At 40.1% G+C, this 244,114-nt stretch overlaps 14 protein-coding genes and 1 long non-coding RNA gene across 31 annotated transcripts; 7 read left to right on the forward strand and 8 right to left on the reverse strand.

Moving 5' to 3' along the window:
* Positions 1 to 3,090: 3,090 nt before the first annotated feature.
* On the reverse strand, positions 3,091 to 16,025 carry cog3 (component of oligomeric golgi complex 3). The gene is made up of 23 exons (XM_044019273.1): positions 15,702 to 16,025; positions 15,279 to 15,425; positions 15,126 to 15,187; positions 13,472 to 13,637; positions 12,216 to 12,290; positions 11,787 to 11,879; positions 11,439 to 11,564; positions 11,277 to 11,357; positions 11,141 to 11,184; positions 10,902 to 11,028; positions 10,147 to 10,238; positions 9,725 to 9,864; positions 8,761 to 8,921; positions 8,089 to 8,197; positions 7,856 to 7,965; positions 7,631 to 7,720; positions 6,965 to 7,085; positions 6,589 to 6,677; positions 6,363 to 6,497; positions 5,886 to 5,961; positions 5,617 to 5,744; positions 4,926 to 5,024; positions 3,091 to 4,836 (listed from the first exon to the last, which is right to left on the reverse strand). Exons 1-23 carry the CDS (start codon positions 16,005 to 16,007, stop codon positions 4,807 to 4,809), a joined length of 2,607 nt encoding a protein of 868 aa, XP_043875208.1. The 5' UTR covers positions 16,008 to 16,025; the 3' UTR covers positions 3,091 to 4,806.
* A 1,716-nt stretch (positions 16,026 to 17,741) lies between these two features.
* LOC122765020 (E3 ubiquitin-protein ligase Midline-1-like) lies at positions 17,742 to 31,306 on the reverse strand. The gene is made up of 11 exons (XM_044019039.1): positions 31,009 to 31,306; positions 28,770 to 29,491; positions 26,833 to 26,892; positions 23,061 to 23,156; positions 22,471 to 22,578; positions 20,813 to 20,961; positions 20,592 to 20,728; positions 20,021 to 20,140; positions 19,349 to 19,510; positions 19,047 to 19,254; positions 17,742 to 18,790 (listed from the first exon to the last, which is right to left on the reverse strand). The coding sequence occupies exons 2-11, from the start codon at positions 29,433 to 29,435 to the stop codon at positions 18,442 to 18,444; spliced, it is 2,055 nt and encodes a 684-aa protein (XP_043874974.1). The 5' UTR covers positions 29,436 to 29,491; positions 31,009 to 31,306; the 3' UTR covers positions 17,742 to 18,441.
* Positions 31,307 to 49,577: 18,271 nt separating this feature from the next.
* LOC122784482 (rho GTPase-activating protein 6-like) lies at positions 49,578 to 66,313 on the reverse strand. Its single transcript, XM_044049782.1, has 13 exons — positions 66,043 to 66,313; positions 57,655 to 57,814; positions 57,164 to 57,232; positions 56,064 to 56,326; positions 55,685 to 55,880; positions 55,517 to 55,572; positions 55,281 to 55,431; positions 55,051 to 55,199; positions 53,216 to 53,392; positions 52,632 to 52,729; positions 52,266 to 52,528; positions 50,828 to 50,914; positions 49,578 to 50,744 (listed from the first exon to the last, which is right to left on the reverse strand). Exons 1-13 carry the CDS (start codon positions 66,187 to 66,189, stop codon positions 50,179 to 50,181), a joined length of 2,382 nt encoding a protein of 793 aa, XP_043905717.1. The 5' UTR covers positions 66,190 to 66,313; the 3' UTR covers positions 49,578 to 50,178.
* Positions 66,314 to 69,081: 2,768 nt separating this feature from the next.
* On the reverse strand, positions 69,082 to 131,090 carry LOC122786243. The gene is made up of 2 exons (XR_006362415.1): positions 131,035 to 131,090; positions 69,082 to 70,101 (listed from the first exon to the last, which is right to left on the reverse strand). It is a non-coding gene; the product is annotated as an uncharacterized LOC122786243 (long non-coding RNA).
* On the forward strand, positions 73,209 to 107,299 carry frmpd4 (FERM and PDZ domain containing 4). Of its 5 annotated transcripts, none has more exons than XM_044052205.1 (17): positions 73,209 to 73,423; positions 87,397 to 87,513; positions 93,485 to 93,645; positions 93,936 to 94,038; positions 95,619 to 95,664; positions 96,647 to 96,751; positions 98,047 to 98,154; positions 98,501 to 98,632; positions 99,130 to 99,249; positions 99,419 to 99,555; positions 99,869 to 99,995; positions 100,195 to 100,284; positions 100,413 to 100,595; positions 100,757 to 100,889; positions 100,973 to 101,953; positions 102,503 to 103,711; positions 104,522 to 107,299. In XM_044052205.1, exons 1-17 carry the CDS (start codon positions 73,380 to 73,382, stop codon positions 105,757 to 105,759), a joined length of 5,034 nt encoding a protein of 1,677 aa, XP_043908140.1. In that variant the 5' UTR covers positions 73,209 to 73,379; the 3' UTR covers positions 105,760 to 107,299. The 5 variants fall into 5 exon arrangements, with proteins under 5 accessions (XP_043908140.1, XP_043908163.1, XP_043908148.1 ...); XM_044052213.1 differs by lacking the exon at positions 73,209 to 73,423 and adding an exon at positions 78,242 to 78,728; XM_044052219.1 differs by lacking the exon at positions 73,209 to 73,423 and adding an exon at positions 84,176 to 84,297.
* Positions 107,994 to 118,231, forward strand: tlr7 (toll-like receptor 7). 4 transcript variants are annotated; one of them, XM_044052250.1, is made up of 5 exons: positions 107,994 to 108,416; positions 108,643 to 112,190; positions 117,002 to 117,140; positions 117,659 to 117,771; positions 117,856 to 118,231. In XM_044052250.1, exons 1-2 carry the CDS (start codon positions 108,327 to 108,329, stop codon positions 111,799 to 111,801), a joined length of 3,249 nt encoding a protein of 1,082 aa, XP_043908185.1. In that variant the 5' UTR covers positions 107,994 to 108,326; the 3' UTR covers positions 111,802 to 112,190; positions 117,002 to 117,140; positions 117,659 to 117,771; positions 117,856 to 118,231. The 4 variants fall into 4 exon arrangements, 2 of the variants coding, with proteins under 2 accessions (XP_043908185.1, XP_043908194.1); XR_006362411.1 differs by lacking the exons at positions 107,994 to 108,416; positions 108,643 to 112,190 and adding an exon at positions 116,882 to 116,896; XR_006362412.1 differs by lacking the exons at positions 107,994 to 108,416; positions 108,643 to 112,190 and adding an exon at positions 116,882 to 116,896 and having other exon boundaries at positions 117,006 to 117,140.
* On the forward strand, positions 129,485 to 138,079 carry egfl6 (EGF-like-domain, multiple 6). 3 transcript variants are annotated; one of them, XM_044052316.1, is made up of 13 exons: positions 129,485 to 129,864; positions 131,062 to 131,168; positions 131,528 to 131,620; positions 131,824 to 131,943; positions 132,042 to 132,161; positions 133,069 to 133,203; positions 133,288 to 133,410; positions 133,889 to 133,951; positions 134,677 to 134,943; positions 136,333 to 136,407; positions 136,501 to 136,596; positions 136,709 to 136,971; positions 137,411 to 138,079. In XM_044052316.1, the coding sequence occupies exons 1-13, from the start codon at positions 129,776 to 129,778 to the stop codon at positions 137,516 to 137,518; spliced, it is 1,659 nt and encodes a 552-aa protein (XP_043908251.1). In that variant the 5' UTR covers positions 129,485 to 129,775; the 3' UTR covers positions 137,519 to 138,079. The 3 variants fall into 3 exon arrangements, with proteins under 3 accessions (XP_043908251.1, XP_043908260.1, XP_043908269.1); XM_044052325.1 differs by lacking the exon at positions 133,889 to 133,951; XM_044052334.1 differs by lacking the exons at positions 133,288 to 133,410; positions 133,889 to 133,951.
* Positions 138,080 to 139,162: 1,083 nt separating this feature from the next.
* On the forward strand, positions 139,163 to 141,382 carry rab9a (RAB9A, member RAS oncogene family). The gene is made up of 3 exons (XM_044052375.1): positions 139,163 to 139,347; positions 139,673 to 139,787; positions 139,898 to 141,382. Exon 3 carries the CDS (start codon positions 139,936 to 139,938, stop codon positions 140,542 to 140,544), a length of 609 nt encoding a protein of 202 aa, XP_043908310.1. The 5' UTR covers positions 139,163 to 139,347; positions 139,673 to 139,787; positions 139,898 to 139,935; the 3' UTR covers positions 140,545 to 141,382.
* A 229-nt stretch (positions 141,383 to 141,611) lies between these two features.
* trappc2 (trafficking protein particle complex subunit 2) lies at positions 141,612 to 143,665 on the reverse strand. The gene is made up of 5 exons (XM_044052388.1): positions 143,580 to 143,665; positions 143,183 to 143,286; positions 142,836 to 142,980; positions 142,071 to 142,156; positions 141,612 to 141,973 (listed from the first exon to the last, which is right to left on the reverse strand). The coding sequence occupies exons 2-5, from the start codon at positions 143,273 to 143,275 to the stop codon at positions 141,875 to 141,877; spliced, it is 423 nt and encodes a 140-aa protein (XP_043908323.1). The 5' UTR covers positions 143,276 to 143,286; positions 143,580 to 143,665; the 3' UTR covers positions 141,612 to 141,874.
* Positions 143,666 to 144,015: 350 nt separating this feature from the next.
* On the forward strand, positions 144,016 to 152,821 carry ofd1 (OFD1 centriole and centriolar satellite protein). 3 transcript variants are annotated; one of them, XM_044052278.1, is made up of 22 exons: positions 144,016 to 144,091; positions 144,245 to 144,367; positions 145,302 to 145,505; positions 145,603 to 145,671; positions 145,771 to 145,798; positions 145,884 to 145,991; positions 146,077 to 146,213; positions 146,313 to 146,486; positions 146,636 to 146,742; positions 146,823 to 146,942; positions 147,377 to 147,450; positions 147,528 to 147,619; positions 147,740 to 147,929; positions 148,604 to 148,734; positions 149,409 to 149,520; positions 149,757 to 150,476; positions 150,603 to 150,759; positions 150,861 to 150,952; positions 151,709 to 151,837; positions 152,001 to 152,221; positions 152,322 to 152,392; positions 152,591 to 152,821. In XM_044052278.1, the coding sequence occupies exons 2-22, from the start codon at positions 144,272 to 144,274 to the stop codon at positions 152,634 to 152,636; spliced, it is 3,078 nt and encodes a 1,025-aa protein (XP_043908213.1). In that variant the 5' UTR covers positions 144,016 to 144,091; positions 144,245 to 144,271; the 3' UTR covers positions 152,637 to 152,821. The 3 variants fall into 3 exon arrangements, with proteins under 3 accessions (XP_043908213.1, XP_043908236.1, XP_043908225.1); XM_044052301.1 differs by having other exon boundaries at positions 149,910 to 150,476; XM_044052290.1 differs by lacking the exon at positions 144,016 to 144,091 and adding an exon at positions 144,136 to 144,151.
* Positions 152,822 to 154,335: 1,514 nt separating this feature from the next.
* Positions 154,336 to 182,784, reverse strand: gpm6bb (glycoprotein M6Bb). 3 transcript variants are annotated; one of them, XM_044052364.1, is made up of 7 exons: positions 182,563 to 182,784; positions 159,684 to 159,870; positions 158,765 to 158,921; positions 157,750 to 157,918; positions 157,211 to 157,284; positions 156,972 to 157,037; positions 154,336 to 154,848 (listed from the first exon to the last, which is right to left on the reverse strand). In XM_044052364.1, exons 1-7 carry the CDS (start codon positions 182,564 to 182,566, stop codon positions 154,699 to 154,701), a joined length of 807 nt encoding a protein of 268 aa, XP_043908299.1. In that variant the 5' UTR covers positions 182,567 to 182,784; the 3' UTR covers positions 154,336 to 154,698. The 3 variants fall into 3 exon arrangements, with proteins under 3 accessions (XP_043908299.1, XP_043908281.1, XP_043908290.1); XM_044052346.1 differs by lacking the exon at positions 182,563 to 182,784 and adding an exon at positions 166,596 to 166,708; XM_044052355.1 differs by lacking the exons at positions 154,336 to 154,848; positions 182,563 to 182,784 and adding exons at positions 155,394 to 156,552; positions 166,596 to 166,704.
* Positions 182,785 to 198,724: 15,940 nt separating this feature from the next.
* glra2 (glycine receptor, alpha 2) lies at positions 198,725 to 209,900 on the forward strand. 4 transcript variants are annotated; one of them, XM_044019913.1, is made up of 9 exons: positions 198,725 to 199,209; positions 199,690 to 199,808; positions 201,471 to 201,682; positions 203,707 to 203,930; positions 205,007 to 205,089; positions 205,178 to 205,315; positions 205,393 to 205,607; positions 206,878 to 207,027; positions 208,201 to 209,900. In XM_044019913.1, the coding sequence occupies exons 1-9, from the start codon at positions 199,124 to 199,126 to the stop codon at positions 208,480 to 208,482; spliced, it is 1,509 nt and encodes a 502-aa protein (XP_043875848.1). In that variant the 5' UTR covers positions 198,725 to 199,123; the 3' UTR covers positions 208,483 to 209,900. The 4 variants fall into 4 exon arrangements, with proteins under 4 accessions (XP_043875848.1, XP_043875852.1, XP_043875851.1 ...); XM_044019917.1 differs by having other exon boundaries at positions 201,471 to 201,538; XM_044019916.1 differs by having other exon boundaries at positions 201,615 to 201,682.
* A 1,917-nt stretch (positions 209,901 to 211,817) lies between these two features.
* Positions 211,818 to 220,112, reverse strand: fancb (FA complementation group B). Its single transcript, XM_044013616.1, has 8 exons — positions 218,881 to 220,112; positions 218,519 to 218,674; positions 218,008 to 218,094; positions 217,640 to 217,768; positions 216,660 to 216,832; positions 215,268 to 215,695; positions 214,945 to 215,185; positions 211,818 to 214,144 (listed from the first exon to the last, which is right to left on the reverse strand). Exons 1-8 carry the CDS (start codon positions 219,769 to 219,771, stop codon positions 213,733 to 213,735), a joined length of 2,517 nt encoding a protein of 838 aa, XP_043869551.1. The 5' UTR covers positions 219,772 to 220,112; the 3' UTR covers positions 211,818 to 213,732.
* A 28-nt stretch (positions 220,113 to 220,140) lies between these two features.
* On the forward strand, positions 220,141 to 233,859 carry mospd2 (motile sperm domain containing 2). Its single transcript, XM_044013631.1, has 15 exons — positions 220,141 to 220,348; positions 220,463 to 220,520; positions 221,049 to 221,204; positions 222,289 to 222,375; positions 222,488 to 222,642; positions 223,808 to 223,868; positions 223,999 to 224,037; positions 224,139 to 224,263; positions 224,410 to 224,583; positions 228,442 to 228,557; positions 231,310 to 231,403; positions 231,764 to 231,860; positions 232,300 to 232,420; positions 232,534 to 232,636; positions 233,302 to 233,859. Exons 1-15 carry the CDS (start codon positions 220,316 to 220,318, stop codon positions 233,452 to 233,454), a joined length of 1,572 nt encoding a protein of 523 aa, XP_043869566.1. The 5' UTR covers positions 220,141 to 220,315; the 3' UTR covers positions 233,455 to 233,859.
* A 2,018-nt stretch (positions 233,860 to 235,877) lies between these two features.
* On the reverse strand, positions 235,878 to 240,461 carry LOC122783231 (ankyrin repeat and SOCS box protein 9-like). Its single transcript, XM_044047933.1, has 7 exons — positions 240,302 to 240,461; positions 240,092 to 240,171; positions 239,769 to 239,876; positions 238,987 to 239,137; positions 238,624 to 238,758; positions 236,651 to 236,842; positions 235,878 to 236,537 (listed from the first exon to the last, which is right to left on the reverse strand). Exons 1-7 carry the CDS (start codon positions 240,384 to 240,386, stop codon positions 236,320 to 236,322), a joined length of 969 nt encoding a protein of 322 aa, XP_043903868.1. The 5' UTR covers positions 240,387 to 240,461; the 3' UTR covers positions 235,878 to 236,319.
* Between the last annotated feature and the right edge of the window lie 3,653 nt (positions 240,462 to 244,114).

The following is a 244,114-nucleotide window of genomic DNA, read 5'->3' on the forward strand; positions in this document are numbered from 1 at the left end:
TTGAAAAAACAAACCTGCTGAAAATCCTTCAGGAGAACTCAGAGCAGTTTTCAAGACAGAGGTTGGACACAAAAAAACATTTGTAAAACAATGTTAAGGATAAACGATAATTGCATCACATGTAAATATGACTATTATATATGATACTTACACTTTACTGTATATATATATATATATATATATATATATATATATACACACACATACTGTAGATGGATATAAACACACATGAAAGGAAAAATGGTGAGACCTAGAGAATAAAAAAGCTTGGACAAAAGAAAGGACTTTTGAAGAACCTTAGGGCAGTTCACTTTTGTTAATTTGTCTATAATAGAAACTGTCGCTTATTGTACTACGGTTGCTATGATACACTCGCACAAATACATGCTGTTTTGTTTGACAAATAGAAGCCAATTCCTCTATTTGCTTCAGAATGTTTCATTATTTATTTGTGGTTTCTCTGCTCACATCTCTTCAATTATGAGTCACAAATATCACAGAGATAGAGATGCCAACACTCGCCTCAACAGCCACATCTCATTCCAGTTTACTGTTGTGTAAGAAGTGTGACCTTTTTTGAAGGGGACTTCAGCCTGAACCATGTTGTATCATTTAAAACCTTCCGTAATAATCCATGACAAAAACACTTGTCTGATGACATAATGCATTCCCGAGCTCCTCACCCTGTCCTTCACCGTCTCAACTTTGCCTAAACCTCACAAGGCTGTCACCCTCAAAAAGCAATTTAAAGTTTGGAGGACCTGCTGAAATGTCCTCACAACACTGGGAACCAAAATGTGTCCTCAAAGCCTCATAAAGACGTGGAGAGACACTCAGGCATTCTTTAAGTCATTTCTTTCAAAGTGAACACTTATTTTCCTTGAGATCAAGGCGATAAATGAAAGTGGTTTACTATTACGTCCACTAAAATATGTGTCACATCCTATGTCTACGTCAAAGGAATACTTCATTGATTTGCATTTAGCTTTGTATTACTAGAATAGGGGTAGTATTTTTGAAAAATTGTGCTTCCCAACCTCAATTTCCCCTGAGTTGAGAAATATCTTCGTTCTTTTCTTTGTTTCGTGTCCACCAGTGACACTTGGTCCTGTTAGCGTAGCTGTTAGCAAAGATGGTGGAAACTGTTTACATTCTGGGAATGAAGTCCCGCCCCCCTACGAGTGGGTCTGAAAAGTACAAGCCTCAAAGGCTCAGACCAAGTGTAACTGGTGGGCACATAACAAGGGACAAAAATGGCCTGTATGATTCAAGCTCAGAAACAAAAACACTAGTAGGTAGTGCGGGGCAGATGGGCCAGTTACGCTGTTATATTGCACAGGTGCTTGAATTATTGCATCCACCCCCTGTCTGCGGATAATGAAGTGGTTCCAGAGTGAGCTCGCGTGATGTGAATACCTGATGATCCATGCATTTGACTGGAAGGTCGTCAACAGTATCAGTGTCGGAACACAGACTGAGACACGAGGAAGAAGAGGCCAGTCAAGGTAGTTCCTTTATATGTCATGGTAATTCGGGACCTTGACGAGTAAATGACTGTGAATTTACAGACTATAAATATCCAAACCACCTAAAGTCGCTCACAGGAAACCAGAGTTGACAACTGAGCAAATGAGTGCAGTGAGTTTGGGTATAATCAAAGGGGAAGGGTAACAACACAAATAAATAAGGTGTGCTGAATAACGGAGGTAATCAAGCTTGTAAAATCACTCATCATTTAAGGTGATACATCGTCAGTGACAAATTAAACTGGACAGTGTGGACAGGAGAGTTTTCTCTGAAGGGAGCGTTTACATGTTAACATTAAAAATGCCCTTTCTACTGAAACCTTAGACAACAATTATTATATACAGTCCGAGGTATTTCTGGATGTTTAACTTAACTAAGAAACACTTTAATAGTTTCTGTCCCTGTCACCATGCATGTTTTATCTAGTGAAAGACATGAGACATGGACTTTGAAGAGAGACTTGGAGTTGGATACACTCAACAAAGAAACCCCTCAGCGTGCCAAGGAGAAAGTCAAGAGTCTTTGACTCATCAGGACTTGTGCGAAGAAAATACCACTAACGGCTCCTTTAACTTCTAAAAGAATAAATATTCATTTGTTAACGAAATCTGCATTTGTTTAAAAATCCACTTGTCACTCCTGCGGTTTCTTTTACGACATGCCAAAGAAGGAAGGAAGAAAGAATTATTATCAACCTCAACTAGATCACATTCATCAGAGGCGTTGTTACATGCTGTGTTCATTACTTCCTTTAAGGGATGCCAGCAGCTCCAGAAATCCCAAGCTACCAGTCAGTGATCAGATAGCCAACAATGTTGACCCAGAAGAGGCGAGAGAGTGAATGTGCAGCTAACGGTGAACAGTGCAGTTAATGTGGTGAGCAGACTCAGTTCAATTAAACAAAACTGAAAAACAAAAATGTGGTTTAGTCATTTCCAGGTGTTGGTGTATTTGGAGACAGGTATAGAAAGGAAGGAACAGCCATGATTATTTACAGGAGATACTGTACAAAGAAATAGAATGGAGATTCAAATACCATTACATTTTTAACAACAGCTACAATCGGTCTGAAATGAGGTGATTTTAATTTCCAGGTTGTTAGCAACTCTGGTGATTCAATGTGTGTATGTGTATAGAAATTCATGTTCACCAGTGTTGCCACAAAGTTGACTCAGTGGTGGACGGTGCCAGGAATACAAATCCTAATGACTCTGATTCTGTCCTTATTTTCTCTGATGACAAAATGCCAGCAAAACCAACTGTTTATCCAACACTCAGTTGGCATCAGAACCATTTTCTTGTGCTGACATTTGTAATAAACTGTAGTCAGTACCGCAGACTGTATTGCTACAATCTTAAGAGGCACATGGCTGTAATTTTTTTTTTAAAATCATTTATATATATAGATATATATATATCTATATATATATACACATAGATACATATATTTATATATATATATATACACACATATACATATATCTATATGTACATATTTTTGCAGCTCATGAAGAAAGAAAAAGATCAACTAATTATTCAAAAAAGTGATCTCGAAGTCAGACATTTGAATTTGTAGCATCTTTTTTTAATAGCAGAACTGTTTGCCATGAGAAGGCATGGAGGTTCCAGTGATGCAGAAAATACAACGGTCATAGTTTCTCTTACCATTGGCTCTGACCGCAAACCCACGGTGACACAGGAGATCTAGAAAACACTGCAGAGCTGAGTGCACAATAAAGATCATGTTCATGCTCCACCCCACCAGCTGCTCTGCCCCGAACCTCAACATCTGCTTCAAATCCCAAGATTTGCATCGCATCACTTTTTTCTCTGGCAAACACTGTGTAAAGCTAATGAAAGGGTTACATTAATGTTAATTAATTCCAAACTACAGCAACAGCAGAAATACAAGATTAATTAAAAATAGATTCCATTTTAAGCCGTGTCATTAATTCTCATTTGCTTTAAAGTGCCTTGTCACAGCTAAATCAAGGCAAAGGTCCAACGCTGCTGGGGCCTGACATGTGGCAGCAGAAGACGGCAGAGATCAATGTCCTGCTCCAGAACATCCAGTCCCTCATCACCTATCAAACGACTGTCAGCCCAGAGAAGGTCAAGCCCCAGCAAAGCCTCATCTCACAGATGGAAAGACGGCAGCTGCCAATGAAGCTGCAAAGTCTGCCAAGAAGACCCCCTAAAGCTCCATTTAAGAGAAGCAACTCCTGATTTGAATCAACAAGTGCTTTTAAGAAATAAAACCCAAGAGGATCATTAATCTTGTTTTTTTTTGTTTTTGTTTAATCAGAAGGTTCATAAATAATTTAACTGTACACATTATTTTACACCGGACATGCCAAAGCAAACGTTAGATTGACCCCGCCCCGTTATGTCTGTTACTCTGTAAGGACCTCTTAGAAAAGATACCCATTAATCATACACGGTGCAACAGGTCATTATTTTACCAGAGTAAAAGTATAGTAGTTTTCATCAACCTAGTTATAAAAAGGAAAAAAGTATAAAAGATAGCATTTCATCGTCTTGTGTACATATTTGCAACAGCTTAACGAAAAACATTCACACAAAGAAAGTGGAACAATCTTCGAGAAAACATCTGACAGGGATGGAAACAGCTTAGGGGGTTTTTGCCATGATCAAAGTTGGACCTGAGCATCTTGTAGCACTTCAGGCCGTCATTAAGTTTCACTGCATGTGTTACGAAGTCCGATACAATTTAAAACAGAAGTAAAATATTTTGCAGCATTTTTCCTCCTTTTCTCTATCCTTCTGATCCCAACAAGGGAATCAAGGCATCTGAATGCAAGCCTGCATACTGGCCCACTAGCTACCTGATGAAGAATCCTTTCAGTGCCTTTTTGCTGCCCACCGAGTGTACCTGTCCTTACACTCCTTAATATTTTTGCCACCCACCCTCACAGTGTGCAAATTTGTTTTTATACAGAACATTTCTCCAACACGAGAACCCTCACCAACTTTTAATTTCATTCACACAAGAACCACCCACTCAGCACCCAAAATAACACCCTGCACTTCCCAGTGTGTCATGGACTTCAAGATGAATACCTTCATACTTCTGCTTGAGCGTCTGTCTGAGAATATTTGGCCTTGTGCAGGGTTTTTTGTTTGTTTGTTTTCCATCAGTTCAGCTTGCAATTTAGGTTCAGTTCTCTCGGTCATGACTCCTGCTGTGGTTGGAGCTGGGAGCATCCCATTGCTTTCCAGACTGTTTCTGCCAGCGTTGCCACACCGAACATTTGGACATTACTTATTCGCAGACAGCAGCAGGTTAATCTGAAAGAAAAAAAAACAAAGAGTCTCAGCACTGGGAAGTTATGTCAAATGGCTCAATCTGGGCTGTGCACATGCCACCAGTCATTTACCTGCTCCATTGATGGACAAGCAATGATTTGAAGGTCTTCTCCACTGTATTCCTCATGAAGCAAGGTGAGCAGTCTTTGGAACACCTGCTGAATGTTATTCTGTGGGAAAAGACATCCTATTACCGAGTGCTAGAGGGAAATTAATGCTACATTTCCTTCATGTCCCCTCACAATCTTGTTTCCATGTCAACAGCATAATTTTGTTTCTCTCCCATTGGGCTTCACCGCTGGCACCTTGATGAACAGTGTGCAGACACACAGGACAATGACTTCCCCATTAGAGTTCAATCACTCTGAAAGATTTACAGCAAGAACCCAATCTGTGAGCTAATTTTAAATATCAGGGTTTATCCTTAGAGAGGAAATCAAATGCAGGTTTGTTATTAATACATAATCTTCAAATTTGACTGACAGGGCTTTTACTATAGAGACTAACACTAACGAATAACTGTATGCCATGAATAATTCCTGATGCTGTGAGAGGTTTGTTAACAGCTTACTGCTACAGACCTGTAATTTCACGAGTTCAGCTCTGCTATGATAAACATTTCATTTAATAATTTAACCACTTAATGGGCGGACCTGCAAACACACAAGCTACCTGTTTTGTTAACCTGTAGGAAAAGGATTTGTTGAACTGTAACAAAGATATTGACTCATGCAGGAGAGGTTACATGTTTCTGCCACCCACCCTGACAGGCTTGAAAAGGATGAACTCAGTGTCTCTATTGGCTAAGTACAAGGACATGCTCTGTAAAGTGCTTGGCAGCTTGCTCTTCATCACACGGTAGGTAGCCATCACTATGTCGTTGATCTTTGCTGGAAAGTAAAGAAAGAAAAACAGCACAGAGTTGTTGTTTTTATGTTAAAATGAACAAAAGACCAAGCCCTCTAGCATGTACTATACACGTTCTGATGAAATACGTTGTGTTGCTCTGTGTGTCTTGAGACAAATCTTACCTGGCTGTGCCCAAGGTTGCTGAGATAAACTGTATGACGGACCGCCTTGGATCGCCATAGTTTTAAGAGCTGTAACCTGAGTGCAGCAGACACCATCAAAATATACCATCACAAGTTGAAAAAGACTCAATTTGTGCTAGTTACTGTGATCAATACAGACAAGCAAGCAAGAGTGGCACTTGAGACCGCTCAATTCTGTCTGAAATTACAGACATGGCAGAAAACAGAACATTCGTGTGTGTGATTGATAGAAATAAAGATGAGCAAGAAAATATTTCAGCACAATTACTTCACAGACACAATTCAGAACACAGTTTACTATCAATACATATGCACCTCATAAGAAACCAGCTATTTTCCAAATCCCGAGACCGTCATTGATCAGTGAAGAAGTGATTGACTTAAGCTAAGAATAAAAAGGGTAAGAATAAGACGTCACTGCCTGAGGCTAAGTTCGTCTCCACTTTCACATTTTACCTTGGTGAGGAACTCCTCAAGGTTCCCAACAAAGATCTGAGTCTGCTGCTGGATAAACTGCTCACAGCTGAACTTCAGGTGTCTGTCCACCTCCTTTTTAGAGTCAATGTAATGTTCCTTTATCTCTGGTGTTCCCTAGGATCCACAGAGAAAACAGCTTTAGCAATTCAAAATATATAGAGTGCATGGCATGTTTCATAAAAAAGGCAAAACAAAAACACACTACCTCCAACAGGAATTCAAGAATGGCGTTGTGGCTGTTAAATCGGAAGAATTTGGGAACAGCCTTAGGGTTCAGGATTTTGAAGGCGGCATCTTAACACAAAGCAGAAAGAATGAATGTGGCCTGATGTAGAATTACAGTGCCCTCTAGTGCTACAAATTTAACATGACCTTGAAAGAGACGAGGGTGATAGGAGGAGTGAACTGCCCTGTGAGCCATTGTTAATGTACATTACAGCATTGGATTACACTGTAATTTCCACATTAATTGTTGTCACTGGTGCATGTGATAGACACAAGTTGCTTAATGAGCATGAGAATGTAATGACTGGCTTTATGAAGCTGAACACCAATTTTCCCTCCACCTTTAATTATCTTACCTCGCGTTTTCTTCAGGTCCAGTGAGATTTCCTTGATGGCAAAATCGGTGTGAAATGGGGCAATCTGTTCACGCATTATCAGCAGGTGCTTGATCAGGAAAAGCTGCCCATCTATTTGTGTCTACAGAAAGGGATAGCACACCGTTAAATCCACACTGCAGACTGCCAAAACAAAAGGGCAACTGCTGACTTTTTAAGCTACGGAGCACATAAAAAGCACAAGCTCAGAGATGATAAGAGAGTATGTTTAATTTATAAATGCTGATTAACCATTACTGGATAGGGACATATTAGTGTGACCTAAAAAGGCTGTTAAAACCATTTATTGTTCAGCTAGTGACTAAAACGTTAGAAAAAAAAAAAGTCATCAACACAAGATGGGAATAATTCCCCTAAGACTGATGCTGCAGCTATAAATTGAAGTGTTAGGATGAAAAGTGCCATTTAGCGCAGACATTGACAGCAATTCTGAAGATGAGGGAAGCCAATAAATAAAGTACGGTCTGCCGAACAATTTATAGGGCAGGAAAAAAGCTATTAAAATAAATTGTAAACGACATCCCAGCTGTTTTAGTTAAGAACCCTGCAGCCTGAAAACATTTAAATAATACAGAAGGCATTCTACTTTGTCAAAACACTAAGTTTACATAATGCATTTGTGCCAACCTTGTTTTTAAGGATAATATCAGAGGCTTTGAGGAGGGACTGGATGCAGGCAGATAAGGCTTCTTGAGATAAACCCTGGAAGACTGCTCTCTGGAAAAACCAAGTCACAATAAGAGACACATGAATAAGACCATGCAAAATTGGGAAAAATCTACACATACAAAACTTTCTTTATTGCTAAAGGATATAACAGTGTTAATTACTGAGTGAAATCTGAAGACTCACGTCTATACATCTGTAGAGCTTAGACAGACAAACCAGTGTTCGTCTGACAGTAGGGTACCACATGCCGTGCAGATCAGCAGGAGAAATAGTTGTCTGCATGCGTGATGCTTCTACATTCCCCGCATTTGTTGAACAAAGGACAAGAAGGAAAGCCATCAGGCAAGTGACAAAAACACCAAAAAGTAGCAACAAAAAGCCCACACACAAACAAATGTCAAAATTTAGAAACAGACCAGCACTACTGTTTCTTCTGCCATCAGGATCCTCAAGCTGTACATCAGAAAACATCGACTCCTGTGTCATCTTTTTCATCTGCTCTTCCTTCAAGCTCTGAGCAATTCTCTGTTTTAGACGACAAAGCAAAGGCACAAATTAGTAGAGATGAGGTTTGAGATGCAGAAAAGTAATGTTTTTACTTGTGTTGCTTCTATAACGGGCCAGCAGGTAAATGTACTTATTAATGTAGTAATAAACAATAAAATTCAACTTCAAAACTGAGCCTCTATCTAAAACGATATCAAGTCAATTTGAAGTTAAGAAAATAGTGCAGCAGATGTTACACATTTAAGAGATGCTTAACACATAGATATTTACATAAACATTTACAAAGCAAATAACCTTCCAAGACTAAAATTTGCTAAATGTATTCTAATATTCTACATCTTTAGACACATCAGAGCAGATGCATGATCAAATGGATTTTATACTCTGAAAATAGTTTGCATGGAACAAATATTTTAATTTAAATATAAAATAATAACTCCTCCGTGCTCTGTGTGCTCAGACCCTAATAATGAACGGAAACAATGACTCATGCAGTAAGAAATGTTTTGAACAGTTGGTTGAGTACAGGTTGAATTGGCAGCTTTGTAGTATGAAGATATCAAGAGGAAGAGAAGACTCACCTCCATCATCTCTAATTTCTCAGGATAGGCCAGATCGCCTGGAGCCGGATTATAGCCTGTGATATCTGTCTGGATGTAAATGTGAGTTCTGTAGACCAGCCTCTCCTGGACATCCTCCAGCATCTGCTTCACGACTGCATCAAGGGCCCCCAGCTGAGCAGCTGCATAAAGACACACACAGGTCAACCTCTAGTTCAACCTTTGCTTTATGGTCCAACACTTTGTTGTGAATAGATGCAGCAAATTCAAATACAGCAAAGTCTAGTGGCATCTAATGTATAAACTTGGATATGTGCAATGTATTTATAGAGATGTTAGGTGTAGAGAGGGGGCTTGCGAGGAGAATGAAACGGTACCTTAAAAAAATAAGGTACTGTACAATTTAAAGATGTGCTCTTATTACTTTAAGATAAGTATAATTTCATTGGAGTTTGTCTCATCAGACACAAACCTACTCTAATAAACACACTGAGTGATTTATAATTGATTATTGTTCTTTGCTGTGCTTGTTCTTTTCAGTTGAATGTCTGTTATGTTATGTTATGTTTATGTATGTTCATGTTTTACATTTAATGTAGAGTGTGTGCTAAGGATAAAACTGGAGTCAAATTCCTTGTATGTGTTCACATACTTGGCTAATAAAGCTGATTGTGATTCTGATAAGATCCACATTAACTCATATTTTGGCAAAAAAACTATAGCACTGCAATTTCAATCATGTCATGGTATAAAAGGGACTTCCTTATAAATATGCCAACATCATTTATTTGCTTATTGGTAATTTAAGGTAAGATTTTGTATTTCAGAGTTGATTTTAAAAAGGCATGTCAAGTCCAGGCAAACACTTCGAATAGTTTTACTGGAAAGAAAATGCATTGGCAAAACAAATTGCCTAAGCTTATACATGGTGTTGTCCAGTACAGCTGCATCCTGCTGACTCAAGAGAACAAAAGCTGTGACTTACCATTGTTATGAACATGGTCCTCCAGCATCTCATTCTTGAGAATGCTGCAGAGCTCAGACAGGGTTTCCAGGTGGATAATGTGTATGATAAGAGGCCGGAGGACATCATACAGGGACAAACATAACTTCTCTAGCAGCTCGCTGTTAAGACAGTAAAAACCATGTCATTGATTGCACAGCCGAAAAAAGCGCTAAATATACACTTTTCTTTCAGAGATCCTCTTACGTTGTTCTTAAGTCAGGATACAGAGTGTCGACTCATACTGTTTGAATCAGTTTATTTAAACACTTGACTATAATACACACACATGAATATTGCAAGCTAAAATTACTATCATGTGTTGTAGAGCATCGCCCTTTAAACAAATAAGACAAAGGCTTTTTGTTTGTGCTCTGTGAACACACAGGGGAGGTAGTACTCACTCTAGCTTAGGTGTTGGTTTAGAGAAGAACTCATTGTATAGCTGGTGTTCATCCTGGCAAACATGTACCATAAAGGCACAGCCACTGCGAACCTGCATGAACACACATCACGATCACCCACTGCAGTGCTTTGACTCAACTTCAAACAAGCAGACACATCCCCCCACATAAATGCCACAAGCTCCGACTGTATCGCAGTTTTAATTATTATTAAAATGAACTAGATACATAACCTTTCAAATTTCATTAAAAAAAAGTCATGACGGGTAGTGGGGCTGCTATGATGTTTCATTGCATGAAATTCTGACCTTTAATTATAGCATCCCCATCAAGCCAATTAGTGAACTGTCTATAACGCCACAACAGCATCAATATAAGTCTGTACAGGTGCCAAAATTTGATCTATTCTGTTTGAAGTGTTATGTTTGAATAAACATATTTCACGGTTAGTTTGATCAGTTCTATTTTCAGACTTATGAGAAAAAAGCTTTTTGAGAAATATCTGAGAGTCGACCAACAACACCAAGTCCCTACACAGCAAATCACTAGCAAACAAAACAGCAGTAGGCTCTGGATGCCTGCTGTACAGAACCTCAGCTTGTGCTCATTTATCATGTGCACAGCTTTGAGTCTGTTACCAAACAGTCCAGCAAATTTCCCAGAAGGTCCATACTGGCCATTCTTTACAAGCTTGCTCAAATGTCATTTTTAAATATCTAAAGGGCACCTCCTGCTTTGCACTAGTCCCGTCTTACCAGAGCACAGTGGTCTTTGCTGTTTTGGTTGGTCAGGTCAATAATGGTGGATGTGATGCTGGGACTGAGGAGCTGCTCTCGCTGGTCAAGGTAGCACTGGTGAATTTCATCAAGGAGCTGATGGTATCTGTTTATCAGTTTAAGGAGAGAAATGTGAACTTCACACAAGAACCATAGACTAATAATATCACAGGAATAATAATACCGCCACTTTATTCTGGAGAAATGCCAATACTCACTCTGGAATCTTCTCTGTTCGCTGTTCTATCTGTTCAATCAGTGACTGAGAGAAAGAAAGAAAAAAGTAGATAAAAATGTTATTTAACATGGAAAATAATTTATGCAAAATGATGTGCTGCATAGATTCATACTCACTTTAACTTTTGGTGCAGCCACTCTAAACTTTACATAGTAAAGTGTGAAGGCATTGTCTGCGTTGGTCAAACCCATCGGATCCTGGGCACAAAATACAATCAACGACAGCCAATAAACAGGGCATATACAGTATAGTTGCTTTTATGAGAGCTGTTTTCTTACCCTTTTTGTTAATTGGCTTGTAAGATTTTGCATAGTGTTCACAATGTGGATCTTCATGAAGTGCATAGCTTTAGAAAGACATTGTTTAAATTTGGCCAAATAAACTGGATAGTCCTTGAAATTTGGCTGAAAACAAAAAATAAGAAAATGTCAATTTGCAATGTAACGTTTGCATTACAATGACAGAATGTGTGTCGTTATTCTAAAGCCCATCAAAATACAATTTACTATGTTCTGAAAAACAACAGTGTACACGGTAGGTACAAATTATTGCACAGAATTAATTCAAATCTAGTTCTTGTTTAAAAATACTGGTGATAAAATGAAATGAAAGTGCAAGCTACTTACATGTGAAGAAACATATTCAATGCAGTCATCCAATTTTGATAGCATTGGTATAAAGCCTTCACTATTAACAGACAAGGTTGGCGAGTTCAGTTTCTGTAAAGACAAAGAAAGAGTAAAAAAACAAGTCCAAACAAAAACACTTACACTCTTTCCCCATTTGCCAGAGACGTGTTATTTTGTCATTTATACAGACTGCATTACAAATTGATTCTACGTTTCGTAGGTGAAGGACAATTTTCTACTTAGTAAATACACATCATGAAACACTTAAAAAGCATTACAAGTGCAATGTGACATGCAACATCAAACTTATTCAGAATGATGTGTGCTGTTGATCCATAAAAATAAGCAATAAACTGAAACATAATTTATTACAATGCATACATTTCAATAAAGATTTCAAGATAAAGAACACAAAATCCAGCCTACCGTGTTGATGTTTTCTAACTCGTTGAAATATGACAGTTTCTGCTGTATGCTCTCTGCCAGGTCAACAAGCTCAGACTGCAAAGAGCAAGAACAACAAACTACAGCTGTCACATTTCTACATACAGTGCATTTACAAACTATTCAGACATCTTGGCTTGAAGGCTGCCTTATTGTAATATGGTAACCTTGTCCTATAGTGTTTTTCATCGATCAATCAAAATGTCAATCAGCAGTGACATTGTGGCTTATACTTCCAAAACAAACCTCTCAAACGGATGGCCAAATCAAGAATGTGGTACATTCTTAAAATAAGGAAACTAAGTGACAGGCCAACAAAAGGAACCTCAGAAATGCAAGTTAAGTTAAAGGATTGTAGGTTTCCTTCCTTCATGAACAAAACCTTTTCACAAAACCGAGCCCACTCAAGGACACTCTCGATGAAAAGGCATACCATTCTCAAAGTCCACAATCAAGAAAAGCCATTATTAAAGTAAATAAAAAGGCTTTTACAGTACACAAGGTGCAAAAAACATTGACACTGAACATAAAGTCTATATTCATTCAAACACGTAACACACGAAGTAGTGTTATGGCAAGAGCATGCAAGGGTGGCACTGGTCACTTGTGTTATGACTGGGTATATGAGAATTGTCAAGATGAAATCATGTAGAACTTAACAGATAATGGCCCTAAACAATGCTATATTTTCTTGTGTCCGACATTCACCTGATCTCAAACAACCCAAGCATGCCATTCACTTACTGTAGACAATGACAAAGGTACCATGACCCACAAACATGTAGTGATTGAAGGCAGTGACACAAAAAGCCTGGCAAAGCATCTAATTGAAGAAACACCCCTTGCTGCACTGGTGAGCCATGTACCATATGTTCAATTGTTCAGTCAGCAATTTTCACCCACATTTTTTAAACATACATTTTTTTAGCACAAGAATAAACACACAATGATGGATACATTTTACACCACCTAACGTTAAATCAAGACACAGAAAGTATCAACTGGAGGAATATTATGACTGGATCACAACATTACATTTGAAAACAAAAGGAAAGAATATGAAAGTAATTATTACACATATGTAACTAATATTTTCACTACTTATGAATCCAACTGTAAAAAGCTGTCAAAGCACCCAAAAAGTGTCTCCTTTTGGAAATCTCTGCTAGTGTAGGTGTCTCCAAGATACAATGTCGCACACACACATGCATGCTGAGAAAGGACAGAAAGCAACTGACCTGTTCCTTTAAGAGTTGCTCACAGGCTTCATGTAGAGTCCCGGTCTTATTGGACACAAAGAGGTACTGTTTCTGGAGGGAGTCCAAATGTTCCAGAGCTATACTGACATCTTTCAGAATAGCATCACAATGTTCCTGATAGCAGTTTAGCTCATCTCTGGTTTTCCTGTAGGAAAAAAATAATATCGATTATTTTTATCGATTCAATTATGCAGTGAGTTGAGCAACATACTGGTGTCCAAAACTAAACCTTCACTTTTTTTCACAAATGTACTTTTTACAATAAAATATAAATTATGTGTTCAAGGAGGAAAGTTTCAGGAGGATAACAAAACATGTTTGTCGTTTGTTACTTTGGTCCTTTTCTGTTGAATGCATTGCAAGATATCCATGGATCTGTCAAAGTCAGCAGTATCAACATCCAAACACAAACTCGTCTCAGACATAAGATCAACTATTGCATATGGTTGATGATGTATGTGTGTGGACTAGAGCTGAAACAATTAATCAATTATTAATCGATTATTAAATTAATCGACAACTATTTTGATAATCGATTAATCAGTTCAAAGCTTTTTTTCATGATTAAAACAAGATTTCTGATTGTTTAAGCTTTTTAAACAGGAGTATTTTCTTCATTTATTTGCTCTAGATAACAAAGAAATCATTAAAAGTTAATCATCTTGGTTTGTGGACAAAACAAGACATTTGTGAACATCATCATATCCAGGTCTGACGAACACCACACAAAATGTTTTTAAGGTTTTCTTTTCCGATATTTTATGGACCAAACGATTAATCGAGAAAATAATTGACAGATTAATCGATTATGAAAATAATCATTAGTTGCAGCTCTAGTGTGGACACATTCGCTCCAAAACTAATCTGACATATAAGCAGTGATTCGGGGGTCAGAAACCTATCTACCTACACCTTTAAAAAAAAAACATGTTCAGAGCTGGTACGAACATTCATGTTTAGAGATACCATCATGGACAGCATTAAATAGGACTGATACATACATCATTAAAATGCATCCCAGATACTTTTTGTACGACAGCAATCAAATATTTTTCCTGCTCTGTATGCAAATATACATAGATGATGGACATCATGTCTGCTCACAAGAAGAACATTATGTTTTTAACAAGTCTAACTGTACAGATGTGTCCACTGTTAATGTGTTTGTTGAAGTATGACACTAGAAACAGGTAGAAATAGAGAGAGAAAAAAGCCAGGGGGAGTTGTGTGTATAAAATGATGAAACAACATTTTAACCATGGGAAAACAACATTATATGGCAGTCAGTGTTAATATGATGGCTGTGACCATAAATAAATATATGTATGGGCTCTGATTAATGTAATAAAAACTCCAAATGGAGGACTTTGATGCTGTCAGGTGATGTCAGCTCAGGAAGCAGTCTCTGATGTGTACTAAGGACACACTGCTTTCATGCATGCAAAAAGATTTTTGCATGCCAGGTTGTAAGGAGAGATTCAGATCACACTGGGTGCATTCAGACCTACGTTTAGCACTGTTTACTTGTGATGGGATCACTTAGGACAGACGTCACTGTCAGCTCTGAACTGGGCTTATACCATTAACATTAAGACACTACTACATAGGATGAAGCACTTGAAAACATAAGCACCTGTATTTTGCACTCTCATCCTGGTCCATGTTTGCCTGTAACTTGGCAAACCAGGAAAAGAACTGCAACACAAATGGGCATCGTGTTAAAACCTTACGTATCATTGTGGCGTAGTAAGGGAGACTGCCTGAAGAATTACCAAAGACAATTCACCTGCTGTGCAGTTTCTATTCTGTCATTATCCATGTCAAGCGTCTGAAAACCCTTGAGCAGTACGTCCTCTGTTGAGGCGGGGACAGTCGCTGTGAACGGGGACTGTAAGGACCGGGACGAGAGGCTGCACAAGTCCTCGATGGGAAGCTGCAAACGATGTACAAACAGTATGTGAACAAGCCTGCTTGTGAAGCTAGCTGATAGCTTGACGTGGCGGAACACAAGTGTAAGTGCACGCGGGCTCGTTGAGCGACAAGTTATTATTGCAACATTTATGAACTTTAATATCTTGTTACCAATCTCAGTGAAATTAATTAAGTTTGAGCGAAGGCTTTTTCGGGGTTTACTTCACCTCACTTGTGATAGGAAAGTAAATTAGCAAACCCTGTTAGCTAGCTAGCTGACTCCAGTGTCACATATCACCTCTGACGGGATAGAGAGCGTTTCGGCTGCGGCTCGGATCTCCAAAACAGAGTCCATTTGTTTTTCCGTAAGGGGAGCCATGGCACCGGTGCGGCGATCCCACAGAGATAGTTTTTCCCGGGTGTCTTTATCCGTCAGGTCCAGAAGGGACTGGTCTGTGGACGCCATAGTCGCGTTGGACAACTGCAACGTCAGCGGCGACGTCAGCGTCAAAGCACGGATACTTCCTGCTCCGGGAGAGTGGGCGGGACTTGGTGAAGAGGCAGAGCCACAACAAGAATCCATGATAACGAATATGTTGATCATTCAGACGAGTCAAGATCCGTGTTGCAATGTAGTACAAATTCTACTGTACTTAAGTACAACATTCACGTATTTATACTTTGTTTTTTATATTTCTAGCAACTTTTACTTTAACTTTTACATGCTTCAACATGGGGTTAAGTGTCTTGCTCAAGGACACACATAGACAGGAATTGAACACACAACCTTCCAGTTGAAAGACAACTCGCCCTACCACTGAGCTACCATGGCTCAATCATTACACCTCACTTTTTGAATACTTTTACTTCTAAAACTTAAGTGCATTGTATATCAGAAAAATATATTTGATACTTAAGTACAGTAAATGTCATACTTAAAGACTTTTACTTAAGTCATATTATAAAAAGTGACTTCAACTTCTACCAAAGTAATTTTCTGGTAAGATACTTTTACTTAAGTATCCCTTTTAGGTACTTTATGCAAGACTGGTCAGGATTACAGTATATGGTCCACAAATGTTTAACAGATATCTGTTATTCAGTTATTCTCAGTCAGTTTTGCAGAGTCTTGTTCCCAGCCTCCCCCACATTGCTCATGTCAAGTTTCAAGATTCACAAAATCCATTTTCATGAACACAGCAACTGTTTATACTGGGCATTGAAATTCTTAGCGATTTCCCTTCACACAACTTAAATAAACAACTCAAATAAAATAAAGGAATAAACTTAACTCTAAGCATAGAATATATAAAAATGAAGTGAGTGCTATGTACAAAATGGTAGATTGTGTAGTGTTAGGTGCCAGTTTTACTGTTGAGTATTTTATATGTTGAGAAAATTAAAGGTTATTCAGCTCAATGTTTGATAATGATACTGTCTTTTCTTTTCCTTGTTTTTTTAATGATTATGATTATGGCAGAATCAAAACAGTCCCAAATAAAATCTAATTATACATTTAATTCCAGTAGTGAATTCACCTGAAAAAAAATAGTACGTAATATAACAGCTGTAGCACATGTGCCTTTTATATAATAATGGAAAATATGTTTATTCTCTCAAAATACTTACTGAAATATATATGTGTGTGTGTGTTATTTTGTGTTTATATCTCATAATGTGAAACATTGTTGATGTTTCTGTTTAGATCGACAATTGTGAAAGAAGTATTGCAAACACCTCATGCCTCTTGGATATCAAACATTTTTATTTCACATGTACATGTGTTTATGTGATAGAAAATTAAGTGTGTATTTGTTTGTTTAATTATACTGACAGAAGCACTTTATTCTCCTCTATATTTTACATTGTCTATTATTTGAATACATTTAAAACTACCCTTGTGTATTATCTTAGTTTAGTTTTTTATACCATGCGTAGGGATCAATTATATGTACATGGATGATTTCCATTGTTAATGCTAAATACTGGTGGCATAACATGGAGGTGGTAGCACTAACACACTGAAGCTCCGTCTGCAGGGTTTCTCACAGAAAGGTCACTAAGAGTTCAGATTTGTCTTTTTGCCCAGTTTGTTGAAGGGAGTCTGCAGATTTATGCACCAGTACAAAAGGAATTGTCAGAGCAAATCTTGTCAGAAGCAGCATTTTGGCTCTGTGTGAGGGTCACGGTGAGTTCTGTAAAACCGGACTGACACATTTCTCTGCGTCGGAATTGATGGTGCTTTCTTTGCTGTATGGTGCTCTTAGAGCTTGTTCAAGCTTTAATTGGAGATCAGGTGGAAATGAACGTAAACCAGGCAAATGAGTCACACAGCTGATCAAATGAAATCACTTTTATTATATGTTGCCAGGAAGAAATGTGGAAACTGTGGCGCTCTTGACGCTGAACTGCATAAGAGCATTCGTCTATAACGTCTGACTAATTTCAAATTAAATTTTCTATGTGAAAGTACTGTTTTCTGATTGATTCAAGTGCATTTTCCTTGCAAAAATGATTTCATGCAAATATTCATGTGCATGACAATGTGGTATAGAAATACATTTTACAGTGACAACGTTGTCTCCTCAAAGTGCTATGAATTAAACAATCTTACAATACAACCTTTCAAAAAGATAAAGAGTCAAAGAGCCTGCTTGTCACTTGTGCTTATGTTTTTTTCCCCATCACCCTGAACAATACAGAAATGGACAGGGTGTGAAATATGGACGTAGACATAAAAATACAATCTGGAGCTTATTTTAAAATATCTCCACAAATTTAAACTGTAAGCAATCCCTTAAAACCATTAAGCTCAATAATGTACACAAATGTGCAAAGCATTTTTTTTTTTTTCAACAAAATTTACAAAATTCAACATAAGATTGATTGGGAATGTACACCTGGGTATGTAAATGCATCTCATTTGGTTACTGTTTTTGCCATAAAGTAGAAAGTTGTCATCACAGTCAGAGAGGTGCAGGTCGTGGTGGAATTGTTTTTGGGCTCCCAAAAACAAAAATCCAGCAGGACAGGTTTTGTCAGTGGTTGAAATATGTCCCTTCTAAGTGATCTGGGATGGGCAGTCCTGTGAGGATTGTTATACACCTATTCCACACATTAAACACAGGGCAAACTGGCTGAGTGAAGGCAATGTCAAATGTGTACAGGTGCTGAGAACCGACAGCATCGTAGAAGGACAGAGATCCGGAGTCATAGTCCAGCAAAACTCCAAGACGCCGCAGGTTGGGTGAGGGCTCAATGGGCATCTCCTTGCTGTTGTGACGTACCACCCATGAGGCGTTGCAGCGAGACAGTACCCAGGAGGCGGAGTTTTTGCCAATCCACTCATGTTTTGGTGCAGACTTGTATGCGATGCCCACTGCAAACCTGTATGACCAATGAAAAGTGAAAAGGAAGACATAATAACATGCATTATCTACAATTATATGATTGTATACCACTTAAAGTCTATGCAAGGCTTCTCTGTCAGGCTGCATTTAGGCAGAGTGATGTTATGTCTTGAGCTGATGCGGTTCTAAACAAAATGTCACAAAACTTAACACATTTTATTTTGTGAAATTAATATCTGTACCAACTTTAAGTGGAATCTAGCCAATAATTTGTACCAGAGGGCTGAACAAACCATGTGCTTCCGCCTATCAGCGCCTCCCAGTAATGACGGCCACTGTCGATGTAGACATTCCCTGTGACGCCATAGCTGCTGTGGCTGGAGAAGCGGTCCTGGCTGTGGCTCTTCTTGGACAATGTCTCGTCCTTCTCAACAGTCAAGTTGTCGTGGGACACTCTCAACTTACGATGAGCAGACTTTGGATCCAGCTTGAATGGCTGACCTTTGAAGCATTTTTTAAAATGACGGTTTGGGAAAAAGTGTGTTACAATTCTCAGTCGTAGTTAATAGAACTTTAACTGCTGAACTTCACATACTGTTTGTCTTGAGCTTCCCTGGTTCACTGCTGCGGTTTCCAGCCTGGTTTATGGCCTTCACAATAAAGATGTATTTTGTGCCACACTGGAGTCCGTGTACAGTGTAGTGATTTTGCTTGATGTTTGGTACAATCATCCAGCTATCAACAGAGCTGCATAAACCTGCATCACAGACGGAGAGAGTGAGTCACGTACCGAGAACAAACTCTTCAAATGTGCGCTGCTTTTCATGCTTGTAATTAAGCAGTCAGACAGTACAGCAGTGTGTGTTTTTCAGAACTTCTGTAGCTGCTATTTTGAATCATCAAATATCGCTGCTTAGCCCCTCATTCAACTGTACTTGGGCACTGAGGCAGATGAAAATAAATTGTTTCATCAAGCATGTTTTGACCTCATTAGAGCGATCAATTAAAACAACCACCTGTTCCGTTTAACCCCGCTGACAATACTGAGCACATGTTTTGCATCTAAATGTAAATCTAGTCATATAGAAAATTGCTGTATATATTAATTTTTACATACATATAAGAGCCAGTATAATATTATCCTCTGGTGTAAAATGCTGATTTTTGATGTTTGAGTAAACGTGTGTCAAATCCCTTCATCATGTTCCCGTTTTCTACCACAAACATTACACCAGTACATTCACCAGACGGCTGAATATAGACTTACTGACAACATTAGATTGGTTGGTGAAGATGGCGTACTGAAGTTCATACGATATGACAGAGAACTCATCATCCGATGTCCAGTGAACTGTGATCGTGTCATAATGCTGTGTTCGGATTATAGCTGAGTACGTGTCAACAGAGAACCGTGCGACGGCATCAGACACTCCAGCACCATCCATTTGTGTTTTTGTCCTGCCAAGTGTAATTAAGCAGTTCCTGTAGCTATTACAGCTACAGCCCTCATGCAGTTAAATCCATGCTGCACAACAGGCACTAAGCATAAAACAATCAAACCTGTTTCATTCAGCGGAAAATAAACACTCAGTAGTGCCTCACATTTGTAGCTGTAGTTGTTTGTCACTGGCACAATTATCGCTGAACCATAAACTCACTGCTTATATGCATGCAAAATTGAAAGGTAATGCAGAGATATATTTAAGTGCACCATTTGGTTTAATGAAGACAGAAACCCAGCTAAAACAAACAAGACTACATCAATTTGCAGACAAGTCAATTCATTGCAATAAAATACTAATACGAAAAAAAAAAAAAAGGACTATGTGCTCAATAACGCCACTCACCTGTGAGATAATCTAAGCTTTCGAGCATTTTCTTCTCCCTTGTGAAGTCCAAAACAAAACTATCAAATGTGTCGTTGAGATTGATTTCTGGTAGCAGGATTTGAGACGACGCCGTCGCCATTGATACTCTGCAATAAAGAAGCACATGCAAAACATTATGTGGTTTTTATTCACTCTTATGTTGACGGTATTGCCTTTGGCCGGAGCCTCACCTCTCACAGATATTTTTAGCCGTCTGAAGGAAGCGAGTGTGGTCCGTCTCCTTGAGGGTTTGGTCGGCCTGTGTGATGAGGGAGGAGGACCTCTCGATGCACTGTTTACAGCTGGCTATCTGCTGGGCCAGTTTCCTCATTCGCACAGACTGGACAGGAAATGGGGATAAATGAAAAGCTTGGTAAATCACAAGCCAATGAATGGCCTGCTGTATGACGCATCGATCTGCCAGATGGTAGATTCGATTTTCTCTCGCCAAACACAAAAGGCTTCGGAGGAAAAATCTGATTTACACCTACCACAATGTGATTTTTGTCAGTTGTGTAATCGTGTTGTAAAAGTATCACTGGAATGAGGGGTGTATATATGAAACATCCCTCATAATACTGTCACAGTATAACCAGACCCCTCCGTCACCCCCCCTCCCCCTCCCTCTGTGCCACACTGGCTGAAAACAACCTCACAACTTGACATGAGGCACAGGGTGAGGAAGGAAAGAGTCCTCCTCCAGAGACGGTCATCACAGGAACCGGGGCTGATCTTACTCTGACACTGAGCACAGCACAGCATGCCACTGTCTGTCTACTGCAGTCGAGCAAGGGAAAAGGAAGGGAAATGATTCAAGAGGCCCAGCACATTCACAGGACATGTATGGACACAGGTGCCAGACGTACACCCGAGCTGTGGAACCATGCTTTACTATGAGTATTACATGTACTACAGCAGATACTATAATGACTGCATTTCATACAATTAGCAAAGCGCCTCTGTCAAGCGGCGACACTAAATCTTCGTGGTTCCGTGTCATAATCTCAAAGGACTGCGGACAGAGCGTGCAGCAACCATGTGAATTTTCATTTGCTTTAAAGACATAATCATCTTTCACAAAAGTGAAAATAAATGAAGACCACAATGAGGAAGAAAAAAAACCAAACATATCTTCAGAGAAGTTGTGCTGCTTTAAAAGGAACGTGGCTGAATTTTAATTCTGTAATAAAATAATTATCACCTCCGAGTCTATCGGTGTTAGAGGTGTGTCATAAAACTCTAACGCTGATATGTGAGAGACGTAAAGTGGAGCTAATGCTGCAGTAACGCTAAAATCTAGTGCAAGGTAGCAGAAGCATTATCTGTGTAAATGCTGCTAATACGCCACCATAAGCTACTGGCCAGACATGAAGCAAAGAGACTGTGGCTCTCATACATGATAATGCTTACAAATCACACTGACAATTTCTAAGACGATGGATGTTGCAGATTCTGTTCATAGTTACACGTACTTGCGTTGAAGAGTTTCACCTAACAGCGGTGATTTGTCACCGCTGCGTGAAAGTAGGCACATTGTGTGTGTGTGTGTGTGTGTGTGTGTAGTTGGTATTCCTTATGTTGTGGGGACCTACATCTGTTTACACAGTCACATTATGGGGACATAAATGACTACATTTTAAGATGAAGACGTGAGGCTGGGGTCAGGGTTACGATTAGGCCAGTAGTATGTATGGTGATAGTTAGTCAGGAAATGAATGCAAGTCAACGCAATGTCCTCTGAAGTGATGGAAACCAGTGTGTGTGTGTGTGTGTGTGCATGTGTCCTTACCAGGACGCACAAGGTGATAAACAAAGGTTATCAAGACATAAGAGATAATACACATGTTACCTTCCCCTCCTTTATCTTAGTGCCTATGATTTGTCTTCGCTGCTGTATGATATTAATCAGCAGCTCACACTCCTCCAGCAGCTTGTTTTCTTGTCGCGATGCATTAACCTAGACAGAACATCAAGCATGTTTAGATAAGAGACAGTCAGTACTGGAAGCATATTTAATTTGCTAACCCAACAAAATATTGCACCGCACATAGTGAAGTTGTTAAAACGCGATTTACAAACAGAGCAATCAAGTTTAGACAAACGTTAAGCAGATTGAATCTAATACATGTCGTCTAATGTCACGAAGGGCAGGTCAGAGTGGCAATCATCCGAACATTAATAATGCAACTTTAAAAGGAGTTTTAATGTCGTCAGTGTAAATATTTGGCAAACGCTTCATCTGAAAACACTCAATTTGCAGCAAACTGAGTGCATCATTTGAAAAAAAATGATTGACCCGGAGGTTAATGAACAATTAATCTTGCAGGCATGAAAAGCAAGATAGAGTAATTCATCATCATCATGCCGTGTTAATAATCCCCATGAAATGCCACAGACTTTAAGAGCTCCACCTGAATGGGAACAGATAAACAACCTCACCTCCACATGTTGGCAGGTTTGGATAAGTTTGCCCATCAGACTTTCCAACTCACTGGTCCTCTTGATTAGATTGCTGAGGTTGGAATCCAAGGCTTGCTGCAAAACAAAATTGAAAAGGTAAATTTCATCACATACTGTCCCCACCCCCCCCACTCCATAAAACTGTAAACAGCTGAATAAATCTTGGAGGAGAGTGAGGTGAATAGCACAATATCTGGCATGGGGTATAACGGGCACAGAAGAGGACACACAAAACTGCCACTTGATATGACTGGCCACATTTGTGCTGTGATCAGTGTGGAGCCCCCGCCGCCACCCTCCAGTCCTCTCTGTGTGCCAAAGATCCCATCGTGCTGCCTGCTGGGGCCACGGAGCTTAGCAAAGCATCTGCCAGTGATTTGGACAACTAAACCCCGGCTGTGTTAATTACTGACACAGATCAAAGGCTTATGTCTCAAACTCAATCTCTTTGCGTAATTGGGGAGCACAACGTCTGTGTACCGCGTTGGTACAAGAACTTCTGTTTGTTCTCCTTAAATAATCAAAGTGAAATTCAGACCATACAGCGGTGAGCAAGAGCCTCAGGTCACCACCAGCTTTATTGTGTCTGACGAGTTTTATGATCATTGGCATTTGGATTTGAATGACGTGACTGAAAGTTAAAGTTGGACTTGAGTTTAACTCGTAAATAAACCCAACGTCACAGACCTTTATAGACCTTTAACTATAAATCATGTCCACACACGTGCTGTGTTCTATCTCCCTCTGAATGGGAACATAGTTTACACAATTGACATCATGCTCTATCGAAGAAGACCTAAAAACTAGACACATAAGGAAAATGTTATGAGTGGATATGACTCATTCATTCATTCATTCATTCATTCATTCATTCATTCAAACAGAGTTCTTTTTGCCCTCTGGTGGCTAACTGTGACTTCCTGGGCCTCAGCGGTCAAACTGGAGGACTGCATCCATTTTTAAATGCAGTCTATGTTTGAGATTTAAAGAATGACCATGAGATGCATTTCATGTTTTTTAACACTTCTTCCATCAATTCCATAAATATCAAAAATAGACATGTGAACATTATTCATGTGAAGAAAAAAAGAAAGAAAAAGAAGAAGCAACACTTTCAGGCTTTGAGAAGGACACTTTCAAAGCTTGGAGGGAAAAAAAGTTGTGAGACCTCTCTCAGCTCAGGTGCTTCACATTGTGATTTTATAAGGTGTGTGCGTCATTGTGGACTAAAAATAGCCGAGGCCTTTTTTCACCGCTCTCACATATGATGTACAGTATGATTTATTGAAATAGAAAGCCATTTCATAAGCTGAGCTGCAGATACGGGCGAGATGGGTTTAACATCTTTAGATTGGACACATGGAACATTACGTATACATTATCAAGTATATATGGAAAGCTTAAACGTGTTCTTGTTTGATAATCACATGTAGATACTGAGACGGAGAGAGCACATGGAAAATAGAATTTTCTCTTCCATTCCGATGCACTGGATTTATTTTATTTTTTTTAAATGTGCCCAAAAATATGGTTTCTTTTGCAACATTAATGCTCGCCATGTTTTCAGAGCGCTCTCTCTAATGGAAGTCTCTTTCCTAAAACCATTTAAACCGTATGAAAGGAAAGAATAGCAGCTTCCTTTTGTATGCAAAGGCTTCTGGTCCCACACCTTTGCTTTGGCCAGTCTCTCTTCCTTCCTCACACAGTCCTAACAGGTCACTGTCAGGACCTGCTGTTTTATCCTGTGTCAGCATCAACAACAAAAAAAAAAAAGAAAGTCCTCCACTGTAAAAGGTTGTTACATGATTATCTATAGTGGACATGACAGGTCCTGAGATGCATTTGTCATTTTTAAATTACAAATCCAATCAGTAGATTATTCTAATCATAGATTAGGGGCATACACAAGATATATTACAAGAAATATTACTCATGAACATACGATGTTAAAAGCTGTCAATTGTGTTAAATACATCAATCAAAGAAGGGGAAACACTGGCTCAAATCAAGATTTTTATGACTGGTTCCCAGTGTTGTAATATAACACAAATACGCCACACTTTTTTAATAAACACTTTAACTTTTAAAACTTAAGTACGTTTTATATCAGAACATTACTTTTGATACTTGAGTACAGTAAATGTCATATATTTTAAGACTTTTACTTAAGTCATTTTCCAAAAAAAGTAATTTCAACTTCTACCAAAGTCATTTTCTGGTAAGATACTTGTACTTTTACTCAAGTATCCTTTTAAGGCACTTTATACAAGACTGCTGGTTCTTTACATAGCCATAATAAACAGTTTTCAATGTTATGGTACATAAATATTTATATATATATATATATAAAAAAAAGCTTTCTATAACTTCTCAGAAGAAGATCTGGACACATTAATGATGTCATCTGATGTACATCAGGTCAGCTGTTATGTTTTTAATAATATGGACAGCAATCTTTACGATTCAGAGTTATACAGCGCATTCCGATGTGCTGATTTGCAGCATTTTACACACCATGTACTTTGAAATATCATTAAATTATATGTGTGTGTTGGGAATGCACTGAGGGTGTCACTCCCTCGGCGAGTGATGCACTACAGTCTTTTAAAAATCATTTGAATCACTTACTAATATGAGTGAAATGACTATCCATTTTAGAAAGTCAAAAAATATTTATTTTCATTTAACCTTTATTTATACTGGGAAGATCCTTGACAGCAGGCTCTTATTTGCAAGGATGCCCTGCTACATTTTTGGCGTAATAATAATAATATTTTTTTCTAAAAAAAAAAAAATTTCACACAACCTCACAAAAATAAAAGTATACAACACTTTAATGCTGGTTGATGGCAGGGCAAGGGTAAAGTGCTAAGAGAAGCATGAAGCGTCTGTGTGGAGTGTGTCTTAAATGACCAGTCTCCATTATTATAGAGAGATCCTGAATAGGTGGGACTTTCCTGGTGCTTTATGTGTTTCTTCCCACAGTTCAAAGCTATTCCACTCAACTTCACTTCACACTGAAAACTGCCCGTGAATGTGTGCGTCATAATTACATAATTACACATAAATAATGGATGATAGATACATAACAACAGATGCCGAACGTGGATCGTGTCATATACAATGCTGAAACCAGAATAAGTGCATTATGCACACAAACTCACACACATAAGCTCACCCACGCCTTTTCAATGTCACACCATGCCTTTGAGAGAGACTTTCAGGGAAATGTGAGCCAGTGTGGCTGTAAACATGTGTTTGGAAAAACCAACAACTATCAACAAGCTCAGCTGCCTGCCACCTGGGCTCTGTCCTGTGTGCCATGAGAAAAAAAACCTGAATTCTCTCTCGGATGGAAATAGCCCTTTCCTCTGTCACTCGAGGCTTTTAACAATGCAGTCATAACTGCACACGGTATAAGGGTCAGTGTGACAAAATAAGGATATTACACAGCAGACAGAAAGACCCATAAAGTAGCAAAGAAATGGTCTGTATTCATCTCAATCTGCTCAATATTCTGTACTATCTTTTACCAGAATGTGTGTATGAGAAATGAACAACAAACCACCTTAAGAACCACTTAGTGTCCCATTACACAATTTAGCTAAATGTACTTTACTCCCATTTAACCTAGTTTTTCAAAGGGTAATTAGCTAAATTCAAGCCCTTGAAAAAACATTTTGGGTTTCGAATAATCCATAACATATAAGTCTGTCCCTGAATGTGTAAGTAAAGAAATGCTGCTGATCACCTGGTCTGTCTCCTGGTGTGAATGATCACTCCCCACACAGAGAAAGCGGCCAGAAGATTTCTGCACAATGACAGCATAGGTTAGGATAGGTTAGGACCAGTCCACTGACCTATCTGGCCCAGATGTTGCAATAGCATGCTTGCATTCCAGTTCTACTGCGACAAACCATTGTGAAAACAGACGACCAAAAGGGCAAAAGAAAAAGATGAGTCATGCATGGCCACAGTGAGTGTCTGTGTTTTCATACCATGTACCACTATACCATACAGTTCTCTGGAGAAACCCTACAGGATGATGAGAAGAAGAGGAAGGTTTGACTCGATGCAGCAGAGTTTGCAGCAGACAGAGGATTTAGAAAAGTAATTGCTGTACTTGCAGCAAACTTGCTCTTCTCTCTTAAAGGCTTCAAAATAAAGCTTCACTGCATAATTTGCTTCTCATGGCTCTAAAAATACCTTTAGCGGTTAGTGGAGCCACAGTAGAGACCAACTGTGTTGTTTAAATGCTGATCCAATAAGCAAAAATCTCTCTTAAAAACTCAAGTCGAGTTTATAATGGTGGGAAAACTGAGCAGCGTTTTTACGCTCCAGCAAACAGCGTCGTTTAATGTCTTATTGATCATTAGCTGAAAGTGAACACTTCCACTTTACATAAAACTATGAGCGTGGTCTCTTGCAATGGGGTGACATTCTGTTCAGGAATGGTCAGGTCATGGATGGCTTCAAACTCACTTTACTGTTTTCCATTCAGATGCATTTAACACAACGATAGGCCTAATGAATGCAATTGGGTTGAAAAGATAAAGCTGGGAAGTTGAGCATTTTTGCTATGGTCAACAAATCCAATGAAAAGACCAAAACCAAAGCAGATTAACTTCAACCAAAACCACAGAAAATCCTGGGGTTTTCTTTCTTCTTTCATTTAAAAGCTATTTTTCTCATTTACATTAGTTTTTAGGAAAGAATAAATCATGTAACAGTGGCCGTCACTTGCTCAAACTGAATATTTTACCTCAAATGAGTGAAATTTGTCAACGTAAACAACACAATCTTGTTCTGTTTAAAGTGTTCATAATAATCATTCAAGAACAAAAATCCCTCTTTAACTATTTGTAATTTATAGCAGTAGTTACCTATGTTGTTGATTAACTTGAACATTTTTAAAGTGATTACCTTTTTTTTAGACGCATCACGCAGACCCTAAATCGAGTATTACACTTTGTGGTAGTAAAAAAACCCAAAACATATAGAGCAATAGGGAAGGAAAGTAATATTCCATGGAAAAGTATGGATCTCTGGGATTAATGTGATAAATTAACATGATCATAATGCGTACACGTGGCGCAGTGCAATAACAAGACTCATTTTAATGTGGTTGACCAATAGAGACTATGACGCTAAGTGTCTTTGACTCCAGAGGTTTGTCTGAACGATCAAATAACTGTATAGTTTTGTCTTTATTAACAAAAAGAAAAGTGTTGTTTCATGTGCCATTGTAAATTAATTAAAGATAAAACTTACTACTCAGCTAATTTGATAACAACAAAGATCAAGTTGTAATTAATTAATTTGATCCTTCAGCACTTACATTTATTAAACAAACTCATCCACTTTTGTGTGTCTGGTAAAAGTCGACGCACTTCCAGTGTCCAACAAATGAAAGTTAAAAATACACAACTATAATAATAGAGCAATTATATTTTAGAGGATTTGCTTATGAGCTCAGTGTCTGCTTACACTTCTATGTCACTAAAATAAAGCAGTTCAAAGACAAACACGTTATTATTATTAATTGGGAACTTATTAACGTTTACTGTGATGCTGCATAAGGTGAAAAAAAGGTGTTGAAATGTGTTTTAAGAAGTGCTTAAATTAGCACGAGCAATTCGTCAGTGCATCACACGCAGCTCATTCCTCACACTGCAACTCGTGTCTTACCTTGAGTTTGTCATATCGGTCACTGAGGGCTGCTACTTGGTGGTCTCGGTGTCGGCCCACCAGCTTACACAATGCACAGATCAACTGTTCATCTGTCACACAGTACATATTGACCTTCTCATTTTCGTGCTCCAGACACATAAGCCCCCGCAGGTGGGAGTCCTGCAAGGGCTCAATTAGACGGTGGCCCGTGAAGGGCTTCTTGTTGGGGTGGGTGGCCTTAAGACACTCATCGCAGTACGACACTTCACAGGTCACGCAAGTCTTCACAGCGTCCTGTGGAGGGTCCTGCTCACAGAACTGGCACTGGACGCGGTCACTGGAAGAAGTCATGGCTTTGCGGTCAGGGGCGGCTCGCTCGCGTCGGGTCTCGTTAGGAGAGTTGGGTCCACTCAGAGAAGCTTTCTGGTAACGGTCGATGATGTTCTGCAATGTAACGTTGCGTTTCAGTCCCTCCAGGCCCCTCTGGTTCAGGGTGATGACATAGCGACAGGTTGGGCACTGAAAGGCGTTGATGGACTGAATTGGCTCGCTGGGGGTGCAGTGGGAGACCAGGATGCGGTGGGCACAGTTGAAACAAAGGCTGTGAGCACAAGGCAAGAGCAGCGGGTCCTCAAAGAGCTCCAGACAGATTGGGCAGGTCAGTTCCGACTCCAGTGTTTCCATTTTCAGGCAAAACAAATAGGAGATGTGCGCGAAATCCAGGGAAGCTGATCAGCTATCTGTGAAGATCAAACAGAAATGAATGTAAACACTTACACTGCAGAGGTTCATTTGTTGTTCTTTTGCATCGGATTAATAGATCACTGACAAAATATGCATCGGCAACTAAGATTAGGTTTTTCAATTTTCATTTGACTTGAATATCTGTACAACTGAAAATAACCAAAAATGTGTAAACACATCACCTATTGTCTGAGAGTCTGACACACAAAATCAATCATTATATAATGAAATTATACCAAAAAAAAGAGACAGCATTCATATTCCGAGTCCTACGAAAATATGATTTGTTTTCTGTCTTTCTGCTACAAACTGAATATAAAATATGATTATAAATAGTATGCAAATGTGTGTAGTAGATATCTGATTCATTGAAATAGTCAGCACTGAACAAAAAAAGGCTTATTTACATACAATGCATGTGTGAGACTTGTGTATGCTTGAGTTGGCTGAACTTATAACGTTTAAGAATGTAGCAGCAGCAGCTCATTTTAATTTGGCACGGGAAGAGTCTAGCCTGTCCCCGTGTGCTCTATTCTATACTGAGGTCAGCAGGCCAGCAGGCCTGTGTGGACTGACAGCTCAGCCAAGCAGAAATCTATTGGCCTGCTTGCTGATGGCTGGGGCTCCACACTATCACAGACACTGAGCCTTTGTTCCCAGCTGGTCAGACACTCCAGCTGCGAGTGGACACACTGTGCTCACAGCGCCTTCCTATGTGAACCCTCTACCTCCACTCATTATGTGCGAAAAAAGGCAAAAGCTCATTATGAGGACAGTTCGGCACAAGTAGCCTTTTGAAGTTGTGAGAATACAGCAATTACGTCTGAGCCACAGACCTGTCCTGTTCTTTCCACTTTCTAGTCAAATCTTTGCAGACGCTCAGCTGCCCCACTGTACCGTACAAGAGGCAATTGTTGCGCTTCTCTCTGGTGACTGCGATGCATCTGTGGGCCTTTGTTTCTGTGCTATCTTGTTCTTTCAAGGCCAAAGCACTGAATGCAAGCTTCTAAAAGTTGTTGCAACAAATAAAAAGTGGCATCTTCACTCTGAAAACCCCCCCCCCCGGTCTTGAACAGAATTCGACAAAAGTCAAGCTTTCATAAGCCTCTTAAAATGCTCTAAATTTCACACACTCCGGCTCATATAAGAAGCATAAAATAAAAGTAGAACACACGAAAGTTTGACAAGGTTCCGCTGTGAAACGCAAAAGACAACGTCACATCACTTTTCAACACAGATCATCTGCTACAGCAGAGCAGCTCCTCGATCTGCGAAAGTCTCATAAAACAGGTTGTCAATTCAGCCGGGCTGCCCTACATACAAAATGAATAAGGGGTTTTGGATTACAAACACAATGCACACACACACTCATCCACTGATGTCATCACCTGGGATATGAAATACCACGACGTTACAAAAGCTTGGAAAACAACACTGTGCCAAAGAGTCCACCGCACACTGTATCACAGCCCCGAGTAAGTTATGCGCTCTCATTCATACACACTTTACCCACCGATGGATTTCGCCCAGCTTCGCACTTCCGAGACATTTCTGCTGAAGGGAAACTTCTGACCTGATTCATGAAAATATATTTATGACAACAAATGCAGCATCCATAAGCCCCAGCATGCTGTGGAGAGGGGCATCCAGATGGCTCCGGTCCTCACACTAATCCTGCAGCAGAGCTGTCATTAAGCTAGAGATTGAGCAAGAGGTAGCAGCAAGCACAACAGGAAAAGTTGCCCGACAATTCCAGGAAAGCCAGCTCCACCTACAGCTGGAGTGCTGGCCAGTACTAGGAGAGAGAGAGAGAGAGAGAGAGAGAGAGAGAGCAGACAAAAGTGAGAGAGACTGAGAGAGAGCGAGGGAGTCAAAATCAGCAAATAAGCAGAGGAAAAGGATTGTGCAGAGCCACAGCCAATGTCCTCACAGTCAGGTTAGTGTCCTCAGCCCTGCCCATTTAGGCGTTTCAGATTTCCATGTGTGACCGTCCCTCTCTGCCTTAAAGCACAATGCTGTGGATTGGAACTTTTTCTTGGCTGTGCCACGAGGGACTCGAAGACAAAGGCTAAAGACACCAACACAGACGAGAGGAAGCAGGACTGGTTTGTAACGTGGGACAGAAGTCTGAAATTCCCTCTGCTTCCAACAAATAACATGAAGTGGGCGTGGAGGATTACATCACTGTCACTGCAGTCTGTGACTCTGTAGGCTTTTCAGGTGCATTACCATACGCACTAAGCTCTGTGGGCTGTAAAATAAGCGCAAAGTTAACTCCTCATTCAAGAAATACAAATGGAAAGAGGGCACAAAGCGGCCAGTCTGAACACATATCTGCAAATGAACGCTCTACCTCACATCGTCTGCTGCATCCTCATTTGCCCCGCTTGGCCCTTATGTAGGAATCACTGAGGTACCATCTGCTTACCATGTGCGCATATTTCCACACCGACCCCTGCTGTGTTCCATTTTAATTCTCCTGTCATTCACAGGAGTCTCCAGGGTGACTGCTCTCTCTGAGACACAGACACACACTGTAAATATTGAATACACTAAATTTCATGCGGAGAATCGGGGGCTGAGCTACAATATATGACTTAGTAGATGCACGTGGGTAAGATAAAGGCTTCCCACACCTTGGTTTACATCAAGGACTTTCCAGGGACCAATTCCCTCAAATTCAAAGACTGAATGTGCAGCTTAAGATGGAAGGGCAACTTGTAAGAGACTCTTCACCCATGGCGTCCACGTTAATTGATTTGCAGCGCGCTCTGCATCCTGCCGAGTGATTGTCCTTGGGATCTCGGGCAAGACAGTCTTTGTAATTTGCTTTGATGAGCGAGAGATCTTAAAGTTTCCCCAGGCGTCACGTCATTCGCTCACTCGTGCCTAACGTTCTTCAATCATTGTTCTGCATGGAATCTCTCTACGTACGTCAAGCAACGCAGGGCACATGAAACATGCTGTAACAAACAAGGGCACATCAGCGGCGGGACACATTAACCAAAATATCGACTTCTTTCTTGCACAACATTCAAGCACTTTCAATGACCCATGTCTATTGTGGGCAATTTTCAAGAACTTTCAAGGTCCTTTTTCAAATTCCCAAACTTTCAACTATTTCAAGGACCCGTGTGTGATGTGGCCATCTTTAAGTTTAATTTCGTGCACTTATAACCAGACCTGCTGTTCAACATAAGCCATAAGACACAAACTCTGCGGTTTCATCCCTAGAAACCAAGGCGCCAGGCATCTGGACCTGATACACTATCTCAAGGCTTACTAACTGTATATGTATCAGACCTGGCAAGCTGATGGCCAGAATCTGCGATGACGCCTCACTGTTCAGATGTCAGGCATTGTCTCAGTTCTCCTCAGATCAGAGCCGTCATCAATAAAATCTTCACTGATCTATGACTCCTGCGGTTCCATCACAGGTCATCTGTTATAATCAAAAACCTCAGTAACACTGTGGGAACACTGTATTTAGTATCAATAAATAGCTGTATTTCACTGAGAACCAAAAGAAATAATGATTTACTAAACAAAAAAAGTCTTCCTGTGCTTTATTTCCTTCGTGCATTTAAATGTAAATCGTTCAAGCGTTGGACTTTGGACGGCGGTGCAAAACAAAAGGTCAAATGCAGGGCCAGTGGAGTATAAATGTGCAGCTTTTATAACTTAACAGAGACCTACGTTAGTACTGAGGGATGCGTTGTTATAATCTTATCAGTCTTGCACTGCGACACTATAAAATGTTGAGATCAAAAAGAACATACAGGCAGAATAGTTCATGATTCGAAACAGCAGGATTACGATTCAAGAGGCACAGCATCAGCAGATATAGCAGGTGTGAGATTTCGCCACTTAACTACGAGGCTCTTAATTGTCCAAGGATGAACTTGAGTATTCACGTAACATTTCATTTGATGGGGAAATAATAGGTCACTTAGAGATGAAACAATTACAGTGTCACATAGAGGAAGACAATATCCTGCTCAAGCACTCTGTAATCCCTTCGGTTATGGTTTTTTATCGCCCTTAATGATAAGCGCTGAAGTGTGTATTTAGCAAGTGAGTGAGCGCGATTGCTCGTTGTCGTCTTTCCTGGGGCAGACACCTAACATATTTGTCTCTAATCCTGTCTTCACAGTGTAGCTGTGACCAATGTGTGGCCTGTTGCTGCTGCCGAAAGCAGCCAGCTCAGCAGCGGCGGCGCACTCAGGCCTAATGTGATTTACAGCTGTAGCAGCACCAGTCAGACCATTAGACTGACAAATCTAACAGATATTATGCCGCTGCACACATTACTGGGATTAGCTTCATGGAGCCTGCACAGCCCTGACCAACAGCCTACATAATTGTTATTAAAACAATTCTGGAGGGTTAAAGTTAATTGCAAATCTCCACATTTCAGCCACTGAAGCCATTTGTCAGACTGGATTACATGGAAAGGAATAACAATGGGCTGTTTTTCGCTGTGGACTAAGTCTGGCAAACTCATAAGATTATCACATGAATTGAACTATTATTGTAATGAAATATCACATTGTTAAAGTTTTGCCCCTGATGGACAGTTAAAGAAACAAGTGAATTGTGGCTTAAAGAGTTACTGTTAACTGTTAAACACGTGCATTTGCGCAAATCTGAGGCAAAACATTCAGCAGTTGGGTTACATGTGTCTGTGTGTGTTCTTGTATGTGTGGCTTTGTGAGGACCAGAAATAGTATGAACCATAAAAAGGAGGACATTTTGGCAAAGTGAGGACATTTGGGCTGGCCCTCACATCTGTAAAGGGCTTTTTGTGGGTTAAGGGTTAGAATTGGGTTTAGGTTTGGTAACGGGTAATGGTTAGGTACTTAGTTGTGATGGTTAAGGTAAGGGTAAGGGGCTAGCGTCCTCACTTTGAATCATGTGCATGTGTACGTGTGTGTATGTGTGTGATATTAACAGTCAAGAAACTTATAATGTCACATATGTTGTTATTAAATTATTGGTCAGCCTTATGCTAAGGTGAGGAGGAGATGACTTAATTGAAGAGCTCAATGCTTTACAAAGAATCTCCTGAAGACATAAAACAACATGTTTTCTTGTTATTGTTCGTTTCTGAATAGGTCTGAGATATCTTTGACTTTTACTAAAATGTTTGATTTGACGTTACATTACATTACATGTCATTTAGCAGACGCTTTTATCCAAAGCGACTTACAATGGAATTGAGTACATCAGCCAGCCATCAGCCAATCATTGACATGACTGCAGTGATGGATCAATTTTGCTCTGTGCAGCTGAAATTACATTTGAATTTGATCGGGGGAAAAACAAATTGATCATTTGATTTGTTTGTTTGCTCACGTGTACTGTTTTTACAGTGAGAGCACACTTTTACAGTGTGTACAAAATAAGTGAGACTTAGATATGACATTTCTAACAAAGTGATGTATGTAATCTAATGTATACAGTGTTCCCCCTGGTATAAAAAGAAAGGAGAATAGTCGAGTAACAGTCTCCCCCACAGAGCGAGAACTTGAAAAAGAGGGAGAATGTTTTGCCTTTCATTCCTCTGTGCGCTTACTGTCTGTACAGGGCCATCGTGGTCACACAGCAGTTTGCAGCGAGCTCTCATTTCCTCTCTGCGGCTTGGCAGGTGGCATCAGCGGGGAAACACTGTATCCTCTCTGCAGCCACAGGAACTTCACAGAAAGTGACTTTTCCCGAGCATGAGGCTGCAGCACAGCCGCAGGGGGAGACGCGCCTCTGGGCTCCAAACTCCAGAGCAGCAGCGTTTGTCAGTGTCACAGAAGAATGAGGCTTTTTTTTTTTTGTTAAACTGCTGTGGGGCGACATCGTGTGGCTGGTGTATGAAGTACAGCAGAAGAGGTGATTTCTAAAAGAATTCAAATGGTGGCATTTACAGTTACAACAGAGAAAATAAGAAGTCAAAGAATTCTGTATTAAATCTAATAATGTATTGCTGTAGAGCTGCAACTAACGATTATTTTCATAATCGATTAATCGTTTGGTCCATAAAATATCAGAAAAATTGATCGGTATTCGTCAAACCTGGAAATGATGATGTTCTCAAATGTCTTGTTTTGTCCACAAACCAAAATGATTAACTTTTAATGATTAACTTTGTTATCCAGAGCAAAGAAATTAAGAAAATACTCACATTTAAGAAGCTTAAGAAATCAGAAATCTTGTTTTAATCATGAAAAAAGCTTTAAACCGATCAAAATAGTTGATTCATTTAGTAACTGATTAATAATCGATTCATTGTTTCAGCTCTATATTATTGTATGTTGTTTCCTGGCAATATTCACAAAATCACCCTCAGTTTTGCCTTGACTCAAAAGCATTGTTTTCTGTTGCAGTGCTGCCACAGTGACAGCTTAATATCTATTTGTCACAGCAGGGATCAGAGGCGTGCATGCTTGGGTGGGAGGATGTCTAACATTCCTCTCCACAAGAACAAGATAGGTTACTAATTAAAAGGGGGGTCACGTCAGACACAACTGCAAATGTCCCACTTTTGCTCTCCCCTCGCTTCCCTCGTGAAACGGATCTCTTGAGCGTGTGGGCCTGTCACAGACTGTGTGCGGAAGCGTCGCCATGAGCACAGTGAACGAGAGAAATGTGTATTATCTCTCATCTTATCTGTGAAGTAAGTGGTGTTTTTGCAGCCAGATTATGAATGAGAGGCTGTGCTTTATCTCCCTCGGTGCTCCAGTGGATCACTTGAGGTTGCACAAAGGTAATAAAAAACCTTTTACAAGGACACAAGGGAATGAATACCCTGACTGTAAATTCAGGAATCCCGCTGCAAGGTACACTGCAGTGACAAACTGTTGTAGCCAGAGCCAATGGAAAAGTGTACAATGTGGGAGACTGTATACAAGTATACTGCTTTTACACTTTCACTTGCTCCGCCACTCTTTTTTTCTTTTTTCAAATCACAAAAATTCCCCTTGGCCTTCTCACTTAGTCATCTTATCCTTTATCTGCCATTGAAAACAGGGCCAAACCAACTCAGCACTGCCTCGAAACTTGTAAACACACACGGTGACTCAGTGCTTTGGCAGCAAAACCTGAAGCCCTGCATTATCCCCCTGACTTACCTGCCACATGATTACATCCATGAACAGGCAAGAAAGAATAAAGAGCCACCCTTAACGGCCGTGGTGATGTGTGGAGCACTGCACAGCAAATCCACAGCGGTGGTCAGAAGTTAGAGCAGAAATGACTCACGTCTGCTCGCTGTGAGCTCCTGACCCTCTAACCCTGCACTGAAAATCAGTGGGAGGATCGAAACTTTCCTCTCTTTTCTTGTCTCTTTCTCACAACTGTACCTATCCCATCTAGACAGAGTGGGCTGCAAATTGTTGCATTAGCCAATCGTAGGAAAGGGGCAGGACTTCTCCCGGGTTTTGCTCTATCACTCATGCTACACCAGAGAGCATGAGGAGTGCTGCCCACAGCCTTCAACAAACCTGTTTTGTTTTTTTTTTTTCTTCCTCAAAACAGCTGAGCAACACACCACAAACACAAAACAAGCGAAACATGAAAACACATTTCTTTGTGTTGTTTGACCAAAATAATCACGACCACATTCAGGGAAAGCTGCTTTAAATTTCCTATCAACAAGACTGGGCTGTGTGCGGATCGTTGCAGTATAGTGTATGATTCAGGTTGAGGGCAGGATTAAACACAGACAAATGGCACAGTGCACAAGCAAACTCGCGGATCAATAATGATTCTACTTGAAGGTTAAGTGTAATGTTTCGTCTGTGACCTGCAGTCCACCTTTAACTTGTTATAAATCTGAGGCGCACTCAGAAACAGTCCATTGTTTGGTATCATGCGAGAACAACCATGTCCAGAGGCAGTTAGTTGACCCAGATGATGATGATGAAGAAGAAAACCATAGTGAGTAGGAAGTTCTCTCCCTGTTCCTCACAGTTTCTTTGAGCACAGTCACTGAAACAGGAATGTGCTGTCGTTGCGACAGCTGAGCTAAGTGTTCAAAGTTGATTCTTTGACATCGGGATGTCACTGCCAAAAAGTGCACCGGCTGACACAGTTGGCATCCAAACAGCAGCGACGCTGCTCACAAAATGTATGATATGATCACTTTCTCAGCTCTGAGTCTGTTCAACAATGAGGTCAGAGGTTTGTAAGCAGAGGCGGTTCCCGGAGAAGAACTTGTTTCTGATACGATATCTCTGTGTAAAGCAGAGAAAAATGTTTTATGTTATGCGGTTAAACACAAAAGACACACAGCGATGTAAGTTGTAAGCCGGCGTTCGTGCCAGGAGTCCTTGTGTTTCAGTGTAGCCCGCAGGCGTCAATGACGTGTGGAAAGAAAGGTGAGCGCAAACATCAACACCTTGGTAAATGGCATGAGAACCAGTTCAAAATGAGCGGATGCGCATAATGTGCAGTGCAGCAAATACATATAATTAAGTCTGAAATATAATTTAGTATAATGAGTTGTGAAAGAAGAAGAAAAAAAAGCTCAAACGCCAAACCCCAGCTTGCCATGGGCCTATCATTAATATTCATTTCTTGTTTTCACAGAGATCTTCAATCCTCTGTAAATACAGCAATATACTGATGAACACAAACCCTCCCTTTGACTTAAAAGTGTCACCCACCGGAAAAACAGACCATCCCTTACCTCTCGGGCTGCTCGTCACTCAGTCACAGTCCAAGTTATTACAGAAATAAAGCCCAGGAAGAGTTGTTTTGTCAAAACACCAGCTTCCCTCAGAAACCTCCCTCCAGCTCATACTTTCTGTCTGGACTCTGCAGCTTCTTCTGTCTCAAAGCGTCTGAAATTCCCTTCACACGGCTCCTTCTTCTCCTTCTTCTCCTTCTTCTCCTTCTTCTTCTGCTCTAATCCTTTCTACAGGCAGTCAAAACTGCTCCAAAACAGTTCAACCCGGAGCCGACTTCTCAAGCTTTTTCTTTCTTTGTATTATTTTGTTGGCTGGGATCATTAACTTAGTCCCATGGGAACAAAGGGAGGTAAATGACCCCCCCTCCCTCCCTCCCTCCTTTATGTGGGAGGCTGTCAATCACAGATGATGATGGTGGTGGCGAAGGGTGGGGGGTGTTCCTGATTGGTCACCAGGGAACAGAGGTGCCCTGCATGACAAATGGCAGCTCTGGGATGGATGGGCCTGTAGAGATGCTCAGCTGAGGCAACGTGAGCCTTTATAAGAGACTTCTGTGCAGCTCACTCATTCACATGTCTTTCAAAGGGAAATTAAAGCTGCCACTGAAATGGCAAACGACTGTTTAACTCTGTCGCAATTTAAGGAAATGTCATTTATGTTGTACATGATTAACTATGTAAATGTGAGGGTCAGAGTGAGGAGTCCAAAAAGCTTTTTAAACGCCTCTTCGGTACAGTCGGGACACTCAGTGGGGAGATTTGGGAAGGAGGCATAGAGCTTCTGTTGCCATGACAGTGTGGAAAAAGCAACCACGCATCTTGGCACTTGAGCCAGATGCCACTCTAATCTTTTCACTGGCAAACCTTCCGCACAGTCTCCAGCTCGTTTGTTCCTCACTCAATCCTACTACTGTCTGTCACTCTGCACTAACATCACAAAGTCTGCTGCATTTAGTCAGGAAAAAGCACGTGTATAGCGACATTGTTAGCCGGGCCTGAGAGTAGCCACCCCGCTCCCAAAGCCCATGACAAAAACACACGATAGATGAATTAAGCATGACTTCGAGTGTGACTCCTTTGCTTGGCTCCTTCCGCCCACATTCCGAACACACTAATGGATTTGTAAACAGCGCAGCTCAAATCGATTTCCCATGTAAAACACAGAGACACAGCAATGCTACATTATTCTCACATCACTTCTCAGATGTGTGCCGTCCAACGCGTTAGTAATTTACAACAGGCTAGGAAGTATACAAGGACGTGTTAGTGGCACCGGCCATGGCCACACAGCGCCACACTGTGAAATAATGACTTGGCGACGTCACACCTTCACGCTGAGATTCATTTCCCTGCAATAAAACGCCATAAAACCCATGACATTTACACAAATCGTGGAGTCACACTGACATCTGAGGCCGGCACTTTTCAAAGGTGGAAATGGTTTGCTACTCCAGGATCAATCCAAACTCACATCGCTCTCTGAACTGCAATAAACATTAGGTGGAAAAATAAATGAAAAAAAAGAAGTCATCTTCTGTTTTAGTCATACCCCAGAAAAAGAAAACTGACCTGAGGTGTGGTTTTAGCAATTGTCTCCACCTCACTCACTGGAAACCCAAGCTGTTTTTGGATCCACACAAAGTTTCTGTGGCTTTGAAAATGGGAAAAACATAAGAATTGAACTTTCAGCAGTCTAAACAGACATGACTCCTCTGTTTATGTCCGAATATTCCTTATGCCATAGTCTATCAGCTGTGACAATAACAAGCCTGACTGCTCCATCATTGCAATTAATGGAACTCAAAGGCACAATTTAATCCAGCACAAACATTGGGAAGCTAACAATAACGTTTATTTGCCATGTCTACATTCTTGGTGTAATCCTAGCAAAATTACTACTACTAGAAATAATATATATATATATATATATATATATATAATTATATTGGATTATACTGTACATACATCCCCTTATCAATAAATAACAGCTGTGTTGAAATAATTATTCCAAACAAATGAATATTCATGCCCACTAAATAAGGCCATTTGCTGCCTGAGGCAGTTCTCTTAGTGGCGCTTGGCACGTCAAACTGTATTAATTGGAAAAAGACCTGAAAAGGGCCTGGAAAAACACTCCTGAAGGAGAAGATAAGAAGTTGGAGCAAAATAGGCAGTGAAATATGATGATGGAGGGGGGGAAGAAAAAGGATTTCTCTCAGGGTCCAGGCGAGCAGACATTTGTGAGCTACAGGGTTCTATTTCACCCTCACTGCAACCCATCAAGTACAGAAACCCTTTGCAATTAAGAAATTGGCAATCTATATGCAATCCGATGTGTCCAAATCTGCACTTTGCACAAAAGAGATGTGTACAACTTCACCAGGATCCTCACAACTTCACCAACGATACAGAAGCCTTAAAAAGAAACTGACTTACTTGTTATTTGTCCAGGGTGACACCATAAATCATGAACATACAACTCCTTCAGATGTCTTTTTCAGTAGCACATGGATGAGAGGCTAAACAAAACATACAGTGACATCCTGGCTACTCGTCTCTCTCTCTCTCTCTCTCTCTCTCTACACTCCCTCCCTCATGGCTGGAGCTCCCCGACCTGCACGAGCCACAGCCCTACGCTCACGCAGGCGTAAAACATGCCAAGGAAGCATCACTTCCACTGGGTCATTTCATGGGGTACTGTCTCCATTATAACACTTGGGTCTACCATCCCCCCCCCCGCATCCTCGTCTCTGGGGGTGAGCTCTTGCCCCTGGCTCCCCACCCCTCTCAGCCATAAAACAAAGAGGTAACAAATGCACAGACAAAAGTGGGGAGGGGTGAATAAACCTTGGGGACCAGGTTTTGATGGGTTTCTGACTACACAAGCAGGCCCCGACCAGATGGGATCAGTCTCCAGGGCTGAGCTGCACCATTGCACTTAATACACAGCTCTATACATCCTCACAACAAATGTGTTCTGCGGCTCTTGCCACCTCGCAGACCACATTCAGGGAGAAAGGCATCGCAAAAAGCGCAATATCCTCATCGTTTTATGTCTGCCATTAAGTTCCTTGAAATGGCAATAATTAAAATGAGGGTGCACATGCCGGATTTTTTATTTTCTTTTTATTCATGTATACAAATCACATACACACACACACACACACAGAGGGGGGAGGGCAGAATATGAACCGAAACACACAAACAACAACAAAAAAATAATATTTGAAAATTACAATTCTAAAAAAGCATAAAGGCGGACAATGGCCAGTCGACAAAGAGTCAGTCTTTCAAATGGCAAAGATTGTGTTGTTTGGCTCAGAATGATTCATTTTTCATTCTGTACCAAAATATGACGTGGTTATTAATGTCAAATGATATCTGTAACACTGACTTAATGAGGGAATTATTAAGATTTGAAGGAGTCTTATAATGTCGTAATGCCAGAACATTATGTACAAATGTTCCTTCTAAGGTTTTACATCATTGTAACGAATGATCTATTTTTCAATAAAGCGAACCCCAATGTAAGCAGAAATAATTGTGTTCCTTAACTAGGACTGTCCGAAATAATCAATCCTGATTTTTGGCAGTAAACACAATAAAAAGAAAGAATAGCCAGCCCCTATCATGGCGAAAGTTCAAGATTTTAATTACTTTCATCCCCAAGGCATCCATCCCATAACTAGGCAACACACCACCAAACATCATCCAAATAAATGAGCACGATAGCACCGAGCCAATTAACGCTTAGTGTAATTTATCTTTAACTTGCAGCATTATTTGGTGCGATATCCCAGGGGCCTTTAATTGTTAAAACTATTTATTTCAAGCGTTTTTGGGCAGAAAGTGTGCAAAATAGTTGCTGAACGCATCACATCAGCGAGTGACGATGTGCCGTTAGAGTGCTTTATGATTACAGGACTGTTGAGGGCATTGACCTGGAATTGATTCTTTTCCCTCCGAACACGCTGCAGCTTTGTTGGCACTCCGTTCACGGTTCTGCCGACAACAGGATCAATTCTCAGCCCCCGTGTCTCCTCTTTACTGAAAACAATAAAACCTGCAATAACACAATAACTCTCCAAGTCGAGTAGAGTAATCCTGTTAAGATACTTGAGTAAATGTGAAAAGTATGTAGCATTCCGCTGTATGTGCAATTGGAGTTACAATCCAATAAAAGACATTTTATTATATCCCATCATACTTTGCACACAGACACATAATTAATGAGCGCACCGTGTTCTGCATGTTCTCGTTGAAATGACACAGTGAAGACGTTTGAAAGTAGGGTCATGTTTTATATTTAACCTCATAGCCTGAGAGTCTTTGCTTCAATTTTCCCCCCTGAAAAAAAAAGAAAAAAGAAAAAAGAAAAAAGAAAAAAGGGATCCTTCTGAAAGGGTGCGGTGAATGCTCGCTACATTCTTTGCTGCTTGGAGTCTGTAATTGCTTCCAGCTTCTGAGGGACAGGGAAAAACCGAGTTAAATATCTTTATCAAGAATCCCCCCCCCCTTCAACAGCCCTTACGCTATCTTCCAGTGCAAGTGATGCACTCAACCAGCCTCACATGTGAGTACTTCATGGTCCCCCAAATATAGTCGCTCAGCAAGCGGCATTTAAAGACATTATCGATCAAGTGAAGGCAGGTGTAGGTTACACTTTTAAGTGGCGTGAAAAAGGGGTTAAGACGTTTTCTCCTTGTCTCTCCGTGATCTATTCAGAGAAAATGAGACGCCAGCCTCGAACCTCCTACACCAAGAAACGCTGGAGGAGCTCTGAACATCTGTTGTGTTTTTCTGTGTTCATGTGTCCAAGGAGACTGTGAGCGCCAGAGGCAGAGGTCCAGCTGTTGGGATCTGGGTCGGCTGCATCCAAACTGAGGGATGTTTTCAAAGAATACTCTGTGTTCACTTTTGACAGTGTTCTGACACAATCGCCAGAGTATAGAGTGCTTAGATGTGCGAGGCCGCTCCCTGCAGTGTTACTAGATAACAATAATAATAATGATAATAATAATAATAATAATAAAGATAAGAGAGCGATCAGGTTTTCTGCCCGGTCCATTACAGAATCCTTTCACTTACGCTCCATCTACATGGCACCAAAAGCATTCCTTCAAGACACAGAGAACAAACTCTCCAGTCTTGGCATGTGAAGCGCATTCTTTGGAGTTCAAAATGGATTAAACATTTGCTTTCCCTGCAGAGGTATCACTGACAAAAGAATAATCATCAGCTACACAAACACACACACATGCTTTTCACGTGGCTCTCGCGGTGAGAATGAACTAGCATTAGCTCTCAGTAGGCCCAGATATTTCACAGCTGCTCATGGAGCTGGCATTGTTGACCCCATGTAGACTGTCTTGTTTATCATGACACCATGAGTGAGGTTTTTAAAAAAAAGAAAGAAAGAGTTATAGATTAAAAACTCAACAGAGAAAAGCAGAGGAAGGAGACTATTATAATAATAACACATAGACATGGACTGTTGTTCCTGCCCAGGTCATTAATATGTATGAAAAAAGTGTGGTTGCATTAATAAAATATTCACAAAACAGAAATACCAAGACAGAGAAAACTGGGTTACAGTCTTCAAAAACTGAAGAAATGGGGGCATTTCAAAGCAATAGCAGAACCAGATGCTCGCATGAAGGAAAAGTAAACTGGAAACCAAAGATGAATTCACCAGAGTTCCCCATTCACAGTTATTTGGCACAATTACACCTTCTGTTCTCGCTCAGAACAGCACAACATCGCTTCAGTTCTCACCAAAACAAAACTCCGAAAACCACTCGTTCACCATCGTAGGCGACGACAATCTTTGACAATGACAAACGTGGCAACAAGTAGTTGCACCGTGCTCAGAGGAATGTTTTTTTTTGTTGTTGTTTTTTTTTTCTCCCCGCTTCACATACTTGCCAGAAGTTGTTTTATGACGAAGCTGATTTCTCCCAAAGTGTCAGCAGATGTGTGGCGAGTGCAAACACGACTGAACTTGTCAAGGCAGCATATCTGACTCCAACAGCTATATTTACATCCATACAAAAGAAACACAAACAAAGCGACACATAGACCCGGTGCTTTGACATGTGACAGAGTGGCTGTGCACTCATGTGCATCCATGCATGTGTACACTCTACATTTCCCTGACTGTGCAGACTGCAGGGTGTAGATTCACACTCCACGACCAAGCGTTACACATAATGGAAAGTTAATGGTTACAGTTGGAACTATTAAAAATCTATTTTGAGAAGACTGACAGAAAGTTAATTGGGCTTAATGCACAGAAGCTTTAACCCTGACACAACACAGAGGTCCAAAGGGATGGTTTGCATTACTGTTGTTTGCAACGGCAACAAAAGCACTAATTAAACCCCATTAACCCATTATCACTTCATTTGTCTTTATCAGGTCTTACCTGCTTCCCCATGGCTGCAGTGTTATGTGTGTGTCTCTCCCTGGTGAATAAATACCAGTCTACTACAGAGCGTGAATAGTTAGCAGCTGGTACTTCCCCTCAGGTGAAACAGTCGGGAGACTGAAGGCTGAAGGTGCACTGTCTGCCTGTACACTCCCTTTCATCGGGGTGTGTACGCACGTACATACCTCACTGACTCACACACACTCTTGCTCCTCATCTGCTCTACAGGTTTACACAGGAGCATGAAAGCTCCAGAGAGGAACGTTTAACCCTTTTTTTTGGGGAGAGATGGCATTGATTAAAGTCACAGGACGAGATCACAGTGGACTGAAAATCAGCCAAAAAGTGTTGTTACCTTCTTACCTTCACACTAGCATTTGCAGCGGAGAACCCTAAGGAGAGACAAAGAGAAGGGGTGAAAATGTGTGTAAGGCTGGACCCGGTAGTAATATATCTAAAGTGGGCATCAGATAATGGGGATAAAGCGCTTTTCTTTATCGCCAAAGGCAGCTTCATTGAGTTAACACAGAACAGTCAGGCTCAAGCTGAAGCATCCAGTGAAGCCAGCAGGCAGAGGAGGGGGGAAAAAGTGCTATTAAGCAAGAGAGAATTGGATTTCTCCACCCTAATGAGAATTCATCATGAGATAGATGAGTCAGCCTGAAAACACAATTCCATACTTGCAATAATGAGATCATACTTGAGGAATGGGGTGTTCATCCCTCAGATGGGAAAAAGTAAGAGTCAAGGTTACCGAGATTTTCACGGAAAGCTTCACTTTTCACTCAAATGCAGTGACTAATTGTCACATGAGAAAACGAAAGAGAAAAAGAGTGGTGCTTTTTGTGATATATAAAGTTTCCACTGAGGCACAAAGTCTGAGCGTTTCTTTTGGCACAGGTGTGGCCACAGGACTTGCTCACCCACGCACTAAAAACCAAATTGAGGTTGCAAATGTTGTGAAAATCGCAAATGTTAGGAGTCTGTAATCCTCCGAGGCGAATTCTTTTTGGAGTAGATACAGCAGAATTTTACAACCACACAGGACCACAAATCAACAAAGTCAAAGAGCTTCTTTTTTTTTCTTACAAAAAAAATAATAAAACAGCACAAAACCTCCTGGATTGACGCCCGTCCACACTGCAAGATGTTTTATTTGACCTTGATTATTATTTTTTGACTGTGGCAGACTTCAGCACTGACAACAGTTCGTGCAAAGGCGTAATTATACTTTGTAAATGTCCCACAATCCCTTTGACGGTTTGTGTCTATGCATTTGAGAGGATAGAGGGAAGATGTGCCAAAAGTGTCTGAGAACATGTTGGGATAAACTTGTGACGTTAAGGAACTTTGCACACAAACGTAACACCATCATAAAGCTGCCAAACAAGGAATGACAGTGGTAATTAACCGGCATGTCGAATTCCTTTTGAATCTACAAACTTAAGATTCAGCCTTCTAATGGAATATTGTCTTTCTCCTATTACTTGTTCTTCCTGTGACAAAGTGACAGCTGGGACAAGTGGTGAGGCTCATACTCCTGCAGTTTAAAACTGCTCTTGCTGGAGAGAGACACGGCCTGAGTCTGTCTTGATATGGTTTTCAAGGTTGAAAAACAGTCACTGCCGCCTCGCGACGAACTGTTTGAAGCAGAATTTTGAGGCTCTCCGCTGAATTGATCTCATCTGGCTTGAAGGACTGACGGACTATTGGATCATCCATCATTGTGACTGATTTCTCTATTAGAAGGAGCTCAGAGTGGACTCGGCTGTGCGAGTGAAAACCGAGAGTGCATTGGGATCAGTGTTGGGCAGACACAAACATACAGATGTGCATGTCCACTGTGTGAAGAGGCAGTGGAGTTACATCACCAACAGCTGATTAATACGAAAACAATGGAACACTTTCTTGATAATACACTTTGACCGTGGAAACAGATGTGCTACGGGGGTTAATTACAGCTTCCTAAGAATCCCACAAGACTACCTTAAGTATGTGATCCTTTCAGACAAAGCCACCTCTGTTAGGAGTAAAGTCGAAGAAAAACTCCATGGCACCCTCTTTTAAACTATTACGATGGCTTTTATGTCGTCGCATTGGCCATTAAAACAAACATGCAGTATATGCACTGATGCGTTTGAGCCATAAGCCTCATTTTAAATGGTTAAACGTGACCATAGTAGTTTAAAAGGTTTTCTACAAGAAGACCACCTCTTCTTGTAGTGCTCCTACTTACAGTATATTTAAAGATTAAATATTAAACACTTAGTCCAATACGTTTTTATGTAGCCTATCATTTAACCAGAAGGAGGACGCAGCTGTAAAGTGTTGGGCTTTGGGTATTTCCACAGATTAGGATAATGACATAATAATTCAGCAATGATATGAGATCACACAGAATGATTACGTGTGTGGAACGAAAAGTGAGAGCAAAACATCTGCTTGGGAGTTGCTGTTGTTTCGGACACATTTTCTCTGTTGAGCAACTCGGAAGGTGGAATAAAACCTTTCTTTCCTGTTGGTGTCTGTTTGGACGTGTGCGGCTCACAACCGCTCCAAGTCTGAGCGTGACATATAGAGTTTGACCTGACGCTGTCCCACCTGAAACTCTGCTGCACCCCAGCTGACCCGCTGCCTGCTGTTATACGAACTCAGGGAGAGCAGAGGAAAACAATGCTGGCAGTGTGTGCACACAACGTCGCGGTGTATTTGGGAAAGCACCAGTCACTACCTCACTGTGCTGTGTAGCTTATATTTATAGTGATCATGACGTTAACATCGACACTAACACGAAACGTGTTCCTTTTTTTTTTTTTTACAAATTGAGAAACAATAAGCCCATTCTGAGATTGCAGAATGTTTTATTATAAACTGGCCTGATAATCTCAAAACTCTCTGATGTTAAATTAAACCTAGCTCAGATCAAAAACAGTCATTTAGTTCAGTCACTGCTCTCTGGAGGAGGTGGGAAGTGACGCTCGGAATCCTAATTGAGTCAGAAATTGCACCAACCTGTCTTATCAGAGGAACACTTGGTATCTAAATCTTCACATTTGTGTTCATGAAGTGTTGTGCTGCTCTAAGCTCACAGGCTTAATGCAATCACTGCTAATCCTTTAATTCTTTTTTTTTTTTTTCATGAAATACATTTTAATACAAACCACTCACACAGCAGTGGCACCTGCTGGAGGCGGGCGAACAAAGGTGAAGTGAAGTCGTTCTACTGTATGTCGGAACGATGATGGACTTTTTTATGGCGTCTACACTGATGTCACAACAGTTTACTTGCTGTGTTCCCAACTCTTCATGCTACCTCAACTGATTCCTCACACAAATCCGGGACACCAGTTTGGTTTCAGCTTGTGCCGAAAGCAACAATCCCACTTTCCATATATATTGTACTTTCTAGTTGTCATGTGTTGTTTTCGCTGTAATATTCAAAGGCTACAGGAATAGATCTTTCGGTGTGTGTGTGTACCAAGAAATTCCAAATTATAGCATACTAATGGTCCAAAGTTGGATGTTAAATGAGAGGCTGCATTGAAGCTTTTTCTTTAAAAGTGCACATCAAGTGCAGGTTTTTTTGCTGTGCAGAGATTTGTACGTCAGTCTCGACCTTGAAACCACAGGACCATTGCTTTCTTGTTTCTGGACATTCAGCCACATTTTGGCTGTGACCTTCCTCTGCCTTCACCGCAGCTGCTCCTGGTGCCTGTGAGTGAACTCAACCAGGATGGACTTCCTGCTGGGAACAGTTGTTGCAGCGCTCTGCCAAAGGACCATTGTTCCATCCATCAGCGCTGCAGTGACAAGACGTGATTTTAAATATTTCATCTTGAGCGTTTGCTGTCAGATCATAAATAAAGACAAAATTGATCTCCTGGTTGTTGTTTTTCCTCCATGTTTTTGGATGTGGATATGGTAAGATGCAAAAGTGAAGAGCGGCTGGATTCTCTGTAAAAACACCATCTACATATCCTGTCAAGTACTGTTCGATTCACACAGGAGTGGAGCCAGATATGGCCCAGAACATTTTGTTAACAAGGCATGAGTTTTATATTTATGTACTCTCGCAATCAGATTTCTGATCAATATGCTTTCAGGGCAGTCGCATGCCTCTCTATTTAAAAACAAAACATGCATTTACTGTGCACCTCTGTGGCTGATTTCATTTTACCTTTCGCTTATTGAACAAATTTAGTTCTTCATGGTCACTAGTGCAATGAATCTTTCATCACCTTCGCCTGTAAGCACTTTGTGAGCAATTTGCACATGTTTATTTATTGCTATATTGTTACAGCCTCAGCTCGGCTTTTATATTTTTTTATTCACATAAATCCAGATTTTGTTTTGGTTCACGAAACAAACACATTCTCCCATAAGAGATCATTATCAACGATAAAAACAGCCACTCTTCACGTCACCTTAAACTCATGAGATTTTGAATGAATAATGAGTCGTATAATAATAATTCTGGTTGTGTTGTGAAGGAGCAAGGACACGACTACCAAAGAAGACCTGGTTACCTGGTCTCATGCTGCCCTCTTGTGGTTATTAAAGGTGACTGTTTCATTTCTGTAAAAGGCAGATTATATAGAGCCATAGTCAGTATTTGATTTTAACTTCATGCTCATGAATAAAGTTCTTGGTGAAATAGGTTTAATTAATTAATTAATTGTAGAGATTTAAATCAATACAATTGGCTTGTACTTAGTTCATTTTAGACGGCATATTTTCTTTTATATACTATACCAACGGTGGATTCAGCTGCTGCTTTGTCCAATTCTGAAGGAACAGATGGGTCTTATTATATATTCTAAAGTGATGAAGTGTTTAAGTTAAAAACAAAACAACAACCCTGATTCAATAACGTATTTTGCTAAACTAGAGACATGAGTCACAGGCTACACTGTGGGAGACAGAACACATTTTGGATTAACAAGAAAGCTGTGATCTCAGGAGCATTCAGACTATAGGAAATGGAGAAAGTAATACATTATTGTGAGTGCTATAGTTTCCATTTAATTTGAATGTATTCAATGGAAAAGGCTGCCTCTATTTAAGGAGAACAATAAAAAGTGCAAGTGGTAAAAAAAACAAATAGTCGACTGCAAATTTACAAATAAAATAGATGATTTTAAATAGTGCTGCTAAAGTAGAATGTGTACAATTAGTGCTTGAATGTGACCATTTATATATTTCCTTAAATATAGTAATATATTCAATTACACTTCATAAAATAGCAACGTTATTTGTAGCCATATTCAGATCAAGTCTCCAGTTTTACAAAAAATAGTAAATTTACAAAACGCAAGATTAAAGTAGCTCCGATACACATTCAGATACTAGACATCAAAGCATCCTTACGACGCACACCGTGCTGTTTTTACATTCAGCGTTAAAAACAAAAACAAACATTCATGGCTTTAAATTAAGCATTAAGCAACATTCAAAACAATGACATTCAATCTGTGAATGTACTGCATATTAAACTACAAAAATACACATATATAAACAAAATTAAATAGAGTCAGATGCATCTGAGAAAAAGTCGGTGCAAAGGGGAGTCAAAGGGTTCTTTACACCAGGGTTTCGGGCAAAGAGGTTGCATTTTCCTTTGACACTATCTGCCACACGTGCCACCTTCCTGTCTGCCAGTCTGCCCTACGAGTGTCCTTCTGTTGTCCTGCTACAGAGGCGTCTGCTATATGTGCAGTCTGGGAGGCAGAACTCTGCTGCGACTGATGTGGAGTTTGAGGGTCAGGCTGATGCATTAAGAGGGAGGGTGTGGAGTGAGAAATATGGGCGTCACTTAGAGGTCGAAAGTAGTGAAGGGGAGACAAACTGTTCACTCCGACCTTTAATAATGGATAAGCAGAGAGTCCTGTCCTTGCTGCTAAGTTGTCTGACCTAATGGCTCCTGATTGGCTGCTCATTCCTTGATGTAATGATGATTCAGGTTGTCTCTGTCCTCTCTGGTCATGAGGAAAACTGCTGCTGCGAGTCACCGGGAGGTGTGGCCTGCATTCTAGCTCACCCAATGAGATTTGTGTAGGCCTAATGGGCAAGTTGTGGTTACCTTGGTGACTGCTCAGCCCCTCTGATGATCCGCACAACTCACATTGCGACATATCTCCAAGGGAGCCTGGGAGAAACCATTCATTAACATCCAGCATTCATCGTAGCTCAAAGATCATCTGCAACAACATGAAAAGAGGATTCTGTTACCAGCGATGTGATTGGCAGAGACATCTGTGTTAAACAGCTCACACCATGTGGCCCACAAATGATCACTGTCACAAACTGTTGAAGCCACTGAGAAAGAAATTGAAAGGATGAGTTTGGTTTACAGGCCATTACACACACACATGCAACAAATAGTCCCAACATCTACGGACAGATGGTTTTCGTGTTCTTGTAGAGTTAGATGAGATCATTGCCACCATATGCATACAATAAGTAGGAAACAACATCCAGCAGCCTGTATGTTTACTTTAACCCTTTAACACAGTGCATATCGCAGACGACATGTTTGTGCACTTTGACATAATTACGCGACGGTTTGTGCTATGGGAAAAAATGGTAACTTCTCTCGCGCTGTTGCAGGAAGACGTCAAATCAGCGGCTTGGTCAACAGAGAGGATAGAGTTAACGGAATAACGCCTGTACATAAGTTTCCATTTTTTGGCCTATTTTACATATTGCGACAAAAACTCAAACAAATGTTACTTTAATTATGTTTTATACTGTTCAAATTTCAAATGCAAAAGCTGGTGTCTGTGTTTTTGTTTTTGTTTTAAATAAAACCTTTTGTTTTTCTTCATTATAACCTGTTAATAATGAACCTGTTTAACATGCAGAAAATTGTAAATAACTGCCAGATATTGAAAGTTATTCTGGAATGTGCTAAATCGCTTTCTCACTGGCCCTTTTATGGTTAAAATAAGCAAAACAAGTCCATGCGGACATTTTGAGGCTTAGGTGTTGAAGGGTTAATGACGTACATTTACCAATTTACATTAAGCCCCTTCACTATCAGTTTATAAATCTTGCATAAAGATGTTTTCCTGCATTTGACAGTGTGAGTTGTTATCTATGCACATGCTCTGTGTCTTTTGTTAATTCTTAATAAATAAATGTGATTCGCATAAACTTTCTGTATTAATATATCTAAATATGAAGAGCAGTGTACCAACATTGGCCACAATGTTTCCAATGCCTTTAAATGACTTCAGAGTGAGGAAAAAAATATTCACTACCGTTTCATTTTTTGTATGCATATAATTTCATTACTAATATATCACAAGTACTTATTGCCATTTGCTGCGTGTTCTGCCTCCTTAGATCTGCCCGTGAAGCTCAAACACACAGAGGAACCACATTAGACACCAATTACCATGATCCCACACTTAAATGAGGTTTTCTGTTATTTCATTTTTTTTTGATTGAGAGAACTCTGGTGGCAGAAATGATATATTGTGAATTTAATGCTAGGGCTGTGCTGAAGAGCTCCTGGCTCCAGTTACATACTTAATATACAGACTTGACATTATACTCCACATCTAAAGTGAATAAGCATCTTCCCATCAATGTACAAATAATTGACCTATACTATATTATACAAACTATAGTATAATAATATGATGCTGCCATCAATCGAGATCACCTTTGTCAGTGGAGGTTGTAGGAGAGGTGCTGCCAGATCTGTCTTTCGAGTGGAAACTGAGTTTGTACTGCTCAGAAAGACTGAGGACTGTGTCTGAGAGTGGACTGCTGTCCTCTGCGTATTTCCACAGCAGTCCATCCGACAGGTCAGGGGAGTTGTTGTCATAGGGAGAAACTTCCCCGCTGGACACTTTAATGCAGTCACTGGACAAGCAGCGCTCGGTCAGAGAGAAGGGTTCCTCTGCTCTGAGAAGGCCTGGATCGCTGCACAAACAACAGGAGACGCAATAAATTTCACATCGCCCTATGGCTGTTGACAAGTAAAAGCTACATGGCTATTAATATAACGTGCAATCTGGAAACTCACGATTCATGGGAGGCTTTCCTCCTGAGTAAGTAATCCACAACATCAGGATCAGTTTCGAGTAAACTCATCAGCACCTCATTCTGCAGGTCAGCAGGAACCTGCACGAGCAAAAGCTCTTTTTAATGAAGCTCCTAATAATTTATGACAGTAATAAAATTATACTCTTTGTTACCGTAATTATTTTATCACACTTCAAATGACCTGAGGTAAACAATTAGGCACTTATCCACAGTCATCAATCAACAGCATTATCACCCCAGCAGCGTGTTTTTAATCAGTTAATTACATCTGGGCCCTTGTTGTTCCCAGTCTTCTCAGTACAATCTAAGTTCAAACACCTACTATAACAGAAACAGCATTATATTTGTATGATATAAAGGAAAAATAATAAACAACAGCAGGGGAAAAGCAGAAATTACTGATGCAGAGTTCCCTTAACTGTTTATATTTCCATATCTCAATTTATTATCTGATTCACAATAAACAAAACTGTATATGGCAAAGACCTGACTTGGAGAGATTGTCTGATTGAACACAGAACGGGGAGTCTTTTAACTGCTTGGTGTTCAGTAAGTGCTACTTACCATAAATAATCTATCATATGTGTTGATCATCATTTGGACCACACTGATGATGGCAGTGCTCTCCTCTGCACAGGCAAAACTCTGCACCGCAAACTCTTTGTCTTTCTTTAGCTTCTGTAAGAGGTTGGGTCCAAAGATGGTCGCTAAATTGAGTGATGTCATCTTGTTCCCAATTATCTATAGACGACAAAAAATGGACAGTATTAGTCTTAAACATACACACATATACATCGAAAAGAAAAAACAATAAAACAGGTTTTTGTGTTTATTTTTAACCATGTTTTCATTTGAGGGACGGAACCTCATTCCCAGAATGTAAACAGTGTCCGCCACCTTTGCTAACAGTTATGCTAACAGGACCAAGTGTCACCGGTGGGCACGTAACAAAGAAAAGAATGAAGATATTTCTCAGCTCAGGGGAAACTGAGGTTGGGAAGCACAATTTTTCAAAAATACTACCCCTATTCGAGTAATGCAAAGCTAAATGCAAATCGGTGAAGTATTCCTTTAAAGTATACAACTGCATATGAGCATGTGGTCTGCATGGGCTTTACCCCACACTACCACAAGGAATTACTTTAAAAGGAAAGAAGGGAGCTGAATTTCTCTTTTCATGTGCACATGAGCTCACAAACAGGATTTCAACAGACTCTCTTGGCATCCAGGACCTTTTGGGAATGTTCACCTACCTCAGGACTGCCACTATCAATAAGTCAGACTCTGAGTCGCCTTCTTTTGTAAAGAGAGAACTGACTGGTCTTACGTGCATGAGGAATGAAAATGAGTTCACATTTTGATGCATGTGTTAAAATGAATCATGTTTTGCTTCCAAGTGATGAGTAACAAAGCAAGACCCAAAATGGATGGATGATTAATTATGTACTCATTATTCACACTACTTATCTCAAATCTTAAAAAATACTATTCTACACAAGGGTGAACACAAGTGAAAATGTTCAGAAGACACCGTGTATATGGATTTAAAACAATAAAGTATATAATATATATATATATATATATATATATACATACATACATATATACACACACACACACACACACATACATATATATATATATATATATACACACACACACACACACACATACATACATATATATATACACACACAGTCACAGCAGAGTGAGAATATGTAAATATGTAGATACTGAGATAAGCATTTTGTTGACAGAATGTATCCCCCACAATGTGACATTTTCCTTCACTTCCTGTTTACAAACACATAAACTCGGGAAATAACAACGTATGATGTTTGACAGAGGCACCATGTTTGTGTATTCACTGTGAAGCAGTTTGTTAAGCATCATTTATTCAAGATACTCACTATGGAGAATCGTCCATTCTGGTGCTGTTCTCTGGCACTGCTCTGTCTACAAATTAGAAGCTGCAGATTGACAAGCATCTGCCATACTGCCTTTTGTGGCGTTGATCATAATCACATTAAAATTGTAAAAACTCTAGCATTGGTCTGTGACAGCTGCTCATATCCTGAACATGTTTTTTGAGATTTCGAGTGAAATGAACGATTGTAAAAAAAAAAAAAATGTCTGACAGGCTGCAGAGTCATGTCATTTAAAACTCTTCTGGCAACTGCCACTAGATGAATTGTTCAGCTTTACAAACATTGATAGTTTATTCTGTGCAAAGAGATTTTACTTTTAATTTATACTTATTTTAAGAGAAAACCAGTAAAAATCTTAACTACGTGCTCAACATTTACTCTCTTACTAATTATTTTGTGTGTTAAGAGTGTGTAACCACAGGCAATTACTGCTCACAGCAGCAGTTTTTTACCAAAAAAAAGGTTCTTTACCTGCTGTCCGTCCTTGTCCACACTGTCTTCAGCATGTGCAGCTACAGTAGACAACAAGCAGAGGAGACGATGCAGTGTGTCGCTGTTACACGGTGGGAGCAGAAAGATCAGGAGCTGGAGGGTGCTCGCTTGGCCTGAATGATCCAGCACTGCAGATAAAAAAACAATCATTAACAGGAAGCGAGTTGTGTATGTGTGTAGATCGTGTGCAGCGCGTGTTTTCTCCTCACACATTGTGTTGATGAAGGCCGTGTAGAGTTCTCTGGTCAGCAGTGTGTCAGGCATGTCTCTGAGGAATTCTTTCAGCAACGCAGCCACATCATGGACACTGTTCTCTTCATCCATGTTCACCTCCCACCCATGGTCAAACTCCTTGCGAAGCTGGGCAACATAATCGTGAATATGAATAAACCTCAAATAGCCATAGTTGATGAATTTATGAATTAAAGTTTGGAAATCAAAGTACCTGGCGGACTCTCTTCTTGGAGCTCCCGACGCGGAAGATTCCAACTGTTTGTAGGCCTGAGCAAAAACAAATTGAAGCATTTACAGACTACAAGTCACCAAGAGAGTAAATTGGTTGTTAATCTGTACATTTCTATGCAGCACCATTAGCACTTTCATGATGGTGTACCGTATTTTTCCAGGTGTTGACAGCAGAGATCCACCGCCCTGGGCACCTGTCTGTAAATAGGGTTAAGGCTGAGCTTTTTATCGCGATGCTTCTTCCTGTTGCCAGCTGCCTCTTCTGGCAGAGACAGCTGGAGGGCCTCCAAGAGCCGAAACTGGTTATCATCAAGGTCAGTGATGCAATCCACAGACACCCCACCCTGTCAAGCAGATGGGTGACAACACAGAGTCACTGTTTCAAGTCTTTAAATGTAATACAGTCGTTTAATAGCTGCGTGGTCCACTCGGTTATCCCAAAAAGGTTACAAATGCCATGAGAATGTTAATGTGCAAGAATAATCAGACTACAAGACTGTGCCGGGTTTATTGACAGACCAGCCTACCCTCCTGTGAGTCCGTGGGGCAGCGTCTGGTAAGCTGAGAAGAGGCAATTCATTAGGAGTCTCAGAGGTTGAGCTCAGAGATGACGTGCTGCTGGACAGCTCTTTATTGGCTCTTTTGAAGCTGTAGGTGAGGTGAAGGAAGGACAACATCAGTTCCGTAGGGTCACTGTGCTCCTCCCGTGGGGGATCGTGCCGCTGCTTGTGCATGCGGTCATTGGAAATAACCTGCGACAGTGGTATGCCAAACACCTGCGGCATAGTCTCTGTATGAGGTGGCAGAGTGAGACAGGAAGACATAAAGTTCATCTCTTTCGCTTCAAGTCAACTGAGAAAGGTCAAATTATTCTTGAGATGTGTCAGTCAGGCCAGTGTACAGCATGCATTCCTATTTGGAGCTAGTATTTTCTCTTCCAATTTTTAAAATCACACTTGAACTCTTCAATAAATGTTGCTCAAAAAAAGTAGGAGCACTACCAGGATCATGCTCTGAAGGGCACACTCAGTATACAAAATTAGAGAGTGCATACTTACAGAAATGGCTTTGTAAACAAATGCAGAAAAAGAGGAAAGAGGGGGCAGGCCCCGCCGGAGAATAGGCTATAATGAATGAACCACCACTTAAGATTGTTTTTGTTATTTCCCTCGACTGCCTGTCTAACGGAGAACATCACTTTCCTGCCAGATTGTTGCAGTAGGCGGGGCAGAGCTCGGCTCTCTCTGCAACTCCTTTACTCTGCTGTTAAAGTTCTGATCCTACAGTTCTACATGTACAGTATTAGCAGCTGCTGATGTCTGCTTCACTGACTCTACACAGGTTCAGCCACAGGAATCGACAAGTTTAAAGTATCAGAGGAAATAAAGGTCTGACAGTGCTCAGAGGCTCTCCCACAGACATAAAAGAGAGCTGTTTATCTTCACTTGTTTGGAAATTTGTTGTTGGAATTCCTTGTATAAACACAATTTTCAAGGGAGTGCAGTGAAATTGTGACTAACCCAGTCAAATCGGAATATATTAGAGAACTGAGACCTTAAAACATTTGAGCAATACTGCCTTAGAATTTAAGAAGACATAAAACATAAAATAATTTCACCAATATTACCTTTGTCTTTACTCTTCTCTTTTGATAACGAATCCAACTTCTTCTTCAGTGACTTCTTGTGTTTGTAGCCTGAAAAAGAAACTGAGATGTCACATTCCTTGTCACAATCTTAGCACGCTCGTTTTTTCTTCCCCCTGTTCAACCAGAAATTCACAGGCTAATTCCCTCAGCTGTTACATAATTCAGGAGAGCAAACAAACAAATGCTGTGCAGAAAGTATACATATATATATATATATATATATATATATATATATATATATATATATATATATATATATATATATATATATATATATATATATACACACTCATACACATATATGTCCTGCATATATTTATCTGAACCAAAATGCAGATGTTGATAGACATGTTTTATAAAACATTCTGTAACAGAGTAGTAAAATTGCTACATGAGCAATTCTACTCTCTCATTCTCTATGTGTGTGTGCGTGTGTGTGTGTGTGTGTGTGTGTGTGTGTTTTCTAATACATTTAGGGATGGTGATGTGGCAGCCGAGGTCTCCATCCCGAAGCAATCGTCTGAAGGCCACATCCTGCAGACGAACCCTCTCCAGCTCTGAGAGGCTTTGTAAATGGACTGGCTTCAGGCCAACTCTGCATCCTGACACGCTGTTCCAGGTGAAGTCACCCTGAGGACGTACAGACAAACACACACACACACACAGACTGAGAAAAAGACTTCACACTACACATCTCATACATTTATCATTGCTGTCACATTCGGAGTTCATGACCAGCGCAGTCTCTCCACTGACCCCACTATGCATGACGCCGCAGACCTATCTGCTTCACTTGTCAGCTCAAAAGAAAACATTAATCACCGGCTGTTTTCTGTGACACAAAGTGACCGGTTGTTTTCAAATGTGTATATATATCAACATCTTTATTTCAGCCTTTAAATTAGGCCTTTTGTACTGTCCTTGTTTTTTTTTTAAATCAGGGTTTTGTTTAATGGTCTGTGTATAACAGAGGTTCATACTTCACCCTGATTTTGAATAATCTGTGATCAAGATAATAGAAATAAAAAAACAACTTTGATCTGTAAACGTTTCTCAGGATTATCCATTCTGTATCTGAAATCCTCAACCTTTGAGCATCTCCATGTTGAAGATTACTGTACATAGCTTTGATCCAGCACAGTCATATGAGCCATGTTCCAAAGAGGCTTAGTAACTCATTATAAGGATAAGGCTTACAATAAAGTGGCTCACTGGCTTTAAATGAGAATTAGAATTATGCTACAGTAGCACACTTTTTTTTCTCCTGCACAAAGCATAATAAATTGTTCTTCTGTGTGGGCAATAATATGCAATTGAAACATGTAGTGTATGTAAACAATCAGCACCACTGGCAAGTGTGGGATTCAGCTAATGCATTATTTGCATTATACATGAATCTGCCACTTAATCATTCTGAATATACAATGTCAGAAAATAGTAGGAAATGCCAATCACAATTGCCTATTGCAGTTATTACAATTACACAACTCATTTCACATAATAACAAAAACAAGCAGGGAATCCTCAAAATTCTTGCTGGATGAAAATGTCAGAATGACTTTAGACTGACACCAGCATCTTTTCTGAATGTGAACTGTGAGTAATGATCAGTTAGTCCATTGCGTTAATCTGACCTGTTGTACAGTATCTCAGCTACCTATACAAGAACTGACGATCAGATACTTACAACTAAGTATTTTTAAACAAACAAGCCGACTCGATGACCAACAGAAACCAGCACAGCTATAGCAGAACGGGCAGTGGATGGGAGGCCGCACCGGGCATAAATCTACCACAAGTGCATTCTGTTATTTCTTCAATTTTGTATCAGCATTTGTTTGTGAATTTGAACATTGCAAGTGAATATCCCCACCTCCTCAGCCTTCATTTCCACGTGTTGGAGAAACAACAGTAATTCATACAAAATTGTGTAATTGTATACTTGCAAAGAACAGCAAAGAGTAAGTCACGTAAGCTGCTCATCCACTCATTCTTCTCAGACATTCCTCTGGTGTGACTATACAGGAGTGCAAAATGTATCTGATGCAATAGTAAACAGGGTTCCCACACATCAGCCCATCAGCAAAGTGACATCATTAATAGCAACACTAATTCCAGGTGTGCACAGAATGTTAATGGAAAAAAAAACATTTCCGCCAAAATAATGGGCTTAACGCTGTCATGTCAAGGCAAGACATTTGAATGTACACACACTATCTACATAACCGTAACTCACTAATCTAGAATTTCTCCTCATTGCAACAGTCAGAGGATGTAGTAAATACATTATTTTCTTAGTAACAATGTCAATATGTCACAATCTTTGAAGCTGTTTGCTTCAGTATGACAGAAAGCAAAGAGAAACTTAAAAGCCTCATTGTAAACATATTGTGTAGTCTTTTGAAATATGAACATGCCGATGAAAAGTTACATAATCAATTTATCCACAGTATTAATGATCAAAAAATTTAATTTAGTGATTAGTCTTTTTAATTGTTTTATATTCATTCATTTATGTGCTCTTATAACTAAGTCAGCAACCACATTCATGCATGTATTATATCAACAGTAATTCATATTATAATGATTATCACTGTACTCGTTCACATAAATGCTCTCATGTTTCTGTGGACACACAACAAGGTGCTGTGAGCTGTGAGCTGTGGAAAACAATGAGAGGAAATGTGCAAGGTAATTCATACAATAGATTGTAAACTCAGATTGCACCAATCAACCGCACTTGAACTGGATCCAGTGAGGTGATGAATATTCCTCAGTGCTCAGGAAGCCATTCAATGGGGGCATTAACGGAAAGGTTTTCCACACGAGCCCTCGCTGCTTGTCCACTTCTTTGTGTAGAGGAAGTCCACACTGAATTAAATTCAGTTAAAAAAAACCCACTTAATTTACATCACCTGTTTTACACTTTTTTTTAGTAATACAATTACTGTTGACAAACCTTAAATAACACTGGAGTGTCCTTCAAAGATGGGAAAGTACCAACAATAACACAAAGCCCTTCAATCACTCACTCACACACACACACATCCTGTTCAACAGAGGACACACACTGTTTTACATGAGAGATTACACTTTAACACATTGTGTCATAATCTTGAGCATCACTTTACTAGTACTGACTGAGTACTCCTTGCACCTTATTTACTTATTTTGTTTATTCAGTATTAAGAGTAGATATTTGATTATGTTTTACATTGTTTTTTTGTTTGTTTTTCACATTTGAGCTGGTCTATTTTTCTTTCTTTTCTAATGTTTACATGTCTAATAATTAATTAGTGTCACTAATTCTTTTTTTATGTTTGCACAATGTCATTCAGGCTTTTTTAACTGTTCTCTACTGAACGTGTACTTATTAGTAAATACTATTAAAAGTGACAATTTTCCTATAAGGCTGGTTAATTAAAAATATAGGTTTGTTTTAACAAAACGCTAAAATGTAAACGAGTAAATGAAATCATACAGTCCTAATTTAAATACTTTTTTTTTACGTGACATGTCGACAAAAGGAAAGCAGCCATGCACTCACAAGACTGGCGATGCTCCGCTGAGGACGCGGCTCCACCATGACGACACACACGTTACTCCTCAAACAAACTTAAACTTAATGCCAATAACTGAGCCGACGCCATGAATATCTCTCATGCTCGTAGAGAGTCTGAGAGCCACAGAACAAGAACTCTGATAAAAACCCACTGCGAGAAGCTCAACTCATCCACTACCACTGAGGACATTAAACCAGGAGGGGGCAGTGTTCTCTCTGCCTGTTTGACCATGTTAATATTATCTGACAGCAGAACAGCCAAGATAGACGTGGAAATACAATGGTTTCTATTAAGAGAACTTTAAAAGGGAAAGTTCACGGTTTTTATTTCTATTTTATTTTATTGGTGGTTGACTTTTTCCAAGTACACCACTGAGCACGTCACTGCTTTTGGGGAGACTAATGCTGCCTTCACGTGCTATCGGAAGTTCAGGTGCGTTACGTTCAAGTGCTTTTGTTGTTGGAGCAACTGAAAAAATGTCTGAAACACGGTTCACCCTTACCTGTTTTTTGAGTAAAACAAAATTTTTGAATTGTTAATTTAACTGCTAGAGTAAGAGGAGGATGTAGGGAATTGTAAAATGTGAGTAGCCTTAGTATTTTATAGACTAAATCAGGGGTATATTATTTTTGAAAAGACAAAAAATTATTTCTGATTATAATGAGGGAACATTTTTACCATTTGTGATGAATGTTGTCTTACTCTCTGCCATCTTGTAATGTCAAAGGTAATCTCGACTCAGGAATTCGTGTATCAAAATGATCTTGTTATTAAATCACAACGTGAGGGGTGTTCATGTGAATTTTGCACATCCAAAACTCATTTATTTACCATAACAACAATTAGGATCATTAAAGGTGGGTACCATTGGACATTTTGACAATAAAACTTAACCACTTTTTTTAACAACAAGAACAACTGTTTGTGTGTCTTTTTACATATAGTACCTGTGTTTGCATCTAAATTAAATTTGTCTTTGAGGACAATGCCAGGATACATAACAAGCCACCATTGCTGCATGTGATAGAACCATGAGAAAAAAGAAGAAGAAAGAAAACATCAGCGCTTGTCTGACAAGTGTAGCTTATACTACCTAAATCAGGCCGAGTGAGTTCAAGACTAATGCTGAACTGTACATCAGTCAAAAAGACATATTAGTCATTAAATACATAAAATATCAATCATGGATTTTGGGCTTTATGTGTTACAGAGAAGAAAGTTATTGTTGGAGAAGCTGAGATTCATGGGGAAAATACAACGTTCCAGCAGTGGCTTTATAACTAAGGTTTCAGATTCCTGCAAGCTGTTTATGGTTCAGGATGTATAGAGTTAAACTCCTCCTTTGAGGTCAGACTAATGCAGATGGGTCTCCAACCAAAACACAACACACACACACACACACTCTCTGGCTGCATCATTCATCACTCACCTCAAACGGCATAAAGGCCCTAGTGGAACACTCTGGTTGGCTTTATGGCCCATAACACAATATTGGTTTTTGAAATTTAATATTTCAAGTATATAAATGTCCTAATTGTGCTTGCCACTTACTTGGCGTGTTAAATCAAAGGCACATTTTATAAATAATATGGGGAGAATAAACTAATCTGTATGATTCTCACACACAAACACAGGTTGAAATAAACCACATTCATTCCATCTATGTTGCTTGATATAAGGTCTATGCACACATGTTTGAATACCAACTTGTTTCAACCCTGAAACTTTGTCCTGATGATTAATGTCCTCATTTTGTCACTACACCACTACATCAGAATGATGAATGACTCCCTCCCTAGGCTTTTGTAAGTTCCTGCAGTTTACAAGAAAAGTCTGAGCAAACTGAAACAGGCGTTCACTATTCTCAAGTTGCATCTGATCTGGCTGTTTTCAAGCGAAAGTATGTCTCATAAGTATTCTGCTTTGTACAAAATTAATGAAGATTAGATTGCACACTGCATAGGCTCCTTTGAAACGCACCGTCTCCCGAAGACACAATTTCATGCTGACTAGGAAAAGGGAAAAAAAAAAACATTTGGATATAAACACAGTCCATTATTTCCCAATAACTCACAAAGTCTTCATATCCAGAGGGTAGTCTGGGCTAAAATGAAATCCAAAATCAGCACAGACATGAATCTTAAAAATAGCCGTAACAAGTGATCCACTACAGTCATGTTCAAGGGCATGCAAAACATTTCAGAAACATGGTGTAAAATAAAAGAGGGAGCACACGAGAGCTGTCTTTAGATCAAAGGTAGTAGCTGCACTGTTGAGTAAGAAGAGGTCGAAGAGAAGAGCGCAAAGATAAATGATTAAGCTAACCAAAACTGACTATTCAATCCTTAAAATTGTTTTTTATATATATTATGCCCCCTGTTTATTTTTTTTATATTTTACAATTTTATTAACGCAACCAATACTGGTGCAAACTTGAGGAAACCACTCTTTCTGAGCTCATTTTGTATTCATTTTGTTCAGCTTGTACGGTTATGTATGGAGTTTGTATTTATCACTAGGTAGATTGTACAGTATGTCGTATTCAACTCATAAGAATCTGAGCTCTGAAGTCTTGATATCTGCGACCTTGCCAGCACCATAATGCAAATAGAAGTTAAGAACCTTCACCTATTGGACGACACCAGCTGTAAATCCAACTGGTGTCCACTCATATGGGTCATACTAAAACATCTGTTTTCCTTGGAAAGGGAAAGTCATATTGTTACTTCTGGGTTGGAAACCAGTAGACTGAGTCAATTTTTACATATGATCTATGGTCGTGTTGTCGTGTTTAATTGTTCAAGAGGTAGGTTTTTACCCATACCATGATTCCATTGTCCTCAGAGACATATACTGTATTTCTCAGAAAGATACTATTTAATTTTACTCTCATCAGACACAGATAGGATGCAATGGTGCTGCAGTTGCGCACGGGCAGGTCTAGCGCCATGCCATCCACATGGACAGTCTCCTGTGGGAAGAAATATGTGCCTGAGGGACTGTAGCCAAGGATCAGGTCATGCTGTTGCATGGTGAGAAATAAGAGTGGAGCCTTCCTTCATGTAAACCAGATGTCTCTGCTTTTTATCTCAGCTCAGACCCCGGTTGACTACACCTCTAATGGAGCACAGTGACATTTGGCCTATGTAAAACATAAGTTCATTTCAAGAATACCACTCTGACACAGCTTTTAAACAAGTTGCGTTTGATTGTGCTATGGCCAGCAACCACTTTGTTATCATTTGAATTGTATACACACACTTTGCGTGAGCACGCACATTGCAATGATAGATTTGGACTGACTATAAACTCACCATTAGCAGGCCCTGGCTCCTGGTATGCATTTAAACCAACTGGATGGCCTGAGTTAACTTCCAAGACATATACATCTCATTAAAGGAGAGTCATGTAGCTGACTGCTGCAGCAGTTTTTCTGCAAAAGGTGAAACACTGTCAACCTGACTTTAGAGACGTTACTGTGACTGTATCTTACAAAAGGGTTGTCACTGAGTGTACTGCCGCTCGAATATTTGCACACTCACAAGCCTCATTACTGATCTACGAAAAGGGCATTTACTTGCTGTCAGTGTAAGCTGACAATGTGGTCATGTGAGTCTCCAGGAAGGATTGCACACCCAAGACTGTAGCTCAACTAGTACGAGTTGTACTCGTACTTTACGGTCTACAAATACCTCAAACAGTATACATATGACAACAACTGTAACCGCAGCATTATTGCAACATAGCTGAGGCTGTCATAGGCAATGTAGCTCAAATGTTTCAGCTCTGCAATGCTTAGCAAAGACTGTGATCCTCTGAGGATAAGAGTGTAGGCAGCACACAAGCACTCCCCAAGTTATAAATCACCTTCAATATCCTCTCTGACACGGAGCTGTCTCCAGGATTAATCGGCTTCATTCAGATTTACTGTGATTACATTTCTACGAGCTCTGGCTGTAGGATTTGGGTTCTTGTTGATGACTGAAAAAAGAGACTAGATACCTGGTGTTCATTACAAGCCTATTCTAGTGTCACATCTGTGATACATTTCCATTAAACTAAACAAACAGTGTTGCCATGAGGACCAATTTAAGCACAGCAGTAAAGATGGTCTCAAATTGTGAACATGTGACATATAAATACTATAAATCTAAGATATATTTATCTTTAAAATAAAAGACATTACCTTTTTACGTTGCACTTAAATGCAGGGAAAACACAAATTATGATAATTTGACTGAAAAAAAGGTGCTTTTAACTGTGCATTTATGTATCACTGCACTATTGCTGCTTTACATACATTTATCCTTTGAACAAGTACATAGATATATAAATAAATCAGATTTTCCCCTCTTATTTGAAGGTGAGAATATCTGGGTCACATCATTCAAAAGAGAATGATATGAGCGAGGGGAAAAGCCTCATACAGAAAACTTTGAAAAACCACAAGACTATTGTAAGTCATTCCACCTTGTTATTAAATACTAATTGAACTAATGGGCTTTGCACAGATTCACCGTTTTAAAGAAATCATTAATCAACTAATACCCATCTCTTTTTAAGAATGAGAAACACTTATTGCCAAATTATTACGCCAAGGTCACACCCCTTTCACTACAAAACAGCAAGTCAGCACAAGTAATAGTTCCTGCTTTCATCATTTCAACAAAAGGCATGCGCTGAATCACTGTTAGTGACCGGTGACGTAATAACAAAAATGTCTGAATCAAAGGTCCACGCACGAGTTATGTTCATGTCCTTATTAGTCACAGACTTGGTGGTGGTGGTGAAACAGTACCAGACAAGCGTTTCCCTTTGGTTCATTTCCCATTAGAGCAAAAATAAACATACAACATACAAAATGTGCAGCAAGTAAAAAATAAAAATTTAAAGGAGAAAAACACACTGTGCTGTAAAGTAATGTATGTACTGTAGTATACTGTGCTGCACTGTGCTGGGCTACTTAGAAGTATTCCAGCCACTTCCGGAATTTGGATACGGTACACAGCTGCTCCTGAGTGCTGTGCAATTACCGTAATGAGTAAAATTCCAGAAATAAATATATTCTTTTCAAACTGTTAGCCAAGTTCAAGTGCATGCTGCATGACTATTAAAGCTCTTTTTAATCCAAATAATTACTTTTTAGTGACTTTGTTTGGGTCAGGTTCAGTCAAAAATACAGTTATGCCATTAGAAATAACACAAACAGTGTTTATGGGACCATGTCTGACAGGGTCACTTCCTCAAACGTGAAAACAGGTACATTCACCTGCTGCAGCTTTCAGGTAAACTAACCTTGTACAGCGGCTCCTCAGCTTCGGTGTCATAATATCGCATCAGCGCCGGGTCCAGGCTCCTGGTCTGCCTCAGTCTGCGCCTGGAAATAGTTTGGGGGCTTCGGGAGCACGAGAAAACGCTGCTTAGTAGTCCTTGAGCCGACATGTCTCTTCTAGCTGTTCAGGTTGTGGATAAAGTGGTGTAAGAGAAAATTCATGTCTCTGCCACAAGTCCAAACGGAACTAAAGCAACAGCGGCGACGGCAGCAGGTTTCCCGGCCTGACTGCGCGTCACCGTGCGGTTATTATGAAATAGGCGCCTGGAGTCCCATGTCACCTCCTCCTCATCCTCCCACACGCACACACTCACACACTCTGACTCACTGCTTCACTAAGTTCTCATTTGTTATTACGAACAAGATGTATCGAGTAATTAAGTGTACAACGAGGAGTTTTTTTTTCTATAGTGTACTGTAGAAATAATAAAGATTTATTTCAAATTTTTTTTAGAACATTTTTTTATTTGTCTTGGACTAGAGGACCATGCTGCAGTGCAATACAAGACATAAAAAAACATAACACATAGATAAACATAAACTATACCCGTGTACATACAAAGCCCCATACACACCTACATCCGTACACAGATACATACATAAGTGATGTACATACACACCCCCATTTGTACCTTACATCCACACATCCATACATATAGTACAATCACTTTTATTTAACTTCCTCCCCCCACGAATCGCTCATTTATGAGTTTGATTGAGTGGGATGAACAAGTGCTTATGATGATTAAGCTTGCATAGAGGAACCCTGCACTTTCTCCCTGAATTCAATAAAACATACAGAAACAACTTATTGGCCTGTCTGATGGTAGCCTGTTCAAACCGATCTTGTGGTGTGAATACTCTCTTCACCAGGTTGTGAATCTGAGATTTTTTTAGCCTTAAATGTCAGGTTCCCAAACCAGCAGGTGACACTGTATCTAAGAATGGATTCCATTGTTGTATAAGTATAGACCTCAAAAATGTTAAAGTAAAAAACTCTGTGTTTTGGGATAAGTGGGTCAACGTTGATTAAAGTTTTATAAAATGTTAGTGTGGTAAATACATGACTTTTTCGTGGCCCATGGAGGAAACATCACACACACATCAGTGTTAATCATAGAAACACTGGACAGACTGTACCCAGATTCACAGTCCTCCCTTGACCACAGTGCATTTTTTTACCCTGCTGTAAGGCAGTTGAGATACTTGGCATGTAGTGCCCTGGGAAAAGAACCTTCCTGTGGGAGCCCCAGGGAAGGGACCTGTGTGATAACATGACATGTGAACCAGTACTGTATGGCCACGATAAGCCTTCATCAGATACCAGAGTCCACCAAACAGACAGAGGAAGTGGTGATAAGATGGGCTGCTTTGCGTTTGATCCGCTCATTTGGTGGTGCCAGGGTTTACAGTAAAAGTTAGAGCAGATTCTCCTCAGAATTCTCATAATGTCATTTCCACTAACCTTGTAAGGGATATCACCACAAACGTTTGGCCCACGCTGGTCCTATAAGAGAGATTTTAGGTTACCTCTCAAAAAGTTTGATTCAGTTTCCGACATGTAATTTAACAGAGGAAAATCACCTACCATGTACGTAGATACCACAATAATAATATAATTTATAAGCTGTTTCTCAAAGTAAATTGTCATTGCAAGCTTTCCAAGGTACACTCTACTGTGTAATATTATACACTATAAATACAATTAGCACTGCACTGAGCAGCCTGCTGGCAGGAATGCTGTCACACTGGAGCCATAGAAGGCTTCTGATTATGTGTGGAGCATATTTCCCTGTGCTTCAGGTCAGTTCTCTCAAGCTATTAGCTTTTGAAGGTTGTAGCAAAACAGGCATTGAAACGCTTCCCTAAGGTTAAGACGGGTGAATTAGAATAATGTATAATGTTAATTATAATATAATGTAAAATTGCATTTAATTAAATCATTTCAAATCTTGTAATTGGCGATGTATCTATGTGAGTGGTTTTAGTTGCAGTCCTTGTTGGTAATTGCTAAAGGAAATTCAAATCTCTTGTTTGTGTTGCTGATAAACTGTGGATGAGTCAGCATGGCATGATCTGAGTGGCAACATCCTCCCCTTGTAGACTACTAGACTGCGACCACTAGATGGCAGCAACACACACATTGCAGTGCTAATTACTATTATATTCATTTGGAGACTTGTGTCGACCAGATTTAACAGGCTTGGGGGCACCAGAGCAGAAAAATGAGCAACAAGGCCACACCATTCCACAACTTCCCGTGTATGGTGTGTTCTCTATTTATGCTTGAAAATAAACAGTGTCAGTTTTGTTTCTGGTCATATGAGTAAACACTAATTCAATTACTAATATGCACCCTATGGGTACATGTTTCATAAATTGTGAATCCAGATTCTGACGCAGTAAAACAGGGTCTCATAATCCAGTTATGTGTCTGGATCCACTGAGACAGAGTGACTCATATGATTTTGTAAAATTGTCACAGTGAACTTGGGGCTTCGCTCACTGATCGGACAAGTGGGCACAGTATAGGGCCTCAAACTCCAATGTCCTGGGGGCCAATGAGTGTCTAGTCAATATATCATGATGACATTTCATGGAATTTCAAATTAAAAGTGCTTGTTTTGATATGAAATGGTGTTTCCTTCACAATAAAACATATTTATGATGCAAAATGGATGGATACAAAACTGTAATGGATTTAATAGTGTGATAATTGTAAATGTCTTATTATTATGATGAAAATGTTACTAACAAACACAAAGAAGAGGGGGTTGCAGGCCATGTTTTGATGATAACATGATATTAAGTAGCAGGCTGCATATAATTGAATGGAGACATCTGGTATGTACAATACCTGCTAAATGAAAAGCAATTCAACACAATAGTGGTATATTTCTATAGTGCACTGTAACAGATGCATTAATTCAAACATTTTCAAAGCTCTAGTATGCAGAGATCAACACTTTCTAAAGCAGAATTACCTGTAAATACAACAATGGTGGAATTTTGTCCCTGGGGACTTAGTATTTTATTGTACTGCAGGTAAAGCTTGTGAGTTACAATTAAACTGAGTAAACTTGATGTGGATTTTGCTTCATTGTGAGTCAAACTGTGGTCATTAAAGTCAAATCGGCTTGAGTTGAACTCTGTCCCAACTGTATGGAAAACATGTAAATGAATGCATATTTCCTTACTGGCAAAACTTAGCTTAGCCGTGACCTGATGCAGTGTCTTGTTTCTGTCACTTGTCTGTGCTGGCGCACTGTTGAGCTCACGTTTAGCACATTGCATTATGGCGTTATGAAGCCTCAGTGATATTAAATAGATTAAAGCTATAATCTCTTCTAGCGAGAAAACAAGACTATTTATTTGTTTGCTATGTGTGTACAGTCATTGAGAAACACCTATTATGTCATAAGTTGTGGCAGTTAAAGGCCTGTTCTGTCAACGGGAAATTGAATTTGCTTACATTGTCGTGTTGTGTGTTTCTTTTTCTGCTGCGGCCCAACTCTCCACCCCTCGTGTTGATGCATCTGGTGCAGAAGTGAAACATGATGCATTTGTCTTTTGAAAACTGAGACTCTCGAGACAAAACACAGTTTCCAATCCTTTAGTGCAGCTATATCAGATTGGAGACTCCTATTATTACTCTGATTACCAACCCCTACATTTGATAGCGCATCTTCTCTACGGTGAAGGGGGAAAATGACAGTAATGGGGAGAGGGAAAATGCAATCTAGATGTCAGACACGCATTTGATTAACCACTTTCAGAGGTAGTCTCTGCATCTGGGTAAGGCCATGCCATCTCACATTTCAACTAAACCTCATCCTTCAAACATTACTGGCCACACAGTATTGATTTTTCATTGTTCTCAATATCCCCTTGCCGTTAATAGAATTTACACCAGACTATCAAAGTCTCAAGGAGGCCTCCCCTCCCCGGACAGTACTGCAGGGATACTCTGAAAGGGCACACTCCAAGCCTGCTCTCCTTTAGCTCCAGTTGTGCGTAACTACCTGAGAGAGAGAGAGAGAGAGAGAGAGAGAGAGAGAGAGAAGACATGGAAATTGAAAATACAAGTGAAATTGAAAATTGTGTTAGCAGTAATTTGGATGAAAATGAAGAGCAGCAGAGGTGAGTCTGAGGCTGTTTCTGTTGTTGTTCTTGTCTCACAAATTTAAGACTAATTGGCATCATTTGATATCTATATGTTTAGGGATGTCAATGCACTGTTTGTTTTTGAAAGTAAATATGTGCTACATTCATAACTGTGTCAGTATAGAATGTGTCAAAACTTAAAAGTTTGAAAAAAAACGAGGTTTATAATTTAGATTTACGCTTTTACTAAAAATGGTTGTTCGGTGAAATCGTCTAAATGTAAAATGATGGCTGTGATCTCTTAGATGAGTGGAATCAGTGATCAATTTTCCATTCTACTGTGACCAATTATATTCTTTATCGTCAGGCGTAATCATAATCCCCAGCATTACAAAATGATGAGATTCTGGCTGATAGATAGACTTAAAACCCAGCCTACAGCATCGCAGTGTTTCTGATTCAAGTGACAAGTGACCTTAGCCACTGTCCATGGGCACATTGATTTTTCTCCCACATTACAGATAATTGCTGGATGCTGTGAATCCTATCCTCCCAGGGCAGCAGGGAGGAGCCTCAGTTGTGTGTTGACACGAGAGTATCTGATTTGAGGAATGTGATATCCTGGGTTCTCATTGACTCTTATTGACTTCTGTGTGCTTCCTGTCTATGCTATGACTATATTTAACAGCTTACTGGGCAACTTGTTTTTATACTTGTTTCATTTCATTGCTTAACTTTTAAATACAAACAAATGTCCGTTACATTTTCAAATGAGTTCGCTCAATGTTGATCAAGCCTACCAACTCTACTTTGATTCTCTCTGTATTTCTCAATATAGTGGTGTTAAGATCTGGTGTTATCTGACAATATTCCAACGCTACACAGAGAGAGAGTGATTAGTTTTATGCCAAGACAGAGTGGCAACATTGTGCAAAAACACAAGAAAGTGCCCACAACAAACTAGAATTAACAGCTAAAAAACACATGACAAATCTCTGACAAATAATGTTGCATTGTTTCTGTTCAGGGAGAGCATCAAAGGTTTTGCACAACAGCTTTAACTCATCCAAAAAAGGTATAATAATATAATGTTTTTTTTTTTCATCAAGAGCTGTTTCATTGAATAATGCAACTTAATGAAAATGTTTGATTTGACGGTTAGAACACCTTGACTTTAATAAGAGCAAAGGCTGTGTCCAACTCCGTTAATGGGTTTCCAACTTGTTCAATTAATTATGATTAATGACCTATTTGGCATTCGTCTGTGATGGCAGAAAAGATAACGATCCTGCCAAATTGTGTAAATCACATTACTGGAATGGATGCAAGTTGACATCTTTTACAAATACGTGAGTAACCTTTAGCGGGGGCCAAGCAGTAGCTCTTATTATATTATTATGTGTTTTCCTATTCTCCTCTCATCATTTTATGCAAATGACTGCGTTTACTGTTTGTTCTGCTCCATAAAGTAAGGGAAAAAAAGTCACTTTCTCTCTTATTATGTGGGGCTCAAATCTGCTTTGATGCACTGAAAATTAATTTGTTCTGCATTTTAATATCTTTTGCGTGTGAAAGTGACTATTGCTTTGGGTTATTTGTCTTAACTGCCGTTTATTACTTATTTAATGTTGGTTCCCTCTGCCCTAAAGAGTAGTTAACTAATGAATCAGAAATTTAGAACAGTATGGCAGTCATGAAAGCTGTCAGAGCAATGTGCTAAGAAGCATGGAGCCTCATGTTGGTCTAAAGAAGCAAATGAGCCATCCACCCACACGCCGTTAACAGCACATTTGACAGAATGAGTCTCAGAACAAACACTGCTCTCCAGCACCATCTGAAATCATCGCTGTGCGGTGACCCCGAGCCAACATGCAAAGTAACTGGGATTCTTAGACACGTACAACGCACAGGGTCGCTGCACTCTGCACATCCCCTTTTCCCCGTTCTAAGTGCTGTGTCCTGCATGACACGGAAAAACGGGCGAGTGATGCAGTGCGCCGAGGCCCAGGGGCAAGTGTCAGACCACATGATTGAATGGATTCATGTGCAGAATTTATCTCAAAGGTCTGCTTTAAACGTCACACTGCAATCCACTGGGCCATATGTTCATGCACAAGTATTTCGATTGAAAATAATGTGCAGGTGTTATGGTTATAGTTTCTTGTTGCTGCATAGGAAGCTGAACTTTCTGTTGTCACAGCTCGCTTTGTGTCCCATACATGGCATAGGATGTGTTATGCAAGCAGTTTCATTTGCTCGCAGAGGCAAAGACACGTGCCTCAGTTCATAACTAATGGAAGACTGTGTAATGCCATTCATGCATGAAAGAGTCTGCGTGACATAATCCAGCGTGAACTATCATGATGTTAAAGTGCTCTGGCTTCATGCGAGAATGCCCTAAAACCACCCCAAAATGTAAATTTAAACTAGCTGTATTCGTTAGTTGAATACTACATACTGTAGATGATGAAAGTACATAAAATAAAGGTATACACGACGTTACTATAAAACATTTAGGTTAATTCCATGGTTTATATACGGCTTAGGTTTGCCTGTGTTAGGGGTGACAGTTGGCATGCAGACACATAAAGTCTGGATTTCGGTTGAAGCTTATTTTTTTTTAATCTCATGGATGATAAAACACATGCCATTTACAAATGACACACACAGGAAGCAGATTAACATTCAGATACTGCAATTTGGTTATGTGCTAATATCACCAAAGTAAAATTCTCATGTTTGCAGTTGCCTTTCGTTGGAAACTCAAATTTGTTTGAATGATCCTGCAATGAAACAGAGCAGTTGAGTTGAAATGTGAAAACACTATTTGTGAATTTCATAGTTTCCATGAGAGTCTGTTCATGGAGGCGGCCTTAACTAGCATAGCAACCTATTGGAGTCCAGCTGTTGGGCATTGATCCCTCTTTGTTTTCTGATGCACTGGCCCGTAATGTGATGTTGTTTCATTACTGAGGCAGAAGCGACAAGCTCAGTCTCCTCCCCCAGGGCACTGGCCACTCACTTGGACACTGTATGTAATCGTAACTGAATGCCTTAGTCAGGCAAGCTCAGATGCTGATGGGAAGACCAAATAAAGCAGTTTGGGAGAAAAGGACGAGAGAACACGTCAGTGGACGAGGTTTAAGGGGCCTGTGCAGGAAAAACTGAGTACTGCAACAGAGAATTGTCATCAGCAATGGACCCAGATGACAATGAACTTGGCATCTTCACTGTCATTCAGTGAGTAATGTGCTGTGGATGCTGTGCTTATATTCTAACTCGGTCAGGGCTGACTACTGATTACACAGCTCTCAATTCTCCGAGGATGAGAGTGGTAGTTATTGTGCTTTGCTTTTCACCTCAGCTTTACATCTTTATAATGAGATTTACTGATTGACACAAGGAATGCTTTTAAAAACAAATAATTGATTTTGTGTAGTAGTGTGTCTCATTGTTGCCATGAATCAAATGCAATGAGTCATGGATCATTCTTTGTCACTCTCTCTGACTGTAATGATTCCATATACAGTATATCCCTGTGTAATTGGCAAGACTTTCCTTTGTGATTCAATGCTACTGTTGTATGGTCTTTGCACCTGTGTCACAGCAATGAACAATGAAACCAGAGTTGCTGCAGGACGTCAGTATAATTAAACATCTGTAGCTTTGCAATCTGCAGCCACATTTTGACATGATATAGTCTTGATAACTGTAATAATTGGCCGTTAAGATGTCAGTTCAAGGGTCCAGGTATACTCACTCATTGGCTTGGTTGATGGGACATTTAAATCTGTAATGGTTGTTTTCTCTTGGCACATTGGGAAAGATTTGGACATTCTAATGTATCACCACCCACAGAGCTGATATGGTAACCCTGTTTGTAGCTTTACTGGCCATCTGATGAATGTAAGTGCAATATTCATACTCTTTTATTTATGTTTTTGGACTCCACCAACTCCTGGTTTGAAAAATATGACTCTTTAATATGTCACTACCTATGTCCAACCTCTTTGACAGGTAATGTGCAGTGAGTTGAAGAGGGAACAGCAAATCAGAAGTCAGGGGCATATTATTTTAGAGCAAGATATGTTTCATTACTGTGGGTTGGATATAAACTAGTCAGTCGGGACTGAGCTGTGATAGATTGGCAACTTTCCACCATGTGCCATGCCGGTAAAGCCTTAAGCTTGCAGTGAACACAATGAACACAATAAGCAGATAGATAGAGAATGGATGGATAGATGGATGGGTGGATTCAACATGACCTGTCAGTGACCCACTTTGATGATGTTTAAAGCCGCAGTGTGCAACTTTTAAAAAGGAATGAATGTCAAATGAGTTCCCCCTGTGTGTTTGTCAGTATAGCAGTGTTCTGATTTCTGTGTTGCCCGGTGACAGTCCCATGCTGCTCACAGAGTGATGCATTTTATGTCGTGACTCACGGAGGTAAGGAAGATGCATAACAGCTATGACGAGATCGTTACAATATGGGCCTAGAGTTGTGGTTTCGGAAGACTCCGTAGAGTCACCTGAGGAGTAGGGAAAGTTTGATATCACTGCCGCCTCGTTGTCTGGAAAATGTCAAGAAGCACCCACGAAAAGATTCCTCCTAATCCTCATAGTCTGACACATGCAGACAGCCTCTCTGTCGTTGTGTGTGTGTGTGTGTGTGTCGATGAAGAGAGCGGCATCCCTGTCACTTACTGCAGAACCCCAGTTCATGTCTGTTCTTGCTCCTAACAGCTTGTTTTTTTAACTTGAGATTGGGACTACTGCGAACATATCATCAACGGTGGTGGGTGGATGGGTGGTGGCATTAAAGTAGTAAAAGAGATGTGTGAGAGATGAGGGAAGTCTCTTTTACATGTAACTTCTTCCTGACTTCATTAATTGCTCCACAAACTCTCCTCTTCACGACTCCAGAACCATCTGAATATCTCTGTGACCATACAGCTGCGTATAAACACTAATCAGTTGCACCACTCTTCCCTCTAAGGCATCACACGTGTGCCGGTTTCTTACGTAATTACAAAAATGAAGAGGTGCATGACACATGGCCTTGACAACCTGTGGAGCCCTCGTGCCCAACACGCCTTGCTCCAGATGTGCTGCAGTGACTATAAACCAGGCTTTAACTTGCGCTTGTCCTCCATTTTCACAGCAACACAACATCACTCTATTTTTTTGTTCAAAAAGGATCTGAGGCCAAGCTGCCCTCGCAGCACCCTCTGCTGGACTCTAGGCAGAATGTTTTGAATTTGAATGTTTTTTTTTAAGGTTCGAGTGTGAACTTTCCCCCTCCAAGGGACAGCCCTTGACATTGGTTTGTCTAGGAAGATTGAAAGTAAATCTAGGAGAACATTTTGAGTGTCCCAGAGCATTTTATCCAGTCGGTGAGGGGATGTGGGGGAGGAGAATGCTAATGGCAACAACAGACATGGAGTAAAGTCAGCTGAAAGACGAAAGCAGCTTCAACTGCACATTTACAAGACTCACAGAACCTGTTGGGGTTTTATTCACGCTACACAGCACAGTAATCTCAGTATGAATGTGAACTTCATCAGCAGGTGCAGTGGAACCAGCAAACCAAATCCATAATCTTTTCAAAACGTAGTGCAAGGGAACACTTCACTTGTTATTCCAATTATACAGATCACAGAATGTTCAAGGGGGAAAACACCATTTAGATCTTTAAACTTCCGCCTAAAAGCTGTTTAATTGACTAAATAAATCAGCAGCAGCGCAGGCACATCTACTCTTACACTCACAGATTGGAAAAGTTGAGCTCCAGCAGTGGCGCACTGACAGAGGTTGACAAACAAACAAAATGCAGTCCATGGGGCGGTTTGCTGAAGTGAACACAATAACACATGTGGATGATGTCCAGGGGCTACTTATATTGAGTTGAGATCAGAGGGCAGTACTGCTAAGATGAGTACAATAGAGTATAACATATTGTCTGAATTAAGGCATGACCTCACACCTATATTCCATGGACATGGAGAATTTGTGCAAAGTCACCAAAGGCAGGATATTAGCACTATAGTGTTTAAGTGGCTAATTGTCTCAGAGAGCTCTATTTTAAAAAAAGCAATGATGGGAGAAGAGTCAAGGATCAACAGAGCAGTGAGTGTTTTTTATCGGTCAAAGCCTCAGCCATAGTCTCCTTAGATTTTTGCATCTGTCTGACCCTAATATGCTGTGCCACTCATGTTGGCCTCTGGGCCGCAAGCCCAAACGGACAAATATAACTGTCCAAAATACGCTGAGTCTCTCAATCCTCCTCCAGAGTGGTTGCATTTAAAGCAAATCATCAGATATGTTCTCCATCAGTGAGTGCATCATTGATGCCTGGTGCGCTTCATAAAAAACAAAAAAGTGTTCTGCTTCAATAGTATGATTAAGATAATATAACTGGAATATTCTTCAATGGTCAATAGATAGATTATTGGTGTACATGTAATCAGATTAAATCAGATAGTTTCTTCGGAAGAGACAACATTCTTTACTGTGTGTTCCAATCTCACCAAAGGCACATTGCAAGTTGTGGCATTTGAATGTACTGTATGATGGTTAATACTTAATACAGTTGAAGGAGTTGCATATTCTGGCTATGAATTCTTCAACTAGCATTAGTTTTCTGTATATTTTTTGTATTCATTTATTCATTGCTAGCTGACATTTTTATTGATTGGGCTGCTTGTCATTCTGTGACGCTCCCAGTGGGGATTCAAACCGGATATAAGTAGACGGGGAATTATCACTGTTTACGCCATTTACATGGTGTCATTTTGACTCTACTGCAGCAGTCATCCAAAGGGAAAGGATCCTGTTTGGACATTTTTATTTCTGAAAATAAATTGTTGTATTCACGTATAAAGTTAGATAAATGGAGGACAAGATGCTTTTGAAGAATATGTTTTTGTTATGTTTTGTTGCCAAAGCACTTCACAGATCAAGAGAAAAGTGTCATGGTCATTGGATTTCTGTGATAATAGATTTCTTTTTAAAAAACTACCTGAGCCTAGTTTTTCCAAGAGAGGTGCCTCTTCTATGGCGCTTGCTCTGTGGGATAGTAGAAGCATCGTGATCAATCATCTGAAGATCGTGATAAAATGTTTTTTTGCCAAATTATATCTGTTCTCATGACTCTCCTATTCATTTATCTACATGCAAAACCCTGACATGAAATCAAGAATACCAAACATACTGATTTTCCTTCCATCTTGAACTAAATGGAAATGTTATGTGAATGTATTTCAGCCTAAAGAAATATTGCAGTGGAAATTACACGCTGGCAGCATCTGTCAGCATACAGCTGACTACTTGGAGCACCATGCATCACAACAGTGCTCATCTTTGATTAATTACACTAACCCATTTTACATTTGCTGTTAAAAAACATTGCATCAGCTCTGTGCTTGTTTGTGTTGGGTGAGTTGCTAAAGAGCTTGGGGGCCTACAGTAGTGCGTAGTGAAAGGCTCCATTGAGAGAAAGCATTTAGCAGCTCAACATCTTTACACCCACCTCCGCCTTCACTAACCCCCTTCCCGTCATCCTCCTTTCTATCCTCTCTCCTACCCCAACCAGTCGAGGCAGGTGGCCATACACTCTGAGTCTTGTTCTGTCACGTTTCAAGTGCAGTCTCATTGTGTTCCTGTTTCTCTGTAATAGTTGTAAGGTCTTGACCAAGTACCTCGAGGTAATGCATGCTACGAATTCAAAAACAAATGATGGGTACAGTACAGACATTCTAATGTGCAGCTGTGAGGCAAACACCTCAGCTGGGGAAGGAGCACATTAAGTCATCCCGTCTCTCCTGCTACTCTCACTGCTCCCCTGTTGCTTGTGCTTGTAGTGTGTCTTTAGCCTTTCCAACCCTTCTGTGCCTTCTGGAAACACACCACATGGCTGAGGATTGATGAGACTATCCTTTGGGGAAGGTTTGGAAGCCGGCTGCATCTCTTGGTAGCAATCCCTCATACACACACACAGACACACACACACTCTCTCTCTCTCTCTTTCTCTCTCTGCACATTCCTCTTTCCTCACTCCTCCACTCTCATCTCCCACCACCATTGCCACCTCTGTCCCTCCCTTCCTGCCTCTGCCTATCACTCTGGCTCTCTCTGCCTCCCTCCACAGCTGTTGTTACTGCGCGGCTCCTGCTCATCATTCCACCGTGATGGAAATGAAATGAAGGTGGCTTAATACAGCTAATAGAGGCATGCTTTGAAGGGTATAGTTGTGGGAGGAGGGAGCTCTGCTGCCAGATCCTTTTCCATGGGCTGTGGATTTGCGCTGCTGAGGCGAGGACAAGCAATCACTCAGCCATGCAGAAGCCCAGACAACAGGACTAATCTCTCCACCTGACTTGTGGAAGAGTGGCACCACTTTTATTTCTGCATTAATTTATTCCCTGCTGCGAAAGACAGTTTGGGACAATGGAGCCAGAGTGAAGTAGATGGTACATTTGTAGCTTTGACTGCAGTCTGCAGCACACATGGATGTGTTCAGCTTTGTCAAGATGCCAAAGCTGTCAGGGTGAGTCCGACGGATGCTGCTGTGTGTTTGCCTGTGGCTGCGCCTGTTTGCTTCCCAGAAGGCTGTGTGTGTGTCGTATGTTCAAAGGCATGACTGAGACAATGACACAGGGATAACGCCGGAGCAGTGTGATTAAAAATGCTGAGTTATTGATTGCCCAAGAGGGCAAGTTGTGCAGTCATGTGTGATGTGAAGTGAATGAGCAAGTGTGGTGGAAAGAGGTGGTGGTGGGGGGGTGCAGAAGTGGATGCGGTTCCCATATAAACTGTCTTTATCTACAGTAACTTCATACATGTCTTATTCTGCAGACAGTGTTTTGTTATGTCATAGAAACAGCACCATGTTGAATCACTATGCACAGACCTGCCTGTTGTTCCAGATTTCAAATAGAGTCAGGAGGATCAGGGGTTATAACATTATTGAAAACTAACTAACTGTGTATGAAACATCTTTGGTAATTAGCCTTATTTGACTGAATATGGCATTTATTATGAGTGAAGTTCACATGTGACCAAAACAGGAGAAACCTTGTACTTTGAAATATAAATTAATATAGTTAAAAAAAAACCTGATTGCTCTTTTTTTATTCTTTGTGTATGAAAGAATGGGAAGTGTAGTTTAAAAATATCTTTTTGGCTTTGAAATTATGTAAAGTGCATGGTATGAAGTCAAGAGTAATTCATTCATGACCAGGGCAGACACTTCACCTCATGCACCCATGGGTCTGCTAGATTGATCTGATCTGCCCCAGTGAACAGTAATCCTCCGAGGGGATTTGGCTTCATCAGGGACACTACAGTCCACTGGTGTTGGAAACAAATAATCATGAGTGGGCAATTTTAAATCAGATGTACCGGTTTGTGTCATATTTGCATTTCATTCATCTCATATATGATCATCATCAACAAAAAATATTAATATTAATGTAGCTTTAGTAGCAGTGAAAGATTATAATTTACCTGAGTTTTAAAGCTGCTTGTTTTTTTTGTTGTTTTTTTAAATAGGATTCCTAGAGAAAATCAGACTGGTAGCAGAGATTTTTCATCAGGCTGTTTTCCAGTTAGTCCCCCTCCTTGGCAGCATTTATGATGCAGCTCCCAGTGGGCCACTAACGTCACTGCATCCTGTCACTGTTAATAATGCCACACAATGCTGTCCCTGATTATGAGTTACCACTGTTACAGTGGCATTTCTTTTTGTTTCTCCCCCTCTCAGCTGCCAGCAAGAATTACACTCAACAGGATGCTGTTGCATTAAGCCTGATAAAACAGTTCACACAAAAACACACTGTATGTATTTGGAGATCTACAAGATGGAATGGAACATTTCCCCTCATTGTCTCTTCCTCCTGCCTCGCAATGCCCCCAGATACGACAAAAGCATGCTCCTTCTTTCATTTTCTTCATACATCAGTTAAGTTTAGAACTATAGAGCATTCCATACTTTATGTTTCTTCAATTACACCATTTTCGCCAACGTTAAAATACAGTGGTGTAAATAGGCTGAGCAAAGTCAGCAACTGACTTTTCACAGGAGGCAGATTTATTCCCAATAAGATCATTCGCTCTTTCATCCTCCTCCTCTTCCTCACATAAGCCCCTTTTCCACTAACGCGACACAACTCGCCTTGCACAGTACGGTTATTTTGCGTTTCCATTAGTGATAGTACCTGATACTTTTTTTAGTACTTGCTCTGGACACGTTCCAAGCGAGCTGAGCTGATATGATGTGTGACGTCGTCAGAATGCCGGCCACAGATTGGTCAGAGTGCCGTCACAGGAAGAGGCATGAGCGTGATGTAACACAAGAATCAAAGCGCACAAAGCTGAACTGTAGATCAGTTAAAAAAACAACAATCCTGGGTTAAACTTCAACAATTACCAAGGAAATCTAAAATCCTAAAATCTCATCATTTTGTGATGTGTAAAACAAAGTCACAGCAGCTGTGCTGTAATGACTCCACCCATGTTGAGGAGGTACTATATTGTAATGGAAAACCAATCAAACTGTGTAGAGTCAATCCGTGCCGAGGTGAGGCGAGCTGGGACCATGTAGTGGATCTATTTCAGACACTAGTATAGCAAAATAGGCTGACTCTAATTATTATTATTTAATTGCATTGTTTTTGTTATTTGTTTAATTTTCTACACAAAATTTCTCAGCTCCACTCAGATCACACACTCTGGTATATAGAGTAGAACAGCATTTCTGGTTCTACTGGTGGTATATGTACCTAAAGTTTGAGAACCATGGTTGTAATGGAGAAATTTGTTAGTGGTGTTTTCATTATTTTCTTACATCCTGTAAGAAATAATGAAATAATCCTGTTACTGGTGTGAATGACTCATTGGCTGTGGCAATGACAGCATGAACATTACACAAGTATATGTAGAAAGGGTCAATTATCACTCAGTTACAGTACAGGAGGGTGGTTGAAATGTGTGTATATTATGACCGTCTATGTTTGTATGAATTGAGAGCTAGGTCTAGATTCTGGATAGCCTGGAGCTGGTGGCCCTGTTAATGCAGCTTGTTTTTGTCACCTTCATATAAAAGCTGTACTCCAGGTCTGTGAAAGTTTCTGGGTCACAAACATTAAATGAAATTATGTTGGATTCCAAGATTTTCTGCTGCTGCTTGTTATTATTCCCTCCCGCTCTGCGACCTGGTATGTTTTAATACCATTATATGATGGCAAACTTTGCACAGGAAATCAGTGGTCTGGATACAGATTGATTAACCTAAATGTTCATCAGAGTACACAGAGAGCAAAAGATCTGTCATACTTTGCCATTCAACTCAGCAGCTCTTAGGAAAGAGTGGATCAGACATTGCTCAGGGTCAGAAATGGGAGCCAGCTGGCTGGTGGTTGAGGTCTCCAGCATCCATCTATTTTGTTCTGTCCTTAAGAGCTTTTAGCATAAAAGCAGTGAGTAGCACAATGAGGTGCAGGAGAATCCAAGTCCAGTTCATTGCCCACAGGGTAAGTGTATCACTATATGTTTTCCCAGAGCACTGGACGCCTGGGGGATGTAAGACTGAAATAATAATCATAACACAAATTTCTCTCATTTGTTTGTTTTTGCTGTTTATAATATGATCATCAAAATGAGAGCAGTGGACCGTGTAATGCGTTATGTGAATGCACATCACGTGTCTGAGCTGTGACTCGATATGTTTCCCATGTTGCACATTTAAAGCGCTGCAGATCAAAATATGTAAATGTTCGAACACAAGCTCACCTGTTCGGTGGTTCTTTGTTTCACTGTTGTAACAGGTAAACCACATACAGCAGGAGTCTAAGACTCACTTACTGTGAAAGAGCAGTAGGATGGTGGTGGGTGGCTGTTTCCCAAATGCTGCTTTATTCCCACCCAGAGGAGATTAACTAACCAAAACCTTTCTATACAGAGGCACCAGCAAGCTGCTCAGGATAGGGCGGTTGCCCATGGCAACAATATCAGTGCTTCCAAAGACAAACACAGTTATCCAGTGTTCAGTTAGAATGATGGGTAAAATAGAGTCTTATTCTTTAGTGACTATAGAACATTTCAGCATTGCTGCACAGTGCTTTGATACTGGGGTAAAGTACAATTCCTAGTCATCAAGGCTCCGTGATTTGGTTTGTGTTAATGTTACATCATCACTGTTTGCTTCGTATGAAAGTGGTTTCCTTGTATAACTGAGATTTTTCTGTACAGCGAATAAAGAAAAGGAAACTGCTGTTTAAGTCACAAAATGAGATATTGAGCATTGTCACCTTGTACTTCAAGGAGTAATCACTATGCTGTAATGTGATGTCACGCTGCGGCCACAGGATTAGGACCAAGTTGGTGGTTAGAGAAGTCAAGTGGAGGGCAGAAGTTTTCTTAAACAAAAGGCAGCACATGTTTGTCCTCAACGGTCTAAAAGGGGAGCAGAGCCTTTAATCGGAGCGGTTCCTCTCTGTCTGTGCCATTTCTCTGCCCCGCTCCCCAGCCTCCTCCCACGAGATGGCCATCTCATCTGCTGTCCCTCCACAGATTTCATATCCAAACACAATCACATTAGCAGTCTATTTCTGCATAAATGTCTCTTTAATTCAAGAGCACAGAGTATAGTGTCACAGCCCTTTCACGACAAAACACTTCACTTTCTGACACACAAGGTATATATCTATTTAACTGGTGTCATTGCAGTGGATTCAAGTAAGCCATACATTTTCTTTGAATTTCATTATCACTACCACTGTGGTTGTAGCGGTGTGCTTGTGTAAAGAGTGTGTATATGTGTGCGTTGGTTAAGCATAAGATAGAGAGCTTCCAAATGAGAGAGAATCTCTATGATGTGATGCTGCACTGAAATTTAGATTCTTATTTGTGTGTGCACATGGGTACAGTAACCTGTCTCACACCTAATACATGGTGGAGAAATCTTACAAAGAATAAAGAAATGGAGAAGTGGGTGCTCTGACAATCGGCACATAAATGTCTTTAACGTCCAGCTGTGAAGTACAAATGGATGTTGTTGACATCTGTGATGGCAGGCATGTCGCGCCAGAGCATGGTTTCATGTAGCCACATTGAGATTGTGTAAATTATTTAAACTAAGCGTGAGTGTCCTTGTAGGGAATGTACTCTATGCGGCTTATTTAACATGCAGAATTACTCCCCAAATTAACAGGATCTCTGCCTCCACTGCACATCAAGACATTTCTTTGCAAACCGTGCTTGCCTTCATAGAGATGAAAGTAAAAGTGAAGTACAGTGATAAAGCAGGGATCACATTGTTCATGCAAGTTTTATGAAGGATGTTAGGTGATCTCTTCCCCCGTGACAGTACAATGGAACGTTCACACGTGTCTTCCAAATTATAGCCACTAATGAGTTTGGATAAAAAGCTAGAGCCACAGTTCATCCTAACTAATGCTATAATAGCACAAAATTAGATCTGGATGTCGATGTTAGTTGTGGTAGCAAAGGCTTGCTGATATTATACCATAATGATAGTATTGTTACTTTCATGAGCTACAGTATAAGCGCTGTTTGCTTTTCCTTTTGTTGTTATTGCTTTTTTAAGATGAGTTTTTGGATGCTATTATATACCTGGAAAATACAAAGAAATGTGCCATATCCAAAAAATGTCAAGATGGATTTTGTATTTTTGAGTGCAACTTGTACAGGGGGGAATTATTTAGGAAGCAACATTTACTTCCAGCTTCTTGTTCTAACTGTCCGCACTTGGACTCCAACTCTTGTGTAGCCTGTTCATGAATTGTGCAGCATAGCTTGCCCACTTGGCGCTCAATTACTTAGTCCGATGTGACCACGCAGGCATCATATATTAATGCTACGTGGGGCAGATCAGTTTCACTGTCCACCAGCAGGTAAACCTTTTCAGCCTCTCTGTTAAGCCAGAGTCCTGCATCTCAGAGGCACAATACGCCTCCCGCCTGCAAGACAAAAGAAATCAAAGATCACAGTATCTATGACTGGGCCGATTCAACATTGTGGCTGAGAGACAGAAAATGGATACTGAGAAACGATTGGCCAGTTCAGAAACACATGTTGAAGGCACAGCATAACAAACCGTAAGTACAAAATTCTTCAATACGTTGTAGACCTTTGAAGAAATGTCAAGAACTACAGCACTTAAGGTGTAGTCTGACAAAAAACTACCACTCACATGCGGCAGTTCTTTGACCTTCTTTTCATTTACCTTGACTGAAAACTGAGTTTGCCCCCGCGACCGTCATGTGGAGGATAAAGCGGTAGATAATGAGGGAGGGAGTGAGTGACTGAAAACTATAATATGTAACATTTCTGTATTAAAATGTCCACAAACAGTGAGGCTAATGTTATATATTTTGTATGGTAGTGTACAAAACATTTGTAACACCATAAATCCATAGAAATCTGTATTTCTATTCAAGGCAATGGACCTATTTTGGTCACTTTTGTCTCTGATATATCTTTCATACTTCATTAGTTAGTCAGTGTGTTGTCAATAGTAGGATCACAACTACTCATTGTCATTGCAGCGTGTTTTGCTGCCAAAGCCGTTGTAGTGGTTTGGTGTTGAGAAGGTTGACTTAGCTTAGCAGAGGCTAATCAGCCACACAGCTACCCATGTTCCACAAAGCTTGTCCATTTATTTAACATAAACTACACTCCAACCAATTAATGCAATATATTACTTTTTGTGGTAATGAAGTCACAAATCATTTTTCTTGTAATATTCTTACATTTACAACGACGTGTAATGTGTTACCGTAAATTCACGCCACCTCACATCCACCAGTCGAGCTGAAATGGTAGGAAAAAAATGAAGCAGTGACATGTGCCTTCCTTGGTTTGGTTGTGTGCCACTGCAGATATGAGGCGCTTATGGCTTTGATCACAGATAGAGGCAGGATGTGTCACTATGGCTGCCCTTAGCGTCCGCGTAAAACAATGTCAGCGACATTTTGTCTAAACTCAATTAAATAGCTCTTCAGTATCACAAAAGAGACACATCACCAGTGTAATTTAGGCTCTGAGCATAACCTGGTCGGGAAAAAATAAAATGACAGCACTGTTTTGGTGCCTTTTACTTTTCCTCTTCTCGAGATTTAGATAAATTCTTAGATTCTTAGAAAAAGAATATCATTATAAGTATGTGTATATTATTTATTGAACATTCTTTTTACATCTTTATTCACAAAATAATTGTTCCTCTGTTTGTTTCAGGTGATATTAATGTAGCGAGATGCTGACATTCATGCTGAATATATCATATAATCCACCAGTGAAACAATGATGAATACAACACTGAGGATGTTGATTTACTGGTCTTGTATCTGTCTGTTTCTTGCGGCTGGTTTTGCGGGTAATACAATATGGATGAATTAATTTGTCTATTCTCTGTATTATAGATGTCAAATGTTTCAAAAAAATTGTTTCATCTTGATTTGCCCCAACATGTTTGAATTTCTGAGTACCCATATTTAGGATAAATTACCCAACACTGCCAGTTGTACTACTGCTACTTTTTCAAATATGAACAAAAGGCAGAGCGAAGCTCGTAAGTCCATGGCAGGAATACACACATACCGTGTATAAAAACATTAAACTGTCTGGTGACGCCGCTACTGCCGTATTCCGATAACAACAATCTTTAATGGTCCATTCGGTAATATCGACAGTTAAGGTGCTAACCAAACAAGACAACAACACAAGAATCTCCAAGCTCCCATGCTGCTTCTTGAAGTTATCAAACTAGGTGTTTTGTTATTGTTTTGATTTAAAAAAAACCTTAATCCAAGAATCTGAAATAGAGGTTACAATGATTCATCACTGAGGTGAGTGTTTGACAAAAATGTCAAACAGTGTCCAGTGGCGTCCATTTGAGCTGCAGGAAATGTGTTCTCGTTATACATCATGGAGGCCTGCTCCCAGCTAATGTATTGTAAGTCAGATAAATCTATACCCATGTGGAAACACTAATATCCCCCAAACACACCACTGTACTACAGAAGAAATCTGATTGCTTCCAGTGTTTTGAGACCAATTTGGCACACAATGTAGTGAACAAAAGAAAAACACAATTACCAGCCTTACTACTTCCACTCACTCACTCTCTTTCTCATCTTCTCCCACTTTATCCTCCACATGAGGGTCATGGGGGGGGCGCCGGTGCCTTACTTGCCCTACTATTCATTATACTTTAAAGCAGCCAGCTTAGATGTGTTGATTTTATTAGCTTAGGCACCATCAAAGCTGTGTTTTGGCTTAGGTTAACAGCTTTATAGCACTGCGTAACCCGTCTTTTAATGCTGATGGGCCGGCGATATTTTATTCATATCTCATGAAATGGCCATGTGACAGAAATGTTCACGGACACACCCACACGTGCACATACCGCACACTATTTATTATCCGCAGTACAGTAACTGGGGGAACATTAAGAGGCAAAGAAAGAGAGGCTTTGAATAATGAATGTGAAGAGCCCTGTTACACAGCAGACAAGCCTTTGAAGTGACATAACTTACTGCCGCCGCTTTCATAGTGTCACCAGTGTGCTGCAGACGCAAAGACAAGCACAAGGGTGCAGACAAAAAACGACAAACAAATGACGAATACTTTTCAACCAATTATAATCTCCTCAGTACCTGTACTTGGGCAACTTGGAGCATGATGTAGATTTAGAGTGCTCTGTATAATAAATTGTTCCATGAATGGTGGTCAATCATAGCTGTCTGTATTCTCTGATAAACTTTTATCAAATGATCTTGGCTGTGAGCAAATCAAAGATCAGCGTTATCAGAGAACTCCTCTGGGCTTCTTTGTAGAAATAATGGGCTGACATCTAGAAATAAAACCAATTTCATGCCTCTCAAAGCACAAGAGTGAAGCATGACAACTCCGCCTGTGTGTCGAGCTTACGTAATTAATTTGATTTGCATTTACGGAGTGAACTATGGCTGTTGGACACTGTTCATCATGTTGGAATCGGACACTCTGCTATCACTGGGTGGAACAACTTCACAACTCATATATTTTACTATGTATACGTCCATGATGAATGTCACGGGGAATTTCCTTTTCACCTTGGAGCTTGATTGTGTTACGCAAGAAGGTTTGAATGCAACCACCGAATCTGATATAAAGTGGGTCTGCGCTTCACTTCTCTCCCATTTCTTCCTCTGCAGCCACAGGACCAAATCCTCAGGCTGGCCACCCCCTTCAGGGACCTGGAGTGCGACGCAGGGACCCCCCAATGGATGGGACATGGGCACTAATAGAGAGGGGCGTGACTGCTACATCAAGTAAGTACCCTGTGTTTAAAGGAACCGAGTGGAGCTTACTCTGTCCCAGATGTTTCAGACACTTTGCCAACCCGTGATTATTCCTGCCACGTCACTGCCTCCACACTGTCTCCATCTGTGCATTCAGAATACTGATTCTCTGTTCCCTCCACTGCTGCCTGCGCACACTCTGCCACTGCCTACTCTCACTCTCGCTCATGCTCTCACACACCCACAGTACTCCTCATGCAGTCTACCAAATGCAGAAGAGGGAGAAGAGGAGAGTGTGAGTGTGTACACATTGGTGTTGAAGAAAAAAAAAAATTGACCTGTGCAGGGATTTGTTAGGATGCAAGAGGCTTCATGTTCTTTACAGGAGGCTGGATCAGTGTTGTCAGTATAACTGATCCTACATAATAGGCACTTCTGGAAATCTGCAGAGGCAGGTAAAAAAAACCAACAATTGTTTGTATGTTTGTCCTGATGTAACAAGTGATTTGCTGGTTTCATTTGTCCTGTTCGTTGAGCTTAGCTTTCCTCTGCTTTTTCACATCTGAGATGTACAATACGCATCCATGCTCTCACATATTGTTGCATTCATGAGCCTTTTTTTTGCTCCTCTCATATGTTATTATTGTTATTATTATTATTATTATTATTGTTACAAAGAGAACTCACACATGTCTTTGTAGGCTCTACATGCACATTGAAAATAAATTAAAAATGAACAGACTTGAGGGTGAGCACTTTTCACACGTGGGTTACAGCATGAGAAGCATGATGTCAGAGTAGTTATATAAGCAGTATGGAGCAGCGAAAGTGCTGGATGCAGAGCGTGGTGCGATGGAGGCAGTTCACGGAGGGTGTTGTGGCTTCACATTTTGCGTCCAATTTTGAGAGAGGCTCATGAATAATCAAATGTCTGTCTGTCTGTGTGACTCTCAGTGGCCATGTAAGGTTGTCAAGACTCCTGGGTGTTGATACTTGCTAGACTGGTATATTTCTCAGTGAATCACATGTCTAGGCTGCATGACAGGAACACGTGCATAAAAATAAGGGATTTAATATTTAGTGTGGGACACAAAATTCAGACAGACCAGACTGGAGGTTTTAGGGGATCTAATGGCAGAGACTGAATACAAGGGTTACCTGATTGGCTCCAGCGTCCCCCTGTGACCCTCAAAGGATAAGTGGTACAGACAATTGATGGATTATTACCTCCACCAAGGAGGTTATGCTTTTGCCTGTGTTTGTTTGTCTGTCTGTCTGTTTTGGATACCTCAAAAAGTTAGTTAGTACATTTTGGGGGGATGTAGGGTTATGACCCGAGGAAGAAACGATTCAATTTTTGTGGTGATCCAGATGGAAGCCTTGGTGAATCACTGTACTTTATGAGCGCTTCATTTAGTTTCAATAATGTTCTTATCTTTAAGTATTAATTATTGTAATTTCACGACCCTAGAATTAGCCTTCATAAAGGGAACTGATCGTCCACAGACACGAATTACGACGCATTTCTGCGTTGTACAGAAGCCTGAGCAAACAAACAAAGCAAACTGCTTTTACGTATACTATGATGGCACCTATTTTTTTTAGAAAATTTAGAAAATGTATAATAGTCAGATGCCACAAATGTAGGTGTGACACAGCTATCTTAACAATGACCTCCTCAGCACTAGTGTTGACCCAAAATGAAGTATTTTCTACTGCCCTGTTCTCCCTCCTGCTCTTCTATTTTACGTTTCCACACATACCAGCCAAATCCAAAGAATGAAAGCAAAAGTCACTTTGGTATTGTGTGACAAAGTGTATCGCTAGGTTACTGACTGACATCTATTATTCTTGTGTGTTACTGCTGTTAGAGCTCTCATACACCTCCTGAACCCCGTGACAACAGCCTTTAAAGATGATTGAGGAAAATAGAGCACTAGGGAAACCAAAGGGACTCCTTAGGTTTCTGTTGATGCTACTAATTGTTCTAGATTTAATTTTTTTTATGTTTTTTGATACTGCTGAATATGGGGAGGGAGACAATTAATTTACTGTAAGAAAAAAAAGAAACACAACATAACACGTGATAAACCACATATATTGATTTCATTCTTTTTATAGGAGAAGCTGAAGTACACAAACTATAATGTGGTCAATGTTGTGGCCTTCAAGGCATAAACAACACTCTGGAAGGTTCTAAATATTTGACACACAGTGATCAATATCCAGTGGGGAAAAAAACAAAAAAACATTTCAAATCCACTCAGCACCAAGTTGCATCAAAGCAGTTAGAGGACATTTCAACTAAATTACTTTTGGAAACCAATGGTGAAATGTATATATTCTTTACACTAGACTTCTAAGACCGGTATCTCTTGCTGCTCACTTTGTTCATATTGCTGTGTAGCACCGCATGGCTCATGACTGCTAGACTGCAGAGCTACAACTAATGGGTATTATTAGGAACCATTAGATGCATGACTGCCTGCATAATGGGAATCTAGCCATGTTTAGCAGGTGGCCATGCAGTGAAGGAGGCGGCAGTCTTCCAGGATGCACAGGTCCATATGGTTTTGATTTGTGCTCAATTTGTTAAATTTTTTAAAAGAAAAAAAAAAAACTGAAACACAATTATAAACTAAATATAGAGCAGTTGATATGATGAGTTAATCCTGACTCCAGTTGGACTGTGGGAAGAAGCATGAACATGGGGACTAACCACAAAATGTGCATGTTGAATGATTGTTCTTTCAGTCAAACTGATAAACACACTGCCACAGTTAACTAAACCTAAACTAATTTGACAGGAAAGGAGAGACATTTAATTAATTTCACTGCACGATGACAGACTGAGAGCTTCTTCTCGGATAACCTCGGGTAATTCTGGTGCAGGGAGAATAATTCTGGTCATTATTTATAAATAATACAGCCCTTGTTAGTCTTTTTACTTTGCACAAATCATTGCCAGTGTCTTCCGCCTGCCTGTTCGTACTACGGAGAATCTGTGCTGTCCATGATTAAACTGTCGCTGAGATTATAAAGTAGGTAATTAGGGAAATGTCTTCTGTGGGTGACAGTGAAGATTTTGTGAGTGAAACAAATTTAAGGCAATCTACCTACAACAATAATGAGTTTGGCCTGTCGATGCCTGGTAATCATCTTAAAGATCATCTTACAGACAAAATTTGCAAATCAAAAACTATGATTGATATCAAGGTTGCATTAAAAAAGGGCATCTTAAAAAATGCGATTGAATTGTTTAATGAGCAATAATTGTTTAACAGATCACTGTAACACAACAGAATGAAGCTACAGTATTAAGTCAACTATAGCTTACAAACACAACCCCAAACATTGCACTCCATCACATCTGAGGCAAGACATGTTAGTAAACTCAACAACGGAAGACTTGGAGCGAGGGAAGTTTTAACTGAAAGCAGGAGAGCAAATAATGAATTACAAATGCACGCATTAGTGCCACTGCATAATATTAACACAGTAGACAGTAGCGTGCACCATTTTTGATATTTCTTCAATTACCATTAAAAGGTAAACACATTGGCCACCCCAGCAGTATTTGGTTGACAGATAACAGCCAAACTTCATATTTATCACTCTGTATTGAAGGGGAGGTTTGAAAATGAACCTTTATTGATCCCCATGATGAGAAATTCAAAAACAGAAGCTATCGCAGCAAATGTCAGTGTGAGATTTAGTTTTAGAAGACGACATTCTCTTTCATTGTAGTTTTGCCACTGCACGTTTGCCGGGAGGGTCACGTCTGCACAAGCGCACTCTGCATTACCGTAATTGTGCGACAGTTTGTGCTATCAGAAAAATGCCAACGCTTTCTGAAAGCTGAGAGGCTGCATGCCAAAGCCCACATGTGGTTATTGCGGTAATTTCACTCGCACTGTTGCGGAAACCCGGCAAATCATCTTCTTTGTCACCAGAGAGGAGAGCATTGGAAAAACACCTGTACATAGTTTTTTAAATAAAACCTTTTGTTTTTCTTAATTCTTTAAATTGTTAACACACTATTTTAACATGCACTAAATAACTGCCGGATACAGAAGATTATTCTGGAAAAATGGGCAAAAGCACTTTATCACAGGAAGTGGCGGCCCAGGAGCCACATGAGGCCCTCCAATCGATTTCATGTGGCCCTCCAAACATTATCAACGAATAACAAGTAATTTCTATATGTTTTTATTTTTAAATGAATAGATTAATTTTGCATCATAAATATGTATTTTTTATTGTTGCATATTAAAACAACCACTTATATTTTTAAATGATCCAGTCCAATCCAGCTTTATTTGTAAAGCACTTTAAAACAAACACAGTGGACCAAAGTGCTGTAGACAGAAAGACAGAAGAGCTCACACGAGGCAATAGAGTACATGTTAAAAAAAAAGGAATTAATACGGCATATTGATGATATGAGCTCATAACGTCCACCGCAACTGTTGCTTTTTTTTTTTACTTGACTGACCCCCGACTGACCAGACAAGACCGTCAGTGGCCCACAGTTCATTTGAGTTTGAGACCCCTGATTTAAAGTATTACATTCCGACCTGGATTGCATGTAAAGATTAGTTTTTTACCCTTATGACCTATAAGAGAAAATGACATATATTATAAAGTTATATTAAGGCAGCTAAGATAAAAAGAAAACAAGGCCTGTTCCTCACATAGCTACAGTCTATAAAGCTCCCAACCCACACACCAAGTAATAAAGACCTAATTTCTCTAAATTCTGTGTTCACAGACTAATGTATTATATATCATTGTCATTTATTATTTAAACTAAAGGTGAGCTCATCACAGCGATTTGGATATTAACACTAACATTTATGGTGGTGGCAGCGGCGGCAGCAGCAGCAGCAGCAGCAGCAGCAGCATCTTATGGTCTGTCCTCATGACAGCTTTTGTTTGTTTTTTGCCGATTTATCCAAGTCTCAGAGAGAATTGGAGAATCCCCCTTCCCAAATATCAGTTGACAATTATTAAGCGTCGAGCATTGTTGCCCTTGTTGTTGCTATTTTTTTAATCGCACTGGATTGCAATTGACAGATCTCACTGTGTCTTTGTGCCATGAAAGATTAATTGTTAGTGTTTAGTGGTGAATAGTACATGTGTCAAGAATAACTGTGAATTACACAGTCTGCCCACAGCTTTAATTAACCAACAGCGTTGGCACCACACAGAGCTGCTGCTGCATTTGCAGCCAGGGGGGAGAGAGGGTGGAGAAACACAGTAAAATCTCTGATCGCTGCAGGGAATGATGAAGCATTCAGTTTGTGCAAGAGCTTAAGACCACAGACATTTCAGTGACCGGGGTCAAATATGGCTGCGGCGTTTGAAGCTATTGAGGGCAGGAATCATTTTTACCTGTTCTGCATCTTTACTAGTGCAGCATGTGTTATTTGTAACACATTATGGTTTGGAGTATTACAGAAAACTGTAACTGCTTCTCAGTGAAGCACACAGTGGATATTTACGACGTGAGAACACAAACATTGGAGCTTGGATGCTGTCTCCCACATGATCTATTTTTGCAGCATTGCTCGAGTGTCTTATTTTTTAATGATGGCATCCTGTATCTTGAGGATTTATTTCGTAAAAATATAATACATCGTGTACATTTTTGCATGAATCTGCTTGTTATTTTCTTGAATATCAATTACTTATTCATATTCTGTAAATGATCAAAAATACCCATCACACATTAACTTTAAAATTGGAGTAATGCGAAGCCGTACCAATTATAATGTCAAATGTTTCAAAGCAGAAATTCAAATTTTTTAACTAGCTAACTGCTTTAGCTTCAGTTTGTTGATTCTTTGTTGTTGTTGTCATATTTAGGTTTAATGATTAAGAGTTCTCATTCAAATGAAATTAAATACAAGCTTCACAGCTCCAGATACAAAATGACTGTAACAAAAGCAACCAGACATGATGGCAGAAACCGAGAGCAACTTTTTTGTCAATCCCACAGCCACATCTCCCAGAGCAGCTCCCTGGAGGAGATTCGTCTGGACGGAGACAAATTTGTGCCACCAGCGCCCCGGAAGGTGGAGATGAGACGAGACCCAGTGCTTGGCTTTGGTTTTGTGGCAGGCAGTGAGAAACCGGTAGTAGTACGTTCAGTCACACCAGGTAAAGTGAACCAGCGGCACAAGCTCGAATGCAGCAGTGACTCATTCGATCCCTGGACATCATCAACACAATCCCCAAGGGAGACAAAACCCTCCAAAAATATAGTGAGAGGAAAAGCACACAGGCTCAAAGGCTGTAGTTTACGTTGATGATTCATTGATTTAAGCAGCACTGAGTCATTAAGAATTCATTTGAGCCATGAGGAACAAGACAGGGAACCAAGAAAATGAAGAAGAATGACATGACTGTGCACATTTTGCACTTAATACTTGTTTGGTGTGTGTTGGCAGGGGGTCCATCAGAGGGTAAACTGATCCCAGGAGACGAGATCATCATGATTAATGAGGAGCCTGTCAGTTCAGCTCCGAGGGAGAGGGTTATTGACCTTGTCAGGTATGACAGCACATCAAGATGAGATGCCATTTGCCTTTTGTTAAATCTGTTGCTGTTGATAATATAGTGTCTGAAAAAGTATTTCCCCCTTTTGGAAAGTTTTTAATCCTCTACTGACGTAAAACCGTGCTTCCTAAAGTGTGGGTCATGTGGGCCTCAGACTGGCCTGTAAAAATACGACATTCATTGAAACACATTCAAAACATTTTGATTAGATATAATGTCTCATTTTTTGTTATTCACATTTTTAATGTAATGTTTATTTGTAAAGGAATTTATTGATACATTGAAACTGAGATCGCGATTATTTATTCTTATTATTATTATTATTATCACTGATAATTAGCTATATTCTGGCTAAGTTTGGGAAACTCTACCTCAGAACATTTTTGTCAAGTACATTTAGTGTGACTTTTTGACAGATATCAACAGAAAAGAGGTCTGTAAATTAAATTAGTTTCAAAATACTTGTTTGCAAAAGCATCCATCTCCTTTAACAGTCCGTGTGTAAATCATCACTGAAGCAGCCAAAAGATTTTACTGCTTTCAGTTGATTTTAGTGTAAATAATATACCTTGGATCTAGTTCAGGAGTTGACATCATTTGTTTTCCAGGCAGCCACACTGACACATAAGGTAATCTAAGATAAATACAGGTAGCGAGAAAAGAGATGATGCAAGCAAAGCAGTGTGTATTACAAACAAGCTGTGGTGGACTAACTGGTGAACTCCTTGACATACTTGCCCTTCCTGTGACCATAAATTAAAGGCCAAGCTGTGTTTTGCTAATTGAATGCTTTAAACGTGAAGATGCAGTGGCGGGAATGCATTTGCAGTGACAAAATATTCTACAGATGTGGTGCATCATCTGATCTTATGTCTGGTATAATAGATAAATGGTCAAGCTGTTGTGTACCTTATAGGCAGCATGTCTGCCTAAATATATGTTGCTGTCTTTGAATGATTTTCTGCAGAGCCATCCATTGTCTACCACTTAATCCTCCACATGAGGGTCACAGGGCTGCTGCCAATCCCAGCTGACATACTGTAGGGCGAAAGACGCGACACAGGTCGCCAGTCCATCTCAGGGCCAACAAATAGAGACAAACAACCCTCACACACTCACACCTACAGGCAATTTGTGATTTAGTCTGTTCGTATTGTTTCAGAATGTACATCTCTGTGCCTCTATTCTTTATAAAAGGTAGTAACATGGGATCCAAAAACTGAAATCCAATCCTAAAAGAGAAAACCCTATCATATTTTTAAACAAAAATAATTCAACCAAACTGTTTAGTCACCTGTTCCATTTGCTGCAATTCACCTGCATGCTGGTGCTGATGGTTTTTTCATGCATCTCATTGGATTAGTGTTACTGAAGCAGCTGTCAGTAAACGGTAAACATTACAGGTAAAACATCCCCATGTTAACACTACTTCACAGTTCTCGTGGCCTTACATAACCTCTGTGTCTACAATAAAACTTTACATTACACAGGCAAGACAAGGCTGCTCAGGGCGTCACTGGGATATATTGTTATCCTTGCTACAATTATAAACATATATTTTTTCTTTTCTGCAGGAGCTGCAAGGAATCCATTTTGTTAACTGTTGTTCAACCATACCCAGTAAGTTTCTCCGTCATCTGTGAATGAAATTCAGTACAATTCATGAGGTGCGTTCAGAGCTGATTATTTTGTTGACTGTATGAAGGCAAGTCATTAATCATGCCATATTGTGCTGCCACTGTGTCAGTAAAGCCTTATAACTGTGTGATAGATTGGGGCTAACTCAAATTGAGTCCAATTGATTATCTTTGGTCACTCTCATGTTGTAGCATAAGATCTTCACAAAAGCTCGGATGAGTCTGACATATAATTTGGTAGAGTCACAATGTGGAGGTGGACATATACAGGAACATATACAGTATGTGACATTTGTTGAAGCTCTAAAAATAGCCCAAAAACGTCAATGTGTGTTCACAGACAGGACCATATAGTGTAGGCTGCAGTACAGTATGGCAGGGAATTAGAGAGTTGACAGTAGTTATGGTGTTTTATAATATCATTTGAACAATGTCTAAATCCCTAAATGGTATTGATGATATGATATGCAATAGATATTTGCATCAACAAGTGACTGTGTGTAAACAAGTGTTTATAAAGCCACATTTCCTAAATCTTGGAAGTCTGATATTAGTACATCCTTTCATCTTGCATTTATTGTGCCAATTCTCCAGGCTCTGTGCGATGAATGTCTTAACAAGCGGTTTTAGTTGATTGATATGCAGGAAAACATAGATTTTATAATTCCACATTACTCAAAGGATCAGCCAGGGATTATAGTTATTCAACCATGTAAACTCCATTTAGCAGGTGCTTCTTTGCAAGCTCAGTGACATGATAGCAGCGACAGATCATATGCTGTGTTACAAAGTGCCAACTTAATTACATTGGCACAGAGTGGAGAAATGGGAGGTCGCCATGCTTCAAGAGGGAAGCATCCTTGACTTGTGTGATGAAAAAAACACAATGTGACTCATCTCTGATGGGAGGCATTGTCTTTTATATCTCAGTTGTTTTTTTCTGTTTTCTTTTTCCCTTCCAAAAGTCACCCAAATCGGCATTCATCAGTGCAGCCAAAAAGGCCAAGTTAAAGACTAATCCTGTTAAAGTCCGCTTTGCTGAAGAGGTCATCATCAATGGCCAGGTTCCAGTAAGTCATGATTTATTCTGTACACATCACGGTTCTGCAGAAGACACAACAACTGCAGACTATAACTCTTACTGATTACAGAGCAGAGTGAAAACATTATAATTCACTAACAGAAGGAAAGAGATGCATGAGCAAAACAGCACTAAGTTGAAAGACAGCACATGTGTGACATCAAGAAAAGGGGGGGGGACTCTTTTACAGAGAGACCTTGGATTTGTCACATAAAGGATATGTCATTGAAAAAAAAAAATAAGTAAAACATTAGGTGATCACACCTCTGAGGAGAGGTCAGTCCAAGCATCATTTTTAAAACCAAAGAATGATTATGTATGAGTAGCTATGCTGTTTGCATTATTCTTATTAATATATTGGCTCACACAAATATATTAAATGAAACAAATACATTGTTTCACATTTCTGTAAATTAGTTGTTTCAATGTATTATTCAAACTTCAGTTGGAAGATAAATCTACTTCTACTACTTCTACTACTCATAGTGCTGCTGGAGATGATTAGCATACTTTAGCTTGGCTTATAAAAAGGAGGGAAAAATTACCAACCCAATTTAACTGCCTACCAGCATCTCTTAATCTCACCTATCATGATATCATTTGTTTAGTCCATTCAGAAACCAAAGTAGAGAGACACATGACCCAATATTAAGTGAGCTTTCGATCGATCGAAATACAGCAAAGATGGCTCTGTTCCTCTCTCTCAAACTCACACACACTCAGAGTTGTCTATATTTGAGTGGTGTTGTGTATACCAGCAACCAACGCTCAGCTCAGCTGGTTGTGTACTGAAAAGCACTATTGGAGCAGTTTTGCTTCATTCGGGATGTGGATCCATAAATAAGAGCAATATCAGCACCCAGGACAGGACTTAGACTGAGACCCCCTGATAATTGTAGTTCTATAATGAGAGAAGTATATAAATGAAGGATTGGAAAGTTTGTCAGTCAGGTTCAAGTTGTAATCAAGATCTACATTTGCAGGCCAGGTGGGCAGACTGTGCGTGTTTTGTACATTGCTAGCTTGATCTCTTGGTTCCCAGTTTTTATGCTAAACTAAGCTAACCATCTCCTAACAGTATCATTGTCATGTTTGTGTGACAGTGGTATCGAAATTTCATCTCAGCAATTTTCCTTTAATCACGCAACACTTCTATGTTGATTTCCCTAATGTTTGGTAGTTTATTACAAACAATTCAAATGCAGGTCCTATTGACAGATGCTGTATGAACTTTCAAGAAAAAACAGTGAAATGTACTTATCACGATTGTCTTCCCATCCTCAGGAAACTGTGAAGGACAACTCCCTTCTTTTTATGCCAAATGTTCTAAAGGTGTACCTGGAGAATGGGCAAACTAAATCGTTTAAATTTGACAGCAACACATCCATTAAGGTAGGTGCTGGAACGAACACACCCTGCTTCACAAAGTGCTGTTACACAAAGTAAATTGAAGTTCAGTCTAAATATTCAATGTTATTCATAGCTATACTGTTCACCATAAAGTACAAACTTCACTGTGGCCACACAAAAAGCAGCTTGATCATAAGATAACTAGAGCAGGGACAGCAATCCACATTTCCATCTTTTTTCCACTTCAGTTAAAAACCTGATTTGATGTTTGGGAGTGTGCATGCTGTAGTGTGTGCTCAGGTGGGAAAAAATTACTAATGGCTTTTAGATGAGCACGATTTGCATTGGTTCTCGTGTTGTATTAACAATGACTTTGTTCATGTGTCAGGACGTCATCCTGACCCTACAAGAAAAGCTATCCATTAAGAGCATTGAGCACTTCTCTCTGATGCTGGAGCAAAGAGCTGATGGATCTGCCAGCAAACTCATGCTCTTGCATGAGCAAGAGATGCTCACTCAGGTGAGACAACTCTGTCAGGTGACACTAAACAAGAGAGGGACACACACGGCACACACGGAGGATATCCTCTTTCATGATGTTTACTGCTAATGTACTGGCGTGTACAGCATTAGCACATTTGCAGGCTCTTTTTCTTACTTTTGTTGTGCACAAACAAATGTTGCAGTGTTTATTTAATTATTTATGTATTGAAGCTAACCCAGTGATCCCCAAAACCTGGGTCGGGACCCAATGGGTCAGTGGGTTTTTCTTGGGGTCCCCAAACAAATCTGCAGAATTCTCCCAATATGTAATAAATAACATGCATAAATGAAGCTTTTCAATAGTTTGCCATCTTTATAAAGTGGGTCCCTACCGATAGTTTGTGAAAAAACACAGCTTCACCACTTAACTTTTTTTTAGGTGTTAGTGGGCCTCAAAAACAATGTTCATCTGAACATATTGCATTTTGTAGACCTCATGACTAATGGGACCTCTCTTTGAATTACGTACTCTAGGTGACACAGAGGCCAGGGTCACACAAGATGAAGTGCTTTTTTCGCGTCACTTTTGTCCCAAAGGATCCCCTGGACCTACTCAGGAGAGACGCGGTAGCATTTGAGTACCTCTATGTTCAGGTAAACATAGAAAGATGGAGCACAAACTTTGTTTTGCAATTAAGTATGGCAACGAAGAGGGGCATGTAAGTAAGACTTGAGTGTGGATGTGTTGTAATGAGAATATTGACTGAAGTGTAACCTCTTCCTGCTGCCTATCACCTTCTCTCTGTCTTTTTGGTGCCTCCAGAGCTGTAATGATGTGGTATTGGAGAGGTTTGGGTCAGAGCTGAAATATGACACAGCCCTGCGTCTGGCCACCCTGCAAATGTATATTCTAACCATCAATACCAAGCAGTCCCAGAAAGTTTCCCTGAAGTATATAGAGTAAGTACAGTATATCAGATTTCACACTGCGTCATGTTCAACTTCATGTCTCTCATTTGCAGAGCCACATTTTTTGTGCCTGTGACATATTCTAGCTGTAGAGTACACTACTTGTTTATTATGCTGTTCCTCAAAAATAAAATTATGTTATGGTATTGTTTTACTACAATACCAGAATCTAAATATCTGCTAGATTATTCATTCTAACTGTAGCTCATCAGTTAATCAATAGTCGGTTTAAAGATTAATTCAAATAATGACTTCTCCCCCCAGTAACTTATTTTAAGAATCTTTATGTTCTAATCTTGTACAGAAAGGAGTGGGGTTTGGCATTGTTTCTGCCTCCCGCAGTGCTGTCGAGCATGAAAGAGAAGAACATCAAAAAAGCCCTCACTCACATCCTCAAAACCAACCAGAACCTGGTGCCCCCTGGTAAAAAGGTACAGCCTTCATATCTTTATGTGTAGTATCTTCATCTCTATCTTTATATCGTATCTTGCACTGTCTCTCTTTGCCTTGCCCCATATCTATATAGGCGATGGCTTAAATAATATTAAACAATATTGACTCAGTTGCCCATTACTTTCAGCTGTGAATTACTAATTTAAATTATTTTATCTTGCTTCCTGCTTTTTGTAGCTGACTGCCTTACAAGCAAAGGTTCATTATCTGAAGTATCTCAGTGACCTGAGGCTGTATGGAGGACGTGTGTTTAAATCCACATTAATTGTGAGTGAAACCATCTACATAGCTATTTTACATTATGCACAGCTAGTGTGTGAAACAATAACACTTGTCAGGTTTCATGTTGTTAATTTTCATGCAGAACATGAGTTCTCTTCCTTTTTTTTTTACAGCAAGGCGAGAAGCATACAGAAGTGACATTGCTGGTGGGGCCCAAATATGGAATCAGTCATGTGATTAACACCAAAACGAACCTGGTGGCACTTCTGGCTGATTTTAGTCATGTTAATCGCATCGAGATGTATACAGAAGATGAGAACAGGGTTAGAGTGGAACTACATGTCATGGATGTAAAGGTTAACAAACCTTTTGCCCTTATACAACAAAATGTGATGACTATTTTTTGTGTATATTCTATGAATTTAAACAGACAACACAAAGTCAAGTATGTTCTGTCATTATAACCTCATTCCACAGACCCACTGTAACATTTATTGATTATCTGCCTTTTTCACAGCCTATCACTCTCCTAATGGAGTCTGTTGATGCGATGAATCTGGCTTGTTTGACTGCTGGGTACTACAGATTACTGGTGGACTCCCGACGCTCCATCTTCAACGTGGCCAAAAATACAGACAGTATGGAAACAAGTATGTCTAAAATGATCACACAATGACTCAGCAAGAGATGAATTCAAATAGACCTGTTTCATGTTTCTGGTTCCTCTTTTCAGGCCATGCAGTGAGAACAAAGCAGAACTATCAGGCCATCGAGTGTACATACAGCACGCCTCATAAAGGGTATGAGGACAGAAATAACCAGAGGTTCAGCCAAGATTATTCTGACCAGGAGTGTGAATATGTCAACCACAGGAGATGTGAGGGCCAACTAGTATATACAACTGAGATACACCAGCCTCAGCACTCAATGCTCATGGCAGAAAGAGCAGAGTGCTGCAGAATCCCTTGCTCCCAAACTTATCTTAACATCCCCAGGCCCAAATCCCAAGACTCCTCCAGGAGTGCAAAGGTCTCCTTTATATTCGGAGATCCTCCCTTAGACTGTGTAAACCCCCAAAATTTGGGCTACCAAAGACTGATGGATGAAAGCCCAGAGATTCTGGACAATCACAGCCCCATGTACAGGCGTCTCGAGGAGGACTATAAGATGATGGATGCCATAGAAGATGAGGATGGGTATCACTATACCACCAAAATCTTTGGTCCTACTGAGTGCATTGAGGAGCCACTGCTACACGATATCTGCTACGCAGACACAACTGATGATGCTGAGGATGAGGATGACATCAGCTGTGAGGAGGACATGATGATGAGTGACATTGACAAGCCTATGTTACTATCTCTCTCAGGGTCCACGGATGACATCATTGACTTGACCTCCCTCCCTCCTCCACCGGAGGGTAATGATGAGGAGGGCAATGACGTACTGCTGCACTCTCTTAACCTGGCCATTGCTGCTCCTCCTCCTGGCTTTAGGGACAGCTCTGATGAGGAGGAGCAGCAGGGCGGAGCTGGGACTCGAGCCCAGGGAGCTGGCAATGACATCCCAGTGTCTCTCATAGATTCAGTGCCCACCCATAGAGCGGAGGGCAACGGAGAGCCCCTGGACAATGCAGTGGTGTCCACCTTACAGGCACTTGAGGCCCTCGCTGCATCAGAAGAACAGAGTCCAGCACAGTCGGATAGTAGCACAGGTTCTCCTTTCACCATTGTAACATTCATTCATTAACCTCACACATGTTCCAGCCATTCATTTTTGATTTGTTGTTCATTTTTTTTTCAATAAACTCATTTTGTTCTATGTTTCCATTTGTGTGTGTATTTATTTAATCATTCATTTCAACATACAAGCAGCTGTGTTCATTACAGTGTAAATCATTTTGTCAAGATTTGTTCTCGTTTGTTTTTTTTCATTTGAACACTTACACAATGCCAGATGAGTTTTGCTGATATTGAAAACACTGAAAATAAAATTTAAACAGCAATTGAGCAAACCATTGCAAGTCAGTGAGAATTCTCTGTTAATATTTTATAGTAGTACAATGTTGTCATGTAGTGATTTATAGGCCTATTTTGTATGGTAATTGTTATATTTAAGAACCCATTTACACTTTTCTCATCCACATACTCATTTACATTTTAATTACAATCAGTTATATTTGACTCACTCCATAACCTGTGATAATTTCCACTTGCCTCAGATGAGATTGTTAATGAAGTGTTTGTTTTTCTGTGGTACACAGGTGTAGAAATATCACGAGCATTTAGTCCTGAGTCCTCAGATTCTGGCAACGAGACAAACTCTTCTGAGATGACAGAAAGCTCTGAGCTGGCCAGCGCTCAACGACACTTAGAGAGCCACCTGAGGATGCATGTAGCCACTGCAGAAGGATACCACGCCATGAATGATGAAAAGGCCAATGTGTCTGCACAGAGTGATGGTAGAGCAGGAACTCTGCAGTACAATCCACAGGAGCATCAGGACGACGAGGTGAAATCATCTGCTGTTGCTTCCTCTCAGATATTTCACTCAGATGGAGGCGAGATGGAGCCAGAGACAATGGAAATAAAATCCGTCAGTGAATACTTCACTAAGATGCACATGGGCTCAGTAATGAGCAGACAGAGAGGAAAACAGAGGGAGGCAGACAGCAGAATGCAGGGAGATACCTGTGAATCCTCTGACAAATTGCACATGACTTCTCAAGACTCAGCTAAAGAGGAGCCCCCTCATCTTGTTGGGAAGTATAATGCTTTCACTGTGAGAGATTCTTATTACATGAATCAACTCGATCTAGGGAGGATTCACTTAAAAGACATGCATCAAGCAATGCAGCAGAAAGCAACTGTAAACAAAATGGCAGAGAGCCTCTCTCCAGAATGTGTGAATAAGTCACAGGCTCCCTTTACAGACAGGTTGATAATCAAGGGAGAAAAACAGGACTCGGATCAAAGAAGCCAAAAGATAAATGCCCATCTCCGCTCCCCATCCCAAGGGCCCATCTCTGCACAGGGAGATGCCACAAAACAGGATAATGAGCAGCAGCAAATTAAGATTCCAGCGTCAGAGCAAGACACCACGCGGTTATATGAATACCATGTGAGCAAGCGTATGTCATCGATACAGAATGAGGGTATGCATTCACTCCAAAGCTCACAGTGTTCTTCTATAGATGCTGGCTGCAGCACAGGCAGCAGCAGCTGTGCCACTCCGATGGATTCTCCCCTTTGTGCCACGGACAATATGCATATACTGTCAGAGTCCTCCATCAAGGGGATTAGTTATGTAGCTGCTGAGGAGAGGGCTTATGGGCCTCCAAGCCAGGGGAAGGTTGGCCATCCCATGGATCCCACCCTGCTGAGGAAGATCCACGCAGCTACCAGTGCTGAGCCTGGGTTCACAAATGCACGGGATGGCAGTCACCGGATTCCCAAGATAAAAGAAACCACAGGTAAAACGACACAGTAGTATGCTCCCTCTTATCTATATCTGCATTAATGGCAAGCAAAACAAGGACATTTAAGATAGTTGGTCATTATAGACAAATAAGGACAGGAATGTAGTCCATGCAGACAATTTGCTCAACTTACAAAACTATTCCAATGGCAATTCCAATTTTGTCTACATGTGTCCATGTTTTGGGATATATTTTTAATAAATACTTTTTGTGGGCCACAGGATACACTGTCTGCAATTTTCATTGGGAAAAAAAGGTATTCTGTGACAATATTCCCCATGGGAAATGAAGTCATTCAAATTGTATTTATACATTTAATTTAATAAAAGTTTGAAGCTGTGAGCGCCACAAATTAAATCTCATTCTCCTTTCATATATACAAGCAGAATGATATCTCAAAACCTGGACAAATAAAACAAGTCAAGTGTAAAAAACACATGATGTGGTTTCTCAGTGGGTATGTGCCCAGCACTGGGTGCAGGGAATTTCTGTCATGTTTTTTTATTGTGTTCATCCAAGAAGAAGTCCAGAATATAACCACTGTTATTTTTGTACAGATCAGGCAAATAAAACACAATTTGTTCATTAGCTAACTTCAAGTATTAGAATGCAGATATTGCTTCTCAAAACACATGCTTTGTTAAGTGTCATAGATGTCAATCTGATAATCATCAGTATTTCATAAAATATCACACCATTTGTCTGCATAATTCAAAAGCATAAAAACTATTTGTTTGAGAAGACGTTTTGTTGTCAGGTAGATGCTTAACAGTTCTCTTTATTTTCCTACTACCCCTAGTGTAGCTTGCACACAGCTGAAGAAGCCTGGGAAAGATTCATCTTTAGCTCTCTGTAACAAGACCACCACCAAAACCATGTCACCACCGTCATTACAAAGTAGCACAGAGCCCAGTCAGCTAACAAGGGCTATCTCCGAACCCAACTCACACGCCCTGGCTATCCCCTCAAACGGATCGTCATATGACCCAACAACAGGCAGCATCAGGAAGCCACACAGGGTTCGGATGCTCAGGAGGAGTTGGAGCACTATGATGCCAGGTTCTAGGAGCTTAGAAGCACTGATAGAGAAGACCAAAGCCACACTTACATGGAAGAGTGGTAGTCAGAATTTCCAGTCTCAAGAAGCCCCCAAAGTACAGAGAATATACTCTGCCAAAACCTTACCCAAAAGCTTTTCCCAGGGTTCGGTCACCTCTGATTCACCTGGTAGAGGGCTGCAAAGAGGAGCCACACAGCTGCTGGCAGCATCGACAGCGCCGAGGTTGGATGCAGGTACCTGGAGGTGCCGAGGGCCGTTCAGCCACTGCTTCCTCCGGGGGAAAAAGACAAATACTGATGGTGATAGAGAAAACAGAAACATGCCCCCTGATGCTCTGTGTTCTCTCAGCACAGTGTCTATCTGCTGTGAGGAAAAAACAAAGCAGAAAGCAGGCCATAAAGCTGAGCAGAGTAATAAGGCTACTCCTGTGAATGATGTGAGCCTTGCAGCAAGGCTAGCATGTGTAAATTCCATGAAGGGCAAAACCTATAGCCTCCACACAGGGTTCGCACTTGCTAGGAAGGATGCCTTAGAGATGGTCAGTGTGTTGCGTTCCAGCATAGGCCACTTGTCCAGTATGGATAAGCATGAGGTCCATGACACTGATATGGAAACATGCTCCCAGCTGCTTATCATGCAGGCCAAAGTGCTGAGCAGCTCCTGCAGTCAGATGCCCCAGGAGTACAGCAGCCCAGAGGAGTTACTACTCACTCTGACACACAGCTTTCACACAGTCTGCTGTCTAACGCAAGCCTGCATGTCACTGGTGGAAGGCCTGAGCACAGAGAGGGACCGGTGTGAGGTGGTGGCCAAGGTAGATGAAATTGTCATGAACTACGTGTCTCTGTTGAAAGCTGCAGAGACAGCTTCTGGAAGTTCCCCCAGTGGCCAAAGTGTGAATGCATTGACACATCACTCTGCCACCATGTCTGCTATTATTACCGCACTAATTAAGTCACTGGAAACACTGCTCAACAAATAAACTGTAGTTATTTTGTCTTGATTATTGATTTTAAAGCCATATATGAGAGACATGGGTTTAAAAACCAATGTGAACTGCTGTGAAAATAAATCTTGCCTTGTGTACACAATATTTTATGTAAAGTAGAAATAAAATTATATAAATCCTGTAACTTTGAAATAGATTATATGAAGGCCTCATACAACCCTCTAAAATATATTATATATAAAACCCACAAACACACACACACACACATATTATATATATAGCTGTAGACAAATCACTGCAAAGGACAATACATGATCCAATAAAAGGAATGCATATGACTTTTTTTATTTGCTGGATTCATCTTGCGTTAATAACTACTTTACACATGGACACATTAGTATTTTCCTGTTATTTTTTTGTGTGAACATCATTAAAAAAAATAAAACTTTTAAACTCTCAAATGACTTTTGTCTATTGGTGTCTGAACTCTGTATATTCAGTCGGAATACACTACCAACCTCTCGCACAGTGCCACAGTTTTGTATTTTGCAGTGGCAAATTATCTTACGGAGCCCGTCTGGTGACATGGTTGGAAAAAAAATATTCCGTGGCCACGAATTAATAACGCGCGGGAACGAGATCCTATTCCTATTACGACTTGCTTAAATGCGTGGGAATGAGATGATTATTAGGTGGCTCCTTCCCGACCCAGGACCTTCTCTCACCCTCTGACCTGCCCGAATAGAGCAGCACCCTCTCTGGGTTCGGAGTCCATCAAAACATGCTATATAGCATGAATTAGAAAACAAAGAAATTCATCGTAAAATCAGATGAAATCAGACGCCTATGACACCACCCCATCAATCTGGAACTTGGAAAAAAAAAAATTTCCACCCATGTCACCAGACGGGCTCCGTATTATCTTGGTCAATCACTGAAGCATTAAAACAGAATACCACAAACAGGCTGAGTGACTTTTCTAGACTTTCAGTCTAACACTTTCATTTCTGCATTTGCATTACTCACTCAGAGAAGATGGTAAATTCATGTATAGTTGTATTACTTATGTTAATAATTTCTAATTTCTCATGCATGAGCGGTGGCAGTGCTTTTTGCATTAATCAGGATAATTGCTCATTTAATTTGCAGGTCTGGGATGTCTGGATTGTTTGCACAATTGTATGTGAGAGTAGACAAAGCAGATGTGTAGTGTTTATGCATTTTGAACAAGAGTCTACACAGCCACGCTGATCTGTGAGGTTTTATTTAGCCACAGCTTTACTTTGAGCTAAATGATACCATTAGCATGCTAATAAACTTACACACATCATGATAACCATGTTTTAAGCCTGTTTAGTTAGTCATCTCCCAGAAAACAATGCTGTTTTCCTTTTCTGCAAACCATGGGGAATGTTCAATTTGTCCACAAAATGTTTTAATGTTAGGTTTTGGTCAAACCCAACATCAGAAGATTAGTTGCAGATTGCTGTAGTGCAATGTATGATGCCATTCTGCTGTGTTTTATGTTGCAATGCAGTGTGTTTTAATGAATAATACAATGTTGTGCTGACAAGCAGACTGCGTTGAAATATTTGTTCACTGACATACAGCTGGGGTTGATCCAAACATCAAGTTATATGGTTTCATGCTCTGGGGACAACTGCGTGAAAATCCATTTCAATCTATCCAAAAGTTGTTGAGCTATTTCTGACTTGACAGACAGACACCATGTCATATAACATATATAAAATAGAAAAATATGGCAGATGAAATTAACAAAATTACTTGAAAAAGCTTGAAAAAAATCAAGGTACTCAAAAAGCCAAAGTTGAGGTTTCAGGTTTAAAAATCCAAAATACACACGGCGGAATAGTGGTAGCACTGTTGGCTCACAACAAGAAGGTCACCAGTTTTAATCCGTCAAGGGGTTTTCTCCAAGTAGTTTCCTCTCACGGTCTTAAAACATGAAGAGTGAATGGTTGTTCCATTCTGTGTATTTGCCCTGCGACGGACTGGGCTAGCAACCTGTATTTGCCCTCAATCAGCTGTGATTTGCTCCAGCTGACAGATCATGTCTCATCATGTTTCTACTGTGCAAAAGGCTGTTCAGGTCAATAAATAAAGAAATAAATACATGAAGGTGGACTATCTAGAATGCATTTGGTCTCTTGAGTAAAGTCCTTTATACTTTTTGGCCAGAGCATGAGATCCCATTGTGTCAGAATATCATTTTCACAGTATAAGCTGGCAAACCTAAAACTGAAACCCAACATTTCAGTTTCCCCTGCAGGCAAATTAGAAATGAAACTGCTCTTTCCACCAGTGGTGACAACTGAATAACCCACAATTTCTCCAGCTGGGCCTTTGAAAAATACCAAGAACAAGAGACTACTCAATCCTATTTTTAGGGAAAAATCTCCATCACATTAAAGCACATGTGCCTTGTTATAATAAACAGCAACCATTATCAAACAGCTTCATTAAAACAGAAACTTTGGAAGATGTGCGGTTTGTGACAATAAGGAAGTGATGCTGCCTAATTATACACACATTGATCCAACCCAGCCACCTGCTAGTTTCATTACATTAGTTAGTAGGTAATGATCAATGTTACAGTTCTTTCAGTATCCAACAGAACTCATAGCAGGACCCCTTTTCAATCGTTCATGCGAACAATGCTCTTCCACTTGGTAAGCACATTTTTGTTGATATAGGCAACATGTACAGCAATAATTGTATTATAATGGTGTCAGGGTTGTAGACCACATAAAATTGAAAATGAATACCCATAGCTGTATTGTGCAGTAAACTGTTTATAAATAATTTATATTGAAAATAACAATCACTATGCTGTGTAATGTGAGTTTCCTTAGTAATGTAACTGCATTGTTAAATGTCTTCTTGGAAACTTCATAGGGAAATGCCACAGCTTCTGCCCAGATGTGTGTGGCACTGCTGGCCCTGTGGTATTGTCTCTGTGTATCAGCAGCCAACGTTTCTTTTCCAAAAACTCTGCCATGTGATGTAAGCGAGACCATCAACGGGAGTGAGGTCAAAGTGGACTGTACTGAGAGGGGCCTCAAAGAAATCCCAAGCGGCATCCCCAGAGACACCACCAATCTGACACTCACCATCAACCATATTCCGAAATTAAACTCCTCCTCCTTCCACGGTCTACATAACCTAACTGAGATAGACATGAGGTGCAACTGTGTGCCTATCAAAATTGGTCCCAAAGACCGCATGTGTACAAAGAGCGTGACAATAGAGGAAAACACCTTCACCAGCATGAGGAGTCTGCGTGCTTTGTATCTGGATGGCAATCAGCTCTCCAGTATACCGAAAGGCCTGCCTTCAAATGTGATCCTGCTGAGTTTGGAAGTGAATCACATTTATTACATTTCTAAAGCAAACCTCTCCGGGCTCAGGAATGTTGAGATGCTTTATCTTGGTCAAAACTGCTATTATCGTAATCCTTGTAATGTTTCCTATGATATAGAGCACGGTGCATTTTCTCAGCTGAGCAATTTGACAGTGTTATCCCTTAAATCAAACAACTTATCTTTTATTCCACACTATCTACCCACAAGCCTGAAGGAGTTGTATCTCTATAACAATAACATTCAGGAAGTCACTGCTGAGGATTTCAAAAACTTAACCAACCTTGAAATTCTAGATATAAGTGGAAATTGTCCTCGATGTTATAATAATCCTTTCCCTTGCAACCCATGTCCAAATAACTCACCACTAAAAATCCACAACATGGCATTTAAAATGTTAACAAAACTGAAGATGCTCCGCCTGCACAGCAACTCTCTGACATGCGTGCCATCTGCATGGTTTGCCAACACAAAAGAACTTAAAGTACTCGATCTCTCATCAAACTTTTTAGCAATAGAGATAGGAGTCACCAAATTCCCACACTGCTTGCAAAAACTCGAAGAACTGGACCTTTCATTTAACTATGAGCTTAGGCGGTATCCTCAAACGCTGAGACTGAGTGGCGCTTTCTCTTCTCTCAAGTCCCTCAAAATTTTCAGACTAAGGGGTTTTGTGTTTCAGCAGCTAAAAGCCGAGAGTATTGAACCTTTGAAACACCTCCCAAACCTGGAGGTTGTAGATCTTGGTACAAACTTCATTAAAATGGCAAACCTTAGTATTCTGATGGAATTTAAAAGCTTTAAAATAATCAGCCTGTCTGACAACAAAATATCTTCCCCCTCTGACAGCCAAGATGCTGTTGGTTTTACTGGAGGAGAGCCCTTAGACTGGTCTCCAATGTCAGCCGTGGCTCAGTACCAAAGTCAGGAAGTAAGAGAAATACATTACTTCAGATATGATGAATATGCCCGCAGCTGCAAGAACAAAGACAGAGAACTTGGGGTTGTTAAGTCCTTTGTCAAAAGTGAGTGCAGTCAGTTTGGCAAAACCCTAGATGTAAGCAGAAACAACATCTTCTTCTTGCAGGCAAAGTTTTTAAATCTTGGAGATCTGAGATGCCTCAATCTGTCTGGAAATGCAATGAGTCAGAGTCTGAACGGCTCTGAGTTTTCTTACCTGACCAATTTACAGTATCTGGACTTTTCATTGAATCGTCTGGACCTGCTCTACTCCACTGCATTTGAAGAGCTAACAAGTCTGGTCATCCTGGATATAAGTAACAACAACTATTATTTTGAATCTGAGGGCTTGACCCACATGCTTAATTTCACTAGAAATTTGAAGAATCTCAAAGTATTACTGATGAACCACAATAAGATCTCTACATCTACAAACACAGAGCTGGAGAGTCAATCTCTTGAGAGGTTAGAGTTCAGAGATAACCGGTTAGATATGTTGTGGAGAGACGGGGACACCAGATATTTTAAGTATTTCAAGAAATTAGTCAACCTGACAGTCCTTGACATCTCTCATAACAACCTCAATTTTATTCCAGAACAAGTGTTCAGCAGTCTACCAGACAAGCTGTCTGAACTCTACATCAAATTTAATAAATTAAAATCCTTTGCTTGGGAGAAACTACAGTTTCTACATTCTTTGCAAGTCTTAGATCTCAGTGGAAATAGTTTAGAGACCGTTCCAGTGCTATCGCACTGTACCAAATCTCTCAAGAAACTAATTTTACATAAAAACAAAATACAAAAACTTGGGCAAGATTTCCTCAAAGGTGCTTACAACTTAAAATATCTGGATCTTAGTTTTAATAGCATACAGCACATTGAAAGCTTTCCAGATTCTGTTAATGAGATGGACATGCTCCTTCTGCATAACAACAGATTTCTGTGTAATTGCAATGTCACATGGTTTGTAACATGGCTCAATAGCACCACAGTAACCATCCCCAGACTGGCCACAGATGTGACCTGTGCAGCACCTGGTGCACAAAGAGGTCATCCTCTAATCTCTGTTGACCTGCTGGCCTGCCAACACAACTATTTGTCAATCATTCTCTACACTATCATGACTTCCCTTGTCCTCAGCTTCCTCACCCTGTCCATCTCTAGTCATCTCTTCCTGTGGGACGTCTGGTATATATACCATTTTTGTAGGGCCAAGATTAAAGTCTATGACCGTCTGTACTCCCAGAGATCTGTCTATGATGCCTTTGTCATATATGATAAGGAGGATCTTGCTGTGTCAGAATGGGTGATGAAGGAAATGTGCGTTCAGCTGGAGAGCTGTGGAGACCACAGTGTTACACTGTGCTTAGAGGAACGGGATTGGATCCCTGGAACTCCTCTAATTGACAACCTGTCCCAGAGCATTCACAGGAGCAAGAGAACTGTGTTCATTCTCACAAACAAATACATCAAAAGTGGCAAATTCAAGACAGCTTTCTACTTGGCCCATCAAAGGCTAATGGATGAAAAAAACGACGTTATAGTACTGATCCTTTTAGAGAAAGTACCGTGCAATTCAAAGTACCTAAGCCTGCGGAAGAAACTGTACAAGCGATCTGTGCTGGAATGGCCAACAAATCCTCAAGCTCAGCCATACTTCTGGTTCAGCCTGAGAAATGTATTAGCAACGGAAAGCCACAAACAATACAACAACCTCTTCAAAGAGACATTGTAAGTGCTACAGTGCACTGAAATACTTCTTTCATTTCAGATTGTTGTGTATGTACTTCTGTGTTTTAACAATAATGTGTACCATTCCTACCAGTGAAACTACCAGCATATCGCAAAAAAGAGAAATGAAACAAGTACTTCTTCATTTCACATGATACTTTTGTCAGAGAGGCTGTCCGTCTTTGACTACTGGCTAGTTTGTTTGCCTGTGTTTGACTTCAGAAAGAGTAGTGTTTTTTCAAGAATCCTATGTATGGTAAAAATGTAGATAGCTGATGTGACACAAAGCAGGTATAGCTTTTTATAGATAGCTGATTTCAAATGTAACCTGTGAGTGTGAAAAAACTACATTTTTAAAGGATCATGAGGAATACATTCAATGCATGCACAATGGTGAGTTTTACTGATACAAAGTTATCAGTAGTTATTTGATATATTTATATATATATATATATACTGTAAATATAATGATGTTGTGCTTCTCTAATTGTGTGCTACAAGCTTTATAGGACTTGATAATACTCTGCATGAATTTATTGAAGAATTAAAAAATGTTTATACAATCGATAAAAATATATTACTAAAAGTGTATTGTAAATATAACATATTAAAGTTTGTTTATATGTGTGAGAAGGAAAATTACGTCATTTGCTTCGTCTTTTTACCTTTTATTTTTAGACATAAACTTCAGTGGTGGTAATACAAATTTGCTTCTATCTTTTTGTGTTTCAAAAATGTCAGCTACTTATTTGAAAAACAGATGTCAAAGTAAGACTATTTTGGATTAACAAATCAGTTTATATAACATGTTTAGTGTTTATTTACAAATAGAAGAATAAGAAATAAAAAGACATGAAAGTGGTGTTAAGTTCAGCACACCTTGTGGTTTTGCCAATGTATAGAATGGTGACTACTCTTTTATTTCTTAATACTGCATTAATTTTAGTGATAATTTTTTTTCATCTCAGCGACAGTTGCTGCATTTTTAATTATTTACCTTTACCACATCACACAATACATCAGTCTTAGTGCACCTAATAAGATAATGTAATTTTCAACTGTGCCAATCCAGTTATTTCACTTACAAAACACTGCCACCTCCTGGTTACATGTGCCATGACGAGTCACCATGATGGCTGAAGCCTTGCGGTAACTCAAGAGAGATCGATGAATGTTCAGTCAAACTAGAGGAGATGATTACTGCATGCATTTTCAGATGAAAAAAAAAAAAATCCTTTAATATGATATGAACTTTATAATATACTGTATTATCTTCTGCCTCTTACACATTTTATTGTTCACCTGTAGACTGTCACGAGTTGGATGCTCATGCTGCTGTTCTGTACGCATTGCCACTGTGAGTTCCAACCTGTCCCAACTGCTGCATGTGAGGCTAAGTGGATGCCACCACGATTCCCCTGTGATGTCACAGTCTGCAATGACTCTGACGTCATTTTTAACTGTGAAGGGCGCCATCTGCACGGAGTACCTATTGGGATAATGAGGAATGCAACTGACCTCAACTTATCAGAAAACAACATAACAAATATTTCAGCAAATGCATTTCACAATTTGTTGAATTTGACCACACTCAATCTGAACTGGGCAAACATCAACGGGGAACTTCTCATTGATGCAAGCGCTTTCAAAAACCTGACAAACCTGAAACATCTGAAATTGACTGGCAACAGCCTGAAGAATCTCCCCCTCAATATCCCCCTCAGTGTGGAACGCCTTACTCTAAACATGAACAAGATTAATTTGGATAACATGAACCTCACTAGCTTAGCAAACATCACAGAGTTGTGGATATCAAAAAACTGCTACTCATGGATTCCCTGTAAAAGAGCTGTGACTATTAAGAAAGGCATTTTTGCTGTTATGGCCAAACTGCAGGTTCTGGATTTGTCATTTAACAACTTAACCGAGGTTCCCAAAGGATTACCTCAGTCATTGCAGGTGTTGAAGATTGGATCTAATCAAATACAACAGATATTTGAAGATGATTTTTTGGGGTTATTTAATTTAAAACAACTCTCAATGCAAGGAAATTGTCCAAGATGTCAAAATGCACCATATCCCTGTGTTCCCTGCAAAAACATTTCTCTACGCATCCATCCTTTAGCATTTCACAATCTAACACAGTTACAGACCCTGCACCTGGGAGGAAACTCATTGAAATACCTGGATCCCTCCTGGTTTGAGAGACTGCACAAGCTTAAACAATTGTTCTTGTCATTTAACTTCTTGCAAAAAGCAATTGTTGGAGAGGCAATATTTCTTAGAAATCTTAGGAAACTAGAAAGACTTGATCTCTCTTTCAATTTTGCTCTCAAACTCTATCCTGAAACACTGAATCTTTCACATGACTTTTCATGTCTAGTGTCACTAAGAACTTTGCATTTAGCAGGGCTGGTCTTCCAGAATATTGGGCCAGGTACACTTAGACATCTGTACGAACTTAAAAACCTTTCTGCACTGAATTTAGGAACTAACTTCATTATTCACTCTAATTCAACCGTATTCAGCAGTTTACGCAACTTGAAAATGATATACCTTGCAGAAAACAGGCTGTACCCCATTCCAGGGAAAGATCCTCCACATCCAAATGACAGATACATGCTGGGGTCAGGCCTTTCACTTTCTCCCCTAATGAAATCCTATTCGAAAGACTTTACTTATGAGATATCACACAAACTTGTCAAGCAAGAGTGCTATAACTCTGGTCGAGTACTAATCCTCAGCTCCAATAATCTGTTCTTCATTTCTCCACAGCAGTTTGTTGGCTATGGAAATATTGCATGTCTCAACCTCTCCGGAAATGGATTTTCAGCAGCACTTAATGGCACAGAGTTCTCTTCGCTGCCGAATCTGACATACCTAGACCTATCTTTTAACAAGATTGATCTGGCCTATGACAATGCCTTCAAAGAACTACAAAATCTACAAGTGCTAGACCTCAGTTACAACTCACACTACTTTGAAGCATACGGGATAACGCATAATTTAAATTTCTTAAAAAATCTGCCAGCACTGAGAGTGCTTAATATGAGTCACAATTCCATTTCCACATTAACAACAAAACAGCTGTGTAGCAAATCTTTGAGCGAACTTCAGTTTACACATAATAATCTTGGCTACATTTGGAAAGACAGAGATCGCGCATACAATAAGCTTTTCACTTCTCTTACTAATTTGACATATCTAGATATATCCAAAAACCAAATTAAAAAGATCCCAGACCATATTTATCAATATTTACCACGTAACCTCACCAAACTATGCATAAGCAATAACTTGCTCACTGAATTTAAATGGGACGCATTAAACTATTTCCATCAACTTCAAATTTTAGACCTGAGTTCCAATTCTTTAGTTTACGTGACAGGTATAAACTCAAGCATTACTCAGACTTTGACTTTCCTCGATTTGAGTGGTAACCAAATTTTCCACTTGGATGACGGGCTCATAAATGGTCCGAAAAGCCTTGAGACTCTTAGCCTTAGTGCCAACAAACTCACCACCATCAATCAATCGACCTTCCAACCAAACACCAATAATCAGATCCATACTTTGTACTTGCAGGGAAACCCATTTGAATGCACCTGTGATTCATTAGATTTTATCCTGTGGATGGAAAACAGTAAAATAAAAATCCCAAGCCTGACCACTGAGGTGACGTGCGACACACCAGAAAACCAGAAAGGTCGAGCATTGATATACTTTGACATTAACCAGTGTGTAAATGACAGCGAGGCCTTCCTGTTATACATTCTCACAACTTTCTTCATCACTGCTTTTATGTTTGCGGCAACAGTTGCTCACCTATTTTACTGGGATGCGTCATATGTAATACACTATATGAAAGCTAAGTTGAAGGGATACAAATCTTTGAACTCAACAGACAGTTACTATGGTGTCTTTGTGACATATGACACCAAAGATCCACATGTCTCTGAATGGGTAATGAGAAATCTGCGGGTGAAACTGGAAGAGGAAGGAGAGAAACATCTCCCACTGTGTCTGGAGGAGAGGGACTGGGTCCCAGGAGTCCCCCTGGTGGACAACCTCACTCATAGCATCAGATACAGTCGCAAGACCCTATTTGTCTTAACAGAGGACTATGTTAAGACTGGGATTTTCAAGCTGGCAATGTATCTGGCCCACCAAAGGCTACTGGATGAAAATGTGGACGTGATTGTTCTGCTGATGCTCGAGCCAGTCCTGCAACACTCTCACTTCCTGCGCCTGAGGAGAAGGGTGTGTGGAAAAAGTGTTGTAGAGTGGCCGAAGACAGCGGCCGCAGAGCCTTGGTTTTGGCAAAACCTGAGGAATGTTGTCAGAGTGGACAATCAGTTTATGTACAACAAGATCTATTCAAAGTACTTCACAAACAGGTGAAGCAGGAAGTTCTATGACAAATGTGAGGGAGTAATTTATAGATCGTATGTGGACAATATAATCTTTTGTTTGTTTGTTTTGAAAGCACTGTACATATGTGATCCTTAACATATCACTTTGGTTGAGATTTCAGATGCATATATTTGTGAATTTCTTGTAATGTTTGTGTATTATTAAATATTAAATTGAATAAATTAATCAACTGATGTAAGATCTGTGCCACTTATATGATTATTTCAATGTGTTCTCTGTTGTACATGTAACTAAGACATGATCAGTAAACAAAAGGCAAACTGCACAATGTGTATATATATATATATACACACATATATAAATATATATACAAATATACATATGTATACACATATGTAAATACATATATATATGTAAAACTCAATATCTTTGTTTTTTTAGGTATAGAGTATCCATGTTTCCCTGGTTATTACTTCACTTGTCCACATGGTGTCATCATTGTTCATTCCGTAATTAGGGCACATTGAAAGTGAATCCTAAAGTTATTGTCCCACTCACAAATCCATATCGCAGCCCATATTTGTTCGCTTTGTGAAGACGGACAAACCCTTGGTAAAATGATCTCCAAGCCTTTCATACTCGAGGAGTCTCAGCACACTAGTTTTCCCTCTCACCTAACCTGAAACACCAGATCACTGCCTAACCCTTAGACATTTTTGCTAAATGTAAAGATTTTGTCAAACCCCCTGCTCAGTTTGTGTATAAGTGGTGTTTTATTGTCACTTATGGTGTTTACTGTGTTTTTCCCCCCTATACCTGTTTGCACAAAGGCAGGTTTTGGAGGCAGATGGGGTGACGTCATGGGTTCATTTGCATATTGAGCGGTATTTATAGGGTGGGCGCAGCCGAGAGGAACACTCTGCTGCAGCGCGAGAGACTTCATCTTGCAGTTCGCCGACAGACTCACTGGTAAGTCCGTCTCCATTTCTATTGATGTGCAGCTTATCTGCTGAGTGATATTGAACTAATCACACTGTGCGTGCTTCACGTGCGCAACGAGTGGTTTACTGAATAATGGTTATATAATCACCGAAAACTCTTACCTAATTCGACAAAGACATTTGATTGAACGGCTTGCTTTGTTGCGTGGTATGTGAAACCACACGCATGCTGTATCAATCTAATCCGTTTTAATCTAGCAATCGGTGCTAATGTAACTGAAATCTAACGCGTATTGATCAGAGGGAGATCGCTGTGAGTGCTTAAAGGCAGGCCGGTGGTCCTTCAGTGCTGCACATGAACAAAATGAAACCATCTCTTCACAAAGCAACCCATTGAGACCCATGAGGTGTTCAGCTGGAGTTGATTATGCACCAGTAAATGGGTTTTTTTTTTTTTACACTCTCCCATTGTGGACTCCTAATTGGCCTTTCTGTGTGCTTAAGGTGTTAATTTAAAAGATTATCACATTTACTATTTCTTTCCAGACCCTCAGCCAACATGTCTGACAAACCTGATATCACAGAAGTCACAACTTTTGACAAGACAAAGCTGAAGAAGACCGACACCCAGGAGAAAAACACACTGCCAACTTCAGAAAGTATGTGCCACTCCCGAGTTGACATGATCACTTGCATTGCTATATGGGACTAACCATGCAAACTTTCTTCACTTCCATTTGCAGCCATCGAGCAGGAGAAGTCAGGATGAAGGCCAGTCCTCCTGTATGCCGAACATTCCTCTTTCCTCACTCCCTTTTGACTTTACACCGTGCATTCCAAGTTGGAGTACCCTTTTGACCAAATAATGGCTGCTCAAATGTGTGCCGCTCGTTTCTCAGATGTCCCTTTTTGTACAGGAAGGAAGTGTGGGTTCCGGGTCATCTGTTCGTTGCTGTGGGTGATGGTCTTGTGTAAATTAACAACTGGGAAGATTCACATGATCTGATGCTTTTCTCTACTCTGGCCACCTGTGAATGATTGCAAAGCAAGTGTTCTGTTTATGTTGTAAGGCACTTCAACTGGAATGTTCAAATATGCAAAATAAAAAATGTCAATTGACTTGAGAGTCCTTGTGGGGTTTTTGCACTTATCAATAGTTTTGGTTGTATACACTAAATCTGTAAATGGCAAGTAAATCTGATTATGACTAAAGGTCCAGAAGAGTTTTTTGTGTCAGTGAAGTTAATCCTGTATTTTGTACAAGATGATTGACTTACACTTCATGACAACACCCAGGCAAGTACTTTTGAGTTGCCATCTCCATGTCATTCCCTGGATCTCTAGCTAGCCCCTACATGTACTGTAGAGTCCTGTATCAGTTCTCTGGACTATTTGTCACCTTTGAGGCTGACCGTTGCAGAGTCAGCACAACTGTAGAAGTCTGCAGTGTACTAGGTGACGAGGAACGGAGCCAGCACTGTTCCCGACGACGCCCCTGTACGGCAGACAGCCATGTCTGACACCCAATCCCAGGTCCTTGCATACTGGGGTTGATTGGTCAGGTAATCCAGGATGTGAGGTGGGGATCCATTCCTGTTTGTCCTTATGGTAAATGTATGGTATGGAAATATGGTGTTTAATGCAGTGTAGAAGTTAAAAAAAAAACCAAAAAAAAAAAACCTCAGTGCTCCCAGACTTCTCCAGGTGAGAAGGAGAGCTGTCCTGCTGGTAGATGACATCATCCACCCTACTCAAAGCTGCTCTACACTAGTTTTGCCATTCACCCCTTCATTACCACATTCATACAGTGCATCTATTTTTGCGATGCCAGAACAGCCATCTGAAGCAACATCTAGTTGTCTTGCCCAAGGACACATCGGCTTGTAGACTTTCAACCAATAAAAAGATGACCCACTCTACCGCTGAGCTACCGCCGTGGTGTCTTCATCATACTGTCTATCATACTGCATTACTAGAATTTCAAATTGACACGTGCCAATCATTTGGGAGGAAGTGAAAGCAAATGTTCCTACCACATCACTTTAACACGGTACCTTGTTTATGTACTTTCCTGCAGCTGCACTGGGGCCATGTTTTTCCAAACTTCAGTAGGAACATATCCAGTCCCAAGCACTTTGCTTCCAGTTGTAGCTTCAGCAGCCTTCCCACTGTGAAACTGCAAAGAGACACACCTTTGTCATTGTGTCTCTTGTGTGTGCTGGAGTAGGTCAGACTTTAAATTTCCCTACTTTGACTGACTTTTGATGCTGAGTTGGATTTAAGTCAGCATTTGGAATTGCTTGAAGAAAAAAAAAAGCAGTAAAAGAGTAAAAAGTTCAATTATGGGTTTATTTTTTGAATATAGCCTGTCATCTGCTGTAATAGAGAACAATATGTACTGCTTTGCATGTTGAGACTGAATGTTGGAATCTGCCCAGAGGTCACACATTTTCACAGCACTACACACTTTGGTGCTAGGTGCAACTGCAGTGTTTTTTTCCTACAAAGATCCATACATGTGGTACTAGAGTTAAAAAAAAAGAAAAAGTATTTGGCTCCACCAAGAGGGTGTCTGTCACCAAGAAAAAAAAATTAAGTGGGCAGAGGACAACCTCATTCTACTGCACAGAGCTGACAGCTTTGTCTCATGGTGGAGGGAGAAGGGAAGAGAGATTACGTAACTGCAACGTGTCTATACAATAAACCATAACAGCTGTACTGAAACAACAACAATAGGCTCTGCTGAGGGGAGTGGCATCATTTAACATTCATCCTTTTCCCCACAACTCTACATTTAATCTCAAGTTATTTTTAATGTGGGGCTAAAATGACACATGTTAGTTTAGTTTTTAAGAAGCACCAGTAGGTCACACTTACTGAGCAAGTCCACACACAGTAGCTCCTCAGTGATTTGTAACAACGTGTGTGAAAGAACAAAACACTGATGGACACACTCTGGTTGCCTAAATACCACACTGTGGCCTTCTAAGACATCCACCAACCTTATAGTAAGTGTATAGCTAAAGGGCACAGTAGTGTTTTTTTCAAGAACATTCCAAGGGAAGACAGGCTAGAGAGCTCAAACTCATTCCCTTTGCTGGAGGTAGAGCAAATATTTGTCGAGCTAACTTGTTATTTTACTTTTCATGCTCTGTCATGCTGTCTATGAGTCTGCCCTCCCAGTCAAATAATGATAACTGTTCATGAAAAGGGATGCAAATTACACTGAAATCACACTATGGGCTTTATTGTGGTGACCTTGGCACCACAATCAGCCCATAGTGTGACATAGTATGACGGGTGGACACCCGCTGGACTGGCTGCGACTCGGACCGTGTGTAGCCCACTACGTTGAGCACAGATAGCAGTCTATGGCTACATGCGTAATGTGCACTTACAATAAGAGCACACTGAAGCTTCCGCTGGCCAAACAAGTCATATACCGTATATCAAACAATGACACAGAGGTTCAGAGACGGCTGCCAAACAGTGAAGTGTGAGTAAAAACACATAGCAGCACCCACGAAAAGTTTGAATTGAATTAAAGTGAATTGTGATGCTCAAAAACCTGCTTCTTGCTGGTGCCAATGCTGTAAACAGGTCTGAAACCTTTGCTTTATAGAGCATTTTCAGATGAAGGACGCATAATACACATAATGTTACATTGTCTCTGTTCACAGAGATGAAATAGAAGCTGAATAATAACATCAACAACAACAAAAGTCACTACTATGTACACACTGCACTAATGTTAATCTATGTGGCCTCAGCTGAATGTTTTTTGTGTGACACTGGAAAAAGGTCATTCATATACATATAAAGATGATAGGCCTAGAAAACCTACTGTATGTGGGATGTCCACCTTCAGCATGTAATATTAATAATGTCTCATTAACAGCAATAGTCGCTATGTAAGAAATGACGAGAAATGAAAAGAAAGAGGCTGTATAGTCTTAAATAGGCAAAAGGCACAACTGAATAAACAATTCAGATTTACAATCAAATATAACAGCCCCTGCATTAGCAGCCAAATAATGTCAAATAAGGATTATTATTTTTACATTGTAACATGGTGAGACTCATCACTGTTTCTGCTCCTTCCTTGAGTTCATTCTTAAACGTGAGCACCCACTCCACCTCTCATGTGCTCTGTTTCCATGGTAGCAGACAGGAGCTTTTAGGTTTTTGCACATTATCAGAGGGTGTTGTTTTGATCAAAGCTCTGAATTCATACAGTTACTTTCAGTACATCATATCTCACTGGTATCCAAACAAAGGGAGGAGATTCATTAAATCAGTGGAAGTGTAACTGCTTTTAGAAATCAGCTTGTGCCTTCTCTAAGGATAATGTAGTGGATTTCCTGCAGCTTACTGGACATGTGGTGGCTTTTTTTTCTGTAAATTAGTGTTTGTACTACAGGTCTGCTGTCAATGTTATGGGAAACATATAAATTGAAGGTTATAAGTTAGTCCCCCTGGAATTAGCTGCAGGTTGATGTGACACATGAGAAACTAAACTTCCCTGTGAACAATCAGCAGCTGGTTCAGTTCACACCGACAAAAAAAAGCTTATTTTCAATGGTCTTCCTGTTTAAGCCTGGTTGTCCTGTTCCAAAACAGGTTTGCAGCACACCACAATAGTTGAGAACGAAACCATTTGAGTTTATGAAGGAATCAGCGCTATAAGGTGACAGTTGGCAGCTTGTTGTGAAAACAACAAGATATTGGGTAATAGTTCACACTACATATTTTGATTTTCTTCAAAAGCAATCCAGCAAAGTCTTAATATATATATATATATATTTGGATATAATGTTTGTGCATGGTACAAAAACACCACTGAAGCAGTTTGAATTTTGTTTTACATCAGATGTAACATCAAATTGACAGCTTTCACGCAAGAGCAATAATATAATCCGCCTTTAGTCATCTGATATGTATCATGATAAAACAAGTTTAGGCAAAAGCTGACAAAAAAATGTTGCCGTGCATCAAACACACAAGCATGGATTAACGGTGTTAAATATGATTTAAAATCAATTTTAAATAAGATCTATCTATTAGTGAGATTGATCCAAATGAGAGAGGGTTTCCACGAAGAGGTTCAGCATCTGTATCTTTTCAGAGTGCACCATACAAAGAACAATTCATCTTTGTCTGCATTACTATAGCGTTGGTGGGAGAACGAAGTGTTTCCATTGTGTGACAGTCAGACACAAAAGCTGAGGGTGTAAGGTGGCCAATATGGCAACACTAATGGTTGCTATGTGTGACAGAAAAACTCTTGGATGCATGCCTTTTGCCATACTTAACTTAATAATTGTGGTAGAGAACAAATATCTACAGTATCTGCCTTACAGACTGATCACTTAGATGAACAACATTTACCTGTGAGCAGAAACAAATAAAAGCTACTATTATCTTTGCAAACCTTATAAACAGAGTAAATACTCTAGGAGTAAATACAAAGACACTGTCTCCTCTCTTGTTGCTTATTATCTACTTATGTACAGAATGTACCTTCATTAATGGCATCAGTTCAACAAAATTGTAGCAGCAAATTACTACACTTGTCAATCATTACAGCTTTGCTGTAATACACAGAATTAGATGCTAGATGTGTTCAGAGAGCAGTGACAGAGCTGCATGGTGTGATCTGTAGCTAGTACTTCAGTACTGGCAACAAGGTAAGGTTTTAGTTTAGATTGTATCAGTGATCATGTGTGACAGAGGGATAGGAATAAGTGTGAATTGAGATGCACACATAAAGCATCATATACATAAATTAACATGTCCTAATAAATTATAAATTGACATTTGCAGGACAGTGAATATATAGGCCACTAAGTATAAGTGGATTTAAAGATGGAACAAGGGCTTTTTTTATTGTAATGCTCTGTCACAGTCACAAGTTTAGTCAGGAACATGCTGAGAGCTTTATTCACTGAGGGAAACAAAGTAGTTCCCTGTTACGAAAAACACTTTTGGCTCTATCTGTCCAGAGTTCAGACTGAAGTTCAGTAAAACTCTGACCATGTCTGCTTCATAGTTCCTCCCTGAAAGAACATAAAAAATGGCCCATACATTATAAGAGCTGTTAGTTTTCTGGCAATAGTTATTGAAAAATAATGAGATGCATGACTGTTGTGATTGTTGTTATAATCCACAAAGAAACTAAAGCTCCACTAACAATGTTGCTCTCTTTCTAAGTCTTTTGGGTTGCTATGCTTCATCAAAATAGAGAAAGGTAATGCTCTTGACAAATACTCAGTTCCCCACAATTTGTCAACTTCTCCTCCTCCCACTTCTAATGTAGTCACAAGTGTGTTTCACAAACTTACAATATAGTTTTCTGGATTGCTTGTTACACTGTATCTGCATAGGATTATATATATATATATATATATATATATATATATGTGTGTGTATATATATATATACATATATATATATATATTTTAGTTGTAATGTTTCATAACAAACAAAGACAACAAAGAACAGATTATGATTATTCCTCTGTGAGAAAAAAAAAATGTCACACTGTGTCACTGAACCCCAAATGTTAAATCTACTTTGCATCTTCATGTGCTGCCTTTAAAGCTTCACGGCGCATTGCTGCAGCTTGTTTGTGAGTGTGTCTGAACGCAGAAGTTTGTAAGAGGATGTGGTTAAAGAGCTGCAGTTCCTTACTCTAGAAGCAAAGCTCCACAGATATGAAACTGCGCTGGTGAACTTACAGTATATTTTTAAGCATGTTTAATCAAAGATGACAACTTTGGCTGCTCCCAATTCCTGTATTTGTTGTTCTTGTTTCAAATTATTTGTCATTTTGCACAGCAGTGTAAAATGTCAATGCCTGCCACCGATAAGAACATTATGTGCAAACTACACCACATAAGTATGTAACACATGACTACAGACAGTAAACCAGGTGGAGTTTTGACTGAGGAATGTGCTTGTCTTGTATCTGCTCCTCTTGTCCTGGCCCAGTGACTGACTTCTGCAATTTGTGACACTTAAAGCAATGTAAATGTTTATATGTATATGTGAGTGTGTGTGTACACACAAAGTAGTAAAACAACACAAATCGAATTAAAGCTGAAGTCTAAAATGTGATAAATGTGGCAGTAATAACAATAATAATAATAATAATAAGAAGAAGAAGAATGACGATAATAGCTATAAGAGGCAGGCCATTTAAAGCTTCAAAGTTAGTAAAATCATTTTAAAATCATGTGTAATGTCAATAGTCAGTCATGTGTTAAGGACAAATATGAACCAAGCTAAACATGCCAGTCAAGTTATATAACTTGTTTGCAAACCAAAACATATATTTAGTCCGCTCTTATCTTAGGGCTTAATAATACAGTCGTGTACTCAATGTAAAAAAATGTCTGTAGAGTTTTTTCACCCTCTGTCTTTTTTGCTCCTGCAACACATTCTACAAAGCTTATCAAAACTAGAAATAGGAAATAAAAATAGGTTATTTGCATTTTCTTTACATTTAAGAACAGTACAATCTTTTTAAAATGTGTTTTCCGCAGCCTATGACCCCCGGACACACTAGTGAATGGGGGCAACAGACATTTGGTATGGTAAAACTGATACTGCAGCATGTCGTATCTTGTTAGGCACGCAGTGTACATGATCACTGCACTGAGGGGAGGTGGAGTCTCTTGTTTAGGTACATAGTTGTGTAATTATACCCAGCATGGAGCTCCTTAGTTAAGAAGAATAAAGGACCGGTTTAAACTCTGACCTTTAACGTCTTGCTACTTTAAAAGGTTAAATGGTAAACTCAACTCACATACACATCAAAGAACAATGTGAAGTTTACTTACAGCTTCATTATCACAGGGTTGTGTTCTTTCAATTGTAGCTTTGATAATAGCAGCATGGAAAACATGCATTTCCATACAAAGAACGAATTAAGTTGTATGTTTTGTGTTACACCTGAAAGAAAAAAACAGGCCGAGACTGTCAAGGCCTCATCCCAGAACTAATGTGTGCGAGTAAATTGTGGATTTTAGTACAGACTACGTGTACCAGGTTCCAACACTACAACAGAAGATTACAGCAAACACAGGGAGTAAAACTAGATTGAAAAGGAAGTAGCCAAAGAAGAAAAGAAAAGGTCTTTAAGAAATAACCGTAAAAGACCTTGCATGAAAAGGAGGCTCAAACAGTGAAAAGTACATGTACGAAAATAAAGTCATGAAGCAGGAAGTGAACAGTGGAAGTTCCCCATTACAACCAGACAAAGGCAAACAGAAATGAGAGAAGAAGAAAAATGAAACAGCGACATCCAGAGCACTGCTTTCTAAAGTTTGGGTGTTGGCACCACTGGTGAGCCTTAGAACATGTTGACCAACGCTGAAATGTGTATTTAATGTTGTGCTACACTGTGAAAAATGTAACAAAGCAGGGAGTTTTGCTAATTCAGGAGGCCAGTTGCCTCCTCTAATACAGGAAGAAAAGAACAAAACTACTGACATACAACAACTTTAGTTTTATTTTGTGAAGAAGGACCATCATTGGCTCAGCAGCAGTGAGGCCACATTTTATATGGACTGACAGACTGATTAATTCAATAAAAAGACTTTTGGCTAGACTAGTCCATTAATAAATAATGCTGAGCCACACATTAACTCTCTTGAGGGCCATGTCTTCTCCATCAGGCCACCTTCACAGCATGTGTCCAATGTTGCATAATTAATAAGAGGCCAACGGGTACCCAGCTGAGGCCAAAGCCTGTGTTTAGTCTGCCACACCCGTCACACTAACGGGGAAAAGTGTCTGTGTGATCTCACACACCCTGAATCCCTCAAGGTTTTCCTCTCTGGGCACTCCACTTAGAAGCAGCCTGTCAGTGAGTAATCTGCAGGCAGCAGATGTTCCAGGAGGAGCACCTGGACCTATAAGATCTACTGTGTGCGCATTACAGGAGGTTTCTCTTGGGTCACAGAGAGGACAGGGCCATACAACAGTAACAAGTAAAACGCTAAGACCTCTTTCAGACACTTGACCATCATTACTGCCTTTCATACATGGGGATGTGTGCACAAAATACCAATAGAGAGGTGTGATGGATGAGCCAGTTACAATCACACACATCAAACTAGTCAAAAAGATTTTGCAACATTATATTTATCGCAAGAGGAAGTCACAACTCCCTAACTGCAACTCCTTATTAGTGTATCACATGACTGATCAGGTTTAGTTTGGTTTTAGTATGACCACACTATAGTTAAAAATCACTTACTCTGGAGAAGCTGTGATACCAATGAACTTTTTAAATGTGACCTGGGCAAATGTAGACAGTGCTGGTGAAACATATTTTAACACATTATTTGAAATAGTATTAGAGTGTCTTTGATGAGAAGTAAGTTCTCTGCTGCTCATGTCATCTCCCACTCAGGGCAGGATGTGGTTGTGTACACATATCACTTTCAAAATAACTCTTCAACAGTCGTGTCTCTCCTTTTATAGTAAAAGTCTTGTTCATTGTATGATGAGCTGTAGTAAGAGACTGGATGAGTGATGTTTGTGTGCCCACACAGAGTCATCTAATTGTCTAAAAAAATAAATGGTTTGTTATGAACGGTATCAGCTGCATTATGCCATTATAACTCAATCAACTCACGTCTGCAACCTTACAGGCCAGGACGGCGGTAAGTGGAGGGTGGCTTTCAAAAAGCTGCCCAGCACATGTCATGATGGTCATTGTGTTGCAACACAGTGCTGTGCCACTTGCAGATTAGTTCAGTAACCAGTCTGAAAACAGAAAGAGACAGAGATGACAAGGAAAGAGAAGGAGGAAAAGAAAGGGAAAAGGAAAGAGAAGATGGCACCAGTGCAACATTACACATGCAAACTGCCATGAAACACCACCACCAACAACAACAACAACAACAACAACAACAACAACAAACAGCCAAATGTGCGTAATGTATGTCTGGATCTATCATATGCACTAAAATGATAAAATCACCTCTCCCTGTCATCTCATTCAGGATTTTTCTTTAGTAAATTAAAACTACATCCAAAGACATATGGACCTCTTGTGCCAGAAAAGTGACAAAGCATGCCATAAATCACAGCTAGTGGTAAAATTCCACTCACATACAGATTTAATCTTAAATCTTGGGAGAGCACAACAAACCATACCAAGCCACAAATCATGTTACGCTGTAAAACAATAAATGAATAAATAAAGTGAGATACATAGACAATAAAGAATGAAGGTGAAACTCCAACTATAATACAGGCTGATGGCAAAGTTTGCAGTAACAATACCGCTGTCTACCCCTTGACTCTTTCTTGTGAGCAAGCACAGTACAATGTCCCCCCCTTCTGGAAGAAAGTGCAATTGATGCGATGAAGGCAAGAACAATAATTATTAATTTTCACTACACAGAAATGAGTGAATCCATTATGCAAACCTCAGTTGTAAAAACAAATGAACTACACTTAAATACCAAAGCTAAAAATACAGCAGCATGTATCAGGCTTTTGAAACATCTTAAGCAAACACAGTGAATCACCAACAGCTCAGTGTACTATGCAGTGAGCTACCATAAGTTATGCAATCCTTGTGCTTTTGTATGTATAATCATATACAGTATGCCAGCATATATTTTTAAATTGTACACTAAAGCCCAAAAACCACTGCACTGTACAGTAAATCTTATTTGACTACATTTTTAGTCATAGACTCAATGCTAGACAAATTCCTGGACAGATGAGGGTGCTGTTGTTGTGACAGTAATGTCTTCATCAGGGTCACATAGTGACCCACAAAGTATGTGCACAGAACGTCCATTCACAGTGAGCAACACAGAGACAGCCCCATAATGTATAGCTTGCATGACCCACATGCTTAAGGTGTCATATAGAGTCAAGTTGCACACAGGGAATTGGACACAGAGAGAAAAGCATCTCAGTATGTGAGTGTGTGTTATTTTGAGGTCTTTCCTTCAATTACCAGAGGTGGTAAAGATATAGGGCTGCAACGATTATGCAATGAATCAATTTTTAATCGATTACTAAATGAATCGTCAACTATTTTCATAACTGGTTAATCGATTTGAGTGTTATTTTTTAATAATTCAAACGTGTTTTCTGATGTTTCAGCTTCTTAAATGTGAATACCTTTGGTTTGTGGACATCATCATTCGACCATTGGCAACAATAATATGCACATAGTGTACTCTACATAAGGCACGATCCACACTGTTTGTTTATGAACTGAGAGGTAAAACATCTTTGATAAAATTAAGTCTCATATCCACTCCTGAAAACACTGCTTTGTTTTTTTCCCCCCAGAATAAAGCTTTTATATCCTTTCCTAGATTATTAAACAATCGCTCTCCATATAAAGGTACAGTATTTCCTAAAAGAACCTTATGAATCAGAATGAATCCTCTACCTTTCATGAAAGCATTTAGCACTTGCGTAATTCACCAGAACATAACCTTGCTTTTCTATCAAACAAAATAAAGTTTTAGAGTTTTAAGTTTTTCATATCTTATTGCATTCTGTATTGGCTATTTGTTCTGAAGTCCTCACACGAGCAGAGCTAGAAAAAAAGTCAAATATGACTGTTGCAATAACTGGGCTCAACAAGACTGACTCAGTTTTGTTCTCTTGCTGTAAAACCAAAATGTGATATAACCAATATTTAACAATCAGAAACATTTCTGCTTCCAGATTGTGGGGGTAAACTACAGTGTACAAAATATATCCTTGTCAATCTTTTGGTAGAATGGCTCTGCACATCTAAAGTGTATATGAGGCAGATTGTGTATTCTCTGCACATATTAATTCTGTATTCAAACCAAAAATGTAAACTAAACCCAGAAGTTCCCACAGCACAGAAAACATCACCTGTTAATTTCTGAGGGTATGGAGGAACTGAACCAGATGTCGGAGCTGCCTTTGAAAGTGTGACGTCTCATTAAAATATTTTATGGCTGAACTTGGAATTAGCACATGTGAGTGAGCAGAGGTTTATGTGCTACCTGTGAGTAAGACATCAAAGAGCACCTCAGCTGTTAATGACAGGCCTGTGCATGCCTCAGTTCCACAATTAGCCAATACAGCTAATTATCCAAAAATATATGCAGCATGGGCAGCCTGTCGAACAACTCATTTATGATGGAAAGCTTGAGCCATTTCAGGAAAGAAACAAAATCAAAAGAGTTATGTAACCCTGCATTGAACATTGTTTTTTCCTAATGGCGATTCACGAGAAGAGTTTCATGTGGTCCAGTATAGGGTTTCAGTGAGGAGAGCAGCACCCCTAAACAAAATCCCCACCCCCTTACAAACACACTCCTACCTCCAAAAGTCACAACCTATCCCTCACAGTGCAGTGTCATTTCACAGAGTGTCAACCCACCTCTGGAATTTTACATAGACAGAAGAGGAAAATTATGGGACACAGAGTTTAGCTGCTCCATTGAAGAAAGTGAGAGAGGGATTTTTTTTCCCCCAGGAGGAGACTTTGGGCTCTCGAAATACATGAAATCTGGTGTGCTTTGTCAAAGGCTCAACTGAGACCTGTTCCTGTCTAAGCATTTTAATGAGCGTAAGCCCCCAGGAGGAATAGTTGGAACTCATACGCAAACCACAGTCAGCCTCGTGGGAAACAAAGCGCTCCGGATGCCCACAGTCACAGACATGCAGCCATTTGCCTTGGTCAGTGCTCTTTTCCTGCTCTCCTGCATCTCTTCTGGAGCAGAAGCCTATAAGTAAGTACCAGCAAGACAGTTTGAAGTTGCATGATGTGTTTCTAACTCAGGGGCCTGCAGCAAGTGTCTTTTATGTCTTGATATTTGCTCTGATAAGATGTTGCAGCATAATGTTACACAGATCCCTGTGTATGATGACTGATATGTGCTGATACCAATAACAAACCAACGATGTTACCTATGAAATTGGCTATTGTGCAATGTAATGTAATGCTTCCTGTGACCAAAAAAAGGAATGACTACCTCTTTAACAATGAGTTCTTCCACGTGTTAAAAGTGGCGATTTACTCTGAACTGTGCACTTTAAATCATTACAGGGAAAGGCCGTTGTTTTGATGGCATGTACACATTGCTACTGCTGCCAACAGGAAACTATGGCAGCTATGACAGTGTGTCAGCTAAATGTGGCACAGCAACTGTTAATAACTGAAGAGCACCTGTCACACTTCGGAGTCCCTTTTCTGTGAGCTATTCTGGTGGATTTCTACCAGGTCTCAGATTCCTGCAGTCCCACTGGAGCCAAGGCTGATTTTAGGATGCTGCCCCTGCAATACCTTAACATCTGGGATAAGATAAATTGCCACTGAGCTCAGAGGAAGAATTGATGATGCTGAAAACTGTCAAATTTGATTTGGATGTGTGATTCTGTCATGCATTTACTTATCTAATATGCCAATGGCAAAAAGCACATTAGCATCTTAATCTAATTAACAGGTTAAAAATATGCACATGCAATGTAATCTCTATGAACATAGTGTAGGTTATTCTGAGTGTAATGCTGACTCGCTGACGCTGACCACAACTGAGAATAGCTTTACAGATTCTCATCTGATTCTAGCAACTAAAGTCAGATGAAAATTAAGGCAAAGAGCCGAGGTGTGTTTTTCTCCATCTGTAGCCAACATCCTGTCAGATGGCCATTGCTTCACAGGGAGCCCTGCTTTTATAAGGGAGCATGTGAGGGGAGTCTTTATTTAGGCTGGGTTTCTTTCACACCACGACCATCGGGATCATTCTAATCATCATAATTTGAAATGGATGCCTGAAAAGCTACTTTTAGATGCTTGATAGGAAAATAAACCCATATTTGAAATAACATTAATTTGTTAGCCTTAGTCTAACATTGCATACAGTCCAAGTTTTGTGTTATAAATAAAGTACAGCTCTTACCATCTGCTCCTCTCTTCTTTTACAAAGGCAAAACGGACAAGTCCTTACTGGAAACCAACCAGGTGTGTGCCGCTATGGCAGGAGACTGGAGTGCTGCTATGGCTGGAAGAAAAACAGTAAAGGACAGTGTGAGGGTAAGGTTTGACCGATTAAGAGACTGGTTCATTATCAGCGAATAATAAATTTGATGACAAATACTTGTCTTAGCATCAACCACTATGTCAACATAGTAGTTTGCATACAGTGCTTTGTGAATTAACAATTCAATTGTGGACATAATCATCAAGATCTACTCCTACATTGTCCCGTAATGTCCTAATAATTGTTCTTCTCTTCATGAGAGCTATTTTCCTAACCATGGAAATGTAGAGGAAACCACAGTCTAGATTGAAAAACCTCTCCTGCACAATAGAATGTGTGGTTTGAATTGAGTCCATCATTCTCAAAACCACTGATATTTCTGATGGTACTTTCTTCTTAAATGTTTTACCAGCTCAGTGTGATCACGGCTGCAAGCATGGAGAGTGCGTTGGCCCCAACAAATGCAAGTGCTTCCCTGGATACACCGGAAAAACATGTAGTCAAGGTGAGTCATTGAGGTCAGTGTAGAGGGTCTGGAAAACATGGGTCAAACTGGGTACAGCGCGATCTAATTTCCAGCCTATAACTCACTTTACTTGCGACAAGAATCTGCTGTTTTTCCATGAAAGTGGAGACAAAACCTACATGTTTGACCTTTAGAAAATATGGCATTGTGGGCAAAAACATGAATATGACTCTAATTTGCAGATTTGAATGAGTGCGGCCTGAAACCTCGTCCCTGTGAGCATCGCTGCATGAACACATATGGCAGTTATAAGTGCTACTGCCTCAATGGATACACCGTAATGCCGGATGGAGCTTGTGCCAGTGAGTATTTTATCCTGGTAGTCTTCCTACACATGTAAAACATACAGCTGCAGAGTTTGCATTATTGTAAATGTTGATTTTTCTTTCTTTGTGTATAGACTCCAGGACGTGCTCTCTTGCTCACTGTCAGTATGGTTGTGAAGAAGTTCAGGGGGAGATCCGCTGCCTGTGCCCATCTGCAGGGCTACAACTGGGGCAAGATGACAGGACTTGTGTGGGTAAGAAGCCAAAGATAGGTCTAAACAAAATGTAAGCAAAGAAAAAACAAAAAAAATCAGATAAAGAAAAAAACCCTTATTTAAATTAAAAGTACTGTAGCGAGAAAATGACTTGGATTTTTAGCATAGCAGAAAAACCTGTCTATTATGTGGCTTTTACATGCTTGGATGCAATTATAGATATGTCTTCCCACAAAATAGTTTGGGGTTGTGACAGAGACAGTCTGACATACTAATCTCACAGGAGACGTCATTAAATAGTTTAAAGATCATCATTACACTCAAAAATAGTGCAGCAGAAATACATTTTTCCTCTCAAAATGTTCCAAGAAGACATTTTATCATACTGTATACCCAAATAAGATTTCAGACCAATAAAGGACCCATGTCTAGTCTACCCAAACAGTTTCTAATGTCTAGCAATCTCTATTTTTAGTGAAAAGAAGGCATTAACACTAACTGCAGAACTATAAGAAATCAAAAATACACACAGTGGAAACACTACTTCAACAAATCAGTAGTGTTTGTTAAAGGATGGTGATGCTTCCTGCTGGCCTGGCAGATGGAAAAATTAGCCGATGATTTAGTGTGAATTAAAGGAAGCATACAATTGGCTACATCCCAACCAGGACAATAGTCAGCAGGAAGTATCAAGAACTATGAGCAGTGGAAATTAGCCATCACAAAAACTTCCATAATGTAAAAGATAGGGAATTAAATATCTATACATTTTAAAGTTTGTTTTTTGAAATGAATACATGCGCTTATTTTCAGAGAATATTATAATTGCTAAATTGATTTTGTATAAAATTTGCAGTGAGTAATGTAACATACTTTTGCAGTGGTTATGTACAACTAAATGACAATTACAGGCCGTTTCATTTGTCCCCATTTTGTTTCCCTCTAGATATTGATGAATGTGTTACTCAGAAGAACCTCTGCCCATACAACAGACAATGTGTCAACACGTTTGGCAGCTACATCTGCAAGTGCCAGGACGGCTACGACTTGAAATATGTAGACGGCAAATATGACTGTGTAGGTAAGGTATACACATTTCAGGGGAAAAATTTGTGATCCATTCTACTCCTCAAAAAAGGTACAAATAGGCTTCTTCCGATTACAGACAGCGATGAGTGTGCAGCCGGCACCCACAAGTGCAGCCACCATGCTGTCTGTCTGAACACTCAAGGATCCTACAAGTGCAGGTGCAAGCCTGGCTTCAGAGGCAATGGCTTTGAATGCTCTGGTGAGATATGAGTTCAGTTTCACAAAATTAACAGAATAGAAATAATTAAGTTTAGGAGTGCCTCATAATCTGTGCTAAAACATGTCAAATAACATAAGTTTGCCCATCTCTCAGGCCTTCCCCAGATGAGAGCATTTAGTCAGATTGTTCAAGAGCTCTTTCATGTTTTTACAGCCACATATTTCATTTGGACTCTTCCAACATCAGAAAGTAACAGTCCTGCCAAGGGAAGCTTCCTGCTTTGAGACTCAGATGTTAGCAATGGAGAGAGACAGATTAAAAACACACATGTGTAAATATGACACTGCATGGTAGTCAGCCAATGGAAAAATAGGAAGAAGGGGGAAAAAACAGGTTGTGCTGCACTCCCTAAACCAGGTCCAGAAAGTAACAGGTGAAACTTTGTGTATAGCCAAATCGCATACGAAGTATAGGCCAAGGGTTTCAACATAAATGAAGATGCCTTTATGTTTTGTAGTTAAGCCATTTTATCAAAGGTCGTGGGATGGAGACAAAGGCAGTGCAGATCATTTCCTCAATGGTGAGAATGTGTGGAATCTGAGATTCTGCTTCCGCTCCCTGCAACCCCCTTCGCCTACTCTTCTTACCCACTTTTTAAAAACACCTCCACTGACTCTGGCTTGCTCATGGCTGGAAATGTTGGACGCCCAAGGCACACACACACATGCTTGATATACGAACTGGAATCCTCAGCATGATCCTTTTAATAGAGACATTAGAGTGCTTGTAGGAAGTATGAAGACCCCTTCACTTTTTTTTTTTACATTTTGTTATGCTGAAGCTTTATGCTATTTTTTTTTTTTCACATTTTGTTAATTTTCTAAAACAATCCTGAACTCTGTTGATGGAGGAAAACAAATCATTTAAAGAACTTTAGCATAAGACTCCAACATAACAAACTGTGAACATGTACTGGGTCTGAATACTTGCTGAATGTGATAAACTGCTTGTGCATTATTTTTTTGTTTAAGCAATGTATAACGTATGTCAGTCATGAATCTGCATTGAATAACAAATTGTTTGTTGTTCTGTTGTTTTAGCATGTTCATTGCTTAACTACCCTGCAATAGATTTGAATTAACCCATGAACTGGTAAGTGAGTGCAAGGAGGATATTGACACGAGCTGCAGCTGCAAAACACATGACCACAACCAACAAATGGATTTTAATCCAGTAGAAATACTGCATTTCCCACTCATGATTACAGTTCCACCTGTCTAACCTAAATCCTCTCCCTGCCTGCAGCCATCCCAGATTCCCAAGTGAGGCCTGAAATTCTGGGAGGTAAACTAGAAAATGAGGAAATCAAAAATATCATCCCTGAACCAGCCGCTACGCCACCCTCTAAGATACGCCAGCAGCCCTTTGACTATGATGGAGAGGTCTACATTGGCTCCCACACAGAGGAGCGTCCAGAGAACAGATTTCCTGAGAAGGAAGAAGAGCAAGAGGAAGAGCAGGAGGAAGAGCAAGAGGAAGACAACCAGCTCAATCCAAGGGGAGATGTTTTCAGTTAAGTGTGGCTGCTGTTCACTTATTCTCTTTCTAGTATCCTGGGTGGTCTGCAATGCATTAATCATACACAGACCAACAAACTCAAGTGTGTTTCTACAGAGGTTTTGCTCTTGTGTACACAGCATCTGAACACAATTATCTGTTTTCCAGTAGGCAGCTGAAATAAGTTTAAAACAGGTCACATCTAAAACCTCAGGCGCCTCCAAGACCTAGAAACACCAATAAAGTTTACAAACAATAAAGAACTACACATTTCAAAACACTAAAGGACTCTAGATTCTTACAGTAGGATCACATTAAGCAAAAATATCACAGTATTTCACAGTATTGTGATTAAATCTAAAACACAGCTGACTAACTGAATGCAGTCAGAGGCGTGTTTTTCAATGTTGCTCAAAACCTGATTCCTGCACTCTGTTTTTGACAAGTAATTAAAAACACATCATACCTTAGACACAGTATGACAGAAAACCTCGATTTTTACAATACAATAGTTTGCCTTGACACTGGATACCAGCTCATGCCTATTACTGTCCAACATGCTAAGATTTGAATAAGATGATACAATGACTCCTAACCCATGTCATTCAACCTGTGCACATTTTGGCAACAGATTATGCCACTTTCCTCAGATAAAAAAAAAGAGTTGCGTGTGCAGTGTGTCTATTTAGTGGGATGTACATCACTGAAACATATGGGGTTAACATTACTCTTGATCTTCGTGGAAACATAGATACAGTCTGTGTAGGAACTGGCAAGAGGAGACAGGTCCCAAGACAACCATCACCTTCAGGGAGGAATGTTACCTTATCGGTATGCGAAAGCCCAAGGATACAAGTCATCCTGGGCCTTCTTCCCATCTCCTGGGAGGAGGGTGAGGAAGAAAGGGAGGTTACAGAGCCCCCAAGCCTTTTATTATGTTTTCCCCAAAACAGCTGTTGTGCAAACAGACTTGACTGCTGGTAGGGAAGTCTGTCATCAGCACTTGAGACCTCTCTAACACCACAGACCACTCTGGGTGAGCAGGTTAAATAACCCCCAGCTGTCACTCAACCTGACTCTCTAAGGCTGCTTACCAGGGGGGTGGTTTGCTGCTAGAGCTTTTAAGTGCTTGGGGGAGCTGTATCCTAAAGTTGTAGTTCCATCTCAAGAAAATGAATGACAGCTGTGCAAGTCTACACCTGTTGGTTAAAATCCCCATTCTAGCTTTTGTTTCATTGAGGAGACTTTCTTCCATGCACACATTCGGAATGTTTTTTGTTTTTTTTCAGATCACATATTTTCAGGAATTTGGTGTTACCTGATAATGTTGTGTTTTACCCACTGATTATCATGTTAGCTTAAATTCATGTGTTTACATGGATTCATTTTCTTTTACCTCCATAGTATCAGAAGACTTCGAGTCAGTATTCGGCCCAGCCACAGAACTCAAAGAAATCCAAATAACACCAGTCCAGGAGGGTAATCAAATATATTATATTTTAAAATGTTGTTTTATAATGTTTTATAATGGCTGTTTATGTAATTCATTTACATTTTGTTTTTACCATGTAGAATTTATCATGGATTGCAACTTTGACCAGGGAGCATGTGAGTGGGTCCAGGACAAGTCTGATGACATAGACTGGAGTGTAGCCTACCATGACACTGGTAATAAATTGATAAAGATGCATCATTAAGATTAGTTTTTAACCCATTTAGGATGAATAATTTTGTATAATTACATACAGATATGTATAATGGCTGAATTCATTTATTTCAGGTGTACAGTATTACATGGCTATGAGTGGGCTCCTAGGGGAGAGGGAGGACATGGCCAAGCTGAAGTTGCTTCTCAATGACCGGGTCCAGCAGGGCAGCTTCTGCCTCACCTTTGATTATCGTGTGGTAGGACACAATGTTGGCACTCTGAGTGTGCTGCTGGATAACAATGCTTACCCAGCGTGGGAGCAGAGCCGAAGCAGAGACCAGGGCTGGCAGACAGAACTTGTCACAGTGGCCTGGAAAGAGGAGGCACCACAATCTGTGAGTCATTTACTCGAATCATAAAATATATTAAAGACACACAATTGTTAAATCAATACAGTAAATACTAAAACAACAAAACAGCTTTTGAAGGTGCCTGATGCTTGGTGTAATTAGCTGTCCTGTATTCCCAATTGAGCCACATGTCAAAAGGTTGTCATTATGAGAATGTCTACATTTGTGTGATACATGAAGGTTTATATGCCTTTGTGGGGACATGTGGGGACTCTCACTGAAATAATTCAAAGTCTTAAGTGTGGCCCAGTTGTATATGGTGGGGTTTTCAATATAAAATACAAGTCAATACACATAAAGCCTTGTTGAGATTAGAGGCACAAAGTAATATATGATCCAAAAGGACAACTGCACTTTTTTATTACTGGATGTGATAGATTTTCTACAAACTAAAGATGCAATGATCCCACTGAATGTCTTTCAGATTATCTTTGAAGCCCAGCGTGGGACAGGTGTTGGTGGAGAGATAGGGCTGGACAATGTTGTGCTGACCTCAGGGCCCTGTCAAGACGATGTGAGCCCAATCTTTTAGGAATCTCCACCTTGGATCAACAATTTGAAAATCTCCTCTACATAACATGTATCAAAGATTAATGTTTCCTGTGATTATTAAGGTCTCCTAATTCTGGGGTTTTACAGTGGTCGCTCAAGGTGAAGCCTTGGGACATCAACATAGACAGAAACATATAGTTTCAAACAGGAGATTATGTGCAACCAGTGCGTGCATGCTTTTTTTTGGTCTCTATGCTGCTGCACCAGAACATCCTGATTCATCTCCATTGTGATTTTAAACATTCTTTTACGATACAAAGAACTCAGGAATAGGTAGGAACGCTAACTTTGTTGGTTAAATTTACAACACTGTACTTAGTCCTTGGTTTTGTATGCAATGGTGCATTGCTGAAGTTAACTGAAAATGATCATATAACATGTAATGTGAATTCTCAGGTGAACTAGTGCTGAGATTCATTCTTTGGTGAGTAACAATTTTGAAGGCTAATTAGTTTGAATAATGAATAAATATCAGTGTGTAAGTGCTGTAAATTTTGCTTTGATGTCATATTATACAACAACATTAAAACATTTTTTCTAATCCTGTTTGTTGTGTTTATCACATACCATATGATTGTATACCTGGAAGGGCAATCTTGATCATGACACAAATAACTTAACTAAAGAGGAAAATGAACTTGTAAAAAAAACAATTTTAGTGTACATGTTACTGAATTAATAAAAATAATGGTAAATTCACCAAGAAATACAACAGAAGTATCATGAAACAGTGTCCCATGTGTCCCGTTTCCAAACAATAAGAAAGAAAGAAAGAAAGAAAGAAAGAAAGAAAGAAAGAAAGGAAGGAAGATCTCTAAGAGAACTTTTACTGCTGATGCACATATCTTTGTTACATGTCATTTTAGCATTTACTTTGTACAAGTAGGTTTGTGTTTACATTGTGCTACTGGTACTTGAGTAAATGATCTGAGCTCTTCAACTTTGTACAGTCACTGTGTGGTGTCATGCAACTTTACCTGTACCTTTAAGTCTATCCATACATACAACAAGCTGCAAAGTAAGTGTCACTGTATACGCTCTTTTCTGACTTTCTTTCAAAGTTATATTTTGTTTTTGTTAAGTTCTATAGCACTATTGTTTTACTAAAGGAAAAGTAAAACAATATTATTTGGGAAAGCAGAGTTTGTCAACCTAATATTAAACTGTGCATAGAAATAGGGACATAGGTTCAGACCAGAGCTATTTGATGCCCAAGAGCTTAAATCTGCCTTATCAATCATTCTGTCCTGTACTTATTTGTTGTTGTTTGAAGAAAATGTCTTTAGAGTTCACTCACTTCTATAAAATTATTTTCAGAACCCCCTGGTGTACCACTTTTCTGATTTTAACATTTCTGTGCAGTCAATGGATACATAAACGACTGGGATGTCGGCTAGCAACAGCTAGTTGTCGCTCTCTGGTGGTGACGCATGAATAATAGAGGGAAGTTGAGGCTGAATAATACCCGTAAAGACAACAAGTAAACATCGAATAAATTCCGTGTTTCGTTCAACACACATATAAAATGTTATTTACGAGTTTAGAATCAATAATTACATTGTATGTTAACGTTGTGAGGGCCTGAAACATTACCTCCTCATCATTCGTTGGCCGTTTCTGCCTGACAAAGATCACATGATACCGGGGCTGTCCGTGTAGCTGTTGTTAGCTTGTTAGCAACTAGCTGTAGCTTACCAGGAAACAGTGCAAACTAATGTGATCTCGCCAAGACAGCTAGCTGTCAAACATATTCTTGAATATTGCCTCCCGTTTTATCTCTCACTTGCTGAACTGGGCCCAAACGACAAGGTACGTTACTAGATATCTTAGCAGCAAGTAATCCCGAGTTAGTCATTTAATTTTGACTAAAGTCCAGCTGTGTTCATCTTGTTTTCATTCTTCATGTTCGGCACAGCTAAGTCAGAGCTATGCTAACTTAGATATACCAGCGTAATGTGCTCGTATTTTTAGGTCATTATTGTCATTGTGTACGTGGTATGTTTTATACCATATTGAAGTACGTACATCCAGTGCAGTGAACGTATGGTGGCAGATCGTGTCTCGTTTCATTGGTACCTCTCCGCTGTTGTCCTGTGTTCTGTTAATTAGAAACCTGTTTATCACTGTGTTCCAGCTGGTTGAACCTACATGGCTGTTCACGTCAACATTAAACAAATGAGCATGTGACCAAGAACCTGGATATACAGCACATGATCTGGACCAGTGGAGGAGGCTAAAATCAATCAGGGGTGAGACAGATACTAATGTGTTTTGGTTAAAAACAAACCAAAAAATGTTTCTCAAAAGATATATTATTGTGGTGTACCATATTTTTCACACATTGCATCTTTCCCACCAGGTAAATTATTTGCAGTCTTGAAACCGGAGTGAATAACCATGACAACTAAGACATCCCTGCTTAAAGTCATTCTTCTGGGTGATGGTGGTGTAGGAAAAAGCTCCATTATGAATCGTTATGTCACAAACAAGTTTGATGCACATCTTTTCCACACCATTGGTGTTGAGTTCCTCAACAAGGACTTGGAAGTTGATGGCCACCAGGTCACCCTGCAGATCTGGGACACAGCCGGCCAGGAGCGCTTCCGCAGCCTGAGGACTCCTTTCTATCGTGGCTCTGATTGCTGCTTGCTCACTTTCAGTGTAGATGACAACCAGAGTTTTCTCAATTTAGGGAACTGGAAGAAGGAGTTCATCTACTATGCAGATGTCAAGGAGCCAGAGAAGTTCCCATTTGTAATCCTGGGCAACAAACTGGATGTGACTGAGCGGCAGGTGTCTATAGAGGAGGTGCAGCAATGGTGCCAGGAAAATGGCAACTACCCCTATTATGAGACCAGTGCCAAGGATGCCACCAATGTAGCAGTGGCCTTTGAGGAAGCAGTACGTAGAGTGTTGGCTATGGATGAAAGAACAGACCACCTCATCCCCACAGACACAGTCAAGCTCCACAGAAAGCCTCGCTCTGCTGGCACTTGCTGTTCATAACGTCCAGGATTTTTCACTAACAGGAAATTGCTTTTATGCCTGTTTTGTAACAAGGCTGTAAGTGAACAATGCTGTAATAGCATCGTATTTAAACAAATTAAGCTACTGGCTTTGTGATTTGTAAAAGATGTGAGAATGCTAATATGCCTTTGGTTGAAAGAGTAAGCTGAAACACTAAATTTCATTGCAGCCTGAGACAAATAAAAATGAAAGCACTGAATCATTCACTCAGCTGTATCACCATTCAAATGTCAAGTTTTAAAAGGTTTGCAGAAAAGGTAATATTTTGTGTTGGTCTAAGACAACATTTGGGGACCTAAAATGTCATTACAGCACAAAGGCAATGTAGTAATAGTTTCACTTCCCTCTCAAATGATTTTATGTTCCATTTTGTCATTAAGGCACTAAAAGTGTACTTCCAGACTGTGAGGATACAGATAGCCATGACCTGTATACTTATATTTAGAAAATTACATTATTTCTCAAGAGTATAGGGTTTCTAAGGCACTACTTTTTGTAACTAACAAATTAAGGCTTGTTGTGATTATTGCACGTGATCCTGTTTGTGCACATTCTGGATAGTGAATAGATTATGGCTGTATCCTGGAAGCACCAAGGGACAAACTCCCTGACAGAAGATAAATATTTAAGCAAAGATAACATGCATGACATTTGGTGTATTTATGCTTCTGCAAACACTTATTTTAAAAACAGTTTTTACCTTAGAAACTATTGACTCAATTGTTTCCTCCAGTGACGCTAAATGAAGCTAAATTAATTTCACAAGTGCATTTTTAATATTTGGGCAATTGTTTTTAATTAAATAACTGAATTTCAAGATTGTTTTCTTAAATCATGAACCAATGATAAACTGATTTTCATTTGGATTTAATTTGTCCTTTAAGATGTACTTCTGGCATACCAAACAATAAATAAACACCCTTGTGAATTGTCATGTGAAGCATGTTTTTTATCACCTGAAGATTCCAAATCAGTTAATTATTGTAACAAAATAAACAAAATAATTTCTTTAAGCAGTAGAAAACAGTAACAAGTCGAGTAATAACTTTTACTGTTTATCTATATGTTTTATTCAATACAGATCACCAATTCTTTGGGCCGCAAGTCCAACGTTCACTTTTTACAGTAGCCATATAAACTGCTCACACCATTTAGAAATAAAGAAATAAATATATGCTTCAAAGGTAAAGGCATTATAGAAAATCCTCATTTGTGTTCTATCTATGAAACGTGAAAATAAACATGAAACAAGTGTGACAGCTATACAACACAGACATGATGTATTTACATTCCTGTGCATGAGACATGATTAACTCAGGAGATGTTTCTTTCCAAGAAACTGGACTTTCCTCTCAAAAGCTGTCGAGCGAATTGGTGCATTGATTTCGTAGAATGGATTCATTGCAAACTGAAAGACAGAATAGTTCATTTACATAAAACTGAACAACAAAAAATAAACCAGACAAAGTATTCAAGTAAGTTTCATTTAATGAAAGTCCACTTACCTTAATGTATAAATCATAGACATCATTAAAAAAGTTTTTGATTCCATCTTCTTGTCTTGCATCATGCAGCATGATGAATCTTATATGTAGAGCAAATCATTAAAGAGAATAAACCCAGACAATACATAACTTATTAAAGATTAAAGGAGCAACAATTATATATTATTCTTATTATCAATGAATTTTTTCCATTAAGTGCATAAGTGCCCACCAGTAAATTACAGCATGGCATTATAACATTAGGGCTGCAATAACCACTCTCATGCTCATACACTCACCATCCACTTTATTAGGTACACTATTTTAACTACTTGTAAAAGCAAACATCTAATTCTGAGTATTTCAGAAATTTCTGACTGGGATTATCACATACAGCCATCTCTAAGGGTTACAGAGAATGGTCCGAAAAATAAAACATCCAGCGAGCAGCAATTCTCTGTGCAACAGTGCTTTGTTGACGCCAGAGGTCAGATGAAAATAACCAGAATGGTTAGAAAGGAAACAGTAACTTGAAACTGTTTTTTTTTTTTACTTTAGTTATATGACTGAATCACTTTATATATTTTGTTGTCAGGTAATTGTGCTGCTTCTTTGTTAAATGTGCTGTGTGGGGTGAGACAAGGTGGACTACAGCAGCAGACCACACTGGGTGGACCTATTAAAATGTATACTGTATACTCGCATGCAAAGATGCAGGTGAATATTGTGTGAGAATGAGAAATGATACAAAAATCAGGCAATACAATGTGAATAATAAAAGGATATGTCCTGCACTGACAAAGGCAGAGACAAACCACTCGTTGAACTTGTCCACAGTTTTCAAGTACATGTTGTTTGACAGCCACATGTTTTCATCCACCAAATCTAGGGCTGCGTGTGCAATGAACTGGTTCAGGTGGCGATGATCGTCCTGTGGTAAGTGAAACAAATGGTATCCAATAATTACAAAACGAAATATTAAAAATTATTAATATTATTATTTCCTGTAAATCACTCAACTCATTGTGCCACTGACAGTACAGACAGTATGTTGTAAATAATCGTTACTACGACAAATGAAGAAAAGTGAACAATACATTACTGAATTATTGCTGGTAATAATGAAACGTTACCTTTGATTCAAGCTTCCCAGATGGCAGGAACTCCATCTCAAACACGGGGTTGTCCTGATGACCAACCATGACAAAATAAAAACTTCCAGACATCGTTTCCCCCTCTTTTTAGTGACACCAAGCGGTAATAAAGTCAATCAGAGAAAAAGAAAGCGGGTTAAAGAAATAAATCTTACCAAACCTCACTGTTATTATCACCCATGACTGTAAACCATGGTGTAAATCCTTCAGCTAGCAAGCTAACGCAACCTGTAGCAGACATACATTTAGCGCTGTTCATTCATGTAAAACTATAATGTAGAAAATAAATCTATCGTCAATAATTGCTACAATTAAAACACTACAATGGTTACGACAAAATACAACGATATAATTTGATCAAACGACATTTGTTTACCCGTCAATTTCCTTTCCCAGAAGGCAACAGGGCAGTCAGTCGCACAAAGATGACGACATACACTTAGTAGTAAGTAGCCTTCTTTAATAATAATAATAGATAGATTTATGTTTCTCACAGAATGGGTTGTAAAAATAATTTTGGAAACATTTGGAAATTCATAATTGTATGTTGCGTGTCATAAATTACAAAATTGTGATCAATAAACTTGATTTCCTGCGTCATTACGTGATAACTGTGTCTGCACCCGGAACATTTGTTTGGAACTCCTACTAAAAGCGTTTGACTCGTCCTCGTTCTGTAAAATATTCTCGCATATGAAATGAACTGAGATGACAGAACAAAGAGAGGTCAGATAGATATCGTGTCCGCATAAATCAAAGACACGAGTTCTCAGCATTCCCATCCAAGTAGGTCTAGCTGCATTTTCAGCGGAAGGGAACACGTCAGTGACGTCATGTTCTGGTTTCCGTTGGATTTAAAAACACAGGGGGACGCGTTCTGGTCGTCAGGTTGGCACTGAGTGAAATTATTGTCTTTTTATTAATCGTGTATTTATTATTTTACACCAGGTATGCTAGTTGTTGAAAACATTCTCGCTGTGTAGTTGGGCATGTCGACTTCGCTGTGCTGTTATTTACTGCTTCTGTTTCTCTTCTTTCAAGTACTGCAAACTGAAACTGTCTGTAGTCATGTACGCGGCCAAGGAAGACACCCTGTCGTCTGATGAGCTCAGGAAAAGACTCTATCAAACATTTAAAAATAAAGGAGTGCTCAATACGCTCAAAGTAAGTCCTGCTTCAAATGACTACTTGTTGCGTCTGGTTCTTTTGCTAGAGGTTCAGTGTGTATCATTTGGCAGGGCAGAAATGTAATACACCACAAACAAGTATGTTTGCATACGTGTATCATAGATCTATAATGAAAAAGGTTTGGTTTTCGTAGCTTTACAAAAAGCCTCGTATATGCACTTTAGACAAGACTTGGTTTGTGGAGGCTCCCATCTTGCACTACAGTGTGTGTCGTAAATTTTGAACATATTACACAAATGTCGAAAAACACCATTCATTTAGCTATACACAGCAGTGATGTGTGGTCAGGTTGAATGTGCACTGACTCATTCAAAATCAGAGTTACAAATATATGAACCCAGCTCAACTGCAAAGAAAATAGCTTATTCACTATTCAATTAGCAGCCTGCACATTAACTACTGGTTATGTTTAATATCTCATCAGCATTCCTTATACATGGATAGGTAAGGTACATATTTATCTAAGAAAGAATGTGACATATATAGCGGAGAGACAGCATTTGCTCTGTACCCTCCAATCAGCAAGACTAATTTTGTCACACACATTCATTATAATAGCCATTAAAGATAATAGTCAGACTGTGGAATGTCCAGGTGTCGGGGAGTTAGGTGAGGCTCGCCGTTGTCGTTTCTCAAAATGATTGGAGAGAAGTGGACTAATTTATTTACGTTATCAATAGTTTTTTTTTTACTTTTCATGATGACCGGTAAGGCTTTGCCTCCCATGATTGTAGTTCCCAAATGTGCACCACAAGAAAGGGAGGGGGTGAGTGAGTTCCAAGTCCTCCATTTGGAACAGTAAACAGTCTCACCCTTAGATGTCACCAATTCTTACACACTGGACCTTTTAAAATCTGCTCAGTCAGCAGCAATCAGTTCTTCATTCTTGTTTCCTTCCTTTGGGATTTAGACACAGATGCGGAATCAGCTCATTCAGGAGTTAAAACACCCACCTCTGGCTGCAGGAGAACCTGTTCCCAGACCTGTGTCTGTGCAGTCTGAACCTCTTCTTGTCTCTGCCTGTAACAGCATAGTGGCTGAACATCTGAGCACCTCGGGTTACGAGTACACTCTTTCTGTATTCTACCCTGAAAGTGGCCTGTGCAAAGAGAAGGTTAGCATGACGTCTGCATAATTTTCACTGTAGGTTAAAGAGAAAATAAAGAACATTGTTGCACAAAATGATTTTGGCCTCTGATCGAATTTGACAGGTTTCCACAAAAGAAGAACTTCTTCATCTCCTTAAAATCCATCCATCCTCATCCCTATACAGATCCCTGGTAAATAAAAGCATGAATTGGCATGGTGAATATTTCTATTGAAAGCATAGAATAAAAAACAATGATACAATGCTATAAAAATATATTTGATTTTTACAGGCATCAAATAAGGACAGCAATGATAAAGGTATGTACAATATATTTAATAATAAAGTAGCTTCTGCCACCTTTCATTATTTTATATGTGCATCTTTTTTATTTTTGTTTATCAGGATTCCTGATCAGGCTCCTAACTCAGCTAACACAGCATTATACTCCTGACCTGTATCATGATGCTGAAACACAGACAACAAGTATGGCAACATACGGAGAGTCTCTTGGTATGTGCCCAAGTGGTGTCTTAAATTGTATTCATTCGTGTGGTTTCCATTGCAAAGTTTTTGATTGTTGTCCCTTAAATAACAGTTCAGAAGATGAAAATGATAGATAAAGAGTATGAAAACTTCAGTCACAGTGGGGACAAATGGCTTTCATTCCAATCACAACTGTCTGCGTATCGAAAAGAAATGGCAGCACAGCTGGAAGCAGAAATGAACACAAAGGTACATGCAGTGCATTTTTCTATGCTCACATCTGCAATTAAGTACACCTTAAAAGATGTAGTAACATTTGTAATCACTTGTGTGTTTTTGTTTCTTAAGCTGCAACATTTTAAAGATGTTGAGATTGCTAAAGTGAGGATGGAAGAAAAATCTACTTTTAATCAAGAATTTGTAAAGCTGAAACAAGAGCTGGAGAGGACGTACGAAAGGAAGACAAAGGCATTGGTGGATCGGGAGAAAAATGCCATTGAACGGTTGCAAAAGCAGCAAGAGGTAGATTACTTCTAACACTATGCTGGTCTTTGATTCTTTCTCTATAGATAAATCTTAAGCAAGAAAACGTTTTAATTGTTAAACTGTCATTGCAATTTGCTTGAATTTAAGTGTACTTACAGTATGTTGTTCATTTTCTCTTTCTTCAGATTGAAGAAAGAAATGTGTATAATCAGAGACAATCAGTACTAAAGGAAATGGAAACACTGCGTAGCAGAGAAAATGACCTGAGGATGAGAGTGGAGGGTTTTGAAAAGTAAGTGCATTTAACTTAAACTATTTAGTGACCGGTGCGCTCTCATTGTGATCAATGCCTCTGCTCCTGTACGACAACAGAACTTGTCAGGTTCACAAGGAGAAGGTGGAGGCCACAGAAGAGCTGCTGAGGAGGAGAGATCTGGCCTTGAAGACTACGGAGGACACGTACGAGCAAAGGTTGAAGAATGAACTTTCCAGGTATTTTCATGTTGAACCCAAAATGTGTTGCATTCACATCAGACGATTATTGTTGTTTGAACAATATACTGTACATTCTAAAGCTACAGAACTTGTAAATGTGTTGTATTATTGTATTATTACACGTATTGGGAACATAGGTGGTCATTATTGATTGATCTGTCAATTATTTCCTTGAGTTATCGTTAGTTTTTTCGGTCATAAAATTTGAAAAAATCATGAAAGATGTTGATCAATCCAAAGATATTCTGTTTAGAAGGGCAAAAAAACAACAAACAAACTAAAAAAGATCCACTTTAAAGTAGCTAAAATCAGAGAATTTGTTTGCACATCAAATGATTAACGCAAAGCAGTAAAGCAGTTGACTAGCTATTGATTAATTGTTGCAGCCACTTTGTTTTGAAGTTCTTTTAAACACAGTTTTGTGTCTTTAGGTATCAGCTTGAACTTAAAGAAGAATTCATCAGGAGAACAGAAAAACTAACTGAGGATGAGAACCAAAACAAAGGTGAGTATTTAAATGAAGGCAGTTATTGAGTAGCCTTTTACTGCCTTTGATGACGTTGACGTTCTCTCCCCCCTCAGTTGAAACGGCACGTATTCAAAGAGAGGCTGCGGTAATTGATTCCAAATTAGAGGAACACAGTCGAGCATGTTCAGAGCTGCAAAAACTGCAGGTAAGCAGCAGTTGTAACTGGGCACCTGGCACAATAATTCAAGTTTGTTTCATGCAGTATGATTCCGTGTGATACACTTCAATTTAACATTCTCTTTTAACGGCTCTTCTGTTTGTCGAGGTTGAACTCGACACAACACAGCAGCAGATGTCTCTGATGAGCCAACGGCAAGAGCTGTTACAAGGGCAACTTGAGACCATGAGTGACTACACCAGTTTGAAGAGAGAGAAAGCAGAGCTGCAGGGACAGCTGCGGCTGCTTAAGAAACAGCTGGATGAAGCCCGGGAGGAGAATCGGCTCCTTTATGCAGGTGAGGAGGAGTGGCTGCTGTTCCCTAGTATTTGTCAGGAGTCCCGTTCCTCTTTCCCACCAGAGAATACAATTCTTAGTGTTATCGCTTTAATTCCTTTGCTGCTGGGGGCATTCGAAATCTGATCTAGTTTATATGTTCCTAATAAATAACTATCTGTGAATATTTATAGTTGCTTTTCTTTAATAACTAAAATAACTGATCACACTGGGCTCATTGTGAGCTGTAAGAAGGTGCAATGTACTGTGAAGCGTTATCACTGCCTCAAGGCCAGCTGAATGATTTTCAGTGTCTCTTGTGCCAATGTGGTCCATCGCTGCTGTGTTTTATAGCATGGTTGACAGCACTCTAAAAGAGACTAGGGGGAGACTACAGGATGAGGGTTGTAAGGAAATGTTCTCTCTCTTAAAGGGATGCACTAGAGTGCGGCAGAGGAGCCGTGGACTTCTCTTGTGATTACTGAAAAAGGCTACATGATGCTAAGGACCATGTGCTAAACTCCCATGCTGCCAAAATTGTGAACTAAAGCAAATAACTAATAATATCTTCACTGTGACCTATTTCTGGATATTGCCACCTGTTTTTCATCACACGATTTTCCCTCTAAAGTAGGTTTGGAATATACTAAGCTGTGCTTTTAGATTTTGTTTTCACTAATATAACCTCTCTCATAGATTTGGGCAAACCGTCCAAAGAACAGCTGGCCTTGCAGATGGAGCTTCGGAGGCTGCAGAGCGCTCGCAGACTGGAAGAGGAAGGGTTTGACAACCAGAAACAGGTGCTGCAGACTCAGCTCCAGCGTGAGGTCAGTGACATCATAGCCTCTCACTAAGTGTGCAAAACAATATATTCCAATTCTTTTTTATGCCGTTTTGTCTCATCTTGGAAGATTTGGTTTGCGCTCAAACCTAAGGGGCTGTTCGCATTTAACATTTAAAAATCCTTGAAAAATGCCTGGAAGAAGCCAGAGGTTTGACTAAGGCGCTAGTAGGGTTGTGCTTCTGTCGCATCGTTCGTTTCAAAGCAATCATAAAGCAGGTGAGATAATAAAAGTTGCTGTAGCTTCACTGAATTATTTAACATATTAAACCAAAAAAAAAAAAAATCATAACACTGACAATATTTTATTACCATTGCCGCTTTACCCTCGCCCCAGTTTTTCTGTTTGATAATTGTGTGGAGAATGAAGAAAAGTCTGGTTTAATCCTATAACTTGCCATCTAATTCAGAGTGGACAAAGCTCAGTATGACCCACTTCTTTGGCCCGAGCATCAAAAAACATGTGCAAAGTGCTCACTGCATTCCAAAACGTTGGTGTGTCAAGGATGCACTTTGCGACTGTATTGTTTCTCACATTCTAATTGAAAATAATACATCTGTGCGCCCTAGAGATGCAGCGCGTGAACGGCCCCCACAGTGGCCTATTTGTGTAAATGCTGACTCATTGTGTGCCGTCCTGTTGTCTGTGGGTCTCTGCAGGTGGAGCTCTGCGCTCAGCTCAAGGCTCAGTTGATAGAGTGTGAGCAGAAGTCACAGTGGATGACCAACCACGTTGAAGACCTCAAGATGCAGCTTCACCAAACACAGCAAGGTACCCTATAATAGGACATGCATGTGCAACAGATCTTAGTTTAGTCACTATAATTCATGTTGGGGTTTTCTGTGTTACAATCAGCAACTTTCGGATTCTAGCTGTAAATGCATGTAAATAGAAATTAGACATCCTGTGTTCTTTAATGGTGGTTGGTCTTCTCTATTAGTGCTCAGCTCCTGTGTTTGCTTTTCTGTTTCTTTCCTCTGTCCCTTCCTTTTGTGTGATCACGGCAGCTCTTGAAAACGAAGTGCTGCGTAACCCCAAGCCCTCGCTTGTTGATCGCTCAGTGCTGGAGGTCAGTGCTGACAAACTGGTTCCACCTGACATCTATGTGGACAGAACGCTGCTGAGGGCCAGTGTGGGTGATGGTGATCTGTTTAAAGCAGGTGGGCCCCTGCATGGACACAGGTCGCTTTGGACTGACTCTTCAGATTCTGAAAATGAGTTGGTGGTTAAAGCCATGGCTCGCTTTCAGGAGCTGCAAAGAGAGGCTGAGACCTTGGAGGAAGCCTACAGGAACTACCAGCAGAGGGCAGTGCACTCCTCCATCTCACACATGCTTCCCCGAAGACTTTCACCACAGCAACCACAACCTTCACAGCGTCCCAGCTCTCCTCCGAGGAAACGGTTCTCTCACCAGTCTCACACCCACTCCCCCCACAAACCAAAGGTCTCACACAAACCATTGTCTCCTCAAATTATACGAACCCCCTCCTCGTCATCCTGTGACACCAGAAACACTGTACCACGGTCACAGCCAAGGGTGACCTTCTCAGAAGCCCCAAACCAACTAAAGGCCGCAGTTTTCACCGAGCACAGTGTCCATTCATGTTCTGAACCTCTCATTCTAAGCGATGGACATCCTCTGGATGAAAGTTTAACTTCATTCAGACGTCTGTCCTCCACACCACGCGCTTCCCCCAGGAAAAATCGTCAGAAAGAGATTGAAGAAGGTATGATTAAAAACACTTAAAGCACTTTAAACATTTAAAACATTGACTTCCTGTATTTTAATGTCAGGCTTTGAATAATATCTCTCCACTGATGATTTCTAAATCATGTCTAATGTCCCCTGATAGAGGCAGTTGTGACCCCAGTGCCGTTTTCAGAGCTGCCGCCTGACAGACAGCTCCCCCCTTCCCCTCGCAAGGAGATGGTGACCTCGGGTGACTTCTCATCTGAGTTTAGTCCACCTCTCAGTCCTCAACTCAAGAGCACAGCAAGAGACCAGCCCAGGTACCATCTGCCATGACTTTGAAAAAAGGACAGTGTGTCATTTACACACCGGATGATGAATATCAATGATCTCATCGTTCTCTCTTGTCTTTTTTTCCCAGTCCACCAAAGATGCAGCCGGTCCTAACCAGCTGTGAGTCTTCACCAGAACCTGATAAAATCAGCCTAGAGGACCTCACAGGGGTTCTTTCAGGTATTATGGAGGAGTAGTTGGCAATACTACAATATAACTTCACTGATGCTCGCCTGGCACCATAAACTGTATTTATAATTGCACTTAGTCTTACCCTTTTAAGCCTGGAGATTCCCTTAGGTATGTTTTTTTTTTTAAATTCACAGATGTCACCTGCAACCAGGCATCCAGTACACGCTGTCAAATATACTGGTGTTTGCTCATGTGCTGTGCTTCATCTTCTATCGTTAAATTGATAATAATGATATCATGTTCTATTGAAGAGCTGAAATCATAGCGATACCATACCGGAGACCATTATCTTTGCAGGAAAAGGTTAACTGACATTATAAATCAAATCAGACTACTTGAGTCCTACTTCATTAATGCACCCTAGACTGAGACCCAGTTAGTTTCCATTCTAGAAATACAGTAGGATGATGATGATGCAGTTTACAGGAAACCTGCTTGTGACATTTCTCAAAAGGGAACTTTTAATCCATTGCTACGGGAAGTACATTAGCAGTTTTTTGCTCTCATTATTCTTGTTATTAATTAAAACAAAATCCCTGCTGTATATCCGGTGTGATGGTTTTGTATGTTTTTTTGAAAGGCTGCTTTTTAATGAGTGTGTGACCGGCCTCCAAAGTGTCCTTTCAGTAGCTCCGCACAATGGTGAAGATGAAGGGCAGCTGATTATGTATTCTGTGCTGGTCCTCTGTCCCTGTTGCATTATGGTGCAGCATAAAAGATCTCTTTGTCCATGTCTCCCTCCAGAGCCCGGCCACATTCCAGAGCTTCTCCTGGACACTGCCATCCCTCTCACTGAGGAGGCCCCTGATGGACCCACTGTCCCCCACTCACAGGACCTCCCAGAAGACCCAACAGACTTGCAGGACCAGGCGGGTGAGTTGTTGGCCCGCCCTTTACTGATTTATAACTCTGACTCCAAATGACAAGATCTGTCAACTCGAAATAACCGATTTATCGTAACTAGTCTACAATGCAAACCAAGAGTAAGTCGGGACCAAATACAATGCATTTGACTTGTGTCACTGGGTTTTTGTAGATGTCTCACAAACCACAGGTGGATCTGTGAGCGAAGAAGACAAAGAGGTGGAGCAAGCAGAACAAGAGGAAAAAGACAAAGAAGATGAGGAGGAGGCAGCGACTGAGATACGAATCCATGAAGAAGACGATGAGGATGATATAAAGGAGTATAAGGGTGAAGATCCTTTGGAGAAATATATGAAAATGGTTCTGGAGGCAAGGGAGAAGCAGCATGCACAGGTCAGTTGCACCCAATTGTCTTACGATTTCTTCTGCACTGCTGTAATACTTTTTAAAAAAAAGGCTTACAAAAGTCACCTGTGTGTTTATTTTGTTCCAGAGTCATGTAGGAGATGAAACAGTACATACAAGCCCAGAGGACAAGAGTATGTCTGAGGGAAAAGACGACAGGTAGCCATCTCCCACAAAGTTGTTTGTTTTTAAATAAAGTTACTCAAATGAAAGAACAAATACATTTCAACTGCCCAATACGTGTAATGCTGCCTATATTGAAGTCTACATATGGACTGAGGTCATTGTGAGGATGACTTTATTTCTTTACTACCTTTCATTTTGTTGATTTTCAACTTGTTTTTTTCGTTTTCCCAGCTTTGCAGCATATTTACCGAAGGATGAAGATGATGATTTCTGGTGAGCTGAACGTCCCAGACTCTGTGTTCTGTTCAACGTGGGATGTCTTTTTTTTTTCTTTTTTTTTCTAATTGCATTTGTATGAATTCATTCTGAAGTGTGATTTTGTTTTTATATATGTATATATATATACACATATATATAAACCACACAATCTTTTCCATCATGCAATAAAGATCACAAAAACAGGTAGAATTTTGTTTATTTACTTTTATTTTCATAAAAACAGTCAACACGTCAGTTGAGTCGTGTCATAAGGGGATTCCAGTCAGACAGGATACTGGATTCTTCTTCTTCTGGTAATTGATAGGTGTTTTTTTTCCCTTAGTTTTTGGTTCATCCAACAGGAAACACGCCACACACAAAGATGAGATGCGATACACCCCATCTTCATTTATGCCCATCACCCTGTGGCTATTGATCTTGCACAGAACAATGCAGATTTGGTGCTACAAATACTTAACAGGACACAGTCAAGATGGCAGTTAAATTTACCATTTTGCAGATTGACATACATTTGTATAAACCTGGATAATCTTTCCAAGTTGGATTTAATGCTAAGTTTTAGTAATTCTTGTGGAAGCCCTTGACATTCAAGAAAATACTGGCATACATTAGGCAACAAAACAATATATAGGACTTGTACACTTGATTAAAAGAAGCTAAAAACATCTACAACTAAAAAAAAAGGCTACATAAAATGGATTAATTTGTAATCATTATTAAGGAAACAGGCAAACACTGCCTACTACTGATATCAGTATACATGTCTGTACATCTTGGGTTGCTGCAGAAACGTCGGCATCCATGCAACAAGAAGTTATCCCTGTAACTCAACCCACACACGGTTACACAAGGTTGTCAGCGTTACCACAATTGCACATCAACAGAGATGCAATTATAGAAATTAAGGAAAAGGTGTTTTTTTGTCTTTAGTAATAAAAGACAAAAATCCCGTCTTGCAATTTACATTTCATAACTCGAGTCTATTGAGATCATTTGTTGCGTTCAATTTTTGTCAAAATTAGGTCAATGGTATTGTAATACGTCTTCATTGGCAAGCGTTGATCTTTTTCATTTGTCCAAACTGGAAAATGGCTAAACATATCAAATACATTAAATATCATTCTGCCACTTTAATGGCAGCGGTTCACTTAGCAAACTTGTTTTTTACTCATGAAATGAAATACTATAGTGCTGTGCTGAATAGGAGCCTGTGTGTACATGTGCTTGGTTTACTTTGCAGGTACCTGAATAATACTGTGATTAGGGCTTCATTTTGCAATTAAAGTGAGATTTTCAAAACAGAAAAAAGAAGTGATCCAGAGGCTCTAGTGCACACCTGAGGTAGTGTTAATGTAGGCCATGAAAGTCTTGCGGGACTTTTAAGAGGCTGTAAAACGGAAACTATAATCTAGAATCACCAAGAATTAAATTATCTCAATTATTGAGATAGAGATGCAGTGAAGTACTTAAGTTTGACGCATCCTGGCAGTAGAGAGTAATACAAACAATCGCCACTTAAACGTAGTCTCCGGTGCGTATTTTTATCACGTGGAACACCATTCGAACTGTAGTCAGTACTGTGTGACGCACTCAGACTGGATGTGTGTAAATCCTCTGCATTTTGGTTGGGAAAACAAAACAAACAAACATACATTCCCTTGTTGAAGACAGAGCAAGACTGTGTAACAAAGTCGTTATGTGTTGTAAAGAATAGTGCAATGTCTCAAGCTTCACCAGCAAATGCCGGTGATTCAAAAAAAATGGGGCTAGAGAAAATGACAGACAACACCAATATGAAGTTTTTCATCTAGGAAAAAAGAATCAACATGAATGAAGCTACACATAGCAGTTTTTGTAAAAACAATTCTTGGTTTAGTTTAGTGCAGAAAGCAACACTGATGCATTAGTTTGTTAGGCGTATGGTTAGTACTGCATAGTGTTAGGGGCAGTTGGCAGGTTATTTTAGCCGAGCGTTGTCTTGGTCCAAAGGGGCCACAGTGATTGGCTGCAGTGTCTGTGTGTGTGTGTGTGTGTGTGTGGACTGTGAGTGTGTAATATCCTTATGTGTAGGAATGGAGGCATTCCTTTGAGCGTGAGGTGATGTCCTGCAGCTCCCGCTCTTCCTTCATTTTGATGTCTTGGTAGGTGTGCATGTGACTGGCATCCTTAAGGTAGGCCCAGTTTGCTGAGAGAATCATGAGGAAGTGGATCTGGAAGAGAAGGGTGAGGTGGATGGCCGGTGAGCATGTCAGAGATGCAAAGCAAGCTACAGGACTCAGAGCTACAGTACGTACATCATAGACGAACACAAAAAGTTTTTAAAGCTTTTAAAAAAAGACCTAACACACAGGGGGGACATCACTGTTACTACTAGTGTCAAATGACTGTGGCAACCATGACTAGTGTTGGAGTTACTCGCTATAACAGAAATGACAGTTTTAAAGCGTGATGATGAGCAGAGCATAGGAAAGATGTGCATGCACCCTCAGTGCAGCTGTAAAATCATGTTAGTGCAAAGCATGAAATACGGACACTGCTACATGTGCGACTCTCTTCTTTACAAGACTAAGGTAAGAAATAGACCAAGTGGGGATTTTTTTTTTTTTTTAAAACAAAGGTTGTTTATTTTATATAGAACATAAAAGCTACAGTCTTCAAAAATGTAAGAAAATTAAATATATGAAATATGGAGTGTAAGTAACTCTAAAACAGATCAAAACATCTGGAAAAAAAATGTAAGCATGCAGGCTCAGTGTTAAGATAAAAACAAATGGCTCTTTAATGGCACTTTGAGAAAGAATAAAAGGAAAATGTATGAAACCAACCACCAACTTTATAGCTGAGGCCATACCAGCGTCAGCTCTCATAGAAAAAAACAAACAAATCCTCTACTTTGAAATAGGAAAATCTCTTCTCTTGTAAAATACATGGAATTAAAGTGAGGCTTAGGGCCTCATACAGAAGTGTAACCCTGGTACTGGCCTAACCCTCAATACTGTGCTGTGCTAGATATGTGCAGTTACTCTGAAGTCTACAATACACAAGTGGTCACCATAATATTTATTTGCATTATATTACAGTGGATAAAGTTGTTTTTTTAGATTCTAACGTGACAGGGAAAAAAAAATAACACTTTCATGGTACCAAATATTTGAGTCCAATAAACCAAAGAAATATCAGGACAGCACTTGACCACTGCCCCTCTGCCATTAGGACAAATTATGTGAGTGAGTAGCATTAATCTTCACCAAATCTGCTAATCTGACAGTGTTTGTCATCAAATGTCCATGTGGATTCATTTCAAAAATGTATACTTTACATATTTATACTGTATATCTGTATGGGGACGGTGCAGTCTATGTCTAGATACATTTAGATTTATTTTATTATTGTTTTTGTGTGCAACAACTTGCACTGATATCTTTCAATCTGATAGCGGTCAACTGATTATGCCTGTCCTCTTAATAACAGAAATACTGCATGCTAAATAATCATATTAGGAATATAAATAACACTAGTGTGGATTTGTAGCTGTGCACGTTTCTATAAAATCTGTGACATATTTCTGTAAGTCAGTGCCAAGGAAAGCGGGAACAAACCAGTCAAGTGAAAGCCCACCCTCCCACTGAAGATAACTCTCCTCAGGCAAGAAATATTCCTGGATACTAAATGCTAAAGGAAACATACCACCTATGTACACTTCATATGATTACTATTACAGAAATTTTGATTTTTTTTTTTTCTCTCTCTTCTATTCTGAGTTGTTGTTGTTTTTTTTAGTTCATTTGTTGTCAGTGGCAACTGTCTCTACTCAGTGCAGCCTCAAAACAGTTTTAAAACTTAGTGCAGCAGTCTTCTCGACTCTTAAACTTCAAAACGGCAAAGTTATAAGTGGTAGCCATCATGTAGATCAGCTGGTGGAAGAGAACAGAAAAGGTTGTAAGAGAACATGCCCTTGCTCGACCTCCTTGTCACGAGTATTGTGACAAGCGAGTAAAATGACTCATCATTTTCCAGAAGGAAAAGTAAAGAAAAGGTTAATGACCATATTTTACACTATCAATTGTGTGGTTTTATACTAATATAAATATAAAGAATTACACATTTACCAAACAAAAAGCACCTAGTTACATCCATCCTAACATAAAAACAGGGCCATGCACATGGAAAACAGCGAATGGAACTGGAGCTGAGAAGAAACCCGTGTCATGGGGTGGTTACATAAACCAAATGGGAATGATGAGAGGACCACTTGACACATGATCTGTTGATACAAACCATGCAAAGATGAGCTAAAGGCAAAATGATAAAGAGGCAGGAGGGGGAAGCTTACCAGAGCGATCACAGTGGCTCCTGCCCCAGCGCACGCGACAATGTACAGATGATAGGACAAGTAGAACTGGAAGTAGACAAGCAAGACACATTAGTCTTCAGTATTACGTTTTATTTTTTGCCCTGTCCTCCCTTCTTTCTTAGTTGCCTCTTAATTTCAAACATCTGAAATGAGTCAGGTTCTAACTTGAGTTAAAACAGGATTTCCTCTTCACATGGATGAGAATGAGTGAGACGTACCTCATTGGTGTTGCAGATGTCACCTAGTGTCGACCCACAGGCCTTGCCTGGCGTGGCATTCCATGGGATAATTCCTGTAGCCATAAAATTCAAAGAGGTAACTGACACTCAAATCCCTTTGTGCGTAAAGTCTCGATCCCTTTACTGACTTTTATTTAACAAAGTGAAAGAATACAACGACAAAAGAAAATATGAGCGCCTAACCTCACCCTCTTCGTTCCAACCACAAAACAGCTGACATGGATGAAAACCACACCCCAAAGTTACCAATTATGTCATAATGCATTCCGAACAAAAAATAAACATAAACATTTGGCTCTTACAACAAGGTTACAAGCCTCTGGCCATCAATCATACAGTGTCTAGGCCTACTAAACTGTCACACTGTTGGGTCACTGCATGTTTAAAATCATCACATTTTTATGTTGTGTATGAGAGTGTGACATGAAGTTTACACCATCACAGACCAAGCGACAACTCGTCGTCTAACAGAAACGTTTGTTTCTCGCTCCACCTTCATGTTAAAACAAAACACTCACCATACTGACGAACGTCCACGCAGATGGAGTCGATGTTGGTGAGGTTGGTCATGGGAAACTTCATGGCAGCGCAGGTGGACCACATGTTGTAGAAGAGGAAGACCGGCACGGCAGAGAAGCCGAACACGCCGAGCCAGGCCACGCCCAGAACATATGTGAGGAACACAAACTGGGGACACAGACACGGCACAATGTTGGAGATGGATGGGCTGACAGTTCAAACCCCTCCCCCCCCGGGTCAAAAAACGGCCGGGGTACCCCTGAGCAAGGTACCCAACCCCCATTGCTCCATGGGCGGTGCTCAGTGGCTGCCCGCTGCTCCTAATTCTAGGCAGGTTCCTAGTAGAAGATGGGTTAAATGCAGAGAAGGAATTTCCCCTGCAGGACTGATAAAGGACTTTAATATAATTTATATGAACCCACTAAAAATGGAGGAAATGCAGATTAAACACATTCCAACCTGTTTAACCCTTGATTTATTTTGATTTTATGGCTGTAGAACTGTTGAATGAGTGAGTGCTTCTGCCTCTTTCTGCCCATTTTTCCAAGATAACTTTCACTTTCGATATCTGGCAGTTATTCAATCGCTTAGGAATTACGGTACTTAGAAGCTGACTGACGTTACAAGCGTGTGACGCACTGGTGAATCATAATGACAAGTATATGATTCACTCTATTTCTCTGCTTTCTGGTATTGATCCATCCGTCTTCATGCCGGGTGCTGTGCCAATCTCAGATGACAAAGGGCGAAAGGCGGGGTCACACCCTGAACAGATCACCAGTCCATAGTTTTTTAATTTTGTCTAGGAGTTACGGTAATGAGGAGTAAGGATGCCAAATCCTGTCGGTGACGGGATGGTAACAGAAGGGTTAAACATGTTTTTTCTCTATTTATTTATATTTCCTATCATGCGCATGTTTCATTTATTTTTGGACGTAACTTTCAATCACATAGCATGTGCTGAAGCAATCCGTGTGTCAAAATTAGAATTACACACGTGTTGCATGGACATACCATTCCACTGATGCAGCGTCCGCAGATGGTCGTCTTGAACTCACTGTGCAGCTCCTTCACTGCACTGGTCGTGTAGAAGCCCTCGGCCAGCAGGATGATCCCATACAGGAAGAAAAATGAGGCAATGCCATAGATGACATACTGCATCAGCTGTATTCTGTTTGGGAACAAGGCTACACATGAGTTATGCTGCTAAAGCTGCAGTGGGTCAAACTGTGAGCACAAATCATATAGTCTCAGCCTCCAATGTAACACCTGGGGAGGGCCCCACTAAAAATGTATGACATACCACTGTCTGTTTAAGAAATTGCTGCGTGCAATCATTTTTGTTAAGACATCAGTAATCTGGGGCGGCTGATTAATCATCAACAGATGTTATGATTGAGCCTGGAGCCTTCCAACGACGCGAGGAGTGAAGCAAAGACCAAATGTGGAGGCACCAGGTGATGCATGTCTCTAGAAATCATCCAGATCGCCCATGTAGACATTAAACAGTGCACTCCAAGTCTACACCAACATAAAACATTTGTGTATTCCTGTCTCTTGTCAATTCCTCTTTTATTGTCTGGCCTAATGGATGCACTGCCACAAAAAAATGTCCATATTAGGAATGTTCTGAAGGATAAGGTGATTGCGGGAGACACTATCAGCTAAAAATAGCCTATATAAAGTCACCCTCATGAAAAGACTTGAGATTGGACCTCTTTTTATTGTGATGGCTATTTAAAGGCATACTTTCCATTTAGGATTTTATGTAACAGACTTTACTATGATGTTAAAGATACAATAATTTCTTGTAAAAGAGATTTCATTGAGTTTTTATTCCTGGTTAAATAAATGTTATTATAATAACAATAATAATAATAAGGATTAAAAAAAGACATTTTACAGACAAGCCATGTAGTTTGAGGTCACTTACATTTCAGTCAGCATGGCGTGGTCACTGGTGACCTTGGAGAAGTGGGTTTCCAGGATGGTCACAGTGCCAGTGAGAGCCACATGGCCGCATCCACAGAACAAGGCAACTCCCGAAAAGCAGAGGATCGTCGCCACCAGCGACGCGTACGGCACCCCGCCTAAACATTTAATGCAGCACTCAAAGCAACCTGTGCAAAAAAAAAAAAAAGAGAAAAAGCTCTGTCAGTGACGAGTAACTTTCAACGGCGATAAAGTAAATTATATGTCAACATCAGCCCCAAAGTAAATGACCATTTTTCAGTTGCAGGACAGGAGGTGATCTCCAGGATTATCAATTTAATTCTGTGAGCCAATGCACTGGGCAAGACACAAGGTACATTGTGGACATAATTCCACGACTCATCTGGTGTTATTAAAAGTTCTTTTTAACACTCCAAAGGAAACAATGAAGACGGTTCTATATAAGCTATAACCAGCAGAAACAGCGCAGCCTGCTCCGTGCCACTGATTTTCCACAGTGCACACACTCTGCCTTTAATGTTTAATTTGACAATTCATCACTATACCTAAAGGGCATTAATGGCCATCCGGCAGGTCAGCGCAATGGGTGACTGCCAAAGTGTAATGGAAATCAATGGCAACGCACAATGAGGGGATGAAGCGACCCAGATGAGTCCGTCTCACACAGTGTGTTTTTATGCTTTGTGAAATGGAGCTAGTCACCACAGTTCTCTGTCTGTGGCTGCACGGACGCAAACAACCCCAGAGTGCCTCCAATAAAATCCACATGTGTTTGACAGGATGTTGTAGAGTCATTCGGACATCCAGGTCAGGGGCTGTTTACTTTTTATATATCTCTCATGTGCCCCAAATCAGGCCACAACTGAAGTCTTTAAACCTGCTGTAATATATATATCTATATCTATATATATATATATATATATATATATATATATATATATATATATATATATATATATATATATATATATACATACATATCTATATATACATATATATATATATATATATATATATACATATATATATATATATATATATATATATATATATCTATATATATATATATATATATATATATATATATATATATATATATATATATATATATATATATATATATATATATATATATACATATTTGCAGTGTGCAAATGAGCAAAGAGGCATGGATTGCTACCATAAAGTCAAGTTCTTCTCAGCTCTGTGAAGCATTTTAGTTTCTCTAAGCTCATTGCTTTGGTTTCCTGGCCAACAATATCAGTGTTTCTTTCACAGCTCTTATCAGCATTGTTATATTCACCCTTCAAAAATGATACAAAAACACATTCTGTTCCACAGCAAAAGAGACATGTATAATTTGCAATGGTAAAACCTAATCTAATCTCAAATTGAGTGTATATAAGGATTAGAAAACAGATATATCCACTTATTCTTCTTGAATCCAAACCGGTTTCCTACTACAGCTATTTCTTGAATGCAGTACGAAAAGGAATTACATATTGTGCAGCTGCAGACAACACGAGTACATCTTAGGTCGATACCACTTTGTGTTTGTCTTGAAGGGAGGAAAAAAAAAGAAGGTCATAACACTCTTTTCTACTCGCTTCGCTTCCTGTGTGAGACGAGAACCCCGAAAGTTCATCTGTGTTTGTGCTCTTTGCCACGACAAAGGAAATTAAAGCAGATATACTGTGGCTTAGCTAGTACTTTTGCAGTCAGACGCTTTATCCTGACTGTTTGTGTAGTACAGGGAGATAAAAACATTTCTGTCCCATGGTGGGTGAACAAGAGTTGCCATGGCAGCATGTTAACCACAACTCAATGAGTTGTGCCCGCAGCGGAGTCGCTAACTTTGACCGCAGCCCACATTTCTCTGATGAGTATGTTGAGGAGGGTGAGTGGGCCGCTGGGAGCCAAAGCAGGATATTGAGCCCAGCTGCAAAGTAAATACGGTCCATTTAAAGGAAGAGTCACTCTTGTAGTGGATGTCACTGTCTGGTAGCTCTGCTCCGGATGCACGCTACACCCCAGCTATAGGTCAACAAGCTCCTTCAGTAAGAAGCTGTATAGATCTGTCTCCAAAACAAAAGTAGAACATGTCTTGTATTAAATGTGCGCAGAGTGACGACAGATGTACTGCTTTGTGAATTTGTTTAAACCATCTTTCAAAATCTGACACCATGGTCCTGTATATCAGGGTCAATTTTTACTGGATCTAGAAATAAAATAAGTAGATGGATAAAGTCCTAAATGTAATGGGCAATAATAAAAATGTCATGAGTTGCTAACCCACTAACCCTCTTCAGCAGCCCGTCACAAAGGAGGTCAAGCAAACACCGCTGACATTTGCCATGCTTTTCCTTCTTGGTGCAGTTAGAGAGAGAAAAGTGTATTGTTTTAAAGTCATAATGAAGCATCGTCTTCATTAGTGTCCATTCCACGAGAGTTGGCTTGCCTTTGAGGCCACCAGTCCATCCAGACTGAGCACGTTGGTCGGCCATCTCCCTTTCTCCGTGGAGAAGAATTGTGTCACTTATTGGGTGTAAGGCTTAATAATACCATACAGCCAAGCTTGTATTTTCACAGCTGGACTCAGCATTTTGGCAGGTTAGTGTAAGTCTGTTCTGGCAGACTGAAACAACTCTGGCACATGGACGGACCCACTGCCGTGGTTCAACTCTTAGCAACCTCAGCAATACTACGCTATTCACAAAAGAACCTCTGTGCAAAGGTTTAGTCCCAGAATTAGACGCCGGGGGAGAGAGAAACAACATCAAAGCTCAACACCTCTTTTGCACAGTCCTGCGCAAAGTGCCATGGGCACAGCAGTTTGCATTAAAGAGAAGTCTCATTCGGAAAGTAATCATGGGACCTGTGAAATATCTTATTTGTCCACATAAATTAATCTGCTGACTTTAGAGAAGACGGCTGTAGATTTCAGACTCCTGACATCAACTTTGTTTTTTTTATCTTTTTCTTGGAGTGGAGGTGGGGCTTATGTTTTTGGATTAAATTTCAAAAGTCCAAAGACCTGCAGATTTGGGGATTAGGCAAACTGGACACTCTAACTTGACCGTAGGTGTGAGTGTGGATGGTTGTTTGTCTCTATGTGGTCCCGTGATGGACTGGCGACCTGTCCAGGGTGCACCCTGCCTTTCACACTTTGTCAGCTGGCACCGGCCAGATGATAAAGTGGTAGAAGACGGATGGATGGGAACATAATTTACAAAATGGACTTCATGTGCTATTAAGGAAAACACAACAACACCAGGGATGAGAGTGATTAACTCCTCAGGAAATCGTTTACTGATGTTACAAATCCAGCGAGAACTGGAGTCATTTTCCCATAGACTTCCATTCAAACTGACTTCTCTATGCAACCAGCTACATTGCATACATTACATTGATAATGGTGTTAATATTTCCGTTTAGCACCATGCCAGAATAAGTGTCATAGTGCTATAGTTTGAGCAGGATGATGAACTCCGCAATTAGGGGGTGTTTTCTCTGAGCATCCTGCGTGGGCTTAGTACAGGAGTACAGGATATTGCAGTGTAAGCCTTATTATAAAGTATCCTCCTCCACAGGCAATAACAGCAGGAGGAGCTGGTGACTCAAACAACAGGCTTGTGCTCAATGGATCTTTGCTGGCTTGCTCAGAGCAGAGCACCGTAAATGAAAAGCATGCTTTTCCCTCTGATGACTTTCACATGCTCCCCGACTACAGACGTGGTGAGACCTCCAGTCACCTCAAGACTTCAACCTCACACTGCAACAGAACACAACGAGAGACACAATAAGGAGAACAGCTTGAAAAAGAGCTTGAAGGAGAGTCACGGGGACAACTTTGTGACATCAGAATCACGAGGGGAGAGGAAGAGAAAGCTGCTTGTGTGAGGAAGAGTGAGTGTGTCTGCATGTGGGGTATTGTGTGAGACAGAGATATTTAAAAAGAGAGAGAGACAGAGTCCAAGAAGTCCTGATACAAAGAGCCACTGTGTGCAGCCCGAGACTGTCCATCACACTGGACTTTCAGGGGCCATTCAGAATTGCAGTGAACCACAGTCCCGCTCTTCCGGCTAGCAGGCTGGAGGCCCAGGACAAGCCCACTGCTGAGCTCCATTCTGTGTGCTGCATACAACTTGGCCACAGTGCATCAGAGCAGCCACTTCACACTCCAGGAGGAGGCTGTTAAGCAAATCAGCCAGTGTGTGAATAAGATGGTTCTGCAAGACCAACATGTGTAACAGGTAAGCAAGCTGCAGGCAGACAGACAGACAGACAGACAGACAGACAAGTGACCACAACATCTAATCACTGTGCTTGACAAAGCATTATTAGTGAGCTGATACGAAATATCATCACTGCTCCAATACTGGCCATAATTACAATAAACAACGGCAACATTCTGTAAAATAAAGGTAATGTGAACAAGACATGAGTGAGGGCTGCACATGTTAAGAGTGCACATGTTAAGCCACTTAGCTGTTGCTAAGTGGCTTAAGGACGGTAAGAAAAGATTATATTGGACTGACATTGGTATCTGTAGATACTCATGGTTGTGACATCGGTATTGTATTGTATTGTAAAACTGGAATCAAGCCATCTCTAACAGACAACTAAGTCCAAGAAGAGTTTACCGTTTACTGGGTTTCAGTTCTTCTAGTATTTCTTTAGTTACTTTGGAGTTTTTTATCACTTTGTTTAATAACCAGCAGCACACACAGCCAAAGACAGTGGAGTGAGACAGGAAGGTGAAATGACAAATGTCCCCCATCTGGATGTTAGTCAGGAAGGTTAGAGTTCATGTTTGGGCCATTGACCCACAGGGCAACCTGAATGTTTCATGTTTTGACTACTTTAGAAAATTAGCACACATAAAGTTTTTACACACATACAAGTACAATGTCTACTAGCCCCTGTACTACTGAATTATTACAGTGATTGACATACTGTTTATTTTAGTGTATGTTGTGCTTGTACAGTCATTTTTCAAACACAGTACTAAAAACCTCCTGCAGCTGACCCTGCTCCATCACCCCATCCTTCCACAACAGCCATCAGGATGTGATTAGGGAACATCATCACTACAAAGCTGAAATCCTGCAGCAGCTGAAAACAGCAGTGTAAAGTCGAAGCATGTCTGTGTTCTCTCTTTAATTAAAAAAAAAAAAAGGGAAAAAAACCTAATTTGATGTCCACACCGACGCGAGCACGCGCAGGAATGTATACGACGTATGCATTTCGTATCCAGACAAACCCCAAACACACACATGGACGCACACAATTTGAGGTTCTGTTCCATCTCACCCATGAGCCCCCAACAGCAAGCTCACTTCCACCTCCATTTAAACTGGCATGCAGTTTTAATCTAACATCGAGCCTCATTGGTCACAGATGTGTATGTTTACAACAAATGTTAAGTATTGTTGTTTGCTTGCTCCATTGGGGCGCACTGCCAAAACACCATTTATGAGAAACAGTCTCATTTTCCACCCTCTACACACTCTGAGAGGAACACAACTTTAAAATGCTATAATGGCTATAATGGCCACCCCCGAGGGACGAGATACATCCGAGCCTGCAAATCTGTCAAAAGTGGTCCCATTGTTTACGTATTCAGCATCGGAAACTTACTCGGCTAATAGCCGTCGACTGCCGCTCCCAGACAGCTGCATGTGAAAGAAGCTGAGAGAGACGTGTAACGATGAAGACCGACAGTGAGAAAGATGCTATGACAGCCGTAACAGCTGATATTTAATGCTCAGTAGAGGAGTATTGAATGAGAAGTTCCAACCTTTAATTTCCAAGGTTGGGACCCCAACAATGGCCTGATCATTTACAGCACCAGCCATATAGTTATGTTATTGGTTGGAGTTAGAGTCTGGGTGGGGACCTTTCATCAACCCACTTCCCCTCATTTTTGATCCCACATTTCATGCCTACTCTCAAATAAAACCACATCATTGCCAGTAATTAGGAAGTTATGTAGCAAACAGAATTACAACACAATTAGCAGAGGTAATTAAACCTAATTAAACGCGACAAAAGTCTGTAGTGGGGGAAAATAAGACAATGCTTTAGCGTTACAGAAAATGACACACAAAAAAACTCGACAAAATAAAATAGATTTGGAGGATTATTACAAAAACAAAAATACTAAACAGAACAAATAGCCAATTCCAACTCCTTAAATGTGAGGATTACTGCTGTTCAAAGATGACAACCCTTTAAAACTGTAGATGAGCAAAACATAAAAACTCCGGCTGATTTCTACAAGAAGGGGTGAGCAAGTTAATGACACTCTGGCTTTCGTGTACACAGCCCTCATGGCCGTCTATTTGTGAGACTGGTAAACGTCTGCTTCATTTATCTTTGTCCTTGCCAGCGCCCCATCCACCTCATTAATCATCGGTCCGCCCCGAGCGCACAACTCAGAAGCACCCTGAGGTTTGATTGATCTGCGGCTGATCCTGCAACAGGCTTATTGTCCTTAAAAGTGACAGTAGTGCGATGACGGCCAGCGGCAACACAGCGTCCCTCCTGCGGGAGTGAGGTCTGCTCAGAACATCACACAGAAAGACTTCGACTAATTAGACCATATAAAAAAGCACAAATGCAATACAAGCAGAGCACATGATCCCTGACACCGACAGCTGTCTTGCGGAGGCAGTGATGCACCATGTTTAAAATGATGTTTCACTTTGGCGCCTCCAGACTTGAACACAAGGACCTGGCCACTGATATTAGAAAAAAACCAATGCTGAGAAAAATCTACCAAACAATTGTGTTGAGTGAAACCAAGCAAGCAGTCAGGGGAAGGTTAAAGCCCCAGTAAACACAGCAGTGAAAAGAACTGCACTGGCTCTTTGTGAGTGCTCATTGGTACCTCTTTTGTCCTGCCACTGGTCTTGGTTTTCCTCTGATGGAGTTTCCATGGTTGTTTTTCTCCCATCCAGCAAAAATGCTTTCTTGCAGCAAAGTCTCTCTTCCTATCTCTCCCTTACTCTCCCCTCTACTGCTTCCTCCCTCCCTCTCTCTCTCTCTCGCTCTCTCATGCTCTCCTCCACATTTACACTTCCCATCGCATCCTGCCTCACGAAGGCACCGCTCCACTGTAAATCACACTTCCTGGATGCAGGGTTTTCTTCAGAAGAGGCTTATATGCGTGTCCGTTAATCTACCAAATTAAATGTTTGAAGTTGCTGTATTGGAATTCATCTTGACTCAAATAAATGTGCACGTTTTTCTATCAATGTGAAGAAAGTGGATTGTGGACAGGAGAGTCGTGAATCCTACTTTAAAAACAACACTTATGGCGTATAGGAACACAATTAAGTGTGTGTGTGTGTGTATGTTGACCATGGCTGAGTCCTTCATCTTTTGATTTGCACCATATGGCCTCTGCTCCTTCAGCATACATTAGCAAACTTTGACCGCTGTCTTTCCTCCATCTGGTGGCTTTTAACGCACACATAGAACGACACAGGAAGAGGAGAGGGAGGCAGATCAACATTTCCTAAACAGGGGGAAAATGGATGTGTGTCCTCTGGGCTGACGTAAACAACAGAGGAAATATGTACGAATGAACGAGAGAGATCCAGGGAGGATGTGAAGGGGAGACACGCGATGAAATTTGAGACGGGTGAAGGAGTTGATAACAAGTGGAAGAACGAGAGAGAGAGAGAGAGAGAGAGAGAGAGAGAGAGTACAACAAAAACAAAGAGGATGATGTAGTGAGAAACTATTTGTTCAGTATAACAGAGACTTGGGGGAGATGGATGGCAAGCGATGGCCGGAGGAACAGACAGCGAGAGGGAGATGAGGACGAAAATCTTGGCTGAGTTTGTTTGGCAACAGCAGGCTGAGGAGCCTCAGGGGCATGCTAATGAGAGGACGGCCTTTCAGTGGTGAAGTGAGGGGGGTGGGGGGCGGTTGCTGGAGTGGCGATGAAGAGGGGGCTTCTCACGGATACCAGACCTCAGAGAGGAGCGGGATCAGCAGGGGAGGGGGAGCCTTAGGGGTCAGGGAAGTGAACTTAGCGGGGATCCCACAACAACAAATGCTGCACTCATCTGAAAGCGTTTTCACCGCCAGGCCCGTAAAACACCGGGCGAACTGACATCACCCTCGTGAAAATGTGCGAAACAGAGCCGCGACACTGAGGAAGAGATAGCTCTTTGAACACTTCGCATGAGAGAAATGCAGCAGAGTCAGAGGAAGCTGTGCTTGCGATGAGAGGCTTTAACACTAAATGCAGCACAATCAAGGAAGTCCAAGTAACTGTGTGTGTGTGTGTGTGTGTGTAAAGACTATGTAGTGATACATGAGTGTATATGGACAGAAAAAGATGTTTGACCAGAAGCAAACACAAGCATCTGGGGGCCCTTAGCCCTCCTCTATAAAACGCAAAAGAGGGAAAGAATTACAGAGATTTAAGCTGTTTACATTTGAACTGTTACTTCAGTACAATATGGCATCATGGACAACACATGGAATGTGGAGAATCCTTGTCTCTCTCTGCATCTACGACTCTACACTGACTATGTTTTATGTATCAGGCGTCATAAAAACAGCTTCAGCATGAAATCAGAGTAAAAGTCTCCAGGCCGCTCAGTTACTTTTGTCTTTTTTTTTAGATAACTACACATGGTAGAAGTCACAAGCGTTCTATTTGGAGTTTTGTGAGAAACATTGTGCATCAGGCATGGTCAGATCCTTTCAGACAACTGTAGAAAAAAAAAACCGGGATCTCTCCCCAAAGGCAAACCATGAACACAATTTAATTTGTGATGCCAAAAAGTACAGTATTTATATCCTTCACCTTAACCTCAACATGTGTTTCACATAAAGACACGCAAGGAAAGCCCAGCGAGACAAAGGCATACGTAAACAAAACAATCTGACCGCAGTATAAATACGATCTTAGTTAAAGAATTAGCAATATGAAAGGATGCGTGTGAAGATGTCAATGTGACAAATGGTCATGCTAATGCAAGTAGCACCTGTTTGATTCTATACAGAAGCAAACAGTTCTCAAACATAGAGAAGAAGCTTAAGCTTTGGTGTTATTATTATTCTGTCACTGTTTGTCTTTGGTAACATTGGTCACATGATTCGTATTCTGCATCTGTGACCAGGTCCACTCAGCATTGTTTAAAGTCATTTGACGCTGGTTTGAATGTGACAGAGTTCATATTAGTAAGTGATGCACTACAGTGTGGACTTACAGTAGCTGTATATTATTGATTAAATGATGTGATAGGCTTACAAATAATTAATAAGATGCTACTGATGCTGCACAATTCAGATGTCAGCATTTACAGTTCAGTTGTTGTTGACTTTTAAACATCTGACTGTTTTGTGACGTAATGGGTGTGACTTTGTCCACGTGACCATATTTCACATCGTGTATATATATAGTTCTTTAGTAGTCATTTGACTGATTGTGATGCAAATTTAATGACAGGCATAATATGTGAAGCAGTACGAGATGAATGAAAAGACAGACATGTTAAGAAGAGATGTTGTGAAGAGAAAGGGCCTAATTAGACTGCGACACCACCATGCCAGTGTCACCAACACTGTGACAAGCTAAGAGTGGCTGTGGGAATAACCATGTGAAAGTAGGAGGAAAGGCCCGAGCGCTGCTTTCTCAGCTACAGTGCGAGACAGCGCCACGCCCCTACTTGAGGACACAATCTGAATGATGATGAAGCTCATACAAATGGAGACGGGGGGCTTCATTGTGGGTCAACCCATTTGTACGGAGAGACTTGGGGCCTTGAGGGCTCCTCAGTGTTCAGTCACCCGTGAGGACCTGCGCACAGCTTGGCTCACACTGAGGAGGGTTTTCTCAGGGAGTTCAGTCTGTGTCCAGACGTAAGCACCACTTGAAACACTGACATCAGTCTGGGAACGCGGGCTCACTACACCGGAGGAGAATTGAGAGCTTAAAGACGTGTGTGGAGTGGCCCATGCGAGGTATGAGTATGTGTAAAAGAGAGGAAAATAGATAATCAAAATAATCTCAGAATATTTTTGCTGCAATTGTATAACATGCCACAACATTCCCTTTACTGTTTTTAACTTTAACTTGCAGTCAACATCGTTCCAGGGGAGTGTGGTGGCACCACTGACCTAAATTTGAGTGCAGGCCCTCTGTAGGTCAATGTATGTTCTCATGTTTAGAGTGCTTAAATTTGGTCATTGATTAGTCTACTAAAGCACAGCACTACAAAGCCATTACACAGATCCATTCATTTGTTTGCTGACCCACTTTCCTCTGCTGTGGGTCTACAGCAGAACAAGAGCTTTACCAAATCTATGTACGACTTATGCCGAATAACGTATGCATCATATCATCCTATGAGTTCAACACATTGGTAAATAAATCCTTGGTGTGCAATGAAAATATTAATACGCTTAATGTCAATCATTCACTGTGGCAAGACATGTGACAGTAAGAGAGGAAAACCACAGTGGGCCATAATGAGCCTTATGGTTCCCTGTTGGCTCTGTCACAAAGCTGTAAATAAGGAAAATATGGCTAGAAGGAAAGAGCCAAACGGCGGCGTAGTGGTTAGCACTGTTGCCTTAAGACCCGCGTCGACGACCCAGTCGGAAAAAAGATGTGTGTGGGTTTTCGCCGGCTACTCTGGTTTCCTCCCACAGTCCAAGAACATTCAAGAAAAATCAGCGAGCTTGTTTTAAAAAAACAAGGAATAATCGGTTATCAAAAGTTTGTGATTATAAACTGATATTGCCTTCTGTGCCTTTGTGATGTGTCAGCTAATGTTAAAATAATTGTCAGTTATGCTCAAACATGTGATTTATTAAACATCTTTGAGCACTAAAATCTCTAACTAAACTAAAACTCATTATTGAGTGCAACTGAACTGAAGAAATTCTTTTTTCATGTGTGCAGTTCCCCAGAGAGGATAGACTTATAGTTGATTGAGTCAGCTGAGAGAATCAAATCATCAAACCCCAACCCCAGTATCTGGTGCATCACATTGCTCTTCCTGTTGGAGAACTTTACCACAAGAGGAAAAGACCCTCACGTACACATTCTTCTTGCAGCGCATGGTGGAAATCCAACCTCTCTTCAATTTCAACCATTATTAACGGAGACATACTTTGTTTCTTGGCAGTTCTTGCACAATATCATTTCCACGTAGATTTCTTTTTGTGTCTGCCTCCACTGTAATTATAAGTGTTTGCCCGAACAACACCGAGCGTATCCGACTCAGCACTTCTCTAATTGCGTGTCTGTGTTAGTAACGTGTCAGGTCTGGAAACAGCGCGACACTCACTTAGCGATGCTGGCAGCCATGTTTTTCCCTCTAGAAATGACTTCACGTCCCTGACTCTCTGGCACCTCCACAGCCACTGTGGTTTTGGCGTCGGTGTGTTGAAGGGAGAGCGAGAGCCACAGATGCTTCATATTACCGTGGCTCCTTTGCTTATAGTAAGTTGGAAACAGCCACAATGGTTTGGCTGCGCAGAACACCGTCGCTTGGAACGAGTCTCAGAAATTTCAACTTGGAGTCAATAAATAAAATCACTGCCAGGTAAACTGAAACTGAAACGTGCAAAAAGAGTTGTGCAGAAGAGTTGTGCAGACAAAGGGAGGGAGACAGAAGTCTTTCTTTATATTTTGTAACCCCACATTCAGGCTATGAACTTCTGCCATTTTACAAAGAAGTAACTTTTCTTCTTTTTTTTTTGCATAATAGTGGTTTTGTTTTGGTCTTCAAAAAATATTCTAATGATGCCGCTGGTCTGCTTTTGCTGTCATTGTGATCATCAGGCAGGTAGAGCAAACAAACACCTCCATTATAACTCAATTATCCAGTTAGAATAATGCTACATAATAACCTCATTTCTACTGTGATAACACTTGGCCAAGAATAATGAAAATACCCATAAATGGGCGCCTGTGGAAAAAAAAAAGAGGGCTATAGAAATACACTTAGTGGTGTTATTTAATCCAGGAAAGAAAAACACACATTAAAGGTCCAGTGTGTAACATTTAGGGGGGGCTTATTGGCAGGAATCGAATATACTACCCTGTGTGTAAGTTTGTTTTATTAACTCTATGATCGCTTCATAGGCCTGGACATACTCTCATTAACCACGACCACGATCACACAATAGTTGTCGGACATGGGAAAATAATGACGTCATTCTTTTCTCGCTTGAAGCCTTTTTATATGTGCTTTGGACAAGGGGCCTTGCTTTACTGGGGCCACCATATTGGTACAGCAGCCCAAACGGACATGCAGTTTGCATTTGTTTTGTATGCAACACAAACAGAGAGTAACATAATTCAGGTGCATAACCCAACAAAGAAGAACCAGGAACCAGCAGAGAGAAACAAGGACAGTGGAACAGAGGAGTGAGTTGTGAAAGTGTTTAAATCCTCTCTGGTATGCAAAGGCCACCATAGTAACCTGAGAGAGGGAAGGGTGAGGAGTCCTTTAGTTGCACTCTGCATTCTCACCATTAGATGTCAGTATTTCTTACACACTGGACCTTTGAGGCTGGTCACGAATGTCTGTGATTCATAAAACTTGAAATAAGCAGTTAAAACAACACAAACAGCAAGTGTACGCTACATGTAAATATAGTCATAGTTCCTCTAATTGGATTAGTATACGTTTATGTCTCTTTATCTCAACCCATTAACAGCGCACGACTTGCCTTAATCCTTTAAATACAAAACCAAACCATCTACATAAGCATTTGCTATATTTAGCTGCACACAACAAAGACAACTGAGTTGTCTCTTATGTGTTAAATGACAAGGCAGCAGTGCGTTTGTTTGTTTCGTCTTATACTGTAACAATTAAATTGAAATGTTATGGAAATGAGGCTGTTAGGGTTCATTATTACGCTAATAATAATGTTAAACCTGAAAGAGCTGGTACAAAGAAATGGAAATGATCTTTTGAAATAGAGGGAATTTTTAGAACGCTGCATTGTGAAACAAATGCAATTTAATGCTATATTTATGAGGGGAACATGTGGAATGGAAAGTTGCGTCGGGAGGCAGATAAAGAAAGTGAAAACATCTGATTTTTTTACATCTGCTGTCACACACTTTGTTCCTCTTGCACGGACCTCCACAAATCACATTTTCTGACTCTCACACTACAGCTGCTGCAATGGTGAGGAGGAGGAGGAGGAGGAGGAGGAGGGATTGAAACAGTCTTTCACAGCCTACTTGTTGCACAGAGCATAGGCATGTGAACACACTCACTCGCGCTCTCACACACACACACACACACACACACAATAGAGTCATAATGAAGCACAGCGACATGGAGACAGCAGACGAGACTCTCCAGCTAATCTTGGGGTTACTTCCCATGAACAGCTCGCCACCCTCCCCCGTGTCTCCCCCAGCTGCTGGGATCGCTTTCTCTGTGTTGCCCCCGCCAGTCCTATTGTTCTCTGCCTCACACAGCTAACCTCTCACCTCTGACCCCAAAATCTAACCATTTCAAACCCTCCAGCACTTTTTCCTTCATTAGTCCCAGTCGGTGATACTCTTCCAGACCGGTCAGTCAGTCTGTCTGTCTGTCCGACCCCACTGTGTCAGGATTCACTGCTGACACTATGACAACAGAGAAGCCAACACACAGATCATCTTAATGCTTCTACATGGGGCTGCTGCCTGTGCCTCAAAGCCATGTGTCCTGGGGCTGGATCCTGGAAGGACAGCGTTGTTTGTAACCTGAACCTGACACTTTCATCCCTACAAAAATTCTATTAGAGTCAAACCATCGTCAAATGAGTTCATAGGATGCTGACCAGCTCCACACGACTCTCTCCGGGTTTCTCAGTATAGACGTATTTATGCTGGTAAAGCAATACAGGTGCAACAGTATGATTGAAAACACAAAGAATGGAAACGTTTCAGATGTTAATTCTAAGTCATTCTAAGTGCTTCCTGTCCCCGCCCACTCCTGCACTATAAACACAAGCGCTGCCTCAGTCAGGTCTGAGAGTATTGCTTGACATAGGCCATTTTCAGATGAAGGACACAGCACACAAATAACGATGCATTAACATTAACAAATCTCACACTGCAGCTTTAAGTGGTAACAAGTAAGCAAATACAGTACATGACAAGAGGCTATTCTCTTTCTCGTGGGTTGGTATACTGTATATTCTAACCTGTGCGACCTCTGCAAAAATAGGTCAATCCATTACATTATTACTTTAAGCCCTTAAGAGTGGTCCACCAACAGCAGACTGCGTAATGTCCTCTTGTCCATCACCCTGGACATTTTACAGCATGTACTGTGCAAAGTGGAAACTGTAATCTCAAGTGATGCCGCTTTTCCACCGTTCTCAGTGTCTAAATATTTACTCTTTCTTTAAACTTTCCAGAAACTGTCCACGGGATTGGGAACTTTAGTTTGGGAACTTGGGAAATAATTCAAATTGGAAACTTTCCATGGGACTTTATAGGAATTAATGGGAATTTTTGCAACACTACACACACACTGAAAACAAAACTCACTGAGAAGCTCTAATCATGTACAAAAGGACCCCATTGATTAGGATATAAATACTGCATGAAACTCCCCTTTCACCCACAGAAATGTGTTGACACATTCAGATCCATTTGACCCCTGACAGCGTTAAAGAAACATCAATGACATCATACCTTAAATGTATTTATTTGAAATGATAAAAAGCTACATGCACTGCAACAGCAAGCAAATGGCAATGTACGGAAACTGAGGACTGCCTTAAAATGTAAACTTGAACCTTCTACACACACTTTCTTATACACGCCCTCTCTCTAAACACACACATTTGTAGTGTGTAGTGCTCCGTATGTTCCAGATGCTCGACGGTCACAGTATCACTTCTATACGTTCAGCTGTGGCCCCTCTATTGTTACAATAGCATTTTCCCATAGTGTGGAGGTCAAGAGCTAAGATGACTTATGAGAACACTCAGCGGTGGAGCTGTAGTAGTATTATTACAGCTCACTGATCTCTCTTGTGGTATATGTGTGGTTATACACTGTCATGGTGTCAAGCTGTTTTGCAGACATAAACATCTAAGATTTCCTATCCTCCCGAGTGTGTCTTTGCTGTTTCTCTTAAAAAGTTCCCTAAAAAACATGTGCAAATGGTAAAAGCATCACACTATTAAATAATGATTCACTTTTGTGGGTTTAGGGTATTACATGTAAAACGAATGCAGTTTCTCTTTAATTCCTGCTTTCAGCTTTTTAGTAAAAATTGAAATCTGTCTTCTTAAATCCCTCCAAACAGCCGCCTGTCTTTGAAGCCCTAACACTCTCATTCTCAGCCATGGGGTTCAGCTGTCACTTTATAAAAGCTCAGCCATTGCAGATTTTCATCTGCTTGGCAGAAGCGCCTCTTCCTTTCCTATCAGGCTCTTCTCTGGAGGATAATACACCAAGAATGAAAACTGTCACTTGGAAAATGGTTCTGCTTTGGCCGGAAAATGATTCATAGCAGGAGAGAAAACTGTCTCCCAGTGGCCTCTAACTCCGGTTTCACTGTGTCACATGCGGCACCGCGAAGCAACGCGAACAAACAAAAACAACAGTCATGTGCATCTTCCTCATCTGAGATACAAGCGACAAAACAAGCCGTGATGAAATCGACACAAGCTTTGTCGTGCGGCGGTATTATCGCACAGAAATCATAGAAATCGAGCGGAATTTTAGAAAAGTCAAGGGTTACATGACTATTCATGGAAATTCCTGCTTAATTGATCCCAAGCGTAGCATTTGGCTGCATGCAAATGGCTTCTGGCACAGTTCTTCATATGGTGAACATTTCTCATTGGTCTGCTGGGGTACCCCACATGCTTTTGTCTTACGGTTGTTTAGCAGCTGCGTAAAAGCGCTGAGGACAAAGACCTATCTGTGGAGGGTTGAATACATTCCGTTGGGCACACGGCCAAACGCTCAATCCTCCAGACTCTCACAGTTGAAAAGCAGACTAATGCATTCTGATTTCACTCCTCACAGATAATCTTAGAGGGGAATTAGCTGGGGTCCCTTTAATTTCTTCTCACTTCTCCTCCTACTTCTTCTTTCATAGCTAAAGTGTTTGTCAGCCATTTCCACTGGTACACATGCATATCTGTTTACTTAGAGTCAGTTGTGGACATTTGTTGGTCTGGAATCTGGATTTAGCTTTCTTGATAAGTTTCTGACATAAGATGTGACAGCCTAAGTGAAGCTGATGTGGGGGGGGACACGTAGCATCCAAAGCACATTACTGCAGTTTTAGCAGCACTTCACTGGCTCCCAGTTTGTTTCCGGACTGATTTTAAAATTCTATGTCTTCATGGTCTTGGCCCACAGTATTTGTCCGACCTGCTTCAGTCGCACGCTCTGTCAGGTCGGCAGATCAGTCCCTGTTAGTCGTCCCTAAGACAAAGAGGAAACTCTTTGGTGACCATGCATTTTCAGTCGCTTCCCCCGAAACTATGGAATAAGTTGCCTTTGCACATCAGGCAGGATGACTCACTTCCTGATTTTAAGTCCTCTCTTAAAACACTTTTTTTTTTTCTCTTTGGCTTTTAACGCAGTTTGAGATGTTGTCTTTTACATTTTTATTTGTCATGTCTGTGCACAGCACTTTGGCCCACTGTGCTTTATACATAAAGTGGGATTGGATTGGATTTATCACTTTTTGATCAACCAAATTGTCTTCAAGCAATTAGATAGAAAGTCATATGTGTTCAGTTTCATAGTATTAGAAAAACATGTAAGTTAGATTTGCTAAATGCAATCATTGGCATTGTAAATCAATAATTTCATAATTATTTGCTTCTTGCACAAAGTGGAGAATTGTTGTGGTTTCCTTATCAGTCGACATATTCCTCACCTTGCCCGCTCTTTCTGTCTTTTCCACAGTTTCTCCAATGCACTCCTTCACATTTACTTTGTATCAATGCTCTTTATCAGTGCATATTAGGGCTGAAACAATTACTCGATTCATCGATCATTAATCGATTACTAAATTAATCGGCAACAATTTTTATAATCAATTAATCAGTTTGAGCATTATTTCAGTATTTTTTTCTGATTTACCAGCTTCTTAAATGTTAATATGTTCTCGTTTCTTTGCTCCATATAACAAAAAAATCTGTAAAACTGAATCATTTTGAGAACAAGACATTTCTCGATGAATCGAGAAAGTAATGGACACATAAATTGATTATGCAAACAATCGTTAGTTGCAGCCGAAGTGCATTTATCATCCATCTATTTTTGATTTGACTTATTTGACATTATATAAATACTCTTTCCAGTGTGATCCTCCACAGGAAGACAAGATGGAAGACAAGATGGCGACACAAGTTCCTACATGAAAAAAAAATCATGAAAAAAATCAAGAAAACAGGAAAACAGTACTGACCATGTAATCAGTGAATCATGTGATATCAAGAGTCTTTTGTCATGGACTTTTTTCATCAAGACATCAGCCTTGTTCTTGCACATATTCAAATCTCAGATTACTGTAAAATATATTATAGAGTACAAGAGTATAATCTGGACCAGATTTATATATTTATAAACATTTGACTGAAATGTCATTAGAAATTCTTCAACTTGACGCTGTCTTTGATGCCACAGTGAATCCAGTCATGCACAGGGCTATAGAGGCGTTTAATACAGGAAAAACCCTGCAGTGGGGCTGGAGGACTGTTGAATGAGATGGTTAATTGTTTGTCAGCTGCTGCCTGAGACTCTTTGGTTTTCCCCCCCAACCCATTATTCCACACAGGCTTTCTAGAACAGTCATCTGACTGTGAACAAAACTCTGCTACAGATTGCAGTTCCTGTGGTAAATATCACCTCTACACCCCATACGCTACATACTGATGCCAAGATTGTAAGAGATTCAATATCAGGCCTTATTATGCATATATTTGACAGTTTAACCACGATAGTCATGGGTGTTTTCCTGAAGTCTTGCAGATAAGATAAAGGACAGATTGTATCTCTGGCATATTTCATATAACCCCAGAGTTCAGTGGCCTCTGCATAACTGAGATGCTTGGCTCTTTTACATTTGGCGAGTATTTTCAGATATTTAAATGACGTCCTTTTTCTAGCATGTGGCAGTGTGGCGGACTCGCACACACGGACGCACGTCCACAAAGTCACCCATGGACCCAATTCATTTAAGACTTTAAGTCAAAGTGACAGCCAATAAACATGCTGGAGGGGCAGAGGAAATCAGTGGTGATTAGAGAGGAGAGCGGAAGTCCAGAGGAAACTTGACTGAAAACTGTTGTGCATAACTTTTACATGTAAACAAATGCTTGTTGCATTGTTGTGAAATGAGCACGCACAATGCTGGTTAAGTGATCAGCTCCACATGACTCTCTCTGTGATTCATTCCGCCTCAAGACAGACAGAAGGGACTTCTACCCCTGTGCTGCCGTCGTGTACACACAAACACCCAGCAGACAGTTCTGATAGTATTGCTTGACAGAAGTCATTTTCAGATGAAGGATGCAACACACAAATAGTATTAAATAGTTTAAGAGTTACACACAGCATCTTCTCTCCTTTCTAGATCTGTGAAGTTTCAAAAAGTAGTGTACGGCCCTAATCTACTGTGTAAATAATTGCTAAAGATTCATCAATCCACAACCATGACTTGACCTTCAAATGTCACAGGAGGAGCTGGAGGCAGAGGTGGTACACTCTGGACAGTTCACCATCATACAGAGAAAAACTATTCACATATGACAGGAAATTAGAGCTGCATAATTTGTGTGTGTGTATGTGTGTTTGTGTATTTGGGGCTTTCTGAGGACCAAAAACTGTATAAACTACATGGAATGAAGACATTTTGGGAAAGTGAGGACATTTTGGCTGGTCCTCACATCTTTAAAGGGCTTTTGGGGGGGTTAAGACCTGGTTAGTGTTAGAATTGGGTTTAGGGTATGTTAGGTAAAGGGTATGGGTTAGGGTGTTGGTAACGGGCTATGAGGATCCTCACTATGGATGGAGCACAAACGTGTGTGTGACTTCACACATGCAGTTTAAGGTTAGGTTAACTGGAGACTCAACCGGAGTGTCTTGTGTTTTTCTCCACATCTCTCAGGGTGCTTTCATGCCTTTACGTTGTTTCGATTGAGGGAGTAATATGTTAGAATGCTGCACGCAACCTTAGTTGGATTCATTTACACACTGCAGTCTAGGCTCGACCTGCCCCCAACGAGCTTATAAACAGTTTTGTGAAGGGCCAGAATTTTGTGGGTAATCTGCCGTACTCTGGATCGTGACATACCGGTGTTGCTGCATACTCTGAAGGAGGAACATAATGACCTATTCACTGGGCAGTTTATGTTCCGAAGAAGCATCAGGTATAAGCAGCATGGTTATACAGTCCATTTATAAGCCTAAACTCTTTTCAACGTGTTACTCGAACTCCAACAGTTGTTTCTGGCAGCGGCACTGTTGCAACAGAGCTCTTGGTCGTACTGGTTCGTGGGTAAATGCAGCAGAATACTACTTGTAAATTGTAAATTGTGTACACACTGCAAACAAACAGCTCCATGGAGCAATTGCAACCAAGCTGAGACCACCCTCTCTAATGTGCCCCGGTTTGTGCAACAAGCTTGGTATGAAATGTGCAGATAACCACCAATATCACATGAACCAAGTTAAATAAGCAGAACGGGTGGAAATCTCCCACTTATCTCTGTTATTGCTTTGCCAACAGTTGACAAGTTGTCGATTGCAAAAGCAGAGAAACACACACCGCTGCTGGCTCAGCGTTAGCAGCCTTTCCTCTCCTCCTCACACTCGGGTTGAAAGGTCACAGCACAAACTGTCCACCGCATGTGTCTGGGACAGTTATCGCTGCTGATGCGTGGACTTAATAATCAGACACTTTACAGACATCCTTACTCAAAAGACAGAGGGAATGCACACATCGTTTAAAGAGCACAAAACAGCTGACACCTTGGAGACGTGTCCCACACACACATGTAAGTCATTATGAAAGACTCTTGTGTGTGTGTGTGTGTGTGGATCGCTGAGGAACAACTGAGTTGATCATATTTTGTAATGCAGTCATCAGCACGATTATGAAACTCTCACTTTCACGCCTGTGCATGAGGTCAATAACAGCTGAGTTTATTTACGTTTATTTGTCAGCTGTGATTAACTCTCTTTTTTCCCCGCGACTTACTCAAAGACAACGATGTGACATTTGGATCTGGTTCGTATCCGGCCGCTTTGACCTTTTCTTTGCGCAACAAAATTCAGAAGTTAATATGAGGAAACAATCTTCCCCTCTTTCTTTCCAGTCAGAATTTGGCTCCAAGTAGAACAGAAGTTGTTCACAGTTATGTCCATAATTGATTAGCTACATCTCCTGTCATAAGATGGCTTCGGATTCTCGAAGCACATAATTAAATTGCATTTATAAAAAAAAAAAAAAAATGATTGCAAAGACAATTAATCTGGAAACATCTAAACTGTTTTTCCAAATCCAGCCTTAAACACTTCCAAGAAACTCAGCGAAAACAACAAGTGACGCGTTTGTTCGCCAAGCACGCAAAACTGCTGCAAGGAAGAGATTACATTACATTACATTACATGTCATTTAGCAGACGCTTTTATCCAAAGCGACTTACAAAAGTGCATTTAAACATTTGGGTACAAATAAGAGCTAGAAGTAAGTAAGAGCTTCAAGTAGAACAAACTATGAAGTGCTAGTCATAAGTGCAGAGATGAAACACTTTCTTTTGCAGTACAAGTCACGCTTTTCCTTAATGAAATGAGCATAATCATAAGACAGAACATCTTTGGCCTGACACTTTTTCAACATCTGAAGCTGAAGTGAAACAACAACGGGGGGGGCTGTGTATTGGCAAGAATCTGCTTGATATGATACATGTCCTGACACAGGTGTGACAATATGATATAGTGAGATATAGTGAGATCATTTGCATAAACAAAAACCTTTTTGGCTATGGAGAGGAGTGGAAGGACAAGGAGAGTGTTAAATGGCTGAACACCTGCTGTCAGAGGGTAAATGAAAATAGTGAAAATATTTGAGTGTTAGGAGCCTCACTGCAGCCAAGTACCGCGAGCTGGGTAATTATCACAGGACGAACACCGAGCCTAACAAGATATTTGTATCAAAATGACTCGCCGTCGACCTCTGAACTGAGCTCAGTGGACTGAGGCCAAATCACCCTCTCACATCCTCAGCACAGGCCTGTCCGCTGTTATATTGTTCACCCCAAGGAAGGAGGGGAATCTCTCTGAAAAACATGTGGCCCCTCTGCGAGGCTGAGGGTCACCATGAAATCAAATCAGACCTAAGTCATATAGCCTCTCTGACTGACATCTTCGCTTTCTTTCGCAGCGAACAAGCGGCTTCAAGACTTCCTGTTTATTTTGGACTGAAACTGTTGACAAATCAGCGAATCCCAGCATAGCTATACACAGATATATACGTTTACTCTTACTCAACAAAAGGTGGACTTTATAGCAACTTGCATGTGCTCAAATGAGTCTGACGCGTATACACAGCGTCAGGCTACTCTCTCCTGACAGACCCGTCGAGAATCTTTGAATATAAAATGGGAGCTTCAGCAAGTGGACAATGCACAAAGGTCATTTTGCCAGAGTTTATATCCTCTGTGAGAAAGTGAAAAGGGTTCTGTGGGGAATTAGTTCACATGGCATCCACTCTGAATTCACTGAACTTCCCTCTCTACATTAAGAGCCACTGAAGTCGCACAAAGGAGCAGCTCCAAATTAGAAGCACAAAGACGCCTCTGTGAGAACTTCAGAGCAAATTAATGAGCACAGATACACATTCTCACACTGGGTTTCTCGCTGGCTTCAGCTGCACCGTGGCAAACAACACACAAGCCCCCAATGTCGCACAAAGCCAACACAGAGAGTGAAAATGGGATTCTGTGTCTGTTTTTTTTTGTTTTGTTTTTTTTAACTGTTCAATGTGGAGCCAGACGAAGGGTTAGAGAAGCTGGGAGTGAAAGCTGGGTGTTCTTCGTGTATATTCTGCTTCACAGTTCATCATAGTTTGTGTACTGTAGCACACGCCCGTGTCAGGGGCACCTCACCCCTCCAGATCTGAGTCTGATTTAAGGAATGAACAGTCGGGTTCAGTAACTTCAGCAATTACAAAACTGTGGCATGACATTCACAGCGTCTGACTAATAGGTGTTTTCCTTTTACGCTCATCTCTTTCCCACAAGACACACTGTGCACTTTGGACAAACAACAGAAACAAAACATCAGCCACTATTAAATTAGAACCAAAAAATACGAACATTCATTAAAATAAGTACATTTAAAATGAACTGTGCATGAACAATAGAAACAACGTGACTTGCTCAAGCGGAGCTCAACAAGGTAACTGCAGCATAATCGATCACTTCTGACCAATAATAATGTAGAAAAGAACAGAATGACATCAGGTTAGGTTCATCACTGAGGCCCGACACACAGCAGCAGTGAAGGAACACGAGAATTCATCCAGCTGATCTGCACTGAAACACAGTCTCCGCAGCCTCGAGCACAGTTGACTGAAGGAATCCTGACACACTTAATCTCACTAATCGCTCTCCACAGGTGGTCAATGCTGATTCCCGCGAAACCGGGTCACGTAAACGGCCCGGATTCTGCGGCGCGTGGTAGTAAAAGTAGAAACCAGTGGCATCGGCGCGCCCTGGAACCACTGAAGCCACGACAACAACAATAATAACAAAACTGCGAAGCGTGCGCTGCTGTCACCTCGAAAGCGCGACACTTTAGTGCATGTTTGAGGGGAATTGTGAGTGAAACGTACCCATTTCTTCCTGAATACGTTTCCAACGCGGTCCGAATCTTAGCGAAGAGAAGATAAAGTTTTTAGCCCCGGATACACTGATGCTGCGTCCTGGGATGCGTACTGGCCGCCTGGCTGCTCCAACACTCGACGCTGCGTCCCCTTTGGAGACAGCCTCAGTGACGTCACCGTGGAGGGGGATTACTGATGGGAGGAGAACCGCGGAGCCTGGAAGTTTCACTGGTCACTTGAAATCTTATCATGCTCCATGCTGAGTCGACCCCAAATCTTTCTGGGCAATTTCAGAAGCCAAAGTCCTCCAGGGCACAGAGGAGAGATTTGCTCTTCACTTCACTTCACATCTTGTTAAATAAACTGACCGCAATCAAGATTACACCGTGGAACTGAGGCAAAGGGTATTTCTGTAGGCTACGATAGTCCACCATGACTTTTAACCCTTTGCAACTGTTTTTATGCTGATATCAAATAAAATAAAATGAAATGAAACAAATGTATTTAAATCCATGAATTAAATCAGGGGTCTTAAACTATAAGGACCTGGGGACCTGGGGAGCCTAGACCAGATGAGGTCTAGGCTTTTTGGGGCTGTCCAGTAAGGGTGGTAAGGATATGAGCTTCAAATTGTATCAATATTCCACATAATTTCACAATATTACTTTTTTTGTTTGTTTTGGAATTAAATTGTTGTTTACATTAAAACACAATGTATGATGCAAATGAATCTATAATAACTCATTATAATGACATTAATTAAGCCGCATGAAATTGGGGCATCGTGTGGCCCATGGGCCACAAGTTTGAGACGAGTTAATTGAAAACAATTCACTCGGAATTCATTTGCAGATGCTTCAGCATACATATGCGTAACTTAAATTCTGCTGTCCTCTAGATAAAATCTGGTCAAAAATGCATAAAACTACAATAACTTGACATGATAATCTTTCCCCAAAACACCCCCAGTCCCCAGTACCCATCTGATCTTTACATGTACAGTATGTCAAGCGGTGGCAGGCACATGGTTAGCGCTGGTGCTTCACAGCAAGAGGGGTCTTGGTTTGCACCAGTTCAACCAGTCTCACTTACTCACTCACCCACTCATCTTCTATGAGGGTCACGGGGGCGCTGGTGCCAATCCCAGCTGACATACTGTAGGTTGAAAGGCGGGGTACACCATGGACAGGTCAGACTAAGGTTAACTGTAAACTGTAAACTGTTTCTTTATGTTGGCCCTCTAACATGCCCCTAACCTGCAAGGTCCTGTCACACATTGTCAGTTGGGATTGGTCCTCACTCGACCCAGATGAATGGACATGTCCACAGATGCAGTTCTTACTGTAGCTTAACAATAAACATGGCTGCAAACAATCATTTTGTGGAAAATTGACGGTTTCATAAAGACGTGGGCCTTTACAAACACAACGCCAGTCATCTTTAGTCCAGTTCACTGGTATCCGGTACCCGAGGAGTTCTGAGTTCCTTTCTGATCCAGCCCAGTCTTTTCACTGGTGGCCAAGTGGGCAATTGTCAATGGGCTGTTTCATGGTCAAACAGGGCAACACAAAAACTTCAGAGAGACAAATTCTGGTAATACAACTTCTAATTTTGTTTTCCCTCTCGGGCTGTGATAGTGTAAATGTCGGTAAGTCAGGGTTTTCTTTTTGTCAGATGATCAGGAAATCTGTAAATATGTAAAGACTTTTTTTGTCACCACTGCAAATATCCAGCGTCTTATAAAAGATTTTCCTAATGAGTGAAAACCCGTAGCACAGAAAATACACATTTATTTTAAGTATGCATCTTATATACGAGACATATTGTAGCTGCTCCCAAATATATATCTATATATCTATATATATATATATATATATATATATATATATATATATATATATCTACATACAATATAATACAACAAGTGCCACAAAGTCTTTGCATTTGTTGTGTTTATGTTAGTGTGCACGAGCAGTTGGTCGGCGTGCACGTGAATGGAGGATCTGCATGGGAACATTCCAGCTCTGCACAGGCTGTTACAGCCTGTAGAGCAGCTGGCAGACAGCAGGCATGCAACTGTTTTTTAGGGGTGGACCGTGATAACCCAAAACACATCAGACATGGACTCTTTATTTGACATATTAAACCACGTGATCGCCTCAAGAACATTTTTTTTACAAGTGGAATTAACAGATCAAATGAATACACACACTTGTATGTAAATGTCAATATAAATGACAGTCTGTGAATCTATTCCAGCTGAATCAGGCCCTGTACCTGAGCATTTGATTAGTTTAAACTAGAATACCAGCATCAGATACACTATCACTATCTGTGATGAACTCTTTTGAACTAAAGAGGAAGGTCACCGAACATGTGGCAGTGTAATTTCACTGTTTCTAATGCATGTATGTTGATGGAAGGCAATATAGAGGCAAACTGAAGTCATCCCACACCACAAAACGTCTAATTACAAATCAGAGAAAGCATCTACCGATCTGACTGTTGAGAAAACGGCAGCCACAGTGAAAGGGAGGCAGCGTAAAACATATTCAGTGTGCAGTTTGAATCAAGCTGAATGTTACTTGACTTCTTCTATGTGTCAGGCCTTGTATGACAAACCTTTCTGTTTGTAAGGGTGATAAAATCAAACAAAAGACTCTTAAAGTCCTACACAACTTCACAAAGGATATCATCCCCCCACAGATGTACATCCCTGCAATGATTGTGTGCTCAAGATAATTTAATTGATTTCAAATACCTTTCTTGTGTAAGAAAACAATGACCTGTCTCAAGATATGCTCAGAGATTAGCTGCTCTTCAAGGGTTCTCAACTCTTCTGAAAACCCAGAGAATACGCAACACTACTTTAAAACATAAGCAAAATACATACAGCAAATATGCATTTTCTCTGTAAAACTAGATCCCTTTGACCACAACAGTTCCCGATGTAATAGTGAGGGGGTGAACAACATGTGAGGCTTCGTCTGGAATTAACATCTGGTTTAGCATTTGAGAAGAAGTGGAAAATAATGTTTCATTTCAGAGGGAATATGTTGTTTACCACTGTCTGCAAAAGGGCTGTCAATAGAGTTTTATCCATTCAATTTGTCTGCGTACGAGCTGAAAACATATGCCCAACAGAGACAAAGTGTGTTTGTGTCTGAAACTGTTTATTTCCAAACTAACCCTTTACCTTCACTGGGTATCTGATGGCGCCAACTCTTATTAAATGTGTTCACAGAAGGCACATTTATTACTTTCACACAAAATCATGACGTCATGTCATATCATGATGCATTAGCGTGAGACAAAACAGAGAGCGGTGAAGTGGTGGTGAGTCTGGTGACCGACCACGGCGGGTCAAGGGGAGTGATGAACATATAAGCAGCACCAGGCTCGTGTTATTTATCGCCGCTGAGGCCCCGAGCAGAGGGCAGACACGCAGCAGCTTTACACACAGCAGGGGACTGAACAGGAAGTTACATCCTAGCCAGCTATCTTCTCAAGCCCATGTGCAAACGTTGAGCATTAAAATCCTACAAAAGGTCAGAATCTACAGTGGAGTAACAGGAAAAACAGACCCCAAGAAACATTAACATCTGCCACTTCCATAAACAGTAACAAAAAAAGGCTGCTGCTCGTTTCTGGTGGTGTTTGGAGGGAAAAGACTTGGGAGTGGCCAGATTTGAAGAACTCACCACACAGACTTTAACTTTGGTAATGGAAAAACAAAGAGCAACTATGCACACACTCGTGACTCACTCTCCAGAGATAATTGGGTCATTGCAACTCTGTTACTCTTCTCAGCAAGCATTGGCTACACAGGATGCATCATTTTCCAGGGAGGACATGCAGTCCAGTCCAAGACAGTTTCATTGATTACTCCACTTTTTCTTTTCCTATTATATTTCTTATTATACTTAGGGTAAACAGGGTAATTCACTCAGTGAGGTTAGTTAATATACACGGGAACATCTGAGGAACATTTTAATGTTGATGGAGGAAGCAAATGGAAACAAAGTACTGACCAGAGTAGTAAGTAGTTAGAGTAATTGCCTGAACACTGATGCTGGATTTTCCAACCATTCAGGGACAGAGATACAGTAAAATAACTTAACAAGATCAAAGCTGAGTGTGAGAGGCAAAAGTTCTCCTGTTTTGTTTGAAACAATTTCACTAACTCACGTGGTGTGTGAGTTTGTTTTAGTTGGACAACATATGTCTACATGTACACTGTTAGAGCCTCAGTCAACTGATGGCAGCGTAAGTAAACACCATGCTGCCATCTAGTGGTTATGGTTGCAATTATAGCGTTCAACATCAAATGATATACATTATATTTAAGCTTCATTGGTTTTAATTAATGGTTTTAATGTTACTATGTAAGTACCTAATTTTAGATTTATTTCTATTGTTTTTTTTAGATTATAATACATCATTCCATATCATAACAAGCACCTTTACTTTGAAATATAACGCAACTATAATTAATGCAATTTTAAATGGTATCAAGTATAGTCAAGCACTGGCTTCTCTGAGGTGGTGGAAGGGTGCCCCAAATCAAATTCAGCCTAGTGCCCCATAGAGGGTTTGGGCCGGCCCTGGTAGACACTCATTTGCCCCCAGGTCATTTCCCTTCCACACCCCTGATTTTATGACCAATTAACCTCTGCATGTTTTTGACATGTCAGAGGAAACACACACACACACACGGAGAACATGCAAACTCCACACAGAAAGACTTGGACCGGGACTTCTCATTGTGAGGCAACAGTGCGAGCCACTGTGCGCCCTTGAACTTAACCAGTTGGTCAGATGTGGGGTTCTGTCTCATTAGAACCAGGTTTTGTTTCTCATAAGGAATACTGGTCTCGACAAGGTGAATAATACAAGTCCACACACACGTACAGAGCTGGTTATTTGTCCTTTTGTCAGAAATGTATTAGGCTTTTTCAATTAATAAATGGTTTTAATGTAAAAAAAAATGTTCTTCCTATCACAAATGCTGAAAGTCAAATTTCTCTGGAGGATTCCTGCTATGTTACCAGATAGATTATGAAAAGCAGTTTGAGTTTACCTGAGGGAAATTATCAATTCCTTGGATGACAGGCGACTCATGATGTTTGAATTGTATCGCCTCCGAGCAGCTGCTCTCCTGTTGACTCTTCTGAGTCTGGGATGAAAGCCTTATGTCTGCTGTGTGTGTGTGTATGAACGTGTGTGTGTGTGTGTGTGTGTGTGTGCACGTTACATCTCTGTCCTTTTTTGAACATTTAACATTTAAAAAATAAATAAATAAATCATGGAACAATGAGTTGATGATTGGATTGTGAAAAGCTTGCAGCATTTAATAATTTTTTTTTTAATCATATTCTAATATTTTAGAGCATTTTTCCAGCTATATTAATTGATTTGTTTGTTTGCTAGTTTACAATTGGTTTAATAGATGTAAATATAACATAACATTTAAGTATTCTGTCGTGTTTTTCAGGTGTTTTTTAAAGTTATTGATAGAATAAATATCTATTAACCCTTAGTGCGCAAACGGCACAGATCTGCACCCATGGGAATAATACACAACTCCTTATATGGAAATCCTGGTGGTGGCTTTACAAAATTAGTTTTTTTCGTCTTCTTCTGTGTTGTTGAGTCAAAGTTATGATTCATTATATGTCGCATTATTAGTAGTGATATAAAGTAGCAATAATTGTGCAGGGGTCACAAAATAGAGCGTTTTTCTTTTCTTTTTGTTCATAAAAACCGCGCCAAGTGAACTTTGAACTGTGACGTGTCTCCAAATTTCACAAATTCAATCCAGTAATAAACATTTTGAGTATTTTTTACTCAGGTGTGTTTACATAGTTGGTGAAAATGAATTTTCCTAATCATCAGATTACCTAACGGTTGTGCTGAAAAAAAAGGATATAACACACTCTATAGTGCACATTCTTATAGCCTCTGTATATGCTGTATGTTTTAACATATGGGAACATGCATGTGAAATGCTCTGTGTTCTCAGAGTTAAGTTCCTTTCTAATCATTGTAATAGTTCCTTCCTTAAATGTTATTAATTTGACGGAATTTGCCTCTTTGCTCATTCAAAAGAAAGACAAGATGTGCTGTAAAGTCCACAAACATATTGTCATAAAATCAATATGTTGAAGTATTCTGTAAATGAATAACCATCAGTATTAGATTAGAAGAAAACAATTGATACATTTGCAGACAAATTACCAACCATAAATCCTAATCATGATTTCCCTTCCTGTGTCTTACTTAAACTTAATTAAGCATCTATATTAATTATAGACATTAGTGCATCTTCTCATATTTTATTATTCCACATGTTTGGTGATGTTTCAGTTGTTAATGTATGTCAGCAAACAGGATACAGTTCTCAGAGAAGCCATTAGCAATCTAGGAGGCTCACACTGATTTGCGGCAGAGTGCGAGCTCCTCGTGTGGTTAGATTATTTATTGGCTAAATGGATTTTGCCACAGCTCTTTGTTCTCTGCTTGGAAAGAGGAAAAAAAGAAAACGAGGCAGATGCTATGATGAGCCACATTTGTGTCAGTGTGACACAGAAAAGCCTTTATTAGAGAAAGCACACCTTCTTCTTCCTCCTCTTTATGATCACACTGACACGCACACCGTAACATGATGTTCAGTATATATATATATATATATATATATATATATATACATATATATATATATATACACACATATATATGTATGCTGATTTAACAATAACATGCAGTTTATGTCGACGTTGCTGGGCATGTGTCGCCTGCAGCTCGTCTTTGTCAAGGAAACGTGGTCTTTTATTGTGAACATAATGGTAGCTTGTCTCTTGTTGACCGAGTAATAGCAGGGATCCATTACCACTTTCAATTATTTTATCAATGCTTCACTGAAGCCAATTTCAGTGTCTGGCAGACTGGTCCAGTTTGACCAAAATCTCTTTGTTTCAGATGTGACAATTTAGTACAGGCTCTCCAAAAAACAAACAAAAAAACAACTCCCCATACACGCGTCTTTTGCCTTTCAGGATGTTGGAACCTGCGTGGGAAAGGAACAAATGTGGGCTCTACTCAGCAACAAAGGTCGGTAAAGTGTTATTATTTCCTCTGGAGGCCTCTGTTTCATTAGAAAATACAGCCATCAGTGTTTCTCCTGGGAGAGAATTCATCACCGAACCTCACAGTCACATTGATCCAAACTCCATGCAGCAACACAATGACAAATGTTCACTGAGGAGACGTGTGTATGGATGACTTTATCACTGCTTCTAATGCAAAACAAATAATGACAATTTATCATTTTTACTGCTTTGATATTTAACACAGGGCAATTAATGATGTTATTTTATTGTCTGGTTCAGCACTACACTTCATCCACATCATGACTCCACATGGATGAAGCACAGTCTACACTGAATCATAAGCAATAAAAAAATCTGTTGTTGTTGCCATACGTGACAAACAGTTTGGAGGTGGGAAACAACATAACAACACAAAGCCACGGTTTATTTTAAAGAAGAGAGTGATAATAATTATTCAGTGAGTTGATTATAGAAAGCAAAAACAACACAACACAGAAACTTTAGTCAACTATTTGGCCAGATAATCTGCAAATGTAACCCATAAACATTTTCATTTTAAGCATCAATTTGTGTATCTGTTAGATCCACATGAGGGTCACGGGGGGCTGGGGTCAATCCCAGCTGACATGGAATATGTGGGACACCCTGGACATGTTTTTGGTCTGAGGAAATATTCTCAGACCTTTGTTGCAGTGTTGTAATGAAATGATGTACAAGTACTTTGTTACTGTACTGAAGTACAAAATTCATGTATCTGTACTTTACTTTGTTATTTGTATTTCTAGCATCTTTTACATTTACTCCACTACATTTCCTCTAACTATGCTATTTTAACATAATGGGAAAAAGCAGCCGAAATGCTCGGTTTTCAAATGTCATATACTTTAACACTGCGCTATTTTATAATATTCCGCGCTTTTATAATATTACTTAAAAGTAATATTATAAAAAGTGACTTCAACGTCTATCGAAGTCATTTTATGGTAAGATACTTGTACTTTTACTCAAGTATCCCTTTAAGGTACGATAAAAAAGGCTGTTTTAGGAGAGTGTGCTCCTCTGTGTGCCTGTGCAGCCTTGTTTAAGAGCAGAGACGCCACAAAAAGAGAAATCTGCTGCTGTCAGACGAAACATCTTTCACAACAGCATCAGTTGCTCTGTGACCAAGTTGTTCTTTCTCTGCGTGTCCCTCCAACAGCTGCGCCTCAGCAGCCCATAACCCTGGGAGACTTGGGACACAAACTAAATATAGGTGTCCAAGCAATTGTAATACATTACCTGAAAAGGGTCTGATCTGTTTTAAAAACGTTTATTTACAGAAGCGTGTTAAAAGAATGTGGAAAGTGTTGTCATTCTAATGCTCCATGCTCAGTGGTAAATCAGGAAAATATGAGGGAAATCTTTTTGGCATCACCCATGACCCAATTTGTTCTTCATTTTTTTCTAAAAAAACCCTCATCCTGTGTTTGACCTTTCTCGCTCATCTTCTTCATCCGTTTCAAGATATTGACATGGCGCCAAATTAAACGGTTCCTGATAGTTTCTCTTCAGCTTGATGAGAGCAGCTGCACCTAATCAATATATCCATTCGTAAAGTAAAATCTAATTGTGAATTGTTGCCCATTCGAGGCTGCGCTCAGACACCGAAGCGGAGCCAGAGGCAGGCAGGCAGAGCCAGAGAGGAAGCGTTTGGCCAAACCTGATAAGAGTCGTTTGTTATCTGCCACATAATGAGAAATCAGCCAGATTCCTCCGCTTATGTGGATCCCGCTCCTCAAATATATTGGCAGCGTTTAATTGTTTTTTCGCCCAGCTGAAGCCCTCCCAGCTTTTGAGGTTCCATTCGTCATCAGAAAAATACAGCTGCTCCAATCCGCTTATCAATGTGTGTCTCTGAGATGTTTCCATGGAAACTGTGTTTACTGCCCCACAGTGTTCTAAAAATGGTTCCAAAGTGATAACGGTGCCAGACTAGTGAAAGCAGTGCAAAGATATGAGGGACAATGACAGTGATTAACACTAAAACAAAAAGTGAGATTTAAATGCATACATGAAAACAAATCCTGTGTCTATAATTTTCTACGGGCTTGTCAAAATGTTTGGATGAACCACATTTTAGAGCCAATGATTATCATAATTATTATTTTCTCCCCCACTGTCTATTGTCCTGTCATTGTGTGTGATGATGTTTATTTTACCGCATTGTACTTTTACTTTGTCACCTTGTGGATACTGACTTTGTCCTGTCATTTGGTCTTGAAAAAAATCAAAAAAATAGATCCACCTTTTCATTTATTCTTGGGGTCTTTCCTTCTCTTTCAGAAATCCTTTGTTGGCAGAATAGAATCAGAATTGAAGGTCGACCTTGTGTCAATCCATGCGCAGTGAAATAGAGGAATTAAAAAGGCTAACTATGTTAATATTTGCAGGTTTCATCCAGTTGGGACAGTGTCCTCTTTATCCCACGCTGACACATTCACCTGAAAGTGAAGATTAAAAATGTCAGTTCAGTTTCAAAAGATGAGCGAAAGTACAGAGTACTGTGTCAGATTCTCTATATCATTTTCTTTCTACACTTTGTGGCGCCTTTAGCAGACACTTACATGACTGTTCAACTTTGCGTTCATCACATTCACAGCTGGATTGAAACTCTGATCTCTTGCTTAATGACATCAGCATGATCAGTGTGAACAACCTTTCATCCAGTTAAAGCTCCAAACAATCTAATTCTTCCATTTCTCATCTCATTTCATTTCCTTTTTGATTTAGGGGATTAAATGGTGTCAAATCGTGGTTTTTTTCTTTCTTTTTGTGAGGGGGTAGCAGTTGAAACGTTTGCAGCAGAACTAAAAGAGTATTGTTTCAAGTAATTGGACACTGTGCGATGCTCCCAAGTTACTGTGATTCATGGTCAGGAATATGTGAAAGACAAGTGCAGGGCTCTTATTAATTCCACACCACAGACTGGTCAGAGTGAAGCATTGACTTAATGAAAGCAGAGTTGTTCCAAAGACCTGGAAGCTGTCAGGTATCTTCTTCTATCTTCTGACCGTTTCTCATCACTGGACGATGTGACCACTCCACAGCTGAAACCAAAGAATTGCACCTTTTCATGTGAAATGTATTATACACTGTGTGTACAGTATAATATGTTACATAATGATATGTTCTTATAAACCAAGGTGTGTTGTCATTTGGTAAGTTTAAAGCCCATCATTACATCATTTTATCCCTGACCATGTGACAGTCACTCCAACCTTATTAAGTAAAATATTTATACTTTGTAAATCAGTTGTTGTTAACCATTAATAATGAATAATGAGTGTTGGGTCAGATTTAAGTTAATGATTCATTAACCTTTACAATCAACTGATGAACAGTTGAAACTGAGAACAACGTGACCACAGTCCAGATGCTGAAGATAACTATGACCTGGATGAATGAGAACCATTGCAAACAAAGGTGACTACTAAGCGGAATTCTGGGAACACACAAACATTTAACAGAACCATTTGAACAACATTTTCATGAATGTTTTACGATTAATTGCATGTTCTCCCCTGTGTGTGCACAGCTTTTCTCCGGGTTCTCCGGTTTCAGTCCAAAGACATGCAGATTTGGGGATTAGGTAAATTGGACACTCTAAATTGACCCTAGGGTATATGTGTCTGAACTGTCCAGGGTGTACCCCGCCTTTCGTGACCTGTGACCCTCATGTGGAGGATAAAGTTGTATTAAATTTCTATGAAACATAAAAACAATTCATAAAATTTGTCATGTTTCGAAACTATAGTTCAGTTTATGACAGAACATTTCCGGGTTTTAAAGTTACAGTGTGTATGATTTAGCGTTCCATCCCTCTCTTCTATGCATTTAATAGGAGAACCTATGGTAGCCTTCAATAATCATTAAAACGCAAAAGGTGTTTAGTTTTTCCATTAAAACCTTAATAGAAGAAGCGTTCACGGTTTAAATACGAAAGGCTCATTCTGTGGAAAATGAAAACATCACTGAAATTAATTTATATTCTATTTGTGCCAAAAATTTCACCTAAACTTTACACACTGGACCTGCTTAGCCTTCTGCCTCTGCAACCCAATCCTGGATAAGTGGAAGAAAAAGTGCTCTGGGACTGTTTTAAGTCAAACAAACGAGGTGATGAGTGTCCACTCAGAGTTTACTGATGCGTGATGTAGAGAAAGGTGTTTCAGTGGGCAGCCAGCAAAGCTTCACTTCATCACTGTGGGACAGAAAAACAGGCACCGGCTTCCCCCTCACTTCCATACAACTGGATTCACTTTAAACGTGACAGTCAGTCATCTTTAACGTGTTCCTCCGTTTGACAGGCTGCACTCTAATCACTTTTGTGGTGCCATGTTTGTGCAAGCACATCATGTCTTTAATTTAAACAGTCAGCCGTTTACTGTATAGCTGCACACACACACACACACACACACACACTCTCCACTCGATGACAACCATCATAACGGTCCTTGTTTTTGTCTTCCAGATCTGCTGAGACGTGGCATCATCCACGCAGCTACGTTTCTGACTGTATCCCCTGCCACGGGAATCTCCCTATTAATGTGGAATACCATTAAATACACATTAATATTTCATACAATGAATGTCCTCCTCGTGCATAATTGGTCCCATAACATGCATCAGGCTCCCTTGAAAGAAAAACTGATGTAAGCCAGTTAAGCAATTGAAAATTCATTCGATCTTCAATCTATTGTTGCATCACTTTGACAGCTGCGCAACTCCAGTGACAACGCTCAGTGAGACAAGCCTGCAAGCTGGGAATAGATAAATTGTGAGCCAGTGTCAACATGGAGCAGGCGTGTGTGTGCGTGTGTGTGTGTGTGTGTGTGTAGTTTAAGATCTGAGTGACTGCACAGAAACTCAGAGGAGACATCCTGGCATGCAGATGTGGATGAGAAACACACACACAGTGGATTCACTCGAGGAACAATTGGTTAACAAACTGAACACGGTCGCTCATGTTCAATATAACGTACACATCCTGTACGGATGAATTGAATTGATTGAATGTGTGGAGACAGAGTGACTATGGAGCGTGTATGTGTGTGTGGGGGGGGGTCTAGACTGGGGATCAGAGGGTTTTCGGTGCTCAGTGATGGAGAAAGGCTCTGTGGCTGTCAGCGTGCTCCCACTGATGGAGGAAAGCTGTGATGGACAGATGAGCCTCGGTGAAGAGTGCAGTCGCTGTCTTCTCTTGGCCTGAGGGGGTAAAATGACCTATGGACATTAACGCTCTTCAATCACTCTATGGCTCTCAAACCATATCGTCTAAATGTAGAACAAAAATATTATTTTGGGACATTTTTAAGACATTTTACTTACATTTGCATGTTAATTTGAAGTCTCACACACGTGCTGTGTCCTATTTTGAGAGGCTCTATTCATTTTAGCTCATGTTCAGCTTCATGTTATTTTGTTTTCTTGCAGCATTGGTTCAGTGAAAGCCAAACAGGGGCAGGTAGCCATTAACTTAAAAACAAACAACATTCTACCAACATATTATGTACCATTCAGTTTAAATAAATGTCAGACTGACTGACTGACGCTACATGAGCGTTGACATGTGACATTTTGGAATTATGACTCATGGGTTACTGTCTCTGTGTCATTTAATTTAGAATGACTGAAACTAGTGAATACAATACACAGCCAAATCAAAGGTGTTCATTTCCCAGTGTTGGTGTAGAGAGTTGTTTTTCAAAAAGTGTCGGTGTTAAGGGGGAGTCAAAAACGAGCAACTCTGTTTCTCAAACAGAGAGTTCTCACCGAATTCTAACGCGGCTGTGACGTGTTTCCCTGAAGAGGCGGGAGACCACTCCACTCTCTTTCCCTTTGCTTCAACTGTGAGGAGCATCTTTGTGTACGCCAAATTACCCTTTCTACACAGTCCTTTCTTTATTAGTGCAAGTATTTTTACAGTACAAAACATGCCGTAACCATTATGTGTTGTCACTGAACTCTCATACAGTGCATATACTATGAAATTAGAATAAAGACAAGGCTAATGGAATCTGCAAGTATTAAATCGTGACAAAAACATATCGTCCCAGCCCTGAAGTCCGCCAGCTTATGATGTTTGTGTTGTCTGTTTTTCTTATCCTTCCTCTTCTTCAAGAACGCACTCATTAAATCCTTTGCGTTCTTCCTCAGGAATGTTCTCAAACAGCTCAACACCGCCACCACACAAGTTGCTTCCTCTGTATCCCTGCTAGGCCGCGGATCAGCTCCATGAGTTGAATGATGGGCCGAGAAAGTCATTAAGCGGGATAAAGATACAAGGAATCGATGGAAAGCAATGGATGCTCGGCACATCTCAATTGTCTCCAGTCCAGTGCACATGAGCATCAGGGCGTTGGAGCCTGCTTTTAGTTTCCAGGTGACTTCTCCAGCTGGTTCACAACTCCTCAGTTATATCGAGGGGGATCGATTACGACGGCCCACAGCTACACAGAGCTTACAAATGGTCGCTGCTCAACTGTATTGTGCACCAATGGCAGCGCAAATACTGGGCTCTAAACTGCTCTGTAAGTCATTGTGAGATGTCGCATTACAACTGACGGACTGCGGAAGAGGAAATCTCATATTTAAGTTATAAATTGTCATGGAAATCCTTTTAGACAACACAATAAACCAGATGATATAAAAGCCATTAATTCCCCACAGAATAACAGGCAGCAGCAACCAATCTTTGTTGTGTGTGGGCAGCATTAAAATACCTCCTTTGCCTGTCTAGAGCCTGTAATTTTAATGGCTGTATAAGAACCACTGGATAAATGAGACCGACAGACAGCTCTTGTCAAATGAACTGCACTCTTTTATTCCCTCCTTTCACAGGCAGAGACAGTAGCTACATCTCTCTCTCCCTCTCTCTCCCTTAATGGCACACACACACACACACACACACACACACACACAGATTTGACTTGCTCTTGTTTAATTATGTGACCCACCTGGCCAGAAAACTTTCCCTATGGAAACTAATGGCCAATTGCAGCTCTGGTTGCTTGTCATTACACAGACAAGCCAAGTGTCTCTGACATTGGCTAATAAATGACTTGAGTGCAAAGAGAATTTTCACTCTTACCAGCAGGCAATGTATTCATTGAACAGACTTCAGAACAGTATAAGCTTTTATCCATGTTGGTTTTTGAGTTTGTTCATTCAAAACACAACACAGACATGTGCAGTTCACGTGTCAAGCCCTCTGATGCCACTCTGTAAATTGAATCCTATCGTCCAAATCTGATCTCCTGCCCCAACACTGGAAAGTCTTCAACATATGACATATTTGCCTCAGTGTGTGGGGTTTAAGAGGACATGCCCATGCAGGATATTTGTATTTCTGCATGTGAACTGTTAAAGCTGATCTGTAATAAATCAGACTTGAATTGAACTGGTAAACTCAAATTTAAAGCCACACTCCAGAGCAAGTCATACCATCCCAAGACAGAATGTGACACTCAGCAGTGAAAAAGGGAAAGTGTCTGTGACTCGTCCTGGGGGGTCGTGACACGCCGAGATAATCTGGAAACTGAACCTCTAATGTCAGACAAAAGTGTAAATGCAGCCCAGGGTGCGTCACATTACTGAGGCATGTGAAGCACTGAGCTTAGAGTCTCACAACGCGATGCCTGCGGTTCGCTTGATGGTGAATGAAATACTTTCCTTCCTCACCAAGTTGAGCCGGTTCCTCCACAGCACATGCCTGTGTACTTGCATGGAATGAGTCATTCATGCCTGTGTTTGTGAAGCCTCACAGCCCACTCACATCCACACACACACACACACACCGCTTGGTTCCAGTTCCTCAATAGTAGGAGCTTACATACATGTATATAATAATAGTGAGTGAATCTGTGTGGTGGGGCTCCTGAACCTTTATCCCTGCACCCTTGGGCTTCAGCCATGCCTCTGCTAAATTTCCCGCTGTCTCTGCCTGTGACTCTGTCTGTCTGTATGTCAGCTCTTTTCCGTCTCGCTCGGGGAGGCCAACCTTTCAGCATTTCCAATGATGTGCCTCAGAAATCTGTTTCCAGGGCAACCAGGGTACCAAATACTCTCCCAGCGGCTCCTCTGTGGTGTGTCCTTTGTTTACACTTTCCATATCTCCATGAGGATGCGTGTTGCTCTAAACAGACACTGACGGGGACAAAGAAAATAAACATATTGTGTGAAATTACAGCCAGTGGATGATGTCAGAGTAAAAGCGTCAATCAGAGGATCGTGTGTGTGTGTGTGTGTGTGTGTGTGCATAGATGTGTGTGCTTGTATTTGGTACCTCTTCAGGACATTTTCTGACATACGCACTGATCTTGTCATGACCAGTAGACCTCATGGTGACCAAAATCTGGCCCTAATGAGGCAGAATCTCATTTCTGAGGAACAGGTTAAGTTAAGGACAAACCACTTGGATTGTGATTAGGTTCATTTTGGTTATACTGCCCAAATGAATGGAAGCCAGTGCAGTGTCCTCAGAAGAATAGCTGAGCAGACCTGTGTGTGTGTGTGTGTTTTGATCCACATTTTTGTTACCTCACTGGTATAAACACTGACATTTTCAGGACCAGATGAGGTCCAAAGCCTGGTCCTAATAAGGCAGAACCTCATTTCTGAGAATGAGATGTAAATTGTGGTCATGTTATGGTTAGAATTAAACATATAAGAGTAATGAGACGTGGGCTGATTGAACTGAAAGTGATATTTTGTGTATTAAAGTCCAATGATTCGTTATCAATAGGCCTATAATTTAATGTTCTTAATTACACCACTGGAAAAACGTAAATATTTCAAACGCAGTAGCTGCTGACACTTGGAGTTTCACCAGTCAAAACATTTAAAATAAATGTAGACGTTTCCAGACAGTGAAGACCGGCTTTGAATTTGTTTCTGTAAATCGCCTCTTTTTTTTTTTGGCTTGAAAACCAACTCACGTTCACCACTTTTTAGCCCTGCGCTTGCGCGTAACTGAGCCGGGAGCTGTCCAAGTGCTGAAGTGAGGAAAAAAGGCGTTCCTTTTCCATTTCTAAACAGAGAACGGTGGTCCACCTGCGCAAGATCTCACTTCACGCGCAACAACACGAGCCAACATGGTTCACTGTCTCCGCAGAGCGAGCTTCCACATCTGATCCAACACTGCCCGACGGACGCGCTTTTTGTTTTTTGGAGTTTCACCTCCTCGACGTGTGACCACCGCAGGACCGATGTTTCCTCACACCTCCTCTGCCACGTCGTTGTTTTGGGGTGTCAGAGTTTCAAGAAACTAAACTATGATCTGTGGCTGCGTGGAGGAATGTCTCGCGTGTTTTCCTGCAAGAACAGCCAAACGCCCACGACTCGGTCATGAAGAAAGCGGCGTCCCTATGTGGATTATGTGTTTGACCAATGTAAACATACGGAGGAAATAGAAAAGTGAGCACATGGGAAAACCACCGGGAATGAAGCGCTCGCTCATTAAGGTTTTGGTAGCTTTATTTACATGTTTCATGGAGACAAACAACTTTAGGTAAGAGAATTTATCATGTAAATGAGTTGGTTTCAAACTATGTTTTTTTGTTTTTCTTCAATCTGTGAAATCTGATCAAGTGTTTAACGGTTTGAGATGGATTATTTACTCATTTACATAGTAACTGCTGTTACTTTGATTTGGATTGACGAATTCTGTATATGCTTTGAGAGTATCATCCTAAATTTAAATAAATCTTTTCGTCTGGAGGACAAGTGTCTTGAATAGTGACATTTACGCACGCAAAATTCCTGTACTCTTATCATTATTAATTAGAACAAGCTGTGTCAGTTTAGACATTTAATAATGTTTCGGGAATTTTACAACCGCACGGCGTCGAATTCCAAATGTATGCGATACCTGTGCACGCGCTTCGACGCATTTTAATCCAAACATCTGATTGACAATACACGAGATTTGACGCAGGTAATGTTTTTATTTTTCTTTCTTCCTCGTGTGTGTGTGTGTGTTTGTTTCCAGACGTGTGGATGCCAAGGAGCACGATTCCAGATCCTCCTCCATGTCTCCATCAGACTTTCTGGACTCACTCATGGGTCGCACGTCAGGATATGATGCACGAATAAGACCGAATTTTAAAGGTGTGTTTGTTTATCACCATCCTCCTCATCATCATCTTTGTTTCTTCACATTTCACAATGACACAACCACCACCTTTTTTCTTTTCTTTTTCTTTTTTTTTTGCATCTCCATCCCCCATAACTGTAATTACACACACTCCACTCTGGCATTATCACTTATCTGGAGATCCATTCTCTGTTGGGAAGATAATGCACTGGAAGTCCTTTGATAAGAACCATCAATCATTTCAATTGACAGTCCCAACACTGTGCCCTGCTCGGCTTCAGTTACATCACGATCTGACTCCTCATTATGACACCACACGCCTGTTTTTATTTGGTGAAACAAAAAAAGACGTGGTCTTGTAAATATCACTGTCTCAGACACAGACTGGTACTTGCAGCAGCAGACAGGGATATACCGCCACACTGACAGGTCAAATGATGGATGGTGGCCCCAGTGGCGTGGCTGCAGGCTTCTGACTTCCTCTGTTTGCCGCTGCTGCTGTTGTGATGCTGGTGTCAGACACGGCACCTGTCACTGGAACAGAGCTGAGTTACTTGGGCTCAGGCCTTCTACAGGCCGGGTCAGAGGGGCTGGTATTTAGTGGAACTTAGTTGCTGAAACATCTAGACAGTACAGCACAAAGATTGGCTTCTTTTCTGTGAGAAAATGAAAGACTGTAGCCAAAAAATGGACCTGAGGGGTGAGGAGCACAGGCTGGCGAGACAAAAAAAAAGAATCGAAGCAATTTCATCTTTGTTAGATTTCAGTTTTTGCAGTGTGGCATTTAAATGGTGCTGTATTTCTGGATACATACATCTCCCTGCCTCACATGAAATCAAGTGCCTTGTAGTTACAAAATCATCATATGTACAGTACGTGAACCCTGCTGTTGTGAACCTGAAGTGTTGAACTCTTCTTGGGCTGACCAAGAATTCATTGCTGAGGTTTTTTTCTGCTTCTGTAGCAAAACAAAACCCACCAAAAACTGAGGCAAATATTATCAGCATGGTGCCATGCAGTACTGATGAGGGAAGCACAGGGGGAAGGGGCTCTGCAAGGAACAGCTTACAACTTCAGTTTTGGCACAACCTGCCAAGCTTCACAAACACATTTGAGTTCAGGCCACTGGAGTAATAATGACTCAGTTCATCAGCGCATGCTGATTATATATTTAGCTCGCTGACAGTCATGCTCCGATTTGATATCAGAAATAAACGATAGCTGTTGACTACAGCTGATGATTAAGACCATCGTTATGTTATTTGTCGTGACCTGCAAAACATCACCACACGGACAATTATTTCATCCGTTATTGACCATTATATCTTTCCTATTCAATGTAGTTAATAATATTCAGCATATTTTAGCATCATTTCCTAACAATATGTCAATAAATTAATATGCTTTGTGGTTCAAGCGTCCATGAAATGCTTGCTGGTGTCATCGTGTGTTTACATACATTTATGTAAACCAACAGATCCACATTTCCCATTTTTGTTTATTTTATTTAACCTTGGCATTCAATGAAATTAAGTTTTCAGTCTTTTTTTAACAAAAGCCCCTTTACCCACTTTAGTCCGGGCATATGAATGAAACATCTTCACTGCTCCAAAGCCAGTCATCCTTGACAGTTTGGTTTAAGGTTTTTTTTTTGTCATTGTCATTCCATTTCACAGGTCCCCCTGTAAACGTTACATGCAATATATTTATCAACAGTTTCGGCTCTGTCACAGAGACAACTATGGTGAGTTCCTTTGGCATTCTGTGTGATTTCTGTCCTGTACTATGTGTCAATGTGTTATTTATCCCTCAACCTGCAGGTCCACCAGTTAATGTTACCTGCAACATATTTATCAACAGCTTTGGTTCTATAGCAGAAACCACGATGGTGAGTTGAGCTCGGACATGTTCTGAAGCCCTGATCCTTGCTTTGGAGTGAAAACTCAATCATTCTGGGTTTTTTTTCTGTTTGGTTCGTTTGTTTTTGAAAACCAACGTATAAGCAACATTTTTGTTTTTTCATTTATCTGTGTTTAGTTGTTCCTGTTCATTTAAAAAAGACTTTGTGTTTTGCCATCAAGGAGTTTATTGGCGGTTCCCTCAGTCCACAGATTTTAGAAACTCACTTTAAAGGTCCAATGTGTAACATCAAGGAGGGTTTATTAGACATTTATTTTTTGGATTTCCATCATGATAGAGTTCGGTTTGTTACAGTACGGTACGGTTTGGAACGGTAAAGCCTGTAAGCTTGCGCTTCAGCTGAGAACTGTACCTTTGGTCGGTGGGGTGTGTGCTGTGCCCCATGGCTGAGTCAGCGAGATACCCACAGTGTGACATTGTACCAATGTGCCGACAATGTACAATGACATTGAATGTGACACAACAGACAACAACACAACCACAGAGCAGCTCTTTTTTTCCTGCCCGGTTTGTGGCCGTTTGTCTCGACAAGACGTCAAGCTTTGTATGAGAAGAGACTGCAGGTGTTGAAGAAACACCTGGGTCTAGCTCTACCTTACCAAGGGAAGGGTACCAAAAAAAATGGAATGGTTGGGGCTGGTTATTATGCTATTCCTAATGTAAACACAAAGAAAAATACGTACCGAGCCGAACTGTTCCACTCGGTGGAAACACACCATGAATGTACTACCCAGAAGTACGTTTGTTGCCTTCATGTTTGTAGAACCATCGCTTAACAGACAGAAACAAAGACCAATGACATGCTTTCTGGTGTGTGAAGGCCACCGTAGTTTTCTGACATGCTTTGGAAAGGAAGCAGAGTCGTCCATTTGTTACAGTCTGCAGTCTCACCACTAGATGTCACTAATTCTTACACGGTGGACCTTTAAGTGTGAAAGCCTCCAACTGCTACAGGTTCAAACAGCTCATGATGGAAAGCATTCACAATCAGTGATTATAACTATTTAGATTGCAAAGGAAGGGGTTCATTTCTGCCAGGGAATTACACTGCACATAAGTAATGTTTTTGGAACCACCAATATACTGATGAAATGTCAAACAACATAAGGGCTTCTGATCACCATGACATGTTGATTACTGTGAGCAACTGAGCTTTGTGACATTTAGTCTACTAACTAACTGCACTGTCAGTTTTCCCCCATCAGCCTCCACTTCTGACAAATACATCGTTTAGCTTCTCTTATGGCGATTAGATATTCATGAGCTACATGAGAACTTATTATAAAGTCTCCGTTTTGCAAACGGTGTAAAACTAGATCAACATCACACTGATGAAGACCGCACACACGACATTTAAAATGAGGCACAGGCACCTTAAACTTGGTATGGCTGTACTGATAAAGATAAAGATCAAGATGAGTAATAAAATCCATTTTTGATATTGTGGAAAACATTTGACTCATCAGTTGCCATTCTGAGTAAATGTCACAAAGTAAATGTGTATTGACACATTTTCCTGATGTGAAAGTTACTGCATAACATACTTAAAATATCATAATTAAGATAACTCCTAATGCATTTAGGTCTTTTCCAGGTTATTATGTTTTCTTTATGTATTATATTGTTGTGTTGTACATAATGTATGGTGATGATGACTGTTTTGTCTGTAAAACATGTAGAATATTTATTCATTATTAATAGTGTGATGTAGAAATAGTAAGTAGTATAAAGTAAAAATGTCCACGTATTAACACTGTACTCAAGTACAGGGATTAAATAAAAGTACATGTGAACAATGTTTTTTCTCCATTTTTTTAAAGAAAATTGTAGGTACAGCTGCTTGCCTTAAATTTAGATTTAAGAAAAGCATTTTCCCGTTTATATGATACTATAATTAGATACCGATGATTGATGTTTAATCGCCAGCATGTATTCTCATAACCCCCGACTGCTGAGACACAAAATATGCAAAGCTGCTTGTCATCTCTGCAGGATTACAGAGTGAACATCTTCCTGCGACAGAAGTGGAATGACCCTCGGCTGGCGTACAGTAAATACCCAGATTTCTCCCTTGACCTGGATCCGTCCATGTTGGACTCCATATGGAAGCCTGACCTTTTCTTTGCCAACGAGAAAGGAGCCAACTTCCATGATGTCACCACTGACAACAAGCTGCTGCGGATCTTCAAGAATGGGACTGTCCTCTACAGTATCAGGTGATGCCTGGGATGGAATAAAAAAAAAATTATTTAAATTAGAAATTTGCACTAGAAATGACCCACTTTTGTGAATGGTCAAAAAACAGTTGGGGATTTTTGGTTTTCTTTGTTTTTTTTTTATTATTATTATTGCCTGTTAGAAGGACAATAGATCATCAGTGGCTCTGGAAAACCATGATGGACATTTTCCACTGCTATTGTTCTCCACACCAAGTGATTAACCAAGAAAATAATCAGTGGATTAGTCAGTAATGAAAATCGTTTCCACACCATTTGGGCTACTGTTAATGATGGGAGAAATCTGCGCCGAGTGAAAGAGGTTAATCCAGAGAAGCAAGACCTCTGATGCATGTATCACCCGAGGATATGTTCATTTATTGCTTTTGTTATATTTCCTCTTCAACTTCACAGAGTGTCAATCTGTAGCGCATGGTATTAAATTAATTTTTATCACATTATCAGTGCATTGTAGATGTTTTAGAGAAAGGATTGCTGATTGCAAGAGTGCAGACTCATCTCTGAGGAGTGATGTGAATTCTTGTACACGTTGGTCTGAACAACTCTGAAACACGCGACCAACTCAGCATGGACAATACTTTTAAAGGTCTGTCTGCTCGAACGTGGAGCAAAACTCAGGTACAAGATATGAAAATATGTTCAATTTCATTTCAATACAACTTCCATCACACAGCAGATCAATTCTGAGTCCATTTAGAGAGCAGCTCGGGGCTGAGTGGAGCGCAGGTGTGGAGGGAGAGTGCGACAAAGGGAGGGATGAGTGGTGGTGAGCCACTCTCTATTTCTGAGAGAAATGACAGAGTGAGCAGACTGTGGCCCACAATGCATCACAGAGGCAATAAGTTGCAGTAATGAAAGTGTGATAGGAACCCGTTGAAGGGAACCATGTGTCAGAGATCATCACACAGGAGAAAGAAGCGCACAATGCTAAGACAACTGAAAACAACACCAATTATTTTCAATTCAGGGTTAAAGTATCTTAATATTTATTGAAATGATGTTTATTGATGTTGTCTGGTCTCTGTATCTCACTACAACTTTGTCTTGCATCAAAGGTTGACTCTGATTCTGTCCTGCCCAATGGATCTGAAGAACTTCCCGATGGATGTCCAAACTTGCACGATGCAACTGGAAAGTTGTAAGAACGATTGCGTACTTTTCTAAAACTAACCAAGTGATAATCATTTTTTATTCCGATGAGTCACATGTTTCTTGTCTCTCTTCAGTCGGATACACCATGAATGACTTGATCTTTGAGTGGCTGGAGGACGGTGCAGTGCAGGTGTCAGAGGGACTCACGCTGCCTCAGTTTATTATGAGGGAGGAGAAAGAGCTGGGCTACTGCACCAAACACTACAACACAGGTCAGAGGTCACACGTACACACAGAAACACACAACTGAGTTGTTTATAGCGCTGACAGTTCTTTTGTTGTTGACCAGGTAAATTCACCTGTATTGAGGTTAATTTCCACCTGGAGCGTCAGATGGGCTACTACCTGATCCAAATGTACATACCCTCCCTCCTGATTGTCATCCTCTCATGGGTGTCATTTTGGATCAACATGGATGCTGCTCCTGCCAGAGTGGCACTTGGCATCACCACTGTGCTTACCATGACCACCCAAAGCTCCGGCTCCAGAGCTTCTCTTCCAAAGGTAAACTCCACTTGTATTTTCACTGTCTTCAACAGGAATGGTAAACTTATAGAAGGTGAATCAAAGCCTCTAATGGCAGAACACACTGTAAATAGACATCAGTGCACCACAGCAGGTATTTGAAAGAAATGGTTCATAACTGTGTTTCCAAAAATGTCAGCTGGGATTGGCATCAGCATCCCTGCGAGACACTGTGGATAAAGCGGTAGAAGTTGGATGGATGGATGGATATTTTTATCATTTCTAATGCATGGTAAAAACATATACATATTAATATTATTATTGATTTGCGAAGCCCCCAAACATCTCCTGCAACCCATTCTCTGATACAGTATACACAGTTACAATTCATTTAGTAAATGTAGTCATTCAGATAGATACTCAGATGTTTAGATGTTAATTAATTAGTATAATCAACTAAACGTAAAGGAAAATCTATCTCTGGCATCATATAATTACATTTTAACCTCTATTCTCATGCTATCTGTTGTTAGAAAGTCACTAAAGGATGAAACACCTTAACTCTCATTGCATTTATAATATTTGAATTTACAGTGTGAATCTTTGCTTTCTGTCATCTAAAGGAAGTATCAATTTCCAGCATCAGCTGTGGTCTGCGCCAGCTTATTTTCAGTCAGGAAAAAGTGCCCATGCACATATTTCATGAAGGGGCCTACAGGCACTGAGAGTCAGATCCTGATGATCAGTCTCTCTCTCCACGCATCAGTCTGCAGATGAGCTCAGGCCTCAGCCACAACAGTGGAGCTTCTCACATGAAAGACATGTATGCTAATAAATATTTAAAGAGCTTCCCCTTGAGAGTCTTGACTGATGAAAACAATAACACCATTCCTGTGAAAGCCCTCAAAAAGCTGAGCTGCTTTCTCCCCCATACTAATCAGCTGTCAATGAAAATGCAAGGTCGCACTGAAGAGTAATAACTGCTTTCAGCTACATCTTCAAAAGAAACCGATGGAAATCAGTGCTAAAGGTACAAACTAATATGACAGTTATTTGCCTACTGATAGCTGCATTAGCTGTATTATGTCCTAATGTTTACGGTCAAGCAATCAATCAATCATACTTGAAATAATTAAGGGAGGAAACGCATCTATAATAAAAGTGCAGGTGACCTGGTGATGTAGGTCTTTTTTCTCAAAACAGGTAGAGAGCAGGAAAAAAAAAAGCTCAAATCCATATTTAATTTGAGATTCTAGCCCATGCCGTTTCTGTGGAGGGTCTAACAACGGACATCTGTTTTCTCTCCTAGGTTTCTTACGTGAAAGCCATTGATATCTGGATGGCTGTGTGTCTGCTCTTTGTATTTGCGGCATTGCTTGAATATGCCGGGGTTAATTTTGTCTCCAGGCAACAGAAAGAGTTCCTTCGCCTGAGGCGAAGGCAAAGGAGGAGTCATAAGGTAGGCTGTCTGAGACCTGACATGGATTCTGTTTGGATGTCAAAATGTTGTGCCACAGTTAGAGGTGTGACATTAGGGACAAGAGTGTCGAATGGTTGGCTGTTAAAGTCATACAGATATTCATGGCCTGCACACATTTGGCCAATATGTTCATAGTGACTGTCAGGTGTTTTAAAAAGTCGATTTTCATTAATGCAGATAAAGTAGTTGAATTTGATGATCTCATGCATAAACTTAAACAATCCATTTAAGAATTTGGAATTACAAGATGGAAAATGGGGTTGGCTAATTACCTGTAATGACTTAAGTGATCTTCATCATCAGTTTGCATTACTAAAACTACATATAATATCAGTCTGCGATCACACAGTATAGGATGATGAACATGATGATTATCACTACAGCCAGAGCTGTAAACACAGCTGTCAACTCTTGTTGGAATATTGGAATAAGGGTAATATTATTTGCTGAAATTAATATTCATGCATTGCCCAGGCTGTCATCACAAATGCATGAGGTTATTTTGTGGATTTGGTTACTTTAATTGAAATATATTTGCAATGACGATGATGATGATAATGTCAGTATTAATTCTGTATACATACAGCCACACTGAGATTAGGTAATTGTGGCTCAGAAGGTGGAGCAGTTTGTTTTTGATCTTTGCTCCTCCTGTTCTGAACAAGGCACTGTATGAACTGGTGAATTTACACTCACTTAATTAGTCACTTAATTAGGTCCAGACTTCAGCTGCTGTTGCCTGCTTCAAGGTTTGATGTGTTGTGCATTCAGAGATACTGTTGCCTGTCTTTCATTTCAAACCAGTTTGCCCGTTCTGCGTCATCAACAGAGAACCGCTTCTTATTCGATGTTGTTAAACCCTAGAGATGGTTGTGCATGAAAATCCCAGTAGATTTCCAGTTTTTGAAACACAATTAATGACATTCACAGTCAATCACCAAATCACCTTGCCTGTCCATTCTGATGCTCAGTTTGAAATTCAGCAGACTGTACCTGATGCTTAAATGCACTGAGTTGCTGTGTTGGAAATAGAGTAGATAAGTGCATTAGCACGCAGTTGAATTGTGTGAGTGTACAAATACAGCCAGAAAATTGAACTGCCCTAAATAAGAAAAAATATCAAAAGTTCTTTCTATCTTCGTGTGTTTTCAGGATGAAGATATGCGCGAAGGCCGCTTTAAGTTTGCCGGCTACAATATAAGTCAGTGTCTGCCAACAAAGGACGGCTCGGCTGTTAAGAACGCTGCTCCGGCGCCGAACCCTCAACCATCTGTCCCAAAAGACACAGACACCATGAAGAAGAAGTTTGTGGACAGAGCCAAGAGGATAGACACGATCTCTCGAGCTGCATTCCCTCTGGCCTTCCTCATCTTCAACGTCTTCTACTGGGTTACCTACAAGATCATCAGGCACGAGGACATCCCCCAAAAGTAGAGACTTAAACGCCTGGTAAATGACAATGACTTGGGACTTCTCAGACTGAGAAATGTTCTGAAAGCACAGTGAGGGAAAAAAAAAAAGACTGTGCGTTGAGAGGCACCGCGGTGACGACGGTGATGTGTTCTTTCAGGGATAATGTACAATGTTCTCGCACCACGCGGTAATGCTCATGTTCTGATCACATGAGGAGCTTTTGAGACACTGATGCTGTTTTGTTGTCGTAAGATGCTGCATAATGTTTCCTAAGGAATCCGAGGAAATGGTTTTCACTCAAGGCTTAAACGTAACATGCTGGGAAAGACGGACCAAAATCTTTTTTGAATCAGTTCTGCTTTGGCGTCGGAACGAACAAGTAAACATTCCATGGTTGAAATCGATTTGTAATTGTATAGCTTACTCGGACCCGTTGATGACTTTTTGCGATTTGCAAAAAAAAAAGAAAAAAGGGGTCCTTCTTATCTTGTTTTATAGTGTACTATTGTCAGAGCGCCTCTTCTCGTGTTTATACGAAATACAGCAGCATCTTTCAAACATTATAGGCAGCAGTGTACATCTCAGGCATGAGTGCGGACAAAGCAGATGATAAGTTGGGATCGGATACTGCATTTTTATGAAATACCCGAGGCCTTAGATATCAAATGTTAAGACGAACAAACACGGTAAGACGAACTTCTATGTCTCTCTATTTTTCCAAGCATCTTCTCTCTGGTAGCTTTTCTACCTGTGGCCAAACATTCCGAGTTGTTTCCTGTTTGTTTTTTTTCTCTCTCTCTCTAAATGTATTATGAATCATAACTACATAAAAATGATGTCACCTAAAACCAATGTAAGGTCATTCCAGATGTTTTTAAAGTCACTCATTTTCCATTTCGTTCTAACGTGATTTATAAAATACACTGTCATGTATTTCAAAGGTTAAAGGTGTAATGGCAAATGTCTTTGAACAAGTTATGTAAGCCTCCAAACTGTGAACACACACTGCATTACTCAGTGTTGTCAAATGTCCACATCCATATGAATCCATTTATATTCCAGGTAAATACTCCAGGTATCTTAGGTTTTAGATTTTGAGACTACGTCTTTGTATAGATTTAGTCTGATGAAATATTTACTGTAATGAAGGAAATATTATGTTTACATATAGATATATATATATACATAGATATACATATATAAAATCTCTCTGTATAATTCTTTATCCTCTGCTGTAGACAGTTTCCCTGCACTTGGTGTGTTTGTTGCTGGAATGTGACGTATGTTTGTAAAGGATTGAACAGGAAAGGAGAGATCTGCATAACATTCACAGTTTGGAGTAGAAACTGATTCTTGAACTCCTGATATGCTGTGGTGAAGAACTCCTGTCTTAAATGCTGTTCTTGGAGGAAATAAACACGTTTATTCACTGCCCTGTACATGAATAGAATTGACTGTGCGCCACATTTACTTTATTCCCTCCTGTCACGTGTAAACGCTAAGCGACTTGGCTTTATGTTACATTGCCATGCATTATTTGATAAGATGAGACTCTAAATCCGCTTTGGTCTCATTGACAAAATGAAGAGATGGATGCATTTCAAGAAAAAGCAAAAATACTGATCAAGTGAGGCACATGAAAATGCTTTTTTGCGCCTGCTTGCAGATTAGATCAAAGAAAATGACAAACACAGTTTCGGTTCCCAGCCAGGCGCGCAAGTCAGGGTGATGACACATGCCATGCAGCACTGGGCGGCCTGGGGTGACAGATATGATCTGACAGCGAGTTTCCATTAATGCATGATAATGGATTTCACACGAGCGTAGAGATTCCATCAGTTGGGAGTCTCCAACCAGTTGAATACTGGTGTGGTGTTCACATAATGTGAAAAAAAGGATTGTTCTGAATCCTTTAAAGCTGTCATTACTGCGCGTGAGCTCAGACAAATACAAATATATCTGCCACACTGACTTTGTAAGCTCTTCATTTAAAATGACCCTTTTTGTTGAGGATTTGATTGAGTTAAGAGGGGTAGGGTTAGCTAATAAGCTGGAGTTTATTTATCTTATTTTATTACCTGTACTATTGGGTTCAAATTTGTTGTTTGTCTGTGGAATCTTTCATTCATAGCTGGATATCATATAATGGTGTTATTACAGCAATAATGCAGCTCATTTCATTAGGTAAACCCATGATTAATAATAATTAATAAGTATTTGTTTTAAAGATAAATCTCCACGGTTGGCTTGTTTAAAAAAAGGCTGTGTGAATAAATATCCAGCCTTTTTTTTAATGTTCAAAACACAGAGATTATAAACTAATCATTGATACTAATCCTCACATTGAAAGACTATTCTACTCAGCATCACAGCCTCACGGCACAATCCGTTCTTGTTGCTGCTTTAATATGCAAGGGTGCAGCGGTCTGTATGCAATTAAACAAAATAAAAAAAAAATGAAGTAACATTGTTTGCAGCATATAACGTGTGTTTAAGAGGAAAACAACTTTCCCTCATTCATTAAGGTTTAGGGAAACAACACTGAGAGGTCTGAGCGAGGCAAGAAATCAGGGTTGCCATGGCAACTGCACCTCAACGGGTGGGCTTATGTGACTGGAAAAGCAGGACATTAATGAAGTTAAGGACAGTGGTGTACGGGTTTGATTAAAGTGTATGCCTGGATATCATTACTGAACTACATTAAAAAAAAAAAAAGAATTATGTAAATAACAAAATCAGTTTCCTGTGGGGAATATTCACGCGGCGACGCTTCCATCGCATTGTTCAAACTGCACATGCGAAACGGCACTATTATGTACAGGATGTTGGTTGGCACACTTTCTTTACAAGTATCCTCAGGAGTGTTTGAGAATTCAAAATAAGAACTGTATCCTCAGGAGATACACGAAGAAGAACTTCAGTGGCCTTTTGCAAATGTGGCACAATCTGAAAAACTTTGGTGCAACTTCACTTTTTTCCCGTAGCAACTGAACAACTATCTGCTGAAGGAAGCTGGATGTTGTTGGAAGTTAGCGAGTGAACTTGAACAGCCTACATTTCCACCACTATGGTAAAAATCAGTTCACATATAGCCAGGTCTATCCGAGTATAATTCAGCCTGTGTAAGGGCAGAATAAAGTTAGTAACATTTGACTTAAACGCTGCTAAGCCATACATTACAATAGCTACACCGTACACCGCACATTTATGTAGGTATAATCAATGTCTTCCTCCTCTGTTTGGTTGACCCAGGACCAGAGGAGGGAAAAACGATCATCTGACCCTAATCAATAAGTTAACTGGGAGGCAAACACCAGACCAGTGCCCTCGTCATTCAGCATCGATACAAACATGGCTTCGTAGTTCCTTTCACTTTAATGGATGACTCAGCTTCATATTATCGAAGGCCTAAGCTCTGATTCACATGTAAACAAAGAGGTTAATCAATTTACATTAGAACCAGATTTAACATGATGCCTCCTGGAGATGTAGCGCATCATTTATCCATCAATAATAAGCAATCAATAACAGTATTAATTATTTTTAACGTGGGTATGATAGATGAAACGTTAGCCATGACAAAAAATAGCATAGAATTACATTTTAAATGTTTCATTTGGTAAATGAAAATAAGATATTCTAATTCAGCTCATTTATTCTAAATTAATTTTTCCTTTTCTGGCAGAAATGGGATTCCATTTACAAGAGAACAAATATGTCAATTTGTCACATTTTGTCAAATTGCCTGCAAGTCACATAAACATCCCATCTCGACGTAATTGTTTAAATGTCTGAGATGCTTCACAACAACACCGACATTATTATTCCACGACATCTTCGTTCTCCATTAAGACGAGAAGGTTAGAAACCCTGCAGCCTACTTCCACCACTCAGAGTTAATAGAACTTCACAGGCAATAATGGGATGACAAAACATATATTTTACACTGGGTGGCAGACGGGGCTCTGAGGCAACACCAATACAGATGACTTTTCTTTCCACATGTGATCGACTTTGCCACTGGCCATTTACTGGTTTTATTTACCAAATGGGATTCACAAGTCTTCTTTGTTGCTAGCGGTGACATAGGTCTGTGACTGAGGGGGAGATTTGAATCTGTGTGTGAAGCTGTAATAAGAAAAAGGGTTTCTGTGAGCAACCAGTCGGCATGGCGGCAGGAGAGGAGAACAGGGAGGACAGAAAAAGCTTACCGAGGTGCAAAGATGAGATTTCACAACATAAGAAAAAGATTTTTCATGGTTTTATAGTGCTTATATACTACGATATGATGTTGAAGTAATTTTGTTACAGCTCTGCTTAGGGGAGTACTGAGGAAGTGAGTCCAGTGTGAAGCACGGACATTAAAAGGTGTAGAAGAGGGGGAGTTGATTTTTCCTTGGAATGAATGAGTGTGTGAACTATACTGTACACACACACACATTTCTGGAACAAACAAACAAATAAAGAGAAGCACATCTTCATTTATCCCCCCCCTCCTCTGGGATAGGAAAACAACTCAAAAAAGCCATTTCAGTAAACACGACTTCTGAAGCTGCCAGACTTTATGTACCCAGCAAAGACTCAGCCCTTTTAAGTGCAATTTGATGTTTACTTGGACAAATGACATTTCCCATTGACAGCCTGTGCAGCTTCAGAGTTCTTTACATCATTTCACCGGCAAAAAACCCCCAACTGATCAGTGTGTGGAAATAACACTAAAAGCCCTCAGTTAACTATACCCATGAGTAAATGTATAAGCCTCTGTAATACTGTCTATTTGTGTCTTAATTTATAAACACAAAGAGTTTCTCACTCAAGGATGAAAGTGGTATCCGTCTCATAATGAAAAGCACACAACGGCAACAAACGGATCTTAAAGAGCCTTTTGGAACACCGGCTCTAATGGGACATGAACAAGAGGAACGAGCTGATCAGAGATGCACTATTGCATCAGTGTCACATTCAAGCTGTGAAACCCAGGAGGTGATCCCAGGCAGTGGCAACAGGCACTAAGAAGATATGAACCCCAAGAGGTTTTCTGACAGGAGAGGTGCATGGTTCAGAGAAGAGTCAGGCCAGCAACAGGCAGAGCTCTTTCCTCAGTAAGGGTAAAATGTGCAGAACATACATGATATGATAACCTATCGTCTGTTATTACACTTGACAAAACATTCAATCAATCATAAAGGCACACAGACTTCCCCCCCAGTAAGACCAACTGCTCGATGAGAAAGCAAAGATTTTACAATGACATTTGGCAGTAACTACAGATTAATGGAGCAAAGCTCTTTGTATTTCTAAGAGAGCTGCCGTGTCCCCATCCAGTTGGACTTTGCACACGCTTTGGATCAGCTGACGATACCTCCCCATATCCACCAGGGGGCTCAACATCATCCTAATCCTCTTCTTGTCCTGCTGCCATACCTCTCTACATCTCTGTAGCCCCTCTACAGAAGTTGGCTCGGGGGTTTCACCGTGTCCAGTAACATTTTTGTCCCCCTCCTGCTCTGTTTCAGTCAGAAGCGATGACACGCAGTCTCTGAGTGACACCACCTCTTTCTCCAGTGCCAAAGAAAATATATGAGCTGCATATTGCCATCTTGTACCTTTAGCAGGCTGGACAATACAGGACACAGGGAGGTATGCCAAGAGAGAGTCCAGGAACTGAAGCGTCTGCAGTTGGCTACAAATGATAAGCAGAGTCAAAATGTGCAGATTAATACATACTACATTGATTATTGAAGTTTCCTCATGTTTATGTACAGGTATTTGTCATTTCATACTTGACATACGTGACCTGCACCCTCGTTGAACTCAAATCCTTGCCTACTCCTGTGTAACATTCTCACAATTTACTTGACTCAAAACAAGCAGCATCTCACATGAAAAGGAAGATTATAGTTTAAAAATATTTTTTAAAAACAACATTCAGAGCATAGACTATAAAAGGTCATTTTAACTTCTTTTTGGTAAGCTAGGCAGGCAAAGAAGTTTTTTTTTTTCCTTCCACCTACACAAGTCAGGGTGCTTCATAATCAAAGTAATAAACAAAAGGAGCCCAAATAATATAAGCTTATTGGGAGACTTCTTTTTTTTTTTAAAGGGGCAACTGACTGGAAAATGCAATCTCCCCCAAATCTTACAACATGTCTGAGGTACTCTTGCAATTCCTGGGTAAAGGAGCTACACTAGAGCCATGCAAGATTTAAACCGGCAAAGAGAGATGAATAAACATAGGTGTTCGGAGCCTGGTAGCAATATTTACTGGTAGCCCTATTTCATTAGGTTCCTCTGAGTGGCTCCCTCTTGTGTTTGTTCTTATACAGACATAGGAACACATTGAGCCAGAAAACTATCATTATTTATGTATCACTGTTAGGTCTCAGGAACACACAGAATACTGCTTTACTTCATGATGTGGTAATATGACTATGGCCAAAAAAACTACAATACTGAGGTCAGTAATAAATAAAAAGGAAATACCTGGAGTGGACGGACAGTTCCCCGCAGAAAGGGTTTATCTGATTCCAGTGCAGTAGCATGACAGAAGATGGTCTCGCAGAATTTAAAAGTAGATACTGAGGGCTCACATCTATCCTCTCACAACCCACCCTTTTCTGAATCCAGCCATCTATATCACCCAAGCTCTGATCATGTGAGTCTATGTGGAAAACCCATCGATCCAGCAGTGTCAACAAACTCAGCAAGTCTTCTTTAACCTCGTCTGGGCACAAAAAGACAGGACAACATTGTAATAACCACACACACTTGTGTCAAATCTTAAATCAAGACATGGGTGACTTTACCTGCTTTGAGTTTGGGTTGTCTCAGCAATTGGGTTTGGAAATCGCTGTGGATATCCACAGCTACTTGACCACAATGCAGGACAACTGGTGTTGGGTTGCTCATGAAAGAAAAAGTATCTTGTCTCTGGACATAATGAAGCATGACATGGCACTTGACACAGCCAGAGTTCAGCAGAGGACTCAGCCTGGTCACTGCAGTCACAGCCATTTTGCATGTGGTGAGTTCATTGGGTGTGCTGGCATTGTGCTGCTTGCTTCTTTTGGCTGCAGGCTCTGGTAATGTGAAGGCAGAGGATGAGAAGGAGGTGGAGGAGGAGGAGGGGCAGGGTGTGGGGAGACACAACACTTGGCTCTGAGTCTGGATGACTGCGGGCGTTGAGCTCTGGCCCGTCTCTGTCAGGATGGATAAGCTCACACTGGCCGCTGGTCTGGAACAAAAATAAAACATCACTAACAATCAGATATCACACAGACACTGGGCAATCAGACTGGAAATCAGATACCAAAAGTCGACAGTCTTGTGTGAATGAATGTGTGGCTGTATGTAAACCGATTAAAACCAATAACATCAGCAAGTGGCTAAATGACACCAGCTGCACAAGTGCACCAACCAAAACAGCAAACACAGGCTCTCGAAGCAGTCATACCAGAAGTCGATCTCCTCCACATTAGATTAAAAACACTTACAAGTGGATGGAAGAGACTGGTTGCTTCTTGTTCCCATTAACTGAACTGGGAGAGTTATTAAGGACATGTTGCCATGGTGACCATCGAATGAATCAAAGAAGCAAATGTCATCCTTAAATTGTGATATTTGTTGATAAAGGCTTTATGTTGTGTGGTTTTTTTTTGTGGTTTTTTTAAACGGCCTCATTGATAGCAAAGCAAATCCTCACATTAATTAGATTCTGGCAACACAACAGTAATTCTGATCTAATGAGGCAGCAATTATTAGGTCCAGCAGTTCGTCAACACAGTACCTCCCACCTGTATCTTTATCATACACAGCTGGGTCCACTTAAACCAGATGAACCTATGCTTGACATGACATCAATCACATTTGTAATTTTGGAAGAATCCCTGCTACGCGTTTACAGAACGTGACTCACTGGACTCATTGGGCAGCTATTTTGACAGGTGATGGGAGGAAAAGCACTTAAGTAAATAATAAAATGAATGATGGCTGAGTTCCATTTAGCTTCCTCGATGTCAGAGTGTATGCTGGCTCTCTGTCACACAACTACTTGAACATAACAGAGCCATTGTTAACATAATCGTTAACACCTGTGCTTTTTCTCCATTTAAGATTGATGCCTCACGAAACGAAGCAGACAATCATCAGTTTTTAGGCAGAAAAATTCATTTCATAAAAATAAAAAAAAACATGTTTACACAGAGCTGTCAGTCGTCAGTATCAATCCCACAACTATTCGGTCCTCTGCAATGCGATGCCACAGCTTGTCAATGTGAGGTTTCGAGGACACTGCTGGCGTGTCTTGCATCTTTTCATCCGAGGGCTCATCCTTTGACTCATCATCACACTCCCACAGAGCAACGAGGCCTTCCTGCACAGCAAGTGCAAAGACTTTTTTTTCAGCAATGACACATATGTGAAAACAGTGACAGACATTTCAATTTGAAACAATGGACCTTTAGGTAGCACTCTACTGGACTTTTAAAATGCAGGTTGAAAACAGTTTCGCACTGATACAATTGATGTAGAGTATAGTAACATTACTATTTTTATCTGCTTCTCATAGAAGTTTGGTTTGGCCCATTCACACCATTTACTGTGAGCGTGAGAACAAAGGGATACAAATCACACCATGTCACAAAAAGCTAGAAGACAAGAAAACAGTTGTGACATGTTGTTTTCATTTCCACCATTTTGGCCTTGTTTCCTCAATGCCCTTGGCAGCATTTGCAACGTGGCCCCAGTCTCATGTAATTAGGCATTTCAAACAAGACAACTTGACAAACAGCTGAGAAGTGCTGGGACTAAATGAAGGATTAGAAGAAATACACATCAGTGTTTTGAAAAAAAAAACAAAAAAAAAAAAACACGTTGCTTGCCCCTGAAAATTATAATTAGTGCATACAATTCATAGTTTTTTAGGTTGTGGATTTGAAAAACAGGCACATCAATATCAACAATATTATACTGCCTCTTAAAAAAAAACAAAAAAACAGCTAATATGGGAATCTCTAAGTCGTCAGTATTGAGTCATAAGACTTCTTGTTTTTCTATCTCAGGATGAGAGAGAGGGCAAATGTTTCTCCCTGGTGTATTCACTCAGCCCACTAAAAGCAGAACTAACTGCAATACACAAATAAAGTGCAGAAAGTTCTGGTTGTATATTTAAATACAGTACCTGCACAGGCTGTGTGAGAACAGTTTCTCTGTCTGAGACTACATCAGTCAAGGCTTGGACGGACTGTTGTATGACTCTTTGCTTCACTCTCACTTCTCCTTGAAGCTCCTGAAGAACGGTCAGTCCACTCTGAAAGACAGATCATATACAGTATAACTGATGGTAACTTTACAGTCAATGAGTTACCAATTTAGGTCATATTATTATTGCAACACACTTCTGTCAGTTTCCTTCTGCATCATTCATTAATAATTTATAGAAATGAAAAAAAACACAACGTGGTAAAATTACACATGAAATATGGTTATTCAAATAGTGAATTAACACCTTGTGCTGACATGATCCAGTGATAGTTTACCGATGCTCACCTGTAGTCTGGACTCCAAGGCTTGAAGAGTAAGAAGGTTACTCTCTGGTGCAGGAGATTGCTTTGGAGCGCCAGTGTCCTGTCCACGCTGGAAACATGTATTTCCAATGAGTCACATTTGCACTTTAACCAAGTGTAGTGCAACTATGAAAACAACTAGAAAAGAGCATATTCTAGTGAATAACAAGTTAGGTCTGCAATAGTCAGTCAATTAATTGATTATTGAACAGCCAAATTAATTGTTTTCAGTGGGTTCCCTACAATAAAATAAAAAAACATGCTCTCAGATTTCAGCTTCTAACCCTACATGTGTATATTGTCTGGTTTCTCTGACCCTATTTGACGGTAAACAAATGATCTATGTTTGTTGTCAAAACACGAAATTTGAGGACATCTTCATTTTGGGGTTTGGGAAACACTCTACCATTTCCTGGATTAAGAGATGAAATAATCAATAGATTATTTGACAATACAACGCAATTAATTACAGCCCTGATCAAGGTATGGCTTACAGAATATAAAATACCACAGAGGTCAGTGATGAGGAAACTTTCCGGTGGCTGCCCTGTTACACTGCCATCCTTAAAAATCAATAGTATCTGGTCTGTTCCACATCTCAGGAAGTCATCGACATGGACAGAGCTGACACCTGACCAGTGGGAGGCAATCTGGGAAAAGAGGAGAGTAGATCTTTATTGCCATTGTTAGAAAAAAACAAACAAACAACAAACAACAGTTAAGCAGCTCTGGGGCATTTAGATGTAATATCAGTAACAATGGGGGATGGGGAATAGTTTCACGAAATACAGTAGGCTTATTAAAATTCGTAAACCATGATAGCTTTAGGAAACTCTACAAATGTTTTTTTACAAACCTGAAATGTCTCCTTCCACACAGCACAAACATGTCCCTGGCGAAAGGACACAACCAACAGACAGCCATTCCCACCAGCATTGACCAAAAGAATATCTTCTGGTCCCTCAAAAGGCAGCGGACACACTTCTTTTACTTTTCCATTCTGGATATACACCAACTGTTGATTAGAAGTGGCTGCGATTACCACAGCAGATTTCAGGGCCCCTTCTACTCTGTCAGCTGACAGCACCAACATGCACTTTGTGATGCAAACGTAGGGGTGAGGTAAGATCATGGTGCCATCAAACTCGTGTCCATTCTGAATAAAATAGCCTGGGGTTTGGCTTCCGGAGAGGTTGTGTTCAGTTTGCACCTGAAGAACAAATGTTTGTCCTTTTGAGAGGGGGAGTTCTCCAACAACACTATTGGAGAACCATGCAGGTAATTGTCTCACCTCTCCTGTCTGCACAGATGTATAGTATAAATGGCCAGCGTGGCTCCATAACACTGTGGGCCCCTGGAGGATGGACACATCCTCTTTTATTTCATAAGGCAATTTAAACTCAATGCGGGTTTCCAGTTGGCGAGAGCTGTTGAGTGTAAGCAGAGTATACTTGAAACGCTCCCTCTTCACACTCTTCTGTGTCACCAAAACACAAGCTGAGGTGACTCTCTTCTGAAAGTCAGTGACACATTTACATTTTACAATCTCCACACTTTGAGTTTTCCTGCCAATGACAGCTGCTCCAGCCCCTGCCTGCAGAAACCAGCTTTTCTCCTGTTCAAATGAAAGGCTGCAGAATATGAGCTCACCCCTCTCACCACTGTCTTCGAACAAGATTATATTCCCACAAAAGGAAACCCGATTGCGATTTCGATACAGCTTTTCCGGGTGCGATATCTCCATCATTATGCAGAGAAGTGTGTGTTATGTTCAGATACCTAAACATTTACAGCTTGAGTTAACGTAAACGCGAAGAAAAGGGGCTAGTATTTCACATACCAGACACGGAGTGAAACATGTCATGCCCAGTCACAAGATTTGTTTACAAGGAAGAACTCAACTGTCGCTGAACTGCCTCGCTCGTTCCAGCTGCGCGCCAATACAAATTCGAAGCTTCCGGTCAGGTGCATTGTGGGTGACAGTTGGTAAACAAAAGTGAGTTGACAATATTGAAATACAGCGAGTGAACGTATCTGTATTGAAACTGTCTTACCGGTGTGCGTGGCTAGCGGTTAACTAAAACCACACACTTTACATTCGCTCTTCCCTAAAAACAACCGGCACAGCAGAGAGGCGTGGCTACAGTCGGAGCCAAAATGGCGACTACAAGGCATGAGTTTCTCACTCGGCACTGATTCATCGAAACGTTCGTAAGCTAAGCTAGGTGGCTACTAGCGCAACAAGGAACTACTCAGACAGGCAGAGATCTGCAAGTGGGGGGCAGTTGAATATGGCTGAACTTGACCAGCACGAAGGAGAGCAGGTATCGTGTTTAAGACTGATATAACACAGTTCGGATGTTACACTGTTTAACTATTTATTTCTGTGGACGTCTATAAGACGTGTCTAACTTAGAGGAACTCTGTTTTGACCACAGGACCTCGAAAAGAAGATTGAGGACACGAGACAGAGATTCAAGAACGAGTTTCTCCAAGGTTACACACATCATCCTTGTGGATAAGATTATCTTGAAATGCTCATTTGGCTTCAGTAGCATGCTTGAATGTTGTCATTTTGCCGTTAACTCAAATGTGACGGTTTAACCGTTCACTTACTGCGACCTTACGTCATGTTGACCAACATGATCAGAATCCAAATAAGCCACACCAGACAACTAGTTAAAAGAGCTATGTAATGTATTTTCACATATTGAGACTCATTGCAGCGTATTAATATATTGTTATGGCCTTCAGGTGGTTGACAGTGCCTCACTACAGTGTCAGCCCAGCAGGACTTTAAAGTAGTAGGGTACAATAAAACATGAACTTTGTATTAAACAATAAGTGATGCATTGCATCAGATTTGGGCAAAACGGACATTTTGTCACTGGGCAGGTACGTGGAACATTAAAATGATTTAGAATAGGTCATAAAGTGAGTTCTTAACAGTTGTAGAAAGTGAAAGGGTGTGGATGTGAATGCCATGTATTTCAGTTTTTGTGATGATACATCTTGTGTTTACAGATTCAACTGATAAATATGACTCCCGAGATGTGGAGAGGCTTCAAACAGACGATTCTCTGGTGGAGGGCTACATCACATGGAGACTCTATGTTGTCGATGATGCCTTAAAAATGATAGATGAGAGTCTTCAGTGGAGAAAAGAGTTTGGTGTGAATGGTAAGAAGTCATGCTGAACATTTGTAATATGACAATTTCACATTACCTGTAATTTAGTCTGTTTTGGTCGTAGTACTAGATGGTACAATATCCGAGTACTATATCGCAATACTAAAAGTATATTTTGTTTTGATTTTTAATTATTTTTTATTGTATTTAAAAATGTTTCTTTATATAACATTTAAACAACCACAATAACTAAGGGGTTGAAGTGTAAGAATATCCAAAAGTTGACTGGCATCTGGGAACCTGAAGCAGCAGCCTCAGTGTTAGCCACCATGACCCTCTTCATACTGCTTTTTGTTGTGGGTGTGCGTAGGTGTGCAGACATCTCTAAATAATGAACATTTAATATTGTCAGAAATAGTGTACAAGCAGCTGATAACAGAATAAAAAGAAAATTAAAAAAGCAATCACAACTTCATAAATACCCAGAATTAAAACAATACACAACAACAGATGTTTACATTAGCATATTAAGTTGTGTGTCAGATAGCAACCCACACATCACTGGTTGACTTTGTGTTGCTCTGGGTTGAATCCACACAGAGTGTCATTGTGTGTTAAACACCCATATCTCTATGCATAGACTGACCCTGAGAAAACAGCCACCTCTGTTTTGGTTTTCTGAGGAATTAGTCTTGATTGTTTACTGTTGATTTGTCTTTCATTCAGCAAAATATAATTTATCTCACAGTTGCTTTAGGTCTGTGACGGTTCTCAGACATCCAGGTCATGGTCGTCTTTAAGTGCCAAAAACAAAGACAACTGGATCTCTGTCAGGTTCTTGTAAATGTTTCACCTCTTATCCAAAAGACTTCTTCAGTTCGGACTTTGGTGTGGGAGTCCCTAGGTTTTTCCACCCTTGGTGGCAGTTTAGGGTCATTAACTTTAGTTAGTTTCATTAGTTGTTTTGTGAATTTGGCATATTTACATCTTTAGAATTCAGGGGAGTTGTATTTGTATTATTGTTTATTAGCTCAAAACTGTGTGAAGCTGTGTACCTTAAAAATGATATCTACCCTTGTGCAACACATGCTTGAAGAACATCAGTTAACTATGTAATGTCTGCCTCTATTTTCAGATCTTACTGAGAGCTCCATCCCTAGGTGGATGTTTGAGACGGGTGCTGTTTACCTCCATGGCTATGACAAAGAGGGCAACAAGCTCTGTATGTACATTTTTTGTTTTTTTTTAAACAAACTTACTTCAGACAACCAACCAAACCAAAGAAAATAGATATCAAGTGTTTGGGTATCTAAAATTTTGTTTCTTGTGTTTAGTTTGGTTTAAAGTCAAGCTACATGTCAAGGATACAAAAACAATTCTTGACAAGAAGAAGTATGTTGCCTTCTGGTTGGAGCGGTATGCAAATAGAGAACCTGGGATGCCACTAACCGTTGTATTTGACATGAGTGAGTCTGGCCTCAGCAATATAGTAAGTCCATAATGCTGTTTTTTCAGTGGTGGTGGGGTATAAAAATGTAATTGTATGATTTCAACTTTTTTTCTTTTAAAACACATTTATTGTTATTTAATGTTTTATTTGAGTTCTTCAACCATATTTTAATTTCCATTTAATTCACTTCACTCTTATACACGTATATTTTTAATAAACGATAATGTCGTTCCTGTGATAGAAATGCTGTTAAGTGTCCTTATATCTCTTGCAGTTTTAGCTGTGAACTTGCAGGGACTGATAACCCTTAAAGGTTTTGCTCTTTAGAGATTAAAGTAACCTTTAAATCCAATTGGTCAATTCGAGTGGGTTGCCTAATCCGTAAACTCACTGTGTCACAGGCGTTAGCTCCTTGATGGCATTTTCTGTCAGAGAGAATTTGCTTGGCTCTGCTCTCTCCTGCAGAAGTGACTCAATTAGATAAAAATAAACCAAGGTAGGAAGGATGAAGAGCGTCGCAACCCAAATATGAAATGAATAGATTAGAAGATCAGTATTGAAAGCAGCCGTATTGAGGCTTGTTGAACCACAGTAGGAGCTAGAGTAAGAGCTCCCAGTATGATCTCATTAATGCTCAGGAGTAAGGCTCCTGCATAGCAACAAGGCTTCTAGTCAATTATGAAGCCCAGTCAGGATATAAGGGCTGCCTCTGTTGACACATTGGCTTTTGGTCTTATATAGCAGTCAAAACATTTATCATATTGGACTTTAAAGCATAGCAGAAACATTCACCTATCTATCCACTTTCTTAATGTGATGAATGCTATCTCTCAGCTGTGATAAGATATTGATTATGTTGATTTAATTCTGTTTTGATCAGAAGGGTATTTCTTTTTTTAGGTAGTTAAATCATATACTTAAAACAATACTGCAGCATATCATCTGTTTTGTTAATAGTGACCATCAAAATAAAAGTGGAAAACAAGCCAAATGATATTCTCAAGTTGTTTACCGAAAATATTATTCAGTCCTAAAGCAGCGGTCACGCAAAGGCTGTTATCTATTTTCTTTTTGTGTGAAGTAGGTCACGTCACATCTCGTGTCTGTTAGGTGGGAAAAGGTGCTGAAAATCCATAAAGCCTCTTTTTGAACTCTTCTGTTTTGTTGTACTTTTTAAATCACTGTCTCCCCCTCTGTTTTTCAGGACATGGAGTTTGTGAAGTATGTTATTAATTGCTTCAAAGTATACTATCCAAAGTTTTTGTGTAAGTAATAAATGTTATAAAAACACAATACAATTAACATTTATCCAGTATGTTACATTTACTTATAGTCATTTTCAGTTATGTTTAAGTCAAACCAATGATATTAAATTGTCTTCACTCACCATTTCAGCCAAAATGATCATTGTGGATATGCCTTGGATCATGAATGGTAAGACTGAGTCTGTCCTCTCAAACACTCCATACAAATGTGTATGTTTTATGTCCATTGGTAACCTATCTATTCATATGTCAAACATTATTTTATTTCAGCTGCATGGAAGATTGTGAGGTCGTGGCTGGGCCCCGAGGCAATCAGCAAACTGAAATTTGCATCCAGATCTGAGGTCCAGACATTTATTGGCCCCGAGTACCTGCCACTCCACATGGGTGGAACGGTATGTAGTTCCTCGAAGTAGTCATGAGTCTGGTAATATTTAATGTAGAAATGGAATGATTTAAAGACCCACTTTTGTTACATTGAGTACTTTTTATGCTGCACTGACTTTGTAATATTGACTGAACTTATCTGACATCACCCCAGGATCCCTTCAAGTATAGCTACCCACCTCTTCCTGATGATGACTTCCAAACACCCATCTGTGAAAATGGGCCCATTGTTAGTGAGGATGACACGGAGAGCAAAGAGGGTGAAATGGAGAGCAAAGATGCGCTTGAGTCCAGTTTCAACTCTGAGATTGCAGTGAAGCCCAAGAAGGTACATTTTCTTTCCTTTATTAAATCTCATGCCACATCCTACTATTACTAGCAGCTTTCAGAAATTAGATGCATTAAAAAAATTAATTATTTATTTTCAACACAACATAGAGTAGGACTGTTTCCTGTGTGTTGTGTATCCGCTTTGGTAGGACACATGTGGGTTCTTTACATGAGTTCATTGTCATCTGGATATGTATGAAAAGTGGACGTGAGCAAGTATTGCTGATGTCAAAACAATTACAGTTGGTTGCAGTTACACTTATGTGTGGCATAAGCTGAGACTGATTGAGCCGAGAGCCATTCTGATTCTGGGCATTTCTTGCAGTGGTGTCCTCCTTAAATTAGATGTCGTATGGTCAAAGATTCCTTGTGTGCTCTCTTTCCTAATTTTTTTTAAATTGAGCCCGTGATTACACCATATAATCAGGCCGCTCTGTCAAGACAACTGTGAATTAAGTGGCAAGCAGTGTCTGGATTTGATAGACGTTAAGCTCTTGCTCATTGTCTGTGTGAAGGTGACTCCAAATGTCTTTGGTTGCAATTAAACTCTGCCAGCAAAACCCATGCACCACAGTCAGCACACTGCTCCCCTCATCTTCCCAGCTTCTCATATGATCCACAGAGCTTGTCAAGTCTGTTACTTAAGCTTTTCCCTGCTCTTGCTGGATTTCTGTTTCCCCCTCAGGAGATACAGGATTCATCTTTGCAGCACCCATTGCCTCCTGTTCACTCTGATGTCTATGAATTGCACCTACTTTGCAGTAGAAATGTAGCTAATGTCACATATTCTCTTCCATACTAGAGCAACCCTCACTTCATAATCTATTTGGCTTATTTTCTAGCTAGGAGCATGCAAAAGAAGCCTGCATGTATATAGATGGCTGGTATTAAAGAAGTCATCTCAGGATATGCCTATTACACATCTTGTCTTCAACCATCGGTATGAATTATATTTGGATTATTGGGGTTTACTATTGAAGCTTTTATTTACAAATATTTTGCCCTTTCCTATCAGAGAATCACAAACTTGGATTTAAACCATATTTAATGTGAGGATTAATAAATATCAAGTCTATAGAACTAAAATTCCTTCTACAGTAAACACCTAGCAGTACTGTGTCACCCATTGAGCCTCCTAATCCCTAACAAACAAATGGTGTTCTTCAACAAATAACATAATGGTCATGCACAAGAGATTTAAAAAACGACAAAGTAGAGGCATGTAAATCTGTCATTTAGCCTGAACAATACTGTACAGTCACACATTTCAGGTTTGCCAAGGTTCTTATTGTCATATAATATAAATACAGTATCACTTCACACCATTTCTGGCACCTGTTTGGTCACAGTAGGGTTGCGCTTGCCCTGCATAACCACAGAGAAAAGGGGCAAAGCTCTATATTGGAGCAAAAGGATTAATTTCATCTCCAGACACTAAACCTTTGTATAACTGTATTATAACGAGCGCTACAGTTCCCTGAGGTGTCAGGCTATATATCAACACTTCTGAGTCAGCTCTGGGGAGGAGGAGGAGGAGGAGGAAGAACATCTTGAAAGTCCACACACACACACTGAGCGAGGTATAATGTATTGTAAGTAATTGTATTATTAATCCTGAATACAAGTAAATGGGTTGTTGAGGAATAACCAAGGCGAGGTAATAGCAGTAATCAGCAGTCTTTTCTATAAACTGTAACTTTGAATGGTGAATCATATAGCATTAAAAACAACATAGGTTTGGCCATATGCCTGTTTATTCAACACTTTTCTGTAATCTACTAGCTAAGACCATCATAGTAACTTAACAAACATGCACATAGTTTTTCAGTGATTCGATGAGATGAGCGAGATTAGCTCATAGCCTTTGCTGTGATTAAACCTCTGTAATAACTTGCCAGCCAGTCTTCACGTCAAGCCCTGCTCCTGAGCTGATCCCATTTTCTCAGAAAAACAAGAGACTCTCTGCCTTCACCACCACGACCACCCATCCTGACCTGAATTCTTCTTCGGTTCCAGGCAGCACTGTGCTAAAAATGTGATGGCTCCAGAAAGCTAATTGCCTCTCTCTCTGTTTTGAAACAAGGGCTGGAGGTGGTAAGGCAGTGTAGGATCACACCCACACAAGGCGCTTTGTGTCCGGATGATTTCTACAGGCTGGAAAGGCAGGTGCACTCACATGTTTCAAACCTTTTTGTGAGTGCACCTCCCTCGCAGTCGACTGATGTCCTCGCCAACCCTTTGACATTTGTCATTCCTTGACCTATGCTGGACTTAATATTTGAATTTCATCCTCTAAACTAAACATGTTTTTAAAAACCACAAAAGACAAAGATGTCTTAACAAAGGATATAGGCTAAATGATGGATAGCCTACATCTTACACACTAGTGTGTAAATACTGAACCAAGTGAAGAACTCATTTCAGTTGAATTATAGCTGAAATGGGCAGAAAGCTCATCACTACTACCGTTAACATTTCTTTTATTATTTCAGATTCTAACTAAACTACCAAGATAATTACTGTTAGATTACAGTAGACTACTTTAGCACTAAACCATGCTTGCCTTTGAGGCAAGTTTTTAATAAAAGCCCTCCTGTGCCTTATTTACTAACACTGGTGATCCTGGAGATTGCTTATCACGTAGACAACTGGGGGTTGTGACTTTTTATTTTAATTATGTATTTATTCCGAATAAATCAACACTCCTCATTGTGAGCATTTCATTTCTCTAACATTTCATATAGAATGATGACATTTTTTTTGTTCTTTTTGTCTTTCCATTTTGCAAAATGCTTAGAAACTATTAAGACATTATCTAACTGTAGATGTGTTTATTATGGTCTTTTTTTATTGCATTGTACTTGATTGTGCTTTTTAATTAATTGTGTTTTTCAGTGTTAATTGATTTTGCTCTTTGTTAATCAATAATGTAATCTTGTGTAAACATTTGACAATAATGGCACTATTGTTTGTCTTACCAATTTGTGTAAAACAATCTAGTATTTCAAGGTTTATTTTTTTTACAATTTGAACTTGATTTTACTTGTTTTTTTTCCCACTTGCATCATCACGTAATTGTGTTAAGCTTGCTCTTTAAAATGACAAATAAATAGAGACATTTCATCATCGGCTGATTATCTCCTGATGTCTTTATTGTGGCAGCTGCAGTATGACCTTCAGCCATAAAATTTAGATGACATGTTTTGTTACTTATCACTTACATAACATGCACTTCTCAGTCTACAGTCCACTTCCCTTTGACCCCCCCCCCTTTGCCCTTCTTCCCTCCATTCTACTCATGATCTTGCATGTGATTACACACGGGTTGCCGTCCTCAATGTGAAAGCATCAATATTCCCAAATCACCAACTTTACCCATGAGAAAAAACACTAATACAGAGGTTTCTCAATTTCTGTTTCCTTAGATGATATACGGTCATGTGGTCTGCCTGCAGATGATCTGGGGCAAGGTTTACAGAAGTTGTGCTGAAGTGATGGTTTATCCATGACCTTTGACCTGGTTGAAATACTTTCGACCAAGGTTATTTTTGTCAGAAGTCATGAGTCTGCGGTTTATTTTGTTCTGCATTTTCGAATGAACATGCTGCCTGTTGTAAAAATCACGTGGGTCAAGGAAAAAGAAAAAAAAAACCATTTTTTGGAGAAAGAACTTATTTTATTGACACATTATACCATTATATCCCATGAATTGCTGATTAATCATTCTATATGACAGTCAAGGGCTTCAATAACTGATGACTTTTGCTGGATGGTTTTCATAAAAGGAACTAAATAAGGGTCATGTGATTACACTGATAGTATACAGTTTCTAATCAAGGGGTCTTTGTTGTTTCAGGTGAATTTCCTGGATGACAATGTGAAGGCAGAGGAAAATGATAAAGGAGACAGTGCTAGGACCAAAGGAGCTAGAAAGCCACTGACCACCTTTAAAGGCCCATTGCTGGATGTTAGGTATGTCACCCTGCTCATATCTCCATCTTATCTTTGACTCATCTATCTGTTACCTAAAACTTATCATGGCCATGTTCTATGTAGAGAAGTAAAGAAAATAATTTCTTCAGCTTCCTAAAGCTTTATTGATGCCAAAAATGAATAGAACCTCTCAAAACAAGGCACATTTCAAATGTGAGCCTTCAAATTAACGTGCCTAAATGAAACTGAAAAGGTCTTTTCAAAACCCTGGAGCGCAGATGACACTGATAGACGGAACTGTGAATACTCTTTGAGGTACAATAACAACTGCTACCTTTGGCTTTCTGTTCATTAAGCTTGGAGAAATATGATTCTGGGGATGAAAACTCACTATGGATCGCATTTTTTTTATGGCTGACCAGACAAATTAACTCCATCACTGCTATTAGATTGTTTGTGTTTGAGATACAAAAAGGCTTGAAGCCAGGATGACTAGTTAATACAGGAACTGAGGGTTTATTCACTCAACAGGAATCATTCTTTGTTCCCAGCAATGGTACAAGACACCTCAAAGCTTGTTTAGGTGATGCACGGTGGCTGACTTTACACCAAATCTCTATAAATGTGCAGTACATATAGACTTAATATAAACTTGCAAGTGAATGCATGTGCGTGTTAAAGCCACTCGCAATAAGACTTTTAAATTGCCTTGTACATATCGACTAAGGTGTTCTCTTTGTGTATCGGCTTAAAGCAGAAAGTCATTATTGATGTGTTTGTCCCTTTATAGCTCAATTGATCTGGTCACACGCTGGCTGGAATTAAGGATGCTACCAATCAATTGTTCATTAAGTAGAAATGAGCTGGTGGTGTTAATTTTTAATGGTGCCACGGTAATCAGCGAGAGGTTCTAGCCAATGATCAACTTCAAAAGCAGTGTAACGCAGAGGAGGGATCACAGACACGATGTGTTTGGATCTTGGGCTACATCGAATCCATACAGTGTGTGAAGTTACTGCTCATCTTCATGACTAATATATGTTGGAGTCTTTTTTCTGTGTAAAGTAAAAGCTTTGATGTGAGAACTTTGACAGCTGTGGGCTGTGAATAATACTGATAAACAGATTTAAATGAGCCTTAAATACAATTATGTTTCTGAGCTGTGTTAGCCTTAATTCAAGGCTGGGGGCTTTTAAAGGGAGTAGTGGGCTTTGATCTCATGTTCGCCAAAGGTTTCCAGAGTTAGAATACTCCCGCTGAGCTCCAGTAAATGACAGACGCTAAAGACTCTAAAGCTGTTTTATCGGAGAAAAGAACACATACGGACATGAAAAACAAAAATGAAGCATAACTAAATTGCATCATAAAGAACTTTTGGACATATATAAGACATCCATTTACCAGTTTATGTTTGTCAAAGCGCTCAGTGTTTACAAAAACTGACTGAATCGATTACACATGACTCATAGCCAATTATAAATGTTCATTCAGGGCGTCAAGTTTGTGAGACACAAAAGGATTCTAGAGTTTAAGACGACGAAGAATTTTATGTTTTGCATTAATTTATTGAATTAATGAAATGTATTCCCCATCTATAGATATTAAAAGCCAATAGGTTGATGGGTAATGATGTTCTGTATTGGGAGGATGTAGAGCAGCCGGTCTGCTTACATGCACATACTGTTTGTCTTGCATAAAACAAACGACAGGGATAAGTGCACTGCCAGATAATTACAACTGCACGTCACAAACAGCATGGACACGTATCGTCTAATTTGGTCTTCGTGCTTCAGCACAGATAGTTTACAGGTGTTTAAGCTCTTTCTCGGTCCGTTACTGATGCACACCGTGTCCGCTGCTGTCACCCAGTCATATACACGTCTACATACTGCTGGCAAAGTCTTTGAGAGTTTTATTGATATTTCCCTTGCCCCTCCCCTCTTAAAGGAAGCTCAGCTGGGTTTTACTGAACTTAAGTACACAAGTAATCAGCAAACCACATTATGTGAACTCAGGTCAGCACTATCATCAAGCATAACACTCTCACTCACTCCACATGTAGGGTCGTGGGGGATGCTGGAGCCAATACAAGGTGGCATAGGGTGGAAGGCAGGGTGTGCCCTGGACGGGTCTCCAGTCCATTGCAAGGCAAACATAAAGAGACAAACAACCACCCACTCTCACATTCACACCTATGGCACACAGAGAGAACATGCTCATTCCACAGAGGAAGGCAACAGTGCCATCTACTATACTGTTGCGTGACCCCAATCAATGCCACATAGATGCTGTGCAAATCAATTACCTGTTGAAGTGATTAATCAAAGATGCGTGGTTTTTGCACTCCATTCTGATCATTTAATTGGTGTTAAATCAAACTGCCACAACGCATCCACCAGCACTTCCAGATAATGAATTGTAAGAGTTTTTTACACTTCAGTGTAATTATTGTGTAAGAAAAAGAACCAGAGAATCCTGCAAGTACGTCGTCCTCTATTTAAGACTCGCTAAGGTTCTTATTTTAGGTGATGTGCAGAAGGAAAAGCAACAGGTCCCTGAATGATAGTAGCCCACACAGACGGCAGGGCACATAAATCACAGTAGGCATATTTGTATCCATAAGCTGTATAAAACAGAGACACGTGTTGCTACTTAAGTGGGAGTTCTGGAGTGCACACATAGACGTTTTATGGCACAGAATTACTGTGATGTGCTCAAGACCAACATCTCTGCAATTCTATCCATTTCCTGTGACAGTATTTTTTTTCTTCTTTTTCTTTTCTTTTTTCAGCCCTGCGGAGGAGCTCAGCTTTGGTTCGGGAGAGACTGAGAAGAAATGTCTCATTATCCTGGACAATGTGACCAAAAATCAAGTGGCCTTCAAGGTGGGTGTGAAGACACTCGCATGCTTGTGCCAACTCGGGCACTCGTTAGCGAAGGATGTCTGGGTTGACACAATGATTGCTGCGAATATAAAATAATGATAATTATATGATGCCATTGTTTGATTCTGCTAATTGAACTGGAATGTGGAATGTGGATGAGTAATTGTCAGTGGAATCTTTTGTGAAGATATTCACTTTAAGAGTGAGGATTTTATTGTATTCATTGTCATTATACTGAATTCCTCTTTGGTTTTGTATTGATGTCAACTTGACCTGTGTGTGACCTATCTCGTGGACTTTATTAGTAAATTAACTCGTCGATCAAAAGATTTCTTCAAGGTGAATGTGGTGTTTCTGCAGGTACGGACCACAGCACCTGAGAAGTACAGAGTGAAGCCCAGTAGCAGCTGTTGTGAGCCTGGAGCATCAGTGGACATAGTGGTGTCCTTACATGGAGGTACTTTGCTTGTTTTCAAATGCAGAACCAAAGCATATGTTACTCTCTCAAAGTGAGAGGCTGAAAACAAACTATCAGACGACACAGGAAATACTGTTTGAGAAAAAATATTTTGAGGCCTTTGAGCTCTAACGTGTTAGCTGCATGTTATTCTCCACGTTGCTCAAAAGAAGCAGCACTTGAGTGTTGTTGTTTTTTTTGCTGTAGATTTTGCTGTGGTGCTTCTTTTCAATACTCCAGCTCGAACACTTCTTCATGTAGACCCTCGGTTTTTGAAGCAGCTGCTTTAGTTGGTTTGCAGCTTAAATCCTTCTCTCATATTTACTGAATAAATATTGGTTTATTTGTATTTTGCATTCAAAGCTACTTTTTTTAATCACAAAAAGTAGGCTATTCATCAAGCATTTAAAGCAGCAACAACGTCTCTCTTAATTTGCAGGATCTCAGGCCTCACCACAGGACAGATTTTTGGTCATGGCTGCTGAGATGGACAATGCCGGATCACAAGAACTTGCACAGTTCTGGAAAGAAGTACCAAAAGCCAAGATCATGGAACACAGGTACACACACCTCTGTATTTAAACCCGATGGTGATGTCTTCTTTGTGTACAGTTGTTATCACAGTTGTGACGGTGGACTCCTCATGAATCAATATACTGTAATGTTCCCACAGATTACGTTGCCATGTTCTGCAGAGCATTAAAACAACAGCGGGATCTCTCAGGGACAGTCCTTTGGATACAGGGACCAGCGGGCAGACTGAATTAGACACAGTGGTGAGTTGGGTCTGTTTAAAGGGGAAACCTAGTACTTGGGTGGGCATGCATCATCCTCAATCTCATCTGAAATGCACCAATAAGAAAGACATGTTAAAGTTAAATTCCAGTGTGTAAGGTTTATTGACATCTAATGTTGAGACTGCAGAGTGTAGTGAGCAGAGGACTCGTCCTCTCACCTTCTCTTTACCAAGCCTGTGAAGAAACTACAGTGGTCTTACAAGACAGCATGTTGTTCTTCTTTAATTGCGTAGTAAACTTCCTCTTCAAAATGCAAAACACACACTGTGGCTGGTGTGGGCTGCATTCTAACGCTATGAAAACCAAATTATTTTTTATTTAAAAGTGAATATAGACTCATGCAAACGTACTTATGGCTATTGAATTCAATTTCTGTCCCCTAAGTGTTACAGACTGGACCTTTAATATATTTTAAATGTGCTCTCATTTTTTTTTATTTTGTTAAAGCTAGTGTGGTAGTTTCTTCTTGCTTCCAAATTTTATGCTAAGCAAAGCTAATTGTCTTCTCGCTCCAGGTTCCTGTGTTTCCAAAACTATTCCTTTATTGTCCTAAACAACTCTTAATAGCCTGACGTGTGTCTATGATGAGTGAAAAGAAACAGTGAGTCATGTGGGGATTGTTTTGTTTCTGTTTCCCGCACCAGCTCATGCGAATGATGGCCTACAACTCACGGCTGGAGCAGAAGCTGAACACGAGTCTGTGGCTGCAGAAGGTTCTCACTGGGCTCGTGCTGGTCCTCGTGGTGCTGAACCTGCTGTGTCTCCACCTGCTGAGCGCGACCCAGCAGCCGTCTTGACGTGCCACGTCTCCCTCTGCCTGCATCAGTCGACAGCAGACACAGATGTTTCCAGCGGGGCCACAGCTGACCACCTGAGGGACGGTCATCATTCACGGCCTCCCTACAGCCTGCTGTCATAGAGGAGGAGGAGGAGTGCTGACGTTAGGGACATGTGAGTCGTCACTGAGCTTTTAACTGAAGAGACTGTACTTGTCTCTTTACTAAGTACTTGACTGTTTCTGTAACAGAGACACTGTTGTCAGTGATATCTGAGTGATATCTATAATTCATGTATTTTTTTAAAAAAACGATCATGTAAAGATAAATGGCTATTTATTGCGCTATTTAGGAAATATTAGTTATTTTTTGGATCACAATGTACAATTTTTACATTAAATAAATCGACAGAATATATAAAATAAACTTTTTTTCCAACTTATTTCTTTTCACAGTTTGATTTTCTTCTTATGTAAATAAGTAAACGTGTAGCAGAAAACCGAGCGTTTACACATTTTGAAGTTTTTGCTAGCGGTATCTAATTGAAAACACTGTCGTGTATGACCTACGTAACTAAACTTTGCCGCACTCAGACCAAGGAGCCACAGGGGATCTTGATCGTCAATGTCTCCACCGTCTCCTACATTTGTTTTAATTACCCCGACTCTTGCAAACTAAAAATACCAAAGCAATTACTGGCGAGTACAAGGATGTGGCTCAACTCAGTCGTAGCTTAGTGGGAAGGCACTGATATCTATAACAAGATCCAGCCCACAGCAATCAGGACACGAGCAGCCGCAAAAGGAGGACTGATTACAGTTTTGTTATTAGTTGCACAGAAGGGCTGGCTGCTGCATTTGTTGCTTGTTTTCTGTAGTAGGTGGTGACTGCTCGCACTGAAAGGATGATTAGAAAGATTTGTATAATGAGTAAACTAATCCTACGCTGAACTTGATTTTAAACGGTGCATATTCTCGTGGTCACCCTCCCCACTTTGTAGTAAACCCCTCCATTAAAAGCTGCTTGTAGAAGGAAAAGGATCATTTCAAAGAAAAAAGTCTGCATTGGCTGTAAACCGTGCACATGTGTGTTTCACTTAAACCCTCGGTAAGAAAGGCATTTTGCACTATTTGGGCAGTAAGTGCCTGTGAACTGAAAGAGGACGAGGGTTAATGGAGTGTTTTTCTCTAGAGACTGAAAGTAAAAGCTTTTGGTATCACACGGAGGTGGGTGGATTTATAAGTGCATGTGAGAGCGACTCAGAAATCCTGACTGAACCTGGACGGTTGTTCAGATACACAAGATCGGCTGAAGTGGAAAATTATTTCAGCAGTCATGTGACTGTCATTTCCAGACAGACTTGTCTCACCTGATTGTCAAGGTGTGTGGCTAATTACTGGCAGTACCACCTCTGTATCTTTTTACCAGCCGCCTCTGGAGTTAGAAGCTCCTCCACAGTATTGATTTAACATTACACACCAGTTAAATCGAAGCGTGGCTCAACGTGAGGCTGCCCCCCCCTGCACTCGTGCGATGTTTGAGGGGACAATGATTTAGTTTAAGTGGCAAATTGGGACGGGCAGATCGATGGGAAGTTAATGAGTGCTGCATTTAACAAGAAGGGTGCCCGCGAGTTGAGCAACTGTTGTTTTGTCACCGTGGAGAGGACGTTTATGTCCACAGTGAACTGCTCACAGTCCTTTTCATCATTTCTCTTAATGACAGATTGGAATCGATGCTTATAACACAGCAGTCGTGACATGAATGAATTCCAGTAACTGTGGAGTAGTATAAAAAAATCATTATCTGTAAGTGTATATTATATTCTCCATGCCCTAGAAATGTTCCATCTTCTGTGAACCAGGCTTTTCTTTCTTTCTTTCTTTTTTTTGCTTACTGTCCCTGTGGAGTGAGTTTATCGACAGAATCTGCAGAGGTCAGAGGTCAGTGAGTCCTTTATAAATGTTAGTTCATACATTAATCTTGACAGCTGACGGGCTGCTCTAATCTTTGAGGAGAAAAAAAAGATGTTGTCTCTCCTCAACATCTTTTTTCTTAAATAAGAAGAGTACCGTGTTAAAATTAGAAGCTAATGGATGCATGATTCTCCACTTAAGCATCTGCAAAGCTTTATGTATATACATTTGTGGTCTACTTCGAATTCCCATTGTATTCAGTGTTCATGTGTGGTTTTTATTTTGCTGTGCTTGTTTTTGAAAATATAATCTAGACTCTTGGGACACAGCTATTTTCTTCTCAGAACTATTTGAATGGTGTCTCAATATAGCCCTTGCGCAACCACAAACATGTTAGACTCTTTGTTTTGTTTTTTTCCTCTCCGGACACAATATGCAACACTGTCTTAAATGTACATGTCACACTAACCCAAGTCGACTAATTGTATCATCGTTTACAGAAAACATGAACAGAAAGAGAACAAAAGAAGAAGTTGAAGGTTTTTATTTTGGTTCCTTTTGCACCATAGGTTCTGTTTATCCAGTCAAAAGGTCTTGAGTTATTGAGAAAAAGTCTCCAACGTATCATGGTAATAATGGTTTGAGTCACCGTTGCGGTCATTTTATTTCCGTGAATCTGTGCTCTCAGATAAATGGAGGAAAAAATTCCAGGAAATCTTCAGGGGGATTTTATTACCACATCATACAAGTCCAAATAAAAACAGCAGTGTGAAATGCATCCCTACAAACACACATTCAGTGTCAATGTCACAGAAAACAATAGTAGATTAATATAATCACAGTATATTGAGGTCAAAAAAACAAACATTTATTGGATCTTTTGAGCTCGTATTCAATGATCAAATGTTGCTCCATGTAAAAGCAGAGACTGGTCGTACTCTGTCATAACGGAGAATGAGCCATGTTGTCGTCATCTCATCTCAGTAAAGTTGTGCAAGTCTGCCCCCTGTGGATGTTGACCAGAATTGCTGTGATTTTGAGGTAGAGGATGCTGACAGAGGTTTGACTGATAGAGAAGATGGTGTTTCAGTTCTGTGGGGAGGGGAAGGTCATGAATCCCCTCCAGCCTTTGTTTGCCCATCGTTTTCCTGATGTTCAGTCTGCACAGCTGCATTAGAGGTGACACTTCTGGGGCCGCACGTCAGGAACCATGACAGAAAGATGTTTAGATTATGAGCGACTGGCACCAGCCCAATGTAAAGACGATGAAAACCTCTAGTCTCCTGTGAGATTTTGAATACCTCCTGATTGTCTCAGCAGTCTCTCTGCCAGGCTTTTGGGAGGTGCGAGGTCCTGTGCCCGTTTCCCCTCCAGGTTCCTAAGGGAGCGATCGGCCCCGTGGTCAAGCAGGAGAGACACCAGCTCGGGGTTGGACAGGCGTGCGGCGATGTGCAGGGGCAAATCACCAGACACGCTGTTGTTCACATTAGCACCTGAGGGAGAGAGGAGACTAATGAGGTACGATGTCCTCACGTTACATAACTGGTGAGGAGCCTCTCTGACTGTGAAATTAATGCTTTTCTTCACCGTCGGCACAGAGAACACACACACACAGTAACAGTATGGCTATAGTGTGGTTTTTAACCTGAAGGTAGTATTATGGTCTTTCTTTTCAAGTTGTTTTTGTTGGATTTTAAGCAAATAAAGATGGATGCATAGGGTGGACTTCAGAGGTGGTCACAATATTGCAAATGTTCCCACTCCCAGAAAGGAATAACAAAAAAAACACGCACACACATTATAATATCACGGCAATATAACTGCTATAATGTATGTATTACGGTCTAATCTTATTTTTAGTGCAGCTTAGAAATAAAAATGGTAATAGTGTGGTAATAAAAATTTAGTTTCATAGTAATATATATTTTCAAAAGTAATATGATTTTTCTCTAGTTACATCAGAAGTCACCTTCAATTTTATTTCAGTTGAGATGTCGGAAAACAAACGTGGAAGCTTTTGTTCCTGCTCATTCAGAGTATAGACAATTCATTCATTCATTCATTCATTCATTCATTCATTCATTCATCTTCTACTAAGGGTCGCTGGTGCCAGTACACCCTGGACAGGTTGCCAGTCCATCACAGGGCCACATATAGAGAAAACTCACGCACACACGGGGGACTCCATGCAGAAAGGCCCTAGTTCCGACTGGGTCACAAACCCAGGTATAGACAATTTATATTAATATATATATTCTTTCTTTTTAGCCTGTTGTGTCTTTCTGTGGGTGGTACTGTACGGGCTGGGGGAGAACAATATTTCGTTTTTTCTGTATGTATATAATAATGTATAATAAATGACAATAAAGAAATCTTTAGGGTGTCCAACATTTGGAAGGGCAGGGCACCTACTATGCACCAGTACGCTTAAGTGCGACCTGGGGCCAACGGCACTTCATGTTTCTACCTCTAGAGGGTGCTTCAGCATGCATCTTGTGACTCTTTGGACCAACCTGACTGAATGTGTCTAACATTCATACATGTTTTGATGGTAGGAAGAAACCAGAGAGTCCTGAGGAAACCCACGCAGGCACGAGGAGAAAGAACATGAAATCTCCACACAGAGATGTTACATAACTAAAGGTGTCTAGGTTAAAAAATCTGTTCAGTCGTACAAATTCGGTGTTAAAAAAGTACACCATTTTTCTCATGAGAAGTGCAATATTTGTCTAAATGTACTGTATTGTCTGCGAAGTTAGATTTCTGGCAAGAATCAAAATCATGGCAGCAGTTCCAGAAATAACACTCTCTCTGAGCACAACCACACCTTGAACCACTTTTCAAATGATTAGGTAACAAGCCTCCACCTGGAAACACTAAACAATGAAAGCATCAATTGACCGCTTTAATAATCTATTCATCTGTACATTATTTGTAAATGTATTCATTTGTTTTGTCTACAAACTGAAATCATTCAGTTTATTGCCCCAGGAGCAAATAAACTAGGACATATTCACATTCAAGACGTGTTTCTCTTGTCAAAATAGTAATTATTAATCAATAAAGTCTTACTGGAATGGGTAAATGTACTTTTACTTGTTTAAGTATTATTTGTAGTAAAGACAGATTTGTGCTGTGACTTCTTTCACCACTGGATGCAGTGTGAGTTCTTGTCTGATACACATTATTCTGAATCGTGTTCTCAGTTGCTGTGGTCAGGTTTCCCCCAACCTAACATGTACAGGTGAGAGGTCAGAGTTCAGAGCTTTCTTACCGAGCTGGAGCAGTTTCCTCGCCACACTCAGGTGCTGATTAGAGCACGCAACATGGAGAGGGGAGCCCGACTGATCAATCTGCTGATCCACGTCCGCGCCGTGCTGGACGAGAGGCCCGATGCAGTCTGGGTGACCTTGACAGATTCACGGCAATCACCACAAAGAGAGATGAGGCACTTGAAGAGGAGCTGCTTTGAAAGTCTGCTTGTATTTGACAAGATACAAACGTTTCACTTCAAATATATATATATATACTGTGTTTCAAAGAGAGTGTGTGTGTTTCTTTTGACGTTGTAGCATTCTTGTGGATTATACTGGATCAGCGTTTATCATCAGTGTGTGCAGAGGAATGTGACCCTAACCTTTGGCTGCAGCTCTGTGGATTGGAGAGCTGGTATAACTCGTCCCCACAGGAGTCGCTCCGTGCTGAAGGAGTAATGACACGCAGGTCACGTGGCCTCGGGCGCAGGCTTCTGTCAGAGGAGTTTGTCCGTCCACAGTTGAGCTGTTTAACTGATAACGGGGAGAAGAGGTGTCAGATTAAGTCGTATCGATACACACGAGACAAACTAAGTAACATTTACATGCACAAAACATAGCAGTAGCAGCATTCCAGCACTTTGGACTTTGTATCTGGAACGTTTTTTGATTGTTAATGTGTTATTGTGCATTCACGGATGAGTCCAAATACTTGCCAGCAGGTTAATCTCTAACCCCAAAAGCACCTTTACAAAGTTAAAGCCAGCAATAATTAATACAGCTGCCCTCGTCTAGACCAAGAGTCTCCAACTTTTAGAATAACAAAAGCCATTTTTGTTCACTCTTCACCCAAATAAAATTAATCTGGATTTGATTTTATGTAGTTTTGATTTTATGTAGTAGGACAGGACTCCATATTTGTACTTCTTCGTGTACGCATTACTTGATTTAAGTGTCAGGAATGGCTTCAATATCACATTTGATGTAGACATTGGATGTTTATTGCCTTTTTCAAAGCTACAAGGAGCCACTGGAGAGAGGCTGAAGAGCCACATGTGGCTCTGGAGCCACAGGTTACAGATCCCTGATCTAAACTATAGAGCAATCACAAAATAAAAAATAAATAAATAAAAAAAGTATAAACAGATGATGACATTTTCCTGACATTTGCCCCGTTTTCCATCAGAAGTTTGGCACAAGCCAGGTGTCCCTGTACACAGGCTCCATGGAGGGGAGAGACCTGGTCCAGGGTGTTCAGGTTTACACAGTTACCCTGAGAACAGAGGACATGGTAGTTTCACCGAAACGGTTTATGTATAAGACAGGTTTGAAATATTAGTCAAAAGATATTATCATCTCATGATCTTTGCTCATAGATTAATACTGAGGAATCCAAACTATGAGGGAAAAACCATTGAATGAGAAGGTGTGTCCAAACTTTGTTTTTATATACTGTATATAAAATGCACTTTATGTTGAAAATCCCACCTGAGTGATGAGTCTTTGCAGAGCCAGGACTCGTCCATTAAAGGCTGCATCATGAATTGGAGACCAGTCTGATTCCACATCTTGGTGAAGACACATAAAACAATGGTCTTGCTCACGAACACACTTTTCAATCCCATAAATAAGGGTTCAACTGACATGGAGAATACATTCCAGCTGCAGCGTGAGCTCCTGCTGCCAGCAGCTACTCACCGCTCATCAAAGGGTTTGACAAAAAAACAGCAGCTCCAGTTTGACATGTTGTGTCTCGCTGAGTCTCTCTGTGACCAGCAGACATGTTTGTGTCCTTGTGTTGTTCCAAAAGTTGTTTTATTGTCTATTTGGTTTTGCCGGATGGGGGGAGTCTGGATCCGAGGCTGAATTAAGTTTTGCTCCTCATCTGTTTTCACTACAACTTGGTGCTGTGATGTCATTTCCTTGCACACAAACATCTTGCCATGCAGGAAGGAGGCTGTTTGAAATTAGCCTTAAGGTCTCAACTGAGGAACGAAAGGCAGGAGCAGATTGGCCTGTGGAGCAGGTCTGTAATTTGAGACTCTACATCCACGCCCATGCAAGTGCGTTGGGGGGGAGGGGAGGAAGCTGTGCTCCTTTAAATATATCATGTTATTGTCTAAAACTCAGTCATCACTCCATATCTTATTTCTTCTTCTTCTTTCTATCTTTTTCTTGATTTAAGATAACATGTTCTTGGTTAGTCTACAAAGAAAATTACTTTTAAATTGACAGGCCTCTAGTTATGTTGATTTTCACCATCAGAATGGTCAGGGTACTAAAGTATAATCTGTATTTGTGACAAAACCAAAAATACGAATATCAAAAACGAAAAAAACGAAAAAAAAACAAATAAATTTTGATTTTGCACATTCCTTGTTTGTTTTTTCTTTCTCATTTATTAATATGACGGTGGACAGACCGGAAGTGGAAGTGGCATGTAACAACCACAAAATTAAAAGTAGCATACTAACTTATTATCATGCAAAATAAAGTTTAAAAAAAAACACTATTATAGGCTACCTTTCTCTTTCTACAGCCATGTATGGTTCACATTTATTTTAGTTAAGTGAAACAGCTGGTTATTTTGGGAGAACATGATACATCATTATTATTATTTTAGCTGAGTGTGTGAATGCACATTTTACATTACCTGCCTAAATAAAAAGCATCTATAAAGTCCCCAACAGAGGTCCCTATCACACACAGTCAAGACTGACAGGGCTTCAAATCACAATAATAGTGTGAATAATCATTGAAAATGAGAACTTCATCTGATGTTTAGCCACAGGGTGGAAGAGGGGTCTAGCTGCAGACCTGCACGGTCAGGACCCTTCGTTGCAGACCTGCACTGTGAGGTCTCCTGCACTGTCAGGGCCGGAAGTTGATTCGAAGCCTTTCAAAATAAAAGCGACCATACCGGAAGCACATATTCAAAATAAAAGCGAGCATACTTGAAGCACGTATTTTTCGTTCCCCATGAGAAGTGTGAAGACGACGAGGTGAGTAACAGTCAAGTGACAACAACTTTGCATCATAAGAAGAAACAGAAACAGTATTGTAAAGTTATATTAATTTGAAAGAATCGGATTTTGGACTTTTGGGTAGTTTTTAGCGTTGTTATCGTATGATAGTGCTCACTTAAATGTGCCATTTTTCTACTCAAAGACCAAGAAAACTGAGTTATATCATATAATTTTTATATAATTTTGTTTTACTTATTACGACATTATTTGCAGTTATTACGTGAAGAGTAGACCTGAGCTGCGATAATTAATTGCTAGGCTGCTACTGCTAATGTGACGTCACTGCTCTACAGCAAACACACGATCACGTCATGTATGTGTGTGTTTTCAAAAAACTGTGAAAGTGTCAAATATGTAATTATATAGTATGACGTCATAGTGTCAAAAACTGTCCAAATATTAACTGTCAAAAATATCCTCGTATAATGTCAACAAAAAGTTAAAATATGAACTGTCTAAAAGTGTCCTAGTATAGTATGTCGTGATAAAAACATGTATATTATTTAGTAAAGTGTCCAATTATAAACTGTCAAACATGTTACACAATGCCCAAATATAGTATAGTCAACAGAAAATGTCACTAGACCATTAAAACTGAATGAGTATCTAGTCTGGCCAGTAGGGGGCAGGTTAAGTAAAAAAAACTATTCAGGAGCAGGGGTTTAGTAGAATTTCAAAATAAAAGTGTCCGTGTTGATATGGACCAATATATAGCTGACAATAAAAGGGTTTTCATGGATTTTCCTCACATTTCTTCACTCATTTACTGCAGTGAGCACATTTGAACACTTTAAAGTGGACACTGCTTTGTCTCATCATGTCCTCTGACTGAACACCTGCAAACAGCTGCAGTTAAAGGCACAGTGTTTTCAATGGCTGGTTTCTGGCAGTGCTGTCACTAAATACATCAGAATCCTCTGTTTAATATTGAGATTTTACAAATGTTTTCAGGATTTTTAAAGTCTTTGTAACGGATCTACAGCTTTGTCGGACCAGGACCAGGACCAGGAGGACCTGGAGGAGGAACAGCGGGGACAGGTGTGTGGTAACTGCAGTTTAGAAATGATCCTCACATTTCTTAGATGTTCTGTTGACGCTCTGTTCACACCTGCTGTTAACATCCGACCTGAGGGATCTGATCACAGGTGTTCAGATTACGCCTGCTAATGCTAATGCTAATGTGACGTCACTGCTCCACATGTAAACACACACACCTTTCATTTCATTTCTCTTCACATATAAATGGTATTGTTTCCTGATTGTTACAGAAAGACAAATAATCCAGGAAATGTTAATAATGTTATTATTTTCTCCATTAATCGGGTATTTGTTTGGGCCAGAAAATGTTTGAAAAATGTTGATCAGTGTTTCTCAAACCTGGAAATGATGATTCTCAAATGTCTAACTTTTCAAAGCCAATATCTGCCCATAACGATAATATCGTGCATCCCGACACATTTCCATGTCAGGTGTAAACTAACAACAAACTATTGTTTTTTAAAGAATGAAATCAAGCTTTCTGATTTTAGAGCTTCTTAAATGGCAACATTTTCTGTTTTCTTTGCTCCATATAAACAAAGAAATCATTCAAACTCAATCATTTTTGCTTTGTGAACAAAAACAACACGTTTGACAACATCATCATTTTCACCTTTAAAAAACACTCACACAATATTTTAGCACATTTTATGGACCAAACCATCACTCTTTCACCTGTGATTTCATCCCCTCGACGTTAGCAGCCTCTATTTAAATGTGTTCACATCATTTTTACATTGTTAACAGGTGAAAACTGTGTGGCAACATTCAATCAATAAATACACCATTAAATAATGACTCAAATGTGTCTCACATTCATTCACATTGGAATTAAATACAAACACGTCTTATTAAATGTGTCATTCATTCAATAACAAATTCAAATTCATGTAAAAAAAAAATATATAGAATTACTTCAATACTATTTAATGACGGCCACACGGTGGTGTAGTGGTTAGCACTCTCGCCTTGCAGCGAGAAGACCCGGGTTTGAGCCCCGGTTGGAACAAGGGCCTTTCTGCATGGAGTTTGCATGTTCTCCCCGTGTGTGCGTGGGTTCTCTCCGGGTTCTCCGGCTTCCTCCCACAGTCCAAAAACATGCAATGTGGGGAATAGGTGAATTGGACACTCTAAATTGACCGTGAGAGTGAGAGTGAATGGTTGTTTGTCTCTATCTGTGTGTGACCCTGTGATGGACTGGCGAACTGTCCAGGGTGTACCCCGCCTATCGCCCGATGAAGCTGAGATTGGCACGGCACCCCCGCGACCCTCTGGTTGAGGATAAAGCGGTAGATGATGACATGATACTAACCTATGACAATTTTTTCAATTTTTGGAAGACATACTAACCTATGACATTTTTGTCACATTTTGGACGACATACTATACCTATGACTTTTTTTGGATCTATTATCAACCTATATGACATTTTTGTCACATTTTACCT

This window comes from Solea senegalensis, linkage group LG2, assembly GCF_019176455.1.
Source record: "Solea senegalensis isolate Sse05_10M linkage group LG2, IFAPA_SoseM_1, whole genome shotgun sequence".
Classification (NCBI taxonomy): Eukaryota; Metazoa; Chordata; class Actinopteri; order Pleuronectiformes; family Soleidae; genus Solea; species Solea senegalensis.

Excerpts from the sequence above, each read along its gene's own strand:
- cog3 (XM_044019273.1), bottom strand. The coding sequence starts at position 16,007 with ATGATCAACATATTCGTTATCATGGATTCTTGTTGTGGCTCTGCCTCT. Across the intron at positions 7,721-7,855 it reads AGCTCTACAGATGTATAGAC|AGAGCAGTCTTCCAGGGTTT; the intron begins GTGAGTCTTCAG and ends TGGTTTTTCCAG. Across the intron at positions 5,745-5,885 it reads GCAACCTTGGGCACAGCCAG|CAAAGATCAACGACATAGTG; the intron begins GTAAGATTTGTC and ends TTTACTTTCCAG.
- LOC122765020 (XM_044019039.1), bottom strand. The coding sequence starts at position 29,435 with ATGGAAACACTGGAGTCGGAACTGACCTGCCCAATCTGTCTGGAGCTC. Across the intron at positions 26,893-28,769 it reads ACCGATATGACAAACTCAAG|AAATCTTCTGGCCGCTTTCT; the intron begins GTAAGACACGAG and ends GTCATTGTGCAG. Across the intron at positions 19,255-19,348 it reads AGGGAAGCTCAAGACAAACA|GTCAGCCATTCAAGCTGGAT; the intron begins GTATGTGAAGTT and ends AATGCTTCAAAG.
- LOC122784482 (XM_044049782.1), bottom strand. The coding sequence starts at position 66,189 with ATGTCGGCTCAAGGACTACTAAGCAGCGTTTTCTCGTGCTCCCGAAGC. Across the intron at positions 57,233-57,654 it reads CCACATCACCATCCCTAAAT|GCTACAAACACAAGAAGTCA; the intron begins GTATTAGAAAAC and ends TTTCTTTTTCAG. Across the intron at positions 52,730-53,215 it reads CATATGATAGATTATTTATG|GTTCCTGCTGACCTGCAGAA; the intron begins GTAAGTAGCACT and ends TTGCTCGTGCAG.
- frmpd4 (XM_044052205.1), top strand. The coding sequence starts at position 73,380 with ATGGACCCAGATGACAATGAACTTGGCATCTTCACTGTCATTCA. Across the intron at positions 95,665-96,646 it reads CTGTTGTTCAACCATACCCA|TCACCCAAATCGGCATTCAT; the intron begins GTAAGTTTCTCC and ends CCCTTCCAAAAG. Across the intron at positions 96,752-98,046 it reads TCATCAATGGCCAGGTTCCA|GAAACTGTGAAGGACAACTC; the intron begins GTAAGTCATGAT and ends TCCCATCCTCAG.
- tlr7 (XM_044052250.1), top strand. The coding sequence starts at position 108,327 with ATGATCAATGTTACAGTTCTTTCAGTATCCAACAGAACTCATAGCAGG. Across the intron at positions 108,417-108,642 it reads GAACAATGCTCTTCCACTTG|GGAAATGCCACAGCTTCTGC; the intron begins GTAAGCACATTT and ends GAAACTTCATAG.
- egfl6 (XM_044052316.1), top strand. The coding sequence starts at position 129,776 with ATGCCCACAGTCACAGACATGCAGCCATTTGCCTTGGTCAGTGCTCTT. Across the intron at positions 134,944-136,332 it reads TCCAAGGGGAGATGTTTTCA|TATCAGAAGACTTCGAGTCA; the intron begins GTTAAGTGTGGC and ends TTACCTCCATAG. Across the intron at positions 136,597-136,708 it reads TGTAGCCTACCATGACACTG|GTGTACAGTATTACATGGCT; the intron begins GTAATAAATTGA and ends CATTTATTTCAG.
- rab9a (XM_044052375.1), top strand. The coding sequence starts at position 139,936 with ATGACAACTAAGACATCCCTGCTTAAAGTCATTCTTCTGGGTGATGGT.
- trappc2 (XM_044052388.1), bottom strand. The coding sequence starts at position 143,275 with ATGTCTGGAAGTTTTTATTTTGTCATGGTTGGTCATCAGGACAACCCC. Across the intron at positions 142,981-143,182 it reads CTGGGAAGCTTGAATCAAAG|GACGATCATCGCCACCTGAA; the intron begins GTAACGTTTCAT and ends CACTTACCACAG. Across the intron at positions 141,974-142,070 it reads TCTATGATTTATACATTAAG|TTTGCAATGAATCCATTCTA; the intron begins GTAAGTGGACTT and ends TCTGTCTTTCAG.
- ofd1 (XM_044052278.1), top strand. The coding sequence starts at position 144,272 with ATGTACGCGGCCAAGGAAGACACCCTGTCGTCTGATGAGCTCAGGAAA. Across the intron at positions 146,943-147,376 it reads TTGAAGAATGAACTTTCCAG|GTATCAGCTTGAACTTAAAG; the intron begins GTATTTTCATGT and ends TTGTGTCTTTAG. Across the intron at positions 150,477-150,602 it reads TCAGAAAGAGATTGAAGAAG|AGGCAGTTGTGACCCCAGTG; the intron begins GTATGATTAAAA and ends GTCCCCTGATAG.
- gpm6bb (XM_044052346.1), bottom strand. The coding sequence starts at position 166,644 with ATGGAAACTCCATCAGAGGAAAACCAAGACCAGTGGCAGGACAAAAGA. Across the intron at positions 159,871-166,595 it reads CCAGTGGCAGGACAAAAGAG|GTTGCTTTGAGTGCTGCATT; the intron begins GTACCAATGAGC and ends TTTTTTGCACAG. Across the intron at positions 154,849-156,971 it reads GAGCCACTGTGATCGCTCTG|ATCCACTTCCTCATGATTCT; the intron begins GTAAGCTTCCCC and ends CTTCTCTTCCAG.
- glra2 (XM_044019913.1), top strand. The coding sequence starts at position 199,124 with ATGGGAAAACCACCGGGAATGAAGCGCTCGCTCATTAAGGTTTTGGTA. Across the intron at positions 199,809-201,470 it reads AATAAGACCGAATTTTAAAG|GTCCCCCTGTAAACGTTACA; the intron begins GTGTGTTTGTTT and ends TCCATTTCACAG. Across the intron at positions 207,028-208,200 it reads GGCAAAGGAGGAGTCATAAG|GATGAAGATATGCGCGAAGG; the intron begins GTAGGCTGTCTG and ends GTGTGTTTTCAG.
- fancb (XM_044013616.1), bottom strand. The coding sequence starts at position 219,771 with ATGATGGAGATATCGCACCCGGAAAAGCTGTATCGAAATCGCAATCGG. Across the intron at positions 217,769-218,007 it reads CCTTGGAGTCCAGACTACAG|AGTGGACTGACCGTTCTTCA; the intron begins GTGAGCATCGGT and ends TCTGTCTTTCAG. Across the intron at positions 215,696-216,659 it reads CTGACGACTGACAGCTCTGT|ACCAGCGGCCAGTGTGAGCT; the intron begins GTAAACATGTTT and ends TTTTTGTTCCAG.
- mospd2 (XM_044013631.1), top strand. The coding sequence starts at position 220,316 with ATGGCTGAACTTGACCAGCACGAAGGAGAGCAG. Across the intron at positions 224,038-224,138 it reads TATGCCTTGGATCATGAATG|CTGCATGGAAGATTGTGAGG; the intron begins GTAAGACTGAGT and ends ATTTTATTTCAG. Across the intron at positions 231,861-232,299 it reads AGTGGTGTCCTTACATGGAG|GATCTCAGGCCTCACCACAG; the intron begins GTACTTTGCTTG and ends CTTAATTTGCAG.
- LOC122783231 (XM_044047933.1), bottom strand. The coding sequence starts at position 240,386 with ATGTCTGCTGGTCACAGAGAGACTCAGCGAGACACAACATGTCAAACT. Across the intron at positions 239,877-240,091 it reads TGCAAAGACTCATCACTCAG|GGTAACTGTGTAAACCTGAA; the intron begins GTGGGATTTTCA and ends CTCTGTTCTCAG. Across the intron at positions 238,759-238,986 it reads CCACAGAGCTGCAGCCAAAG|GTCACCCAGACTGCATCGGG; the intron begins GTTAGGGTCACA and ends GAATCTGTCAAG.